This window comes from Acinonyx jubatus, chromosome E4 (assembly GCF_027475565.1).
Source record: "Acinonyx jubatus isolate Ajub_Pintada_27869175 chromosome E4, VMU_Ajub_asm_v1.0, whole genome shotgun sequence".
In the NCBI taxonomy this organism is placed as follows: domain Eukaryota; kingdom Metazoa; phylum Chordata; class Mammalia; order Carnivora; family Felidae; genus Acinonyx; species Acinonyx jubatus.
This window is the reverse complement of record NC_069395.1, coordinates 1,824,680-2,093,101: the sequence shown is the minus strand read 5'-3', so window position 1 is coordinate 2,093,101 and position 268,422 is coordinate 1,824,680. Positions and strand designations below refer to the sequence as shown.

General features: G+C 58.7%; 16 protein-coding genes, 2 long non-coding RNA genes and 1 pseudogene across 50 annotated transcripts; 9 read left to right on the top strand and 10 right to left on the bottom strand.

Annotated features, from left to right (window-relative positions):
- The first annotated feature begins 336 nt into the window (after positions 1–336).
- LOC106981544 (synapsin-1-like) lies at positions 337–23,257 on the top strand. 12 transcript variants are annotated; one of them, XR_008293103.1, is made up of 8 exons: positions 337–576; positions 833–1,043; positions 3,332–3,403; positions 14,497–14,595; positions 19,861–20,009; positions 20,624–20,740; positions 22,288–22,489; positions 22,990–23,257. XR_008293103.1 is itself a non-coding variant. In XM_053209258.1 (4 exons), the coding sequence occupies exons 1-4, from the start codon at positions 913–915 to the stop codon at positions 15,019–15,021; spliced, it is 408 nt and encodes a 135-aa protein (XP_053065233.1). In that variant the 5' UTR covers positions 670–912; the 3' UTR covers positions 15,022–16,571. The 12 variants fall into 12 exon arrangements, 2 of the variants coding, with proteins under 2 accessions (XP_053065233.1, XP_053065232.1); XR_008293101.1 differs by lacking the exon at positions 19,861–20,009 and having other exon boundaries at positions 356–576; XR_008293102.1 differs by lacking the exon at positions 19,861–20,009 and having other exon boundaries at positions 360–576; positions 867–1,043.
- A 13,771-nt stretch (positions 23,258–37,028) lies between these two features.
- RHBG (Rh family B glycoprotein) lies at positions 37,029–47,634 on the bottom strand. The gene is made up of 10 exons (XM_027048741.2): positions 47,350–47,634; positions 41,846–42,032; positions 41,390–41,540; positions 41,111–41,258; positions 39,559–39,725; positions 39,163–39,300; positions 38,902–39,035; positions 38,459–38,580; positions 37,599–37,672; positions 37,029–37,405 (listed from the first exon to the last, which is right to left on the bottom strand). The coding sequence occupies exons 1-10, from the start codon at positions 47,534–47,536 to the stop codon at positions 37,337–37,339; spliced, it is 1,377 nt and encodes a 458-aa protein (XP_026904542.1). The 5' UTR covers positions 47,537–47,634; the 3' UTR covers positions 37,029–37,336.
- Positions 47,635–56,272: 8,638 nt separating this feature from the next.
- Positions 56,273–62,751, bottom strand: TSACC (TSSK6 activating cochaperone). 2 transcript variants are annotated; one of them, XM_027048742.2, is made up of 4 exons: positions 62,599–62,751; positions 61,875–61,925; positions 57,796–57,918; positions 56,273–56,544 (listed from the first exon to the last, which is right to left on the bottom strand). In XM_027048742.2, exons 1-4 carry the CDS (start codon positions 62,702–62,704, stop codon positions 56,321–56,323), a joined length of 504 nt encoding a protein of 167 aa, XP_026904543.1. In that variant the 5' UTR covers positions 62,705–62,751; the 3' UTR covers positions 56,273–56,320. The 2 variants fall into 2 exon arrangements, with proteins under 2 accessions (XP_026904543.1, XP_026904545.1); XM_027048744.2 differs by having other exon boundaries at positions 56,273–56,501; positions 62,599–62,748.
- On the bottom strand, positions 60,231–60,324 carry LOC113596258 (uncharacterized; annotated as a pseudogene).
- A 174-nt stretch (positions 62,752–62,925) lies between the features above and the next one.
- CCT3 (chaperonin containing TCP1 subunit 3) lies at positions 62,926–77,546 on the top strand. The gene is made up of 14 exons (XM_015079655.3): positions 62,926–63,099; positions 64,899–64,960; positions 65,996–66,046; positions 66,134–66,196; positions 66,958–67,054; positions 69,738–69,855; positions 71,391–71,577; positions 72,455–72,604; positions 73,586–73,718; positions 73,886–73,967; positions 74,816–74,996; positions 76,245–76,490; positions 76,777–76,908; positions 77,216–77,546. Exons 1-14 carry the CDS (start codon positions 63,069–63,071, stop codon positions 77,318–77,320), a joined length of 1,638 nt encoding a protein of 545 aa, XP_014935141.2. The 5' UTR covers positions 62,926–63,068; the 3' UTR covers positions 77,321–77,546.
- Positions 77,547–81,159: 3,613 nt separating this feature from the next.
- GLMP (glycosylated lysosomal membrane protein) lies at positions 81,160–84,014 on the top strand. Of its 2 annotated transcripts, XM_015079691.3 has the most exons (6): positions 81,161–81,328; positions 81,745–82,002; positions 82,198–82,395; positions 82,511–82,729; positions 83,141–83,394; positions 83,519–84,014. In XM_015079691.3, the coding sequence occupies exons 1-6, from the start codon at positions 81,209–81,211 to the stop codon at positions 83,682–83,684; spliced, it is 1,215 nt and encodes a 404-aa protein (XP_014935177.2). In that variant the 5' UTR covers positions 81,161–81,208; the 3' UTR covers positions 83,685–84,014. The 2 variants fall into 2 exon arrangements, with proteins under 2 accessions (XP_026904246.1, XP_014935177.2); XM_027048445.2 differs by lacking the exon at positions 83,141–83,394 and having other exon boundaries at positions 81,160–81,328.
- A 248-nt stretch (positions 84,015–84,262) lies between these two features.
- Positions 84,263–90,770, bottom strand: TMEM79 (transmembrane protein 79). Of its 3 annotated transcripts, XM_027048449.2 has the most exons (5): positions 89,529–89,722; positions 87,932–88,734; positions 87,532–87,745; positions 86,528–86,652; positions 85,110–85,232 (listed from the first exon to the last, which is right to left on the bottom strand). In XM_027048449.2, exons 2-4 carry the CDS (start codon positions 88,689–88,691, stop codon positions 86,553–86,555), a joined length of 1,074 nt encoding a protein of 357 aa, XP_026904250.1. In that variant the 5' UTR covers positions 88,692–88,734; positions 89,529–89,722; the 3' UTR covers positions 85,110–85,232; positions 86,528–86,552. The 3 variants fall into 3 exon arrangements, with proteins under 3 accessions (XP_026904248.1, XP_026904247.1, XP_026904250.1); XM_027048447.2 differs by lacking the exons at positions 86,528–86,652; positions 89,529–89,722 and adding an exon at positions 90,630–90,770 and having other exon boundaries at positions 84,263–85,232; XM_027048446.2 differs by lacking the exon at positions 86,528–86,652 and having other exon boundaries at positions 84,263–85,232.
- Positions 90,771–90,990: 220 nt separating this feature from the next.
- Positions 90,991–116,564, top strand: SMG5 (SMG5 nonsense mediated mRNA decay factor). 3 transcript variants are annotated; one of them, XM_027048713.2, is made up of 22 exons: positions 90,991–91,235; positions 95,089–95,187; positions 95,699–95,822; positions 96,225–96,343; positions 98,379–98,468; positions 99,314–99,498; positions 100,170–100,248; positions 102,309–102,434; positions 102,506–102,574; positions 102,721–102,929; positions 103,588–103,725; positions 103,853–104,437; positions 106,124–106,299; positions 107,291–107,366; positions 107,936–108,111; positions 109,148–109,306; positions 112,488–112,547; positions 113,074–113,233; positions 113,652–113,742; positions 114,565–114,639; positions 114,961–115,099; positions 115,291–116,564. In XM_027048713.2, exons 1-22 carry the CDS (start codon positions 91,162–91,164, stop codon positions 115,372–115,374), a joined length of 3,093 nt encoding a protein of 1,030 aa, XP_026904514.1. In that variant the 5' UTR covers positions 90,991–91,161; the 3' UTR covers positions 115,375–116,564. The 3 variants fall into 3 exon arrangements, with proteins under 3 accessions (XP_026904514.1, XP_026904515.1, XP_026904516.1); XM_027048714.2 differs by having other exon boundaries at positions 96,187–96,343; positions 99,409–99,498; XM_027048715.2 differs by lacking the exons at positions 90,991–91,235; positions 95,089–95,187 and having other exon boundaries at positions 96,187–96,343.
- A 998-nt stretch (positions 116,565–117,562) lies between these two features.
- On the top strand, positions 117,563–121,998 carry PAQR6 (progestin and adipoQ receptor family member 6). 5 transcript variants are annotated; one of them, XM_027048699.2, is made up of 8 exons: positions 117,563–117,689; positions 118,923–118,998; positions 119,424–119,551; positions 119,627–119,832; positions 119,954–120,080; positions 120,471–120,567; positions 120,646–120,796; positions 121,100–121,998. In XM_027048699.2, exons 2-8 carry the CDS (start codon positions 118,948–118,950, stop codon positions 121,372–121,374), a joined length of 1,035 nt encoding a protein of 344 aa, XP_026904500.1. In that variant the 5' UTR covers positions 117,563–117,689; positions 118,923–118,947; the 3' UTR covers positions 121,375–121,998. The 5 variants fall into 5 exon arrangements, with proteins under 5 accessions (XP_026904500.1, XP_053065656.1, XP_026904503.1 ...); XM_027048700.2 differs by lacking the exon at positions 117,563–117,689 and adding an exon at positions 118,182–118,327; XM_053209682.1 differs by lacking the exon at positions 117,563–117,689 and adding an exon at positions 118,310–118,342.
- Positions 121,999–122,152: 154 nt separating this feature from the next.
- Positions 122,153–123,051, bottom strand: BGLAP (bone gamma-carboxyglutamate protein). Its single transcript, XM_027048704.2, has 4 exons — positions 122,918–123,051; positions 122,730–122,768; positions 122,564–122,633; positions 122,153–122,418 (listed from the first exon to the last, which is right to left on the bottom strand). The coding sequence occupies exons 1-4, from the start codon at positions 122,985–122,987 to the stop codon at positions 122,289–122,291; spliced, it is 309 nt and encodes a 102-aa protein (XP_026904505.1). The 5' UTR covers positions 122,988–123,051; the 3' UTR covers positions 122,153–122,288.
- A 1,373-nt stretch (positions 123,052–124,424) lies between these two features.
- Positions 124,425–156,666, bottom strand: LOC113596236 (solute carrier family 25 member 44). 3 transcript variants are annotated; one of them, XM_053209679.1, is made up of 8 exons: positions 156,506–156,665; positions 151,569–152,206; positions 145,534–145,661; positions 143,749–143,936; positions 127,807–127,912; positions 127,083–127,183; positions 126,001–126,196; positions 124,425–124,873 (listed from the first exon to the last, which is right to left on the bottom strand). In XM_053209679.1, exons 2-8 carry the CDS (start codon positions 152,191–152,193, stop codon positions 124,820–124,822), a joined length of 1,398 nt encoding a protein of 465 aa, XP_053065654.1. In that variant the 5' UTR covers positions 152,194–152,206; positions 156,506–156,665; the 3' UTR covers positions 124,425–124,819. The 3 variants fall into 3 exon arrangements, with proteins under 3 accessions (XP_053065654.1, XP_026904504.1, XP_053065655.1); XM_027048703.2 differs by lacking the exons at positions 143,749–143,936; positions 145,534–145,661; positions 151,569–152,206; positions 156,506–156,665 and adding an exon at positions 141,114–142,747; XM_053209680.1 differs by lacking the exons at positions 124,425–124,873; positions 126,001–126,196; positions 127,083–127,183; positions 127,807–127,912 and adding an exon at positions 144,138–144,228 and having other exon boundaries at positions 143,826–143,936; positions 156,506–156,666.
- Positions 156,667–161,866: 5,200 nt separating this feature from the next.
- On the bottom strand, positions 161,867–184,280 carry SEMA4A (semaphorin 4A). 5 transcript variants are annotated; one of them, XM_027048286.2, is made up of 15 exons: positions 184,195–184,280; positions 176,412–176,576; positions 174,737–174,897; positions 173,773–173,835; positions 173,467–173,565; positions 173,140–173,245; positions 172,259–172,375; positions 171,811–171,935; positions 171,464–171,636; positions 170,281–170,431; positions 165,784–165,964; positions 164,055–164,173; positions 163,807–163,964; positions 163,490–163,590; positions 161,867–163,102 (listed from the first exon to the last, which is right to left on the bottom strand). In XM_027048286.2, exons 2-15 carry the CDS (start codon positions 176,545–176,547, stop codon positions 162,510–162,512), a joined length of 2,283 nt encoding a protein of 760 aa, XP_026904087.2. In that variant the 5' UTR covers positions 176,548–176,576; positions 184,195–184,280; the 3' UTR covers positions 161,867–162,509. The 5 variants fall into 5 exon arrangements, with proteins under 5 accessions (XP_026904087.2, XP_026904083.2, XP_026904086.2 ...); XM_027048282.2 differs by lacking the exon at positions 184,195–184,280 and adding an exon at positions 181,920–182,009; XM_027048285.2 differs by lacking the exon at positions 184,195–184,280 and adding an exon at positions 177,280–177,501.
- LOC128312933 (uncharacterized) lies at positions 166,034–168,832 on the top strand. The gene is made up of 2 exons (XR_008292893.1): positions 166,034–166,199; positions 167,280–168,832. It is a non-coding gene; the product is annotated as an uncharacterized LOC128312933 (long non-coding RNA).
- A 5,179-nt stretch (positions 184,281–189,459) lies between the features above and the next one.
- On the bottom strand, positions 189,460–206,894 carry LMNA (lamin A/C). Its single transcript, XM_027048289.2, has 12 exons — positions 206,311–206,894; positions 196,140–196,296; positions 194,725–194,850; positions 194,299–194,469; positions 194,085–194,210; positions 193,210–193,430; positions 192,881–193,103; positions 192,365–192,472; positions 192,138–192,257; positions 191,621–191,710; positions 190,675–190,944; positions 189,460–190,387 (listed from the first exon to the last, which is right to left on the bottom strand). The coding sequence occupies exons 1-12, from the start codon at positions 206,664–206,666 to the stop codon at positions 190,361–190,363; spliced, it is 1,995 nt and encodes a 664-aa protein (XP_026904090.1). The 5' UTR covers positions 206,667–206,894; the 3' UTR covers positions 189,460–190,360.
- LOC106981534 (uncharacterized) lies at positions 197,991–202,393 on the top strand. The gene is made up of 4 exons (XR_001431227.3): positions 197,991–198,987; positions 199,489–199,678; positions 199,988–200,714; positions 201,655–202,393. It is a non-coding gene; the product is annotated as an uncharacterized LOC106981534 (long non-coding RNA).
- A 5,078-nt stretch (positions 206,895–211,972) lies between the features above and the next one.
- LAMTOR2 (late endosomal/lysosomal adaptor, MAPK and MTOR activator 2) lies at positions 211,973–250,736 on the bottom strand. 2 transcript variants are annotated; one of them, XR_008292886.1, is made up of 5 exons: positions 250,515–250,736; positions 250,105–250,267; positions 248,195–248,284; positions 247,856–247,990; positions 211,973–211,985 (listed from the first exon to the last, which is right to left on the bottom strand). XR_008292886.1 is itself a non-coding variant. In XM_027048327.2 (4 exons), exons 1-4 carry the CDS (start codon positions 250,580–250,582, stop codon positions 247,934–247,936), a joined length of 378 nt encoding a protein of 125 aa, XP_026904128.1. In that variant the 5' UTR covers positions 250,583–250,735; the 3' UTR covers positions 247,802–247,933. The 2 variants fall into 2 exon arrangements, 1 of the variants encoding a protein (XP_026904128.1); XM_027048327.2 differs by lacking the exon at positions 211,973–211,985 and having other exon boundaries at positions 247,802–247,990; positions 250,515–250,735.
- On the top strand, positions 229,260–237,960 carry MEX3A (mex-3 RNA binding family member A). Its single transcript, XM_053208788.1, has 2 exons — positions 229,260–230,494; positions 234,076–237,960. The coding sequence occupies exons 1-2, from the start codon at positions 230,041–230,043 to the stop codon at positions 235,182–235,184; spliced, it is 1,563 nt and encodes a 520-aa protein (XP_053064763.1). The 5' UTR covers positions 229,260–230,040; the 3' UTR covers positions 235,185–237,960.
- On the bottom strand, positions 240,488–246,687 carry RAB25 (RAB25, member RAS oncogene family). Its single transcript, XM_027048325.2, has 5 exons — positions 246,392–246,687; positions 243,549–243,744; positions 242,164–242,357; positions 241,273–241,353; positions 240,488–240,845 (listed from the first exon to the last, which is right to left on the bottom strand). Exons 1-5 carry the CDS (start codon positions 246,432–246,434, stop codon positions 240,718–240,720), a joined length of 642 nt encoding a protein of 213 aa, XP_026904126.1. The 5' UTR covers positions 246,435–246,687; the 3' UTR covers positions 240,488–240,717.
- A 743-nt stretch (positions 250,737–251,479) lies between the features above and the next one.
- Positions 251,480–265,428, top strand: UBQLN4 (ubiquilin 4). 5 transcript variants are annotated; one of them, XR_008292885.1, is made up of 12 exons: positions 251,480–251,645; positions 253,057–253,208; positions 253,564–253,781; positions 254,355–254,617; positions 256,186–256,344; positions 259,748–259,973; positions 260,980–261,119; positions 261,577–261,660; positions 261,783–261,898; positions 262,043–262,266; positions 263,656–264,763; positions 265,131–265,428. XR_008292885.1 is itself a non-coding variant. In XM_053208783.1 (11 exons), exons 1-11 carry the CDS (start codon positions 251,538–251,540, stop codon positions 263,805–263,807), a joined length of 1,842 nt encoding a protein of 613 aa, XP_053064758.1. In that variant the 5' UTR covers positions 251,480–251,537; the 3' UTR covers positions 263,808–265,428. The 5 variants fall into 5 exon arrangements, 4 of the variants coding, with proteins under 4 accessions (XP_053064758.1, XP_053064760.1, XP_053064761.1 ...); XM_053208783.1 differs by having other exon boundaries at positions 263,656–265,428; XM_053208785.1 differs by having other exon boundaries at positions 251,481–251,645; positions 262,080–262,266; positions 263,656–265,428.
- Positions 265,429–268,422: the final 2,994 nt, after the last annotated feature.

The following is a 268,422-nucleotide window of genomic DNA, read 5'->3' as shown; positions in this document are numbered from 1 at the left end:
TCTGTGGGACAAAAGTTGGAGGGAGATTTGTGTATGAGAGAGGAGGGGAGGGGGCCTTGGGGAAGGGGGGGGTTTGACAATGAACTTGAGACAAACTTCATTAGCATGCAGGCCTGCTGTCTGTCACGTCGAGCTCAGACTGAGTTCCCAGGCCGGGCCGGGAGAGTGGGAGGGAGGGGAGGGAGGGGCGGGGTGGGGGTGACAGAGAAGACGCGGCCATTGTGCCATCCTGGGCGCCCCCCCTCCGCGTCCAGCAGATATTGGGACCCCGGCCCTGGAAACCAGCCCTCGAGTGGCTCTCCCTCCTCTGAGAACAAGATAATTTATCTCCCACTTTGAATCTGTGGTCCCACCCCTCCCGTCTCCCGTCTAGACTTCCGAGCGCTGGCCTTCGCCGCCCCCACCCTGCTCCCCCTCCCTCAGCCCCCAAGTGTCACTTTGTCCTTCACAACTAAGATGTGGACTTGTGATTCGTCCAGCTGACGGAGACGGGGGTCGGGGGACACCCTGAAACGGCAAAGTGTCCTTCTGCCGTCACTCCTCAGCCCCCAGCCCGGGACGCTCCCGAGTCCGGAGGTCAGTTAGACCTGGCGGGAGACTGAGGACCGCGCGCTCCTGTCCCAGCCTGTCTCTCTCTTCCTCCGGGGATGAGGGTGGCCGGGAGGAACAATAGCTTCCCTCGCCCCTTCTTCCTGCCTCAGGTTAGAAAAGGCGGCGGGAGGAGGTGGGGACGGGCGAGTGACAAAGACCCCTTCCCACACAGGCATGGGAGCGGGAGAGGAGGGGGCGTCCTCTGGGCGGGCTGTCATTTCGGTGGCCGTGGTGTCTCCAGACAGGGGCAGCACCCCCTCTTTGCTGCCTTCCAGGGAGAGCAGCGGGAGAAAGAAAGAGCGAGGCGAGCGGAATTCCTGAATGGACGGACCGATGCTACGTCACCGTCACCGGGCCGCACCCCCGCGCCACGGGAGGCTGGGAGCCGCGAGAGAGGCAGTCGGGCGGGCGGCAGGGGCCACCGAGCCGCCTCTCCTCCTCCCAGAAGCCGGGTGAGTGGCCATGGGAGAGGGTCCTTGCTGCCTCGGCCACGCGGGCTGGGGTGGGATGGGATCCCCTGAAATCAGTCGGGGCGCCCCACCTGGCCCAATGGCTAATGGAGGCGGGCGCGATCATCAGAGAAAGGAAAGGCTGATGAAAGATTTAAGGGGGGGACCAGAAGGGGTGGGGCGGGTGCGTGCAGGGGTGGTTGGCAGAGCGGGGTCTCCCCTCTTGGGTCCGGGGCGCCCAGGGCGGCGAGCAGAGGCAGCGGCCCTGCCCTGCCTCCAGAGCCTGGGGTGGGGGGGCCCTCCTTCCGCTCGCCCCGGGCGACCGCGAGACAGCTCACCAAGTTTGTCAATGGGATTCGGGGAGCTTTAGGGTCACGGTGCTACTGATCCCATTAATCTGCCCCTCCCTCTCTCCAGCAGACGGCCAACATCTTAATGCCGGTACCAGAGGAGGGGCGGGAGGGGAGAGGAGTGTGGATGGGAGGGAAGAGAAAATGGTTCTGTATCTGGACTCCTGACCTCTCCTTTCCTGGCTCTGGGCCTCTCCGCCCTACAGACCTCAGCTCTTAGGAAAGGACCAAGTCTGAGGGGCTGGGGGCACGAGGGGGAAAAGGAGCCATGTTCCCACACAGGGGGAGACCAGAATTAGGAAAAAAATCCAAGAGCATTTTGTAGGATTTAGATTAATTCAATTCCCCCTTCGTCCCCGCTTTTCCCAAGAGCTGGCAGGTGGGAAAGGGGCTGAGGGGAGCTGAAAGGCAAGTGAGGTGCTGGGGCCCGAGCTTTGGGGAAGGAAGGGGTAACAGCCCTCCCCATCCCCTCCCCTGCCCATCTGATGCCGTCCTTAATCTCTTGTTTTTTTCAGAAGGGCCAGGGGATGTAGACAGAAGGCACTGGTGTCCCCACCTGCACGGGGCTTCCTGGGGGCAGGCTGGGACCACTGTGGGGCAGTGGGGGCGGGAGGCCCCCAGACCACTTCTGGTCCCCCAGAGGCCAGATTTCTGGGAGAAGCCGAGGCTGTGGGTCACCAAACATACACACGCTCCATGACCCCCCAGCACAGACCTTGTCACCGTGTTTCCCTGGGCACTATGTGTATGTTTTGGGGGTGGGGTGGGGTGCAGGGCAGGGCTCAGCAGGGAGAGGCACACACAGGGACCCCACGACTCTCTCTGATGAGGGCGGAAGGAGCTGGAGGCCCCCAGCTGTGTCTGTGTCCATTTTCCAAGGGGTCTGCAAGCTGGAGGGTTGGTGCCTCTTTGGCTTGAGGATCATTTCAGAGGAAACATCCCTTTATGCATGGGTGGGCTGGCAGAGCTGAGGCTGGGAGCAAGGGGGGGCATTCCAAGCACTCCTTCTAGAAATCAGGCTTGGAGGTAAGACTTACTCCTGACCCCTAGCCTTCCTTTTTATGATTTCCTCTGCATTAAGGTAGATTATCTTCCTGATTAAAAAAAGAAGGTGAGGAAGTTGTGGAATTGAGTTTGAGGCAGAAGGATTCACCACCTTACCCCCCCCCCCACACACACACATGCGCGCACACACACCCACACGCACACACAAATACACTTCCCTTAGTGTTTCAGGAGCCGGGTCACCCAAGTCATTCCCCTAAATAAAAATTCAGCCCGAAAGCAAAATACTGGGCCGGGAGAGTAGGTTCCACACCCAACATCGAAATGAAAAAGCTGCTTTGTATTCTCACCTCTTGTGTGTGTGAGCCGGGGGGGGGGGGGGGGGGGGGGGGGGGGGGGCAGAGGAGGAGAGGGGAGGCCAGCTCCTGGATCTGCTCCTGCGGATAGGAGCTCTAGAAAGCTCCCCTGCGATATCCTGAGGGCAGGGCGCTTTACAGCTTGTAATGCGGTTGGATCTGGACGGAAAAACGGAGGCTTGCCCCCCCCCGGTCTTCCCTTCTGTCCTGAGCAGAGGGGGCTGCGAGGAGAGAGTGTCCGGCTGGGCGAGGGGCTCCTCCTCCGGGACGAGCGAGCAAGCGAGGGCCTTTGCTTCGCTTCGGACGGAGGCACAGCAGGCTGTGAGTGGGGGCTGAGGACATGGGGTCCAGGCAGCTTGGGGCTGGAGAGTCCCCGGGCTGCCCAGGGCCCTGCCCTCCTGCACATCTAGTCTTTTCTCTCCCAGCTGCTGCCCTGTGCTGCCCGGAGGGCTGGTGATGGACGAGGGCAGGACTGTGGAGGAGGGAGAGATGGGAGGGGGGAGGGTGGCAGGGAGATGGGGGGACGGAGAGAACCGGAGCCACTCCAGGACTGTAACCTTCGCATTCTCCTCCTTGACAGGGCTGGGCGTCCGGAAGCAGCGGCCTCGGTCCGGTGTCATCGTCATCGTGGGCGACCACCTTGGCTTTTAGGGTATTTATCTTATTTGTTTGCTTTCAATGGAGGGGCAGGCGGGGGAGCTGGCCCTGTATGGCCTCTGTGTCCTCTCGTTCTCCCCACCTCGTCAGGTCACCCTGCCTCTTCCAGCTGTGGGCTCTGACTTTGCTCCACTCTGATGGCAGTAAGACCTGTGGAGCCTTGATGATGGGAGGGAGCGAGGGAATGAGGGCCCCCCCTGCGCCCAGTTCCGCGAGAGGGAGGAGAGGCCCTGGGGATTCAGGGGGCCCTTTCCCTTCTCTCAGCGGCTCCTAAGGGCGGCAGCCGGGGGACCCCGGGGAGGTGCGGAGATGTCTGTACCTGGTGACAGGTGAGAGAGGAGAGCGGTGTGGGTTGTGCTGAGCCGGATCTGGGAAGCAGGCACGTGAGGGTGTATGCCTCCGGGAGCATCTGACGCTCCTGCTGGGAGGGCCGAGGACATACCCTGGCGTTTGCCTGTGCGTGTGCACAGGCTCCTGTGCGTGTGTGTGCAGGCACAGCGCCTTACACACCCACACTTTTGCCCCTCAAGGAGGCCATTTGCGGATGGTGGACCCTCTGCTATCTCTGTCTCCCTGTCCTCACCTCCCCGGCTCCATAGGGCTCGGAGGCGAGCGGGCGAGCGCACCGCCTGTGGGTTTAAGGGAGGACCGGGGACAGGAGGGGGCAGCGCTCACAGAGGCCGGAGGAATTCTCAGGCTGGCCTCTCACCACGAGAAAAACACTGTCTTGGGGGCAGGGAAGGGCGGCAGCCCCAGCGACAGGATCCTCCAGATTGCGTCCCCAAGCCCTCAAACCTCCTCTGCCCTTATGGAGGTAGACGGGTTGGCGTCCCCCAGAGCATCAGCATTTCTTTTACCTGCCAATTCTTGCTTTCCGAGTCGCCATCCCACAGACAATGCAAATATTCCATAGCAAAAGGATAATGGGTGGCAATGTTCATAATAAGGATGCACTTAAAAGGCAGAAATAAATACCTGAACCCACCTCCTCCAACCGCGGCTTCCATCTGTGTCCTCAAGGCAAACTCCTCTGGTGACTGAGACAAAGAAAAAATATGCTTTTTATTTAATTACCTGAATATTTCACGAGCGTGGCTTAACGCCAAAATGTATTCTGGACCCAAAGTATAAAAATCTGTCCAAAAGCTGAATCCCGAGAGCACAATTGAGGCCATGTTTTTCTCTACGTGGGCTCTTCAGGCACAGACAATGGGTGGGCATCGGGACGGGGACCGTGGCGATGGGGGTGGGGCAGGCACTGGCAAGGGACAGGCTCCAAGCTGACTGAGACACTTCCACACTCAGATCGACGCCAGGGACTTGGGGGGCTCTCCCCGCAGCACCCCCAGAATCTCCCTGGAAGGACGGGGGTGGAGTCTGCAGGCCATGGCTCTAGAACAGCGACCGCAGTGGAGAGTGCTGTGGGCTCGGGTGGAGGCCTTTTTGGGGACACTGAGGCTGACAGGCCAAGCAAAAGGGGACCTCAGGCCCCCTCTTGCTCTAGCGGCCGCCTCCCTCAGGCCTGCTGCTTCTGGTCCGAGATGACGGAAGGGTCCCCTGCGGCCAGAGGAGCCGACACAGGCGCGAGGTGGCCCCACCCCTCCCCTCCCACGCGGATCCCACTCGGGACACGCATTTTGGCAACACCCTCCCTCTCCACCCACAGCGCGTGAGAGCAAACCCAGACTGGCAGGGGCACCCACAGGTGCAGGCTGTCACTCCTGGGCGCCCACCCGGTGTCAGACCCCCGAGACCCCAATGAATGGCTGTGACGTCGCCTCTGTCCCCGAGAGCGGTCTCCTCTGCTCCCCTTCAAGTAGTTTCCTTTCGGAAGCTGGAGTGCGGGCTCTGGCTGTGCAAACCAAGCCCGGCTAAGGTGCCAGTGGAGGTTGGGGGGGGCGGTGTCTCTGCTTCCCTCAAGGCTTACAGCCCCGTGCCCCTGGGAATGAGCCCGAGGGGACCCCACTCGCCGCCACCCCTGAGCGGGAGCCCTGGGAGTTCGAGTCTGCCCACACAAAACCGAACAGAACGTTGCTTCATCCGGAATCTGGACAGATAGGGTGATTCCGACTTAAACTAATCTCCATTTTCTTTTGTGGGGGACTCCTTAAATGTGGACGCTGTCGGGGTTGAGGTGCTTCTGTAGAACCCACGGCAAGAGGCAGAGGACCTAGCTCTTTATCTAGCTATTTGGGGGAGATTGGGAAAGGTACCCGTTTCTTCCCAGACCTCAGTTTTTCAGAAGGTCCAGCTGAGTCTGATGTTGGCCAATAGGGGTGGGGGTGGGGGCTTTCCACGGGGCAAAGAAACCTTTCTGTGTCTACCTCCCCTACCCCCACAAAATCATAGCAGTGGCTGAAAGAGAAGGAAGGTTCATGCCGATCCCCACTCCGAGCTCACAGCGCTGCTGGGTGGCTCTGGGGTAAGGGGGGGGGGGTGGGGCTAAGCCTGGGCCCACGGAGGGGAGGGGCCCCGCTGGCATTGGTGACAGAAGAGAACGGAGCAGAGCCTGTTGGCTAGCGGGAGAGCCAGCTCTTTCCCACCTGCCGCCCCGGCCTCGCAGGCACTGGGCCTCGCAGGCACTGGGCGAGGGGGCTGGGAGGCCGAGAAAGTTCGCCTAAGGTGCTTTTAAGGGACCTTGCGGGGAGGGTGGGGGCAAATGCGGAAATATCTGTAGGGGAAGCTGGTGTGTGTGTGCGAAGTGTAGGCCCTATTGAGGGTTACTGGAACGTCTGGAGGGTATTGGGTATCTTATAAGGGGGTGTGAGGTCGTGTACTTAGAAATATTGGGGGAGGTCTGTAGGTGGGAAGCTGGAAGGCTGGAGGGGCCTATAGTTTCTCTGGGGCCTGTTTTGGAGGGTGCATTTAAGGAGTGCGTCTAGCAGCACGCCAGTAGGGTAGGTTTATCTGTGAGTGTTTGGGGAAGGTTCCACTTTTCTGCAACTGAACTGGGGCAACAGAGACCCCAGTGCACGCGCCCCCCCCCCCATGCTCCATTTGGAGTTCGAGGGGCACCTGGGAGGTTCAGGCAGAAAAAGCAGGCAGCGGGCACCTGACCTCTTTTCTTCTTTCCCCACTGTGGGCTGCTGTGCTCCCAGTTCTGAGAGGGTAAAGAATTGATGCTGTGGAAGCTTCTAGAAAGCCTTTCCCTTAGGTAAGGGTCCTGAGACCCTCTGGAGGCTGACAGAGGGGGAAAAAAAAAGCTGTGCCAAGCACAGTCTTCTCCAACCTTTGAGGGGTGCATAAAATGAAACCCATTGGCCACTGGCTTGCATCTAACCAAGGCGAATAGTGTTCAGGCTCGGCTTTGTCCTAGACTGTGCAGAGAGGCGAGGCCCTGGAGTGGATAAAACCGTCTGGCTGGGCCTGCTGGGGAGACCCCAGGTGTCCCGGAGCGCTCCTCTGTTGGCATAGTGTTCAAGGACGGCAGGTGATAGGGATCGGCCCTTACCAAGCAGACACACAGGCTCTAGGTATGTAAGTCGTAGGAGTTTTTAGCAAAGGGACCGAGAGTAACGTGGTTGGAGGGGCGTGACAACTCCGGAAGGGAGTTCGCAGAGCCGAGGACCAACGCGACTCAGCTAGGGTCCCTCAGCTCTCCCAGAGAGCTCTGCCAGGCAGGGAGAATCCGGACTCCCCCTGCGGGGAGACGCGAGCTGCCCCGGGTTGGGACGCTGCGTTTTCTGATTCTCTGGGCCAGATGGGGAGCCAGGTCAGGGAAGCCCGGAACTTCAAACCCCAGCTCTCCAGACACCCGGAGCTGGAGCGGAGGTGGGGGCGCAGGGCTCGCCGTTGGAGGCGCACCAGGAAGGGCAAGGGAGAGAAGGCGGTTGCAAGGGCCTCTGTGGCTGGGTCAGATCTGTGGATGCTGCCCGGGTTAATGCCAGCTGGGACCCTCCAGCCTCCTCCACCTGGAACCTTGGTGCAGCGAGCAGGTTCCGAGAGATGCCCGTCCCCGCACAGCAAAGAGGGAGGCCCTGTCTCGCTCAGACTAACTTCCAGAATCTCTCCCTCCCTGTTTGGGGTTGAAAACCAACAAGACAGGTTTCCGCCCGTCCTGAAAGGTTAGGATCCCAGTCTGGAAGGGATCAGAACACAAGCACAAAGGATATCCTGAGCGGAGGCGGCAGGTGGGGGCAGAATCTCCAGTTATCTGGTTCTTTTTGATATTTCACCGATCTCTTTTCCCGTCTCTGCCCCCACCCCCACCCCTGGACCTGGTGCAACGTGTTTGGGGCCCAAGTGGAAAATGTAGGACCTCCAGAAAGAGGGAGGATTGAGATCAAAACCCCAAATGGCAGCGGATGGGAGATGGCAGGCGGGTCTCGGGGTGGGTGAGGCCGCAGGAGGCTGGGAATCCGCACACAGAGGTAGTAGTTCCTCCCCCACCCCGTTCTGGGGGGGGAGGGGCGCCCCAATTGCGCGCTCCAGCTCTTCCAAGGCAGGGGAGGGGCGGGGCCGGCGGGGAGACGAGGTGGTGACGTCAGACGTGGCGGAGCCAATCGGAGGCTGGCCTGGGGAGGGAGCGTGAAAGGATGAATGAAAAGTCCGGAGCCGGAGCGCGCCCGGGCCAGAGCAGCGGCCGCCGAGGAGGCGGGAGCTGGGGAGGCGAGGCCCGCCCGGCCGTGCTGGCCGCGGCTCGGCGGAGGCTGAGACCCGCGGGAGCCTGCACCCCGCGCCCGATGAGCCCTGGCGCCCCGGACCCGGGCCGCGGCTCTCCGTGGCGGGAACGCGCCGGGAGGACGGCGCGGGAGAGCTCGATGGGCGCCCTGGGCTCCATGTAAGTGGCCTGGCCGGCTCGGGGCCGCAGGTGGGCGAGCGCCAGCGTCCAGCGTGCCGGCGCGCCCGCCCCGAGGGGCCGGCCGAGCCCCACACCCTCCTCCGGGCTGCCCGCCGGGACCTCCGTGACGATTCCCGTTCTCGATCGGAATCCCCGCCAAGCCCCAGGGGCACCTCCCGCCTCGGCCCCCCCCCCCCCCCGCCTCGGGCCCCCGGCCATTTTCACAGCCTTGGGGGCTTTGTGGACCTTTTTGTACAAAGCCATTTCTCGGGGGGGGGGGGGCGCGGTGGGGCCTGGGGCTCGCTCACCTGCACCGCCTGCCCCATCTCGTGGGTGCTCTCCCGGAACCCCTCCCGGGTGGGGTCTCTGCCCTTTTCTTCTCTCCCCGAGGCGCGCTTGGGAGGCTCTGGGGGCGCCCACCCCGCACCAGCCTGCCTCCCTCCCGGTTGCCGGGATTTCCTGTTCCCTGCCGGGACGCTGCCGGGGCTTCCCCCATGATTCGCTGCTCCCCACCCCCCCTCGTTTCAGCGGGCAGCGGGGTTCCAGCCCTTGGCGAGCTGGGGGTCCCCGCGGCTCCCACGCAGAGGCTTGGGCTGTGGGGCGCGCCCCGCAGCCTCCAAGGGAGGGCGGCGGGGACCCCGTGGGCTGGCCGAGGCCTCCGCCGCGGTCCCTGCGGTCTTCCCGGGTGGCGCGAAAGCCCGCGAGTCCCTCTTCGTGCGGAAGGACCCGCCGAACTCGCGCTTCTGGCTCGGATGGGGAAACCGGGCGTTCGAAGCTTCTCGGGTCCGGGGGCGATCCCTGGGCCTCCACGCCGGCGGCGCCGCGTCCTTCCCACGCCCTTTTCGGTGTCCGTGGTGCCTGTGTCCTGTGCTCCGGGTCCCTTTCCGTCTTGGGCTCCGTTTCTCTCTCCGCTCCCACCTCCACCCCTGTGCCCTCTCCCACCTCCACCGGCGGGCGTCCGGGGGCGGCGGCGGCGGCGGCGGCGGCGGCCGGGAGGCTGCGTGGAAGAGGCAGCGGCAGCAGCCAGGAGGCGGGGTTGGTTGTTATCTTTGGTTATCTAGCTGTATGAGTGGTGTGGAGTCTTCATAAAGCTAGATAACCGAAAGTAAAAATAACCCCATACACTGCGCAGAGGGCCCCGGGAAAGCTGGCCGCACGGACGGGCGGGGGGCGGGCTAAACGAGGGGCTGGGGGCGCGAGGACCCCCGGGCCGCGCGGACGAGAGGAGGAACCGGTGGCCCGCGGGCCTCAAGACCGCACCCCAACCCCGGGCGGCGCAGAGGCGCCGCGCGATCTCACGTTAGCCGGGTGCTCTGGGGGGGAAGGCGAGAAAGGGGCGGGGTGGTTACTCAGGATGGGGCGTCTCCCCCCCCCACCCCCGGCCAGCCGTCTGCGGAGTGGGTCAGTGCGGGGCGGGGGGGGGGGGGGTGGTGGGAGGGGGGAAGCCGCTCCAAGGGAGGGATCTGTTGAAATCTGGTTGCAGGGTTATTTGGGACAGTGCCTCAGGCTCTGCCCAGGCCTCTCTCGGGGGCGCTGGCTTATCCACAGCTCTTGCTGGGGTGGGAGCTTTGGGGGAGTGCCCCCCCTCTCAAGGAGAAAAGGAAAGAGCAGGGTCTTTGCTTAAATCGGTTCCTTGAAGCCACATAGGTCTACCCAGCTGGGCTGGGAGCGGAGAATGGCGCGGTGGAGACCAGGGGAGGTTGAACGGGAGGTACAGCCTGGGTTCTGGGCCGGTGGCGTGCTCGCTGTGTCTCAGCCTCCTCGCTTCCGTATTCGTTACTCCTTCCCACCCAGGACCTGAGTCTGGTGTCTTGAAAACTTCTCGTGCCACCATTGTCTTCACTGACCAAATGGCTTGAGTTGGGGTCTTTCAGGACACCCCACCTTCCCACGCCATCCTGGCTCTTAGAAATCATCTCCAAGAGCACATAGCCTGGAGGAGCTCGAACACAAAGGAATTTGTAGCTTAGTATTTATGCTGCCCAGAGAAAGCAAAGAATTAGAGAGATTAATCAGGGCCTTTCCTAAAAGAATCCATTTATCTGGCCTGACCTAAATATTTTAAGCAAAAGTGTTTGGGTGCAGCTGAGAGGAGAGTGGTCCAGAGTGACTTGGTAGAACAAAAGTGAACGAAACAAAACTAGAAGTGGCCTTGCTGCTTTTATCTCCCCGTTCCACCCCCCCACCACCTGGCCTTCCAGAACGCGGGACAACTGGACAAAATGACCTTGGACTGTCCAGTTCCCGGTGTAAATTTACAGCTTCCTCCAGGAAATGATTTTACAGCTAGGAGATTATGATTCAATTACATATTATGTGGGAGAAATATTGGGGAATCCGAACGGAAACAGTCAGGCTTCAGAGAGCCTGGGGCACACGTTTCCTCCCTTCAGAGACCTGGAGGAAGGAGAGATGAACCGCCTCTCGCCTCTCCCTTTTTCAGCTGTTTGGAATTTGGTGTTTTCAGAGGGGGGCAGCGGAGACAGGATTAGGGAGAAGAGAGCGGGTTCAGGCAGGGACCGGGAGTCCCTGACACCACACCACACCTCCCGGTAACAGCCTCCGTCTAGGAGCCTCTCTTGGATTCTCAGATGCCGTAAGGTAGCTGTCACTAACCCCATTTTACAGATGAGGAACCATAGACCCCCGTGCGTTGCTAATGTTGCTCCGTAGTTTCAAACCCCAGGGGAAGGACTGGAAGGTAAGGTGGGGATGTATCAGAAGAGGGGATTAGCGCAGCAGGGAAAGGGAAGGCCCGGGAGAGAGGAGAAAGGAGAGAGCCTCGGGCCTGGTTGTGACCGGGGGAGGAGGGGAAGGAGGAAGAGGAGGAAGGTGAAGCACGAGAAAGACAGGTGCTTTTTTTTTTTTTTTTTAACTCTTCTTGCAGCTGGTTGGAAATGCGTATTTGGATCGGCTGAGACTCATGCGCACAAGACTTCCAACTTCTGTTCTAACCACAGTGGGTTTATATTGTTATCGTGGGGCCTCATTAGCACGTCTGACCACAGGGTCTCCGAAGGAGGACGGGAGGCCTGAGGAAGCTGGCGGGTGGAGGGCTTACACCCTGCGGAACAAGGATCTCCGGGGAGAGGGGACGGAGGCCGGGAGGGACGTGGGGGTGAGTGCGTGCTGCCTGCCTTACCGTACATGTGGTGGTGCGCGTGGGTGTGTGGGCAGGGCTGCGGGAGAGGGGTGGGTGGCTGTGCTGGGGGCTGTGTCTGCTCATGAGGGTGACAAACTCAGTAACTGCTGTGAGGCTGGGGGTGTGCGACCCCCGTGGGCAGGAGGCTGGGCTGTCAGATCACGGATGCCTGGCTGCACCTAGGTTTAAGTCCACCGGAGGAACAGACACTCTGGGATCCGGGAGGCTCCTCGAAATGCAGACATCGCCGTGACACCACGGAGTCCTGCTGCCTGCCTCCCCCAACCTTTATGGCAGCTGAACCCTCTAGGAGCACTGGTGGAGTGGGGGTGCAGGGGCCTCGCTTGAAAGGGGTTCACAAAGGCCTCACCGGTTACCGGTTAGAAAATTTCTTTCTGGCTATCAACACACTTCTGTCTGTGTCCACGAGTTTTTAGTTCTATTCTTCAGATCTTGCAACATCCACACATTCCTACTGGGAACCAAGTTCTAGGCTGGTTTCTTCACCCATTTCGGTCCCCTGCCCTCATTCCAGCGCCCTCCTATTGAATTCTGAGTCCCAGAGTTCAAAGGCAATTTTCTCCTCAGTATCTGACTCAAGTTTTACATCATCACTCACACCCTCACCTGGGTCAGTTTTTCCCCAATTCAAGGCATTGCAAGGTCTCTCCAGTCGTAAGCATCATCACCATCAGCAAGCCTGGGGAGGGACAGAAATGGAAACAGCCTGTGTGACTGAATGGGCGTCTGTGCTTCTGCGTGTCATTCACCAGCTACGATATCTCTGAGCTTCAGTGGGATGTTCACATAAGGGGGAGAAGAAGATGTGCGCTCAGGATTGTTACATGGAGCAGACAAGGAATTGTATGTAAAAGATCTTGTAATATGTTACGGTATCCATGCGCAGAGAGTAATTCTCAGGGTACAGAAGGGTTAAAGGCCACGGTTTGGAACAAGGATTTGAAAGCATACGGTTGATCTCAGAATGCAAACAGGGTAGCTTTTCAGTATGTTCTTGACTGAGGATCTCACAACATTTAAACTTGAGGAAGTTCCTCCTTTTCCAGCTTCGGAGTTGAGGAGGGACTCCTCGGGACCTGGGTAGGCAGTGTCTGAAGCGTGGGAGAAGGAATAGCCTTCGAGAAGCCTGTTAAGAGGCTAGAGTCCACAAGGGCAGAAGGGCCATTGTGTTTTCTGTTCTTTCCGGATCTTACCACCTACTGGTAGAGAACTTACAACTGGTAAACTGAGTTATGGAGATAAAGAATGTGGCACGGGTAAATGGTAACTCCAAGTGTATTCCATTAAGTTTCCAGAGTGACAAAAAACACAGGTGTTAAATTTAAGGACCGGTTAGGTAGTGGGTAGAATTAACCAACCAAATAGAGACCTGCCTACCAGCATACAGACTGAGCAACTTTAAGAAGAGGTGTTTTCTCTCCTCTTGCCTCCCAGCCCCCACCCCTACCCCAACCCCCAAGTCAATTCCCAAGGCTAGTAACCCACCAGAGAAGCATAGGCCCCTCTGCGTTCTTCTGGGTCTGGAAGTCCTTCTTGAAGTCTGCAATTCCCAAGGTTTGGGAATTGGAATATTCTGATATTTATTTATTCCCCACCTTCCCACCCTAATGCTCTGGAGACAGATTGACCTTTCCGCCTTCCTTCCTTTGCTATCAAGACCTCAGAGATCATGGGGGGTTATGGCGCTGGCTCATCCAGGGGCAGGTGTGCCAACTTCCCTGCAGGATAAATGAATTTAGGTTAATGTTTTAAAAATCATTGGAGGGAAAGAGTAGACAAAAGTATGAAAACCATTCTTGGAGCTTTGAGGAAAATGAGAAGCAGGGTTATAGAAGGTAAAGGTGAGTAGCTGCATATTCAGGTGGGAGAGAGCTGGGAGAAACAGGGGAGCCCTTCATTGCCACCCAGGCTCTCCCAAGGCTACGAGTGACACCCCCCTCCTCCTGCCCTAATCCCCCCATTAAGGCTGCTCTGAGTTTGTTATGACAGCGGCTGAAGGCAGCTGAATTGCTGTTTGCTGTGTCTGCTAATTGGACTGAAGGGTTGGAATCTGGACACTGAAAGAGACCATTGTTGCTGTTTACCTTCTACAACTGCCTCCCTGGGGACCTTCTGGGTGAAGGGGAGCAGCATACCCCCAGGGTCATTGCACCCATGCCCTGTCTCTGCACAAGGGCCTGGGATGGGGACACAGTTCGTCTCCCTGCCTCGTCTCATTGGGACGGTTTGAGCTTCCACAGCACCAAAGAGGCAAGCTCGATGCCTGAGTCGGTCTCCAATCCAGATCAGGCCTGGGGCCACCAGGAGGTCCCAGGAGATGCTTTCCTTCCTGCTTATTCCCTTCCTCTTCAGGGGCCCTGGCTTTCCCTCTCCCTCCAGCTCATCAGGCTTAACCCCTGTACTTTTTCTTATGTGCTTTCTTCCAGGCCAGTGATTCTCAACTTGGTTATGCACTAAAACCACCTGGGGAGCATTAGGAAAAAAAACTGATGTTGGGGTCCAGCCCCAGGCCAATGAAATCAGAGTATCTGGGACTGAGGCCTAGACATTGGTATCATTTAAAAGTTCTCTCCGTGTTTCTAATGTGCAGCTAGGGTTAAGAACCACTGATGTAGGCTTACCTCTCTGCCCTGGGACACACACACACACACACACACCCACACCCACACACACACCTGTGCACACATACACAGGCACACACATGCCCTTTCCTATTTCCCTGCCTTTCCTCTCGAGCTCTTGATGGTTATAATACAACTGAGCAGATTGTGTATCTTCAACTATGCGTCTTTCCCAACCTTATTTCTAAACTCCTTGTAGGAACCTTAGAATTTAGGATGGAATTTAGAGGTCGGTACCCTGTCAACTGCCTCAACCCGAGCTCTTCCCCAAGAGCAGGAACGATGACTGTAACTCCCTGTGGATTTCTAAATAGGATCCAGATGGAGACTGAGTTAACCTATGACCCTTAAGTCGTTAGGGATGAAGGGGTGTGAGGTTCAGAGTTGCAGGGACCCTTGGGCTCCTCCTCCCCCCAAGTAGCACTGGCAATTTGGACATCTTCCCAGAGGAGAGACTTTCCTCGGGGGTGTCTGCGCCCTTGCTTACTGTTTCCCAATGTTTCCGCTTCTTCTTTTCCTTTTAGCTTCTCACCTGGGGCGGGTGGGTGCTCGTCACCCTCCCGCCCGCTTTCCTCCACTCCTGGGCCAGAGCCGCGTCCAGCACCACGGACAGCTCCCGGGCGGTGAGTAGCCGGCCTGCAGGCCCCCTTTGGGAGGCTTACGAGGGGGTCTTCTCTCCTCTCTAGATTTTATAATCTGTGGGGACTGTTTGCAGGCAGCTACGGGGTCTCAGGAAGAGGGAAAAGCTGAGGGCAATTGGCATTCCATCTCCAGGAAATTGGGTCTGTCCTCTTCGGGGAGTGGGAACTGAACGGTGTGGGGGTGGGGTGCTGTTGCAGCGGTGGGAAGGATGAGAGGTGGATGCGGGAAGTGTGTACCCTAAACTCATGTAAGGTCCACCAGAGCCAGGATGAGCCTCTGCCCTATATCCCTCATTTTACAGATCCCAAGAGAGTGGAAGAGTCATGCCCAAGGTCACTCAGCTGGGTGGTGGAAATGCCAAGAGGCAGCCTCCTCAAGTCCAGCCCGGCCCTGCCCACTGTGTCTGATGTGTCCTGTAGGAACCTCCCTGCCTGACTCACGTGCGTGCGCAGGCCTAATGCTGGTCGGGAGGGTCACAGGTTGTCCTTGCACGGAAAGGGACCGAGCACGTGTCTGGGCGTGTGAGGTGTCCACACAGGCCAGGAAGAGGTGGGCCCAACTGCTCTCTCTGTCAGAGGTTTGCAGGGGAGGCCTCAGAGAGAAGCACAGGGGAAGGCATACCTAGCAGTGGCTGGCAAGCCCACGGGGAAAGGGGCAGCCATCTGCCAGGGCACAGAGGCCAGCGGATGGCCACAAGGAGTCTCCAGAGGCCAGCAAGAGCCACGCAAACTGGAACGGGGCCTGGGAAAGGCCCTTCTGTGTGCCCAGGCCTGCTCCTCCGACACCGGGAGCCCAGAAACAAAGGGGCTATTCTCGCTAGGATGTGATGCCGCCATCTCCGGCTGGCAGTGCCAGGTGGTGGGGGCATCAGGGGGTGTCAGTCTATTATGCCCCCCCCCCAACTCTTAGGTCCTCTGGGGCTAGATGTTGGGGAGGTGGGTGTTCCATGCTATGTTGCCATGGCAACCGCCCCAGCCCCCACCTTCCAAAGCACAAAGAGAGACAGCTTTCACCCCCACCCCCAGGAAGAACCTGGGTCTGGTTGGGAATCTTCCCTTGGGAATCCTCCTTTCTGAATCACAAGCCTTGGCATGCATGAGCATCAGCCTCCTTTCAGCACTGGAGCCGCACAGGCAGGGAGGCTGGTGCATCCAGAGACTCTGGGAAGGTTGTGCGAGGGAGCCGGAGTCCCCTGTACTTAACCCTCTCCACCCTCAAGCTCTCCTGTCCCTCACCTACAGCCGAGGCCATCCTCAGCCTTCTAAGGTGATGGGGCCTTGACCTTCTGCTCTTTCCCAGAAGCGAGGGACACCCTGCTACCCCCAGCCAGCCTCCAGGCTGTGGGAACGGGAGAAGAGGAGGGGGGTCATTCCTGCCACCCTCCGCCATTACTCATTAGGCATTCTGCCCCCTCCTTCCGCTCGTTAAGCCTGATTTGCATACATTTGCATAATACAACTCATTTGCATTCCAGGAGGCTCATGGTAGGAGCCAGAAAAAAAGGGGAGGGGGTTGGAGAAGAGAGAAAAGGGGAGAGATTTTGTTTTCATCAAAGTGTGTGTGGGGGGGGAGGTGGCAGGAAGAGGACAGAAATAAAAACTCACACTACTTTCTTTCTTCCCTTCTGCTGTCCCTCCCTGAGCTGGACTCAGATGCCAAAGAGAGATGCCAAGGGGCCGGCTTTTCTGTCCTTTTTTGTCTTGCTTCCTCCGGCCTTGGCTCCCCAGCCTGGCCCCCCACCTTGTTGGGCTCGGGCTTCAGAGAGAGAGAGAGAGGCAGGGGTAGGAGGCAATGCTGTGGGAACGGAAGCGGAGGGCGAGTGAGGTCGCCATGTGAGGCAGCTGGCACCCCTAAGATGGCGGGCTCTGACAGGTGGACGGACGTGGCGGGGGCTGAGGCCCCGGGAACCCAGGAAGGACTTGCTGGCTGGCCGGGAACATGGCTGAGGCTCCTTGCTAGTAGCTCAGCAAGTAGTACCTCCTTGCTAGGAGCTAGTAGCTCCTAGCTCTCCTGGGGAGAGCGGACGGGAGGGATGAGGCATGGCAGCCCCAGAGGAGAGTGAGGCTGGCACAGGAGCAGGGCTGGTGGAGCGGCCTCCCGTTCACTCACAGACCCCATGAGCACCCGGCGGTCAGAGGACTTGACGGAAGATCTTATGGACTGGGTGATGCACAAAGACTGGGGGGGGGGGGTGAGAACTGGGGGGAGGGTAAGGTGTGGGCAGGCAGGACCGCCTGCCAGTTTGAGGGTCTCTCTGGGGCCTTGAAGGGCTGTCGTGTCCTCGAGGTGGAGCTCCAGGTTTTCCCTGCTCAGCCTGGCGGTCTGGCTTCCCTCGTCTCGGCCCTTGTGAAGCTACACCCTGGAGACCACCCACGGCCCCGCCAAGGGCCCACCGCCCACCCCCACCTCAGGCCAGGAGACCTCTGCAGCGCAGTCCCTGCTGGCCCCGGTCCTGCCTCCTCCTGTGGCCTTTGGCCCTCCTGTTACATCCTCGCTCATGCGTCCTGGGTTCTGCTCATTCAGTCTTCCAGGTCTTCATTTGTGAGTGCTCCCCAGGGCTCCACGGTCCTGCTATGTTTATCGCGTCAGCCATTGTGGGCTCTAGACTTCTAGAAACCTGCCCGCTTCACAGGTTCTGGCCTCTCTGAACTCCAGATCTGTCCCCTCACTGCTCTGTGTGTGCTCCTGCCCTTAGCTCCTGGGGCAGAGGCTGGAGAGGTGCCCCTGCTTGGGTTCCACCCAGGCCCGAGCAGCAAGGAGGGCTGGGAGCACTCCTGTGCTTTTGGCTTCCCTGGTGGCGAAGAAGCCAGCCTCCCTCCCAAACCGCAAGGTGGCCACTCCCCAGACGCGGTACAGGGTCCCGGTGCTCACTGGCTCAGCATGTGCTCCCGCCTCCCCCCTCCACCTGCGGTGTCACCAAACTGCTAGGCCCTCGGGTCCCTCCCCCTCCACATCACCCACGTGAGCACCATCCCTTCCTCCGGGGCAGTGCCTCTGGCACCCACACCTTCCTTTCGCTTGGCCCCTGCCTCCGTGGCTCATTCCGTCAACAGGCGTGTGCCGAGTGCCGCTGGGTGAAGGCGGAGGTGGGGTTCAGGGCTGCTCTGCGGAACCAGCAGTCTGGCAGGGAGGGCGGACAGGCACCACGGGACACCGGGACACCGGGAGGACCGTTGTCCTGAAGACTTGAGCCAGCCTCCGGGGAGCATGGGGCCGGGCAGGCAGGGAGGGCCTCCTGGAGGGGCCGAGGGGCAAGTGGTGACAGGTGAGCAGGAGGTCGTCAAGTCCAAGGTGTGAGGGAGTGGGCGGTGGTGAGGGGCCAGCTGATGTGAGGGGAGGGAGGAAAGAGCAGGCTGGGCTGGGGACGGGGCTGTCGTCACAGGGACTCTGGGCTGGGAGGAGATGGGGCACGGAGGCTGAAGTTGGTTACCGAGAGAGAGCCTCATGTGCCCCAGCAGGGGGGCTGGACTTGCAGGGTGCTTAGCTGACAGCCTCAGAGATGCCGTGTATGGGGGGGGGGTTGGACGGCGAGCAGCACACAGCCCCTCCCAGGAGGGACAAGGACACGGCATCCAGCTGCCTGCTTAGCCCAGTGCCCAGCCGGACGTTTCATTGGCTCCTGCTTAGTTCTGCAAATGAGGGAGCAGAGGCCTGGGAGCCCCTCAGGAAGAGTCTCTGCCCCTCCCCCAGACTCACCCCACCGTCCACATGCGTGCCCCCGCTTACACAGTGGGTAGGCTAGTGGGGGCTTCCTGGGAGAAGCACGGGTGCCCCGGGGGCAGCACAGGAGATGGGCCGCTGGGGACTGAAGAGCAGAGAGGGGGCTCAGCCCTGGAAAGTCCCTGGGAGACGGGGTGTGGGAAGGGGTGCGGGCTATCAGGCGGGGAGATCCTTCCTGGAGAAGGTGGCGGAAGGCTGGAGAGGCATCTGAGGAGCTGCTGTGGACACCGGGGGAGGGGGAGAGGGAAGTGGGGGGGCCGGCCCCCGCCCCTCCCCCAGGCCCAGCCTTTGCACAAAGGCTTCTCTGTGAGTGGCCACGGAAGTGGCCTTGTCAGGTGAGGGGGCTTAGCTCCCGGGGCTAAGGGGTGGGTGGAAGGGGATTGGAGGAGGGGAGGGCTGAGGGGTAGCCTCAGGCTTTAACCAGATCTGGGAAGGAAATGGAGAAGCTGACACCTAGCCAGAGCCTCACAGTGAGGCCAGTGAGGCCCTGTCCGAACCTTCCCAGGACAGGCTCCTCTCCACGGTCCTGTCAGGCCCCGCGGGCCCCCAGCAGCAGGGTCCTGCTGCCCGCCTCCTTCCTTGCTGTAACTCCCTCCACCCCGGCCCCTCTAGCCTCCCTTCCTGCCCTTTCACGGGGCTCCCCAGCTCCTGCATGGGGCTCCCCCGCTCGCTCGCTCGCTCGCTCGCTCGGGGAGGGCTGTGTTGGGAAGGTAGAAAGAAGCCAGGGCCCAAAAAGAGGCGCGAGGCTGCCTTAGACTCCACACCCAGTCTTGTCCTCCCCCGGGAAGGTTTCTGTCATTGCCTGACCTGAGTGCCGCCTGCTGTCAACCAGCGTGTGGATAGACCCCTGCCCCACCCCCAACGCCTTGTTGCGCACACTGTTCCTTGTAATAAGTGTGTGGCTTTGGGCCCCCGGAGCAGCAGAATGGCAGCGGGCACCTCGTCGGGCTGCAGGCTGCTCACAGGTTGGATAGCAGGGCTCCATCCACAGGACGGACAACAGAAGGAGGTTTTGGTTGTCGACTCTGAATCAGACAGGCCGGTCAGGAGACCCTGGCTTCCCTCCCTTGCTAGCTAGGTGACCTTAGGCAAGTCACTTACTGTCTTTGGACCCTAACTTCCTTCCACGGTTACTCCGAGGGATCAGTTGGGTCGGTGTGAATGAGGGTGAGGCCATGTGCAGGTGGACAGTGCTAATTCTAGAGGGACACAGAGTTAGAGGGGCCACTGAGGTGGGGACAGTCTGGAAGGGCTTCTGCGGCTTGGAAATGAGGGCACGGATCGCTGGGGAGGAGGGGACCGGGAGGGACTCGCAGTCCGTGATGAAGGCCTGTCTGAGGGTGGGGCTGGGCTCCGGGCGCTGCCCAGAGCTCTCGTGGGCTCAAGCAGGCAGGTGTCTTGGTGGCCATCCTCCTCAGGAAGAGCTTCCCCTTAGGGCCGGTGTAGACACCGTCCAGCAGCCCTGGGAAGAGCGAGGGTGGGGTGAGGGTCCCCCACAGTGTCCTAACCCTGCTTGCTTCCCGCAGCCCGCATCTCGTCGTTCTCCAGAGGGAGCGCTAGCCGGACATCGTGACGCTCCAGCGAATGAGCCCAACGTGGTCCCTCCAAGCCCTGCCGCCCAGCCCAGGACTCTCTCAAGTCCCCGATGATCTTATGCTCCTCAGCATTGTCAGGAGTGAGCTGAATTCAGACTTACTGAGGTCCCTCAGCCTATGGGCCAGGGAGACTTTGAGCAACAGGGGCTTTTGTCTCGAAGCGGTCATTCCTTGTTGTACAAGCAAGAGCTGGGAGGAAGGATGGTTTGGGCATCATCCCCCACTGATAGCAGTGGAGCCTGTAGGCCTGCAGGGAAGGACCAGGCTGAGGCTGGCATATGGAGGGAGAGCCCTGGGCACAGGGGCATGAGCCTCACCCGGCCAGGGCTACCTTCTGCCGGGTTTGTCCATCTGGCACCAGCTGGCTTTCCAGCGCTGCCCCCACAGCCAACCGGACTCCTTCTGCTTCTGTTGCCATAGCAACTGGCTGCCATCTTGTACTCGGGGCACTATCTCCTATCTGGATTTTCCCATGGGGTTCCTGGAGGATGGGACGTAGGTCTCCTGCGATGTATCCCTTCCTCCTGATAGCCATCCAATAAGAATGGCCACGATGGGGGCCAACGACATGTCAGGCTCTATGCTAAGTACTCCCTATGTGTTATTTAATACGGCAGAGAAAGCATCCATGTGATCAATTTAAAAGGTTCCCAGTTTCTTGTTTCTATGACAGACCTTTCCTCTCTCCAACCAGGAAACACCACGATCTTGCTTATTCTGTCTTGCAAGGTCCTTCCCAGTGTCTAACTGAGACCTGTTCTGCTGAAGTACCAGTTCTCTGACCCTGGGCTTGACATGGCTAGTTTGAGAGGTAAGGAACGAACTGTCACCTGCTTTAGTCACTTTATTGGGCTTCGTGGACTCCAACTGATGGCCTAGGGAAACACACATGGGTACCTTGGTGAGGTCTGAGTGCCCCTTAAAGACTTGGGGACACAAGTCTGCAATCTTTTGTTCAGAGGGGCACCTGGCTGGCCCAGTCAGTAGAGCATGCGACTCTTGATCTCAGGGTCATGAGTTCAAGCCCCACATTGGGTGTGGAGGCTACTTAACAATAAAACAATGATAATAATAATTAATGAATGAATAAAATCTTGTTGAGAGAAGGGGAGTCAGTGTCACAAAACGCTTTGAAATTTCCCTTCCTTGCCCCCATCCCCACCCAAAGAGAAAAGCCAGAACCAGAGGCCATCGGAAAGGGCTAGTCTCTCAGGCCCTCAGCAGGGGGGAGTCCCCTAGGAAGGCAGGCTCCCCGCTCCTGCCACTGGGGAGGTTCCAACAGGGTCCCTGAGAGATCCTGAGATGGTGAGAATTCCCTCCCTCTGGAGCTCCAGCACAAGGCAGAGAATGGTCACCTTGACCTAGAGGGGCATCTCTAAGGGGCACTGAGCAGGGGTCCGCTTTGCTGAGGGAATCTCCAATGAGGGGCAGGTGGGGAGAGAAAGGAGGCCATTCTCAACTGAGGCAGGGTGGGCTGGCAGGGAGGGGCTGGGGATAATTTATGATATCATTGTTTCCCCACCCCGCTTTCCCAGCCCCCCTTCCCAGCCCCCTGCTACTGTACTGTTGCTAGGAGATGCTGGCTGTCGGTGTCTGGGCTGGGAGGGCGGAGCCAACAGACCCTGCTCCGTCTGGACTCCTCCTCCCCACCTGCGGGGGAGGGCCTGCTCTGAGCTTCACCCACCGCCCCTCCCCAGGCCCCGACAGGCACCTTCTCTTCTGTTGTCCCCAAATCTAGCCAGCCTGGGGCTCGTGGGGCTCGTGGGGCTCGTGGGGCTCCCGGGCGGCCTGAGGATCTGGGGCAAGGAATGGGACAGTGAGCAGTGGAGGGAGAGGCTGGCAGACTCAGCGGGGGTGCTTAGGAGTGGCCGGCTCACCTCAGGGCCTCTGGGAGCCAGCCCGGGGCAGGACGAGCGCCAGGGGAAGTCAGAGGCCTCGAGGAGCCCAAGTTCGAGGGAGACAAGTCTTTCCCTTTGGGGAGCTACCAGTACAATGGGTGAGGCAGACCCCATCCACACCCCTCCACGGTACCGCCCCAGTCAAGGTCGGGGGCCTGTAAAGACCATGTTTAGGGGCAGGGGTGGGAGCGAGAATGGAGGTAGGGCAGGCAGGGACGTAAGGCTGGGCCTTCTGGTCTGAGCGGAGCTGGGCAGCGCAGGGGCTCGGACCGCCCTCCTCTTCCGGAGATTCTCTTTTCAGATTTTAAAGCCCTTGGAGAAGTCAGATGGGGTGAACCTCAGGGACTCCCGAAGCCGCTGGCTCCTGACCCCGGCCGGGGCAGGGGAGGGAGGCCGTGGCCACGGTTGTGCCCCTAACGCAGATTTCTGTGTGGCCCCTGCTCGTCCTGTTCATTCCTAGGTGCTGAGGCTCCTAGGTCTCCCCCACCCCAGGAAGGAAGGGGCTGACCTCGATTCCACACCCACTTGCTCACGCGAGCCCTCTCGCAGCCGTCTTCTCTGTCAACCTGCTGCCAGGCCTGGAGTGGTTCTGTCCCCCACTTGGCAAAGCTGCAGTCAGGGCCCCACGAAGGATGTGTGGGTCACCCCGCGTCACGGGGCTGGTAAGTTGGGCTTCAGATGGGGCCTGGTGGGTCCCCCGCAGAGGCTGCGTCCCTCCCCTGTGGCTCCAGCAGAACACCTCCTAACACACTCTGAGTGACTGAGGGGCGGAGCCCGTGGGCAGGTGGGAAGCCGCAGGATGCTATGGCCCTCTTTGGGGGTGAAGACGGGACTGGAGAAGAGACCACAGTTGCTGCAGAAATCACCCAAACCTTCCCAGGTTTGTCCTTGGCCAACGGAAGCATGTTCCCCACCTGGTGCCGAGTCCCTTGGGCCTTTACCTCTCCCCTGCTGGGGACCTGAGTCCCTCGCCCTGTCATGGCCTTGGGCAGAGCTCCTGGAAGACACGCCCAGTCTCAGCCCTCCCCAGCCCCCTGCCTTTCTGGTGGAGGGGAGCCCCGAGGGCCGCTGGACACTCTCCCTGGAATTCTGTCCTCTGCTTCCTGCTAAGGTCTCCATCCAGAGAGAACCTTTTTTACTCTTGCCATTTTTTTCTTTTCAGACCGAAAAGAAGGACTTATTGCACCCAGCTGGCATGGGTTCCCTCTGAGAAGCCCTCCTGGATTGATCGAAGTGGCAAGACCCCAGCTCCATCCTGGGCTGCCCGTTACACTCAGAGCCACCCGGGAGAAGACTTCGTCCCACCCTTGCTCCCGTGGCCACCGCTGTCCACCCTGGTCCATCCCAGTTCCTGTGGCGTCCGAGCTGAGAGTCCTCTGAGATGGCGGTCCCGTCTGAGTTCTAATAAAGACTCCTGAATGTTGAACCAGTCCGGGTGGTGGTGATGTACCTGGGCAGGGTTGGGAGGGGAGGGCTCCCTCGGAGAGACCCTTGCTGGGGGAGCCCCTGTTGCAGCAGAAGGGGGAGGGGAGCCTCACTAAGACAGAACTCCCCGCTGTGGGTGTGGGCGGGGGGAGTGAAGACCTCCTCAGCTCCTTCCACTTCTGTCAGCCGTCCCAGGGCTCCTGGCAGTGCCATCAAGGCTCTGGTCAGTCCCAGCTCAGAGTGCTGGGCAGAAGCTCCCAGCAGCTCCCCAAATTGTAGTTTGAAACCTGGATTTTTTTTAAGCTTATTTATTTATTTTTTTGGGAGGGAGGGACAGAGAGAGAGAGGGAGAGAGAGAATCCCAAGCTGGCTCCGTGCTGTGAGCGGAGTCCTACGTGGGGCCCGAATTCACAAACCGTAAGATCGTGATCTGAGCCAGAATCAAGAGTTGAATGCTTAACCGACTGAGCCAGGCAGGCGCCCCCAAACCTGGAATTTTTCTAAATAAAAAGGCTTAAGATCGTGTGCATGGCACACTTTCAACAGCACAAAAGGGAAAGTATGTCTCCTTCCCACCCCCGTCCCCGGCCACCCACCTCCTGTCCCAAGAAGCAACCACTGGTCCCCGGGTCCTCTCGAAGACAGTCCATATGCATCTAAGCACATATGTCTACAGCCTCCCCCACCGCTTTCATTTAAACACTGACCACAGCATTTTTAGCCCCCTAGGCCAGGACTCCTAGCCTGAGGTCAAGGTGAACCTCAGAGGAGGCTGGCATCTGCTGAAATTGCATGCAGAATGCTGGCTAGGCACCTGTACCCTGTTTCTTGGAAGAAGGGACACATTAAAGCCACCTGCTCTAGTCCAGCTCTCCGTTTTACAGAGGAAACTGACGTCAGCGAGGAGAAGGGCTACGTCCAGGGTCCTCAGCATGGTGGGGGCCCGTCGGAAGAATGCCAGGCTCCCTGCACCTGCGCACCAAAGAGCCCCAGGGTCTCTTGCCAGGACAGGGTCTCTGAGGGCTGACTCAGGCCCAGGATGCAGCCAGGAAGAGGCATTTCCATTTGTATCACAAATGTGGCTTATTTAAGAGACTGAGCTTGGGCCCCCCAGGTCTGGCTAGTGCTTCTGAGGCTCCCAACCCTCCCTTTGAGACCCTCCATGCTGTCCAGCCTTGCAAGGACCCCCTGCAGCCCCCCACCCCGCACCGGGTCAGTCTCTGGGGAGGAGGGGTGAACAGGGACAGAGTCTGGCCTGGGGTCAGCATGATGCGCCCAGTTCCGGCCTGAGCACCAGTCTTCACAGCCTCCTTCTCCTCTGGGTATTGGGGACCCTGTGCGGGGAGAGGCAGCCAGTGGCCTCCCGGCTCGCAAAGGAGGTTTCCGGTGAAGGCAAGGCGCTGGGACAGACCGGGTGGGCTGCCTTTTGGAAACAGAAAGACCCAGACCCAGACAGGGGCAGAGCGGGTGGGGGCTCTCCTTCGACAGGGATGCCAGCACTGGGGTGGGAGGGTCCAGGCGGGACACTTCGGAATGTGCTCTCAGAGTCCCACCGAGCTATGCAGATGAGGCCTGTCTGTATGCAGATGAGACCGTCTGTATGCAGATGAGGAGAAAGGGCATTCTCTTCTCAGGGTTACCAGAGAGCCCAGCCCACCCCCAGCCCTCCGGGCCCCAGCTGCAGGGCAGCCTGGGAAGAGGCCAGGCTGGGGAGAGACAACCTGTGGTAGGTTAGACTTCGGGAAGGACTGACCCAAGGCAAATGGGCTGTTCTGAGGAAGGAGCTGGTGATAGAACTGAGAATGCAAGAGGGACGACTGGGAGAGCCGGGCCGAGATGATGGGGCGAGCCATGACAGAACCCGGCAGACAGCTGCGAGCAGGACAGGAAGGAAGGGCTGATCTTCCACTCCACGCCAGGTCCGCTGGCTCTCCCGGGGTCCTGGCGATGCTCCTGTGAGCCTTTCACAGACAGAGAGGCCCCGACAGGCTGACGGACGCGTCTAGGACACAGTTTGCAATGGCGGGGCCCTGGCCCGTCCAGCTCCGTGGCGGGCAGCCACAGCCTGGAACCCTCCTACTCCTTCCGGGGGGGCAGGCAGGCACTCAGACGGTTCCCTCTGCCGCGGGGGAAGGGGACAGTGCTCAGGGTTAGGGGGCTGTGCCCGGCCCAGCCCAGGGGCGCTGGCTGGGTCTCAGGCCCAGGGAGGGCCTGTGGGGGGCTGGAGGGGGTAGCTGAGGGCAGATACCAGGAAGGGGACAGCAGGTTGAGGAAAGATGCCAGGGATAACCCAGTGGGGGAAACTGAGGCCACAGAGATTGGGAGGGTTGCCGTCCTCACTGAGCAGATCCAAGCCCGAGCTGGGCCTGGACCCAGGGCCCCTTCCTGGGGGTGCAGAGGCCCAGAGTGGGGGTGTCTTTGAGAACGGCCTCTCCTCTTCCTCCGGCGGCCCCCGGCCCCTCCACCCCCCACCCAATGGGGTAGCCAAGGCCTTTGTGGGGGAAGCGGCAGGGAAGAGAGGCCCCTTGTCGGCCCTTCATCTCGCCGGAGGTTCCGCCGATGCCAGCCCCCGGCACCGGCTGGGCTCTCCTTCCTGGGGGTGCCAGCCGCCCCCCGCCCGCTGCCACTGCCCGCTCCCCAGCCCTGCCGTTTCCTGGAGCCTCAGGGCTTTGGCCCCGGGCCCGGCTGAAGGATGGCGGGTGCCCCGGCCCCAGCGCCTCCCGCGTCTCCCCTTTCACACGCTGGCACCAGAGCCGTGGGAACGCCGGGCAGCAGCTGGGCACCGGTGCCCGGCTCTGCCCACCCCCAGCCCAGCCGACCTCGGAGAGGGGAGAGCAGAGCGGCAGGCAGGCTGCCCCAAACAGCCCCTTCAGGACGGGCCCTAGAAATCCTTCGCACTAATTATGAATCTGGGGACAAACAAGGCATTTGCAAGTCAATTAGTGACAGAACTTTCCCAGGAAAGAGTTTCATCCAGGCTCAGCTTCAGACAGGGCCACATGCTGGGTCATCTTGTCCCTCCTCCTGTCTCTGCCCTGCTCGAAGCTCAGGGAGAGAGGCCGCCCCTCTGCGGCCGAGGGTGCCAGAGCCCAAGTGGGCAGGAGGCTGGAGGGCAGCTGGAGGTCACTCGAGGGCTGCCGCAGGGAGGCGTCCTGTCAGGGTCCACCTTCCCGGACAGGGTGACATGGGTGGGTTGACAGGAAAGTGGACGTCATTGTGAAAAGGCGGGTGGGGAGAGGGGGAATCTTCCCTGAGCACGGAGACACCAAGAGGAGGCTGAAGCAGGAGGCACACAGCCCAAGGGGGCTCAGCCGCATCCATGGGAACTTCAGGTGGGCCTAGGGCCATCTGGGGCCACTTGTCACAGAGAGGGAGGTAGGGCGTGGTGTTGCTCTCCGAGGCCTGGGAAAGGCGCTCTCTCTGCCTACGGGACCCCTTAATTGGGGGACGAGGGGGAGGGAAGGGCTGCTGGGGCAAACGCCCCTAGAGCCGCCCCCGCTAGCCATCTGAGGGAGATTAAGGGATTACAATTAAAGGCGTTTGCAGAGCGAGCAGGTGGGTTGGGGCTGTGCTAGCGATCTAATTGCCCAATTGCTGTGCCCGGGCTCTAATGAGTGGGGGTGGGCTTTTCGGGGAGGGGAGGGCGGGGCCTGGGGGGGTGGGGCCTCACCTCGAACACACCTCGGCTCAAGGGGGTCACGCCCACAGGCTCCCCTGCTGCCCTCCCTGAGGACTCAAGAGGAAGCAGCCTGACGAGGCTTCCCGGGCTGGACAAGGGTGTTCGGGCCAGAAATGAGCAAAGAGGGTGCTGAGCTCCCGACCAGAGGCGCCGTGAACACGGGGGATGGTTAGGGCGGACTCTTGCCAAGCACTGTGCTAAATACTCTATAACGTAGGTAATCCCCGCGACCACAGTAGAGCCTGTCTGCGCCTCTGCGGGGGTCCCGCTGACCAGGGGCGGCTCCCTTCACAGCCACCCTTGCCAGGAAGGGACAGATGGACAAACCCTCCCTAGACTCTGAAAGGGCCCCAGGCTGAGGGTCCAAGAACGCCCGGCTCCGCGAGGGCCCAGCCTCTCTCCTACGAAAACCACGAAAACCACGCTGGAAACCTGGACGCACAGCGGGCCTCACACAGCTAAGCCTTTGCACAGCCTGTTCCTGCTTCTGCGAGGGCCACCCCTTCCGCTCCTGTCCGGCCCCTCGGAGAAGTCTTCCGCTCCCCGCCATCCGGGGCTCCCCGCTCTTGAGGGTTATCTCTGGCGAGGGGGTGCCTAGCACGCATTTAGGAATTACATGAGTGGCCTGCAGGCCGGCGGCCCTTCACGTTTAGACACTAAAGGCCCTGATGGAGAGCAGCTCTGGGGGGATCCCCAAGCAACCGGGATGTGAACTGTCTCTGGAAGGGACCTGGGGGTGGACCCTGAGGCAGGAGGGGGACGGCCTACTGTGCGCCGTGGCTCCCGAGTGTGGTGAAGAGATTACTTATTCAGAAACAATTACATTTAATTTAAAATAGTAATGATTGCAGCTTTTTAAAAGGTTTATTTATTTTGAGACAGAGAGAGAGCACAAGAGGGGAGGGGCAGAGAGGAGGAGAGACAGGATCCCAAGCACACGCCGCGCCATCAGTGCGGAGCCCGACGCGGGGCTCGAACTCACGGAACCTCGAGATCATGACCCGAGCCACACTCAGGAGCCGGACCCTTAGCCAACTGAGCCACCAGGCACCCCGACTATTGCATCGTTTTTCAAGGCTGGGGAAAAACGTTTTGGCGTCTTTTACCCCAAAGGCCAGGGCAAGAGCAAACCTCAAGACTCCTCATTTGGGAGGAAGGACTGGGATTTCAGTTCCTCCTGTCCCCCTCTTCCTTCCTTTGGCCCGCCCTTGCTCCCCCACCCAGGCCATCTGGGTCTGGTCCTTGTGCCCCACGCTCTGCCCAGGCCTTTCGAGACCGGCCCGGAGCAGAAGCATCTCCGCGCACGCGGGCCGGCTGCCGCCCCTGTGAGGGGCCAGTGGTGGCCTGGTCCCTCCCCTACTGAGGGCACGTGCCCAAGGGACTCTTGCTGCCCGGCCCTCGTGGGTCTGCCAACCTGCTCTGTGCCCACTTGCCCTCTCTGTGCATCGGGCCACGGGTGCCTCCCTGCCCGTCCTCCCCCTGCACAGCCGCGCTGAGCATAAAGGAGGTCTGGCGGTGGGGTCTTAGCATCTCACCTGGGACATGGGGCTACAAACGGTAACGATTTGCCGGAGCTGCGGGGGGATCAGCTGTGATGACGTCTGTGGGGTGCTTGGCACCCCACGGGCGTGAAGCGGGGGCTCATAAATGGTAGCTGTTCTTACAGTTATTAAATGGGAGGGCCCCGCAAACGGCCCGACCCTGCGGCAAGGGCTCCTCATTACTGCTCTGGCTGGGGGTAATGAGGCCTGTGGTAATGGCCCCTCACACTCCCAGGCCCACTGACAAAAGGCCCAACAAAGTGGGAAGTGAATGCCTAATGGGACCCTTGGGGGCTCCGCCCAGGGCTGGGGGGCGTCGGGAAGGACCCTCTGGCTGCAGCTCCAGGTGCCAAAGAACCCCGCAGGCCAGAGACCCTGCCGACAGGCTGCCCCTTCTCTGACCCAGGTCAGCTCACCATCGGGGCCTTGGCTGAGCGGGGTGTGCACCCCAGCACCCCTGACCTCTCGAGGCTAGCCTGGGAGACCGACAAGAACCCAAACGAATAAGTGAAGTGCACCTGATGTCAGCTGGTCACGAGTGATCTGGAGAGAAATAGAACAGGAAAAGGGGACAGGAAGGGCAGGGGTCAGAAGGTGAGTGGCAGGGGCGCCTGGGTGGCTCAGTCGGTGGAGCGTCTGACTTCGGCTCAGGTCACGATCTCACGGGTCAGGAGTTCGAGCCCCGCGTCGGGCTCTGTGCCGACAGCTCGGAGCCTGGAGCCTGCTTCACAGTCTGTGTCTCCCTCTCTCTCTGCTCCCCCCATCCCCCCCACCCCCGCTCACACTCTGTCTCTCAAAAATAAATAAATGTTAAAAAATTTAAAAAAAAAAAGTGAGTTGCAGTATCAGATAAGGTGCTTAGGGACAGCCAGATTTTGTTCAACGGCTTCTTGTGAAAAATTGTAAATAGGCACAACACCGGTCAGGACAGTAGAGCGAGCCCCGGCCTCCATGGCTCCTGGAGGCTCCTGGCCACAGCCTCCCCTACTCCCTCCCCGCCACCTGCCTCCCTTGGTAGGCCCAGAGTTGTTTTCAGCAAATCCCACACCTCTCCTTTGGCAGAGGGTGCGGTCTGAGCGGGGACAGAGGGACAGACGGGCAAGGCAGCACTTGGTCACTCGGGAGGCGGGCTCCCAGGCAGACAGACTGCTATGGTATGTGGACGGGTGGCCTCCGGTCTCATCTTTGTAACCGGCCGTGTGACATTTCACGAGTCTCCTAACTGCTCTGAACGTCAGATTTGCCGTCTGTGAAAGGGGGCTGATCCTTTATCCCACAGGGAGTTTGTAGGAGGGGAATGAGTATCCCTGTGTGTGTTTCATAAAAGTACAGCGACAGGGCAGAGCCAGGGTCTGGCCCCAGAGAGACTCAGTGACTTGGAGGTGAGACAAGGCCTCAGGGTACCCAAGACCAGGTGGGGGCTGGGAAGTCTCCTGCAGGAGGTTACCCCTGAAGGGATCTCAGTTCAGCAGGCCTCCGTGAAGGGGAGGGGGCTGAGCCCAAGCTTGGCCATGTGTGCTGGTCTGCCTTTCAGCCCCACCCCCCATGGATGGGCCACAGGATTCCAGGCTGCTGGAGACAAGGAGGGCCGGAAGGCCTGAATGGCCACTGTTCTCTGAAGAGGCTTCGTCCCCTTTAAAGACCCTTATCACCACCTCCACCTCCCTCCCAGGGTGATTATCACCCAGAGGGGCCTTTCCTAGGGGACATAAAGAGACCCTCAACTCCCATCAGTTAGGCAGGATAATGGGCCATTCACTCAGAGGGGACCCCAGCCCCACACCTGGCCCTCTCGGGCAGCCCTACTCGACCGCCCCATTGTCCCAGGCTGCCTCGCACGCACACATGGGCGTCAGTGGCAGGGGGAGCCCGAGTCCCCAGCTGGAGCGATCCTGGCCCTTCCCCCACCTCTCCAGCCGCCTGGACTCTGGGCTCGATTTGGGGGAGGTGGGCCTGCCATTCATCACACCCCCCCCCCCACTCGAATTTCACTGCTCTCGAAAGCCCTTACAGAGTGATGGGAAAATGGGAGGGAATAATTAGGAAAATCATTAGCGTCTCAAGGCCCATCTGAGAGGGATTAAGGGATTAAAAGCCTTGCAGCCAATCTCTCCTACTTTAAGGTTGTTATAGGGGTTTTGTTTTCAGGACTTTCTTTTTCCTCTTTTCTTCTGAGTTGGGGCAGACTGAAGTCTTGGTGGATCCTTCCTTCAAAAGCTATAGGAAAAAGTCAAGACATTGAAGTCCCGGTGGGGAAGAATGGGGGAGGCAGGTGTCTGGGGAAGGGTCCTCCCCAAGCTCTCCTGGGCCGCCTTGGGCCCCTTCTCAGGGCCTGAGTGGTCGGGGAGGGGGTGCTGAGGTCATGTTTGCTGGTCTGCCTCTCAGCGCCACCCCCCATGGAGGAGCGCCCAGCCCTGCCTGTGGGCCACCTTCCACCTGCCCCGAGTGCTGGCTGAGGGTTCAGCAGGCCCCCCTGCCCCCCATTGGGTCCGTCCTGCTCTGGTGGCCTGAGGCTGGAGGCCCAGGGGGAGACAGTGAGGCAGGAAGATCGGGCTGTAAACACCACGCAGCGCTATCCTTGGGCGGCCCAGGATCCAGTTGGGGCCAGCAGATAGACGGCTCCTTACAGCACGCTGTGAGGGGGACTGAGATGTAAAGGGGGGCGGGGGGTCTACAGAGGAGGCAGACCCCGTGCAGTCTGGAGGGGTTAGGGACAATCCTCCGGAAGAGGTGGCTGTATTTATTTATGGGCATTCGGTCATTGTGAGGTAGGTGTTCTACTCGAACACATCATCCGCTTTCACCGTGTGTCACTGTCTCCCTGAAAGGGTCCCTGTGTCCCCTGGCCACAGGAGGAGGAATTCAAATCCCACACCACCTGGCTTAAGGCAAACAGGGACGCTGAGGCCTAAGGGCTGCTGGGGCGCGGAGGCACGCGTCAGGTGGACACCCAAGCTCGCTAGAGTCTTTCTGCCTCCAACCCAAGCCATCCCCCCCCCCCCCAGAATGTTCCGGAGAAGAAAGATACAGGCCTCACGTGGCTCCCATAGCTCCCTCCCCCGATACACACAGCGGCCTCCCTGGTTCCAGTTCTGGGGCTCCCTCCACTTCTCAGGAAGCCACCCGCCGCCCCCCACCCCTAGTCTCTGTGCCCACTGACACTCGCCTGGAAGGGCCTGGGGCCAGGCAGGGCGGCCGCGAAGCCGAGCGGCCCAAGACGGAGGCGGCCAGAAGCCTCCCGCAGCCAGCGCCTTGCCAGGGGTGCGGGGGGTAGACGCTGGCGGCCGTGGCCTGCCGCAACATCAATAATCGCGTTTATTAATGGTCTTAATTAGCAACTGCCGACAAGAAGCCGGGTGCTAATTCCACCAATAATCTAGGCTCGCGGGGCGTGGACAGAAGGGGGGGTGCAGGATGGATGGCAGGCGGCCACCGCGTACGGTCGGTCCGGCTACGGCGGAGCCTGCCTGAGAGGCGAGAGGGACGGGGAGGAAGGGGGGCCCTGCCCCCCACCACCTCCCACACCAGGGGTCCATAGCCCCCCGTGGCGCAGCCTCCTTAGACGGTGTTGGGACAAAATGAAGCGTGAGGAATGGGGGTGGGGGGAGGGGAGACCTCTGTCTGCGCCTCCAGGGCCAGAACCAGACAACAGCCCGTGGGACGAAGGCGAGTCTATAAAAGCCTGAGTGAAATGAGCTAGAAGGCGATTGGGAACAAGCCCCACAGTGTCCTGGAGCCACATTCCTCGCTCTGGGGAGGCGGAGATGGTTGATGCGAGCAGGGACACTGGGGGGGCCGCCTCTCCAGCTGAGCCCTCTCCTGCCAAGAGGAGCAGGGTGGGAAAGGCGAGTTTCAGAATCTAGACGATGTCCTAGCACAACAAGGCCACTTCCTCTCTCAGCCCCCGAGCCAAGCTGGGCCCGCTTGGGGCCCCAAAGACCAGCGAGCGGCCCCGAGAGCCCTGGAGGCCCAAGCCAAAGAGAGAGGGCCGCTTGGGGGGGCGAGGAGCTCCGGTCACGCCTCTTCCGGGGGCCGCCCGCCCCAAGGGTGCCTCCTGTAGGTGCCCACGCGGAGGGAGGGTGTACCCGGGGTTCGGGGGGGTGGACGCTCCGGCCACGTGTGGACTTGTGTTGAGGATGTGGGGCCAGAGGAGTTTCCCTGGGGCTGGGCAGCCCAGCTCAGAATGTTCTGGAGGGGTTCTGGGTGGGGCCGGAGGCCTGGACGGAAGAGCGGCTGGCTGAGGAGTTGCAGCAGGGGCCGTGTCCAGAGGTGGGGGTCTGGGGGCAGGCACCTCGGCTCCCAGCCCTGGTCCCCTGAGCCTGACTTTCCTCTTATCCACCAGTGTTCCACCTGCTAGCCCCGGAGGCCAGGCTCCCTCCCTCCCCCCTCACAACGGGGTTACTGCACCTGCATCCCCAGGGGAGCCAGGGGGCTGGAAGGGAAGAGCTCCATCTGAGATGGGGGGCCGCCCCCCCCAGAGGAACAGGCCTATGACGTGGCAGTAGGACCCCCGCCTCCAGGAATACCAGCGGTTCCACCAGCCTCCTCTCCCTCCTCCTCCTTACTGGGACGGGGACAGTACTTACTGGGCTTCCTGGGACAGTTCTTTTGGGTGTTGCCCGATAGACTGTGCCCTGAGAACATGATGAGTCCCGGAAGCGTCACTGTTTCAAGGGCCCAAACGCCATCTCTATACAGCTTCTCACCTGAGCGGCATCAGCCCCTGGTCAGGAATCTTCGTAGAAGCTTGGGGAAGACGAACTCAGGAGGCCCTGCACCTTGCCAGGCTCAAGCCCAGGTACTGCACGCGCCCCAGAGCAGGGCTCCAGGCTCCTCGCCAGGATGGACTCTGCTCCTAACAGAGCTCCCGTGCCCACTGTCTATTGTTTTTTTTAAGTGAACTCTGTACCCATCATGGGGCTCGAACGCAGGACCCTGTGATCAGGAGTCACATGCTCTACCGTCAAAGCCAGCCAGGCATCCTCACGGAGCATTTCAGTCCAGGGTTCGACCAGTTCCATCTGTTAGCCGGACACAGGCCCCTGGGCTGGGGTGGAGGGTCGTACCGCTTTCACTTGTGGGAGGGGACTTTATGTGGGACCCCTCTGCCTACATCCCTGGAGAAGCTATTTAAGTCCTGCCTTGGTGAGCCCTTCTCCCAGGCAGAGGCGGGGCCCCTAACTGTGGCAACAGCAGAAGGAGGCAGGAAGGGAGGCCTGCACTAGGCCTGGGGCTCCCTGGTCAGAGAGGATCCCTTGGGGAGTCTCTGTCCAGTAAGCTGCTTTGGGGAAACCATGAGCACTTCCCCCACGGCTCTGGACGGGACGGGCTCCAGGAACACCTGTAAGAGTCCACTGGGTCAATGCAGTGTGAGGAAATGGACGCAGATGGGGACTGGGGTTTGGCTAACACGTAGGGAGGGTAGGAAGGACAGCGACCGCAGCCAGGTTTAACCCCCAAGAGACGGGTTCAGAGACAGGGACGGACTCCTGCAGACCGCGGAGCTAGTGAGAGGGCGAGGTCAGCTAGGTGCCCACCGCGGTCTGACCCCAAAGTCAAGCCTCTTTGGGGCAAGGGGTAGGTATGGACGGGACCGTTTTGGCCAAGGCTGGTGATCAGACAGTGCCGTGGAGACAATGGCGCTCTGTCCCAGGGCGCTGGGGACGCCAGCTCATCCCTATGCAGTGACTGCCGGCCCCTTTCAGGCGGTGGAAGCCGGCGGCAGAGGGGAATTCTCACAGGCCGGTGGCATTTGCATAGCCGGCTCGCCCGCCTGCCGGAGACATTGGCCCGCATTGTTCCCACCGGCGGTGGTGGCGCACGGGCCCGGGACGCGCAGGGCGCGGGCGGCAGGGCCAGACAAAGGGGCCGGGGCGCAGAGCCGGGAGGCGGCAGGTAGGGGTCCTGACGGTGGGAGAGAAATATCGGGGTGAGGCGGGGCGCCCGCCGAGCCCGTCTGCCCCGGTACGGCCACCGGCCCCCACTTTGGACACCCAGGCCGTGTCTAATTCCTTCCTGAGCCGGTGCCTCGCGCCGTGATGTGAATCCCAATGGCGCAGCTCAGGCCTTTCCCAGGCTGTGTGGTTCAGGCCAGGTCCTCCAGAGGTCAGAGGAGCCGCTGTGGCCAAAGGGTTCCAGCCCCACAGACACAGAAGCATGGGGCAGAGGGGGATCTTGCAGACCCCTTTGTCACAGACACACAGTTACCCGAAGCCAGAACAGTGGCCACTTCCCAAAGCCCGTCCCTCAATGCCCCGGCTCTGCTGTCTTCCACGCTGACCCCAGTGCGGCCCGTCTCTCCCATCAGTGGGGCCCTGGAGGAGAGCGAGGCCCCAGTGTCCTCGTCCATCATTGTCCCCAGAGCTCAGGCACTGGGGCCGGACAGAGTTCATGAGTGGACAAGTGTCTGATTGTCTTGCATTGAGAGTGATAATGATGGTGATCAGAGGGGCTGTCCCTGAGGGGCAGGGGCCTCATTGTCCTCAAGGGGTAAGGAAGGTGCCCCCTTGGCCCCTGTCCCTGCCATCTCCTTGACCTGCTCATTGTCACCCTGTTGACCCAGCCTGAATGGATGGGCCACCGTGCAGAGGACCAATGGTGCTGAGCCGGCTGTAGGGAAGATGGGGGAGGGGCTCCATGTTGGTTCAGCAGAGGGGCTCCAGGGACACCTGTATTTCCTGCCCTCTGAGCTCCCTTCCTGAAAGCAGTGATGAGACCGTGATCCCTGTCCCCCCAGCCCCAAACCACAAGGGACGGCTTGCTTCAATCAGGGAGCGGTCTCTGGGGTGCCCACCAGCTTGCTTTGCCCCAGGCACCGGTGGGGAAGGGAGAGGAGGGAATGTGTGACAAACCAGGCAGCGGGGTCAGGAAATCTCGGCCCCGGACAGAGTCCCCTGAGCCCAGGTGTTGGGTCCTGGGTCCTGTAGCAGAGCTCAGCACCGTCTCCAGGCCACAGGGGACTTTGTGGGGATGATGGAGCTTGCAACGAGTTGCAGGACCTGTAAGGCCGTGTGTTGTGGGGCAGCCCACGCCCTGCCCTCCTTTCTCAGGGGCCTGGGGTGGGCGTCCCACGTCTCCCCCTTGGAAGCATGTCCCTTCTCCGCTGAGGTGGGAGCAGTGGCTGGAGCTGTTCATGTGCTCGTGCCGGGAGGAGATCTGGCTGTGGTCAGTCAAGGAGGAACAGGAAGCAGAGGAGAGGCGCCGGCACAAATGACTCCCCAGACCGGGCCAGGGCAGGGAGGGTCTCCTCCCACCGCGGAGTCTCCCTTTCCTGGCTGGGGACTCTAGTTCAGCACAGGGGCTGGGAGCTGAGGCCCCAGAGGGGGAGGGGGAGGTGGCCTCGGCTCTCCCAAGCCCCCTCCCTCCCCACAGGGGCTGACAGGACAGGGGGCCCTGTTGCAATCTGGGCAGTCATCCTCTACTGGGCACAGGGTCTCCCCACAGCACTCCCGTCCCAGCCAGCAATGGGGGGGGGGGGCGCTGCAGGAGGAGGAAGCCGATGGGCTGGGGCATAGTGGGACCCTGGGGGCAGGGATGGGTCCCAGGGAGCGCCTGTGCCGCAGTGGCCCTCTTCGTTCCTCCCCTTCCCCTCAGCTCCGTGCTTGGCCTCCTTCCCCAGCCAAACTCAGGGCCTCCAACCACAGTGAGGATGAAGCCTGTTCCAGGGTCAGGCCCCAGGAATCTCTCCCCAGTGGCTGGCTCCCTAGGTCCCAACAGGCTTGGTCTTGAGGGAGAGGTCCGTGGACAGACAGGCCCGGCTCCCACCAGAAGCCTGGAGGGAGGGCAGGACAGGGCCACGGGGTCCCAGCTCTTCTGGGAGGGGAGAGGCCCTCCGGTCTGCTGCAGGGGTGGTGTCTCTGATGCGTGAGATCGGAAAGCCCCAGAACCAGCCTGACACACAGTGGGGACTAAGAACTGGGAAACAGTGTCTCCCAGAATGGTGAGGAACAGAGCAGAAGCAGACAGGAAGGCAGGAAGGCAGGAAGGCCGTCAGGCTGCAGGAAGGACGCCGGATCCGGATCCATGGAGGGTGCAGGGTGCAGGGTGGAGGTTGGGAGGCCACAGAGGCCTGTGCTGGGTCTGGAGCGCCCTCTGGTGGTCAGAAGACCTCAGGCGGCAGAGGCGAGGCCTGCTTTCCCTGTTCTCTGCAGCCCCTCTCCTGAGACTCTGGGGGGGGGGGGGGAGTGGGGGAAGAAGGGGTTCCTGGGTGCTGGCTGCTTCCAGCTTCTGAAGACTCGGTGGCAAAGAACTCCCTGTTCGCCTTCGTTCAGAGACCGCCCAAGTCAGGATGGGAGTGGCGGCCATTCAGCAGGAAGACCTCTCCAGCCAGATTTTCTGGGAGAGAACGAGCTGCCTGTCCCTGGTGGCAGGCAAGCCCAGGCTGGGCACCCACCTCGTGGAAGCTGGCATGCTAGAGGGGGCTCCGTGGGCCCAGGGGGACAGGAGCTTGCTGGCACTGAGGTCCTCCCCACCCGAGTTTCCAACATGGTGCGTTAGAGCGAGAGAGCAAGAGACGAGCTCCCCACATTCCCAGCGCACAAAAACGAGGCGTCTGAATCCTTGGTGCCGGTGGTGTTTATCACCGGGTCAGCCGGGCTGGCGCACACCTCTCTGTGACCGTGTGGCCTTGGGCAGTGGGCTGGCAGTGGGTTGGGCACCTCCCTCACGGGCCACGGGGTGGGGCTGGGGGTGCTGAGGGGTCTCCCCCCACCGGGTGCAGCGGGCTCCCCCACACCCCCACCTTCCGCGGCCCTGTCCCCAGTGCCGTCTTCGTTCCTGCAGCAGGAGGGATGGACCCAGAAAAGACCTTCCCTGCGGTCACCATCTTCTAAAAGGAGAGTGTCCTCTCGTGGGCTGGAAGCAAGTTAGGCCCGGGTGTCTGTCTCCTCTGCCCTCAGAGATCCCTGGGCTTCGTCCTCGCGTTCCCCAGGCACCTGGAAGGTGGGGGGGGGCAGGTGAAGGGGAAGCTCCAGGGGGCTGGAGACTGGAGCTGGGGGGAGGGTGTCCCCCAGCAGAGCAGAGCCAGCCAAGAAGGAAAGAGGCAGGTGGGATCATAGGAGGTGCGGCAGGGTGGGAGCTTTGGAGGATGAGATGGCCATCGGTCCAAGGGGCTGGGGACACGCTCACCTCCCAGTAAATCCGGTCCTTGTAGCACTGGGAGTCTGGAGGGGGGTCCAGGAAGGGCAGCCTCAGCAGGAGCCCTGGTGGTGGGAGGGGAGGGTGGGTGGGGCTCCTGGCATTCCTGTGGGGGAGGTGGCCACCCCAGGCCCAAGGGCACGGAGGGGCTGAGCGGCCTGACACGCCTGTCCCAGATGAACTGCAGCTGTATTTGGGGAGCCCCTACTGTAGCCAGGCCCCCACGGGCGCTCGTCACCAAAGCAGCCCTGCTGGGCATGACCCTCACAGTACAGTGAAGGCAGCGAGCCTCAGAGAAGTCCTGGGCACCTCACTCGTTCGGACAGTTGGCAATGGACCGGATCGTGATTCTGTCCCGAACACGGCTCCTGAGCTTCCTGGGGCCCCCTGTCCGGGAGGGGTGCTGCACGAATTTATTGAGCAAATAAGTAAATAAATGAGGGGACGGAATCGAACCAGTTCGAGAATGAAAATCTCAAGATGATACTGAATCAGAAGGAGTAAAGCCAGACATCAGGGAGGACTGTCTGATGGGCATCGGCGGGCAGTCGGTCTCTGTGGAGGTTTGGTGTTCCGGCCCCTCCCTGCCCCGGCCTCTGTTCCTGGACCCGCCCCTGCCCGGGAAAGACTGCTCAGCTTCCCCTTCAGGGCCTCAGCCTGAGGTCGGGCTGCCCTCTGGTGGGCAGAGTAAGCAGTACAGGGAAGCCAGAAAACGGGAGAGGGACCCCACTCTGCCCCTAGCTCACTCCCCATCTTCTCTTAGCCCCAGGAGGGAGCAAGTACCCACTTCTGGGGAAGGTTACCCTTGAATTCTGCAACCACACCCCCCACCCCCAGCCAAGGTCACTCACCTCCAAGCCCCCCGCCCACAGAGGCAAACGTCAGTGTGACAAGCAGCCCGAAGAGTTGGTACATGGCCTGAGCCGTGGCGGAGCGCTGGCCCTCGGCTATAAGCGGAAACACACTGCCTAGGCTGCAGGGAGAGGAGGTCGGGGGGAGACAGGGCTCCTCAGTGAGTCACGCAGCGGCCAAAAGGGCCTCGCGGGAGCCTGGGACACCCACACACTTTTCAAGACTCAGTTTAGGATCACTTTTGCTTGTTCTCTCCTCTGACCCCTGACGGTGCAAGAATTGAGCCTAAGGGTCATTACATCCTTCTGTCGTTATTCACGAATGAATGCATGAAAATAGACACAGCTTTTTGCGCTGGTCCACAGGGGGAGGAAGAGAGTGAGGGAGGTCACCCCAGGGGGGGTAATGACCTGGGTGAGGGTCAGGGGTGGGGAGGACTCACCCATCTCCATAAGCTTCGTGGGTGGCCAGCCCGGCCACAAGGACCCCCAGGAGGGCTCCCAGGACCCCAGGCATCCCGTGGAGGTTGTGGACGCCACATGTGTCTTGGAGTTTGAATTTAGCCTCAAGGACGGGCTGGAGGACAGGACACCAGTAATGAGTCCTGTGCGCCCCCCCCCCCCCCGCCAGGCTGCTGGAGACACGGGGGCAACAGGTGCTGGGGGACCCCCTGTTCTGCCCGGGGCCCGAGAGGCATCTATACCGTGAAGAACTTGTACCCCAACGTGGAGACTGTCCCAGCCAGGAAGCCGGCTGCCAGGGCCCCAAAGGGCGTCAGCATCATTTCACCTGATGTCCCCACTACGACCCCTCCGGCCAGCGCTGCGTTCTGGATGTGAACCTGGGGAAGCACAGGGGAGCGGGGCATCGGGGGCCGGTCCAGGTCGACGCCCCCATCCAACCCCACCCCGTCCACCGCAGTGGCATCTAGGGCTTCCGGAAGTCCCTCTGCCGTCTGATCGCAAACTCTCCTGCTGTTGTGTGGTTGCCTCTTGCTGTTGCCCCGTGCCTGCGCCCTCTCCTGTTCCCCTGCAGACCGGGGCTTGCAGGGTCCTCCCCCCGCCTGTCCCTCTGCGTCCCCCAGCGCCCTCTCCCGCACCATGTCCAGCCGGCCGTGCTCCCCGACGAGGGCGGACAAGGCAAAGGTGCTGAGGGTGCTCGCGGTCAGGGAGTAGTACGTGTTCAGGGTTGTTCGGTGCTGCCCATCCCCCAGCATGGTGGGCGCAGAGTTGAAGCTGGGCCAGAAGGTCCACAGGAAGATGGTCCCTAAATGATGGGCGGGCCGGCAGAGTGAGAGGAAGCAAGTAGCCCCTGGGTAGCCTGGGTGTCCTCGCTCGCAAAGTGGGGGCCAGAGCACCTCCAGAGCGTGGGCCGTGCGTGGTGGCTCGGAAGGAGTGCGCAGCCCAGGCCTAGGAGCCACTAGGTGCACAGCCAAGGGCCGGCTACCAAAGGGCACGGACACAGAGAACCACAGATGGTCGAGATCGGGGTATTTGTAAGCATCAGAAAAGGAAAGAAAAACAGGCAAAGGGCCCTGCATGTCAGGCACTGAACTGAGCTCGGTATTCGTATCAGGGAAACAATATGCTTTAAAACCTCAACTGCCTCCTGGAGACCTGGGCCCTGCAAGGTGCAGGTGAGGCCTCCGCCTGCCGGGCACCTGATGGGCTCCCGGCCAGTCCTGGAGGGTGGGGAGGGGCAGAGGGACAAGGTGAGGGGAAGGCTGGGGACCCTGTAGGCTCGGGCCACCAAGGCAAGGAGGCGTGAGGGACTGCCCCTCGTCCTGAGCGGTCTCAGGGTGCGTTGTGACTCCTCCCTGCAACCCCGCAGTCTGCTGTGGAACCCAGCACGCTCACGTGTGTCCTCAGAGGGCAGAGCAGGGGGACCCAGGAAGAGGCAGGGCTCCCTGCCTGGAAGGAGGGGACAGAGGAGAGCTGGTGTGTCAGGCTCCTGGGGAAGCACACCTTCTTGGGGAAGCCCCTGGACTTCTAGCCAAAGCATCCACCTCATTTCACAACAAACCCGGAGGTGAGCAACAAATACAAATACAATACAAGGCCAGCCTCTCTTTTTAGCGTGGGAAGAGGCATGGACCCACGGCAAAAGAAGGTATCGATCTCCTTTCCTGCCTCATTTGCGAAGGCAGAGAGAGGAGCTGAGGCCAAGGTAGAGGTAGGTGCTTGGAGGAAACAGGTGGTGGTGATGGTGCTCGAAGGTCAGACCCTGCGGCGCCCAGGGGTGACCCGCTACCTCTCCCCCTGCTCCTGGGCGTGCAGGGGCCTCTGGGAAATCGCCTGGGAGGCATGTGAAGGGCAGAGCCTTGGAGGCAGCAGGTGGACAGCCTGCAGGGGGGGTAAGACCTTGCTGTGCCAGGCTGGCCTGGCTTCTGAGGGGGGAAGGGGGCGGCCCCAGAGTTTTAAGCAGGGATCCGTGCAGTCAGACTTGATTTAGAAAGGCCCCCGGGAAGGGGTCTGGGGCAGGCGCGTACTCCAGGGCTGAGTTCTAAGAACCTGTCAAAGAAACTGTTGGGAATGATGAGCCCAGATCCCGGGCTCTCGGCAGGGACTTCCCAGCAGGGACCCCAAGGACCGTAGGCGGCCTGACATCTTGCCCGGGGTCCTCCCTGGCCCCCCCACCCTGGCAGGCCTCACCAATCATGGCAAAGAGGTCCGAATGGTAGACGGAGCCCTGACGATGCTTGCTCTTCTCCAGCTGGGGCCTGTAGAGGACCCGGGACAGGACCAGCCCGAAGTAGGCCCCAAAGGTGTGGATGGTCATGGACCCTCCCGCATCCTTCACCTGGGGAGGGGGCGCGGAGGTGGGCGGCCGGCCCTCCGCGCCCCCCGCCCGCCCCCACTGACCCGTGCTCTCCCTGCTCGGGGCCTGGCCCTGGCCCTCGCCACCCCTCACCCCTGCCCCACCCGACTCACCCTCAGGAGACTAAGGAGCACGAACTCGTTGACGCCAAATAGCAGCACCTCCAGCAGGGCCATGAGCAGCAGCTGGGCCGGCCCCGTCTTGCCCAGGATGGCACCGAAGGAGATGAGCACGGCAGCGGCACAGAAGTCCGCGTTGATCATGCTGGGGACCGGGGGTGTGACGCAAGGGTGAGAGGGGTGGGGAGGGCAGCCCCACGGCCGGGGCGGTGGCGGGCGGGCGGGGGGAAGGGGTCTCGACGCAGCCTGGGGAGGTTCTGTGCCGCGGACCGCACGGCCCGCGACGGGTGCGAGAACCAGATCCCGAGTCCTGCCCTGGGGGTGGCAGTGCGGACGGGCAGGGCGCTGGACATGAGTCTACGGAGGCAGGCCCGGGGCTGGAGGGCTGGCTCCCCCGGGGGCAGGGGATGGGGCGGGGAGGGGGGAGCCGGGGAGGCCACCGCTGCCCACCTCTGCACGCCAACATGGATGTGGCCGCCGTGCAAGGAGTGAAAGAAGCCCTGGATGAGTGTGGACCACTGCAGGGCAAAGGCGGCCAGGAGGAAGGTGAAGCCGACGCTGCTGAAGCCGTACCGCTGCAGGAAGGCCATGAGGAAGCCGAAGCCCACACACACCATGACGTGCACGTCCTGGAAACCTGCGGGGGCATCCAGGCCGCTCGGCCACCGCCGTCCAAGCAGCCGCCCGGCCGGTGCCCCTGGTTCTCGCCAGCCAGGGCCGCCACCTCTGGGCTGGAGCCGGGCCTGGGAAACTCCCCAGGTGTGGCGGGGCCTCCCAGCCTGGGGCGCCCGGGCAGAGCTGGCGGGCTGGGGGCAGCGGGACCCACGCCGGTCCCGCTGTCCCCGTGTCTCCCGCCCTGTCCTTGGGTCTCCTACAACCGACCGGCGGGACATCCTGCCCGAGCTCCCTCCGGCTGCAGTCCCTGCCCCTCCGTGCTCAAAATCATCTTCGGGCTCCTTTCAAGTTTCCCTTTCTGCTGGGAAGTCCTTCCTGATGTCTAACCTCCATCCCTCATACTTCAGAATCTATACCTCTCCGTTTTGAGGATTTTAAGGGTTTGGGGTTTTTTTTTTGTTATGTTTATTTTTGAGAGAGAAAGAAACAGTGCATGAGCAGGAGAGGGGCAGGGAAAGAGAGAGAGAGAGAGAGAGAGAGAGAGAGAGAGAGAGAGAATCCAAAGCAGACTCCAGGCTCCAAGCTGTCAGCACAGAGTCTGATGTGGGGCCCGAACTCACGAACCGCGAGATCATGACCTGAGCAGAAGTCAAACGCTTAACCAATTGAGCCACCCAGGTGCCCCGAGAATTTTAAGGTTTTTAAAAATAATTTATGAAATAGCCTTAATTTTTTTATCAAAACTTTTTCTTTATTTTTAGAAAGGGAGAGAGAGTGAGCACACGAACTAGGAGAGGGGTAGAAGGAGAGAGAATCTTTTTTTTTTTTAACATTTATTTCTTTTTGAGACAGAGAGACAGAGACAGAGAGACAGAGCATGAGCAGGGGAGGGGCAAAGAGAGAGGGAGACCCAGAATCCGAAGCAGGATCCAGGCTCTGAGCTGTTAGCACAGAGCCGGATGCGGGGCTCGAACCCACGAACCGGGAGATCATGACCTGAGCAGAAGTCAGAAGTTTAACCGACTGAGCCACTCAGGAGTCCCGAGAGACAGAATCTTAAGCAGGCTCCACGCCCAGCAGAAAGCCCAATGTGGAGCTTGATCCCATGATCCTGGGATCATGACCTGAGCCTAAATCAAGAGTCGGCCATTCAACCCACTGAGCCACCCAGACGCCCCTAATTTTGTCTTAAATAGCTTTAATTGTTAACAGAGATTACCTCCGGGAAAGGAGCTGAAGGGAGGCGCAGGGCTGCAGGGGCACAGCTGAGCCGCAAACCACGCCCCCTGGAGTTGTGCGATAAGGCGGCTCTGGGAAGGGGGATTTTGCTTTTGCATTTGTTTCTTTCTATAATTTGAATATGTTAATTTTATAGATGCATTAGTTGAAGTCTTTTGTGTGTCAGTGAGGTTTCTGGGCAGGGAGATTGGAGCCTTTCTGTTTGCTTTCTATTGTGTATGCATAAAAGACCAAGCTAATACAAACGATACACAGTAACATTGAGAGTGAGACACATACAAATACCTGCTTCAGTATCAGTTTGTTCCACACGCCTCCCCCCATCTTGCAAAAAAGGGTTGAAACGTAACCTAGTGTGACAATTCAGCCAGCGCATCTGGCCCTGTTCTCTCAGCCTCGGGTCTATGTATAGAGTAAGTCCATGCTCTGTCTTTGGCTTTAATTCAGAAATGCTGGAGAAAGAGTATGGTGAGTGCTGTTAGAAATCGGGCAGGGCAAATAAGTTATTGAGAAACAGGGTCAACTCTGACCCTAAATTCACTCCCCTTTTACAGCTCCACGTGAGAAATTTCTCTTGGAGCTTACTGCTAGCATATGTCACTTCCCCCCGGGGCACCGTCCGAGGTTTACTAAGAGCTCGGGCACCAGGCTCTGGGGAGGGTGCCGGCATCACAGCAGCCACACGCCTGCCCTCACGGAGCCTGGCAGGCAGACGGCAAAGAATCGGAGAATCACTCATGTGAGCCTTCCTTGCCTCTGATGAGAACATGTAACCGGCCGCGTTTCCCTTTTCTTCTTGGCTGCCTGGAAGCTCAGAGCTACCCTGGCATTGCAACCGAAACAACTGGGGAGGCACTCCCAGTGTCCATTATCTCTATCCCGCCCTCCTGCTTTTATTTTTTCAGACTCATGTTCTTGTTGCACACACACACCTCAAATCTCTTGTAGAAAGGGGCAGATCATAAAGAAAAAGGTCATGGTGCCTTTTTTCTTTAATCTGAGGAAGCACCTAGCAAGCCAAAAATTTATTATTGAACTTTAGAATGCCATCAGTAATTTTGAGAGGGCCAAACGGTTTTTGCCCTTTTTGTGCTGGGTACCGGCTGACAGGAAGTGAGTTTGCAAGCCCCTGGCAGAGGCTTGGGTGGGTACTGGGACTGCGGGTCGGCACCTCAGCTGCCGGCCCCAGCTGCCAAAGGGGGGTAAGGGTCTAAAGGTCCACTGGCTTTGCTCAGTGTCCCGACACTGTGCCATTTCTCCAGCCCTGTGCCCTCCCAAATCACCCAGATCTCCCTTCCCTCAGATCCTAACACCCAACAGAAAAGGAGGAGGAGCACTTCTAACTCAGCCCGCAGCCTAAGTTCTTCGAGACCTCTCTGCCTGGCTTCTTTCCTCCTTGTGCCAACAGTAAAGGGGATGCCGCGTCTGTCCTTTTGTCCAAGGGCAGCAGGGTGGCAAAGGGGGCTGGGTGGCAGGGCTCCCTGTCCCGGACACTCAGAACTGCTCCAGAGCTGGTCATAACTGGCAGTAACATTTACGTCTCCCACCCCGGGTTTGTTTGGCATCACAACTCAGTCCCTTGACCTTTCAAATGGAGGCTAAACATTAAGAAATCTCCTTCACTGGGGAGCATTCCACAGACTCTCCATTGGCTGTGGCCACCGACCATGCACCCTCGGTTGAAGAGAAGACAAAAGCCCTCTAGCGATGCCTACTGCCTCCCCAACCCCACTGGCTAGCTCCCGAACAAGATAACACGGGGCAAGGGGACAGTTAAGGCTGGATTGTGTGACGGCTGACAAGCCATTTCGCCTCTGTGAGCCTCGGTTTCCTCATCTGTAAAGTGGGGCTATAAAACGTAAGGAGCAGAGAGTGGTGAGCTGAGGAGGCCCCCTTCCCCCTCCCCCCTCCCCCCCCCACTCTACCCACCCCCGCCTTATGAGGGAGGTGGGCCACATTCTCCCAGAAGAGGTCACCGACCACTCTGGTCCCTGTCACGTCCCCCTTCCCCGCTTCTTCCAAGAAGATCCTGATTCCAGCTATCCTAAATCCCTCTCACCAAAAGTAAGGTCACAGAGGTATGTGACCCAGGACTTGTCCACACTGTTTTCTTAGAACCTTTTCTCATGTTTGCTTCTGTCACCCCTGTCACCCTGTCTTTTCTCCTCTTTCTTTCTTTCCATGACTTGCCTCGGGAGGCTTGTAATGTGGGGAAAGGCCACAGCTGGGCAGCCAAGAGCCCTGGCTCTGGCCTGGCTAACTTGCTGTGCGCTCTTGGGCAGCCCCGTGGCCTCTCTGGCTCTCTCTCTCTCCACATCTGAGGGGCTCTGAGGGCCCTGCCTGCAGCGACGACAGACCGACCCCGGGAGCAGCCGTGTCCCGGGCACCAGCTGCGCTCCCTTTCATCTCCCGAACCAAAGGGCAGTGGCTACACCTCCCTCTGACCCTGACCCCTTCCCTGGACACAAGGGCAGGGGAAGACCCGGCTCATCAAAGCCCCAGACTCCAGAGACCTCACGCTTCCCTCCACCCCAACCTTCCCCCACACCAGGGTCCCAAGTCCACGGGGATAGAAACCTAGGGCAGCGGAGAGGTAGGATCCCCACTCCCCTCCCCTTACCACAGCCCAGGGAGAGCTGAATGCCCAAGGAGAGCCCCCCCCCCCCCCGCAGCAGAGGGGCGACAGGTGGGGGCGTTGCGGGGAGACGAGCAGGGCGCGGAGGCTTAAGTGGGGCCCTTGGAAGAAGCAAACGGAGGACGTGGCAGGCAGCCAGGTCACACCGTGGACAAGAGCTTGCTTCCCTCAGCCTCTGGGCTATTCCCTCTCAACTCCCTGGCTCTCTGGGCAAATGCAGGACCCAGGGGCCTGCTGTCCCAGCTCCCGGGGCTCACCTTGTGCAGACAGGGCTGAGGTGGAACACAAGAGGGAGGAGCTGGAGCCCCTCTGCCAAGGACAGCTGGGGGGCTGGGGGTCTAGCACTTCTTGCTTAGGCCCAAGCCTGCATCTCACTCCCTGTGTCCTCAGCACTGTGTTGGAGTTGGGACTGGGAGACGGTCGGTTGGGGACAGCCTGCTGCCAGCTCGGTATAGGAAAAGCAGGGTAATAACAGCCTGGGATTTTATAGGAGACTCTCACACTGTAGGTCTTGTTGGAATGTGCATCCTTCAAACTGAAGCATCCTTCTCCCCATTGCCCAGATGGGAAAAACTGAGGCTGACATAAGCCCTACCCAAGCCGTGGTGATGAAATGAGGAGCTGTAGTATCCTGGGTCCCAGCTGCTCAGGGCCTGAGTAGCAAGGTAGGCCCCCAACCTTAGAGGGAGAGCCTAAGGTCCCCCAGCAGGCGGCAGGGGCTCGGCCCTCTCCTTCCTGGGCCTCACCAGCAGACAGGAGAGCTGTGTTGCTTGGGATGCCTGAGTCTTAGTTCCTTCTCTGCCACTCACCCGATGGGCGATCGTGAGCAAGTCACAAGCGTTCTGAGCCTCAGCTTCCTCCCCTATGAAATGGGCCAATGACTCTGCCATGCTTCCTGCTCAGAGCTGGGGGCAGCTGTTCTGGGCTGTGGTGGGTGGTTGTGTGATCCTCTCTCGGACTCTGGAAGGGCCAGTTTTGAGTGAATGGGGCAGGAATGCCTGAGCCCCACCCGCCTTGGCTGCCTTCATAGCTGATACCTGCACTACCACTCCTGCACAGCCCTCCCTACCTCCCCTGCCCAGGAGGACTGTCTTTGCGGTGATCAGGGTGGAGCCCCTAGAAAAGGCAGTCGCCCTAGGAAGCCCAATGAGGCCAACTGGGGGCGGGGGGGGGGGTGAGACAAAGGAAGCAATTAAAGCTCAGATCTGGGCTTGAGTCCCAGCTCCCTCAATTCTGACAGCTCGAACCTGAACCAGCCACTTCGAGTCTCAGTTTCCCCACCTTTGTCTGCCTGATAGACGAGATGAGACCTGGGACACCGCGGACACCAGCGACAGGGTGTTATTATAAATCTGGGGCACCTTCCTCTCAAAGCCAGAGGGTTGCTCTCCTAGGAGTAAACGTGGACACCCAAGACACCGCGGAGCCTGGGCTCTTCGCTCCCCGCGCCCTCACCCGCACTCACTTGGGTAGCGAAAGTAAAATTCATTGTCCGAGCTACTGCGGTTGCCCGAGTGCCAGAGGGCGGCGTCGGTTTCGGGGTTGTAGCGGACAAAGACCGCAAAGAGGATGGCGGTGGCGCCCTGGAGGAGGAGGCACAGCAGGGGCAGCTGCAGTCGCCGGCCCGAGGCGCGGCGGGGAGACCCGGCCATGGACGAGGGCTTCGAGTCCCTGGCTCCGTCCGGCTCCGGCTCCGGGCGCGCGGGACACACGCTCCCGGGCAGGGCCGGCAGGTTCCACCGGCGCCAGGGCCCGCCCACCGGCGCCAGGGCCCGCCCACCGGCGCCAGAGCCCGCCCACGCCGAGGCTCAGCGACCCCTTCCCCCCCAACCCCCGCCCCCCAGCCCCGCGCAGCTGGGAGCCCCAACCCGGTCCCGCGGGTGCGGAACAGGGGCGCCGAGGGCATGGGGCCCGTGGCCTGAGGCGGGGCAAGAGCTGGCGGAGACGGGGGCGTCCGGACCCCCTTGTCCTGTCTCCCTTCACCTGGCTGCCCCTGGCTGTCTTCAAGTTGGGACAGGTCCGTGGAAATGGCCCTGGAAAGGCTCCCTGTGTTCTGCCCTGATGGGGCACAACCGAGGGACCCGGGGTGGCGGGGTTGGGGAAAGGAGAGGCCCGCTCCCCCTCAAACGTAGTGTTAGTTTACAGAATGTGTCCCAAGAAATAAGAGGCTCTTTAAGGCCCCCGGCCTGGCCGTCCAGGGTAAACACCAGAGAGAGAGAGTTGAGCGGTTACTCAATCTTGTCCCAAGCCAGATGCAAAACGGAGGTGCCGTCCAGGCATCGATGATTAACCTGACTGGGGGGAGGGGAGTTCTGAGCCCTCACCTCCCCCAAGCCTCCTAAGCCTCCCAGCTGGGTCTGCACCCCAGCCAAGCAGCAGCTGGCCACGCTGACAGCTAGGTTCCCTGCACACTTGCACCGGGATAAGGGGCCCGGGGCAGCCTGAACAGCTAGATGCAGGAGGGTCTTCTCCCCCAGCAGTCAGGGGCCACTGGTAACACAAGCACGGCCTACATCCACGGAGGGGGTGGGGGTCCTGGGAGACAGTAAGGAGACAGACTCACTGACATGTACTGTGAGCCAGGCTTTGGAGATGAACCACACAACCCCTCCCTCCAGGAGCCACCGTCCTGTGGGGAGACAGACACCTGGGAGGAAACCGAATGCCCACCGGGGTGAATGTGTGACCCTAGCCGTTGCAGAGGCCTAGGGGCCCAGGAGGAGAGCCCACTGTGGTGAGGGTGAGCGCAGGCACAGACCTGGAGAACACCTTCCTGGGAGGTGTGTCTGCAGGTAGTCTGGAAGGGCCGCCTAGAGATGGGGCAAGTGAAGAAGAAAGAGGGGATATTTCTAGGAGGGACCTGTGGAGACAGAAGCCTGGCCCTGTGAGTGTCCAGTGTGTTCAGGGACTGAAGCTGGGGGTGCGGAGTCTAGAAAGGCCTCGAAGGCCCTGCTGAGGCACGCGGCCTCTACCCCGTGGGGGCCGGGTGGCTGGAGGACTCTGAAAGGGGGGCGACCCCGCTGCTATCAGTTCAGACACCTGCGTGCCACAGGGGCTTCAAGGAAGAAAAGCTGAAGGCCGGTCTCTTTGGAGCTGGTGGAAGGGGAGGCTCTCCGTCCACCCTGCGGCCCAGCCCAGTCTGAGGGGGCTACTGTGTGGGAGGGGCTTGTCCGTGTTAGCAAAGGAGTCCCGGACCCTGCCGTTCCCAGAAGACGTGGTCTAGGCTCAGAGGGGCCAGCCTCTCCCCCAGAGCAGATTCGAAGTGAGCTCCTCCTAGGAATGGCGCTTGCCGGGTCTCACGAAGGGGCGGGGGGTGGGGGGTGATGGTGGAATCCCTGACCCCCCTCCTTGCTTCCCCGGCTGCCCTTTCTGCAGCCCCTCCCCTCCTCCTCCCCTCCCGCAGTCGGCTTGAGCCTCCAGCCCAGTGCCAACCCTGCGGGACAGCTGGATTCTAGGTGTCCAGCTTCCTGACCTAAGTAAGCGCCCAGCCAAGCGGGCCCAGGAGGGCAGGGGTCACCTCGATAGCACTGCTCCCAGCCGACCAAGTAGGCTCTCTGGCCCTCAGTGGCCCCTGGCCCCTGGCCCAGAGGCTCTCTGTCACTACTTGGTCAGCAAGAAGGCTGTTTTTTAGCTCCTTCTGCAGGGGCAGGGGGTGGGGGTGGGAGATGTCTGGTCAGCAGCCTTTGGATAATGATTCTTGGGCAATTCATCTGGGGTATCCTTCTAGGCCCAGCCTTCTGCCCCAGGACACAGCTTGCTTCCTGGGCCCTGTCTGGGAGAGGGGGGGGGGGGCGCTGCTCTGGGCTGTCCAGGCAGGGTCTGGACAGGCTCTGCCAGGGGAAGAGCCTTCACAAGCTGCAGAACCAGAGAGAGCATCTTCTGGGAGCCTCCTTGCTGATTCCAGCCTCTTTGACCTCTGTCTCACCTGTTGTCTCGCTTAGTCTCTGAATGCCTCTGGATCTCTGATTTCTCGCTCCTCGGTTGTTCATTCATTCATTCAACAACTGTTTAGTACCAACTCCGGGCCAGGTCCTGGGGCCGTGACCTGAGATTCTCATCAAAATGTGTCACACAGTTGGGTCCTGGAGGCCCCTGGGCCAGGCAGGGTTAACCCTTTATCTACTGGATGTCGAGAAGTCGAGAGGGGGCCCCTGGAAAGGCCAGAATACCTGGGCCAGTTTGTGGAGGGTAGGTATTTGGGCAACATCTATTTACCAACCTGCATGGAAAGATTGTTCTATTTCAACAACTTCGTGGTACCAGCTCATGTCACCCCTCGTCCGGCAGAGGGCATGACCCTGACAGTCCTCCCCTTCTGAAGGTTCCCCCCCCCCAGCCCACCCCCTCCCCCAAGGGCTCTCCTGGCCCTGGCAGGCCTCCACCTGTGAGGGCTCCTCTGGCCCACCACCTAGAATGAAGAGGCTCCATCCATGGTTTTCTTCTGGAACTCCAAGTGATGTCAGGGCCCTTGTCTGTTCCCTCTTCCTCCTCTGGCCCTGACTCTGGTGGAATGGGGGGCTTTCTTCCTCCTCCCTCCACCCCAGACTCCCCCAAGAGGCTCCTGACTCTGTTACCAGCTCCCATCCTGCTGGCTTGGGGTCTGCCCAGTCCCTGACCTTCCTTGTCCAGTCTCCAGCTGGGATCAGCAGGCCGCCTGAAGGGTGGCCACGGAGGAACTGCAGTCTGCCGCCTGCACTGGCCCAGCGTGGTCAGGCTGTCCGTGGGGACTGGGGTTCGGGTTACTGAGTAACTCAGGGTTGCTGGAAGCTGCTCGGCCCTGGGTCACCTCCTCCCGACTCCCTGCTCTCTTGCCTCAGGAATCCCCAAAAGAGCCACCTGGTTCCTTTGGTTCCACTGAGCTATCCCCAGGGTTATGGGAACAAAGGAGAGAAGTGACAAAGCGCCAGTCTTTAAGACTCTCGTTCGTTCGTTCGTTCGTTCACTACATCTTCATGGAGGGACCTCGGGCAAGTTACTGAGCCCTCTTTGAGTTCGTTTCCTCACCTCTATGAACTGTTTTAAGGATTCTGCACAGTGAATGTAGAGAGTGCTGGGAGCTTCTAAGCCGTCAACAGATGTGATGATTGTTAGGGTTCTGAGTGGCTGAGCAGAGAGAAGAAATGACCGTGTCTGGCACACTGTGGGGCACGTGGTGCCTCTGAGGACAGGAACAGGCAGAGGGGCAGATAGTCTCCATGCATTCTCCTGTCATAGCTGGAGGGGCCAGGGGCCTGGGACAAGCACACTGGGGAAGGGCCATGAGACCAGCAGCCCCAGCGACACAACAGCTCTCGAACCGAGGAGATTTGGGGAAAGGCAGAGCCTTCCTTCATTCAGCAGACATACCGAGCACCTGCTGCGTACCGGGCACTGTGCTTGGGCCAGACAGCCAGCGGAACAAGACAGCCCCTGCCCTCAGGAGGATGTATATGCATAGGTGGTCAGGCTGCAGAGGGCTGTGATGGGGACAGAGCCTGGGCTCACCCGTGGTGGCGGTGGTCAGGGAGGGCTTCCTGGAGGAAGCAGTGCTCTCTCTGAGATTTGGCCTGATTTCACAGCTTGGGTGGAGGAGGATCCCTTTCTGGCCAGCATTCTGGTGCGAAGAGAAAAGGGGCTGTGCTAGAGGGCCCCTCGATGCCCTTGTTCTGGGGCTGCGCAAGCCCCAGGCCTCAGTCTCTCCTGAAGCCACAGGCGCCGTGGGCACCGTGCAGAACACTGTGCTTACAGTCAGGGCTTTCTCCCCCCGGGACTTCGCTGTGTTGGTGTCCACGCGAAAGGTGGTCAGATCACTCGTGTTTAAGCTTACTTCGTTTGTAAAATAAAAATCAGGGGCTCCTGGTGGCTCAGTCTCCCGCTCTTGATTGTGGCTCAGGTCATGACCTCATAGTTAGTGGGTTTGAGCCCGGAGTCTGGCTCTGCCCTATCAGCACAGAGCCTGCATGGGATTCGCCCTCTCCTCTCTCTCTGCCCCTGCCCTGCTCTCACGTGTGCACGCTCTCTCTCTCTCTCTCTCTCAAAATAAGTAAACTTTACCAAATGTGTACTTAAGACAGATTTTTTAGGGACACCTGGGTGGCTCAGTCAGTTAAGTGACCGATTCTGGATTTTGGCTCAGGTCGTGATCTCACAGTTTGTGAGTTCATGCCCCACGTGGGGCTCTGCGCTGACAGCGTGGAGCCTGCTTGGGCTTCTCACTCTCCCTCTCTCTCTGTGCCCCTCCCCCTGCTCATGCACATGTGTGCTCTCTATCAAAATAAATACATAACCATTAAAAATATAAAAAAAATTAAAGCGACAGTACTTAGAAAGAAGTTTGTCAAGAGGCAAAGATCTCAAACCCCCAGTTTTTTTCATTCACGAAACTCTCTCCGCGTTCCTGCTGTGTGCCAGGGGCTGTGCCGGGCTCTGGGGACTGTCCTCCACACTCCACTGCCACCGCATGGGACAGAACGGCACTCCGTTCTCCGCCAAGTCGGAGGAGATGCTGTCCCAGCTGCTAAGGCCTCACGGCAGCCCTGATTCTGAAGTTTAATCCTTGCCTGTGCTGTTGCAGGTCTGTAGGTCAACCCCCCATCAGTGAAAGTTCTGGAAGACAACAAAATGCAGAAGGTAAGGGCTCTGTCCGAGCTGCTTACCAAGCCTCGAACCTCCGCGTCCTCCCGTTACAGGGAGAGGACTCACCTCACCGGGGTTATTGTGAGGATTGACATCCACAAAGCACGTGACACCCAGTATGTCTGCAGCAGCGGGAGTCTTGTCCTTACCGCTGTTACTAAGGAAACGTAAATAAACCATTCGGGCCATTTCTTTTCCTTGGGCTAGCGGCCTAGGGGAGATTTGTTTACGGGGGGGGGGGGGGGGGGGGGACCGGCCCTCGGTCGCGTTACAAAGGACAGGGTGAACATAAAAGGAGGGCTGTTCTGTGAACTCTCACGTGCCTGGGTGGGGCCTCTTAAGAGAAAAGCCAGAAGGAACGTGGGGTGCAGGGGGCTCACTCGGGGCGGCGGCTCACGGGGATGTGACCGCAGCGAAAGGGGGCGGGGGGGCAGAACATCATCCCCACCCCAGTTGCTCTTCCTCAGTTGGCCGAAGGACTCCACCAGCGCCACGGAACCAACCAGAACCGCACTCCACCCTGGAGCAGCCAGGAAAGCTGGCTCGGGTCCCACCGCTTCCCTCTGCCAGGAGCCGTTCCGGGGACCGTACCCTCGCTCCCCCCTCCTGGGCCGGCCCCATCCTCCCGGCCTGTCTTCCCCAAACGTGAGGCTGTTGGATGAACACCTCTCTTCTCTGGATAGGGAGCAACTGAGTAGAAATATTCTTCGCATATGACCCAGGAAAGAACAGTAATAAAGCAGGTTTCTGCCCTGGGCCTGGTGAGACGCCTGACCCAGGGCAGGGGGCAGCCTGGCGAACGTGGGGAGGTGGGCGCTACAGTCCCGACAAGGGCTCGTGGCCAGAGAGGGGCTGGATGGGGCCGGGGGCACAGGAGAACTTGGCCCCATCTAGGACACATTGAGGACGAGGGCTGCGTGCTCTGGGTCTCCCTCCTGCAGCCCCGGCCAGCGTACTGAGCCCCTGACTCACAGGGGGGGCGTGAAATCTGGGGCTCTTACTGTTGCTAAACAAAGTCATAGCCACTCAGCCCCTCATTTCATAGTTGTTGATTGAGCCGCACATTGCAAGGTCAAGCAGGCCCTGCTTTGACCCTGAGGACACTGGCAGCGAACAAATAGACACCGACTTTGCCCTCAAGGAGATGCTTTTCTAGTGGGGGCGTCTCAATAAACACACACACATAGCTATATAGAATGCCGTGAGAGGTTTGATGTAAACAAGGCTGAGAGAGAGGACAGAGTGACGGAAGGGGGTGGGGTGGGCATGAGACTGGCTGGCTGGGGTACGCCTCAGGAGACTCGCATTCCTCCGAGGTGGAACCAGGGTGGGTAGGGTGGTGAACAAGGGGGCGGGGCAGGGAAGGGCGGGCGGCACACGTAGGGATCAAGGCCCTGGGAAGGAATGTGGCTTTGTTGTGAGGATAATGGGGAAAAGCTGAGGAGTTAAAAACAGAGAAGTAATATGATCTGATTTCTTATTTTAAAGGATCCTTCTGGCTGCCTGGGAGGCATGAGCTGTAGGGATAAGTGGAAGCAGGCAGCCAGTTGAGAGGCCACCACAACAATCCAGGCAAGAGCTGGTGGTAGTGGTCCCAGAGGAGAAGGCAGAAGCAATCGGGCTCTGGATCTGTTTGGAAGCTAGAACTGATAGGGCTTACTGAAGGATTGGACAGGGGGTGAGAAAGAAAGGAGCCCAGATTCACATTTTTGCTTGTGAATGTCCAGTTGTCCCAACACTGTTGAAAAGACTATCCTTGGGGTGCCTGGGTGGCTCAGTCAGTTGACTTCGGCCCAGGTCATGATCTCATGGCTCATGAGTTCGAGCCCCACGTCAGGCTCTGTGCTGACAGCTTGGAGCCTGGAGCCTGGAGCCTGCTTTGGATTCTGTGTCTCCCTCTCTCTCTGCCCCTCCCCCACTCGTGCTCTGTTTCCCTCTCTCTGTCAAAAATAAATAAACATTAAAAAAGAATTTTTTTTAAAAAAAGGAAAGACTATCCTTTCTCCGTTGGATTGCCTTTACTCCTTTGTCAAAGAGGAGTTGCCTATGTTTATATGGGTCTATTTCTGGGCTCTCCATTCTGTTCCGTCGGTCTATTTGTCTAGCCTTTCACGATACCACACTGTCTTGACTAGTGTAGCTTTATATCAGTAAGTCTTGAAGTCAGGGAGCATCAGTCCTCCAACTCCGTTCTTCTTCAATATCGTGTTGATTATTCTGGGTCTTTTGCCTCTCCATGGAAACTTTAGAATCAGTCTGTCAATATCAACAAAATAATTTGCTGGGATTTTGACTGACATTACGTTTAACCCCTAGATCAGGTTGGTGACATCTTACCAATACTGAGTCTTCCTATCCATGGACCTGGAATATCTTCCATCGAGCATGACCTAAAAACAAATTTATTGAATATATTAGACAAATAATATTGTGTAAATTTAAGGCGAACAATGTTACTTTGGTACATTTATATACTGCATTATCAGTGTCTTTGTAACTATGTCACATTACAAACTTATAGTGTGATATTATTGTCTATATTCGTTACACTGTGATTAGATAACTGTGGCTTATTTAACACTCGTTTGCCCCCAACTCCCCGTCCACTGGTAACCACTATCTTACTGTCTTGTTTTGTTTTTTTTTTTAGGTTCTGCGTTGTGATATTATATAGTACTTGTCTTTCTCTGACTTACCTCACTTGGCATAATGTGCTCAAAGTCCATCCATGTCTTTGCAAATGGCCGGATATCCTTCCTCCTCGTGGCTAAACTCCACTGTGTATATGTACCATAGCTTTTTTATCCATTTGCCATTTGAGGAGCTCTTAGGTTGTTTCCCTGCACTAGCTACAGTGAATATGCTGCAGTCAACATGGGAGTGTAGATATCTCTTCAAAATCTTGTTTTCATTTCCTTTGGGTAAGTGAACTTCTGCGTGCCCCGCTCCTATTTGAAAGCTTCCAATGGCTCTCTAGTGCCTCCAATAAAATCAGGGCTTCTAATGGCTGACATTTGTACAACTGCCCAGGGAAAACTGTCTTGTGAGTTCTCAGCTGCTCTATATTCAACCTCACATCCTGTTTGGGGAGGGGGGAGTCTCTTCTCTTTCTTTCTTTTTTTTTTTTAATAATTTTATTTATTTTTGAGACAGAGAGAGACAGAGCATGAGCAGGGGAGGGGCAGAGAGAGAGGGAGACACAGAATCCGAAGCAGGCTCCAGGCTCTGAGCTGTCAGCACAGAGCCCGACGCGGGGCTCGAACTCAGACTGTGAGATCATGACCTGAGCCGAAGTCGGACGCTCAACGGAATGAGCCACCCAGGCGCCCCTCTTCTCTCAATTTCTAATGACTTATTCTACTACGCCTAGGTCTTTGTCCAAGCCTCCCAAGTGACGTGAAACCAGCTTACTTCATCTATCTATGGCACCCACCCCGCCCCTCCGTCGCAGGCCATCGTAAGCTCACCTCCTGCAGCCAGAGTCCAAGGATGACCCAGCGGCATCCTCCTCGAGGCCCCTCCCCACTTCCAGTCCCCGTTTCGCTACCACTACATTTTGCAGTGGATTACCTGTCTTCGTTGCCTTGCTGGACAGTAAATCCCCCGAGACTGACTCTTCTGTGAGATGTATCCCCAAGTGCTTTGTCCAGCACGTTGTACCCGGTGAGCCCTTATTGTGAACATGTGAACTAACCAACCGTGGACGGGATGCATATGCCCAGGTTCCACCAGGAGTTTGCTGGGGATAAAGGAAAAAACACGCACAAGAACTTTGTTCCACAAGTCATTTACTGGATGGGGGCAGGCGATTTTGCAACAGATTACGGGGTAAGGCCGGGAGGGCAGAGTTCTTGCTTCCCCTCCCAGGAGCCAGATGTGTCATAGATGCTTGTAAATTTTCCAAAATAGCCATCTGTTGTTGGGCGAGCTGGGTCTGGAGCTGGAGATTGGCATACATACGTTCCAGAAGTCCCAGGCATTCCTTGGGCTTGGGGTTGACTCCTGAAGGGAGAGCAACAGAGGTGCAAGGGGCACAGAAGAGATCCTGTAATTGTACGAGGCGGGAAGGGCTCTAGCAGGATGATCGTCTAATCTTTCCAGGCACAACTCGACCCACACACACCTTTGCTTGGCTGTCACCTTCTCGGGGCGGGGGGGGGGGGGGTGGCTACCTGGCTACCCTATTTTAATTTGCAGACAATCACAGGACTTTGTTAACCTTCTCCCTTGCCTTATTTTTTCCACAATATTTAGGATCATACAGCATATTTGGTAATTACTTATTTAATCGCTAAGTTCCCCTCTAGAATGTAAGCTCTGGGAAAGCAGGGGTTTTTGTCCTGATTTGCTCACTATTGTATCCCCAGCACCTGGTGCATAAGTATTGAAAAAATGTTTGATGGGTGAATGAAATGACCTGAGAGTGAGGCTGACTCCCCTTTCAGCCTCCTTCTCTTGCCTGACACAGCATCTCATCAGCAGTGACCTGCGGTCCTCCTGTGGTATCATTTCCACCAGCCTTGCTGCATTGGCCCAGTTTTTTTCTAATGTTTTCAACTATGTTACATGCAGTCAGCTCCTAGGTAACCTTGGTGGTTATTTACCTATTGTTCATGTATTTATTGGTCTTGACTTCTTTGCTAAACTCTGAGGTCCTCAAAAATTGGCGTCATGACTGTCTAGTGCCCGGGTAGGCTCCCCACAGGCACCCTAAGTACCCACCAATATCCCCAATGGGAGGATGAATATAGCTGAAATTCAAGAAACAGGGGCGCCTGGGTGGCTCAGTCGGTTGAGTGTCTGACTTTGGCTCAGGTCATGACCTCATGGTTTGTGGGTTTGAGCCCCTTGTCGGGCTCTGTGCTGACAGCCTGGATCCTGCATCGGATTCTGTGTCTCTGTCTCTCTCAGCCCCTCCCCTTCTTGTGTATGTGCTCTCTCTCTCTCTCTCTCTCTGTCTCTCAAAAATAAACAAACATTAAAAAAAAAGAGACAGAAACTGAGCTAATAACTACCATTTCCTTCCCTGGCCCCTTTTGAACTAACATTCCTAGCAAGCAATAAAATTTTCCTCTCGGTCCTCCCTAGCCCTAGTAGAGGTGCCCGTATGCAAGGAAACCACACAACTTGTAGAATCTGGAAGAAAAGGACACCAGTAGACAAGCCACCGGCGAAAAGCCCAGAAGTGGCTTGAGCCAGAGCTGGCACCAGGTCCAGGGGAGAAGGCTCGGGCCCCTTCCTCCGTGCAACCCCTCCCGCACTGAGCCCACTTGGGAAGCCTGGCCTGCACCCTTACCTGAGGGCAGCTTTGCTGTCCGGACGTTCAGGAATGTGGCCAGTGGGGAACTTGCTTGAAGATTAATAAAGCTAGGGGAGGATTTGGCTCGACAAAGAGGCACAGCATGACTTTCCTCTTTGGCTGAAACAAAATCAGAGGGAACTAATCAGAGCTATTTCCAACAAGGGATGGCCTTTCTAGCTAGATCCCTGCAGTTGGTCTATGAACACAAGTGCCGAGGCCCTGCCCCGAATAGCTCTGGAGAAAGTTAGGTGAGACAAACAAAGAAGAAACCACAGTGGACTAAGGGAAGGCAGGCAGGGATGGGTTCAGCTAAAATCGAGTTTGCTTCCATTTGACAAGTTCTCATGGCCCCGTGCCGCACGCTTACGAGTGTGCTAGGCGACAGGGCATCACGAGATACCTAACACACGGTTTCTCGGGTACTTACTACCTTGTTGGAAGACAACCGGGGCACTGATGAAATGTGACATAACAACCGAAGGACGTAAACAATGCGTCAGACAGTCTGGGTGAAAATGAGGCCTTTCATCTCGTGGCTATACCAAGTGTGTGACTGATGTCGAAATGGATGTTTCTGGAAAAGTGCAAGAGCTCAGTAGGAGCACTGTAGTCAGAGAAAACTCCAGGTAGGTAGAGGATGCTTATTGGACCTTGAACACAGGATGCTTTCGGTGAGTGGAAAAGGTGTTTCGAATGGGAAAAAAGAGGGCAGCAGCGCAGGAGCACACGGTGGGCCACAGAAGACCCTTCACAACAGCGAATCTGAGACTTTAGGCTTTCTCTTGAATGTGACAATGCCATTGAGCCTTTTAGGATTAGAAAATTGTATAAAAACTGCATCTTATTAATGCATAGGTATTAAAATGGGCTGGACATGAAAGAAGTTTCTGAATGGGAAAATAAATAAATCAGCTTTGGCAAAAACAGTTAAGTTAGAAGGAAAAATTGATTTGTAGGGAGAAGGTAATGGGTCCTACACAGATGTACGTTATCTTTGTCTAGCGAGCAACACTTCCTCTGGGAAACTATTCTTTCCCCAGACCCCAGGCCACACAGGTGGGACCACAGCAGGCCCTGTTCCCCAACAGAAAACGGTGTGACCCAATCCAGGCCAACCATGGTATCTCATCCTCCGTGGCAACTGTGATTGATCCCGGGGGTAAGTGCAATGGGCAAGTTGGGCCAGGCTCATTCTCTGGGGTCGACATATGGATTCTGTAGTCAAAGAAGCTTGCTTTCTTGTGATTTGCTACGCTGGGAAAATGCAAAGCTGGGGCAGATGAGAGCTACTGAATTCGGCTGGCATGCCGTAAGGAGCAGATACAAGCAAGACAGGAGAAAAGAGTACAGGAGGGAGGTGGATGGACGGACACCGCTAGGCACAGAATTCCGCAGTTCGGTCCCTGAGGCTCTGGCTTTTACAGGCCTTCTTCCTATTCTGTGACCATCTCGACACCCCTCCCAACTGCACGAGCCTCTGAATTTCCTTTTTTACTCAAGGGAGTCTGAGTTGGGTCCCATCCGACTAACACAACCCACGCTGTGGACACACAGTCCAGACAGAAATGCCTAGAGAAACAGTCGGAGGTGGCACCGAGCTCAGGTGAAAGGTTAACCTGCCAAGCTAGCCACAAAGCGGTGATAAAGAAGCTGCAAAACTAAATTAGCTCTCCAAAGTAAAAGACTGAGAGGGAAAACTGGACGCTGGGGAGCCCCTCCTCGGCAGTTTGGAAGATGAGAAGGAAACGGCAGAGAACCGACAGGCGGAGGCGAGCAGCCGGCCCTCCAAAGGAGCCCAGGATTCACTGCCAGACTGAGGTCAAAAAGGACAGAAAAAGTTCACCCACTCGCTCATTTATACTTACGAGACAGCCGAGTGCCTGTGAAGCGTCCACCGCTGACACCCCAGCAAGCTAAACACACACGTGCTCACGACCCTCACGCAACTGACGGTGTTGCAGTGTAGACAGTCACTAAGTGATCGAGCACGCACCTTATCGCATCCCGTAAGTGCTAGAAGAGCGCCTAACCTATAACCTCATCTGTGCAGCTGGGGAACACGTTCCCCAGAAGCGATCCTGTCTCGGCTGGGATCCGAAGGATGAGGGTCCAGGGACCTCTTCATGGACAACAGGCCTGGGGGCAGAGGTGTGGCAAGTAGGTCGTATGAAGGAAGATATATTCTTGTCCTGAACTCTGACTGCGACAGAGCAATGGCCTGCTAAGGGGAAGAGGTAGTCACACATGTGGGGGCCGGGCTGAGGCTTTCTATTTGGAAGCTCACTGAGCCTATCGAAATTGAAATCTGTTTTATTCCCGATTACTCCTGGCGAGGGAAATCGGGTTTGTTTTTGTTTTTGATGCTGGGTTTGTGGATTTTCCAAGCCCCACTGAAGGTCCTCCTTCTCCTCCTTTTTTTTAAGAGAAGTAAAAATATGCAGCAATGAACTCGTGTGTCATCTCATGCAGGGGCCATGCTAGTCTATCATTCCAGCTTTAGTGTATGTGCTGCCTGAAGAGCACGGCCCTCCACTTCCTTTTCCCTTGGTCTCCTCAGCCCTTTGACGGCTCATGCAGAACGGTAAGGAGACAGAAGCTGAAATTCAGGTCTCAAAATTATTCTCACCACGGGGCACCTGGTGGCTCAGTCGGGTTAAACGTCTGACTTTGGCTCAGTCGGGTTAAACGTCTGACTTTGGCTCAGGTCACGATCTCATGGTTCTGAGTTAGAGCCCCGCGTCGGGCTTGTCAGCACAGTGCCCATTTCCGATCCTTTGTCCTCCTCTCTCTCTGCCTGCCCCCTGCTCATGCTCTCAAAAATGAGTAAACATTAAAAAAAAATAGTTTAGGGGTGCCTGGGTGGCTCAGTCGGTTAAGCATCTGACTCTTGACTTTGGCTCAGGTGTTGATTTCACAGTTCATGGGTTTGAGCCCCACATCGGGCTCTGCATTGACAGTGCAGAGCCTGCTTGGGATTCTTTCTCCTTTCTCTCTCTCTCTCAAAATAAATAAATAAAAACTAAAAAAAAAAAAAGTTAAAAAAAAGATTATTCTCACCATTGGAAAAATATAACTTCAGCTTCCATGCAAATACACTTCCCAATAATTCAGGCCCTTCCTAGGTATATGAGGACAAATTTTCTACCAGGCTGTGAGGTTTGGAGAGTACTTACAATCCATACCACAGGAACCAGATTTCTGACTACACAGTAACGGAGAATGAGGTTGGGGAGCAGTAAAAGGAAGCAGAACATAGAAAATCATAGTAAAAAGTGTTTACCTACATTGTGTCGTTCTCACAATGACCCTAAGAAGTAGGGAGCATTAGCCACATTTTATTTGAGAAAACCTAAGTTAGGAAATTTGCTTAACATCCCACAACTAGCCGTGTGGCAGTGCTGGGGTTAAATCCAGGCCTGTGGGCTCAAAGTCGTGCTCTTCACCAATGCACAACATACTGTGTGAAAAGAGCTGGTCCATTACATGTAAGCTATGACGTAGTAGGCCTCTCGGATAGAGTCATCTACTCCACTCACAGCCAAGTGGATGGGCTCTGGAGTCAGATGGCCCCAGGCCATTTCCCTGGCCACTAGTTGGACCGTCCCACTTAAACAGAGTATCTGTTGACTCTAGTTAACACGATGTCTCCTGGGATCCCTGCACTTCAAGTCCTGTTCTAAGTATTAAGAGGGGAAACAAAGGAAGAATAATGTATTCATTCAGCATACAGTCACTGAGCATCTATCATCTAACAGACCCACTTCTCGGTACTGGGAACACAGCAATGTTCCCATTTATTTTTTATGCAAGCTCAACTCTGAACATGGGGCTCGAACTCACGACCCTGAGATGGAGAGTCACATGCTCTACCGACTGAGCCAGCCGGGCACCGTCCCAGCAATGTTTCCATTTGATGGGCAAGTGCAGGACAGATACAAATCTTTTCCAATTAACCGAGAAAAAGGAAAAAACAAAACAAAACCATACATACAACTAGAATCACTTCCCAAATTTCTGAGTAATTTAGGAGGTCTGCTGTTTAAGGGAAGGGGAGCAGGGCCTCCGACACACACCTTTTCTGTTAGGATGACTAGCACGCTGCTCCATCTGAACAGGTGTGGCGTCTGGGGAAGAATCGTAGCGTTACATGATCAACAACCCATGCTATTATGTTACTATTGACGGCACGTCTCCGGCTGTTCCAGTTTGGGGAGGGAAAAGTGTGAAAAATGTATGGTTCCATTTCACGGCCAAACATAAGCGCTTGGGTTACAGGTCCCTTCAGTAGTGTGGAAATCAGTTCTATTATTATCACTGCTTCCTTTTTTTTTTCTGGACAAAATACTAATTTAACCAAACCCAGACCTTAAAAGAGTCCCGCACTAACGGGCGACTCCTGTCTGCGTCCTCTCCACGGTCTCCTTCGGCAGCATCAGCCCCTATCCTGTCCTAGGAGACAGGTTGGAAACCTGACTCCCATCACGTCTAAAGGGCCACCATGGCCTAGACGGAGGGCGGGGACAGAAGTCGCAAGGCTCCACGGGGAACCCCTGGGACCACGCTTTGGGTGGGAGACCCGGGAGCCGCAGCCTGCCTCAGCAGAAAGCACCTGCGTGAGAAGGGAGAGGGCACGCTCGGCCAGGAGCCCAGGGGCAGCTAAGCACGACTCGCAGTGCGCCCCAAGGAGGGCTCGGCCAGCCGGCCAGCTCCTGGGACCAAGCTCCCGAATCGGCCCGCGCCGCTATTCCTCCCGCAGCTCAGGCTGGAAAGGGTGGAGACGGTCACGCTTCTCCTGACCTTCGCGGCCCCAGAAGACCGGAGGCGCCGGCCAGCTCAGCGACCTCACCCTCTCTGTTTCTCGAACGCCTCCTGCCCGGCACCCACCCGTGTAGTTGATACACATGCGCAGTGGCGCGCCGGCCAACCGCCCCAGCCTCCGCGCTTGCGCCGACGTGCGCGCCGCACGCGGCCGGGAGCGGCCTCTCTCCTGCGCAAGCGCCGGCGCCCTCCCATTTCCAACATCGCGCGCTCTCTACCTAGCTTGCTTTGCCGTTCCTGCGTAGGGAGCGGGGCTAAGAATGTCGATTGGCCAGTTTTGGTGCCGGTCACTGAGCTGGGTGCGGTGATTGGCGGCGACCCGGAGGGTAGCGGGTTGAGGTGTAAGCCCTGAGGAGGCAGCGTTTGCTGGGCTTCTCTCTGGTTCTCTCTCTCCAGAAGGTTCTGCCGGTTCCCGCAGCTGTGGGTGCCCGGCTCCGCATCGCGCCGCCATGATGGGCCATCGTCCGGTGCTCGTGCTCAGTGAGTTGGGGGGAAGCCGAGGCAGGGGCCCCCTTTTCGCCCCTTCCCTCCACACTTGGCCGTGTTGCCCCAGCCCAGCCCCGTCCTGGTCGGCCGCGGAGGCTTCCAGCCCTCGTCCCTTTCGAAAGCCCCTTCTGCCTCTTTTCTCTGTGCGCCTGAGCCCTTCCCTTGCCCCCGGCCGAGCCCCGGGTGTGCGGGGACGCGGCGCCGCCCCGCCCCCTCCTCGCGTGGCTTCAGGGTGCGGAGGAGCAGTTTTTCCGTTTGGCCGGTCGCGGAGCGGTGTGTCCTCGGCCGACGGGGTGGATCGTGGCGCTTCCGTCTTTAGTACCGGGGTTGACAGTGTTCCCCCGGAGGATTGGGAGGGTTCAGTGGCCCAAGTAGGTAAGCTGCTGAGACGGGGGCCTGGCGGACAGCCAGTGGGGTCCTTGGTCGGTTTTCAGAAGCAGCCCTCCAGGATTTCCCTTGAGCGACCCCGGTTGGTGAAGCAGCCCCGTTCCCTCGCTGGCCTGGCTTAGATGCAGCGAGCCCCTCCGTGTCCCCCGCGTGGTGGTCTTTCCCACGGAGTTGCCCCTGGTTTCTGGCTAAGGAGCACCACCTCCCTTGTCCTTCCTTGGCTTGTTTCCGTTTTAACTTCTGGACCCCATGTGCGAGCCCGTCCTGGGCGCCTTTCTCCCTCCTTTACCATTTTCTGTATACGAAATGCAGTAAAGCGATTTGATCCATTTTCTTCATACCTGGGAAATAACTATTACCAAAAAAAAAGATGCACTTAAGGGAGAAAAGGCGCCGTTCCTTCTGATGAGTCTGTCAGAACAGCCGGTGCAGGATTTGAGTTAACCACTGCCCGACACAGGAATCTAAATTCCGAGGGTTGTGAGTGTAGACTTGGTGGGACTGCATTGAAAACTTTGCCGATTTAAATTGTACGGAGTGTGTGATTCAGAGAGAGGAGCGGAATAAGCCTCGTGTCGGTTTGGTTATAGCCACTGGCTGGTCTCACCGAGAGGCCCCCAGGGGTGAGCTGTGCACTGTGAAACCCTTTTTAGGTCTGCATTAATCCCTGGCACTGGTTGGATGTAACCCATTAGGCCGCGTGTTAAAATACGTGCTCGGCTCTGACCGAGCATTGTTATGATGTCCAAGCATGGAGTGACCGTATCTGGAGAACGGAGACCCTCTGAGAGGATATTCTCACTGCACGGCACGCTGTGGGGGCGCTGGCAGTAATTCCGCTGGGACTGCCTCCTATGATTCCCCCTGTCCGAGTAGGAAAATAGGAGCCCAGACTCCCTCCTGGGATATTTTTTTTTGAGGGTCACCAGCCCTCTGAGCATCTGTAGATCCTCTTTCCAGACAGAACTGCAGTATCTCCCATTTTCTCGTATAATCTCTGCGAGTTCACCATTCCACCGAGGCCCATTCATGGATCTCAGGTTATGGGTCCTTGCTGTAAATAGGTGAATGTTTGATTAGTGGGAAAGTGATGACCAGGGATCGTCATGGGTCGTATGTGTATCAAGTTGACGTAAAGAAATAGCTGTAAGTACATGTACTTTTTTGTGTTAACAGTTTTTTAAGGCATATTGGTATATAATAAGCTACACATATTTGGAGTGTACAATTTGATGAGGTGTGAAGGTATGTTACCTCTGTGAGGTGTGTGTGTGTGTGTGTGTGTGTGTGTGTGTGTGTGCGCGCGCGCGCGCATGTGTGTGGTTTACTTTCAAAGGTCAGGGGATAAATAGTATCTATACGACGGGCCATTCCTGGTCTATTGCATTTTATTTTCTCTATTCTAGGCCAGAACACAAAGCGTGAATCTGGAAGAAAAGTTCAATCTGGAAACATCAATGCCGCCAAGGTAGGATATCTTTATTTAAAATCTCTACACCCAGGGGCGCCTGGGTGGCTTAGTTGGTTAAGCGGACAACTTCAGCTCAGGTCATGATCTCGCGGTTCGTGAGTTCACGCCCCGAGCCAGGCTCTGTGCTGACAGCTCAGAGCCTGGAACCTGCTTCAGATTCTGTGTGTCCCTCTTTCTCTGCCCCTCTGCTGCTCACGCTGTCTCTCAAAAATAAATAAATGTTACAAATTTAAAGAAAAAAAAATCTCCACACCCAATGTGGGGCTCAAACTCATGACCCCGAGATCAAGAGTCTCATGCTCTTCTGACTGAGCCAGCCAGGCACCCCTAAAGTAGCTTATCTTTTAAGTAGTTTAGAGTATTATTTTGTCTCTAGCTGCCTTCCTTAGGATTTCTGTATCTATTCGCAAATAGGCAGAGGAAATGTTGACTTCCCTTTCTTTCAGTACATGTCTCTGATGGTGGTAGGTGGAAGGAAGCCCTTCCTCAGTGAGGCAGACCTAACAGTCTTCCCATATTCACTTGTGCATAATTCTGTGACCGTGTATAAGTTTTAGAGTCTTTTTGTGTTTGTCTCGCATGCTAGACTGAGTTACTTGAGGGGAAGGACCGTGTTCTCATTTGTATTCCTAGTGCCCGCTGTAGAGCCTGGTTAGGTAGTCAGTAAATACTTGGGATGAAGGAACGCAACAGCCCTAGACCTGAGTCAGTGGCGTGGAGGCCAACAACGTGGAAAGAAGTACTCACGGGTAGACTTCCAGTTACCTGAGGTACTGAGAAACTGAAACTCTGGAAGGCACATCCCTCTCTTTTCCTGGGAAAAATTATTTCTGTATACACCACGCTGAAGTCATTCCTTAAGGGGAGAGACAGCAGAATGGAGCCACACGGTGCCCTGTGTCTAATGTGGTTATCAGCCTGGCTTTAGAGGGTTAAACACTGGCTCTGCAGGTTCCTCGTGTCCCTTCTCACACATGTGTTTGCACCATCTCCTGATTGGTGGTTGCATGTTTTATGTTTTCCTTTCGACAGACCATTGCAGATATCATCCGAACATGTCTGGGACCCAAATCCATGATGAAGGTAGGCCTCTCATTGAAACTTTGTGACTACAGATTTTCCTTTTCCGTAATCTGGAACAATTAGGTAAAACTTCTGCTTTTCCCCTAGATGCTTTTGGACCCAATGGGAGGCATTGTGATGACCAATGATGGCAATGCCATCCTTCGAGAGGTTAGACTTTTCGTTTTGCTTTCTGATAATTTTATAAGGGGCCCGTAAGTCATATATACACGATGATTAGTTTCTTAGGGCTGGTATAACAAGTTACCACAAAGCGGGTGTCTGTAAAGAACAGAAATTTGTTCTCTCGTAAACTGGAGACTAGAAGTCCAAAATCAACTTGTCATCGGGGCCCTACTCCTTCTGAAGGCTCTTGGGAAGAATCTTTGCTGCTCCTGGCATCTGGTGGTTGACCACAACCCCTGACATTCCTTGGCTCGCTAGACTCTTGTCTCCTCAGTTGTTAAATGCCATTGTCCTCTGTGTCTCTTGTTATAAGGACACTGGTGGTCGGATATAGGACCTATTTTCATATCCTGTATGATCTAATCTTAACTTGATTATATTTGCAAAGATCCAGTTTCAAAAACATTTACGTTCACAGTTTCGGAGGGTAGGACCAACACATCCTTTTGGAAAACAATCCAGCCACAACAGTGGTGCTCCCAGTAAATAAGCTGAAAGAATACCACTCCGTGTCTTCAAGAAACTTTAATAGCCAAGCTGGCAAATGCGTTTTTCCCCAAAAAGAAAGGGACTTGGGAAGAGGATTTACTTAGATATTTTGGGGGCCACTTTTAATCTTTCAAGCTGTGTAGATAAGGGATAAGGGAGGAGGTATGGGAGTAAGAAGCCCGAGAGGACCAAGCACAGTGGGTTAAGAGGTCTTTGAGTCGTGTTGATTCTGTGGTAACCTACATTTTTATTTTAAGATTCAAGTCCAGCATCCAGCAGCCAAATCCATGATTGAAATCAGCCGGACACAGGATGAAGAGGTTGGAGATGGGACCACATCAGTGATTATTCTTGGTAAGAGGAGAACAGAAGGTTCATAAGGAAAGTTGGAGTGAAACATGAAGATTTTTTCCCAGAATAGTATTTGTGTCCTATTTTAAGGAAACTGGTACCAATCCACTGGTTATAAATATTTAAATAATTTGTTGCTAATTTTCTATGTGTTTTCTTCAATTGAGTGTAAAACATTCATCATAGTATAGGATGAACTGTAAAAATCTGCTTGAACAAGATACAGAGCAGGTTCTTGTCATTCACGGTAGGTTGTATTCTATAAAGTCACCACAGACACTGAATTAGCAAATGCCATTACTCCTGGGGGAAACACAGGTTAGGCTGCTGTGAGCCTCTGTTCAGATACTCTTCAATTGATGAATAAATATGTCTTGTTATATGAGGTTTTTTGTGTTATTCATTTGTCTTTTTTTGATATATATATTTTTTAACGTTATTTACTTTTGGGAGAGGGAGACAGCACAAGCAGTGAAGGGGCAGAGAGAGGGAGACACAGAATCCAAAGCAGGCTCCGGGCTCTGAGCTATCAGCACAGAGCCCCATGTGGGACTCAAACCCACAGCCATGAGATCGTGACTTGAGCCAAAGTCAGATGCTTAATCGACTGAGCCGCCCAGGAGCCCCTGTTTTATTCATTTATTTTTCAAGTAATCTCCACCCCCAGCATGGGGCTGGAATTCACGACCCCGAGATCAGCACTTGCATGCACAATCAGCTGAGCTGTCCAGGTGCCTCCTTTCTGTTTGTTTTAAAGACACCTTATGTGGTACGTGTTGCTGATTCCTTACCGTTGAATTCACAGCAAATAGCATTATTAACTCCGGCCAGAATGGAGCTTGTCTAATGTGTTTTCTCTGTAAGGCCCATGACAGCCTTCCTGCGCTTAGGAAAACTAGGCTATACTTCAGTGCCATACCTAGGGGTCATTTTAAACAGTGAAGTCACCAACAAAATGTGTAAAAATGTGAAATTAAATATACCACATAAAGTATGAGAGCTGAAACAAGGCATAGCGTTGCCTTGGTTGACCTCAATCTGAAAATTAATGAGTCAGGTGACAAAAATTTTTTTACCTGTGCACCTGTGTGTGAGTGACCAGGAAAGTGCCCCAAGTGAGTGCTGATTTGCAGCTTGCGGGTAACATTGTAGCCAGTGGTTAGGTTGACAGATGCAGAACTTTGACAACACGTCTTGACCCTACAAGTTGGTAATGGTCAATCTTCAACTTTCTATAGGATTGTAAAAGATCACTTCTGAAAACTTGATATGCTGCCTTTATTTGCCGTGAACACTTTACATTGATGGTAGAAGTTTTCTGATAGAGGCGTTCGGGGCTCCCTGGGTGGCTCAGTCAGTTCAAGCATCCAACTCTTGATTGTGGCTTAGATCATGGTCTCAAGGTTCATGCATTTGGGCATGGGCTCCCAGTTGGGCTCTGTGCTGACAGCTTGGGATTCTCTTTTCTCCCTCTCTCTCTCCCCCTTTCTCTCTCTCTCACCAAACAAACTTCAAGAAATTTTATAATACAGGCATTTGTTGTGTAAAATCTGATTGCAGCAACACATTGTCAGGAAATGAGAGCTATGTTAAGGGGTGCCAGTTTATACTGTTGGCCCACATGCCTAAAGATGGAGTCCATACAACAAAATTATTATAGGAACTTTTTAAAAAGTGACACTTTGAATTAGTTTTGGAATGTGTTGATGGAGATGGACTTGAGTCATCACCAGCTAAGCGCCTCAGACCCAATTCTTTTGAGGATTGAAAAGTACATGTGGCTGGTTCTGTGCTTTGAAGAAAAACTTGGAGGATGAAAGAGGGAGGACAGACGTGGGATTCTGGGATTCTTTGGGTTGTTGAGGAGCACTAGATATCAGGCCAGATTTTCTACCTAATAATCTTAGTTGAATCTCCTGGTGAGATTAGGCAGGTTAGGTATGTATTAATTTGTGTGTGTACGAAAAAGGAAAGACAAATTTTTTTTTTTTTAATTTTTTTTTTTAAACGTTTATTTTTGAGACAGAGAGAGAGCATGAACGGGGAAGGGGCAGAGAGAGAGGGAGACACAGAATCGGAAGCAGGCTCCAGGCTCTGAGCCATCAGCACAGAGCCTGACGCGGGGCTCGAACTCACGGACCGCGAGATCGTGACCTGAGCTGAAGTCGGACGCTTAACCGACTGAGCCACCCAGGGGGACCAGAAAGACAAATTTTTAAGTAGGGGACATTCCACAAATAATCTCTCATCCAGAGAATAAATTTTGTACAGTTTTATGGCTGTGTTTCTAGGTATGAGGAAACCTGTGTTTTTAGTACTAGCAGTTGGATTGTATCCTAGGTGTTTGGATGATGGTAAACAAGTCTGTTTTCCTTTATACATTTTTTCTTGTTTAGAGACTTTGAAACACAAGTGTTCCTTTTGTTTAGAAAACTGGTGACAAATATTAGATCAAGAGAATAAAACAGCTTCAATCTTCGATCATTTGAAATGTGTCTGGCAAGGGTACTTTTCTTCATGAATCGCCTTGTAGAAAGTGTAAAGTTCGGCATGGTTATCAACAGCCAAATGGCATGGCTTTTGGGAGAGTCTATTTAGGAAAAAAGGTATTTTTAGAAGCTTGACGAAGTTGCCTTTGAAGTCTAGGTATTTGTAAGTAACCTCACGGCATCTGTGTCTTTTTCAGCGGGGGAGATGCTGTCTGTGGCCGAGCACTTCCTGGAGCAGCAGATGCACCCGACGGTGGTGATCAGCGCTTACCGCAAGGCCCTGGACGACATGATCAGCACCCTCAAGAAAATCAGGTACTGAGGACACCAGCAGTGGACCATCAGACGTGGGAGGCCTGGAAGAGCCATCTCTTCTGAGGTGACGAAGGCAGGCCAGGCACGTCCCACGGTGGTTGGTTTGTGAGGGAGACACAGAGGAGAGCAAAACGAAGAGAGAGTAAGGGAAGTAAATGTTTTAGAAAATGACAGAGGATACGGGGCAGACAGAAGGAGCTAGTTCAGTGCTTCAGGGTATCTCGTGGCTCCACGCCATTTGCTTATTTCCATGTTAGGCAATGCCACGGAAAATGTGTAGCAAAACCTACCCTTCCAGAATTTTAGCTGCTGGTGTGGGGAATAAACTGAAGAGTTAGATGAGTGTAATCATTCAGGACCGAATGTACAAACGTCCCACCATCAAGTATGATTGTAACTAATACCTTAACTAGAGATCGCAGTCCGATCTGATCAAGTGCTGCCCTGGTGGCAGCTGGCAGTTTCCATTCAGATCACAAGGAGCAGGACTGGAAATGCTGTTAGAACCCCGTGTGGGAATCCAGGCACCTGCTGTCCGTGCAGAGCGCTGACAGGGTCACAAATGCGGTATAGAAACGCAGGCCTTCTAATGTCAGAGGATGTTAGGTCATGACCGTGCAGAATGCAAAATGTCTTCCACGAAAAGTTTTTGTTTAAAGAGGAAAAGCTGTGATCGACTCTCCTGTGGTTGGGTCGTTGGGTACGTAGGGATCAAGTAATTCGGTGAGCTTTGTGCCGTACTGCCTGTCGTGAGGATGAAAAAGCAGCGTACGGCAACGTGGGTGGCAGTCCGAGGGCATGCCGTGTTTGCCTTGAATTGTTTTTACGAAAGAAGCCGTGTAAGAACGTAGAGATAACCAAAGGGTGTATTGCGTTTATGGAGCTGAATTGCTAGAAAAGTTTTCCTTCTCATCAAGCAGTAATGGTCTAACTCCCTTAGATAATACTTGGGGAGCACTTGCTTCTCCTCTAAAACCCATAATGCAACTGTGCAACGATTGCAGTGTGTGAAAATTTGGGCAGGATGGCATCCAAGGCCTCTTACAGCTTCATTTTAGGGTTCTAAGTAGACTTCTGTACAAATTTACGATCCGGTGAGGGAAAACTAAACACAGGAACACGGCACTATGGCACAGCGTGAAGTAAGATGCTGGATAGAATAGAATGCAGATGTTCAGGTGGATAGTAACGACCGACGGTGAGTGTCAGATGAGCTCTCAGAATTTGCTGGTTGTGGGATAAGGCTTCAAAGACCAAATGTGTCTTGACCCAAGTTAGACAAGTTGAGTATATTTGCTTGAAGCAGAAGGTAAAGAACAAATTATTTTCTGTAAACTCTGCAGGTCAGCCGTGGGAACCCATGACACAGGGATTTGAGACCGCTCCCAGGGATGGGTTCGTTACGATCTTGCTGAAAGGCAGAGGGATGGACGGTTCTGACTCGTGGCCCGCTATGGTCCCCGAGCTGTAGATCAGGCACTTCCTTAAATATCCAAGGTGTCTGCTGAGCATAGCACCTGTTTTCTTTTCTCCAGTACCCCTGTTGACACCAATAACCGAGATATGATGCTGAACATCATCAACAGTTCTATTACTACCAAAGCAATCAGTCGATGGTCCTCTCTGGCTTGCAACATTGCCCTGGATGCTGTCAAAACTGTGCAGTTTGAGGAGAACGGTCGCAAGGAGATAGACATCAAGAAATACGCAAGGGTAGAAAAGGTAACTCTTTCGATGTGTGTTTCTTTTAATGTTATTCTAGAGCGAGCAGGGGAGGGACAGAGAGAGGGCGAGACAGGATCTGAGCAGGCCCTGCGCTGACCGCTGACGGCAGAGGGACAGTTGTGGGGCTCAGACTCAACAGACCGTGAGGTCGTGACCTGAGCCAAAGTTGGAGGCGTAACTGAGCCCCCCGGGCGCCCTTCGATGTGTATTTAGAAGACAAGTTATTCCCTAGTAGGAGCCTTCCCACTTGTGGAGGAAATGTGTTTAAATCGGCACGAGATGTCATTGTAGTTAGCACAACACTTATTTGCTGCCTTGAAAACAGAAGCTCGAGAGTCCCGGGGAGGTATTCCCAAAATGGGTCTGTTCCCTTCAGCGCTGCTCTGAACGAGGTTTCCAGGGACTAGAGAAGCGCTTAGCGGTGTCTCCTTGTTTGTGCGTTTACATATGTCCGACACTTGGTGGGGACGGGACACAAAGGCTCTGCACTGTCTAAGCTTCAGAAAGCCTTCTCTACTCCTTTAAGGTCCAAAAGTAGCATTAATAGTGTGGCCTGTAGATGGAGCCCCAAGCCTGGAAATTCTGTGGGACTCTCTTTCAGGAAGTAGGAGAGACCTGAAGCCCTTTAAATCTTCGTCAGTCACTGAATTTCTTTTGAGTCTCAGCTGATCTTGAGAGTGGCTGTCATGGTCCGAGATTGGTATGCTTCCTAGAGGGGAAAAAATGTGATTGCAACCATATTTGTTGTTGAGGTTCAAGGAAGAAAGCGATGTTGGAAACCTAGAATAGTGGTCATTTGGGGAAGATAAATGGGAAGGGAGTTGAGAAATTGTCTCCTTCTGGTCATGGATGGAAGTGGATCTTTTTTGCTCAGATACCTGGGGGCATCATTGAAGACTCGTGTGTCTTACGGGGAGTCATGATTAACAAAGATGTGACCCATCCACGGATGCGGCGTTATATCAAGAACCCTCGCATTGTGCTGCTGGATTCCTCTCTGGAATACAAGAAAGGAGAAAGCCAGGTAAGGTTCCTGGTCTTTTTCCTTAAAGTCGGTGTAAGAATCTGACTGCTGATAGGGATAAGGGAAATAAAAGATATGTCTGTTACGTTGTAGACTCTGTCAGTTACTGACCTTTATGCGTGATCTCTGATTTTACAAGAACTTTTTTTTGTTGTTGTTGGTTTTGAGAGAATGAGAGTGCGTCCGTGTGAGCAGGGGGAGGAGCAGAGGGACAGAAAGAGAGAGAGAATCTTAAGCAGGTTCCATTCCCAGCACAGAGCCTGACAGGGCTCCGTCTCACAACCCTGAGATATGACCTGAGCTGAAACCAAGAGTCGGATGCTTAGCCCATTGAGCCATCCAGGCACCCCTTTTATAAGAACTCTTGGACATAGTTAATATTGACCCCAGTTTTACAGATGAGGGATCTAAAGCTCAGAGAAGTTTGGGTAATTGTTTGGGGAATACAACTGGTATCGACCAAGTCAGTATTTGAACCCAGCTCTGTTGGCTTCATTTCCACACTACCACACCACCTTTCCCAGTGCCTGAGTGGAATATAGAGTGGGAATTAATGTAGCTGGGAAACACTAAAGAAGAATTTCCGGAGGGCAGGAGGGTCACAAGGCTCTATCACCCTCGGATAGAATAAAAGTGATTGGAGCTTGTTAACACGAGAATTGGGAAGAAGATTTAGTTTATTGGTGGGAAGAATTAAGACCCAGAGTTACCATGCAGGGTAGATGTAATGTCGTACTGAGTGGTCAGAGACCTTAGGCCAAAATCTCCACTGATGGCCTTTGACTTTGAATCCTAGTTGAGGAGTACTTCAATGAAGGAGTTCAGCTGGAGTTCTTGAGCTAAACTAGCTTACAGAGGTGTGGGCTCCTGGCTTCAGCAGGACTCTGACTCACTTCTGGGGTGCATGAGAGGACTCGGTAGAGGGGCCTGATACTGGGCACGTCTGAGATTTTAAGTCCGTGACTTTTCTTCACCACGCAGACGGACATTGAGATCACACGAGAGGAAGACTTCACCCGGATCCTCCAAATGGAAGAAGAGTACATCCAGCAGCTGTGTGAGGACATCATCCATCTGAAGCCCGATGTGGTCATCACAGAAAAGGGCATCTCGGGTAGGACTCTGTTCGTTTTTCCAACCTCTTATTGAGGTAGAAGAGGGTGGACAGGTTGGCAGAGACGGCAGGGTGAACGTGGTAGTTAGTGTGCATTGAGGATGCAGCCAGGTCGGAGCCCAGGAGTTCTGGCCTCCCTCTTGACCCCTCTGCTCTTGGGTTTACAGATTTAGCTCAGCACTACCTCATGCGGGCCAACATCACGGCAATCCGCAGGGTTCGGAAGACAGACAACAATCGCATTGCTAGGTGAGTAGGCCACGTAAAAATAAGATTCTTCCTTCCCGTGGGTTCGCTTTGTGTAGCTTTATGATGTCGTTGCTATCTCTGAGAAAGTTTAGCGCCGGATACGGTCAGCCGTGTCAGTTACAGGTGGAACCAGCCTGGGTTTTACTGTGTGGTCCCTGAGAAATTCTCTAGTCTGGCAATTATCTACTGCAGGAATCTTTCTTATACTGCTGCTAACCAGTAGGGAACAGCTTATGCTTAGACACCTGTGGTCTCTACCTTGGGGTCCGTGACTGTCTGTCTAAACTAGCTCAGAATACAGCAGAAACATCAGTTTCCTTGAGGGCATCTTCAGCTGCTGTTAATGCAACTTAAGATTGTGGTTCCTACTTTTGCACTGGTGTCTGTGCTCACATATCATTCATTCTTAATTTATATTTTAAAGAGAGAGGTCTACCTCAATATCACCTACCCAATCCAAATCAAGTTTTATACTTCTGCTCTGAAATGGCTCTGGGCACACATAGTTGACGACGTGCCCAGGAGTGGGTACATGTTAGGTATACTGAGAACTCACTTGTCTAAATTTTATTACTTAAATTAAACTTAAACATGCTTAAATTAAACTGCGGCTGGTTATAACAGTTGTCTTAGGTACATACGCTTTTATTTGTAAAGCGTCGTTAGTTTAAGGATACTTTGCCTACATACGTTCGAAAACCAACTTGCTAGGCAGCCAAGACCTCTCTAGTTATGTAGCAGCGTTTCCAGCAATCCGTGTTTGGCCCTCTCCCCAGCCACAGACCCTAGGGACTAGGAAGATGAGTAAAAGTACCTGAAATCCGCCCCCCTTCCCATCTAATCACTAGAGCCTGCGGGGCCCGGATAGTCAGCCGGCCAGAGGAGCTGAGAGAAGAAGATGTTGGGACAGGAGCAGGCGTGTTGGAAATCAAGAAAATTGGAGATGAGTATTTTACATTCATCACTGAGTGCAAAGACCCCAAGGCCTGTACTATTCTCCTCCGTGGGGCCAGCAAAGAGATTCTCTCGGTGAGTCCGCCTTCGAGGTCATTCCGTTTCTTGAGAGATTCCTAGAAGGCCTGAAATTTTCCTGTTACCCTTTCATAGCTATTTAGTTTTTGACACGTGGCCAAAACTTTAACTTCTTTTAAAATTAAAGCAATTTTGGGGGCACCTGGCTGGCTTAGTCGGTAGAGTGTGTGACTCTTGACCTTGGGTTCATGAGTTCACGCCCCACTTTGGGTGTACAGATCATTTGTAAAATTAGTTAATTAATTAAATTAAAAGTCTGTAAAGAGTAATAAAAATTATCTTAACCATTTTTAGGTGTATAGTTCAGTATACATTCACATTCTTGGGCAATAGATCTTCAGAACTTTGTCGTCTTGCAAAACTGCGACATTACATCCATTCAACAATGACTCATCATTTCTCCAGCCCCCAGCAACCACTGCTTCCTTGTTTATAAAAGATTGTTTTTCAGGGGTTTTTTTTGTTTATTTATTTTTGAGAGAGAGAGAGACAAAGAGCATGAGCAGAGGAGGGGCAGAGAGAGAGGGAGACTCAGAATCCGAAGAAGGCTTCAGTCCCCGAGCCGTCAGCACAGAGCCTGACGCGGGGCTTGAACTCACAAACTGCAAGATCATGACCCGAGCCGAAGTCAGATGCTTAACCGACTGAGCCACCCAGGCGCCCACCCTGTAAAAGATTTTTTTAATGCTTATTTATTTTTGAGAGAGAGACAGAGCATGGGAGTGGGGGAGGGGCAGAGAGAGGGAGACACTGAATTGGAAGCAAGCTCCAGGCTCCGAGCTGTCAGCACAGAGCCCGACACGGGGCTCGAACTCAGGAACTGGGAAATAATGACCTAAGCCAAAGTCGGACGCTTCACTGACTGAACCACCCGGGCGCTCCTCCTTAATTTTTAAGTTAAAATGACAATTCTCGCTTTTGTTCCTCAGGTTAAGTAACTTACCCAAAGGTACACGGCTAGTAACCGCACCACCACGCAGCCTCCCAGGGACACAGCTAGGGTGGCAGAACGGGGCGCTGTGAGCATAGTGGGCGTGGCCCAACATTGCCGAGACACGCCCACTTCTTGGCTCTCTTGCAGTTGTCATTCATGCGTTTTTCCAAACCAGAGGCGGCTGCCCTCCTCAGCAGGGGTTTCGAGGAACTTTCTTATCTGCCCTGCCTGTTAGTAGGAAGCCCTCCAGTGCCTCCGACGCATTCCTGAGTCCTCGCGCTTTCTACATGCTGTGTGTTCACTCTCCGCAGGAAGTGGAGCGCAACCTCCAGGACGCCATGCAGGTGTGCCGCAACGTCCTCCTGGATCCCCAGCTGGTCCCCGGGGGCGGGGCCTCTGAGATGGCCGTGGCCCAGGCTTTGACAGAAAAGTCCAAGGCCATGACCGGTGTGGAGCAGTGGCCGTACAGGGCTGTGGCCCAGGCCCTAGAGGTCATTCCTCGTACCCTCATCCAGAACTGTGGGGCCAGCACCATTCGTCTGCTTACCTCCCTTCGGGTGAGTCCCTCCCCTGCTTTCTCCTGACGGGGTAGGGGCACCTGCCTGGCCCGAGAGGCTGGTTCACATCTGTCCACCGGCTTCTCCTGACCTCAGGCTCGTTCCCTTAAAGTGTCCTCTCTCAGCGTTGGACTCGTTTGCCGTCATTGCCATTTCCGTTTGTCATTTCAGTCTTTTGGGTTTAGTGTTCGGATGGTTTCGTTTTGTTTCGTTACGTAATGTTCCCTGCCAGCTCACTTGTTCCTGGTGTTTCCCCTTTAACTGGTGATGCTCCTTCCAACCACAGGCCAAGCACACCCAGGAGGGCTGTGAGACCTGGGGTGTGAACGGGGAGACCGGCACTCTGGTGGACATGAGGGAGCTGGGCATCTGGGAGCCCCTGGCTGTTAAGCTGCAGACCTACAAGACGGCAGTGGAGGTGAGGCGCCCTGAGACCTAAACTGCGCCGTTTCTTTGCAGAGAAGCAGAAGCCAGGGTGCTTGGTGCAGTCTGGAAGGGAGGGGTATAGTATGGAAGGCAGAGTATTCTCCAGAGATCAAGGAATTCGCCCCCTGCTTCGCCCATGCGGAAAGCAAGGTGACCTAGCATAAGCCGCATCCCCTCTGGAAAGGTGGATTTCAGATAAAATGCTAATTACGTAGGAGGAGCTAAGTGTTGCCTTTAGAAGAAAACAAGTGTCCCTCCGCTCTCTGCTGACCTCTGTGGCGCTGTGGTGTTTCTCCTAGACGGCAGTTCTGCTACTGCGGATTGATGACATCGTCTCCGGGCACAAGAAGAAGGGTGACGACCAGAGCCGGCAGGGTGGGGCCCCCGATGGCGGCCAGGAGTGAGTGGTGGGCAAGGCGGCCTCAACGCACAGAGCCAGCAGAGGCTCCCTCTTCCCTGAGCCAGACTGCCAGGGACACTGGATGTCTTTGTTTGGAGGGATCAGGTTGAGGGGCGGCCCCGGCCCCTTTCTGTCCCAGCTCGGTTCGCAAAAGGCGCTGACACGTAATTCCTCTCTATTGTAAGCTTTCCACTTAGTTTGCTTCCGATGATTAAATCTAAGTCATTTGAGATGATTGTTATTTGTTTTTCAACCTTGGTCGTATCTCTGCCTCCTGGCAAAGAGGGAGGAGGCAGAAGACTGTCCTGGGGAGGGAGGGAGGGGAGGGATGGGAATGAGGTAAGTGCCTCCTTGAAGGTATTTTTCAGACCTTCTCAGAGATGCTGGTTGGGAAGACTCTGGGAGTTCAAGGGATCGTACTTTATTTTAAATTTTTTAATGTTTATTTACTGTCGAGAGAGAGAGCATGAGCGGGGGAGCGGCAGAGAGCGAGGGAGACACGGAATCGGAACCAGGCTCCAGGCTCTGAGCTGTCGGCACAGAGCCTGACGCGGGGCTCAGACTCACGAACCCTGAGATCATGACCTGAGCTGAAGCCGGACGCTTAATGACTGAGCCCCCCCAGGCGCCCCAGAGGGTCATATGTTAAAGCTTGAAGAAGGACCGCTTTGTGTTCACCACCCCAAGAACAGGAGGAACCTGTCCAGACCGTGGGTGTTCCCACGTGTGGCTGTGTGTAGAGCAACACCCAGTACGTGCCAGGGCTCAGGCACTTGTCCTAAAAAACAACATGCGTTTTTTCTATCGTGTCCTATAACTTTTCAGAATCCCTCCTATCTTACGTGGAATTCTCTGCCGCTGTTCTTTCTGGCAGCAGTCTGTTCTCTGTTCTTGTGTCACAGGAGGGCCTCCGCTTCCCCTGCCGGCAGAAACAGAGGGTTTCGTCTCACTTCGTGCTTTGTTTTTATCCAGGGAAAAAGTGGTGGCCGTGGGATGCTGGAGGCTAGGTGGGGCTAGCCTTTGGTTTCTTCGCTACCCTTCCTCTTGGCTACTGTGCCTTCCACATCCCCTTTGTCCTTATGATTCATACACTCAGCCTTTATCTCCTCCCTGATCTCAGGACTTAGTCACGTTAGGTTGAATACTAGGTAGGATAATGGCACGTAGTCCCTCCCGTGTGATAAACGTTCTAGCCAGTTTGCACATACCGGCTAATCCTCACAAGACTAAGACTGGCAACATCCCCCGTTTTACAATGGAGAATCTGCCTGACAGAAAGCTGGTGAGTGGAAGACGGAATTGCTGCGTGGGGAGTCTGGCTCCAGAGCCGTGTTCTCAGCCGGCTGTGCTCCCCGCATAGGAGGCGCGATGGGGCTCTGGAGGCCTCTTGTCTGTTCACACCCGGGTCTGGCTTCCTGCTCAGCCCACTAGGAGGTCGTTGGCTTTTCCTCTCCTCTGAGGGGATCTGAGATAAGCCTGTTTTTTCCTGAAATCCCTGCCTCTTTCTTATTTTTTTTTTTTGAAGTTTTTGTTTAAAATTTTTTTATTTTAGAGGGACAGCCCAAGTAGAGGAGAGGGGTAGAGTGGGGGAGAGAGAGAATCAGAGCCTGCCTGACATGGGCCTCGATCCCACATCCCTGGGATGGTGACCCGAACTGAAATCGAAGAGTCAGACGCCCAACCAGCTGAGCTACCTGGGCGCCCTCCCTGCCTCTTTACTGGCCGTGCTTGTCATTCTGTGTTCGAGAAAGACAATGGATTAATCTCAAATAAGTGAATAGATGTTGACGAAGTAGTGCTCACAGGACCGGAGAAGTTACAGAGGAAGCTCGTCACGCCGTGAGGATCCCTCCCTCCCGTTTGTGATTTGCCCTGACGTCCACTCTGGTTGCAGTTCGGACTTGGGTGGCTGCTGGGTAAACGGGGGCTTTCCTGCTGCAGTCGGAGCCTCTCCTCTGGGGGCACCTGTGTGTCCTGGGCCCGTGGAAATCCCTTCTGGCAAGTTCCATCTGGCAAGTCTGGTCTCCCATCTGGCGTTCAAAGGCCCTTAGTGCTGCCTGGGCCGAAACAACATTGGGATTGCGGGTTGCCCACACCGTGTTCTGTATCGCCTGGCGTGAGTCTCCATCACTAAACTGTTCCGTGAACACAGCTTTGCCTCCTCCTTGACTTTGCTCATGGTCCTTCGTACTGTCAGACTCCTAGACTCCACCAAATCCTGTTCTCCTCTAAAGCAACATTTCTTTGGGTGGTGGGGAGGCTTGGATTCCAGACTACTCCGGCCCTCCATACTCAGCCAGCACTCTTGTTTTCGCTTGCCCTTGTCAGGTCCCGGAGTTGAGACTCAGAAGATACAAGTTACTTGTCTCAAAAATGAGTTTTTTGAGAAAACTTGAGTTCATCCTAGAGTAGCCATTTTGGGGGAAAATGAAATTGGATTCCTACTTCATTGTCTGCAAAATTAATTCGAGGCAGCTGAAAGATTTAAATACAAGCAAGTGAAACTAGAAGAAAACAGATTTTTAAATGTATTTATCACAGTGGGGAAAAATAAGGGCAAAAAAATTTACGTGCTGAGAACAAAGTGTGGGGGGGGTGTGATATTTGTACCAATACAAAGGTGAATTTCTTTACAGAATTTTCAGAATGTGGCGGTCAAGACGATTGGGCCTACAGAAAAATAGGCAAACAACAGCTCCAGAGTGACTGTAGAACAGGAGGTGTTCCACCTAATTCAGCGGGAAATGCAAATAAGCCTGGTAAAGACTCAGCGAGGGTGGGGGAAAACAGGCCCTCTGGTCTCAGGCAGAGGTCAATTCCACCTGGCAGCTCGAATCCTGACTTTATCTTACAGATTTGGGTTCAAATATATATGAAATGCACTACATACAGGGATATTCATTTCAATGTTCGCCGTAGCCAGATGTTGGAAACGCGAGGTTCTGGTCAAACATATCCATGGGACGTCCCCCTGCAGTGTCACTGAAAGACCAGTGGACAAAGGCAGTGCCAGGTGCATTGATACAGAACAGTCCTCCATGTGCAAGTGAAAATGAAAAAGCAAGCTGCAGAGCGGTGTCTGGATGCCAATGTGTGGTATCGCCTGTCTGTACATACATGCAATATGTGTATACATGTGGCAAGTAAGCTCTAGGCCCAGCCTGGCGCTTGAACTCACAACCCCGAGATCAAGAGTCCTGGCATCCCTGCATAGAATGTCTTCGGAAGGACTCAAAGGTAACAGTGGTTGTTTGAGGGAAAGACCCAAGTCACTGGGGAATAAAGGTGATACCTTTTGGTAACTTATGAATTTTGTGTCCTGTGCATTTATTATTAGCCAAAATAATTTTAAGCAGAAACACCAAAGAACAACAAAAAGCGGGTTTGTTCACCCAGACAGGAGCTCCTTTGCAAATACTACGTGCTGTTCTCACATCCTATTTACTGACGTCTCTCTTCTCCACAATAAAACCGTGAGCTCTTCTAGGACAGGAACCGGCGTACCCAGGGGCTCCATAAATATTAATAATTGACTAAAAAGAACTATCTGGGGTCTGCTGTCTTCGCCCTGGAAGTCCTTCAAATCCCTCTGCCTCCCTCACTGGACCCAGTCAATTTATTGGGATCCATTCGGATCTTGAATGCAGACACCCTGGCCACTTGTGGGCAAGAGCGGGGCCAGTCGGTAGGAGAGGCCGCGAGTGTGGCTGTGCACCTGTGCAGGCTGGGACGCCTCGCAGCCCCAGGGGACGAGTTGCTCAAGCCGGAATCTGGGTTGAAGGAGGCGGTCTCTTTAAGAGCTGCTGGCTTGGCCCCGCCCTGCAGAGAGATCAGCTGCATCTGGGAGTCACATGACTGTGGTGTGTCTTCCGCCCTCGGAGGTTGGGGCCGCATGTGCGGCTCCGAGGGGCCCCGCCGGGGCTGGGGGCGCTGTATCCCCAGCCCCATCCTCCTCCTGAGTTTGCTTGCGTCTGCAACCCCGCTTGGCCTGCTGGGGGAGGAGACCCGCCAGGTGAGGGGCTAGAGCAGTAGATGTTTCGGGAAACGCAACCCTGGGAGGGAGCTTGGAATCCGGGGGGTACCCAAGGCGCAGGGGTGGGTGGCCGCTTGGAGACGAGTTCTTCAGCCAGGGCTCCTGGGACAGGACTGTGGAGGAGGGCGGGTGTGAGGGTTCCCTGTCTTCTGATGGAAGCTGGGCCCTGACTCAGCCCTGAGCGACCCAGGTCCGGGCAAGAGTTGGGCTGCTTCTCCCCCTGCCCCTGCCCTGCGCCCTCATCCGTCCACTGGGGGCGGGGCGGTTGTGGCTCTGCCCTCCTCTCCCCCAGCCCTCAACACGCCTCCTGCCTTTCCCCATCACGTCCAAGCTGCTTTGCCCTGTGTCTCTCCCCCGACCCTGTTCCCTTGACCCTCCACTGCTCCGTGTTCTAGGTGTCTCTGGAGGTCATCCCTCCCGGGCTGGACGCCCCCCAGAACCTCCTGCACATCCGGGCGGTGGGAACCAACTCCACGCTGCACTACGTGTGGAGCAGCGTGGGGCCTCCGGCAGTGCTGCTCGTGGCCACCGACACCCCCCACAGCACCCTGAGTGTCAACTGGAGCCTCCTGCTGTCCCCTGAGCCTGACGGGGGCCTGGGGGTGCTCCCCAAGGACAGCATCCAGTTCTCTTCTGCCCTTGTCTTTACCAGGGTGAGGAGGTTGGGGGAGAACCAAGGGGGAGCGTGTGCGGAGCAGAGGGTTCATCCGGATTCGAGGGAGGGACTGAAGACGGGGTACGGGAAGCAGTCAGGTACGGGAGCCTGCGGGTGGGGGCCCGTGGGTGGGGGTGGTTCCGGGGACAGCTGGACTCAGGCAAGCCCTGCCCCACCTCACCCCACCCGCCAGCTCTTTGAATTTGATGGCGCCAACACATCCGAGGGGGCCGAGCCTCCGGGAGAACCGTATCCCCCGTATTCCCTGGCCAAGTTCTCCTGGAACAATATCACGGACTCATTGGATCCTGCCACCCTGAGCGCCACATTTCGAGGCCGCCCCACCGACGACCCCACCGGGGCTTTTGCCAATGGCAGCCTCACCTTCAGGGTAAGGGTGTGGGGAAGCAGAGGAACTCAGAAGGCTGGTTTATGAGGGTGGGGGTGCCCTTCAAAGCCAGGCCTGCCCCCCTGCTTCCCGTCCTCCCCCACCTCCCCCATCCCAGGTGCAGGCCTTCTCTGGGTCCGGCAGACCAGACCAGCCCCCGCGCCTCCTGCATTCGGCCGACACCTGCCAGCTAGAGGTGGCCCTGGTCGGGGCCTCTCCCCGGGGAAACCGCTCCCTGTTTGGGCTGGAGGTAGCCACCCTGGGCCAGGGCCCCGACTGCCCCTTGATGCAGGAGCAACATTCCATCGACGATGAATATGCACCTGCTGTCTTCCAGGTCAGGCCTTCAGCAGAGAGGCGGGTGGGTGGGGGGATGCGGGAGAGAATCATGGAACCGTTTACCTTTTAGCGACATAGTTCGGCTCCTTTAAGTGATGGTCACTGTGCTGACAAATCTCTGCCTTCAGTGGAGAAGACGGAAGGCGGGCCTGGGGGCCTGGGGGTCTGGGGGCAGGAGCTGAGTGCAGGTTTGCAGAGGGTTGGGGCTAGAAAAGGACCCAGTGCCCGTGGCCCAACTCCCCTTCCGACAGAGGAGAGATTAAGGCTCTGTGCCAACAGCCTGTGAGTCCTTGAAGCAGACCCAGGACTCAGGACACCTAGTGACAGTTGGAGGCCGGGAAGGGTGGGGGAACAGAAGGGTTGGGCACAGGCTGGTCCTCCTCAGCCCGTGGCTTGTCTTTCTCCCCAGGTGAACCAGCTGCTGTGGGGCTCCCTCCCATCCGGCTTCGTGCAGTGGCGACCAGTGGCTTTCTCGCAGAGGCAGAGGGGCCGGGAATCAGCCCTGCCCTGCCAAGCTTCCCCTCTTCACCCCTCCTTGGCATACCTCCCCCAGTCACCCATAGTCAGAGCCTTCTTTGAGTCCCACAATAACTTCTGTGCCTTCAATTTGACATTTGGGGCTTCCACAGGCCCTGGCTACTGGGACGCACACTACCTCAGTTGGTGAGGGCCTGGGGCAGGGCGGGGGTGCTGAGCCGGGGCTTTGGGAGGGGACGTGGGGGAGCCTGGCCTCCCAGCATATTCGTCTAATGTGCTCACCTCTGTTTCTCACTTGTGCTTGCCTCAGGTCGACGCTCCTGGGTGTGGGCACCCCTCCATTGGACACCTTGTCCCCACTAGTCCTAGGCATCATGGCGGTGGCCCTGGGTGCCCCGGGGCTCATGCTGCTGGCTGGAGGCGTGTTTCTGCTGCTGGGCCACAGGCAGTGCTCAGAATACCAGCCCATAAACTGAGGCCCGCTCTCTGAAGGGCTGGACGTTGATCCCCGGACTTGCCCTGCTGGTCTGCCAGACGGGGGGTCAGCTGCTCCCTTCTCCCACCTGGCTTTTCTGCAGAACATCAGGGACACCTCCACCTTTCCGGAGAACCCCCAGATGGGGCTGCCTTCCTACTCTGGGGAGGGCCAGGGGCAGGGCGATGGCTGGAGGGAGGGTCTCTTGGTGATGCCTTACTGCCCCTCTGCCCCCATTTCCCTTAAATGGGACTCACAGGCCTAAATGAGAGGCCTTCTGACTGACTGGCTGCCCTGGAGGGCACGAAATAGACTCATTTTCTGCCCTGGACTCCTCTCTCGGTGTGTGGGTGTCGCGGGCTGCTGTGCGGCCGGTCCTGGGAATGGGGGGCGGTGGGAGGGGCATGGGAGGCACTGCTCCAGTGCGGCCCCTTCTCACCAGACATAGCTTCCCTCCCTGCATGGGACCAGGCTGCCGCCAGCCTCACTCCGTCACGTGGGGAGAGTCTGATGCAGCTTGGGTCTGACGAGGAAGGGACGCTTGAGAGCGGGGGGCGACCACAAAGAAGAGCCGGGGAAGTTGTGGCAGCCATTTATTGTCAGACACATGGTCAGACGGGGTCGACGTCGGCCACTGTGCCTTGCAGCTGCTCCCCAGCCAGCACACACGTGGGTGCTGGCACACACATACCCCTGCCCTCTGGGGAGGCAGGCCTCCCCCTCCGCACCTCTTCCCATGGGAGGGGCGTGGCGGCTTCTGGGCAGTTCGGAGGCCGGAGGTTCGAGGGGCCTAAATAGGTTGGAAGACCGGAGGCCGCAGCTCTGGCGGGGGCAGTTTTGATCATCTTGACGGAGGCTAAAGATCCTACAAAGGCCAGTCGTGGAGGGTCCTGAGCCCAGGGCCCCAGGAAGGTTTTCACCAAATGTGGAAGTCCAGTTTGGTGGGATGCCCAGCCTTTATCTTGGGCACGGGCAACACTTCCAGTCTCCCCGAGGCCCTCTGCTTGGACAGTGGCACAGAAACGGTCAGTTTGGCTGTGGCTCAGCCCACTTGGTGCCTCACGGGAGGCTGGAGGCTGGAGGCCGGGGCGGGGGGGGGGGGGTGGGGTGGCCACTGTGGGCATGTGGGCTAGTGGCGGTGCTGGGGGCTGCTCCTGGCCCTGGGCCCTCAGCATCCGTAAGGGGCGTAGCCATCCAGTCGGTTCCCTGCCAGAAACCAAAGTCCCTCCCTCACGATTGCCCCAGGCCCCCAAGGTGGAGGGCAATACCGACGGAGGGCAGAAGACAGGGCAGTAGTGGGGCTCGGCCTGGGGTGGGGCGGTGAGAGGGCGGCACTCAGCCCCAGGGCCGGGGCCTGTGGTCCGAGGCCGAGCGGGCGTGGTCGGGGTAGTCGAGGCGGCTCTCGGCCGCGGTGAGCATGCGCTCGGGCTCCACCACGAACATGTAGTACAGGTTCCACACCAGCATGGACAGCAGGGGCAGGAACGTGAGGCCATAGCCGAAGCCTCGGAAGGAGCGGCCCACGGCGAAGGTCAGCCAGTATATCAGCCTGGGGGGCGGGGTGGGGGGGGCAAGAGGAAGTCAGGCCCCCGGAGAGGAGTGCACGGGCTAGCTGGCATACAGGCTAGGGGAGGGGAGCACAGGCAGGGGGACCCACGCGGGTCGGTGCCTACAACTGACACTTCTCAACCCCTGGCGGTTACGCGCTTACTATGTGCTAGGCGCCGCACTGATTCCTCCAGGGGCCTATTTAGACTCCCCCACGTGTCTGAGAGGCCGAAGCGTCATTCCCCTCCCTCTTTGTCTCCTTTTTAAACTTAAGTGTAAAACTTTGGCGTAGGCACCATACAGCCACATGGTTGGAAATGCCAAGGCTGCGGTGAGCGCGGTAAAATGCCTTCCTGTCCTGACTCGCAGCCGCCCTGTTCTCTCCACCTCCACTCCACCCCCTCCTCGGACGTCCAGTGTCACGGTGGCTTGCACATCAAGGGCTGTGGTACGTGTAGATGAGTGAGCAAAAGATTTATGTTTTCCTTTTCTCAAGTTTGGTAGCATGCCGTGCAGACTGCCCTGCACGCTTTTCCCCATTGACCGTGTCTTGGGCGCAGCTCCATCGGTACAGAAACAGCCTCCTCATTCTTTTACGGCTGTCGTACGCTCCACTGTATTTCTCTCTCCTTTTGAAGAAGAAACTCAGATTCCAAAGGGGTTAAGTAAAACTGGCCCAAGGTCACACATCAGGGAAATCGTAGAACCGTGATTTGAACCCAAGCCCGTTCATCGCCCTCTCTCCTGCCATTTTAGAGGGGCGGGGGGAAGGGAGGGTAAGGAAGCCAGCTTTGAGAGGGCCTGAAGCCCAGAGGCATGGGGCCTTGCCCTCTCGGAAGATCCACTCCAAGTCCACACCCCTCAGCTTCCTCTCAATACGGGAAGGACCCCTTACTACACAAGTGACGTGCCTCGCTCTTTTCCCGGAGCAAGGGAAAGTACCTGCTGCTTCTGTACTGCCCCGGGGGGCAGCAAGGCAGAATGAAGGAAAGGTTCCCCTGGTGAGCCCTTATCGGGCCGACTCTGGCAAGCACGCTACGTGAATTAACTCGCTAATCCCCACAGCTCCATTTCACAGATGGAGAAGTGGAGGCCCGGGCGTTTTGAGTAACCTGCCCTGTGGTAGGGAAGAAAGGGCCCTGGTGACAGACGGAGGGGCCGGTATTCCAGGCCCCACCACTGCTGAGCGGCCTGAGCAGCTCCTCTCCCCTGGTCTGCTGTGCCTTCCCCACGGTGAAGTGGGTGAGGCAGGCTGGACAACCCTGGGGTGCTCTTTAGCCCCCTGACGATTCTTACTGCTCAACCCGACTTCTGTCTGAGATCAGCACTCCCCAAGACGCACACGGGAGGGTGAGTCACACAAGGAGGAGAAACCAGGCTGCACGCTGCTCAGGAGGCCGGTGGGACAGACAACCACTACACTACAATCAGAAGCGGCAGAGGAGACAGATTCCAGCTCAAGAGAAAGAATGTTCTAGCAGCTAAAGAGACCGGAAATCCCGTATCAAAAGTTTAACAACAGGAAATACGTTAGGGGAAAAAATGGGAAGATCTCCGTGTGCCTCCCGAAATTCAGAAGCACTTTCTGGGTCAGCGGCAGTTCATGTGAAAGCAGCCCCAAGGGTTCAGGTGACTTCCAAATGAGAGCAGAGGAGTGGGGCTGCCGTGGGAGCCACTGTGGCCTCCCGTCTGTAGGAACAGGAGGCCAATGCCTGTGACAACGGACAAGCAGGAGACTCCCCTGGCCAGAGGGAAGGTCACAGGAGCCTGAGGGACCCTGGGGGAGCAGGGTGTTGCAGTGGGGGGACTGAGAGCTGTGGTCAAGTGTCTGAATTGTCTTAGGCAACTCCAGAGTCAAAGTCAGGGGCGCACTTTTTAGCACAACATAAATAAAAACTTTCTAGTGATGGGACTTGAAAAATGAAACAGACACTCTTACAAAGAACTGGACACTTGGTCACAGGGAGTGTTCAGCTAGAGGCCAGTGGCCAGCTGACCAGAGGGTCACGGAACAGCGCTCCCAGCAACGAGCAGGAGGTTGATCGAGATGACACCGGAAAGCCCTTCCAGTGTTAGTGTTAGGCTGGTACCTGGGTCTCTGAACTCAACTTCCTTTGGGAAGACACACCTGCTACCAGGTGAGGCAAGGTGCAAGGGGGACAGTGGAGGCACCGATGCGGGACGCACGTGTGGGCTAACGCAGAGTCCAGAAGGCTCCCTGCCCCCATCTCCCCAGGCCAGACGCCTGGGCCCTTCCAGCACCATCATCTCCCCCGGGCCCCACCCGCAACCCCACTCACCGGGAGACGGCAAAGAGACCAGTGAGCAGAGGGAGCAGCTTGAGGGTCTCTTGGGGCAGGTAGGTGGCGAGCACGGCCAGGTTGAAAAAGTACAGGATGAAGAGCTGGACCGACTGGGCCACATAGCGCCGGTGGATCTCCACCTCCCGCCGCGGCTCCCCGAAGGGCCGCAGCGCCGAGAAGCACAAGAGGCTGAGCCCGTACACCAGGAGCCCTGGGGCAGGGGGGAGGGGGGAAGGGCGCACAAGGGGTCAGCGCCCAGCGGCAACGGGAGGCGGGGGAGGGTTCGCGGTGGGGCTCCCACCCCGGCACCGGCTGGGCACACCGGGCGGCGCGGGGGAGGCCCAGGGAAGGGGAACTCCGCCCCCGGCCCCGCTCCCTTCCCCCCTGCCCGGCTCACCCAGTACGATGGGGAAGGTGGCAAAGACCCCGCAGCGCAGCGTGTAGATGAGGCGGGAGCTCATGGTAGGCAGCCGCGGGGCGTCGAAGGGCAGGAAGGCGTAGGCCCCGTACAGCAGGCAGGGGAAGAGAACGAGGGCGGCTCCCACCGAGGCCACGGCCCGCACCCCGTCCCGGCCCCCGCAGCCCCCGCAGGCCCCGCAGGAGCGGCCTGGCGGCCTCACCACGGCCTCGGCCCACTTGCGCTCGGGGGGCTCGGGCTGGGTGGCCCGGGCAGGCGGACGGGTCCGGTGGCGCTCGCCCTCACCCGCCTCGCAGCGCACAACCAGGTCCTCCTGGGGCCGCCGCTCGATGCACTGCAGGTCGATGGGCACAAAGGCCCGGGCCGCCTTCTCGGGCAGCAGGTTGGCATCATCTTCGGACAACTCCTCCAGCTTGGTGGGTGGCTCTGAGCGGAGGGGCTCGGGCTTGATGTCCCGCCATCCGGGGGGGTCTGGGAACGGGGCACTGGGCTGAGGGCCAGTCCCCCAGGGCAGGGTGGCAGCTTCGCTTACCGTGCTGTCGAGACCATCCTCAGTCCCCTCTTCGGCTGTGGGAGACCCAGCAGAAGACCCCGCCCTGGAGGACTCGGCTCCACAGGACTCAGCCCCACCTTCCCCTTCCGGCTGCCGGCCGTTGGGGACCAAGGCCTGGGGCGGGCTCTTCTCCGGGGCCTCAGACCCCTTCACTTCTAGCAGGGCCAGGGTCTCGGGTTCTGTCATCCTGGGGCCTCAGTTCTGGGGTCTACCATGAGGTCCTATCACCCTAGAGGGAGCAGAAGAAAGCTCTGTCAAAAGTTCCTGGCTTCTGGCCCTTGGGACAAGGGGATAGACTTGGAACTCTCTGGGGCAGCTGGTCTCACGGGCTTTAGCCCCTTCTGGGACCTTAGGGAGAACACGGTACCGAGGAAGGTGTTGAAACAGAAGGAGGTGGGAGGGAAGGGAGCGGCTGAAATGGAGACACCCTTTCGACGTCAGATGCCATCCAGCAGGAGAGGGTGAGTCAGGGGGCACAGGCGTTGGCAGCTGTGGCCTCAGCCAGCTCCCACCCCGTGCCTTCTACCAGCCCCCTCCGAAACCCCTGGGGTCACGCCCACCCTAGTGCAGAAACCAGAGGAAGGTGGGGTGTCCAGAACTTTGCCTGGAGCCCCCTTCCCACTAGGGGCCTCCTGTGGCCAGAGGCTGCGCCTTTACCCTCAAACCTCCCCTTCTTGTAGATCCTTGTTTGAAACTCTCCTGGAAACCGATACCAGTGATTTGCTAATAAATCTGTCCCAAGGAGCCCGCAACAGCAGTGCGCCCTGTTCTTTCGTCCGCAGTGTGGGTACCTGGGTGGTTTCCATGCTCTTCGCTAGTCCGTGCCCTCCGTCCTCCCTCTCCAGGGGGCCTGGGGCTGTCCATTCTGGCTTCTAGGTCTAATTATGGCCGTTCCCCATGCCTCCCCTCCTGTTTTTCTCCGTTTCCCCCATCTCACTGCTTCTGGATGGGGCAGAGTCCCCTCCCTCCACCTCCTCAAGGGCCTTCTACCCCTTGCCATGTGAAACCATGACACCCTCTTACTTTCCATCTGCAGAGGCGGAGGGTCCCCAACGTTTGGGAAGGAGCTGCCCAGCTCCCTGCTGGCTCTGCAAGTATCCCTCTCAGTCTCTCTCCCTTTACCTGTGTCTCCAAACCTGTCTGACCAGAGCAGGTGGGGCCCAGATTAAAGGGGCAGGCCCTGCCCTGCTGAATCTGCCGACAGAAAAAGCATTGGAGGACGTCACCCTTTCCGAAAGTGGGGGTGCAGCTGGGCACAAGGGTAAGTGTGTGCTCTAGGCAGGTGGGATGTGTAGGAGCTTGAAGCTCAGGAAAGCAGAGGGCACATCAAAGGGTGCTCGGAGTAGGTAGAAAAGGCGGAACTTCTACACTTGTGCAGTATTTGGTGAGCACCTGTTATTGGCTAGGCACTATTCTAGGCACAGACATAGGAGAGAAGAGTGCAGGCAAGGTCCCTGCCCTCGAGGAGCCTGTTCTATTGCGGTAACAGATAATAAAGAGCCTAATCAATAGGACAGTTTGAGTAGAGAAAACCTCTTTGCCAAGACAACATTTGAGCTGAGACCTGACAGGAAATGAGGAGGGCTCCAAGGAGGAGACAGAGCAAGTAAAAGACCCACTTAGGCTGGTTCAGGAACAGAAGAAAGGCTGGTGGCTGGAACCAGGAGCACCGAGGTGGAAGGGAATTTATGTTCCTATCACCACTTCCCCAGACTTCCCAAGATACCTTGCTTTTTTTTAGCCTAGGTTCAACGCCAAGAAAACAATAGGAATCCAAGGTAATCTTTCCAAGGCAGAAACGTGAGAGAGGGGCTTCTCATTCCTGTGGGACCTCACCCCAAAGTCACTTGAGCTTTGTGAGGGCGAGACAGGGTCTGGATCGCTCTTCGCCCGTGTCTCCAGAACCCAAGGCTGGAAGACAGCAGGCGTTCAATAAATGTCTGCTGGGCTGCTGAGAGACAGCAACTGGAAGGCTGTGGGGTAGGGGAGCTGAGGGCGAGGCGCCTGCACGAGGGTCACGTCTCGGAGGGGCCTCACTCTTACGGTCCTCCTCTCCCCAGGAAACTCTCACATACACTTTTGTTTGTTCTTTTAAGCAACAGGGGAAAGGGAGAACTGGATCACCTGCAACCTGAGAGAGACGCGACTCAAATGGGGGGACAGGTGTAGGGTCGGCAGAGCGGACCAAATGGCCACCGCAGCGCAAAACACAGTCTCGCTCCTGGCCGTGGGCCCATCTGCCGCGACCCTTAGTTGAGCCCCAGCCCCTCGCCGGGTCCACTGTCCGTTCTCTGGCAGGTCTGTCAATAAAGTTTTTCGCAGGGACTTGGAGAGGCCGGAAAGAAGCCGCGTTGCCCAGAGTTAGTTCTGGCAACTTCCCGGGAGGGAAAACGAGCCTCGCGAGACTTGGTAGCATGCGGGCGGGGCGGGGCGGGGCGGGGCGGCCCCCCCCCCCCCGCGCCCCGCCGCTGAGCCGCCACTATCGCGAGATTTGGCAGGCGGAGGAGGAGCTGTCGCGGGCAGCCGCCTCACAGCGATGGCGGCCGAGCAGGGCCGGCGGCGGTGGCGGCTGCGGCTCCGGCCGAACGCGGCAGTGGTGACGGTAGCGGCGGGCGGCGGGGGCCTGTGACCGGGAGCCGCCCCGGACCCGGGCACCATGAGCCAAGGCCCCCCCCCAGGGGAGAGCAGCGAGCCCGAGGCGAAGGTCCTCCACACCAAGCGGCTTTACCGGTGAGGGGCCGGGGCGTGCGTGCGGCCGCCGGGGGAAGTGGGCGCCGCGGGGGCGGGGCCGCGGCGGGCGGGGCCCGGGTGCGGGCCGGGGCGGGGGTGGGCGCCGGGGCCGGGCCGGGGCCGGGGCCGGGCGGCCTGGGGAAGCACGTGGGCTGGGCCCCTGGCCGGGAGCCTCGGGCTGGCCCCGGCTCTGCGGCTGGCGGGCGGCCGGGTCCGGAGGTGAGGGAGGGGCGCAGACGGAGCAAACCCGGAAGGGAGTGGCGCCCCGAACCCCGCAGGACGCGGAGGGGACAGCCCTGGGCTGCGGTCCGCGGGGCCGGGCGCTTCGCCGCTCGCCGTGTGACCTTGGGCCTCCTGAAGAGGACGGGCCGGGGTGGGATGCGCTCTGAAGCCCCTCGTGGCTCTAATTTTGGGGGGAGTTTGAATGAAGACAGGGGGAGAGACTGAAGGCTCGTTGTGTTGGCTTGGACGGGCCACGAAAGGCTTTGAGTCCAGAGTGTCCTTAGGTCATGGGAGCCCATTTCAGGGCACCCGGGGACTCCTGATCCTGAGTCCTCTGCTTCCTCCCAGCCTCATGACTACGGTGTCTTGCCAGACAGCTTCCATTCCTGGTTTCTGATTTCCACAGAGCCACTGGCACTCCTCAGGACACCTCCAGCCCCCGTCCCTCTGTTGGGAACAGGCCCGCATGAGGTCTTCCCACCCAGGGTCAAGGATTGGGGTGGGGGAGGGGAGGCGGGGCGTTGGTGTGTGTGTTTGGGGGGGGGGGGGTGCAGCCGGAACATGGGCTCCAGAACTGGGTCAGAATGGGGTGAAGTTTGAGACCAAGTTGAATTTTGTGCTTTCCGGTGGGGAGTAGGGCTTGGGCTGTTGGCTGGGCTCTGTAGAACAGGGGTGTTTGCAGAAGACCCCGCTCAGAGCAGGGGCCCCCTCCTGGCAGTGAAAGAGGCCAGAGCACGTTGTCTTCTCCCTGGAGTGGGCATCCTGCCTGCCGGGGCTTTGTCAGGCAGAGGCACAGGGGAGTATAGGCTGCTCCAAAAATAGAAGAGTGATCCGATCCAGCAGCCCCCGGGCTCCCACTGCGGGCTGCCCCCCGCCGTCTCAGGGCCAGCGCGGACTTGGCTGGGGCTGGCACGTGTGCCTCGTCATGCTGCCGAATGTCACGCTGCCTGTCAGAGCGTGGGCCCTGACTGCAAGATTCCTTCCTGGTCTCCAGCTTGGGGTAACAGCTCTGGTCATCCTGATCTTTCTCAGGTCTGGTTCTTTTCTCGAGCCGCCACCCTCACAGCTCGAACTGACCTGAGGTGATGCATTTGCACAGGTGGCCTTACATCTGTGCCCCTGGGTACCCCTGCCTGGGATTGTACGCTCTTGGCTTTGAGCGGGGTGGAAATAAACGTGAGGCAGCAGGTCTCTGTTTTTGTCCTTTATTAAAGCCGCGGTGAATGTTGGAAGGAACTGGGGGAGGAAGGTCTGACTGCCGTGCCCGAGATAAATGTGTTGGTAGACTATGAAACTGTCTCTCTGAGCGTCAGTAAATTCGGGAAATTCCCACAGTCTGCTGACAGAAATGAAATTCTGAAATGTTTTAAAGCCCTTCAGAAGAAGAGGCAGCAGCAGAAGGAATGCTGGAAGGGCCACAAATACCAGTTAATTAGGCCAGTTAACGGACTTTACAAAAGATGTTTTTCGGGGCACCTGGCTGGCTCAGTAGAGCGTGCAACTCTTGATCTTGGGGTTGGGAGTTGGAGCCCCACGTTGGGCCTAGAGATTACTTTTTAAAAAAGGAATTTGCAGTTAGAACTTCCTAAAGTAATAGTTATTAACCTTTTATCTGGATCAAGAATCTAAGGAGAACTCTGAAGCCTGTCCATAAAGACATAATGCGCACACTCCTTACGTTCGTGCACGGCACTGACATCAAAAAGCCCCGCCCTGGGGAACTAGGCTGGCATAGAGTAAGTCACACCCCTGGCATCAAGGGCCAGGCTGGCTAAAAGGGCTTGGTTCCCCTCTCCAGGCCCAGAGGGTGTTTGGAGAAATGCTGAGCTCTCAGGTTTGCCTGTGAGAAGGCCTAGGTCACCGTGCCACCCACTCCGGGTACTGGCGGTCACCGTGCCCTGTACAAGGTAGCCGTGAGTGGTGAGCCACCTGAGCCCGCACAGCGTGCCATCCTGCGGTGGCCCACTTCCCCTGCCCAGGAGCACATGTTTCAGGATTCTGAAACAACCTTGGATTGTTTGGGGGATCATCACTCTCCCCTTTTTGGTAGCTTTTGTGCCCAGAGCTGTGTCTGATTTCACCTGTTCTCACGGCGGCTGTCCGTCACCCTCTGGGTTTCGCCCTTCTAGAGATGACACCTCCCTTTGGCGCTCCTTAGCCATCCGTTGTAGAGTTTCCTTTGTCTTCAGGTCTGTAGTCTCCTCCTTAGCCTTATAGCAGGAAAGATGGAAACTAACACTTACTGAATACTTCCCATGTATGAGGCACTGTTCTGAGTGCTTTGTGTAGTAGCTAATTTAACTCTCACAAAGTAGGTGATGATATTATTTCCATTTTGCAGATGGGAGAACTGGGACACGAGCTAGATATTTTACCCAGCACCCAGAGCCTACACCCTAATATCAAAGAATTCCTTCGGCAGAATCCAGGAGACCTTACACCTAAACGGCTCAGTCTCCACCCCCTGCTGCCATTTTCCCATATCCCACTATTTCAAAAACAGAATTTTATGCTACGAATGCATTTCTTTTATGTCAGAGATAATAAACCCTTGCATAATTAATTCATTCCATTGTTTATTGAATGCTTACCATATATCAGTGTCATATATAAATTCTTTCCTTGAATTCTGACAGCCCTCTGAGGTAGCTGCTACTGTTCTCTCCATTTTTATGGATGTGCAACTAAGACTTAAAGGGGTTAGGTACTTTACCCAAAGTTACAGAGTTAGACAGACACAGCCAGGGATCAAACTCTAGATTTTCTGCCTATCACAGTGTAGGCTCTTTGCATTAAGAGAGCTTGGGGCGCCTGGGTGGCGCAGTCGGTTAAGCGTCCGACTTCAGCCAGGTCACGATCTCGCAGTCTGTGAGTTCGAGCCCCGCGTCAGGCTCTGGGCTGATGGCTCAGAGCCTGGAGCCTGTTTCTGATTCTGTGTCTCCCTCTGTCTCTGCCCCTCCCCCGTTCATGCTCTGTCTCTCTCTGTCCCAAAAATAAATAAACGTTAAAAAAGTTAAAAAAAAAAAAAAAAGAGAGCCTACCTCCTAGGCCGGCGCCTGGGTGTCTCAGTTGATTAAGCGTCGGACTTCAGCTCAGGTCATGATCTCGAGGTCCGTGGGTTCAAGCCCCATGTTAGGCTCTGTGCTGACAGCTGGGAGCCTGGAGCCTGCTTGGATTCTGTGTCTTCTCTCTCTGCCCCCTCCCCTGCTCACACTCTGTCTCTCTCTGCCTCTCAAAAATGAATAAATGTTAAAAGAAGAGTCTACCTTCTTATATCACAGGATTTCTCTACTTTGACGCTGTTGATGTTTGGGGCTGGGTAGTTATTGTGGTGGGCTGTCCTGTGCATTGCGGGGTGTCTCGCAGCACCCACTAAATGTCAGTAGCAACTCCTCCCACACCCTCAAACCCCTGTGGCAAGTGGAGACAATAAGAAACGTCTGTTGTTGCCAAACGTCCCCTGGGATGGAGAGCTGTTACATTCGGAGGGAGACTGTGTTGTCTTGTTTTGCTCAGCCCGCAGCCCGCCCACTTCCCCTAATTCTGTAGCTCCTCCTCCAGGATCGGAGGCCCCCCAGCCTGCGTGAACATGTTCATGGCTCAGGGACTGCCTGCCCGTGTTTCTCTCCAGGGCTGTGGTGGAGGCCGTGCATCGACTTGACCTCATCCTTTGCAACAAAACCGCTTATCAAGAAGTGTTCAAACCAGAGAACATTAGCCTGAGGAACAAGTAAGCTGGAGACTGCAAAACCGCAGATCCTTACGGTTTCTCTACCCCCTCTCTGCCTGAAACTCTGTCGCATATAGACACCTGTTCTCTCTTACCTCCTGGCCTCGTGGTACAATAACGGGCCGTGAACTCTGGCCTTCCTGAGAGAAGAGATGGGGACCCCTCGTTCTCTCTGAAGCTCTTGCATCTAACAGACTGGAGCCATACGAATGGCATTGGAGCTGGGGGGCTGGCCATGCTGCTCCATGACAGGAAAGAAAGATGGGGTAAAGAGGCAGAAAGAAAGGAGAGAAATGTGCAGGGGAAGAAGAAGACTATTAAAGTTCTTACTGTTCCTGCCTCTATCCTCTGGGGCTCCCACTGTCCCCCCAGAACTGCTCTTTGTCCTGGGTCATGCAGACTGACCCTGGATGTCTCTTGGGAGGCACAGGGACTTCTCGGCCGGGTATTGGCAGAGGCCTCCTTGCTCCGCTCAGGATGGTCAGTCTCTTGTGCTCCTCTGTACCCGCAGGCTGCGTGAGCTCTGCGTCAAGCTCATGTTCCTGCACCCGGTGGACTATGGGAGGAAGGCTGAGGAGCTGCTGTGGAGAAAGGTGTACTATGAAGTCATTCAGCTTATCAAGACTAACAAAAAGGTAAGGGGAGGTCCTGGGTCCTGAGAAGAAATGTGTCTAAAGAGGGAAGCTAAGAAAGGAAGAGACAGCTAGGAGGCGGGCCAGGACATGGCTGGAGAAAGAGGAGCCGCGGAGAAGATGGCAGAAAGGAGGGAGGGGGTCAGGGGTGCTTCGGACCGGGGGAGGAAAGGAGCCTCATCCCAGATGGGAAGACCAGAGAAGTGGGTCTACGGGTGTGGGGATCACTCATGAGCGAGAAGAGGTGTGGATGCAGTTCAGAGCCAAGAAGACAGGTTACCTTCCTCCCGAAGGAACGGGGTTAGGGAGGGGGAACCGTCCTCTGAGCATCTTGCTTAGCCAGCCCCTTCCCTTTCCCGACGCCCAGCATATCCACAGCCGCAGCACCTTGGAATGTGCCTACAGGACACATCTGGTAGCCGGGATTGGCTTCTACCAGCACCTGCTTCTCTACATCCAGTCCCACTACCAGCTGGAGCTTCAGTGCTGCATCGACTGGACCCACGTCACCGACCCCCTCATAGGTCAGTGAAATCTGAAAGGCGGGCTTGAGGAGCAAGATTCCGTGCCTCCGCATCTGGCCTTCTTATTCTTCTGGGTCGGCGTAGCTTGTGACCTGGCCGGGCCGGAGGATTCTAGCAAGACCTGCACGCGGCTCGTGGAGTATGGTTCATCCAAGCAAGCGCGTGACGTAGGGTGAAGATGTTCGGGAAAGAGAAGGGTTTCTTTTGTTCTGGGACTGTAGACTGAGGTGTGGTCGGAGGGAGGGATGGAATGATCCAGAGCAGGGCTGGCTCTGGAAGACAGTAACATTTATTGGCTTCTCCCAGTTGAGTTTGGCTGGCACTGTTTCTTTTTCTTTTCTTTGTTTTTTTAAAGTTTGTACTTAAGTAAGTACTGTGCCCAACATGGGGCTCAAACTCAGGACGCCGATATCAAGAGCTGCACGCTCTACTGACTGAGCCAGTCTGGCACCCCTGGCACTGTTTCTTTTAACTTCAGAGATTGTTTCCCAGTGTTTTTGTAAGTACCGAAGGTCTTGGAAACGTCCAGGGATTACAGACGCTTCTGCACGGTAGCACGTGTCTCCGTGCACCTGCCCCAGGGTCGGTGGCCGTGCTGTACCTCCGTCTCTCATTGGCGGTTTTCTTTTTAGTCTGGCCACCCTCTGGCACTCCTCCCCTCCACCCCTGAGCCCCTTCCTCCTCACCTCCCTGCCCCTGCCCTGCTGCACCCTCTGGGTCCCGGTTTGTGACCCCGCCAGCACACGGTAGCATTCTCCTGTCAGAAGCACAGCACTGCATTTCGTGCATTTACAGAAAATTATTTAAAAACGAAACAAGGGGCACTTGGGTGGCTCAGTTCGTTAAGCGTACAACTGTTGATTTCGGCTCAGTTCATGATCTCGTGGTTCACGGGTTCAAACCCTGTGTCAGGCTCCTAGCCGACAGTGTTTGGGATTCTCTCTCTCTCCCTCCTCTCTCTCTGCCCCTCCCCTGCTTGCTCTCTCTCACAGAATAAACTTCTAAAAATAAAAACAAAACAACCTAACTTAAGACCACCCTCACAGGCCTTGTACCAGATGGCCAGTGGGGTCCACAGTCCAAAAACAGGTGAAGAACCCTTACCTCAAAGAATGAGTTCCTCAAACTCCCGTTTTCCTTCTCATCGATGTTTTCTCATGCAGCCAGCTAAGCGGTGTCTGTAGAAAACACTAGGAAGGGCTTTTCAGAGTGGGAGTCACACAGCAAGCAGAGTGGCTGCGAGGTGGCATGGGCAAGGGGACGGGCTCTGGAGCCGGTCTGCCTTTTGAATCCTGGCTCTGCCGCTTACCCGCTGTGTGACCGCTCTCCGTGATGAGAGCGGCCACCTCATGGGGTTGCTGGAGGGTCGGTGAAGTCGACACTGAACAGCGCTCGGACTGGTCCCTGTCACGTGAGAAAACTGCCTCCCAAAGAGCTCAGGCTCTCTGAACTGAGGTTACACAGCTGCTGGGGGAGGGGGGATGAGAGCCCAGCACATGGGGCTCTGGCCACGCCTGTCCTCATGCAAGGCAAGCTCACCCGTCTCCCTCGTGGGCGGACTGTCCATGGGCGGCCTTCTCGGGGGGGCCTCCGCCCCCCAGGTGGAAGCCAGGAGCACTTACCTTGGCCTCATTCAGGCCATTCTTCCTGGGCGGGTCTCGTCTGTACCCAGACCTTTCAGCTTTGGTCCCCCTCACCACTCAGGCAGGACACCCAAGACTGTCCTGACACCGGAGCTTCTCTTTGTCCTTTCTAGAAGCCTTCTGTGATGACCTTTCACGTAGCCATTCCCCAGGGCACTGTCCTAGGTCCGGGACCCTAGCCTGTCTCCTCTGGTTTGTGGTTTTCCCATGAAGGACTCCTACCTGCGAGCCTCTGTCAACCTGCGTCCTGGATGAGTGTCTTCTGTGCCCCGTAACACAGTCTTTTCAAGACTAGCGGTGGATTTCTGATCTCCTTTCTTCACCTAGGGAAGGTGTTTCCCCTCAGGTAGGAGGCAGGGGGATGCACTTCTAAGTTTCTCTGTCTTTTTCAGGATGCAAGAAGCCAGTGTCTGCCTCAGGGAAGGAGATGGACTGGGCACAGATGGCGTGCCACCGATGTCTCATGTACCTGGGGGATTTGTGTAAGGATCTGAACTCTTTGTTTTCTGTTCGGGGCTCCGGGACAGGCGGAAAGCTGCTTCATTTGTTGGTACCGCCCTGTAGGTGCTGGGAGAGCAGAGGGACGTTTGGCCGCTGTGACTCTTTCCTTCAGTCATTCGATGTTCCCTTCTTTTCGCTGCCTTTCCGTTAGCAGAAAGGTTCAGTGAACACGGAAGAAGGCAAATGAACTTTGAGAAAGTCTGAGTGGTAACTCGGTTTCAGTGGTGGGTTAGGAAGGTTTTAATTCGGGGCTTTTCTCCTTTGGAGTTTTCTCTTGATGGACTCCTAGAGGAGTGGAAGTTAGACTTCGTGGAGGACCGACCTGCCCAACAGACGTTTCTCAGAGGGAAAAAGTGCTCCCTTGCTTGATGGCCCCTGGGTCTGTAGTCCTGGCAGCCAAAGGTTCCTCATTAGGCTGTTGGGGGGGGGGGGGGCTGTAGGATTATCTTTTATTTCCTGAGGCTCCCCTCCTTGGCCCCAGCCCACTTCTGGACCTCTGATAAGCAGTATGCACAGGGAGAGGCAAGCTGCTTCGTGTTAGACGGACCAGGTGTCCGTAGTAAGGTCTGGACGTTACAGGACGGTAATGTCCAGTTGCGTTCTGGATCCAAACACCAGAGGTCTTTGCAGGCAGTTACATCTGCCATGGGTCCCCTTCCTTGGGGAGAGAGAAGCAAGAGCCTGTTATCAACACTGAATAGTCTCTACATTTCGAAGCTACCCACAAGCAAGAGAGAGTTGAACGATTTGTTCATGGTCACGCACAGTTAAGATTGTGCCAGAGACCCAAGCAGCCTGCCTCCTAGCTCAGCTATCTTCCTCCCAGGCTCTTACTACAGCTGCACAGAGTGGACTCCCAGACGAGGGGACGTTTTTCTGAAAGGCGGCATCACGGAGTTTTCTTCCTCCTCTCTCCTGCAGCACGGTATCAGAATGAATTAGCTGGCGTAGACACCGAGCTGCTAGCTGAGAGATTTTACTATCAAGCCCTGTCAGTAGCCCCCCAGATTGGTAAGTGGCACCCCCGCTTGGGCCTCCCTACCCAGCCGCGTTTTCCAAGAGGAAGACCACGTTGAGACAGCAGGCAGGCCACGCCGGCTCCCTAGGTCCCCCCGTGCTCGGTTCCGCCACACTTCACCTCGGTTATGCGTCGTCCCCCTCGTAACGCACGCTCGAGAGAAATGCAGTCTTGATCTAAGGAGGGAGGCAGAGGGGAAGGACGAGAAGATGGCTTCCCTGTCCCCGAGGTCTCTGCGGGAGGAGGAAACTCCGCTTCAGCTGTTTTTCCCGCAGGAGGCACAGAGAGAAGAGCTAAGGCTCCATTATAGGGAGTGGTGAGGATTATTAGCCCGTAGGCAGGAGAGCTCAGAGGTGAGAAACCGAGCCGGGGTAGAGGAGAGGGCTCCGTGACGTACCATCACCCCTGCGAGAACCACAGCCACCAGTGAGGGGGTGACACCCCCGGGGGCTGAAATCCCCGGTAGGCCAGGCCGGGCGGGACTAGACTGATAGGAAGGGAGTCTGCGATCGGCGATCCCCTGGAGACGCGGCAGAGTCCACTGCTCGTCACCCGAGACCCCGTTGTTCTACCCCCGGGTTCGCCGCCGCTTGGCACCCGTTGGTCCTGGCAGCTCTGGGTGCGTATCGTGTCCGCAGACCGTGTGACGTCTCTCTCTCTCCAGGAATGCCCTTCAACCAGCTGGGCACGCTCGCGGGCAGCAAGTACTACAACGTGGAAGCTATGTACTGCTACCTCCGCTGGTGAGCATTCACCCGCCCCTTCCCCGGCCCAGCTGTCACGTCCATGCTGCTCCTGCTCGGGTTTCTCGCCTCCCTTTTCTAGCTCCTGGCTGAAATAGGGGAAGCGGAGACTGAGGGGTCCCTCCTGTCAGGGGCGCTCTGACACAGCCCTGCTGCTTTTCACAAGTCCACCTGGATGTGTAGGAACTGGGGCAGCCGGGAACACTGCCCACCGTCTTGAAGAAAGTACATTCGATCTAGTCAGTGAAATGTTACCGAAGTAACGGATGACGAGAACTGCAGAACTGTAGATCTTCAGTGTTTTGAGGTGACCCGATGACAGGGTGGGCTAGGGTTAGGGTGGCTCGCTGCCTCCCTGGTGCTGACGTTCCGCTCTCAGAATCAGGGACATCGTTTTCGGAGGCCTGGACTGGGGTGGGCAGTCTGCTGAGTCAGCATACCCGAGTGGGGCCGGGTAGGTGGGGGTGCCACTGACCGGGCCGTCGTCGGCATAAACTGGCTGGGACTCGCCTGCTGCCGCCTAGTCAGGGCCACCTTAAACTTGAGCAGCCAGTCACGTGCGGGACAGGCTGATATAAACCCGGCTTCAAGGCAGAGGGAATAAGCTGGTCTTCATAACTTTGCTGATCAAATACTAAAGTATAAGATAGGGTCCCGCCTCATAATTCCACGTGCCACGTTCCTTGGTTCACCTGGTCCAGGAAAGCTCTTCCTTGTATCAACAGAGTATTTGCTCTCGAGGTGCCTGTCTCCTTTTCTGAATCCGTGCAGGACACCCCCCACCCCCCACCCCCACGGATGCCACTGTATTCGTTCTTAAATATAGTTATCAGGTTTGTAGCCTTCCATTGTATCTTCTCTGTGCCTCACATGCCTTCCAGGGAATGCCCTCTTGTCCTTGGTCCCTCATCACACTCATGGTTGTGATTTAGGGTGAATCATTTCCAGAGAGCCCAGCACATCCAGGTTTGGAAGGTGCCCGCTAAGGTCCTGCCCTGCTGTGTGTGCTAAGCACATCTCGTCGTTCCTGGGTCAGGCATTTGGGTAGGGCTCAGTTGGGTGGTTCTTTTCCCCTGGTGGCCTTGTCTAGGATCAGTCGCTGGTGTTCAGCTGACCTGGGGGGCTGATAGGTCTGAGGCGAGGCTCATCTGCCCGCCCCCCCCATGTGGTCTTTCTTGAGGAGAGATAGATGTGTTACATGGGAGCTCAGGGCTCCCAACAGTGAAGTATGACCCAAGAGATGTGGAAATAGAATGTCAGTCCTTTATGGCCTGAGCCTGGAAGCTGGCTGAGTCACTTCCACAGTGTTCTGTGGGTCAGAGCACTTGCATTGCGTCGTCCTCTCCCCCTGGCCCTCTATTAAAGGGGAGCAGGCAGAAAACCCACGTGTGGATGGAAGGAGGGTCAAAAAATTTGTGGCTACCTTTTACTCACAAGCAGATACCTTTTTCTGTACCTTGTTCTTTATGACGAAGAGGTTTCTTCCCCCAGGAAAGACATTAGAAACGCTACAGTGCTGGTGTCATAGACGCCGTAGTGAGACAGGTTTGGGCTGGGGACTCCTCTCCACCATGCGTTAGCCGTGTGGCCTTGGCCGCATTCTTGTCCTTCCAGGCTCCATCTTCTCGTGCGTATGTGCCGACAGGGTCAGGTGCAGTGCCTGACATGCGGGGACCACTCCGCACACACTCCTCCTATTCAGAAGAGTGTTGTAAGGACACTTAGTTGTGTGTGTAAATACCCTTGTACGCGGTCGCCCCTTGTTGACTGCTACCTGTTAAGTGCTCTATACTGTAAAAAAGACAAAGGGTATCTTAGGGACGGTGATGGACTTGAGTTTGTGAAGATAGAGGAAGCGGAGGCGTTAATTATATTTTGATTGATCTAGAAGTCGCGTCTGTATTTTATCTGAAAGATGGCCTTCACCCTGAGTGTGTCCGTGGGAGGGGAGGCTGGGGGTAGCTTGTACTGCCAGAAGCATCGCTTCCTAAAACAGCGGAGCACCGTCCCCCCTCCCCCTGCCGCCAAGAGCCCGTAGCTTCCCTCTGCGTCTCCCACAGCATCCAGTCGGAGGTGTCCTTTGAGGGGGCCTATGGGAATCTCAAGCGGTTGTATGACAAGGCTGCCAAAATGTACCACCAGCTAAAGAAGTGTGAGACTCGGAAACTCTCTCCCAGCAGGAAGCGGTGAGTAGGGCCTGTGGGGCGCAGGGGCCCTGCGGCTGCTGGCCTTTTACCTGGGGCTCCTCTCCTTCCAGATGTAAAGACATTAAGAGGTTGCTGGTGAACTTCATGTACCTGCAAAGCCTCCTGCAGCCCCGAAGCAGGTGAGCGGAAGAGGGCCGGCACACGGAGCGCATCCTGCCAGCCCCCGGCGGGGCGGCTCTCTCCGAAGTCTCCCCTGTGTCCCCAGCTCTTGGTGCCCGCCCCAGGCCGCGTCTCTGACCTCCCTGCCGCTCCTGCCCTTCCGCAGCCCGGTGGACGCGGAGCTCACGTCCCTCTGCCAGTCGGTCCTGGAGGACTTCAACCTGTGCCTCTTCTACCTGCCCTCCTCACCCAACCTCAGCCTGGCCAGCGAGGGCGAGGAGGACTACGAGGGTGGCTACGCTTTCCTCCCGGACCTTCTCATCTTCCAGATGGTCATCGTCTGTCTCATGGGTGTGCACAGCTTGAAGAGAGCAGGTGACTCCCTGTGTGCCCTGCCCTCTCCCCCCGGCATCCGGGGTCCTCGGTGCTCTTCCCGTAGCTCCTTGTTCCTGAACTTCCTCCCGTGAGCAGCGCCGTTGCCACCTGTGTCACTGCTTGGCTGTGGGAGCGCGAGGGACGAGGAACCCCACCCTGAAGTTGCTCTGGTGAACGAACGAGGGCAACTGCGTATCTTCACCCCTTCCAGTCCCACAGACACAGTCTTGGCCGTGACCCAGGCAGACGAGAGGGCAGGATAGTGAGCTGAGGGTGCAGACCGAGTTTAGACCTTGCTACTGGGGGCAGTCAGGCAGTTCTGCGGGCCTTCCCGGCAGAGGTGTGTGTGGGGCCGGCCTGGGAGGGCGGGAGAGGCCGGGCTGGGTGTGCAGGTGCTTGGGCTGCGAGGAGGAGCCGCTGTGAAGGCATCAGAGCCAGAGAGGACGGCGTGGCACAAGAGGAGGGTATGCTTGCCCGAGGAGGCCCAGAGCGAGCTGGCACATTCTAGACGCAGAGGCCTGAGGAGTCTGTTTTCCTTAGAGGAGCTTCGAGCGGTAGTTGGATCCTTGGAAGGGTTGAGAGCACGAGATGGGATTGGAGCCGCGGGCGCCCACTCGTCGGAGCCCTGGGCCCTGACGCCCGGCTCCCCTGGCTTTAGGATCCAAGCAGTACAGCGCGGCCATCGCCTTCACCCTGGCCCTCTTCTCCCACCTCGTCAATCACGTCAACATACGGCTACAGGCTGAGCTGGAGGAGGGCGAGAACCCCGTGCCGGCGTTCCAGAGTGATGGCACAGGTGCAGGAGTGGGGGCGTGGCCGGGGAAGGTTCGCCTGGGGCGCCGCGTCGAGGAGGGGGAACAGGTGTGCTTAGAGGTGGTACCGGAGAGCGCCTAGAATTTCTGGGCTCTGCTGTGTCCGCACAGATGAGCCCTTGGAGAAGGAGGAGGCGCCGGGCCCTGAGCCCCCTCCCGCAGCACCTCAAGCTGGTGAGGTCAGAAAGAGCCGGAAGTTCTCCCGCCTCTCCTGCCTCCGCCGCCGTCGCCATCCACCCAGAGCTGGGGATGACAGTGACCTGAGTGAAGGTTTTGAGTCGGACTCCAGCCATGACTCGGCCAGGGCCAGCGAGGGCTCGGACAGCGGCTCCGACAAGAGTCTGGAAGGTGGGGGAACGGCCTTTGATGCGGAGACAGACTCGGAAATGAACAGCCAAGAGTCCCGATCAGACCTGGAAGATATTGAGGATGAGGAGGGGACACGGTCCCCAGCCCTGGAGCCCCCTCGGCCCAGGTCAGAGGCTCCCGAGTCTCTCAATGGCCCACTGGGCCCCAGCGAGGCCAGCATTGCCAGCAATCTACAAGCCATGTCCACCCAGATGTTCCAGACCAAGCGCTGCTTCCGACTGGCCCCCACCTTCAGCAACCTGCTCCTCCAGCCCCCTGCCGAAGCCCCCACCGCGGCCAGCCGCAGGCCCTGTGTCAACGGAGATGCAGACAAGCCCTCGGAGCCAGGTATTTGGGCCTCTGGTCATCGCCCTGCTCGGGTCCACACCTCCCCGCCTTCTTCGCCGCAGTGCCTCCATCCCCACGCTCGCTGCCGTACCTTTGGCCGTCTGCCTGTGGTGCTGTCCGGGAGCGTTTTCCCGGATTCCGCACTCCTGCTGGCTCCTCACTCCCAGCACCTGTGCCGCCCCGCCTGTTTCGTGGTCTTCCCCTCCTCCCACCCCCCCCCCCCCCCCCCCGCCCTGCGGGTGTGGGGCTTTGCTCCCCAAACGACCGCTGCCATCTCCCCCTGGTGCCAGCCCATGTCCCACCAGGGCAGGTGGCTCCAGGGACCCCGCTCTCCTAGGGTCTTCCCTGCACAGAGGGCACCCAGTTGGCACAGTGAGTGTTTACTGAGCCTGTTGTCTGCCAGGCACTGGGCTGGACTGTCGTCGGGTGTTGTCTTGTTAAAATTTTTTTATTATTATTTTTTATCATTATTATTCTTTTTTAATGTTTATTTACTTTTGAGACAGAGACAGAGCATGAACGGGGGAGGGTCAGAGAGAGGGAGACACAGAATCCGAAGCAGGCTGTCAGCACAGAGCCCAACACGGGGCTCGAACTCATGGACCGTGAAATCACGACCTGAGCCGAAGTCGGCCGCTTAACCGACTGAGCCACCCAGGCGCCCCTTAAAATTTTTTTTGAGAGAGAGTGAGCAAGTGTGGGGGAGGGACAGACAGGGAGGGAGACAGAATCCGAAGCAGGCTCCGGGCTCTGAGCTGTCAGCACAGAGCCCGACGCGGGGCTCGAACCCATGAACCACGATATCACAAACTGAAGTCTGACGCTTAGCCAACTGGGCCACCCAGGTGCCCTGGGTGTTGTCTTGTTTAATTTTCACAGCAGCCCTTGTGGTGGAGGAGTTGTCCTCCCTGTGCTGTCCCTTGACCCTAGGCATCTGTGGCCCGTGCTCCTTTGGTCTGAAATGTACTTTCCCCCCCACTTGCCCAGAGCCTGTTGCTTGGCTAATTCTTACCTGCCCTCTGGCTTTTCCCTCAAATCGCTTGGTCTGGGATTCTTCCAAGGTTAGGTTAGATTTTCTCCCGTGGGCTCCTGTAGCCTCCGCCCCTCCACGGTTTCCAGGCCTTTAGTACTCAGGTGAGGCCGTCTGTTGACTGGGAGTCTCTGAGGGCAGGGCAGTCTGTGCTTGGTCTGTTGTGTCCTCGGAACCTAACGCTGTGCCTGTGTGTGGTTGGGACTTAGGGAATGAATCCGAGAAGCGAGGAGGCTGATGTGCGGAGGCAAAGAGGCCTGCCCGGGGCTCTGACCTGCACAGGTGGACAGCTGGGGGCTGCGTAGTTCAGTTCTGTGTGCCTTGGCTCCCCCCCAGTGGCCCCCTCCTGAGTGTCGGCCCTGCTTTCTAGCACAGAGCAGGTCCTTCCTTCATAAATACCGCTCGAGCGACCAGCTACGGACTCTTCAGAAATCTGCCGGGATCAGGAAGAAGCATGTTTTAAAAGGCACCAGGGTCCTTGCTTGAAAGCAACCCGTTAGCGGGTGTAGAGAAATGAGGCAGAGTGTGTAGTGAATTCCCCATCTGTCACATCAGAATTCTTCCGAAGAGTCCGGGCGAGCATGCCCCCCCACCCCTGGGGCTGAAGCCTGATGCTGCCTACCTGCGGTTCACCCCATTCTCTGTGCCCGCCACAGCCTCTGAGGACGGCTCCGAGTCGGAGGGCAGCGAGTCCAGCGGGCGCTCCTGTCGGAACGAGCGCAGTGTCCAGGAGAAGCTGCAGGTGCTGGCGGCTGAAGGCCTGCTTCCTGCGGTCAAGGTCTTCCTGGACTGGCTACGGGCCAACCCGGAGCTCATCGTCGTGTGTGCGCAGGTGCGGCTCCGGGGGTGTTGGGGAGGTGGGGGGGAGGGGCACAGGCTCACGGTGGGGCTGAGGGGCCCCCTCACATGGTTCTAGCACGTCAGGCGCCTACTTTGTGCTGGGCCCTTAGGCTTTTTATGGGGGAAGGGTTAGATGTGACCTCTGCTTCAAGAGCCTGTGGCCTGGGCTGAGACACAAATTCTCTGAACGGGGAAAGCAAGAGCTGCCTATTCTGCTTTGTGTCCATAGCGCTGGGCATTATGCCTGTGGTTGGGATCAGGCTTGATGAATGCGGGGCGGGGGGGGGGGGGGTACTGGTCTCTGATCCCCGTCCCAGAGTCCAGAGGGAGGAGAGCACACCGAGTGGGGCCGCGGAGATAGGATCCAGGGGTGGAGGTGTTGGGGCGGGGAAGCAGCAGAGTCAGGTGTCAGGCTGGCGCCGTGGAGGCCAGCGGGGCAGCGGCGCCTTCTCAGGTCCAGTCTGTCTTGAGCCTCGATGGCCCTGCGGCCTTGGCCCGGAGGTGTTTTATCACAGCAGCGCTCCGTTCCACCGAGAAGACCCTTGGGTCAAGGCCAGGCACGCCCTTGGGTGTGTGCTTATGTCTGCTGGCAGCTGGTTACTCACCGTCCTTGGTCATCAAGGGAGGTGTGGTAAAGGCGGGGATGCGGGGTCATGTCTCCACACGGGTGCCCCAGAATGGGCACGTGGGGGCTCGGAGAGGTGCCTTCCCAGCACTCGAGCTCTTCCTGCTCCCAAGATCCAGAGGGTCCTTCCTGTGGTCTCACCCCTGCCCACGAAAGCTGCAGCTGGTGATGAAGTTCAGCTGGGCCCATGGGCCCCCTTCATTCCTCATGGGACCAGCTCCCTATTTTGCAAGTCTTCCATGAGCCCATCCCCGGCCTCTCTTGTAAACTTTCCCGTCAGCTCCCTCTAGGTCTGTGGCCATCGCCCCAGACCCCAGGTGTAGTCTTTCCTCTCGCTCCTGTCCCGCTCCCCCCCCAGAGCTCTCAGAGCCTGTGGAATCGCCTGTCTGTGTTGCTGAACCTGTTGCCAGCTGCCGGTGAACTCCAGGAGTCTGGTGAGTGAGGCCCTGGCACCACCCTCCCTTCCCCTCTCCCTCCTCAGTGGCCCCACAAAGCCCATCCCCCCCTTCCTGGTAACCCAGCCTGGGGGTAAGGAGGTTAATGGGCCTCACTGCCCGGCCACCCTGACGCACAGCGGCCATTGTGGTGTCTGCGTCTCCGGTTTCCCCGACACTGCCCTGCCGGTCGGCCAGGGAGTGTGCTCCCCGGGGAAGGCAAGGGGATGGGCGGGAGCAGCGAGGGGAGCCTGGGAGGCAGCGCCGGCTGCTGGTGCCCGTGCCTGTCCCTGAGTCAGCCTCCGCCTCCAGAGCTCATTCTCTCCTGCCGCCTTCCAGCTTTCCCCACCTCTGGCCTCGCCTGAGAGACGTGCCCTCCTCGTTTTCACCCTGCTGTCGGGGAGCCTTCCCCATCCGAGCCATTGTTGCCCCCGCCCAACCAGCTCTGGTCTTTCCGAGCCGTGCGGATGGCCCTGTGTGTCCACCTCTCTGTTTTCAAGGGGAAGAAGGGCCGCGTCCTCCGGGGGCTTCCCTAGGGCAGGTGGTCTCACATGTCTTCTTTCTCCCAGGCCTGGCCCTGTGTCCCGAGGTCCAGGACCTTCTCGAAGGTGGTGAACTGCCTGACCTGCCCTCTAGCCTGCTGCTCCCAGAGGACACGGCCCTTCGTAACCTGCCTCCCCTCCGGGCCGCCCATAGACGCTTTAACTTTGACACAGATCGGCCCCTGCTCAGCGCCTTAGAAGAGGTGAGGATGGGTTTTCTCATGCCACAGCTTCCGTTGTTAGTCTCGACACCTGGCAGCACAGCAGGCAGCCCTGCCGTCCAGGCAGGGAGAGTGTCCTTGGGCTGGGCTGGGCCGGGAGGGCTTCCTCCGGAGAGCCACGCAGCTTGCTTTCCTTCTTGGCAGGATGCTCGTCTACAGGCGAGTTGTTGTAGGACAGGCCTCGCTCCAGTGTATCCACCTTTTATAGAGGGCGGAACAGGGACTGTTAGGGCTGGAAGAGACAGTGCTGCTCATCTAGGCCAGTTACTCTTTTTATACACACACACGTGTATGTTTACTTAACGTTAGAGAGAGCGCGCGCGTGCGCAGAGGTGCGCTAGCCGGGGAGGGACAGAGGGAGGGAGGCACATAATCCTAGGCAGGCTCCGAGCTGTCAGTGCAGAGCCTGATGAGGGGCTCGAACTCATGAACCGCGAGATCATGACCTGATCTGAAGTCGCACGCTTAAGTGACTGAGCCACCCAGGTGCCCCAGGCCGGTCACCCGTGAATCTGCATCACCACAGGGGCCATCTGGGGACAGCTGGGGAAAGCCAGGCGAGCCGGCCTCCCAGCACACACACGAGCCTCTTGGTTGCTTCTCTCCAGCCGGAGAAGCCTGGCTTTAGTCTTTTACGTTTTAGGATCCTAGGGAAGGTTTTTATCTGAGGGGAAGGAGTCGTCGTGCCCACCAAAACAATAGATTGGAAATGTCAGTGTAGCTTAATGCCCTCGTGTCACACACGAGGTCCTGAGGAGGGAGGTGGCATTAGTGCCCAGGTTTTCTCGCTCCCAGTGCAGCGCCCTGCGTCCTGTCTTCACTGGAGTACTGGTTCTCCCAGGAGTCCCTGTTCTGGCACCGGAGGCTCTGGGCCTCGGTGCTCCCCTCTCCTACCCCGCAGAATGCAGGCCCTTCCCAGGAGCTCCTGTGGGCTGGGGGGCTGGGCGGCAGCGGCCGGGGGTGGGGTGGGGCTGGAGAGCCCTGCTCAGCCCCTCCCCCTGCCACCGTGTCCCTTCAGTCGGTCGTGCGCATCTGCTGCATCCGCAGCTTTGGCCACTTCGTCGCCCGCCTGCAAGGCAGCATCCTGCAGTTCAGCGCGGAGGCCGGCATCTTTGTCAGCATCGCCCAGTCTGAGCAGGAGGGCGTGTTGCCACAGGCCCAGGCCCAGATCCGTATGGTGAGTCGGCCCGCCTCCCTCCCTCCCTGCCTGCTCTGCTCCCCACCAGGCTCACTGAGAAGCCAGCCCGAGGGGCCCAGACAGATGGGGGTGCCCTGGATGGAAGAGCGTGCCCTGGATGGAAGGGGTTGGGACACCGAGCCCGGGGAGAGGAGGTGCAGGGAGGGCAGTGGCGGGCGGACCAGGGGGTGGGGAGTGACAGGTGCCTGTGTCCAGACCGCCCTGGGGGTCGAGGGCCGTGTCTGTCTGCTCCGGGTCTGAGCTGGGCACGTCACCTGACCTTGCTAAGCCTGTTTGCCTAGCAGTTACGTGGCGTTGGCGGGGTTGACCTGGGGCTGTTGTGTGGACAGGATGGCCGTGTGTCTCAGGCACCCTGCCCACTGCAGGGTGTGTGCCCGGCAGGTGCTCCCAACCCTTCTTCCTCTCTAGGGGATGAAGACTGGGACCTGGGTGGGGCTGGGGGGGGGGGGGGACTGGCTACCAGAGGCCGTGTAGGGTCACTCCCACCTCCAGCAGCCCCACAGAGTAGGACAGGCCTAGAGTTACAGCCTCCTCTGCGTTGGGTAGTTCAGTCCCCGAATTCTGACTGAGCGTCTGCGCTGTGCCAGACGTCCTGTCCCAGTCGGTCCTGTAGGCACTGGGGCTACAGCGGCGAACAAGGTGATCCTTTCTGTGTGAGGCTGGCTGATGCTCCGTGACCAACCTTCGGGGTTCTACGGTCAGGCCCGCGTTGCCCCGAGCTGGAGGGGGCCAGGGCCTGGCACTGCAGCCTGGCCCACGCGTCGCGGCCAAAACCTGGGGGCTCCTGCTTGTCCCAGTCCAGTCCCCTCCCCTGTGCCCTTCCTCTCCCCAGCCCCGGGCCTCCCCGCGTCTCTGAGCACCCCGTTCCTGCAGATGCTCTGCTTGGCTGGGAAGGGGCATAGGCTCCCAGAAACTCCCTTCGCTGTGTTCAAAGCAGGCACGTTCTGTTAAAAGCAAACCTTTCGTATTGAGGCTTTTATTACTGTTCGGTATAGGAAAACACAGAATTACAAAAATAATTCTGGGGAAATTGCACAGCTTTAAAAAATGTTAGTTTTTGTAGGCATTTCCTTTAGCCTGAAGCTCCCAAAGACTGTTCCGAGGGGAGAGGGCGTTCCTGGAAGCCCCGCTCGGGTGGTTCCGGACACCAGGTCACATTGCCTGCTGGGGCTGCGCCCGGCCCTGCCTCGGCCGCGGATGTGCACCCTGAGGGGTGTCTCCCTCGGCACCGTGGTCTGGCCACACTGTTCCCCTCCAGCCGTGGCAAGGGCTGTGTGCAAAGCCCGCTTCGCCTCCGGCCGCTCGGTCAGCCCTTGGCGCGGCTCCGTGAGGCGCGTGCTTGCGCTCTCCTGCCCTGGACGAGGAGGCACCGTGAGCTGAGAGGGAGCGACCGCGGCAGAGCAGAGCCGGGGCTGGGGGTAGACAGACTGGCTCTGCCCTGAGGCTCCAGCATCGACCCGGGTTAGGGACCCATGTCTCCCCAAGGGGCTCAGAAGCCCGCCTCTCCGAGCTGCCTGGCCCCGGGTGGACCCCCGCCCCCTGCGCTGCGCCTCAGGCGCCCCCAGCCCCCTCTGGAACGTGGCGCGTCCCGATTCCAATTCCAGCCTGAGCGTTCATTTCCTGGGCTCGAGTTCTACGGTGACCGCGTTAGCCGTTCTCACCAGTCTGCCCACGGGGCCTGTGGGAAGGTGGCCATCACACAGGCTCTGTGCGTCTCCCTCGCTTCCGCCACCAGTGTTTCTCCAAGGGGCTGTTCTTTGTTGTGCAGGATGCTGCGGGGGGCGGGGGGGGGGGGGGTAGGTGCGTACCGCGGAACCGTAGTGTAATTGTCAGGACAGGGCGTTGGGACCGGAGGACACCGTTAACGGTAGATTTCGTTCATTTTCACTAGTTCTCCCGCTGATGTCTGTTTCCTTTTCTGGGCTCCCACATCACGTTGGGTTCTTACGTGTCCTTGTTCTGCTGCAGTCTGTGACAGTTCCTCAGTCTTCCTTTCAGGACCTTGGTGGTTCTGAAGAGTATCGGTCGCTCATGTTGTAGAATGTTGCTCACTTGACTTTGTCCAGATCCGTGTTAGCCGTGTATTCCGATGGTTGGAATGGGATTGTGTGTTCCAGGTTAATGTGTTTTTTTTAAATGTTTGTTTTTGAGAGAGAGAGAGGGAGGGAACGGGGAAGGGGCAGAGAAAGAGGTAGAGAGGATCCAAAGCAGGCTCTGCACTGACGGCCCAGTATGGGACTCGAACTCACAACCTGTGAGATCATCACCTGAGCTGAAGTCAGATGTTTAGCCGACTGAGCGAGCCACCCAGCCGTCCCCCCACTGAGGTTAATGTCTTAAAGCACGCTCTAAGGACACCCCTTTGCTCATCAGAGAACCTTTAGTGGCTCCCCCTCCACCCCCCAGTATCTTTTAGGATAAGTCTCCATCCTTAACCTCATCTTCTAGACCCCAGTAAGGAATTGGGACATCCTCCGGAAGACCAAGGAAAGCCATCAGAAGGTTTTAGTCAGGACCACGGTGGGCACCAGACGGCGTCGGCAGCATTCCCTGCCTGGTTGTAGGCAGGGAAAGTGAATTGGGGTGTAGGCGGGGACCAGTGAGGCTGTGCTCGGCAAGGCGGGAGGAACCGGCCTAGACCGCGGTCGTGCAGGGGTGACGAAGGAGGTGCGGTCACCGGACTGGAAAGCGGTGACTTCAGGAGCTGAGAGAGGGAAGGAACAGTCACGGCCAGCTCAGCCTCCTGACTTGGGCAGGCGGTGGCCTGTTACCAAGCTGGGGGGCGGCAGGTTGTGAGGAGAGGAAGGGGCCGTCTGGGCTGGAGCTGGTGCTTTGGGGAAGTCGGCAGGTGGGCGGTGATGGAGGCAGCCCCGGAGGGAGGGTCGGGCGGAGCAGAGATGAACAGTCCCGTGCAGCCGGCCGCCGTCCTGCTCCCTCCCGGGGTGTCTGCCCACAAGCTGCCTGCCGGAGAAACCGATTTTCTCCCAAGCCTCCCTTTCCCTCACCACCCGGAGCGAGAGCTGACTCTGTATGAGGCCCCACCCGTTTCCGACCCTGGCAGTGCCTCTTGGATGATCTCTTAAACCTCTCGATGGCTGCGGAAAGGGTTATGGGCCCAGCTCTTGGCCCCGAGCTTAGCACGTGGTGTTTTGCCTCGTAGGCTCAGGAGGAAGCACGTCGGAACAGGCTGATGCGGGACATGGCCCAGCTACGACTCCAGGTGAGTGGTCAGGGCTCGGGTGCTCCTGCCCCGTCCTCCTGTCCCATCCTCCTGTTCCCCCCACCCCCGCCCCGTCCTCCTGTCCCCCCCACCCCCACCCCCACCCCGTCCTCCTGTCCCCCGCACTCCCACCCCGTCCTTCTGTCACCCCCCACCCCGTCCTGCTGTCCCCCCCACCCCGCCCTCCTGTCTCCCCCACCCCCACCCCTGCTCTGATCCATGCCTCCCACCCCCATCCTGCTTTGTTCTGCCTCCCCATTCCATAGTGGCCTTTACTTTGACCCAGATCACCTCTCAGACCACCTTCCCTTTCTCATTTCCTCACTGAGTCTTAATGCCCTTTCGGCCTTCATTGGTCTGTTCCTTGTCTTTCTCTTTCCCTTACCCTTCTTTCTGTCTCCTTTTTCTCCAAGGCCCTTGGTACAAGGAGTCCCCCGTCCACACAAGAACCCTCTTGGGTTCCATTTCCCCCTGCCTGCCCCAGGCTGCAGGCCCACGCAGCCCCACACTCTGCCTCTCTCCCCAGCTCGAGGTCTCTCAGCTAGAAGGGAGCCTGCAGCAGCCCAAGGCCCAGTCGGCGATGTCTCCCTACCTCGTCCCCGACACCCAGGCCCTCTGCCACCACCTCCCGGTTATCCGCCAGCTGGCCACCAGTGGCCGCTTCATTGTCATCATCCCGAGGACAGGTAGGCATACTGGGCAGGTGGGGGGACAGAGCGTGGCCACGAGAGGCTTTGGGTTTACAATTGAGAGACCCTCATGGGGGCCCAGGTTACACACAGAGGCCTCAGTCAAGTCCTGCCACCTTTCTAAAGCTCAGTCTTCTTCAGCTGTGAAGTGTGTGTGACAATCTCTATTTAACTCTGACTTATGAGACGGTTGGGAGAAACAGAAAAGTCTAAGTGAACGCACTTGGTAAATCGCTAGGTACGTTGGCTCGCAGGTTGTACTCTGAAAGGCCTCGGGAGCCCCATAGGAGCCACAGTCCCCGCTTTTCCTGCAGCACGTGCTGGAACGGGCTCACATGGCCTCCTGCAGGGCCCCACGCCACCAAGGCACGGGCTCATGTGTTTTGTCCTTCCCCACCTCCACCTCCCCCACCAGTGATCGACGGCTTGGATTTGCTGAAGAAGGAACACCCAGGGGCCCGGGATGGGATCCGATACCTGGAGGCAGAGTTTAAAAAAGGAAACAGGTGAGTGGGGCCCCGGCAGGGTGACTCCTAAGCCCCGTGTCGGTCTCCCAGTCGACAGACGCATGTTTGCTCTCGCTCCCTTGGGTGAGACACACGCTTGTAATCCTGCTCACTGTGCGGGAAGGCAGGCCGGAGACTGGATGGAGGGTGGTCAGTGGGCCTGGAGCCCCGTGGGGCGTTCTGACCTGCAGTGTGTCTGCCTCTGGGGTAGCCGGGAGAGAGCATCACCAGGGAGATGGGGGCAGACCTCTGACTGCAGGCCGCGGGCTCCTCTGCAGGAGTCGCTCCTGCTCTAGGCTCGGGCCGGTGGCAGAGTTTCCCGGACTGGGAGCGCCTCCTCTGGCCCGCGCACATCCCGCCGGAGCTGTGCAGGGACGAGCAGGTGGCAGTGGCTCGGCGCTCTGTCCAGTGCAGGCCCTTCTTTCTGGGCTTTGGGGCCAGAAGAGCAGCAGGCGGCGGGTGCGGAAGAGGGAGAGGCCGGCCCCTGCTCCCCCCGCCTCTGCCTCTGCCTCTGCCTGCCCAGGAAGCTGCACAAAGCCCGCTTGTCTGGGCCTGGTCTCCAGAAGCCCTGACTTGAAAAGCATCCGCCGCTTCTCCTCTTCCAGCTCCTCCCCTGGGAGGAACCAAACGCTCCGTGTTATCGGGAGGAAAAGCAAGCTGGGCTCAGCCGCCAGGAAGCCACTTTGAAATGGCTCCGAACAGAGCTGCGAAGGGAGAGAGGCGCCCCTCCCCCTCCCCGGGGCCACAATGAGGTGCTTTGTGTGAGGCGCCCGCCTGCCCTCTCCTCTGACCCCCCACCTCCCTCTGCCGCCTCCTTCCCAGGTATATTCGCTGCCAGAAAGAGGTGGGAAAGAGCTTCGAGAGGCACAAGCTGAAGAGGCAGGATGCGGATGCCTGGTAAGACGTCAGCCCAGCGCTCCTGGGCCTCAGGTCGCTGCTGCCTCACTGCTCTCTGAGCAGGGCCAGCCCAGGGCCACCTGTTCGTGTCCCCTCAGAGGGAGTAAGCAGTTGCAGCCCCAGACCCCCCGTCGCCCTGAGAGTCTTGGTGTCCTTGCTCAGTGTACGTGGGCCCGCTGGACACCGTCTAGCATCACCTTCCAGAAACACTGCCCCTGACCGCCTGTTGCCCTCCCTGTCCCCAGCTTCCCCCGTGCCCTGGTGATCCTGGAGTCCAGGTTCTAATGCGGGGCTCGGCCCTCTTCCTCCTCCTCCTACCAGGACCCTCTATAAGATCCTGGACAGCTGCAAACAGCTGACCCTGGCCCAGGGGGCAGGTGAGGAGGATCCAAGCGGCATGGTGACCATTGTCACGGGCCTCCCACTGGATGACCCCAGTGCGCTGTCAGGCCCTATGCAGGTGGGTCACAGGGGGAGCTGGGGGGCGGGGGTGAACGGGGAAGGGGTGCCCGAGTAGAAACCCCCCCCCCCGCCCCCGACTACTCTGTACGGGTACTTTTTCCTCTTCTGCCGCCCCTCCCCCCACCCTGCGAATGGTCCTGGAGTTCAGGAGGTCAGGCCCCCACCATCAGCCCCCCTCCCGTTCCTCAGGCAGCCCTGCAGGCCGCTGCACACGCCAGTGTGGACATCAAGAATGTTCTGGATTTCTACAAGCAGTGGAAGGAGATGGGTTGAGATGGACCCCCAGGCCCTGCAGTGGGGCTGACTCCAGATCTCTCCTGCCCTCCCTGGCAGCCAGGACCGCCACCTGTAGTCACCCCACCACACGCAGACTTCACTCACGCACGAACGCAGAAAGGAGGCCGCAGGGAGGGCCCGGGAGCCGCAGGGAGGGCCCGGAGCCGGCTGGGAGGGCGGGTCCCCTTGTTGTCAAGACGTCAGGAAAGCAAGGGAAGTGGTTGGAGCAGGAGAGGCCTGTGGGCCCCCAGCCCGCCCTTCTGCCTCGGCCCCCTGCTGTCCCCGGGGGCAGGCGGCAGGCACGGGCGTCTGTGTTCCACGGGAGTGGTCTGTGGACCTCCGAGGGGGAGGGGCGGCAGGGCCCCTCTTCCTCACGGTGCAGGGTGGTCGGGGCCGGGGCGGACCCTCTGGCACTGGGGGAAGAATTGGGTAACACCAGACATCTGACTGGTGCTGTGCGGACCCTTTCCTCCTCAAGGACCTCCCGTTCTCCCTCTGCACAGGCTGGGCAGCTCTGGAACCTTGGGGACTCTTCGAGAAGAGGGGCCTGGGGCTGCCCGCACCGTTAGCAGAGCCAGGGCTTGCGCCCCTCCTGCCGCCGCAGGGGCCCGCCCACCCGGTTGCCCCGCGTCTGCTTTCTCTCCGTCTGTCCAGTTCCAGGGCAGGGAGCAGGCCTGTGTGCCAGTGAGGGCTCCTGGGCCCACCCGCCCAGTGGGCGTGTGCGGGGCCGAGTGGGATGCCAGTACGAGGAGGGGGTGTGGTGTGAGGCCGCCGGCCCCCTTACTGTCGAGGCCCTTAAAGCTGCCCGGTCAGGGGCCCGCTGTCCTGGAGGGGCTGAGCCGGGGCTCTCAGGGCCAGTGGCAGGTGAAGTGGGAGCTGAGATCATGAAGAGCTCAGGGCGGTGGGCGGAGCATCGAGTGCAGGTTGTGGGGGGGCCCCGGCCAGGACCCCCTAGGGTCCCTTTCCCTGGGGCTGGCCAAGGGGGCCTGGGGGTCTTGGCTCTGTTGCCGCCTCCCCCAGCACTAGCCTCGCCTCCCAGGCTGTTCTCAGAGGAAAGCGGGTTTCTTGTCTCCTTCCTCTAAGACCGCGTGTCTGGGACAACCAGGGGGAGTGGGGTCACCCCCATTCCCAGTCCCTGGCAGAGACTGAGACTAAGGCATCACTTAATAAAGACCCCTCGAAGCCCACTCCCTGTCTCCTGGTGCCATTCTGTACACTTTCTTTTAATTTAAAATACATATTTTTTATTTATTTTTGAGAGAGAGTGGGGGGGGAGGGGCAGAGAGAGGGAGACACAGACTCCGAAGCAGGCTCCAGGCTCCGAGCTGTCAGCACAGAGCCCCACGTGAGGCTTGAACTCACAAATGGCGAGATCACGACCTGAGCCGAAATCCGTGGCTTAACTGACTGAGCCACCCAGGCACCCCCGTTCTGCACGGTTGTGTTGGGATGTTGGAGGTTTCTTGCTGAAGCGGCTTTTCAAGATGCCGGCAACTCAGGAGAAAGCTCCGGAGATGCTCTTGTGAAGGACGCCGTCCGGTTTGTTGGCCCCGTGAGCTGAGCTGGCGCCTTTGCTGGGGTGCTGGCTGCGTGAAAACCAGTGAGCACCCCCCCCCCCCCCCGGGGCACTTCGCTGCTCCTGCTGGCCCTTCTAAGTCAGACACATGCTCTTCCTCAAGGGGGACGTGAGCCTGGAGAGCAGCCTCCGGGCCCTCAGTCCCCGACCCTCTGCAGGGACAGGCACGTCAATGTGTGTCTGGGGAGTCAACGCGGCGGGCAGTTCCCTTGTGCTTGAACCAGCGTTCAGTAAAGGCCTTTGCTCTGGTCTCTGCCCGGCCCTGGCTGCTGAGAGGTGCTCTCTGAAGTCATAAATCAGGTGTGGGGTTCCGGTGCCAGGCCTCAGGCAGAGCCACCTGCTCCTGGGAGGACCTGGCACCCGGTGCAGCCTGGTCTGAGAAGATCGCGTCGCCCTGGCGGGGTCCCAGCTGGGGTCCCAGCTGGGGCTCCAGACGGTTGTGGCCGCTCTGGTCTCAGTGGGCTTGGGTCGAGCTGGAGGGGCCGGCTGTGTGCAGGAGGCCGAGTGAGCTGCCTGCTAATGGGGCGCCCCCCCCTCTCCCCGAGCTGCTCCCTGGGGGCTGGACAAGGCTGGGATTGTTCCCTGGCTCCCTTTTGTTTCACTCGCCGCCCAGGCCTGGCCCGCCTGCCACTCTCCCTTGCGGCAGCCTGGCTGGCGGAGCCTGGGACTCTGCCGGAGCGGCCCTGGGCCCGTGGACCCACAGGCTTGGGAGCGCCCCCTCCCCCCCGAGCTCTGGGTAAGGACGCTCCCCTGAGGCTGTGACACCCGTTTTGGGGACCGGAGCTAGGGCGACTGCTCCCGCCCTTCCTCTGTCTCCACGCCTCCGGCACAAACTACTCCAGAGACCCTAGGCCCTCCCGCAAAGGGGGAAAGGGACTCTGCGGGGACCTAGGCCCCGGCGTGTTCCGTGTTCGCTGCCACCCGTCTCCCCGGGGGAGGTGGGGAGGTGGGCGGCGCGCAGGATAGGCCACACCACCCCCATCCCACTCCTGGGGGCGCGGGGGTGCCCTCGGGGGCCTCACCTAAAAGCTCAGCCAGGGCACGGGGATCGGAGACCCGGCACCCGGCTCAGGGGCAGAGGGCCTGGCAGCAGGGGAGGCTGGGAGGGGGGGGGGGGCGGGGACCCAGCAGCGCCGGGGTCCGGCGTGCGCGCGGCGCAGACACAGCCTGGCCCGGCTGGCGGCAGGAAGACGGGCGGGGCTGGGCCGTATTGTTGCAGGGAAGTTGGGGCCTGGGGAGGGAGGGTCTTACTCTCTCTCCCCCGGGGCGGCTCCACCCGCCCGGCTGGCCCAGCCCCTCCACCGGTGCCAAGGAATGTGCCTGGGAGAGGCCGGCGGGGCGGCAGAGCCGCGGCCACCCGGAGGCGGCGCGCAGGTCTGGAGCCGAGGGGTACGGGGCTCAGGAGGGTCGGGGACCCCGGGGTACGAGCGTAGTGTTTAGAGGAGAGCCAGGCATCCCGGTTCCTCGCCCCTCCCGCGGCCATCTGGCCTCTCCAGGAATTCTTCGCCAGCGTCATAAGTTTCCTCTGTTCAGCCAGGCTCTGCGGGCCGAGGGGCTTTCTGATGGTGGCACGGGGGTGCCGGGGCCCTCCCTGCGCTGACCTCCACGAGTCAGGGTTCTCTGGGGACAAAAAAACTGGGGGCGGGGGGCCTACATCCAGGGTCTCGGGCCACTCACCGAGGCAGCCTTCCAAATGGGGAGGATCCTGCGCTCGCTCTGTCCTGGGCTGAGGCTGAGCAGCCCCTCTGGGGAACCGAGTGCTCCCGGCTGGGATGGAGAGTCGGGGAAGCGGGGCCGCCCCCCCTCCCCGGCCTGCGGGAAACAGCTCAGTGGCCAGCTCCCACCCGCACGCACGTAGGTGCCCACAGCCCACCCCGGGGCCCGGTGACCAGGCCCGGCCTGGATCTGGGTGAGAGGGGCCTGCGGATGCGGAGACCTGATCCCCCCTCACCCTGCACTTTGTCTCCAGGTCAGCGTGGAGGTGCCGGGTCACCATGCTCAGTCTCAAGCTGCCCCAACTCCTTCGCATCCACCAGGTCCCTCGGGTGAGGGGCTTGACCCATCGACTCCCCCTCCCCAGTGCCGACTGGGGCAGAGGCTCTTCTCTTTGAGCCGCTGGGGAAGTCCTTCCTGCTGGCCGGCTCGTCCCTGCCGTCCCCCTGCTGAGGACCTGGCTGGCAACCCCCCCCGGAGCCCAGGACGCTCCTCCCTCCAGAATCCCCTCCTTCCTCGGGGCGCCCAGTCTGTGCCGCCCCCCTCCCGCCCCCTCCTATATGGTCCCCTCCACCGGCTGGACTGTTTCTCATCTGCTTTCTGGGTATCTGCCCGTGGTAAGATGGGGGACGGTCGGTTTGGCTTTGAGGCCTTTGCGACCTCCAGCCCATTCTCTTGAACGCTGCTTCCGAGAGCTCTCGGCGAGAGAAAGGGTCGGACACAATGACGCCCCTCTGTCCCACCCGCCACCGCACAGGTGTTCTGGGAAGACGGCATCATGTCAGGGTACCGCCGCCCCAGCAGCTCCGCCCGGGACTGTGTCCTCAGCTCCTTCCAGATGACCAACGAGACGGTCAACATCTGGACTCATTTCCTGCCCACCTGGTGAGGGGTGGCCCGAGGGGGTGCGGGGCGGGCGGGCCGGCAGGCCGGGCGGCGGCCTGAGCACCTGCCCCGCAGGTACTTCCTGTGGCGCCTGCTGGCGCTGGCGGGGGGCCCGGGCTTCCGCGCGGAGCCCTACCACCGGCCGCTGCTCGTCTTCCTGCTGCCCGCCTGCCTCTACCCCTTCGCGTCGTGCTGCGCGCACACCTTCAGCTCCATGTCGCCGCGCGCGCGCCACATCTGCTACTTCCTGGACTACGGCGCGCTCAGCCTCTACAGCCTGGGTGAGCCCCGCCGGGCCGGGGTCGCTCCGGGGGCGGGGGCGCGGGCGGCGCTCCCGGGGCGCGGCGGGGGGCCCCCCTTCGGGCCTCAGCTCCCGCCCCTCCCCCTCCCCCTCCTCCCCAGGCTGCGCCTTCCCCTACGCCGCCTACTCCATGCCGGCCTCCTGGCTGCACAGCCGCCTGCACCAGCTCTTTGTGCCCGCCGCCGCGCTCAATTCCTTCCTGTGCACCGGCCTCTCCTGCTACTCCCGGTGTGTTTTCGGCCGGTGCGGAAGGGGAAGGCGGAGGGACGGGACAGGGCACCCCGAACACACCAGGGGCGAGCGACGGGGTACCCGCGCCTCGGGGTGGCCGACATGAGTAACAGGGCCTGTGCTTGCTGAGGATGCCACGGAGGGGGGGCGGGGCGCACCCCTCGCCAGCGCCGCGCCTGCGCCGCCCCCTCGAATTCTCGCTACCCCGCCAGAGGAGGCAGGCGTCCGTCCCCCCCCCCTCACAGGTGTGGCCGTTTCCAGAGGGGTCACGTGCCCTAACAGCACTGACATTCCATCCTGGCCAAAGGCCCCCTGTCCCTCTGTGACCGCCACCCCCGCCCCCGCCCGGAGAAAGGATGGCGACCGCCTCTCCCTCCCGCCCCCCAGGTTCCCCGAGCTGGAAAGCCCGCGGCTCAGTAAGATCCTCCGCACGGCCGCCTTCGCCTACCCCTTCCTGTTCGACAACCTGCCTCTGTTCTACCGGGTAAGGGGGCCTGGGGCTCGGACCTCCCCGGAGCCCCTCCCCAAGGCCGTCCCCACCAGCTCGCTCTCCCTTTGCCAGCTTGGCCTGTGCTGGGACCCGGGCCACAGCTGCGGGCGGGAGGCGCTGAGCTCCAGCCACACCTACCACCTGCTCTGCGCGCTGCTCACCGGCTTCCTTTTCGCCTCGCACCTGCCCGAGCGGCTGGCCCCCGGGCGCTTCGACTACATCGGTGAGAGGGGCAGCCGCCCCGGGAGGGGCGCGGGGACCGAGGGATCGAACCGAGGGGCGAGGGACGGAGGAGTGCTCCTGGAAGGGGCCCGGGTCCCGGCGCTCCCCTCCCCCTCAGGTGACCCCGGTAGCAAGGACACGAGGGGCCTCGTGCAGACCAGCTCATTCACTGCTTCGTGAAGGTTTTCATATTCCCACTTTGGGGGAGCAGCAGGCCCGGAGGACGAGGTGACGGGTCCCAGGGTGAGTCCGGGCCGCCCTGGGAATGGGCCGTGTGCCCTGACCTGCCCCACCCTCCCCGCAGGCCACAGCCACCAGCTGTTCCACATCTGCGCGGTGCTGGGCACCCACTTCCAGCTGGAGGCGGTGCTGGCTGACATGGGGTCTCGCCGCGCCTGGCTGGCCGCGCAGGAGCCCCCCTTGGGCCTGGTGGGCACGCTGGCCACGCTGGGCCTGGCGGTGGCCGGGAACCTGCTCATCATTGCCGCCTTCACGACCTCCCTATTTCGGGCCCCCAGCACATGCCCCCTGCTGCAGGGTGGCCCGCCGGAGGGGGGAATGAAGGCCAAACAGCAGTGAGCCTGCCCTGGGGAAAGGCAGAGGCCAGGCCCCCCTCCCCGACCCATGCGGGGGAGGAGCCCAGAAGGGGCACATCGGAGCCTGGGGCTGAGAGTGACTGAGGGGAGGGGCACAGGAGAGGAGGGCAGGGGGCAGGGGGTGCTGGCCATGAGCAGGAGGGGTCAGTGACGGTGCTCTCAGGGGGCTGGGGCAAGTGCTGAGGGTCTGAGAGGGGCAGTGCAAGCGTCCGGGGCTGGAGCGCCCCGGCTGGAGGCTGGGAGGGGGAGCCGCTGGGCCCCGACACCTGGTCCCTTCCTGCCTACGAGTCTCTGCTGAGCCCAGGGGGGTCGCTAACACGACTAACCTAGGCCTGCCTCGCGTGCTTGTTGCGCCGGAGGCCCGCTGGCGCCCTCGCCTCCCAAACGGGCTGTTTGCCCACAGGGATGTGGTCTGTCGGTCCTGGTCACAGCCGTGTGCTCAAGGTGTCCAGGACCTTGGGTCTAAATTTGGGCGTCGTGGCTGATGCAGGGGCTTGTGGGGGGAGGGGTGCTGGGCTCGAGGGGGAATCCTAATAAGACTTTTGGGAAGCTGCTTTCGACGCTTCCAGATGAGGCGAGTACAGTACAAATAAATAAGTCAACAGCGGACTTTGGGAAGCACTTTCTGGGACCAAAGAGCTCACACCGCCCCTCCACTCCCGTCCCCGCCCGCACCTTCCCTTCCCTCCCCTCCCTCCCCTCCCACGCCACGGAAGCCACGGACGTCCACGGCTGGACAGAGACTCACAGCCCCACCAATTCCTCTTCTGGAGTTTATTTTGGAGCAGCGGGGATGCCGGGGGCCCCACACGTGCCGGGCAGGGAGGTCAGGGTGCCGGGAGGGGAGGGGTCCTGGGTGGGGAGCGGCAGACGGCGGGGGGGCGGGGGGCGCCTGCTCTAGACCGTGCCGTAGAAGCGCCTGTAAGCGTCCTGGAAGCCGATGTGGTCAGCCAGCTCGTCACAGTCGGGGTTGAGCTCACATATTTCCCTCTTGGGCTCCAGGGGGTCCGGGTAGGGGGCTGGGGCGCTGACGGCCCAAGAGAGTGGCATCAGCCTCCAAGAAACATGCCCACCCCCTCCGCCCACGGCCCTGGCAGACCCGGGTCCTGGCCTTCGCCCCCCACCCCAGCCCGGATCCACGGCCACGGCCACGGCCACGGCCCAGCACTCACCCCAGCCCAGGGGCCAGGTAGCGCCGGAGCCTCCTCACCACCTCACTGCCCTCCTGCTTGGACACGAAGGCTGTGGAACAGAAAGGCAGAGGTCAGATGGCTCTGGGTCTGGGGGCACGGCGGGCAGCCCCGCAGGCACGGCCCCCCACCAGGCCCTGCCACATACCTGCGCCTCGGCCTGACTCTGCACGGCTGGGCTTTGCATCTGCAAAGGAGAGGGCCCAGTTCACCCCTGCTCACCCCCCCCCCCCCGGGCCTCCCCTCCTCTCCCTGCACTGGGACTGAGCCTGCAGGAGGTGGTTAGACCGGGAGGGCGGCGGGAGGGGAGGCGGGGGCAGAGGTGGGGGCACTCACCTGCCGGGCCAGCTGGGCAGAGGCAGAGCACGGCCAGGGCCAACAGGGCGAGGATCGTCAGGGGCCTCATGGCGTGGCTGTCAGTGGCCGCCCGGGCTGCTGCTGGACTTCGGCTGTTCTGCCTCTCCCGCCAGCACCATTTTATACCCTGGGCTGCGCCCCGGAGGCGAGGGTGGGTCAGGGGGAATCTGCCAGGGCTATTTGGGGGTCATCCGCCCCGGCTCTGTAGGCCAAACCCCAAAGGATGTTGTGGTTGGAGCTGAGCTGCCTGGCCAGGCCTGGAAGTGATGGAGGAGGGTGTGGGCCGCCAGCCTCTGGACAGGCCTGGCCCCTCCCCAAGGGGGTCACCTCAAGTCCCCCAGCCCCAGTCTGAGCACCAGCTGGGTGGAGTAGGAGGGGCAGGAGGGGAGAAAGGGGGGCTCGAGGTCTAAAATAGACTCAAGTAGAGCTGGACTGTCGCTCTAAGACTGTGATTTCCACTGACGGCCTGTGGCAGGAGCCAAACCCCAGGGAGGGAGGGGCCCAAGGCAGCGATGCCCTCGTTCACCCGGAGGCACCCTGCCCCGGCCAGACACCAGGGGGAGGCCTGGTGTGGGAGCCGCTCGGCTCTGCTCAGGCCTCGTGTGTCGGGACTGGAACCCAAAGCCAAGAGAGGTGGGCCGGGAGTGAGAGCAGGACAGCTCTTCTGTCTGGGGCGGTGGGGACCCTCTCCCCTGCGCCTCTGGCACGTGGGGAGGCAGAGCCAGTGAGGAGCAGGGAGAGGGCCCCTCTGCCTGGCCGTACGGCCTCCCCAGTGTTAGCAACTGTGGGGACCTGTCTCCCAAGAGGCAGACATCCAGCCTGAAAAGGCCCATCCCAGCACACCTGGGAGCCAAGTCCCGCTCGGCCCAGCCTGGAGAGGAGGGAGGGTGTTCTCACGCCCAGCCCACCGCAGGTGGGGACCTGACCAGGCGCTCCCCGCCCGCCCCACCGCCCCGTGTTTGGATGCCGCGGCTCCACTGAGCTTAATTCGGGGCAGCAGGTGGCCAGCAAGGGCCACCCTGATGTCCGAGTGTTCCCAGTGCTCCCAGACAGACCGCACCTGGCCTCTCCAGGGTGAGGCCCTCTCCGGGGCCCTGCCTGTACCCATCCCCTCACAGCTGGCCAGAGGAAGCACCCATCCTGCCCGTGGCCGAGCCCCTCCTGATGCCTGGCTGAGCCCTGGCCGGGGAAGGGGGCAGAGCACCAGCTACTTGGAGGGCCCACCCGCTGGCGTGCATGCTCACCGTGTGCACACCCCGGGGGAGGTGGGGGAGGCACAGAGCCTTTCTCACAATGAACCCAGACAGCAAAGAGGGGTGGAACCCAGGGGTCCAGCCTTCTGTGACAAGGCCTTCGCCGCCCTCCTGCACCTGATGGTCGGGTACGGCCTCCCCCCCACCCCCACCCCAGCCAGGGCTCTGAGAGCCAGGAGGGGTCTTGGCCTGGGAGAGGCCCCGCGGAGGAAGCATCCTCACAGATTACAGTGTAGGAAGTGCAGGAAGTTTATTTACGGATGTGGGGAGAACATGGCACGGGTCCGCAGGCTGGCCAGCAAGGGGGCAATCAGTGGAGAACGAACACAGACTCCCCGAGTGGGGGGGGGTGGGAGGGGAGGGGCTCAGGAGCAGGCGGGGACCCGACTCCCGGGATTGGAGCTGCCCAACAGTCCTAGTTACGAGAAAACACGGAAGAATCTGAAGTGTGTGTGTGTGTGTGTGTGTGTTGGGGGGGACCCCAGGGGAGCCCCCAAAGCAGGATAGACAGGCCTCATCCTCCAGCTAATTCCATCCCCACTCAGGGACTGGGCACCATGCCAGTGCTTCTCGGAGGCCAGGCCCTCGACCTCGACGGCCCTCTGCTCCTGGTCCGGCCGTCGCCTCCTCACTCCGGCTCCCCCAGCACAGCCACCAGCTCCTTCTGTTCTCTGTGCAGGGCCTGGCAGCAGTAGGAGGGAACAGACGGATGAGAAAATCCAAACCCTCTGCCTCCGCTGTGCTGGACTCCGGGCCTATGTCCCCCAGGACAACACAGAGGGGGTCTTGGCTCATGTCACAGACCCAGCAGGGGCCCCCCTATTCAGCAGGTGTTCACGGCAGGCTGGGCGCCATGGCCACCGACGCTGGGCCTCCCCAGAGCAGCGCCCATCTTGAATAAGGGTCCCCAAAGTGGCCCTGTGATCCTTTGACCCCCATCAGCGATTTCTAGTGGAGGAACTTTCTTGACCTGACTGTGCTAGTGGCTGGGCCCAGGCTGAGCTCAGGCAGGGACCAGCTTCACACACGCCTCGGGCCCGCAGCGGCACCGGGTGAGGTGGGTTATGAGCAGGGCCCAGAGAGAAGAGTGACTGGCGGCCTCGTGGTGACAGAGGGGGATGGTGGGGCAGCACCTTGCCTGAGGACTCAGCAGGGTGGCCCCAAAGTGCCCCTACACGGCGCCAGGCTGTGGGCCCTGGTCACGAGCATGCTGGGGCCTGCTTCCCCGGGGGCCCCGGAGCCAGGGAGGGGGTGATAACAAGAGGGAAAAGGCCAGCTTCTGGCCCTCGTCCTGCTGCGGGCCCTCCAGGACTCAGGGTCCCGGCAGCCAGGGATCTGGGGACCCGCTGCCCTCCGCCGCAGGAAGGCCCGCCCCAGGAGGGGAGCCATCGGGTGGGAGAGAGGACACAAGCTGGACACCCGGACAGCGGAAGGAGCCCAACGGTGTGGCCACCGCTCAAGCCCTGCTGGCAACCCTTGGCCGGAGCCACCTCTCGAGCCGGTAAGAAAACCCATGTTGTCTCTATGGCCATGCCCGCTCCCTGGGTCCTCAGCCCGGTCACCCACTCACCTGCTTAGCCCCAGGGGACGTGGGCCACTCCCAAAGATTCCCTTCGCCCTCAGAGAACACAGTTGTTGCACAGAGCCCATGTACTACGTGTGCCGAAGGCTCTAGACCTCATCCTGATGTACACGTTTTAAAGCTACTGGGGAGCAGTTGTGTGGGGAACCCCATGTCACCCCGACTAACACGAGGTCGTGGCCCCCTGGGCCGGGAGCCTGTGCCCGAGGGTAGGGCCGGGCACTCACCTGCCAGGCCTGCTGCCGGGCCTGGCCCTGCCGCTGGAGCTCCTGCACCTGCTGGCGCCCGGCCACCACGGCCTCCGCCAGCCGCCTGTTCTCCGCCTCCTGTTTGCGCACGTGCCGCTGCAAGGCGTCCCGCTGCTGCCGGAAGTAGGGCACCAGGGCGCTGCGCAGGTCCGCCTCCGGGTTCCCGCTCGGGCGCCTGCGAGGCCACAGGGGGCACAGGGATGGGGCGAGTGGTGACCCTTTCCCCGGCACACCACGCCCCCCCCCCACCCCCCCCCCCCCGACACCCGGCCCCACGGCCGCCTCCGTCCCCAGAACCACGTGCGCCCACCCCTCAGACACGGGGCTGGAGGGTGGCGTGGGCTGGGGCAGGATGACAGGAAAGGCCCCAGCAAGGGTTGGGTAACAGAGGAAGTGAGGAAGACAGGCCTGGAGGCAAGAGTGGAGGGCGGGGCCTCTGAAGACCCCAAATGAGGGGGGGGCGGGTCTGATGAGCAGCTGGGTGAAAGACACTGCAAGTTCCTCAAAAATATCTTTTTCAGTTCTATAACGTCATTCTCTTAAGTATTCTGGTCACAAAGCATAAAAAAATTGGAAAGTGCAAGAAAGGTGTTTTCGTCGCTCTGGCCTAACGTGCTGTTCAGGTGGAGGGTTGGGGGGAGGCAGGAGCTAAGGGCGCCTCCACCTTGCGCGGGACACCCCGGGAGTGCGGCCCCAGAGGGCAGGTCTCTTGGGTCCAGTTCGCTGCTGATCTCGGGGCATGTGGTGGGTGCTCCCTAAACATTTAAGTGGACGAGCGAATAAAACCCGGATGCCCGGGGCCAACCGGCCCAAAGATCGCCAATCTGCCCTTCCGCCTCCCGCCGGCTATGTGCCCCGCGGGCCAGAGGGGTCCTGAAACGAGTCCCCCCAGGAAGGCTTTCGTCAGCCCGCCCGCGCCTGCATTGGGGCTCCCCTTCCCGGAGGGCACCACACGGGTGGCTGCGCCCCGAGTCTCAGGCGTGTGAGCTCTTGGCGGAAGCCCCGTCGGGATGCTGGGGGGCGGCCTCTTCCCGCGTGAGCCTCGCGGACCACCTTCTCACCAGGCCGGCTCCTCCTGGTCCTTGCGGTCTTCCACGATCTTGTCCAAGGCATTCAAGACGGCTTCCAGGTTCCCCTCTGCTTTGATTTCGGAGATTTCCTCCTGAAGAGAGAGCAGCAAAGGGCTGTAAGGACACCACACAAGCCCACAGTGAAAGTACAGGACTCAGTAACATTCCGGCGAATTCCTGTCCTGTGCCTTTGTACCCACACGCCCTCTTCTCTCCAGGGGACTTTAGTAACGAAGAACAGAAAGTGTAAGATGGAAAACATCTGAAAAGAGCCTGCCCATCACCCTGGGTGCCGCAGCCCCAGGCCCAGCGCACCCCGTGCCGGTGGCACAGATGCGTCTGGGTGCTTCCGGGCCCCCCTGGCGCGTGCCGGCAGGGAGACAGAGCCCTCAAGAGGGATCACGGTCACTGAAAGACCTGAATGCAGCGGCCTCTCTTGGGCTCCCTGTCGTATGCAGTTCTGTTGAATTCAACGGTTTAAGTGCCCTGTCCGTGCCAGGCCCTGCACCAGGTGCTGGAGGTACGAAGACGAGACGACCCAGCAGACAGTCATGATGCAGGAGGACAAGAGCAGGGGTGTCGAGGTGCCCGTCCTTGGGAAGGAAGTGACGGCGGCCACCGTGGCCTGACCACTGGGGACCGGCAGGGGCTGAGTGTACGGCCCCTGCCTGCAGGACCCGAACCAGCACTGCCTGCCGGGCTCCCTGCCACTCACCCGGACAGACGTCTGCAACTGGGTGATAAACTTGTCGTAGATTCGTTGCGTCATCTCAGGCTGCAGCTGGTAGAGGCGCTTGTAACAGTCGGTGAATCTCTGGTAGCTGGTGGGAAGGAGAGCCAGCCCTCAGCAGCCGCCGGGGCGCCCCGCCCCGCCTCCCACGGCAGGGCTCCGGGCCGGGTCAGCCTCACGGCGCTGGTTAAAGGCGGTGGGTGCAAAGCGTCTCGCCTGCACCTCCGGTCATTGCAGACGGCTCAGCCCCACCTGACCACTCACTGCCTCTCCGCAGAGCCGCAGGGGCGCCCAGGGGTTACCCTCAAGGGTGGGTCACGATGGTCCAGCCACTGAAACCACCGGGGTGGAGGGCTTGCTAAGCCTCAGCGCCAGCCGCCTCCCTGGTTTCCAACCAGCTCCCGGGTGACACTGCTGCCGGTGTGGGTAGGGGTCCCGGAGAAACTCTGGTCACTCCAGGCCCCTTGCTGGGCTGGATTAGGACAGGACATGTGGCCTCTGGGAGAGTTTTCCTGCCTCCTCCTCAAAGGAGCCACAGAGGAAGGAACTGATGCCCTTTCTGGAGGACGTGACCGTATCCAGGTGATGCGTCCGGTTCCCGGCCACCGCAGGGGTCTCTGGCCTGAGGGCAGAGTTTATACCCTAAGGAGGCAGAACGGAAGGAGGGCAAGAACTGGGGTCTCTGAGGACATCGTCAAGCTGCCGAAGACGCCAAGCTAGAGTCTGCGCCTCTCGGGGCTGCTCGCTAGTGAAGGGATGGATGCCTCTTGTCGTTCAAGCCATTTCTAATCAGGTCTCCGGCAGCGGCGGCCGGGAGCATCTCGCCGCTACAGCCCTTATAGCCGGAAAGATCGGGGTACCCGGGACGCTTCTGATGGCTGGCCGTCTTGCACAAAGACATGCCAGTAAGCGAAAGAAGTCTCTTGCCTTTCTCTCCCCACTCCTTGCTTGCTTGTCTCTCTCTACCTTCCCCCTCAGGCCCTTCCCCTTCTGCCTATGTCCGTGCTGGCCACCCGCGGGCCACTGGGCACTGGGCGGGAGGGAGGCCACGCGGCCCTCCTGGAGCTTCTGGTAGGGAGATGGCAGCAATCGCAGACACTCGCGAGAACGTGGTGATGACCACTGTGGAGGGCACTTAGAAGGAAAAGGGCCACGGGCTTCAGAGTGTCACAGGGATCGCCATTAAGCTGGGGGCGGGTGGGGGTGGGGGTTCGGTGACAGCCCGTCTGACGAAGCAATGCTCAAATGACCTGCTGGAAGTGTCCACGCCAGTGAGCGCTCAACCACACAAAAGCCCACGTCTGTGCTTGGCTGTGGGTCCGGATGTTCCTCAGCTGTGTGGCCAGGCTGGGATCGGGCCCCTGGAAGCCCGTGCGCAGCCCGCCCCCGCCACCCCCCCTGCCACCGGGACTCACTGCTGGCCCTCGGCCGCCCCCCCCCCCACCCCGTTCCTGCCCCTGAACAGGGGCTGTGAAACAGGTGACAAGGGAGAGCACACAGAGGCTTGCGAGGGACAGCCGTTACATCTTCAGGAGACACAGCCAGCACGGAACACTAAATTATATAATCTGGCAGTAAGTTACGTTAAAAACAAGGTACTAACTATTCAAAACACACGGCTTCCTAATCCTTCCAGCACATTTTCCTTGCGCGAGGCTGTTGGCGGCGTCCCCGTGGAAGCACTCTGTGACGGTGCCCAACCACCCGTCTTTCCGCAGCTCTAGTGAGTATTTACGCCTCGGAAGCTGGCAAACACAGTCAGCTGGGGCTTTGTTTTTGGAGGTCCGGCTGCAAGCCTCTGCCGCCCGGCCCCTCTGCAGGAGGGACAGTCTCTCCCTGCTGGAGGGTACACATCGGACACTGGTGCACCTGGGGGCAAGGAACGGACGACCGGCACCCTTCGCCCTCGGCGGAGCCCTGGGCATCCTGTGGTGCTGCCGGCCCCCCTCGCCACGCAGTCTGTGGCTCACGAGGGATGTGGAGGGACGCAGGACGCCTGGCCAAGCCGGGCTGGAACTGAACCGGGTAATTGTGGCTTGAAACGGGCGCGGCCTGGACACCGGAGATCCTGCTCCTCCTGCCAGCAGCCCGCTGGACGGCAGAGGGTCTGAGCTGAGCCAGACCCCCTCTCCTGGGGGAGCCTCCAGTGCCGCCGGGGAGGCTTTCCCGAGGCCCCGCTGGGCTCAGAGCTCAGTGAGAGCAAAGCACGTTCGCACACATCCCTGGACACGGAGCGCAGGCAGCCACACAGGAGGCCAGTGTCAGGGCACAGGAGGACAGGGATCCTTGCTTTGTATTTTTCCAGCTTGACTGTAGAAGTTGAAGGCTGCGGCACGACGGGGCCTGGCTCACGTGTGCAGAGAAACGATGGCCGCCAGAAGTGCAGTTAACATCCATCATCGTCTGGTAGAGACACAAAGTTTTCCCCTCGTGCTGAGGACGCTCCGACCCCCTCCCCACAGAGCAGCGTGAACCGTGGGCACCACGTGGTACACCTCGGGGTACTCCCTCGTCCTCCAGCCGGACCCTCGGGCCTGTGTCCCCCTTCATCCAACCCCTCCCCACCGCCAGGAGTTCTTTTCTGGAGAGCAGGTGCGGGCCTGGGAATGGTGTGAATGCCCTTGTGAATTTCTGGGAAAAATACTCTCAGGGAGAAGCAGGAAAAGTGATGCATTTCCAAGCGGCCCCCTACCGCAAAGTCAAATTTTGTCTTGTCAGGTAAACTAATATCCCTGTGGGCGGGGACGCCATCTGCAACATCACCGGGATCTCCAGGCTGTCCAGAGCTGTGACCACCCTGCAGACCAGGGGCTGGGGCTGAGGGGAGGCCTGCCCCACCACTCCCAGCCATCTCTCCACCCTGGACCCCAGGCTACTGGGCCCGGGCTACTTGGGCGGAGGAGTACTCCCTCGTGAGCTTCCCCGGTGGCCTCTCTGCCAAGCCCCCCTTTGCCCTCTGCTGGAGTGGTCTCCTGGCCTTGGCCTTCCAAGGGGACACAAGGGGCCACCCAGCTATGGGCTGGGCACTGCACACTGGTTCTGAGGACTCCCGGCCTGTCCTTTTGTCTGGGTCCAAATCCTACCTCTACCACTCATCTGATGAGTGATCTCTGACAAGTTCTTCACCTTTATAAGCCTCAGTTTCTGCCTCTCTCAAATGGGAATAATAACTATATGTACCGCGCCTAGCACATTGAAAAGCTCCATGTTAGCCACGGTTATTATTTTTTTAATTTTTAGAAAAGTTTATTTTTGAGAGAAAGAGAGAGCGTGTGCACAAGCAGGGGAGGGGCAGAGAGAGAGGGAGACCCAGAATCCGAAGCAGGCTCCAGGCTCTGAGAAATCAGCACAGAGCCCGACGCGGGGCTCGAACTCACGGACCGCGAGATCATGACCTGAGCCGAAGTCGGATGCTCAATCAACTGAGCCACCCAGGCACCCCTAGCCACAGTTGTTACTATTAATTTCAAAAGAACGGCCCCCACTTCCCCCTCAGAAATGTCCAACAGTAAGTTGGCTTCCCGAGTCAAGACGTCTCCTCCCCTACAGAAGGCAGGCGCTTGGCAAATGCATCCTGGTGGCAACCCTGTGGCAGAACAACACACTGGCCCCACTACAGAGAAAAGGCTAAACTGTGCCCTCCCAAAGGGTTACTTTTGTTATCAATGGAAGTTTCCTCTTCAAAACAAAGATGACTATATTAACTGGTTTTAATCTATTTTTTCTCTTATACTTAAAAAAAATTTTTTAAGCTTTTTTTTTCATTTATTTATTTTTGATAGAGAGAGACAGAGCACAAGTGGGGGAGGGGCAGAGAGAGAAGGAGATGCAGAATCCGAAGCAGGATCCAGGCTCTGAGCTGTCGGCACAGAGCCCAACGCGGGGCTCAAACCCACAAACCGTGAGATCATGACCTGAGCTGAAGTCGGACACTTAGCCGACTGAGCCACCCAGGTGCCCCTAAGTTAATTTTTAAGTAATCTCTATGCCCAACGTGGGTCTTGACCTTACAACCCGAGACCAACAGTTGCTCATTCCACGGACTGAGCCGGCTGGGCATCCCTCTCTCTTAAATTCTTACTCTGCAACGTCTGAGGCACCTTCACTGGTTTTGAAATGCTTCACGGAAAAAGCATTGCACTTACTGCACTAAAAACTCACTGCAAATTGAGTTATCACATAAGTTTAACTTTTAAAAACAACTGACTGCAAAATATTTAAGCCCAGCGTCCAGCCCTCCGTGGTGTGTTAACCTGCCCGCCAGCACCTGTTCGCGGAGTGGCCAGCAGAGGGCGCCCGGTCCCAGCCCCGCCCCGCCCCCCCTCCGGAGCCGCAGCCGGGCCGGCGGAGCGCCCGCCCCCTCGCCCAGGTGCTTCTCTGCGTGCTTCTGCACTGCCCTGTCCTTGGTCCGGGCTGCCACCCGAGAAAAGCTTCCTGGTGACAGCACCGGTCCATGATTGGCGATAACTGCGGCAGAAAGTTATCCTGTAAAAATTAATCTTAAGGCTGCCGCTGGCTCAGTCGGGGGGGGGGCATGCTTCATCTCGACCCTTCATCTCCGGGTGAGTTCGAGGCCCACCTTGGGTGTAAAGCTGACTGTAAAAAAATCTTAAAAAAAAAATCCTAATTTTAATTAGGTCTTTAGGTTTTTAGGCCCCTTGGGCTAACCTAACTTTTTATTACTTGGATTCTTTGGCAACTGCTAGAAGCTTAATAGTGAGAATCTGAAATTGGGATACTTTTCTGAAAAAGACTTTTTTTTCCAATATGATTTTTACTTGTTTATTTTAGACAGAGCATGCACAGGGGGAGAGGGGTGGGAAGGGGGGGCGAGAGAGAGAGAGAGAGAGAGAGAGAGAGAGAGCATGAATCTTAAGCAGAATCCACACTCAGTGGGGAGCCCAACCTGGTTCCATCCCATGACCCTGAGATCATGACCTGAGCTGAAATCAAGAGCCAGATGCTCAACCCACTAAGTCACCCAGGTGTCCCTGAAAAAGACTTCTGATTTGATAAATATTTGCATGCAGATAAAAATGTCCATCAAGGTAAGTCTACAGTAGTCCCCCTTATCCACAGGGGTACATGTTCCAAGGCCCCCAGTGGATTCCTGAGGCTGCAGAGGGTATTGAACCCTACATACACTATGTTCTCCTCCTATGCATACATACATACCTGTGATAAAGTTTAACTTATAAATTAGGCACCATAAGAGATGAACACCAGCACAAAAATAATTGTTCTATATAACATCCCTATAACAGCATACTGTAATAAAAGTTACATTAATGTAGTCTTTCTCTCTCTCTGAATACCTTATTATTATTATTATTATTATTATTATTATTATTATTATTTTGGTGGGGCAGAGAGGGATTTATTGGGGTCTCCTGGATGGAGCTGGGATGGCTGGGGTCTGGAACTACTCATCGGACGCCAGCCAAGGACTGCATGGACCGTGATAAAGCCAGGAGCAGCATCTGGGGCATGGGGGAGGGTGTTCCCATTGGTGAGGGCGACCTGAGCGGTAAGGCGTGGGTGGAGAGATTATGACCTACTACTGTGGCCAGGACTTTGGTCACCAGATGGAGGTGGGGGGAGTCCTATGACACACCAGGCTCACCCATCACTTGTCAAGGACCTCAGCCACCCAGAGCCTCAGGGAGCAGGTGCACGCCTCCCTGAGGAGAGAGGACGCTGTCAATGGTGGTGTCGGGGTCACTAGGAGGTCTCTCAATATGTGACTGTACTATATTCACTTTCCTCCTGTTGATGAGGTCCAGTGATGAAATGCCCACGTGACAGGTGAAGGAGGTGAAGGATGGAGGCATGTGACAAGCTGCTCTCTACTCCTGACAGTGAGCAGATGTCAGAGGGAGGAGCCTCTGCTTCGGGACCGTGGCTGACAGTGAGTAACTGACACTGCGGAATGCAACTCTGGATAAGGGGACTACTGTATTCGTTCATTCATTCGACAAACACCAAGCACTGAGCACGTGCTAGGCCCAGCCATGGTACAGACCCAAACGTGCCCCAGCGTGGTCCCCGCCCTCAGAGGGGACACTGTTTAAAAGACAGATCAATCCCAAGAAAATGAGGCTGGGGTAGCCGGCGGGTGGGGGGAAGGGGTGGCTTGCAGGGAGCTCAGGGAAGATTCCCTGGAGGAAGCAGCATTTGAAGCCTAAGAGGGAGGCAGAAGTCGAAGACCCAGGCAGCACAGCTGAAGAGGATGTGCGACAAAGTAGCACCGGGCGACATTTGCTGGGCGTGGGCCGAGCACTCACACGCAGCCTCTCTAACCGCCTTGATAACGCTCTGGGGCAGGTTCTGCTCTCACCATCCCCAGTTTTCAGATGAGGGAGCTGGCCCAAGCTTGCACGGCTGGGACCTGCTGGGGCCACCCGGCTCGGGATCAGGTGCCTCGGGCCCACGGCCGGTGGGGAAGGCAGGGAAGGGCAGACACAGGAGCTAGAAAAGGGTTTAAGCGGGATGCAGTCTGCGCTGTAGGCAGCTCCCGCAGGCTGCTGCGGGGCACGGCGGGGTGATGACAAGACACAGGGGGGACAGAGGGCTGTGGGAAGAGCATGGGCTGAAGCCGCAGTCGGGAGTCACACGTGCTTCAGGGACAAGTCACTGCCAGCAGCACGGCACGTGCACAAAGAGGCGGAGATAGTCGGGAGGCGTTTATTTTGTGGGAACGCTTGATCTGTTAAATCACACTCTTTCCCCCCAGGAGCCGGTTCCTAAGAACAACACTGGGGCCGGCTCCCGCCCAGGGGCAGGCGGTCAGTTCTGCAGAAGTCAGGTTCCACAGACCCAACAGGCATAGCACACCACTGGGCCAGCCCGGGGACAGCCAGCACTCAACCACTTTGGGCCCCCACTTTGGGCCCCCGCCCGTGGCATGGCACCTGCAGCAGACCCCGCTTTCTGCCAAATGGGGCCAACCGGTCTTTGCCCGGGCCCCCCACTGCCTCTAGCCAGTGGCCCCTCTCAGTGCACGGAGGGGGAACGGCCTCATCTGCCTGCTTTAGCTAAACAGGAGAAGGGTGGTTTCTCAGCAGGTCCAGGAACCTGTGAGGACAGAAGAGAACCCTTCCTTTTTGACAACAAGGCACAGGTCACAAATGGTAAGCTCCAATAGAGCCGTGTTTCTGTGTTCTGATGCCCAAGACAGGACAGGTGGGGTCTTCGCCATGGCCGACCCAAGGAAAGGAAGGCAGTGGCAGGCGAGGCCCATAACCTTCCAGGCATTCTGGGGTGCATCATGTAACTTGCCTCTTTGTCAAGCTAATACGTACGTGAAAAATACGTGAGTTGTAGGGAAAATCAATCTAGGGTTTAGAATATCCTTTTGGATACCCGACATGTGAATAAACTAGCTTGCACTATGTAGAGACTCCTGTCCCGGGAGAAGTACTTAGTCTTTGAGAACGAGGACTTTTAACTTAACGGCTTGGGAGAGGGTCAAGTATTTGCATACGTGACCTTTGTCTAGCCCTTTCTGTGTGGAAAGCAGCTGCAAGTTTCTATTTAAGCACACAGAGGGATGGGGGTCCTGGCTCGGAGAAGCAGCGGGGGAGAGCAGGTCGAGGCAGAGGAGCTCCTGTGCACGTGTGCCCGCAAGAGTGCACCTGCTGCCCTGACTGTGCTGGAGACACAGGGAGGGGCCGAGGGGTGCACGGCCTTGTGTGCTGAGCTAAGGAGCTTATGTTTGATTCTGGAAGCAACCCTGAGCCAAATAACCTTTTTTTTGGTTTGTTTAATGTTTGTTTATTTTTTTTGAGAGAGAGCGTGAGGTAGGGAGGGGAGGAAAAAGAGGGAGACACAGAATCCGAAGCAGGCTCCAGGCTCTGAGCTGTCAGCACAGAGCCCAATGCAGGACTTGAACTCACTGACTGCGAGATCATGACCTGAGCTGAAGTCCTACACTTAACTGACTGAGCCACTCAGGCGCCCCACCAATTAACCCTTTGAAGCAGAAGGACCTCCAGTCTGAGCAGTAAGGGAGGGACAGGACTGAGGCTGGAGGGCCAGGGTGGAGGCTGCCACAGCAGTCTAGGCAGGTGGCCCTGAACCTAAGCACTGGTACACAGGTGGAAAGGAGGAGACTGGGGAGGGCGGTGCAAGCCCATGGGGCTGTGGCTGACGGGGACAAGGGACGGGTGAGGACCCTCAAACCTCTGGCCCAGACAATGGACACACGGTAGTATCTTCAACCCAGTTAGGGAGCAGCCATCCTGTCTCCACCATGCTGAGCTTGATGGCTGTGTGGACACCAAGGGGCCATCTCCAGTGTAGACTGTGGAGACAGAGGTCTGGAGCTTGGCAGAGAGATGCAGCTTGGGAATCCTCGTGCCTTCCAAAAGCACCTACTGAGCGTCTCCTATGGGCCAGGCACCGTGATAAGCAATGAGTGGAGAGTGGCCAGTGGAATAGACCAGAACCTGTGCTCAGGACCTTACATTTAATGTGGGGAAGACAGACCCCGGAGCTGTGTCCTGGGGTAAGTGCTGCGAAGGAATAACATCAGGTGTTGTGACCAAGAGTAACCGGGGAGAAAGAAGGCTTTAGAGAAGGTCTGGGAAGAAATGGAGGAAACCATCCCCGGGGAGCCTACGTCAAATGCAAATGCCCTGACCTCACAGGAAAGGAGGAGGTCTGATTTTGGGTGAGGGGGTGACAAGAGGCAGGCAAGGACCAGAGCGTGCGGAGTCTTGGGAGCGAACGTAAGGAGCAGTGGACACTGAAGCATCTGGACATCAGACGGGACGCAGAGGTGACAGGAGGAAAGTCCAATGCTCACATCTGAGGTCAAGGAGAGGAAGAGGAGCCCAGGAAGGCAGAGGGGCAGAGCCTGGTGTGGAAACCAAGGGACAAATGTCGAGGACAGGGAAGTGGTTAACGGGGTCAACTACTACAAGGAGAGCAAGGAGGATCAGGATGAGAAAATATCCACAGGACTTATCGACGAAGAATTACACATGACCTTGAAAGGAACAGTTTCCAGGGAGACAAACCTGGAGGTGGGACTAGAGCCTGGAAGGGGGATCTGCAGCTGCAGCCTTGGGTGTAAAGGGAGGGACGCTGCTGGTGGGGGCCGGGGGGACGCGCGACCAGGTCTCTCTCAGCCAGATCCACAGTCAGAGCAACTCCTTCTGCTGACCTCAACTGTCTCTACAAATCGGGTGCCAGGGGTCATTCTCACTGCGAGAGGCTGGGGCGGGGGGCGCAGGGGAAGGGCCTGAGGGATGTCACGGAGATTTACAACAGCTGCCCTGAGAAGGCACCAGAACTGGCCGGGGCCCAGCCTGGGCTCCTTGGAGGCTGGCAGTGAGGAGCTTGTTTGGGATTCTCTCTCTCTCTCTGTCTGCCCCTCCCCAACCTCTCATGCTCTCTCGATCAAAATAAAGAAAAACTTAAGAAAAATTTTTTTAATTAAAAAAAATGGAGTGGCTTCAAAACAAAACGTTCAGATTAGCTAATATTGTAATTGTTATTTTTAAATGACTATAAAATGTAACATGTCAACTACTCAGCTGCAATTTTTTTAATGCTTATTTAAAAAAAATTTTTTAATGTTTATTTATTTTTGAGAGAGAGAGACAGAAAGAGAGACAGAGCGTGAGTGGGGCAGGTGCAGAGAGAGTGGAGACACAGAATCCCAAGCAGGCTCCAGGCTCCGAGCTGTCAGCCCAGAGCCCCCCTGGTTGCTTTACCTCCTGAACCGCCAGATCATGACCTGAGCCAAAGTTGGCCTCTCAACCAACTCAACCACCCAGGTGCCCCTAAATGTTTATTTATTTATTTTGAGAGAGAGTGAGGAAGGGGGAGAGAGAGAGGAGAGAGAATCCCAAGCAGGCTCCACACTGTCAGTGCAGAGCCTGATGCGGGGCTTGCTCCCAAAAACCAGGAGATCATGACCTGAGCTGAGATCAAGAGTTGAACACTCAACCGACTGAGCCACCCAGGTGCCCCTATTTATTTGTTTTAAGATCTTATTCTTTTAAGCAAGTTCTAAACCTAACATTGGGCTTGAACCTACAACCCCAAGATCAAGAGTCACACACTACTGACTGAGCCAGCCAGGCGCCCCTAGTCAACTGCAATTTTAATACAATTAGATAAAAAGTATATTCAATGTGGGATATGGATGCTTCCTCCCATAACCTGATTTTATTTATTTATTTATTTTTTTAAATTTTCTTTTTTTTTTTTTTAATGTTTATTTTTGGGACAGAGAGAGAGCATGAACGGGGGAGGGTCAGAGAGAGGGAGACACAGAATCTGAAACAGGATCCAGGCTCTGAGCTGTCAGCACAGAGCCTGACGCGGGGCTCGAACTCACAGACCGTGAGATCATGACCTGAGCCAAAGTCGGACGCTCAACCCACTGAGCCACCCAGGCGCCCCCCATAACCTGATTTTAAAATTTACCATTATAATGTGATAATTTTCCCATGATTCAGTATTATTCAAAATGGAGTTTTAAAGCAGCAGAGTACTTTATTAGTTATTACACTTGAGCGACCACCATTCTTCAAATGTTGGATGTTTTAGGTGGTTTTCAATTATTTTCCACTGAACCCTGTCCTATCCTTTGCAGATAAGCTTTTTTTGAACTCATTGTTTTGAAATAGAGATTTGTAAGAAGTTGCAAAGAAATGGACCTTCCACGATGTGACATCTTGCACAACTATAGCACAATATCAAACCACAACCCCACACTGGCTCATTCAGACCTCAACAGTTAGGGTACCTTTGTTTGTGTGGACATCTTTGTAACTTTATCACACGTGTAACCGTGTAGACCTACTTACTACCTCGGTCAAGATACTGGACGCTTCTTAAAGACTTGACGTGAGTTGGAGTCTCAAAAAAATCACCCTCGAGGGGTGCCCGGGTGTCACTTAAGCGTCCGGCTCTTGATTCTGGCTCGGGTCGGGATCATGGTTTGTGAGTTCGAGCCCCGCGTCAGGCTCTGCCGGTGTGTGGAGCCTGCTTGAGATTCTCTGTCTCTCTCTCTCCGCCCTTCCCGTGACCTCTCTCTCAAAATAAATTAACTTAAAAAAAGTAAACAAATGCATAAATAAGGAAAACGAGTCTGAGAAAAAAAAAAAAAGCTGGAGGAAGTGAGCAGGCTGTTCACAAGAGAAGCCAAAGGCCTCACGAGGGCACGAGGCGACGTCCGCAGCTGTGAGGGAGCAGGGGTGTGCAAACCACGACAGCGAGATGCCCCTTTGACGCTCGGTGCCGGTGAGGACGCAGGCAACGCGACAGCTTTTCTGGGAGGCAGCCTGACCGAACACGGGCAGGTGTGAACCTCGGAATCCAGGGACCCCTCTCCGTTACCTGCCCGCCAGAGCTGCTAGCTAGCGCCAGCACAAGGGCATTGGCCGTGGCATGACCCGTGGGGGAGGGACCTGGAGGCAAGCGGGTGTCTGCGACGGGCCTGGGTAAGTGCGTGATGCACATCGCGGAACAAGAGAAGCCCCAAACCATACGCCCTCCCAGAACAGGGCTAGGTGGGAAGGGAAAGGGAAAGGGAAAGGAAGAAAGGGGAGGAGAGGGGAGGGGAGGGGAGGGGAGGGGAGGGGAGGGGAGGGAAGGAAAGGGAAGGGAGGAAGAAGGGAAGGGAAGGGAGGAAGAAAGAAAGAGGAAGAAGGAAGGGAAGGAAGAAAGAGAAAGGAAGGAAGGAAGAAAAGAAAGAAAGAAAGAAAGAAAGAAAGAAAGAAAGAAAGAAAGACAGACAGACATATGTTGGGTGAAAAAAGACAGATGTAGCTCAACACCACGCACGGGCACGGGAACTTCGAACGTGCATGGACAAAACAACGTACTTTACAAGGATACAAACAGACTCAAAAGTCGCTTCCGTGCACTCACGCGAACCCAGGCCCCCCACCCCCATCCCACTGCTCTCTTCCTTTGGCCTGATTTATTTTTCTTTCTGGCACCAGAATGCCTGCCTACTCCATGAGAGCAGGGACCTTTCTGTCTCGACCGCCTATCTCCAGCTCCTAGAACAGAGCCTGGGACACTGTCGATGGTCAGTATGCATTTGTACACGAATAAATGGAGGAAGCGGGGCGTATGGAGAGGGGAGGGGAAGACAAGAATGAGCTGGGGGGTTAGGGGGTATCTAAGCAAACAAACAAGGGAGGAACCCTGCCTGGACATTTCGTGGTGGCGTGTCATGACGGGCCCATAAAAATAATTACCAATTAGGGGCGCCTGGGTGGCTCAGTCGGTTAAACATCTGACTTTGACTCGGGTCATGATCTTGCTGCTGGTGGCTTCAAGCCCCGTGACCGGCTCTGTGCTGACAGCGCAGAGCCTGGAGCCTCTGCCTCGGAATGTGTCTCCCTCTCTCTCTGCCCCTCCCCCACTCATGCTCTCTCTCAAAAATAAACATTAAATTTTTTTTAATGACAAATCACTTTATCAAATTCATTACTCCATAAACTACATCTGGCATGAACAGGCCCTCACTTGCCCTCCTAGAAGCCCTCTGCCAGCTCCTAGAAGGCCCTGGCCACCTCAGGGCCTTTGCACAAGCTGTCTCCTTTGCCAAGGAGCTTTCCCCCTAGCTCTTCAAGAGCTGGTTCCTTCTCATTCTTCCAGTTTCTGCTCAGCGTCACCTGGTCAGAGAGGGCTCCCTTTCCCCACGCCGCCCTCTCACATCACCTGTTCAGCACCTCCTCAAGCCCAGTGATTATTTTGTTTCCCCGCAAGGGGTGCAGGCCCCGAGCCAGGCCCTCGTCTGCTCTGCCGCCTCCCCACCTCCTGCCACCGTGCCCGGCACACGGCGGGCACCCGAGCGTTCGCTGAGTGAACCGGTGAGCGGAGGGGCGATCTCAAGGGCAGGGCCAAGGCGCGGCGCCAGGGGACGAGGCGAGGACGGGGGTCTTGCAGGGATCCGAGCGCGGGCAACCCCCCGAACACCCGCCAGGAGGCCCGCCAGCCTCAGCCCTGTCCGCCCGGGACACCGAACGAGGTGGGCGGGGGGGGGGGGGCACCACCCGGGGAGGAAGGCAGCGCCCCTCCCGCAGTGACAGCTCCGCACTCCCGCGCCCCCCTTATTTCCGCATCCGGCCGCCCCCGCCACCGGCACCTCCGGCCCGGACCACCGCGCGGTCCCGCCCCAAGGCGGCTGCGCGATCACGCGACTGCCAACGGGGGACGCCAGGCCACGTGAACAGGCCGCCGCCGCGCCCTCGGGGTCTCGCGCGGCCGGCCCGCACGAGCCCTCCCCGGTCGGCCTGTCGTCCGTCTGGCTCCCTCCGCCTTACCTCCCGGCGGCGACCAGCTTCTGGAGGAAGGTATCCACCAGAGTGTCGAGGAGCTTCACCCTGGGCACGGTGGTGCCGGGGGGCACGGATTCCCGGGACGGCCCCTCAGGCCCCTTTCCCTCACTGCCGCCGCCTGCGTAGCTGCTGCGCGCTTCGGCCATGTTGAAGTCGCCGCGCGAAACCAAACTGGCTCGGCCGGCCCGCCCCCCGGGGCCGGCTATTGGCCGGCCCCGGCCCCGGGCGCTCCCGATTGGAAGCGGCGGGCGTCCGTCACCGAGCCGCGCTGGGGCGCGCACACGCAGGAGCCCGAGGGCGGTGCGGTGCTGAGAAGGGGCGCGCCTCGCACCCGGATCCTGGCTGGGCGGGCGGACGGGCCGCAGAGTCGCAAGGCGAGGCTGAGGGGCTCGACAAAAACTTTTAATTACAGTTCAGAGACCTTGTACAGTGCAACAGGGAGTGTCCGATCTTAATGTCCGTATCTTGGGCCCACTGCGCGCGCGTTCCCGCCCCTTCCACTTCGGGCTGCCGACCAGCCCGCCGGGGACCAGCGGGTGCGGCCGGCCGGCTCCGGCCCCTGGGCTCTTCCATGGGAAGGTCACGGCCGAGGTCCCTTCCACCAGATGCGCGTCCTTTCACAACGCGCGCGCGCGCATATGTCGGTGTGTATGAGACCGTGCGTGTGAATGTCAGTGTGTGTGTGTGTGTGTGTGTGTGTGTGTGTTGTGTGTTTGCGTGAGTGAAGGTCAGTTGTGCGTGTGTGTGCACGTCCGTGTGAGGGAGCGGGCGGGAAGGGGGCAGGGCCGCCCGCAGACGGGCCACTGGGGAGAAGGTGGGGCGCTGAGCGGAGCCACAAGGGCCTCACTAGGATGGGCTCAAGGAGACGAGGGGTCCCCGGCCTCCATTATGTTGGTGGTTCTTGGGGATAAATGGGTGACTGCGGGGCAGGGAGGTTGAGGGTCATCTGAGGACCCTTGGGGTGACCGTCTGTGGACAGAAACTGGGAGACTCCCGACAAAGGGAAAGAAGGACAAACAAAAGGGGAGAGAGGTGAAAGGGGAAATAACCCTGGGGGGTAAGAGACGGATGGGCGCTGGTGGCGGTGCACGTAGGAACGGGGCCTCCGGGCTCTGACCTGGGCGACAGTGTAGGGCAGCCGTGAGAAGCAGCGAGGCTTCAGGGAGCTAGCACCTTTCAGAAGGGCACCAGGGCCTTTCCCAGGGGCGGGACCCAAAAGAGGTGTGCAGGGTCATCCCGCCAGCCGTGTCAAGTACAAGGGCAGGGTCTGCCCTGCCTTCTCCTCGCTTGGGGGCTGCACCTGTCTGCCCACGACACAGGTGCGGGGGAGGAGGACTCGCTGTCCGCCCCTGAAGAGCCTCAACAGAGTCTCGGCAGTATCGGGCTGGTAAACGCAGTGGTCCTGGTATCGGGGGACTTCCTGACCTGCTCCTTACTCTCCCCCAGGCACCCCTCGGGAGAGCCACGGCTGGGACGACTCTTCACGTGGAGGAGGAGAAAACCACAACCAGTCCCACGTCTCAGAGATTCCCACTGGGACACCTCTGTTTCTGTGAGTCCCGGTGATGGGTACGGACACGCACGTCATGACCGCCCCAGGGCGGAGAACCTCCCCCGCCCTCTCCTAGGCCTCACCGGGTCGGCCTGGGGACATGCGCCAGGCACAGGCACAGGCACCCGCGCCCGGTCCTCACTGTCCAACCTGTTCTCTCCACCTCGCTTTGCAGGGTAGTTCTCCCAGTCCAGCCCGGACGGCCTGATCTACTCAGGACTGGGCCCGCCCCTGCAGTCACCTGGCCGAGGGAGCCACCAGCTCGCAGGTCCTGGGGCTGCTGGTTCTGAAGGAACGTGGGGTAGGTAACTGGGATTGAGGGAAAGCTACGTTTTCCACCTGAGCAAGGGGTGGGCTCTGACTGCAGGGTTGGCGCTTCAGCAGGACTGACAGTACCTAGTTCACAGATGTTAAAAAAAAATACACAAAATAAAGTATCGACATTTGTCCCCAACCTAATAACTCTCCGAAGAGAGGACACGTGCTCTGGAGAACCAGAGGTTTTCGCTGCTCCTGCTCCCTGTGCAGGAGTACCTGGCACCTGGCCCCCAGTGGCAGGGAAAACAGAACAGTCGGGTGGCGGCTCAGTCCCAAAGCAAAAAGCAGCAAGCCTACGAGATGAAGCAGGAGAGGGCTGACGACAGCTGCTGGGAATCCGGGCTGAGAGGCCGGGGGGAGGACCGGCAGTAGGAAACCAGCGCCCTGTACAGCTCTCGTCAGGGCCTCAGGGGCACAGATGGCGGGGGAGGCCAGGAGAAGGTTCCGCAGGGGACGGGGGAGTGGGATCGCTGGGGATGGGGGTTCCTTGGATCAGGACGGAGTACCGGGACTGAGCGGAGAGCCCAGTTTGGCAAGAAAATAAAAAATACCAGGGGCAGGGGGTCCAGGTGCGGAGCCTCTTCAGCAAGAGCAGTTCGGAGTCTCTGCCCTGTCCCAGACAGGCCACCTGGCCCCGGGCGGGGCTGTGAGTGTGGCGGGGGCACCTGGAGAGGGTGCTGTCCTCCCCACGCCACCCCCGCCCCAAAGTAGTGTGGGAAACAGCAGGGTTCTCGCCCTGCCACTGGTTACCAGTGTCTCGAGTCCACCAGCTCAGGCCGGAGGCTGAGTTTCTTGAGGCTCTCGTAGCCCACCACGATGACAATGCTGGAGGGCGTGGCTGAGATGATTCTGGCAGAGAGGCCCTTCATGAGGCCCCAAGGCCCCTCTTCTGCCATCAGCTGTCTGAAGGTCAGGATGATGGAGCTCTTGCCTTCAACCTGGAAACGCAACGTGGCGGAAGGCCACGGGCCACAGTCAGGGCCACTCGGCGCAGCCTTGGGCTACGGTGGAAAGAACTGGACTTGGGGCCCGGGGGCCGGACAGGGCGGCACAGTGGTTTTATATGGGCTCTGGTATCGGCCTGCCTGGGTTGAACTCTGCTCCCCAACTTGCTCACAGTGTAGCCTCAGGTAACGTACCTCAGTTTCCTCAGATGTAAAACAGTAACGAAGTAGACCGAACCCATGTGGTTGTTCTGGGCACCAGAACCGCAACTGTGAGCTGCTGTTCCTGTCATTAGGTAAGCTACTGAGCTAGGGCTCCTAGAGCCGTGGGGGCTCCTCTCTGGCCTCAGGGAGCCCAGCGACTGAAGGCCCTGCTGGTCTGTCACTTCCGTTCCCGCGTGTCAGTCCCTCTGAGTCCCCGAGGCTGGGCCCACCCCCGACCCTGTCGCCCCCACACACCCTGGGACCCATCTTCCCTACTACACTGGAAATCGGGCTGAGGCAGAAATCTCCTCTCTTCCTTCTCAACAGTCCTGTCCCCTGCCCCGGCCCCCCACACTCTGCCACCCAGGTACACGTTTAGACACCACCCCCCTCGGACCCTCAGCCAGCGGACAGATGCACTGCTTGTTGCACACCCCCGTACCGTGCGACATTCACAGGGTGACCTCTGGCTGAGAATATTGCCCACTCATCCCCACCCCGAGCCTCCTCCACGCTCCCCTCTTCCTCTCCGGTACTCTCCTCTGACCACCTCTGCTCCCCTGCCCTCCCCTATCCACAGCCGCGTCAAGGGCTGTTCCAGCTCTGCTCTGGTCCTCACATGCGCTTGGTCTCCTCCAGCCTGGGAGCGCTCAGAACAAAGCTCAGGAGAGAATGAGAAGGGAACCTGTGCACTTTGTGGTCTGCAAACCAATCAGGTGTCAATTTATTCATTTTCAAAAGCGGGGGTGGAAAGGGCATTCTTTCCTACAGACAAATACACCTCGATTTGCCAGCCATCTCCATCCCAACATCCTCGGACCAGGGAAGCCGACTTCACCCCCAACCTGTTGAGGTTATTTTCTTTCCCTCTCCTCCTCACCACAGCCGTGACCCCGCTCTCCCGCACAGCTGTCCTCTTCAGCTACCCACATCAGATGTTCAAACCCCCGTTCCCATACAGCAGAACCTGCCATTTGTATGTTACACATCCATTCAGATTCCATTTCCTTGGATTAGGTGCTGGGGAAGCATCTTTGAGCTGAGTGGAGACAGGGACTACGATCTCTGGACAGCACCACCAAGGGCTCCGTCTCGGTAAAGAAAGCATCGGCTGTGCTAACGGGATGAGAGGCAGGGAGGAGCCAGTGAGGCATGGCGGGGACAGGCGCGGGGGTGTGCAAGGGGGCACACATGGTGAGGGGAACGCTCTAGGCGTTCCAGAGTGCTCCGCTGCCTGCTGCACATGGTAAGTCGTAAGCACAAGGAAGGGGCCTGGCTGACCAGGACGAGGCTGGCCGGACTAGAAGGCCGTGACACAGAGAGGTTGGGGGAGCACTGGGGAGCACAGGTGAGCCTTCTTACCGGCGGGAAGGGAGGCCGGTCTTACCTGCACTCGGGTTCGGATGACGTCCATGGGATTGGTCAGGACGGAAGCGGTGGCCGCGGCCAGGGGCCCCGAGACGGCTTGAAAGACAATGTGCGGGCACTCCTTAGGACAGAGGTACGAGATCTGCTCTGGAAGCGAGGGAGAGACAACGGGAGAGACGTGAGGCGCCGTCCCGTCTGCCCTCACACTGCTTCTGCTCGTTGGCCCAACGCAGACGGACCCTCTCCCATCATCAGCCACCTTGGATCCTGTCACTCCCATCCTCTTTTCTTTGCTTCCTTCTGAACCAAGAAAACATGAGGACCCTCAGGCCCCTTCCGGAAGCCATGTTGGGTACATTACCCGCTGTGAACAGAGGATTCCTCTGGAGAAGGGGTTTCAGAACCTCTCTGCCTGCCAACTCCCCTCCTCTGATGAACAGAAATCCTTCCTGACGTAACAACCTTACGCGTGTGCTCTACTCCTCCCGACTCCCAGGCCAGGCAAGCACACGCCACGGGTTTTCTCACACGGGCACCCCATCGCTGGTAGGAAACATGAAAGCTGGTCTCGCCCACTGTCTCAAAGGAAGGGAGCAGGGTGACCGTGGTGGGTGAGGAGTCTTTTCACCGCGTCCCTGTCTTTCTTTTCGAATTTTGAGCCGTGAGAAGATTTTTTTAAATTGTAGTTCGTTAGCATACGGTATCGTGTTAGTTTCAGATGTGCAGTACAGTGATCGGACACATCTATACGGCACTCCGTGCTCTCACAGTAAGTGGACTCCTCATCCCCTTCACCTGTTTCCCCCGCCCACTTCCCCTCTGGTGGCCAGCAGTGTGTTCTCTGTAGTCAAGAGTCTGTTTTTTTGGTTTGTCTCTTCTTTTCTTTGTGTGTCCTGTTTCTTAAATTCCACTTATGAGTGAGATCAGATGCTATTTGTCTTTCTGTGACTGACCTATTTCACTTAGCATAATACAGTCTAGATCCAACCATGTTGTTGCAAGTCGCAAGTTTTTTTTTTTTTTTATGGCTGAGTCACCTTCCACCGTATGTATACGCCCGTGTGAATGTTTTTTTGGTTTTTTTTTAGTTTTTTTTTCAACGCTTTTTATTTTATTTTTGGGACAGAGAGAGACAGAGCATGAACGGGGGAGGGGCAGAGAGAGAGGGAGACACAGAATCGGAAACAGGCTCCAGGCTCCGAGCCGTCAGCCCAGAGCCCGACGCGGGGCTTGAACTCACGGACCGCGAGATCGTGACCTGGCTGAAGTCGGACGCTTAACCGACTACGCCACCCAGGCGCCCCACGAATGTTTTTAAAAATAAAAACAATCACAGCCGAAAGAGAAGGTCGTACCCTGCAGTGAGATGTTTTCTGCAGGCTCTATTAACAAAGAAGAACTCAGTTTCCAAAATGCTAATGAAGACAAGGGCATAGTGCCCAGATTCGCCCACTCCCAGCATCACTGGGAAGCTGACTGCAGTTGAATTTTTTGCTTTAGCCTCCCTAGAAGCAAGAATCAGGAGTTCACTCATTGGTTCGACCAGAGTTGACTCAGTGACTGCCGTGCACCAGCCACCCTGGCTCTTGAGGATGGAATGGTGAATAAAAGAGTCTCAAATCCCTGCCCTTAGGAAATGGGAACACAGGCAATACATAAATAAAAGGCAAAATCGATAGCTATATCAGAAGGTGATGTGTGCTTCCTAGAGATGAAAATGAAACAGGGAAGGGAGACAGGGAATGCCAGGTGTTGGGAGTGAAGGGGTTGCCTTTTAAACAAGGTGGTCATGGAAGCTCTCTCCCAGGAGGTGAAGTCTGAGCAAAGGCCTGAGGAAGAGTGCACGGATCTGTGGAAAGAACTTTCCAAGCAGAGGCAACATCCAATGCAAAGGATAGGGGCAGCAAGGCCCGTATGAATGAGCGAGGGAAAGAACACTACGCAAGGCCTGAGAGGTAAGTCATTAGGGCCTTGAAGCCACTGTGAGGCTCTGGCTTTCATTCTGAGGGAGGCTGGGTGTAGCGTGGGTCATCTCGAAGACTCCCTCTCCGTCCGCTCTCTACAGTCCAGTTCCCATAGTGCCTTCAAGAGTTTTTCCCTCATGCCTCTAGTTTTTGTAATCTGTGGCCACCTAAATAATAAAGATGAGGGGCAGTGGGAGGGTGGGGGCTGGCACTGAGCATCTCTTGACGCATCGGCCTGGTGGGACTCCTGAAGCCACAACCCCCGGCCCCCTCCCTCCCCGGGGTCACACGACCTGAGACAGAGCGGCCTGCCGGCACCTCCTCAGCCATGTCCCGGCTCTCCTGAGAAGCTGGCATCTGGACGGGCACTGCCAGCCTCCGTGGGCCTGTCGGCACTGGCCCCCAGGTCTGCCGGCCACAGCAGGATTCAGATTCCAATTGTAATCACACACGTGTGCCCTTTTCCTGTGACTTAGGGACAGGATGAAAAACCAAAGTCAGGCAGTGGGGGAGAAAGCCCCATGTTTTTGCTCTGTTATTCACTCAGCAAGTGCTTACTGGGCACCTGTTATCTGCAAAGCAGAAGATAAACCCAGGCTGACTTGGGTTAAGTCCCTCCTGGCTAAATGTCTGTGGACAGTAATATAAATGCATATTTATTTAATGCTACTGGATGCCACGCACTGTGGTGAGCACAGGACATACAACAGGGGAATGAACGGTGTCTTCATGGGACTCACAGCCTAATTAAGGAGCTGTGAGTGAGGGATAAAATGATCGCAAATGGTGACAAGTGCTATGAAGGAAACAAGCTGAAAAGAACAGAAAGAGCCCTCTTTCCAACTGGGTGAAGAAGTCTGTGCAAAGGTGGCAATGTCAGCCGAGGCCTGAAGCACGAGAAGGGCAGGGGGTGGGGCGTTTCCAGGCTGAAAGAACATCATCTGCAAAAGCGGAGAGGTGAGGACAGAGCGTGGTGTATTTCAGGAACCGAGAGAAAGACAGGACGGAGCTGAGTGAGGCAAGAGAGGCCGGCAGTGAGGCTGGCCCAGCAGACGGGCCAGATCGCGTGGACTTGCACGGACCAAGAGCACATTCAGTTTTATTCTAAGGGCCCAGAAGGCAGCATGGGTAGATTTTAAGCAAAAGGGAACGACAAGAACCAATCTCCTCATTCAACAAATATTTACTAAGCACACATGTCACAGAGCCTGGCACATAGTGCATATTCATAAATGGTAGTTTCCTCCCACTTCCAAGAAACTTCCCAATTTTATCTCAATAAAACTAGGAAGAAATGCATTTTAAAAAAAGGAGGCTTGGGGCACTTGAGTGGCTCCATCAATTAAGTGTTTGACTCTTGGCTCGGGTCATGATCTCATGGTTTGTGAGATCGAGCCCCTGTGTCGGGCTCTGTGCTAACAAGTGCAGAGCCTGCTTGGGATTCTCTCTCTTCCCCTCGCTCTCTCTCTACTCCTCTCCTGCTAGCTCATGCGCTCTCTCATGTGCACTCTCTCTCTCTCTCTTAAATAAACTTAAAAAAAAAAAAAAAAAACCTTTCCACATAGTCGAAAAAAGAATAACATCAGGCAAGCAATACAGGTGCCCCCCAAAAGATTCAAGCACTGCCCCAGGGGCTGTAAGGAGGGAAAGATCACCTGTTGAAGGTTAAGGGCTACGTAGGGAGATGTGACGGGGGCAGCAAGGAGCACTTCAGGAAAGTCATGATTTCACCAGGGTAAGTGGGCCTGGAGGGCACCCAGGCAGAGGGGTGAGAAGAACAAAGCAGGGGGAGGGAGACGGTGCACAGTGGAGGCAGTGTGGGTTATCTGGCTGCAGCAGACTGCACGAGGGGAGGCTTCGCTGTGAAGGGAGGCGGAAGAGACAGGGTTGTACTCAGTGAGCAGTGGAGCCCCAGGGCATCACAACCAGGGATTAAATCATGAATGTTAGGAGCATGTGATAGGTGCGAAGGGAGAGCAGCTAGAGGGCTGGTGCAGCACCCAGCAGAGTGAAAACTGAGGCACGGTTTCCAGGAAAGGAGGAATGGAGAGAGAGTAGGAAAGGCATTCTGGGGTCACCAGGACGAGATGTGGGGACAAGTTAGAGGGGATGGCAAGCACAGTCCCTAGGGCTTTGGTCTCAGTACTGTGGAGAATGATGAGGCCACTAAGGGAAGGAAGAGGGTCAGAAGGGAAAGCCAGCTCGGGATGAAAAACAGTTAACTATGTAACATTTCAGATGGAAATGCACGCATCCAAGTCAAGAGGGTCTGACAGTCAGAGTGTCTGTCCAGAACTCTGAAAGTTAGTCTGGGGACGGAAAGAGATTTTCTGACATGTTAGAAAAGTACAACTCAATTGTAAATAAAATCAAGTGAGGAGAGAAGGGTGAAGACAGATGCTAGAGAAAATGCTCATGTTTCCTAGAGGTTTGTGGGGGTTTTTTGTTGTTGTTTTTAAGTATTGATTTATTTTGCGAGAGAGAGAGAGAGGGAGAGAGAAAGAGAGACAGACAATCCCAAGCAGGCTCCATGTTCCGCACAGAGTCCAATGCGAGGCTCAATCTCACAACCATGAGATCATGACCTGAGCCAAAATCAAGAGTCAGACGCTTAACTGACTGAGCCACCTAGGTACCCAGAGTTGTTGTTTTTTCTTTTTTTTTTTTTTTTTTAACATTAAGATGACCAGGATCCACTCCCAAAGAATCTGATGCAGAATCAGGGGTGAAATTCAGGTATGTGAACTTTACCAAATACCCTAGAAAGACTGTGTTAAACAGAAGAGAGAAACAGAACTAGCAATAAAGAAGAAGGTGCGATCAGGAAAGTAGTGGCATAGGGACAGAATGATTTTTTTTAATGTTTTTTTTTAAATTTTTTTAATGTTTATTTATTTTATTTTATTTTATTTTTATTAATTTTTTTTTAACGTTTATTTATTTTTGAGACAGAGAGAGACAGAGCATGAACAGGGGAGGGGTAGAGAGAGAGAGGGAGACACAGAATCTGAAACAGGGTCCAGGCTCTGAGCTATCAGCACAGAGCCCGACGCGGGACTCGAACTCACGGACTGTGAGATCATGACCTGAGCTGAAGTCGGACGCTTAACCGACCAAGCCACCCAGGCGCCCCAATGCTTATTTATTTTTGAGAGAGGTAGGGAGAGACAGAACGTGAGCAGGGGAAGGGCAGACACAGAATCCGAAGCATGCTCCAGGCTCTGAGCTGTTGGTACAGAGCCTGACATAGGGCTCGAACCCACGAACCGTGACATCATGACCTGAGCCGAAGTTGGACACCCAACCGACTGAGCCACCCAAACGCCCCAGGACAGAATGATTATAGGTGAGGAAGTCATTACGAAATCTGGTTAGAAAGGTCCCAAATGGGTTGGATAGAATGTCCATTGCCAGCAGCAGGGATCAGGGAGGTTACAAGCACAGACTGTCCTCATGGGAGTTTGGTGGCCACCTAAAGCTGTGGATGTCGAGGGTGGCAGGCACACGCAGGTCCTGCTCTGGGCAGTGTGGTCTGACCTTTCAGAAGGAAATTTGGTATTATGTTTATTGAGGGCCTCAAAAATGTCATCTTTGGGCCCAGTAATCCGTTTGGGGAAATACTCAAAAAGAAGTAAAATGTCTTATGAACCAAAATACATCACAGGAGTGGAGAGGTTCAAGGTCCTACACCATCTTGAACTTAACAATGCTGAGGAAAGGCATGCAAGTCAAATGCTCATCTGAAACCTGAAATTTCATGTTCAGATCCCAAGTATCCCACGAGTTTTGTGCTTCCTCGTCTTCCACTTCTCTGCCAATATTCCACTAACCCTTGTTGACTCTGATGCGCCCAGAATGTACTTTATGTCCTACAGTCATCGACTTTACTTGTGATTCCCCCACGATGATGTAAGCTCCCGGAAGGAAGAACCAGGTATTATGATCCGTGAACCCTCCTGGAGTCAAATGTTTGCTGGATGAACAGCCCACTCTCCCATTAAATCCTCCACCGCAGCAAGCGCAAAACCACAGCAGCTCAGCCCCGTCAGCAGGCCCACCCTCTGCGCTGACTCTCCTGGGCCCCACTTACCTGCATAGAAGTGATAGAAGGGCCACCAGACGGCGCTATTTGGGATGTAGGTAAGCAGTGAAGCCACGTAGCCTCGGTAGAAGCCTCGAAGCCCATCAGCCCGCAAGATCTGTCTGATGATGTCCTTGGTCTGGCCGAAGGCAACCACCCCTCGTCCCTCCGGGCTCCCTCGCACTTGGAAGCGGCCCATTCTCTCGCCCTTGCGCTGCATCATCAGGTGCTGGGACACCACATCGATGGGCACCGTGATGCTCTGGGCCACCAGGGAGGCCGAGCCACCGGCCACCAGCGATTTGACCGTGTTGCTCTGGCTGTAGTCGGCGACAAACTTCCGGGTGAGCTCGTACGTGGTGACATAGCACTGGCCAGAGATGAGGGTGAACGTGTTGACCAGGAACCCCCGGTAGAGGCCAGTCACGCCATCTGCTCGCAGGATCTTGATGAAGGCATCAAAAGTCCCGTGGTAGAGGCTCTTGCCTTTCTGAACCTGCAGCCGGGTGCGGATGAGGGTAAAGGGGTAGACGCTAACACGGATCATCATCGTCATTGCCACACCAAACACGTAGAACTTCTTCTTGTCCAGGTGTTCCCACTCGATGATCTGGATGTTGCGTTTGTCCTCCATGGTGCCTGAAGACCTGGAGATGTGAGCGGGTGGGCGGATGTGGGAAAGGAGGCCGGAACCTCGCACTCGGCCCTCCTGGCCGGGCTCTGACCACCCTCCCCCCCACTTTCATCTCCTGGGGTACTCACGTCCCCAAAGCTTAGATTCCACCCAGTCTAGCTTGGCCAACTCTCGCCTGAGAGTCTTCCTTCACGGATCAGGGTGCTGCCCCTTCTCTCTCCTTTATCAGCCCTGTCCTCACGTCAGTGACTCCCTAGGCTCCATGCCCGCCTAGGCTCCCTGCCCTGGGCTCATCAAACGGCCCATTCCGGTCTCTGCCTCTGCCTGGGCCCCGGTGTCATGGTCCGTTCTCCTCCTTCTCTGCACACCCAGGCAGAGCTCAGGATGCTGAGGACAAACCACCTGGCCAGATGCAAGGCCTTCAAGTGGGCTAAGGGGACATCACTAAGTGACACAGCCGGTTCCCAGTGATGAAGGGAAGTGCTCCATTTCAGATGAGGAGGCAAGGCCTTGACCCTTCACCCTCAGCAAGGTGCCTCTTTTGTCACCATTACTAGCTGCCTCGCCTTAATCTCTGGTCCCCAACACCCCCCTCCCCATCTGACCCCACGCGCACTACCCTTACATTGCTTCCAGTCCACATTAGAAGAAAGTGTGGCATCCCCCCACCTCTCCCCTCCCTCCGATGAAAGGAGTTAGAAAGTTAGGAACAAGCCAAAGGTCGGAGTCCTCTTTGGTTATTAGATAACTCACTCTAGAGAAAGAAAAAAACCAGCAGAGAGCTAAGTAGTTTCCCTGAAGAGCCTTGAGAACGACACAGTAGAGAACATGTCTGCCCCTTTCACCCCCAAGCATATAAATAATAACCTCCGTCCTGTATAATGAGGGGACATTTCAAAGTGACACAGAAGATACAGATTCTGCCTTCGAGAAGCTCACAGTCTATTCGAGATGACACGGTATCCCTCCGGGAATGAATGTAAGATACAGAAAGAAACCAGGGCAAATCACTGCACATGTGGCTCTCATGTCAAGTGTATCCTTCGCCTGAGTTTCCAAATAAAAGTAATACTAATAATTGTATAAAATTAGGAGCCTCCAACTCAAGAACTGTCAAATAAGAGGTCATGATATATTGGACATATTCTTCGTGTCAATGCGATGTGTTCCTGCGTAAGAAACTGGACATTTTCAGCCAGAGGGGAAACTGGGAAGTGAAACTGGTAGTGAACAGTCAGGCTGCCCAGGCTTTGAGAGAAATCCCTACAGGCTGGGAACGGAGGTGGCCACCTCAAAGGGACAAGTCTAGAAGCTGAAGTGCTCCCGCGGCCAGTGCCTTGGCAAACCTCATGTCAAGTGTCTAAACCAATCCTAAACCACCTTCTGCAACCCAAGGTCCCAGCCTAAGGAGCCTCCCGCCTTCCCATGGAAGTCAGCGGAGAAGCAAGGTTGGCTCTCTGGAATGCACCGAGCTGGACAGTGTGAATGGTGTCACCTTCGCTATGTACAGGCTACCTGCAGAGCAAGCTGGCCACGCATGGGCTGCTGAATAAGCGAGAAGATCCCCTGGAGGACAGAGGTATTTGAATGGAGGCCGAGCAGGTAGACAATGAAACAAGAGAACGATGGCTTAGGACAATGGGGTTGCCAGAATGGAGAGTCTAGGCTGTGGGAAATGAGTGAAAGGAACACTACTGTGTCACCTGCTGGGGACAAAAGTGGCCCTTCCTCCCCAGCCTCAGACTGGGACACCCACCAAATCCAGCAGGGCAGTCTTCTCCTTTGAGGCCTTCAGGAGAAGGTGGTCACCGTCTGCCCTGCCCAGAGTGTGATCCAGGGTCCCATGGTCATGTTTCCCAAACCACTGAGCAATGAGGAGAGAGAGAGAGAGACTCTAGGATTTACCGAATACCTATCACCTCATATAATCCGTACAACCTAGCCTGTGCAGTTAGACACTTCGGCTAAATGAGAAAACAGAGCACCAGGTCCAAGGTCACCCAGCTGGTCAGCAGTGAGGGCAGTGGTGAGCCAAGATCTTCTGCCTACACTACCACACCTTCTACCCCACGGGAACTGAGGCTCCAGCACAAATCACACTGCTCAGTCTAAAGCCAAGTCACCCCTACCTGTGGGAGGCAGGATTAATGCCCTCATGACTACCAGTCACCCAAGGGTTCAGCATAAGCTCCTGGCCCCGCAGATGACCAGGGCTTTCTCTCAGCTTTGTTCCGGAGAAACCAAGATCTGCCCATGCTTTCCCAGTGTGCCGGTGGAGAGAGCTGAGTGGCCAGTGGGCACATGGTTGTCACAGGACAAACACGGCTGGGCTCAAGCAGGAGGGCCTCCTGCCGGGCTTGTGCAAGCTGTGTGCTAAGCCGGGCAGAAAGGAGGAGCAGCGAAGGATTCTGTTCCAGGACCTGGTTTTGTGGGCACTGTCTCAACTCGTCAAGCTGAACCACAAAGTACCAGTATCCCCCACTGAGAAACCCGAAGGCAGGACCCGTGCCCCTTTTCTGCTTTCCTCCGTCTCTTACATGAGCCAGTTGATTTTAAATTCCCAAAAGGAAGGCGGACTCTCCCCTCCGAGGCCAAAGCAGATAACTCCTACCATCGCCGTGGTGACAGGAGGAGCCACTAAGGGTCATGCCTCAGAGGAATAAGCCTCCAAGTTGAAGGGGAGAGGGCACTGCACTCCCTCCCTCTACCCCTTCCAAAGGTGGGGCTGTTCCGCAAAGGTGGGATCTGAACCTGCTCTTTGTTACGTAACTTCCAAACCTCCTGCTGAAATATCAAAACCAGTTCTTCTTGTTCTACCCCCTGGAAAATCCTCTTCACAGACTCCTGTACGCCTTCCAGCCTTCCCTTCTCCCAACTCAATCAGCCCCGGTTCTTTATGGCCCTTTCCTAGGCTATCTGTGCACACAGCTCCAATTCTGAATTTCCTCCCACCTTTCAACCCTGCTCAGATGACCCAGAGCATCCTGAAATCATCACATGAGATGTCAGAGGCAGAGCCACCAGCGCAAAGGGACAAACTGGTGGTCTCGGTACACCTCCCTTCCTTCCACTTCCGCTCTTCCTGAACCAGAAACATCACGCCAGACTATTCACTAGGCTCTGACAGAAGATTCTGGTTAGAGACAAGGCAGTGTCACGGAAGGCCAGGTCACGAGGTGGAAAGAACACTGGTACTCAGGAGATCCAGGTTTGAGTTCTACTTCCGTTACTTACTGGTAGGGTTGGAACCAAGTCGCTTCATTGAAACTCGGTTTCCTCATCGGCGAGAGGGGGCTAGTGAAGCCTGCCACGGCTATATAAAAGTGTGGTGCAACTCATGTGAGGTAATAAGTGTGAAAGCATTTTGTAACAGCAAAGCATTTCTATCATTGCAGAAAGCCCTGTTAGACAATGCTGCACAGACCACAGCATGGACATTACCTGGGAGCTTGTTAGAAATACAGAATATCAGGATGCACGCTTAGACCTTTTGAGTAAGAGCCAACATTTTAACAAGTTCTCTGGGTGACCAGTGTGTGTCAGCGTTTGGACAACAGTGCTTTACATATAAAGGGCCGTCAGTATTACAACAACGATAAAAACGACTCTAAGGGTCCAGGACCATGATGGCTCCATCCTGACTCGTCACCAGAACTGGGCCCAATGATGACTAGCGGACGCATTCAGAGCTTTTCCGCCAACCACCCCACCAAAGCAAAAATCCCGGACACCACACCCGTGCGGTTGGATCTCCGATTCTCAGCTGGAAACAGGATCTTTGCTTCCCCCTTCTGTTCGTCTGCTCTCCCTCTGCATGTGCATCAGATTCTGCTTCCCGGGAGCGACCCGCGACGTGAACGCGAATATATATACATGCTGGCCCACGTGTCCTAATGAATATGCCTGTCCCTAGGGGAGGTCCCTGGCGTTGCCTCCGACCCCTCCTTTGAGGGAATCTCCTCCCTCGGTCGCCGTGAGTTCCCACCCGGCCCTCCTTTGGTCTTCCACCCACGTGACCCCTCATCCTAGACACCACATGACACCCCTTTATGCAGCCTCTGTCCTGCTCCCCGCACAGCCACCCTCGGCTAGGTCTTCAGACGTGGCCCCCGCCACGCCTCTCGCCCCGCTTCTGTCGCTGGCGGCGAGCCTCACGTCCCTCCGACTGGAAGAGATGCTTCGCTGGAGTCGCCCTGCACCTCCAGAGCTGCGTGGCGGGCTCCCGTGGACCTGCAGGCAGCCCTGCCTCCCTGACAGGTCCAGGTCCTCGGAGACCTTAGTCGCCAGGCACCCCACGCCGGTGCTTTCTTACCTTCTCCGATCACGGCGGTTCCGCCGCGTCCGAGGCGAACTCCAAGCCCGGACCTTTAGGCCACAGCTCCCACTCTGGCCTCCATGCCCGGCGACCGCCGGCCTCCGCTCGCATCTTCCCCCATCTCGACCCGGCTCCTGGTACTGCCGGAACCGGAAATTGGGACACTGTCATTCCCGCCCCCTGGCGGGGATGCCCTGTGAGGCAACTCCACCAATGGAGTACTGAGCCTTGAGCCTCTGCCCCCGCCCCCGAAGAGTGGATGGGCGGGTCCTGTGGCCATATTGATTTCGGGCAGAAGCCACGCCTCCACTGGCTTCGTTCTGCCCTCAGCTCTACGGCGCGTGCGTGTCCTTTCTCCTTCGCCGAAACCGAGTCGCCGGGCGCTTCTGGGAGATACTGATGAAAGTGGGTCACCTTGTGTTTTGGGTCTGTTGGATATCTTAAATTCAATGTAATCTGTAATTTTTGCGTAACTTTTCTCATCTGTAAACCCAAAAGAGTAGAGGCCAGTGTGCAGGAGGAAGGACTCAAATGGGTTAGAATAACCCGTTTTGAGGTTTGAGGACTCAAAACATTGCAGGGATGGGGGACATCCTGGAGGTGCAGTAAATGACATTAGGGTCTCTTCTGGCTCTGACATTATTTGCCCATACTTGGATTTAAAAGGAGAAGAGGGCACCTGGTTGGCTTAGTGTTGAGTGTCTGGCTGTGGCTCAGGTCATGGTCTTGGGGTTCCTGAGGTCCAGCCCCGCATAGGGCACTTAGCGGTCAGCGCAGAGCCTGCCTTGGATCCTCTTTCTCTGCACCTCCCCGGATCGTGCTCTCTCTCCCTCTCTCCAGGAAAAAAAAAAAAAATTTTTTTTAAATAAAAGGAGGAGATGAGGGACTGGGGGCCAGAGTGGAGAATCAGTTCACTTCAAGAGATATTTCTACAAGTCAGCAACAAAGACCAACAACCCAATTTAAAAATGAATAGAAGGCAGGCCGCCTGGGTGGCTCAGTCGGTTAAGTGACTGACTTCGGCTCAGGTTATGATCTCACAGTTTTTGAGTTCCTGCCTGCATTGGCCTTGTGCTGACAGCTTGGAGCCTGCTTCAGATTCTGTCTCTCTGTCTCTGCTCCTCCCCAACTCGCTTGCTCTCTGTCTCTCTCTCAAAAGTAAATATTAAAAATATTTTTTAAAAAATAGACAAAGGACTCGAATAGACATTCTTTTCCTTACCTTGGTTCATTAATAAGTATATTCTTCCGTTTGCCCAGACCAAAAATCTGGGGGCCATCGCTGAATGTTCTCTTTTTCTCACTCATCACATGCAATCTATCATCAGACACCATCGGTTTTATCTTAAAAATATACCCGGGGGACCTGGATGACTCAGTCCCTTAAGCGACTGACTCTTGGTTTTCGCTCAGGTCATGATCTCACATTTGTGAGATGGAACCCCACATCCGACTCTGTGCTGACAGCACGGAGCCTGCTTGGGATCTTCTCTCTATCTCTCTCTCAAAATAAACTTAAAAAAATAAATTATATATATATATATATATATATATATATATATATATATATATCTCCAGAGCTTGGCCACTTCCCACCTCCATACTGCCACACTGCTCCCAGACACCATCCTTTCCACCTGGATTATCCCAGCAGCTACCTCACAGATTTCTTTGTTGATGCTTGCTCCTGCTATGTTCTAATCACAAAGAAGCAGCCAGAATGATGCCTTTGAATTCTAAGTCAGATCATTTTCCCTCCCCTTTTCGAAACACTCCGGTGGCTCCCCATTTATTCAGAATAAAAACCAACATCTACGTGGCAATGGCCTACAGGGTCCTACAATCTCTCTCATACCCACCCCCAGTATCTTTCTCCTTTCATCTACCTCTATCACTCCTGCCTCAGGACCTTTGCATGGGCTTCTGCTTAAGTCTGGAGGCATTTCCTCTGCCATCCACATAGCCCATGCTTCCATTTACTTCATGTTCCATTGTTCAAACTCTGCCCTATCAGTGAGACCTACTCTGAATCTCCTATTTAAAATTGTACAGGGACACCTGGGTGGCGTAGTCAGTTAAGCGTCCAACTTGGCTCAGGTCACGTTCTCACGGTTTGCGGGTTTGAGCTCCGCATTGGGGTCTGTGCTGACAGCTCAGAGTCTGGAGCCTGCTTCAGACTCTGTGTCTCCCTCTTTCTCTGCCCCTCCCCCGCTAGCGCTCTGTCTCTTAAAATAATAATAATAAACATTAAAAATTTTTAAATTGTACACACTCCTTCCACTCAAGCTTCTTTCTGCCACTCGATTCTTTCCTTCATAGCACATCACCATCTAATGTCGGTCCCTGTTTGACTTATTTATCTATTATTATCTGTCTCCCACACTAGAATGTATGTATGCTCTATGATCACAAGACTTGTGTGTTCTGTTCAGTAGTGTGCTCTCGGCACCTGACAGCGCCTGTCACATAAAAAGTGCTCAGTAAATATTTGAGTGAATGAATGAATGGATTTGAGCACTGAGAGTGCTTACCATATGCCAGGCACACAGACACCGGGCGAAGCAGCAAGCGGTACAAGAAGGGATTGCAGTGAAGGAGGCGGGGGGGGCACTAATTCTGCATAGTAGGTTAGAGAAGAATCTGGAGGGGGTGATGTTCTAGGTGGGAGAAGAACCTCACTGTTCGTTCCTTGAGGCAGGATGTCTGTTCATCTCTGTGTTACCAAGACGTGGAATAACGCCGGGCACTCGGGAAAGGTTTCCCCAAAAGTGCACAGAGGTGCTCAGAAGCTGTAAGTAGCACCAAGGCGTGTTTGGAGGCGCTGGAGGGAAGGCACGCTGTTCCGAGGTTTTCGTTTCTTTATTCTGGATCTAACGAAAAGCCATCTCAAGTGTTAGGAAGAATTTTTTTTTTCTTTTTTTTTTTTTTTTTAAGTAAGCTTCTCTTGACCCTGACCAGAGAGTGGAGACTGGAGGAGGGTGGCAGAAAGGTGGAAGAGACTGGTGCGGGGTGGGCTCTGGTTGTCTCGGTGAAGTGGCCGGGACCCTGTGGGACTGCAGAGGTGCCGAGGAGTTCGAGGGCGAGCGGGGGGGGGGGGCTGGGGACCCACCCAGTGGTGTGGAGGGGTGGCAGAGAGGAAGCAAAGCGTAGGGTGAGTTCCAAGCCTCCCCTCGTAGGGGAACATTGGAGGGGAGCAGGTCTGGAGGGGATGACAAACTGAACCTGGGAGATGGTGCGTTAGAGACGCCTGGGGTGTGTCTAGTTACAGGTAAGCAGTAGCTAGAGGGGCGGGCCATGCCCTGTCCCCCACGATACTCTTCCCGGTGGCCGGCCCTGTTGCTGCGTAGTGAGCCCTGTGAGGACAGGAAGCAGACCTGACTCCTGTGTCTCCCGCCGTCTAGGCCAAGTTCCGAGCCATAGCAGATGCCGAGTGCATGTTCGCCAGATGGGTGGGCAGATGCGCGTCCTTGGTTAAGAGGCGGGAGTGGAAGCAGCAGGCCTGGAGACCTCAGAGGGAGGGAACCCCTGTCCGAGGGAACCCCTCGGAGAACCCCTGTCCCTGTCCGAGGGAACCGTCAGAGGGAGAGAACAGAGCTCGCGGGAACGAGATGCAGAGGCAGACGGGGAGGCAGGTGAGCACGAGGGCACCGCAGCCGGAGACCAAAGGACAGGTGTTGCAGGAAGGAATTGTCGCCGAAGTCTGCAGAGAGGTCACATCGGGTGAGACTGACCAAGACTGTGCTCTCACAAACGGTAAGCACCCCCGAGGCCTCGGTCGCCCGAGCGTAGCGCCCCACGGTGCAGGCTGTGGACCTTCTTTCTGACAGGTGAGGAGCTGGGGGGGTGGGGGGGGCAGACAGGGGAGGCTTCTGCACTCATAGCAGGTGCCGCCCCGGAGGCGTGTCCTGCCCGAGGCCCCACAGCCCCAGGTCTCCAGGCCAGCAGGGGAGCCGCGGGAGAAGGCTTGCAGGTCCTTGGAAGAGTGGAAGCCAGGCCCGGGGTAAGAGTGCACTGGGCAGCGGAGGAAGAGGAGTCAGCAGGGGAGAGAGAAACCCCTAGAGAAGCCACGTAAGGCCAGCAACGAAGACACGGCAGGCGGGATCTGGAGGGGACCCTTGTGCATCGAGTTCACAACAGCCAAGAGGTGCAGCCAACCGGGCGTCCGCCCACAGATGAGCAGGTGAGGACATCGAGGCCAGCGCCCCTGGCGGAGCACGCGTCAGCCCCCAGAGAGGAGGGACGCATCCTGGGCCCGGGCTACGCCACGGTGACCCTGGAGGATACTATGGTGAATGGAAAAAGCCAGTCGCGGAAGGCCAGACGCTGTACAATTCCCCCTGAAGCCCCTGAAGTGGTCAGACTCGTAGCGAGTGGAATGGTGGCTGCCAGGGCTGCAGGGAAGGGGGCTGCAAGACGAAAACGCCCTAGAGATGTTGTTACACAGCAACGTGAATATCGTTGACACTACTGAGCTTAAAAGTGGTTAAGAGGGTAAATGTTACGGTATTTGCTTTGTACCACGATTAAAAATAAATACGTAAATAAAAACAGTAAACCATAGGGGAAGAGAGTTATGGGAAGAGGGGGGCCAGGTGTGAAGGTGACACAGCGGTAGTCTCAGAGAGTCATTTGTGCGGAGAAAGCCAGACCACAGGGCATCGGAGAGGGCGAGGGCCTCCCTGGGGCGAGGGGGGGGGGGGCAGCCAGAAAGGCCCCTCTCTGGCGTTTGGTGGGGAGGGTGGGGGGGGGAGCAGCGTTCTCATGTGTTTGGTTCCCGCAGAGAACACCTAGCACACCTGGGTGGGGAGGGGGGCAGACGGAAGGCAGGGGTCGTGGAGTGAGAGGGCAATGCCGGGGGTCTTGGCAGACAGAGGGAAGGGGCTTGGTTAGCCCGAGGGAGGTGGCACGGGGGTGTGGACAGAGCGCCGCGTGTCAGATCTGGGAGGGGATGGGGTGGCTGTACAGTCTCTCCATAAATCCAGTCCACGAGAGTTGACGCCAACTGGGGCCGTGGGGAAGGGGTGCCGATCGGCGTCACGGGAAGCTGGGACGGCAGGGAACAGTAGCTGCGGGGATCGGAAGCGGCGGGGGTCAGCGACAGGTGAGGCGCGGCCCGGTGGGTCCCGGTGGAGGCTGCCACCCCCCAGCTGCGCTGGCCTGACAGCGGGGTCCGAGCCACTCTCCTGCAGCGCCTGAGCAGAGGAGAGGCCTGGGGGGCAGGTCCCGGGTGGGGAGCCGGCAGCGCAGAAGAGACCAGGCACCCCACAAACCCTCCCTGCTGACGTCGTGGGACTGCCTGCTCGCCCCACCCCCAGGGTCCTCGGCTACGGCATGCCGCTCGGACAAAAGCACCACCCATAAGCTTTGTCTTTTTAATAAAAAATAAACTGTCTGTGACAAGCCGTTTTCTGAATCCCAAAATAAAGGAGGGGAGAGGACAAAGATCAAGGGGTCAGCCACAGCAAAGGAGTGAACAAGGCTCAGATGACCCCTGTTACTCCAGCCAGGCCAGCAGGGATCACAGTCTCCCCAACCGAAGCAAGAAGGAAGGCGGTCAGACTTCCGGAAAGACTTCCCGGGAGTCAGCGGTGCATGGTTGACAAGGGAGGGGGAGGGCGCGTCTCCCTGCAGATCCCCGGGAGGGGGGCGCTGGCGTCTGAGGTGAGGTGGCGGCTGCGACCAGAGTGGGGTCGCCAGGGGTACTAGCGTGCTGTCCCGTTTGTATGTTGGTGTTTATTACCACAGGGTCCTGGAACCTCCCCCCCCCCGCCCCCCCGCCGGAGGGTTCTGGAACAGCCAAGCTGGAGAGCCTGTGTGCGTGGTGGAAGGCAGGCCCAGAGGGGGTCAGACCGCTGTGTCCAGCCCCGCTGAGGGCTCCTGGTGGCACACAGTGGCAGGAAAAGGTGGTCTTTCGTGGTACTCCCCCACCAAGTCCCAGGTCCCCACAGCCGGCATGGCCAGGCGCCCTGCCCACCCTACAGCCCCGGTCTGTGCCCAGAGTTTAAGCCACCTCAGAGCCCAGATGGTTGTTGTCCGCGTCCACCTCGCCGGCCGAGGTCGTGTGGTCCTTGGGAGGTTGGAGGTGCTGCTTTCTGCTCAGGGGGGCCTTCTCTCCAGGAGGCAGGGTCTCACAGCCCCGCACCTTGCCCCGGGCTCGGAGCGCCCCCAGCGGGGAGGCAAGGAGAAGGAGGAGGGCTCCAGAAAGCACGAGGGCCAGGAGCACAGTGACCGTGAGGAAGTGAGGCCAGTAGGACCGCTGGGCGGCCAGGGCGGCCCCGCCCCCGACCCTGGTCAACGGGGCCTCCACACGTTCCCGGGGGATGCCCGCCAGTTCAGGGTCCAGGGCCAGGGGCTGATCCTGGCTGTGCACCCAGTAGGAGACCACAGGGTAGGAAAAGTCGTTCTCTGTGGCCCAGCACTGGTACAGGCCCCCCACCCCGTCCTGCAGCAGCAGCAGCAGGGAGCCGTTGTAGACCGCCGCAGAGGCCTCTGGGACCGCCGCTTTGCCGTGACTCCAGCGATAAGACGCCAGGGCTGACAGGCGGGGGCAGGGGAGCTCCACGATGGAGTTGGGGACAGACAGGACTTCTTTAACTGGAGGTGAAGGGTGAGCGGTTCAGAGAGGGGAGAGGAGGGCAGGAAAGCTGTGCCAACATTTGGACCCTGACTCCCCTCTCCGGCTTCCATTTCGACTCCCCAACTCGACTCTGACCCCTCCCCTATCTCCAGTCTGGACCCCAAACTGACCTCAGTCCATCTGACTCCAGCTCTGCACCAAAAACAGACTGCGGCCTCAATCCTGAATCCCAGCTTAGAGCTCCTAACCTTCCTCCCTAAGCCAGGACCCAAATCCGTCCCAAATCTGGGCGTTCAGGTCTCCAGCCGGGCAGGTGCTGGGGGAAGAGACTGAGGCAGAAAGGCCCATCCCTGCCCAGAAGTCCCTGAGCCTCCCCGCCCCCCACCCCCTGGTTTTGCACTCACTGATTTCGGGGCGGCTCTGAGGCTGGCGGCTTCTGCCCACGGGGCCAGTGGCACAGGCGAACCGTGGGTTCCCTTGCTCCATGTCCTGCCTCCAGGACTTCCTGAGAAGGCGGGGAGAATACACTCATCCCTTGAAACAGACCAAAGTGGGAAGAGGAGGAGGAAGAGGGGAGGCGAACCCAGGACGGCTTGCTGTGACCCCTCCCCAGGAGAGACGCTGTTGGAGGGAGGAGCCCCTGGAGAGAGGAAGAACCCCGCATGATGGGGAAGAAGGTCCTGGCGGGCCAGCCTCATTGCCATCCGGGACCGGCACTCACGGGATGGGGGTGGGCAGGAGGCGGCAGGTCCGGGACTCTGGATCCCAGGCACAGTGGGGGTCCCGGGCAAGGACACAGTCCACACAGCTCTCATAGACGCTACAGTTGGCTCGTGGGACCCGCCAGATGCCCCTCGAGGAGCCCGCAAACACTGCACCCTGCAAAAGAGAGGGAGAGTGACGGGGTCACCCTGCCCAGTGAGGACCCGGTACCCAAGCCCCCCACCTCATCGGAGGGCCCCTTGCCACCTGTGCGGGGGCCAGCAGCAGGTTGCGGACAGGTTCAGGTTCAGGGAACAGCTGGATCTCCTCCACCAGATGGACACTGTTGTTCCCACTCCCCACAGCCTTGTGGAGGGACCCCGTGGCTGTGGGAAGAGAGCAGAGACTGTCACGGGTCCACAGACCCTTCTAACTCCAGATGGCCTCCCAGCTGTCAGAACGTTCCTGCTGAGTGCAAAGTGCGCAGACACGGATCTGTCAGGCTGTTGCCTTCGATGCCGCGGAGATCACGTAAGTCCCGTCGTAAGTGGCTCACACCCCTGCCCCTCTGCCCCTCCTGTGCCGGAACCCAGCCCACCTTCCCCACGGACTTGGGGCCGAGGACAGCTGAGTGCTTTCCGGACAAAACCATGTCACCAGCCACCCTCAGCTCCACCGAGTGTCCCTGCTCCGAGGCACTTCAGTGAAGTCCACCCTGACCACCCTTTTAAAAAAATTTTTTTCCAACGTTTTTTTATTTATTTTTGGGACAGAGAGAGACAGAGCATGAACGGGGGAGAGGCAGAGAGAGAGGGAGACACAGAATCGGAAACAGGCTCCAGGCTCTGAGCCATCAGCCCAGAGCCTGACGCGGGGCTTGAACTCACGGACCGCGAGATCGTGACCTGGCTGAAGTCGGACGCTTAACCGACTGCGCCACCCAGGCGCCCCCTGACCACCCTTTTAAAAACCGCCATTTCCTTAACTGGCATTCCTCATCTGCCCTCGTGCTGAATCACTTTCTAATCTCCTAACACGCCGAGTAGTGACTCATGTGCCGTGTTTATCGGCTGTCTCCGTGCATTCCACACGGACCGAGCTCTGGGGACGTTCTGCTCTCTGCTGGGACCCAGGGTGGGCACAGCTGACACAGTGGCTGGAAACATGTCCTAAAAGAAGGAAGGAACCTGCAGGTTTCTTCCACTGAAGCTCAAGGTCACCCCTGCCTGGCCCTCCATAGACGCGCCTGGCAAACTTCCACATTCCCCGCGGGCTCTCTCTCCTCCTTTCCACAACGGCTTTTGAATCTACCCCCTTTCTCTCCAACCCCCCCACCTTCTCTACCCCTCACCCCCAGCCCAAGACCCTGCGTCCTCCAGCTGCACGGAGGGGCCTGCCCATAACCTGCCAGCCACCCACCCAATCCTGCCTGTTCTATTCATTCACCACCAACCCAGCACGGGTGCTGGCCCCCACCCGTGTCCCAGGCTCCGGCTTCCTGCTCTCTCTGCAACTGTACCTGCCAGTGACCCCCTGGCCTGCCCCTTTCTTCACCACCTGCCCCTCTCCTGGATCCCACTGACCTTTCCTTCTTTAAAAAAAAGCATGCAGGCTGCCGCCCCCGCCCCCACAGTGTCCCCTCCCTGCTTCCCCTCACAGCAGACTTCCTAAGGAGGGGTCCTGTCCTGGTTGCTCCCAGTTGCCCTCCACCTGCCCGCTCTTCACCTCTCTCCATGGCTCCTCCATGAGAGAAACAGCTTCTGCGAAGGCCCCCAAAGTCCTCTGTGTTTGTCACCCCCTCCAGCACTAAAGCTCAGAAGGCACGGGTAACCCCGCTGTATTTTTAGAGCCTAGCAGGGCACCAGGCACATAGCCAGTATTGAGAAAGCATTTGTCGAATGAAAGCATGAGCGAATGAACTCCAGGGCTTCCCTCCTCAGCCCGAAACGCAGCCCCTACGTGGTCGCCGAGGGAGGTCCTGGAGCCCTTTACTCACTGGTGCCCAGGTACATGACCAGATGGCTGTGCCCATCGACGCCCTGGACTGTCTCCACCGCCAGTCTCGTGTACTCCACGCCAGACTTCACCAGCACGGGGGTCCCCACCACCTGCTCGTCCATCAGGAAATGGTCCTTCATGAAGGTCAAGGCTTTATCAGAGGAGGGGCCCACGGAGCACTAAAGCGGGGAGGAGGAAGATCAGGTCAGCTCTCTCCTTCCCGTGAGCTCACCACTGCCTCTTCCCTCCCTCCCAGCAGTCCTCATCTTAGGAGGTGGCTAAACTCTGGAGCTGCCTGGCCTTGAATTCCAGCCTCCGAACACAGTGCCGCGTATATCACAGGCTCGGTGCGCGCACGAGATGCACGAATACGCGAAAAGTAACTAGAACAGGCGTGACACGAAGAAGTGCTCGGTAAGTGTTAGCAGTTATTACTTTCCTCCTCCTCATCGCCTTCATCCAGGGTGCCCGGCAGGAAGTAGGGCGACAGCTACCTGCTGCAGGGACCACGTCTCACTCATATCGGGAGCCCCGGGCATACCCAGCGCAAGACTGGCACACAGCTGGTGCCCAATGGTGTTTGTGGAGTCAGTGACTGCATGACGGATGTGACAGAAAGGGGTGGTGTAGCAGGAAGCGCTTGTCACCACGGTGTGGCATGAACTTGCCACATGAGTCTGGCAGAGCCCCTTCTCCATTCGGGGCCTCCTTTTTCTCAGCCATAAAGTGAGGGGACGGCGGACGCGGTGGGCCGGCTGTTCTCTAGAGGCCCCGCCAACACCAGCACGCCGTGTGTCCTGATCTCAGTCAGGATCCTTGTCCTCCACACCCAAAAGCACTATGTTAGGGCCAGCCCAACTCTGTCCCCTGCAAGCTGTGTCCTCAGGTAGGTTTCCCCACCCCGCCCCGCTATGAGCCCCCATTTCCTTGTCTGTAAGTGAGGTAATAACAGCCATGTTTCATTCTGATGCCAGAATGAGCACACGCACCTATTCTCACTTCCTCCCCCGAAAACGTGGGGGGTGGGTTAAGGCAGAAAGCTACAGGGACTGGGAGAACAGGAGGGGAAGCAAAGGCAGCCACAGTTTGGAAGCTGGAAAGCAAATGAACACACAGTAAAAGACTTAGCAGGAAAAAAAGAAAGGACTTTTCTTAAGCCAGCCCTGGGGTAGCCAAAGCTGTCTGATTTACAAGGCAGAATTCCTAAAGGTCATGAGTGAGTGGCCCCAGCCACCTCCAGAAGTGAGGCAAGGGAGGCACGGAGTCAGAAGAGTATTTGGAAGTCTGTCCAGGACGGAGGCTGGTCTCCTGCAGCTCCCGTGGCTGGGGGACTGGCCCTGGCAGGGCCTGGCCCAGGTCTGGAGGCTCACTCTCCAGGGTAAAGTAGAGGGTCTCTGGGCGGAGGGCACGGGCACACCATGAAAGCAGGGGTGAAGGCAGGGAGGCTCAGTGCATGCTGAGACTCCTCCCTCACCCCCTCTCCCTCAACGCCAGCAGCCAGGCCGTCCCCCTCCGAGCAGAAGGCTAGAAGAGGGCTCCGGAAAACTGACTGGAGGTCAAAGGTAAGACTTGATGATATTCACGTTGAGGGTCCCCAAGAAAACCGCCCAGCCAGGCCACCTCCAGGGGACAACAGTGGAGCCAAGTCCCATCCACCGGTGCAGTTTCCAAACAGCTGCATGGTCCCCACCCTCAAGTACAGCAAAGAGCCCAGGGCTACCGGACCAAAACAAACAAATGGAAAACAAACAAACAACACAGCTAAATGATTCAGAGAAAAGAGACCTTCACGCAAAGTAGTATTACCATTTTCAGAGAGCTAAGTGAAGAGAGTGTATCCACGAAACAAGAACATGATGCTACAAAAGAGGACTGTACTTCAAAGAGGGAGCCAGACACCACGTGTGTCCTGAAGGAAGACACACGACCAGGGTGAAGGGATCAAATCAAACTCATGTTACTGAGTCTCTAGACCCAACCTCCAATGAATTTACAGGAATTCCTTAAACTCCACCACAGAGAGACACGGTCACCAAGATCTAGACAGTGAAAAATTCTACATGACAAGTAAATGGCAAGAGAAAATAAGAAGATGGAAAGGGAATGTATAGATTAAAAAGAGACTTAAAAGAACAGCGCCTGGGGGCGCCTGGGTGGCTCAGTCAGTTGAGCATCTGACTCTTGATTTCGGCTCAGGTCATGATCTCACAGTTTGTGAGATCGAGCCCCACGTCAGGCTCTGTGCTGACAGTGCAGAGCCTGCTTGGGATTCTCTCTCTCCCTCTCTCTCTGCCCCTCCCCTTCGTGTGTGCTCCCTCTCTCTCTCTGAAAAGAAACATTTCAAAAAAATAAGAAGACAAAATTGAGACACTCTCCCAGAACGTAGGGCAAAACCGAAGTCTTGGAAAGCTGGACAGCATTTAAAAATGGAGAGGACCAGTCCAGGAGGGCCAGAAAGAAGCAAGAAAACATTCTAACATGAACGTGTCCACTCCGTGAGGGAAGGGACTTCTGTCTGCTCTCTTCACTGGTGTATCCATCCCCTAGTGCTTACAACAGTGGCAGGAAGCCTCAAAAACTGTCTGTTCATTAAAAAGAAAATAGGGGGAAATAGTTCAAGAAAACTTCAAACTGCAGGAACATCTTCCCAGGCTGAAGGGGCAGGCTGAATGTCCAGCACAATAAATGAACAGAGTCCCGTCAAAGCACAATACTGTGAAATTTCAGAACTGGGGACAAAGAAAAGGCACTACAAGATTCCAGTGAGAAAAAAACAGGACATTGAGAGACTTCAGAATCAGAATAGCTCTGGGTATCTCAGTAACCCCCTGGGTAATAACAGGGCAAGCCTTCCAAGTTTTGCAGGAAGCTTAGTTCTAGTCTAGAATTACCTGCACACATCAAACTACCAAATGTGAAAGTCGAATAAAGACATTTTCAGACACTCAGTCTCAAAAAGTTTACCTCCGCTGTATCCCTTTCCAGGGATCTATGGAGGCCACGTTCATGAAATAAGATAGTAAAACAAGAAAGAAAAAAAAAAAAAAGAGGAAGTCACAGGTTGCAAGAAACACGAGAATGTCACGGACAGATACAAAGGGAAAGCCCAGAATGATGAGCAGGGAAATTCCAGGATGGCAGCGGTGCCCTGGCCCCGGACGGCCAGCCGCTGGTCCAGGCCGCAGTGAAACTGTTTGAATGCCTAATGGCTGTGTCTTCAGAAGAAATGCAGATAATTGAGGAAGAGTCTGAGGTTGAATTAATGATAAGAGCTTAGAAAACAAAGCAAGCAAAAAAAAAAAAAAAAAAAAGTGAGAGAGAGATAATTACTAACCCCAGGGAAAATTTTTAATTATGTAAAAAGGAAAAGTAATCATGGCCTTCTACGTAGCTCAGTGGTGCAGAAGAGTCCGATATAAATATTGATCTAACCAAAATTGTGACAAAACTACCCTGGGAGATGAGGGGTGGGTACAGTGGTGTGCTGGCAAAGCAGTTCCGGTGTGGGCGTCGGGGATCCCTGTCTCCTGACTCATCGGGTTTGCCAACTGCCGTGACCTATACTCCCCCCGTGGCTGACCTCAAGCTACCAGCGTAATGTCAGTGCCCACGAATTTGGAAAGAGACGCACAAAAACAGTTCTTGCTAGCTGCTGCAGGCCACACACTACTGGGGGGCGGGGGGGGGTGGGGTGGCAGGGGGGAGGGGGAGGAACACAGTTAAATCCTCACCATCCAGAACGGGGAATTCAATAGATCCTGCCTGAAAATGAAGCATCAAGAGGCGGCAATAAAAGTATGTGAAAGACGGGGCGGGGCGCCTGGCGGGCTCAGTCGGTTAAGCATCTGACTCTTGATTTCGGCTCAGGTCACGATCTCACGGTTCGTGGGATGGACCCCCGCGTCGGGCTCTGCGCTGACGGCACCCAGCCCGCTTGGGATTCTCTCTCTCCCTCTCTGCCCCTCCCCTGCTCGCACTCTCTCTCTCAAAATAAGTAAGTGAACATTTGAAAATAAAAGTACGTTAGAGATTTGGAGATAAATACACAAAGTATCGGCTAAGAGAGTTGAAGGGGGTTGTCCCTCTAGAGAGGGAAAAGCGTAGGGCAGGGAATAAGGCAGATTTTTATAACCGACCGTGTAGCTCTCTAGGATTCTTTAGATGGTGACCGTATAGCACTCGGATCAAAAAACAAGAGTTGAATAACAAACGCAGATGAAGATGCCAGGCAGTCCTTGGCACAGCCCGTGCCCCCTTGTCTCCTCAGTGATGTACTCAGGTAAGTGGTGTGCACTTAGCGGAGGGGGTGCTTCTCTGTGGATAGGATGGGGTTGGAGCAGCTGGGCCAAGTGTGTATCTGAGCAGACAGGGCCGGTTAGGGCAGGAAGCACCAACGACTGGACACTCACTGCGCCACGACAGGTCCTTTGACATGGGGGAAGTGTGTGTGTGTATCTGTGGAGGGCGGTCGCTCGGTGTTGGGGGTGGTACTCACGCTGCCTGGCCGGGGACTGATCTCGGGAACCCCGTAAGTAGTCCAGCGTGAAGTCTCTTTGTTCAGCTCCTTGTACTTCCCCTCAAAGACACGTCTGAAGTCCTTGAGAGAGAAGGCACAGACGGCAGAGCTCCTGGTCCCACCGATCTGCCTGGGGACAGCCAGAGGGGACACTGTTATCTCTCTTCTATACCAGGAAGCTCCCCCTGTAGCCCTGGCCCACCCTGGTCAGAAAGCCCAGGAGGGAAGGGGTGTGGAGGGTGGGGCTGGCCTACTGATGCCTAGTCTCCCCGAGCTGTGGTGATAAGGCTGGGGGAGTCCCTTGCGGACCGTCTTGGGACCTGAAGTGTGATTATCCTTAAGGAGACGTGATTGGGGCTCAGGCCGTGGGGGTGGCTGCTGCCTGTCTTGCCCAGGCTGGGCTGTACCCATGGGAGGGGCAGTGTAAATAGTTCCCAACAGGCTCCAGATGAAGCCCTGCTCCTTTTGGTCCTACTGATTCCTGACCCTCAGGGAACCAACCAGAGCCTGACTATGAGAATATTTGTATTCCTTCAGCCCTGGCCTGTGGACAACAGGTTTCTCTTGTTCCCTTTAACCTGATTGTGGCTCACATCCTGTTCTCGGTTCTGGACGTCATTAATACCAGCCTCTGCTTACAGCAGGTATTTTTGGTACCTGACACATTGTCAGGAAGTACCTAAACACCGTGTGACCAGATCACAGCAAATCAACTGACTTTTCTCAGCCTCCAAGCAATGACTATTTTAACTTTAGTGATACTGATGGTGTTTCCCTTTTTGCTTTGGCCATTAGGAAGCTCAGAGCTAAATTGTGATCAGCACCTGGCACTGCATAAATGACAAACATCTGTAATGCGTCGTCCCAGTCCCTGCCTTGTCTTATTTTTCTTTTACTCCTGTTTCCTTATCAGTTTTTATCGTATCTTGTCTCAATGTTTGCCTTTGGTAAGCTGTCTCCTATCCTTTTTGGAACCAGGCAGGCTATCAACTAGTAAGAACCTGAGTTTTCTTTTTCCATCTACATGAAGGGGGTGGGTCTGATCCGTGGGACGTGGTGGCGATCACACGCCTTCCTAGGTGAGCTGCGCGGAGTGACAGCTCCAACCCGCCGGCCCCACGACCCGCGCGCGCAGCCCCCGCGTTCCCGCCGCTCTGCTCACCACTGGGAGCTGAAGGTGGCGTAGACCCGGGCGTCTGCGGAGGCAGTGGCGGGCAGCAGCACCGCGTGGCGGACTACGTTGAAAGGCAGCTGCCCCGGCTGCGCGCAGAGCAGCTGCGCCTTCAGGAAGGTGGTCCACTTCTTCTGCAGCAGCTTGTCTCCGCCCACGTCGTTCTAGGGCCGCGTGGGCGGAGTCAGTGGCGCCCCGCCCCGCTCCGCGCGCGCCCTGCGCCCCGCCTCCCGCGCGCCCGCCCCGCTCCCATTGGGTCCTGGGCGCTCGGCCCCGCCCCTGCCATCTCCCCAATGGCTGCCCCGCGGCCAGCACCGCCTCCCGCCCGGGCCGCACACCTTGCAGACTCTGGCCACGCGGGACGTGTGGAGCTTCTCGAAGAACTCGAACTCGCTGGCCGTCTCCTCGAAGAAGAAGTAGACGAAGTGGGTCGAGGGGATGGCTGCCACGAAGGAGGCGTCCGCTGCGGGGCGGGGCAGATAGGCTTAAGGCTGGGACTACCCCCGCCCTCACCACCCCCCCCCAAGCGCTGGTCCGCAGACTGGATGCCTAGAGGCCGGCCGAGGGTGGCCCTGGGGGAAGTGGGGGGGGGGGGGGACACCTGGTCCCTTTTACTGACGCTTCGCGGGGCCGAGAACTGCACCCCCAGCAACAGTACTGCCTCGCACGGAGGAGGCCCCCTTCAAGAAGGGCACAAGGGGGAACAGCGGGTCTCGGGTTCTCAGGCCTGGCCGCCGCGCTTGCTCTGGGACGGGCCAGACCTGTGCTGGGGACTGGGGTCCTTACGCTGCAGCCAGCGGAGGAAATTGTCGGTCTTGAGGACAGGCTGGGGTCCCAGCGTGCGGATCAGGATGGGCTCGCTGCCCAAGAAGTTGTTCATGGTGCCAGAATAGAGCATCCCATCTAGGGCGGGGAGAGGGCGGGAGGCCTCCTGGTTGGAGGGGGTCCCTGCTCTCTTCAGACCTGCCTCTGCCTGGCGCCAGCATTCACATCGGTCTCTGGCCCCCTTCTGTGTTCTACACCTTCCTGTGGTGCCCAGAGCCCAGCTCACAGACCCCGCTGAGCCCCCTTCTTAGGGAATACTGCCTCAGGGAATAGTCATGCCTTGTGTCCCTCCGTGCACTGGCCTTGTCCAGTCTTCCTCTGGCTGCTCCCTCACAGGCCCAGCAGAACCACTTGGCAAGTAGAATCACTCCTGGTTCCCCAAAGGTGGCTGTGTTTTCTGCCTCCACCCCTTGGCCCTACCTTCTCTTCCTGGAACATCTTCGCTGCCCATCTACGTATCTTTCAAGGTCCAACTCAAAAGCCAAAGGCCACCTCTTCCAGGAAACCAGGGCGGGGAATCTGTTATGGTCTGTGTCTGGGAGGGCACAGGCCGTGATTTCTCGTAAACTCCACAGAAAAAATGGCTGAGCCTCAGGCCTCTCTTCTGCCCAAGACCCTTCCCGGACCCTCTTGCCTGTGTGAACCTCTCTCTATCTACCTCCCTCCACCTCCTTTGGGGCAGCTTCAGCGGGACCGGTTGGGGGTGCCCGAGTCTCTCTCTGATCTGGTGCCCTGAGGCTCCTGGCTTCCCCTCCCTCCATCCCCTGCCTTTCAGAAAACTGTCAGATTCCATAGTTCCCAGAGTGACCTGGGAAGGCAGATACTGGAAACCTGATACTCACCTGCCAAGACAGCTGTGTGCTTATGGGCGGGGTCGAAGGGGCTTTGGCCTTTCCCCTCCACAACTTTGTCCTGGGAGATGGGCATCAGGTAGGAATCTTGGAGTTCCTAAAGGGGGGGGAGAGGCTGGGGGCCAGAACGCCAGGGTCTCATGTCTGGGAAATGAAGGGCTTGAGGGAAGGAGAGGAACATGGAGGGAAGGTGGGGCCAGGAAGCTCACGAGGGTCCTGCATCTGGAAGAGCAGAGTTTTCCAGAGCTCCAGAGGATGGGCCGGGAGTAGGTGTGGAAGGGATGCTTGGGTCCGAGAGCTGGGTGCCCAATAACTCACGATGAAGGTACAAGCGGGGCTGAAGGCGAAGGTGCCACATGTATATAGGTGGGTGGCGTTGAGAGAGACCAGGACACGGATAAAGTTGAAGCACTGTGTCTGGGGAGACAGAGAATTCAGGCTGCCCCTCCCTTGCTGGGGGGGAGAGGGCGGGGCACCCCCGACGCAGTCTCAGTACGTTTTCAAAGAGGGTGATGCAGGCGTCATAGTGGAAACAAGCATCCTCCGCTGCCTGTCCCACCTGAGGTCTTCCGGTGGCGGTCTGGGGGCTCTGCCCAGAGCCCCTGCACCCCCACTTCGGCTTACCTCATTACTCTTCTTCTTAAAGGCACATTCTCTCTTTTTTTGGTCACTGGCCGGCCAGGGTATCTGCAGTGGGGAGTGGGGAGGGAGACGAACAAAAGTGAGGTCTTCGGCTCTAGCTTTGACCTGCTGCCGTCTCCTTGGGCCAGGTGTGAAGTCACCGGAAGGCATGGTGGCCAGTGACATGCTAATGAGCTGTAATAACATCAGCTTGTGACTGTGGCCACTGCTCTGATGATGCTGGCGTTCCTTGGGACGCAGCTGTATGGTAGAACACGGCCTGCAGAATCAGACCTGAGTTTGAATCCAGAATCGGCCGCTTGGTGGTTAAGTGATCTCAGTCAATTGCACAAGCTCCTGGAGGGCACCCACCAGGAACATATGCAAAGTACCCTTAGGGCAATGCCTGGTGTACAGAGCAGCTGTTGTCAAACCACACGTTTCCTGGAGAAATTGTTTAAAATGTCGGTTCCTGGCTGCCACCTCAGAGAAGCTGCATCTTCACCCGGCAACCCATACGCGCAGGTGGCCCACAGGCCACACACTGAGAGGCACAACCGGGATATGCTCAGAAATTGCTCCCTCTCTCCCTCCTTCCTTCCTCCCCCCTCTCTTCCTCACACCATTCCCGTTAGGAGGCTGACCGTAATTTAATACACAGGCTTCAGTGATTTCTACCAGTGGGTGGATGTCATGTTATTGATGTCATTGGAGTCAGTGTTTCTGTCGTATGTCAATGATTTCCATTTCAGCCATTCTAGCAGTTAGTATCGTTCAAGCAGAAGGCAGGGTACCAGCAAGTAGGGAGACCACTATGGTATCTCTTCTCTGTTCTGCAGACCGGGTACATCCGACCCGGTAGGATGGGTAGCCGGTCATGCGTAGGCAGACCAGGCACGGGGGTGGGGAGGCACTGTCGGCCCCTTCCCCACCCCCAGACCATGCCCTTCACCCCTGGCCTGCTCACCATGTTCTTCAGCTTTGGCATCCCTGGATCCTGGATGTTCAAGGCCAGAATGGCCTCCCGAGCCCCCACGTAGAGAGTGCCTCCATCACCACTCAAAAGCAGAGTGTCGAAATCCTGGAGGCCCTTCTGGTGGAAGAGGCTGAGAACCCTGCGTCCGTCCCCTGTTGGGAGTTGAGGAGAAGGGGTGAGTGATGAGGGCTGGCTGGGCACAGAGCTGACTTCCGAGATTGAGGTGGGGAGGGGAAGTGTTGGCAGAGTGTGCCCCCCCGCCCCAGGCCCTGGCAGCCAGACCTACACTCCACCAGCAGCCGCTGCACCCCCACCCCCTTCACCCACCCTGCTGGGAGGGCAGGAGTTTTGTGTTGATCCCACAGCGGAGAGAAGAGGCAGCCAGAGACAGGGTAACGATAGCCCGGGGCTGGGGAAGGGTGGCCTGAACCCAAGAGACACACAAAGGGCCAGCAAATAGAGTGAGCCACAACGGACACACTTCCAGGCCTGGCGGGGGTGGGGGGCTGGGGGGGGCAGGGGGAGGAGTAGGGGGAGCAGAAGGCAGACAGACAGATAGGACTGTGTGTCAGGGTGGCTGTGGGCTGTAGGGTCACACTCCCCAACCCCCCTTCCCTTCTCTCGCAGGACATTTCTACCACTAGAATCACTGCCATCAGCTGAACAGAGAGGAAACGTTCATCCCCAAAGGCCCCTGTGGGCGTGCCTGGCTGGCACCTGTGTGGGGGCAGCGAGCTGGCCACCGGGAGGCAAGTGAGGCCCTCATGGTCATCTCGGGGTGGCGGTGGTGCTGGGGGGATGCTCCTGTCCCGCTGGTACATCGGCAAGGGGACAGGCTCCCCCCACCCCAGGGCTGTGTTTGCACGTCAGCCCTAGAGGCCTGTCCTGTCTAGCTAAGTGTTCCCTTTGGAAGCTGTGAGAATCTCAGGGCCAAAAGGAGAAGTCGGCAAGGTGCTGGCCTCCCCCAGACCTGCGTGAACCCCTCGGTTACTGGACGCCCCATCCTGCGGCATGACCTCCGGGCCTCGCATCTGCTTCCCGCGCAGAACCCGGAGGGCGGGCTGAGTACCAGCGTTGCTTATGTTGGGGATGCCAGCACTGGACACAGAGGCGTCCTCGCCAACAGCGGCCAGCGTGCGTGTCCTTTACCAGGTTGCCCCAGACAGATACCAGAGACACAGCCGTGCCCAGGAGACCCTGCGCCTACAACTCCTGGCATATCCCTTCCTGAGCCTTCTGCCTGGAGCTGAGAGGGCGGGCAGCAGAGCGTCAGGGCCTGCACCCCAGTGGGCCACCCCGAGTTCTCTTATTCCTGGCGTCTGGACGTGGCGCGGTCCAGCACCCTCTGTGTGGTTGTTGCGGGCCTGGTGTGTGCGGGGCCACCGGGTCCACGGATGATCTTCTGGCGTGGCTGTGGCTTTGCGGGCACGTGGGGGTGTGAAAGCAGTTAGGGGTTGGAAGTGCCCGGCTTGAGGACAGTGACATGTAAGGAGGGAAAGAAAAACCACCAGCCCTGGAGAACCACCCCGGCTCCTTCCTCTCCTCCCTTGGTCTTCCCCCTTAGTCTTCCGGCCGTGGCACATAGTTTCCCCATACCACCCCTTCCTCTGCCCCTCCCCTCCAGCTCAGCTTGCCGCCCTGCGCTACCTGGCCGTCGGACACTTACCTGCGTGGTAGATGACCCTGGGTAGGGGCCCCTGCCCAGCGGCCCCCGCGGTCAGCAGCCATGGCAGCAGAAACAGCCAGAAGAGAAAAAGGCCCGGGAGGCTCCAGGGGTCCGGGCCCGGGGCTAGGAGGGCCATGCTCGGCCAGAGGCTGTCACCAGATGGCTCTGCGGAAACAGACACCCAGACACCCTCTGGGTGAGCAGGCCTCACCACATCCCCCCCCGGGGAGCCAATAGGAGAGCCCCAGGCAGCAGAAGTGCGCATGGGGGTGGGGGGTGCCGGGGAGGGGACAGTTTCCTTTCCAGAGTGCCTTCTGAGTCTCACTTCCATCATCCACGGGCACCAGCCTGCTGCCTCGAGCTCCCCTGTGGGTCGGAGTCCAGCTTCCTGCCTGCCCTTCTGATCTTCGGCCCCCAGCAGCCCTGCTCTGCCCTCTCTCACCTGAGTCTCAGGAAGTCCTTCTTGCTGTCTACCCTTTGCCTTCCCTCCCCCGTCGCCCAGAGCCCAGACCTTTCCCTTCCCCGGGCCCAGGCAGGGGACTTTCTGGGGAGCAGCTTCCTACACTCAAAATGTAGGTTAATCAGACCCATCTCTGCTGGGACTTTCAGATCTGTGGCCGACCTCTCCCCTGCCCTCAGAGGACCCGGGCAGGCCTGATTCTGCCTATGCTGACCTCTCCCCTTCCCCTGCTGGGTGCAGGTCTTTGACACTCTGGCCTACCTGGCCCTCCCTTGTAGGGAGGTAATGAGGGGCCGCGCCACCAGGCAGCTCTGCGGCTGCCCCTCCCCCTGCTCTCTGACTCCCTGGGTCGCTGCATCAAGGTCCCCAGGATCATCACCCCCCAGCCGCCCACCTCATCGCACATACCCTCGAGCCAGCCACAGTGCAGAACCCCAGGTGTCCAGAGTCTTGGGTAGGGGTGCATCCAAGGGAAAGAAGAAGGGGCTTCCTAGGCCCCAGAGGCAGGGGACAGGGGATGGAAGGTCAGCCCGGCTGGGCCGGGAGTGCGGCCCGCCAGGTACCCATAGCGCCAGAGCCGGCACTGAGAGCTCTGGAAAACCAGAATTTCCACCTCTGGAGTCGAGTTGTGACAGATCCCTGGCTCAGGCGGAAGTGGGGGGGGACGCTGGGAGGGCAAGAAAGGAGACACGCCTCTGCCTCCCCCCCCCCCCCCCCCCCCCCCCCCCCGTCTATCCAGAAAGTTTCTGGGCCATGCCAGCCACCCCACTGCCCTCTGTCATGCCACCTCTAGTCCAACCAGCCCGGGAGTGGCTTCTTCTCTTGCTCAAGATTTCTCAGATAGGACGTGACCCTGTCCTCTCTGTTCCTCTTTTCGCTCACCCACAAAGCGGGTCTCTCCACGGCTGTGTGCTCAGAAGTGCCTGCGGTGGTCTCCCCTCGGGACCCCCGCTTCAGGGGGGCCGCAGTCTTGAAAGACTAAGAGGGCTGCGTTGGGCTCTCCCCCGTGGCTGGTTCCCTCCCACGGCCTGGCGTCCATCCCTCCCCGGGGCAGCATCAGGCCAGGGGGAGCCCAGAAAACTTCCCATCTGAGCTCACACCCAACCCCCCAGTCTCTGCTCACCTCTCCCTGGAGGCCCGGGGGCGGGGGGAACCTCCTAATGCAGGGTTAACGAGGCATCTCCAGCTGGGGCAGGCAACCTATAAAGTGGGTAGCTTCCGGCGCACTCGGCCCCAGGCCGGCCGGCTGCTGGTTTAAGAGCACGGCCATCCCAGGGCTAACCTGACTCCAGCTGGTGACCCAGCTCCTTCTCACACTGTCATTGCTCAGGCAGGATGGCCTTCCTGCCGTGTCACTGCCATCCTTCTGGTCGTGGTGCAGCCCGTCATTCCCTAGAATTCCCGGTCAGGGCCCACTCATCTTCCCTCAGTTTCTCTGGGGGCCCCAGCCGGAGCCCTCCTGACAACTGTTTCGTGGCGACTAGCCTAAGACTCTCCCAGACTTTCATGGAGGCTGGTGGCCAAGTCCTGGGGAGAAGCCAGGGGCCACGCCACTCAGAGAAAGTCTTCCAGACTCAGAATCCAGGGAAGGGAAGATCCCTCCTGGACTCCGCCTTCTGCGCCTCCCCAACCCCTAGTCCAGATCTGGGGCCTGCTCTGCCCCTTGGCCTCTCTGCTTGAACAGATTGGCTTATCTGGGTCACAGGGAGGGGTTCTGACTGCGGGGGAGACGGGGGAGGCAGCCCAGCTCCAAACTCCCAGCCCGACGCCCTGCGTCTGCCCTCTAGAAGTGCTCAGTTCACACCGGGCTGGCCCTAGTTCCTCCTGCCCCAGAGACCCGGGGATTCTCCTTCCCCAGCCCCTCCCGCCAATATGAGTAGTTCGCATTATTAGGCCTTGGTCTCCCCAACAGTTTTAGCAGATGGGCACCACCATAGTCCCATTTCGCAGATGAGGAAAGTGATGTTACGCAGCGAGAAGCCAAGTTAGACTCAGATGGACCTCGTTCAGAAGCCAACCCCTTGGCCACCCAGTGTGGTCCCTTCTCAGCTCTGAGCCACTTGGATGGGGAAGACACCTCGGAGGGAGGCGGTGGCCAGCTCTGGCTCTTCTGGGCTGAGAAACTGTACCTTAGGGACTCCCGATTCCGGAGGGGACAGAGACCTCTCTGGCCATCAGGTACGAGCACCAGCCCCACACGCAGCAGGGCCATCCGCTTCCGCGGGAGAGCCTGCCGGGGGGAGGACACCCTGCCCACCACCGCTCTTGCGTGGGCGGCTCTGGAGTCGGAGGCAAAGTCACACGGCCATCACCCCCGTGCTGCTGGGGAGCCCACGGCCAGGGTGGCTTCAGGGGCACATGACCCGGGCAGTCACGGGGGCCCCCCATTCGGAAGGGCCCACACGTGACCTAGTGCTCTCCTGCTGCCGTCCTGAAGGTGCCTGATCACTGCTGAACGCGGGATCCCACGTCTTCACTCTGCGCGAGGCCCGCAAGTGATGGAGCAGGTCCTGCCCCGGCATCAAGCAAGCTCTTGGCCGCCAGGGCTCCTCAGCTGACCTTCCTCATTGCCCACACAAGAAGCCAAGGGCAGCAGGGAAGTGTCTTGGCGGGGGCTGGGGTCTGCAGGGTTCAGGTGGGGCGGTGGCGAGAAGGAGCCAGGTGTTCAGGGCCCAGCCTTAGGGGCTGTGACATTTCATGGCACTGATGTGGGGGCTCCCCAGCTCCTCTCTCCCCAGCCTGGGGACCCTCCCCCCGCAAAACAACAATGTCTAGTTCCACCCTGTCACCCGCTGAGGGTCCACCTCTTCTGGGGACTCCTCTCCTCTGGCCCCTAGACCACATCGAACAGTAGCCCCTTCCTGCCAGGCTTTCTGGCCTTTGGTAGAGATGTAGCTGTGGGGGTTGGAGGGGGGAGGGATGATGGAGACATCGTCCTCGTTCTCCACCCTACCCTGTACTCACCCCCCTGCCCCCTACCCTGTACTCACCCCCGAACCCCTACCATGTACTCACCGCCTCCGACCCTAACCCATGCTCACTCCCCTGCCCCCTACGCTACGCTCACCCCCCTGCACCCCTACCCTGTACTCACCCCCCTGCCCCTACCCTGTACTCATCCCCTGCACCCTACCCTACGCTTATACCCCCTGCACACTACCCTATGGTCATCCACCTGCCCCCTATCCTATGCTCATCCCCTCTGCACCACTACCCCATTCTCATCCCCCCTCCACCCCTACCCTATGCTCATGCCCCCTGAACCCTACCCTATGCTTATCCCCCTGCATCCTACCTATGCTCATCCCCCTGCACCCTACCCCATGCTCACCCCATGCACCACTACCCCGTACTCACCCCCCTGCACCCTACCCTATGCTTATTCCCTCTGAACCCTACCCTATGCTCATCCCCCTGCCGCCGACCCAGTGCTCATCCCACCTGCACCCCTAACCTATGCTCATCCCCCCTCTACCCCTACCCCATGCTCACCCTTCTGCACCCTTACCCTGTACTAACCCCCCTGCACCCTGCCCTAAGCTCACGCCCCTGCATCCTACCCTATGCTCACCCCTTGCACACCAACCCCATGCTCATCCCCCCTCCACCCTTACCCCATGCTCACTCCCCTGCACCATACCCTGTACTCATCCCCCTGTACCCTACCCTATGCTTATCCCCCCTGCACCCTACTCTATGCTCATCCCCCTGCTCCCTATCCTATGCTCATCCCCCCTGCATCCTACCCCATGCTCATCCCCTCCACCCCTACCCCATGCTCACCCCCCTGCACCCCTACCCTGTACTCACCCCCGTGTACCCTACCCTATGCACATCCCCCCTGCACCCCTACCCCATTCTCATCCCCCCTCCACCCCTACCCCATGCTCATCCCCCGGCCCCCTACCCTGTGCTCAGCCCCCTGCACCTCAACCCTGTACTCACTCCCCCTGAACCCTACCCTATGCTCACCTCTCTCCACCCCTCCCCCATGCTCACTTCCCTGCATCCCTACTCTGTACTCTCCCCACCTGCACCCCTACCCTGCACTCACCCACCTCCACCCCTACCCTATGTTCACTCCCCTGCATCCCTACCCTATGCTCATCCCCCCTCCACCCCTACTCCATGCTCACTCCCCTGCCCCCTACCCTATGCTCAACCCCCACCCCCTACCCTATGCTCATCCCCCCCAACTCTACCCCATGCTCATCCCCCCTCCACCCCTACCCCATGCTCACTCCCCTGCACCCCTACCTTATGCTCATCCCCCCTGCATCCTACCCTATGCTCACCCCACCTGCACCCTACCCCATGCTCACCCCTCTCCACCCCACCCCATGCTCACCCCTCCTTGTGCTCTCCACCCTCCACCCCTACCCTGTGCTCTCCCCACCTGCACCCCTACACCATGCTCACCTCCCTTCATCCCTACCCTGTGTTCACTCCACACACACCCTACCCTGTGCTCACCCCTCTCTACCCCTACCCTGTGCTCACCCACAGAACTCTGGGGAACTCTGTCCCTTTGGGGCTCCTGGCAACATGGACACCTCACTGGAAGGGGCTCCAGGAGCTGGGAGAAAAGCCACTCCGGGCTTCATCAATGACCAGGTCTAGCTCCCCTTACCCCCTCTCCCTCCCAGCCTCAGGGGTAGCCCTAGAAGAGCACAGTCCTGGGGTACATCTGCTTCCTGGCTCCCCTTCCTCAGCCCTACCTGCCCTGCACCGTCTTGCCCTGTTTTTATGATCCAATCAACTTATATTTAGGTGCCTACTGTGTGTGAGGCGCTTCCTTAGCCTCTACTCCCCCGGCATCCCCGCACCTCTTCCCACCCACACTGTCTCTCAGCATTCTCACCACCCGCCAAGCCCAATCCCCCCAACCCTTTCCCCAGGGCCTCCTAGGCCTCCTGGATCTGAGCTGGAAGGCTGAGCTGAGTGCCGCACACAATGGCCCGACCCCTCTGTCTGCCCCCTTCTCAAGGCAGAGCCAGCACCAGACAATGGCCCGCCCCCCCACCCCTTCAGCCCTCCGGCTCCCTTACCTGGAGCTTGGGGATGCACCGAGCTTCCCTCCCCCTGGAATGCCAGGCAGTTCCTGTCTCCCAGTGCCTTCGTCCGTGCCACACCCCCGCCCCCCATCCCCAACCCCATCCCGCCTCACTGGTCCTCAGTCACCATGGCGACCGCATCTCTAAGTGGGAGGGACTAGAATCTCCCCATATTCTTCCTCCTCCTACCCGTGTCCCCCTGCGCCCCACCTTCTGCTGCTTGTGGATCCACAGTGTGGGGGAGGTGGGACTCCAGATATGGGGGGAGCCCCTGGGGGTCCTTGCTCAGCTCCCTCTCCCCCTGTCAGGCAGGCACCACCTCGTAGATGTCCCCTAGCTGGGTTCAGGGGTCACGTGGGGCCAATTCTTTTATGGTCAATTTCTCAGGGTTTCCCTCTTCCCTGGGAACTGTGTATATGCACGGGGACAGGGGGTCATAACTGGATGCCAGCTGGCCGGACCCCGTGCAAACTGAGTTTGCCAAGGAGGAGGCGAGTGCACATACAGAGATCTGTGCAAACAGGCCGAGGGACAGGGGCTCCGTCAAGCAGGCTAAGAGGCCCTCTTCCATCCTCACTATCCTGGCTTCCGGGTTCAGGTTCTGCCATTTCTTCCCAAGCCACTGTGCCAGAAGCCTTCTTTGGCCAACCCCCTGACACCTGTTAGGAGAAGTCTTATGCTCTAAGAGGAAGGATGAGGGCAGACTTCAGAAGGGACTTTCCAAAGGTCGAGGCCAGATAGGGATAAAACAGAGACAGGCTGAGCTATTATTGTTCCCCAGCTACGAAGGAGCAAGCAGGGGCTCTGGGGCCAGTGTTGAAGCTGGGCCTGTGTCCTCTTCCAGCCCTGACCCTGAGCACCTACTCAGCAGAGCGCCCTCCTGTCCCCGCTGCACCTCAGCTTTCTCACTGCTAACAGGAGGAGGTGGAAAAGCCCCTTCAGGGTTGGCCCCTCTCTCGGCCTGTGGGAAGGCTGGGAAACAGACAGCCCGGGGCCAGGGCGCAGAAGGCCTGGGTCCCAGGCACGGCTGCCTGTAACTTGCGGTGTGACCCTGGGCAGCTTGCTTGTCCTCTCTGATTCCAGCCTACCTGGGAGCAGCTCAGCTCATTTCGAGACGTCATAGTATTTTTAAGAAGGAAGTAAGTGTGCTGGGACCAGCCCCAGGCTCAGGGGTTCAGAGGCCAAGCCTGGTTCCCTTTCAGGTCTGGGTCGGGGTGGCGGGTGAGCGTTTCCGTCTGGAGTGGGGTAGTGGGGTGGCGAGGGCAAGGCCTGGGCCAAAAGCAGAAGTGGGCTCTGAGCGGAGCTCTGTCACCACCCCCACCGCCACCATCTCTTCACTGCCGACAGCACCCAGGCCTCGGGGCTTCGGAGGGCGCCCGCAGGCTCCTCTCCCCCTGGACGGGGCTGTGGTAGCGGGGGAAGAACCGATTGGAAATCCGGGTGGCCAGGCCCAGAGGGAACTGGGCTGGCGGTGGAACAGGAAAGAAGAAGGTAAGACTATAGAAGGACTTCCCGCCCGCCGGGGAGTGTCCTGGGTCCTTCCCCTCTCCTTCCCTCCTTCCAGGGGAATTGGGTGCAGTCTCTGAACGGAACTGTAAGGGCCACATCTCTGAAATACTCCAAGGGAGCAAGGTAGAGGGAGCCTGCAAGCTTCGCCCGCATCCAGGGTTACCCGGGTGAGCTTCGGGGAGCCTCTCCCAGCCTCGATGTATGGAATCAGGGCTTCCAGGAAGGAGCCCAGACATCCTGTGAGGCAGCAGGGACCCAGTCTCGGGCAGCGGCTGTGGCTGCGGCTAGAAATGTGCCGGGGTCGAGCTGGACACCCAGTGCCCTGTATCTTCTTGTTCCAGGCGGGGGAGGAGGGAGAGGCTTTCTGCAGCCTAATCTCCACTTCCCCTGCACCTGCTCATACACTTCCCTTTCCTGTGGCTGGCCTGGCCTCAGTTTCCCCACCTGTCAGGGCCCCACGTCTTTAATTGCAGGAAGGGCAGCGAGTGGCTGATGGAGTTGATCAAAGGAGAGTCCCAGGAAGACAAAACAGGGGAGTGGAGGGTGAGGAGCCACAGGCGCCCTGCCCCGCGGTCCCTGCCCCTCCAGATCCCCGGAGCTGCCCTTCCCCCAGTCCGAGGCCGAGGACCACCCAGAAGAGCCCCCTGTGTTGTCTACTGAAATTGGCACAGACACCCGGGGTATGAGGAAACTGGCATCCCCCCCCCTCCCCCTCCCCCGGGGACCACGGTCCCCCTTCCCCACCACTTCCCAGCCTTACCCCCAGCCCAGCAGTGGAGACCCTAACCCAGGCGTCCAAGACTTCCAGCAGAGTCCGGCCAGGGCAGGGGGCGGAGCAGAGGCGGGCTTGGCAGGGGGAGGGGGTGGGGGCCCCCGCCAGCCCCCTCCAGTGCCCCAGTTCCCAGGCAGCTCTTAAAGGAACCAAGATGAATTAGCTAGGGACAGCTTCAGGGGGTGGGTGTAGAGGAAAGTGGGTGGCGGGGAGAGGATTAGACCTGTCAGGGGCAGGAGGGCCAGAGCGGGGGTGCTGACACCCCCTCCAGGGCCCGGAAGCCCTCCAACTCCTCAGTCTAGCCGTTCCCTCATCCCATGTGACCCCCACGGTGGCCACCCAGCTTCTGACTGCCACCCCCTCGGATCCTGGCCCCTATTCCCCTTGGGCCCCTGCCCACTTCCTCCCCCTCCCCCATATTCGTGCCACCTCAGTCTCCGGTGAGAGCTGCCAGCTGGCACAGACTGGTACTAAGCGCGGAGATCTGGCCCAAGGATTGTAAGGGCCTGAGGCCTGGCCCCAGAGGCGGGTGGGGGAGGGGGGGAGGAGAGGCCAGCACCTCAAGGTCACTGCAGGGGGCTGGGGACAGGAGGCACCCGTCTGCCCCTCTGGCTGTGGGATAAGGGGCTCCGAGGGAGCTGAGGATTCAGGGTCCTAGCCTGTGGGTTGTTAGGGCAGGGACAGCGAAAAAGCAAATGACTTGGTGGGTTACTTGTGGCCACGGAGGGGCCGGGCAGCCAGAGAAACGTTCAGCAGAGGGAGACAGAAATGGAGAGGAGAGACAGCAGCCAGTTTTCAGCCCTGGCCCCCCCCAGCGTCCATAGCATGAATTTCAGTCTCTGGAGTGTGAGAAGGCTCTGCCCCAGTCCTCCTGGGCCCCGCCTTTCCCCCAGCTTCAGGGAATGCTAAGTCTGCGACCTGCAGCACAGGTCCTTTCCTTCCATTTCTACCTGATAGAATATTCTGAAAGTCATCTCTACACCCAACGTGGGGCTCGAACTCACGACCCCGAGATCAAGGGTCGCAGGCTCCTCTGAGCCAGCCAGGCCCCCCACCCCCATAAAACTCTTCCTGTCCTTCCCTGCCCCCCCAAAAGAACCCCTTCATCCAGAAAGCCCTCTGGCGTCCCCACAGTGTTCTGAGTTGCCACCGTGTTTTGTGGGAGTCAGGAGCCCCGCGCCCCACCACCAGCAAGCTGGGTGACTTTGTGGCCGACCCTGTCTCCTCGCTGGCTTCGGGGTGCTTCACCCAAAGCGAGGACTAGCCCCCAACCCACCCCCGCCCACCCAGCAGTGGCTCTGCAGGAAGTGCTCACACTGAGCGGTCCCATTCCTGCACTTACGGGTACTGACCAAGTACCTGCTCTGGGGTCAGGCCCTGCGCTAGGTGCTGGGGGGTCAGCGTGAATAAAACATGAAAACGCCTGTCTGGGGTGGAGGACAGAACATGAGGAGATACAGAAATGAGATACGTCTGGTGGTGCTAAGTGCAGGGACAGGCGCGCAGTATTTGATGGGAAAAGTGGTCCAGGCTGGGGAAGCACTCAAGGCGGGCAGGCGCTTGGGGGGTCCCAGGAACACCAAGGCGGTCAGTGCGGCCTGAGGGGCTGGTGAGGGACGCACTGTCCCCCAGGTTGTCACGCAGGGCTTCACACGGCGTTCGTGCCTGCTGTCTGGCCTCTCACTGCTTTGGGAAGGCTCTGGAGAGTTTTGAGCAGAGGAGTGACCGGAGCGGTAAAGGGTCACTCTGCCCCTGCGTGGAGAGCAACGCGTGGGGGGCGGGGGCAGGAGACCAGCCAGGAAGGACTGCCACAGTCCCGACAAGAGGCGGAGGCAGGGCGGGGGGTGTAGAATGAACTGGATTCCAGATCCATGCTAAACACGGAGGTGACGGAACGTGCCGATGGACTGAGTGTGGGGCTCGAGAGGGCTTGAGGAGTTACGGGTGGACTCCAGCCTGAGCAGCTGGGGAGAAGGACGGTCAGCAGGTGCCCCGGGGAAGACGACAGGCAGAGCAGGTCGGGGGTGGGTGGCAGTCAGGCTATCCGCTCCGGACATGCCAGCTTGGACAAGCATCAGGTTTGGGGTTCAGGGCAAAGGAATGAGTTGAAGGTGTCAACCTGGGAGTCAGAGTGTGTGGATGGTGTCGAAGGCCGTGAGCCTGGAGGAGATGTCTCCAGGCCCCAGTGTAGCCAGAGAGGGGTCGGGTCCGGGCACTCGGTGTGTCAGAGGTGGGGGAGAAGAGGAAGACCCAGCAGTGTGGGCTGCGAGGGACCAGAGTCATCGTCCGTGACCAGCAAGGTCAAGGAAGGTGAGGACTGAGCAGGGACCAGTGGGCCAGCCACGTGCAGGGCACATGGACGTCAGCGACAGCAGTGTCTCTGGAATGAAGCCAGAAACGGGTCGGCAGCTGAGCGTGAGGAGGGGAATCTGAAGAGACAGGAGGAGGTGTGATGTGGTCATCTGGAGAAAGGGGGTGACGGGGCTAGGGACAGGAGGGGCAGGGGGCAACGCTAGGGATGTGTGGTCATGGCTTTAAAGTCGGCCTAGTCAGAAGGGGAACCACCCAAACTCCACTGTAAGAAATTACCTGGAATACTTAAAAGGTAGTCTCTGCCCCATTATTTATAATCACAGAAGTGAGAACAAATTCAAATACCCAGAGACGATTGTGAAATGAGGTGTTACATATACACTGAGCCATTTTTAAATATTTCTATATGATAAACATCCTTTATAAAATATTTGCAAAAAATATGGCTTAATACCTATAGACAAAGTCAAGAGGGCTTTCTCCCCTAATCTTAAGAATCAATATGAAAAAGATAATCTTCCCAATAAAAAAATGAGCAAAGGATAGAAACCTTATTCGCATCAGAAGAAATGCAAATAACCATTGTACACAAATGAAAAAACAATTTCAACTTCTTTTTTAAAAAGCATATTTTTTACGGTTTATTCATTTTTGAGAGAGAGACAGAATACGAGCGGGACAGGAGCAGAGAGAGAGGGAGACGCAGAATCCGAGGTAGGCTCCAGGCTCCGAGCTGTCCGCACAGAGCCCGACGCAGGGCTCGAACCCACAAACCGTGAGATCGTGACCTGAGCTGAAGTCGGACGCTCAACCGACTGGGCGCCCCTGATTTCAATTTCTTTTCAAAGAAATGCAGTTGGGAAACAATGACGTGTGATCACTTTCCTATCAAGTTGGCAAGGATTAAAACCAGCAAAAGCTTGGTGGTCAGGAGCCACTCGCAGAGAAGTGAGCTCAGCAGCAGGTCAGGACAGGAAGTCTAGTCTCTCTGGAAGGTGGTTGGCAACATCATCAACAGCTTTTGCGACGTACACAGCCCTGACGCAGCCAGTCCTGTTCCTGGAGTTGACTTCGTGGAAATGCCCAGAGATGCCTGGGCAGATGTCTGTCCCAGGAAACGTCATTTGCAACGAGCCGCAGAACATGGCAGACGTATGGACGTATTTGAAAATCCAAACTGCACAGAACGGTGGGAGGCCTCCCCCCGCAACTGTTGACGGTGGCCGTGGGGCAGTAGTGAAAGTGCCGATAAGGAGGGTGGGCCTCTCTCCCCTTTTCTCCCCACTCTGGGACGACCAAGTATCACTTACATGAGCCAGTGGAGAAAGAATCCATGTTATTTAAAAATCATGTTTATAAACTTAGAAAGAACCTGGGAAAGGGCTCACGCATGTGAACTGAAAAGCAGAATCAAAATTTAAGCCGCAGTGAGATCTTAACTGTGTAAAGCATGTGTTCGGGGACGACGTCTGCGAAGAAACCCATCAGTGGCTGTCTCGGGGTGACTGCAAAGAGATGACTTTCTCCCCTTCTTTCGACTTACCTGCGTTTTCAGTTTTACTGCAGACTATCACTACGTGATGCCAAAAAAAACCACGTTTTAAAAATTAATCTCTTTGGCCTGCCACGCGCGCGGGGCTGCGTCGCGGCGCGGTGACAGGCGTGGGAGCCGAGGCACCTGGGCGCGAGTCCCCCGCGCCGGCGCCTGGGTCCCCGGGGCCGCGCCCGCAGCCACCGCCTGGGCGGCGCTCTGGCGCCCTCGGGTGCCCGGCCCGGGGAGTGCCCAGGACGGACCCCTCGGCCGCCGCCCAGGGGCCCAAACCCGTCGGCCCTCGGGCGCCATCGCCGGAAGCGGGAGGGGGGGGGGGGGGGGTTGCCGGGGGGTTTCCTTCTCGGAAGCTACCCACCTCCGGCAGGGACCCTTTCCTCAAGCTCACACCCCTCCCTCTCAGCATCCCTCTTCCAGGGGCACCTGGCCGAAGCCCCCTTAACACTTTTTCGAGAATGTCCCCCATCATCCCAGACCTTGCTCTTTTTCTCACTGACTTGTCACTGCGGCCCAGCTCCTTCGCCCCAGGGAGCATATACTTTAACATCTCTGCTTTCCCTTCAGAGGGGAGAGTGATGTCACAGGAGCAGGGGCGCCTACTGGCGGTGTGGCAGTTCACTTAGAGCCCCCGTTTCCAGGGGCAGAGGGGATGATCCCTCTCAAGACTACGGGGGTCAAATGAAATAGGGCAGAGATGCTTCGGGATCTAGAAAGGGCCAGGGGAGCGGTTGCTCTCCGTGGCTCCTGTTCCCTGTGTGGGGCCCTCCCCTCGCCCCAGACCCCTGGCTCCTGGCTTATAAAGTCATCTCCCCCTCCGAGGCTCCTGCTCCCCCGAACAGTCCCCTCGTCTGCAGCCGCACGCACGCGCTGGGACGTCGGCTGGGGTGGAGTTTCTCCGAGGACGCAGAGTGTGCGGTCCTGTTTGTCTCCCTGCCCCCAAGCTGAGCACAAAGGGACCTCAGCTGCTGGCTTGCAAAGTCAGACCCAATGCTGTCCTGCTGCCCTCACTCTCTCCTACACCCTCCCCCGTTTGTCCTTGCCCCAGGTCCCGAGGCAGCTCGGGGCCTGGCAGACAGAAGGCTCTCAGGTGGGTGCTGACCGGATGAAGGAGGTTAGGAAGGCGGGGCCCTCCATCAGGCTCTACCCCTCTGTCCTTGGGGACAGGGCCCTGCTGATGTCAAAGCCTCTCCCCACCAGGCACTGGAGGACCCAGGTGTGGATCTGAAGCTCTGAGGGCTTCAGCTCGCGTCCCCCAGAGCAGGGGTGAGGCTGGACGGTCCCGAGCACGAGGATGTGGGTGACCACGCGACATGTGTGTGTGCGTGTGTGTCTGCCCCTCCAAACTCTCGGTGACGCCCATCAACAGAGACAGATACCACAGCAGCCAGGGATAGAAACAACTAGTGTATTGATTTGGGGAGAGAGAAGGGTGCAGATGGGAAAGGGGGGGCAAGGGGCTCTTTAGTGTTTGCAAACCCACAGACGCACACCCTCCACCGCTTGTCACCTTCCTCCTCCGGGGTGGGGCCACCGCAGGCTCCCACCCTTCCTCGAACCCTCCCCTCTCCCTGCTCCCCTGCACCCACTTGACCTTGACCTCCAGTAACAGGGCAGAGCCCTCCCTTCTGGCTTCCAGGTGAGGCAGGCTCAAAGAACCTTCCTTCCCCTCTTTCCCACCTCATTCCCATCTCTTGTCTAAATAAAATACAGAAAAAGCAAGTGCGGCTGGTACCTGGCAGAATGAGTCGCCCCCGGGGCTGGGGCAGGGGTGGGACTGGGACGGGGCGGGCAAGGAGCCTCAGCCAGGGGTAGTGGACTGACGGGGGCTGGCCTAGGGCCCGGCTCGGCCCCCTCTCCCTTGGAGGCCGGCCCAGAAGGCTCCACACCCGCCTCGCAGGCACCATGTTCGTGGGGTCCCCGGGGTGGGGGCAGCAGCAGGGCGCAGAAGCAGAAACTAGGCTCTGTAAAAAGCATCCCTTTCCCTCGGCTTCTGGAGGAAGCCCTCTTTGGTTTTAAGGCAGATGTGAGTTTCCCGGAAGCAGGGAAAGGACGGGGGTGGAGATAGAGCTTTTTTTTTTTTTTTTTTTTTTTTTGCTTGTGTCTCTCCTTCAGTATAAAACCACTGTAGAAAATAAGTTCTCTTAGAAAAAAACGAAACATAGAAGACAAAACCAAAGGGGTATTTTCTTTGGCTTCAAGCCCCCTCCCCTGAGGTGCAGGGCGGGGGGGTGGCCATGAGGTGAGGAAGACTCAGGAGGTCTCCACCCTCACCCGGGCCTGGCAGGTCCCAGATTACATGATGCTGCAGTTCTGGGGGCTCTGAGAGAGAAGAGAGAGGGGACAGGTGTGAGCCACGGTGTGGGGGGGGACTCCCCCGGAAGCCCTCCCGGTGCCCCCGGCCCCGCCCCCGCCCTCCAGTCTGGGGCTCAGACGGGAGGGGCAGGATGCAGGAGCCCACTGTCTAGGATCTGGGGCTGAGGGGAGGAGGTTCCCGCTCCCCCGGGCTGCGGAAGAGAAGGCCTCCCCCCCGACAGGGCCCCCTTGTCTTAACCCTCAAGGACCAGGGTCCTCTGCTTGCAGGGGTGGAGGCGAAGGGACAAACTCACCTGGGTTCGAGGGCTGGAGTTGCCCAGGAGGTAGGAGCGCGTGACCAGGCTGTCCCCGAAGCCGCTCCCCCCACTGCCCCCCACACTGCGGTAGCTTCGGGTGACCGTGACACTGGAGGCGGAAGAGCCAGAGGAGATGGTTCCGCCCACCTGGGCTCCCGAACCGCTGGCGGAAGCCTTGTCCGCAGGCTGCCCGCACGTCCCGCACAGCACGGTGCGTGAGCGCAGGTTGTACTCGGCGGGGTCCCCCGAGCTGCTGCAGTGGGAGCCCTGAGGAGGAAGACAAGGCTCAGGCGGGACGGCGGGTCTGGGACAGCGCTAAGGCCCAGCACCCGGCTCTGCGCTCCTGCGGCACCGCCACCAGGCAGGAAGGCGGGTTCTGTGCTCAGGGCCCCCCCCACCCCTGGAGCAGGGCCCGGCTGGGAGGAGGGCAAGGCGTGGAAAGGCAGAGACGGGGTCAGGAAGACGTGGGGACAGGGAACTGGGGTTCTGGCTGGGCTCTGCCCCGGCCTCTCTGGGTTTACAGGGGAGGGCCAGTGAACAAGCTTGTTGGGTGGCAGGCATGCAAAATGGGGTGGGGGGGGGGACAGTCCTGCAGGAAAATCCATGGTATGAGGGACAGGGATGGGGGGGTGGGGGGAGGAGGTGCATGCAGCAGGGGCTGGGGCGAGAGGCAGGCTGGGTGCCCCACTTCCGTCCTCCCATCCCCGTCCCGGGAGACAAATCCACAGCCCCGTCCACTGCTCCCGTGGGAAGACGCCGTGGCGTCAGGAAGTCCCTCCTCCCAAACACCTGGGCTCCCTGCTCAAGGAACAGGGAGGAGAGAAGAAAAGCCAGGGCAGCGCGTGAAGTTCCAGAACGTTCTTTAATGAAAAGATCTTTGGCAAGGGGAGGCCTGGCTGGGAGCCCCGGCGGGGGCTCGGCCTCAGCGGCGGCTGCCACTCACATGGTGGTGATGGAGCAGATCGTCTCCGTCCTCGTCCTCGTCGTCCTCGACCACGGTCACTGAGCGCACCAGCTTGCGCATGGCCACCTCCTGCGGGGACACGGGGCCAGGCCCCAGGGTTAGCGGGTCGGGGCAGGAGCGGGGTGGTGTATCCTCTCACAGTGGCCACCAAAGAGCCTTTCCCACGGTGTGCCCTTTGTCCGGCCTGCTGCCGACCTCTGTGGGGTGCAAGCCAAGGAGCTATTCTCCCCAGAGGGCACTGCCAGGCTCTCTGGGTAGGAGTGTGCTTCTGCCTGTAATGGCCCTCGCTGCCCACCTTCCTTCCCTCGTGCTGCTGGGGGAGGCATCTTCAGGTGTGAGCACTGGGTGGAGAGTTTGGCGCCTGGGGTTGCAGCGGAGGGAGACTTAGGGCGAAGTGGCCTTGAACTGGCTCCCTGGGGTTGGGTGCCCCCGGCTCCAGTACTGCCCACCAAGGGGGGGCCCTGTCCAGCCCTGTGCCGGCCCGCGGCACACTCACCTCCCCAGTGGAGTTGATGAGAGCCGTGCGCAGGCTGTTCCCGCAGCCCCAGGTGTTCTGTGCCTTCCACACCAGGTCGGTAGGGGGGCTGTGGGTGGCCCCGGCTCCTGCAGCCCAGATCTGGAGTGGGGCAGGGTTAGAGAAGGTGCTCAGTCCGGCGTGCCCATCCTCAGGCCGACCCCTCCCCCACCCAACCTGCCCCAGGGTCCCAAACACCTGCCACTCACCGTCACCACCTGCCCGGCCTTCAGGGTGAACTTTGGTGGGAAGCGGTAGGTCAGTAAGGGGTCATCTCCATTCTGGCGCTTGATCTGCCAATTGCCCATGGATTGGTCCTGCCAGGAAGGAAGGGAAGGGGGACGTGGGGGGAGGCTCATTCAGACTCCTGGTCCGTCTTGCTCAAGGGCCCAGGCAGGGCCCCGTCGCGGAAAACAGCCAAGGTCTGTGGACGCCCAGGAGGGACCGCGCACACTGGACACTCGGCTTCCAGCAACTCAAAGACCGAGGGGCTCTTATTCATCTCGGGCGCTCAGAGGGGTCAGATAGCTCACGGGGGCCTGGCCGCCAGGGGCGAGTTCAGAGCCGCTCCCCACCGTGGAGGGACACACCCGCCCCCGAGTGCCTCTGGGAGGGGCGCCGCTCTCTTTCTTGGGGTCTGCTCCCTTCCCGAGCTGGAGCCCTTGGGCCTGGGGCTGGGGGGGGGGGGGTGACGGGGAGGCGGGGGGGGGGTGGAGGGCACCTACCTCACTGGACTTGTTGCGCAGCCGCACGAACTTGCCCTCCTCGTCCACCTCTTCCACGGCCACGCGCCCGCTGGTGCGAGCGTGCTGTGAGAAGCTGCTCCTGCTCTCGGCGGCCTCCAGCTTGCGCTTCTTGGTGACGCTGCCCGAGCCCTGCGTCTGGGAGGAGTGCGAGGAGGCACGGCCGCGGCTGCGCTGCGAGGTGGGGCTGGGGGACAGGCGCAGCCTGGCGAGGGGGACAGAGGGGCCCCGTCAAGGTGGGCGGCTGGTGGGGGGGGTGGGGCGCTCCTCCGCCACCCTCACCCCCCCGCCCCGGCCCCTCCCGGCCCCACCTCTCCTCCTCGCCCTCCAGGAGCTTGCGGTAGGCGTGGATCTCCATGTCCAGGGCCAGCTTGATGTCCAGCAGCTCCTGGTACTCGTCCAGCTGCTGCTGCATCCTCGCCCGCATCTCCGCCATCTCCCGCTCCTTCTCCGCCAGCAGCCGCCGGCTGGTGTCGCGCTCCCGGGCCAGCGAGTCTTCCAGGTCCCGCAGCTTCGCCTCCCTGGCGGCCAGCTGGGCGAGGGAGCCGGGGTCTGGTGAGCGCCCGCGGCCCCCGGGCCCCCCTCCCCAGGTTCTCGAGGCACCGGAGCCCGCAGGGGGCTGTCACGTGGCGCGGCTGGTGGCCGGGAAGCCCTTCCCCGCATCTAAGTGAAGCCCCTGTGCCGAGCCCGGAACCTGTCTCCCGTGGTCACACGCACGGCCAGCCGGGAGGTGGCGGATGCTTGACCGCACACTGAGCCTCGTGCAGGGCAAATACAGCCCCCGTTTTCAAACGGAAAACCAAGGCTCTCGGGAGTGAGGGTCACACGGGGACGTAAGAGGCCTGGAGGAGCAGCCAGGTCATCTCAGTCTGTGGTCCTGGGGGCACATTCTGTCCCTCGCCTCTACCCTCCCCTCCTCCGGGCCCTACATCCCGCCCGACCACTGCCACTGGCTCCCGGCGGCAGGATAGAGGTGAAGTGGAGTAGAGGCGAGGTAGGGTAGAGGCAGGAGAGAGGCGAGGCAAGGAGAGAGGCGAGGTGGTATAGAGGTGAGGCAAGGAGAAGCGAGGCGAGGTAGAGGCAAGGAGGGATAGAGGTGAGGCGGGGTAGAGGCAGGATAGAGGCGAGGCGGCATAGAAGTGAGGCGGGTAGAGGTGAGGGGGTGGAGAGGCGAGGCGGGCGGCACCTGCTTCTGCAGCTGGCTGAGCTGGGCCGACAGGCTGTCGATGCGGATACGAGACTGCTGCAGCTCCTCGTGCGCGGCCCCCACCAGGTTGCTGTTCCTCTCGGCCGACTGCCTGGCGTTATCCAGCTTCGGGGGAGGACGCAGGGTTAGGGCCGCGGGGACCCGAGGGGGACCCAGGGGGCGCAGGGCGGGGGCCCGGGGGGCGGGCAGGCACCTTGGCAGAATAGGTCTTCTCCAGCTCCTTCTTGTACTGCTCCACCTGGTCCTCGTGCTGGGCCCGCAGCTCCTGCAGGGCGTCCGCCAGCCGGCTCTCGAACTCGCGCTGCTTGCCGTTGTCGATCTCCACCAGCCGGGTCTCGTGGCGGCGCTTGGTCTCTCGCAGCTCCTGGGGGCGGGGGGACAAGGAACCAAGATCAGAGCTCGTCCTCGGAGGATGAGGCGGCCCGGATGGCCGGCCCCCCACCCCCCCGTCCCGTCCTACCCCCGATGGGGCCACCGTCACCCCGCCGTAACCTGGGGGCCGGGCGCCAGACACCCCGCACTCCCCGTCCGGCAGCACGAGGCCGGCGGGCGAGCTCTGCCCACAGCTGCCCCCAGCCCTGCCCCCCTGCCCCTCCGGCGGGCGGGGCACAGTCCCCACCTCGCTGTAGATGTTCTTCTGGAAGTCCAGCTCCTCCTTCAGGGTCTGCAGCCTGTTCTCCGCGTCCACCCGCCGCAGCATCTCGTCCTGGAGCTGTTTCTTGGCCTCACCCAGGGCGGCCTCGAGCTGGGAGGGGGGAGGCAGAGGTGAGGGACAGGCCCGGGCAGACGGACAGCCTCCGCCGTCACGGACAGAACGGGGTCCCCTTACCCGCCGGAACCCCCCGCTAAGAAACGAGAGGAGGCACCACACACAGCAAGTGCTCCACAGGACGCACGTCCAGAGTACGCTGGAACCACAGTGCGCCTGGGGTGGTAGAGGGGGTCTGGGAAGGCCTCCGGGGGGCTGAGGCCTGCAGGACAGGCTCTTGGGACGTGCCCAGGGCAGAGGGGGACACTGCCTGAGCACAGGAGCAAAGGCCCGTGTAAAGGCCTGGAGGCGCAGAGGCACAGCGAGCTTCAGGGTCCTCGGTTCTGCCAGAGCCGGCAGGGCTCAGGGGTGGCGACACGGACAGCGGCTGCGCGGGAAGGCAGGGGCTGGACCGTGAAGAGATGCCCCCTTCTCTGCCACAGAAAGATCTCTGAAGTTTGAGTGGCAGAGAACCCCTCCCAGATTCTGGTCTCCGAGAGGCCCACTGGCCAGCGCAGGGGCCAGCAGGAGGCCTGGAGGAGAAGGCTCCAGCCCAGCCTCAGTGCTCAACCCACTGGCGTCTCCCGTGTGCTGGGCACACTCTGGCGGCGGGGCCTGGGAGAGGGCCGAGCCCAGAGAGCCTGGCCCCTGACCCTGGTCCTGGCCCTGCTCTGAGCAGTGAGGCGGCAGAACCGGGAGCCAGTCGGCTTCTTTGATTCTGTTCTGAGCTTGCGATGTGAGAGACGAGAGCCCAGGACAGACAGCAACGTGCCTTGGAAGGAAAGACAGCCATATACACGCCAAGCATCAAGAACACCCGTCCCATCTGTGATAGACCATCCACTGCCGAGTTCAGGCTGGCTCGGTCTTCCAGAGACCTCCGCTCTCTTACAGGACAGCCACACCAGGAGGGATCCAGGGCCAGGCACGGTTTGTTGCAGACTTACGTGCAAACGTCTGCGTACTACTTTATTTATTAACATAAGCTAGATGCCCAACACGAGGCTCTGACTCGTGACTCCGAGATCAAGAGTCGCACGTTCTCCCAGCCAGGCGCCCCAGCTGTGGACGACCGTAAACCCGCTGTGCCAGATGCACGGGCAGGACGCAGCGAGGTGGGGGCGGGTGAAATGGCACCAGGGCGGGCAGATGGCTGTGATGCCCTGTCCGTGTAACGGGACAGACAGGTGCCTCGGAGAGCAACTGGGGTGAAAGGGTGGGTAGGGCGAGCCTGCACTTCTCTGGGGGGAGGAGAGGTCATGGCGGGCCCTGGCGGGCGGCCTCACCTTGGCCACCTGGCCCCGCAGGTCATGGAGCTCGCCCTCCAGGGTGCGCTTCTCGCTGAGCGCGGTGCTCAGGGCGGCCTCCTTGGAGTTGAGCAGGGCCTCCAGGTCCTTGAGGCGGGCCTGGGCGGCCATCAAGTCGCCCTCCTTCTTGGTATTGCTAAAGAAGCAAAGGAAGAGTAGCTTTAGAATCCCTAGAGAGAGCCAGGTCCCCCACGGAGAGACAGAAGCCACCTCCTAGGCGGCCAGCCCAGCCGGGGCCTGGCTTGGCTGTCCCTCAAACTGCCAGGAGAGGGCATCCTTGCTTGTGGTTTGTTAGCATCTGCCCGCCTCTGGGACTGGACTCCCACTTCCCCCAAGGTCCCCAAAACCCCCTTCCTGTTTCTCCACCCTTCCCATGACTCAGTGCTCAGGAACGTGCCCGGGGCCAAGGGGAAAGCGCAATCCCGTGAGATCAATGCTTTCCCTCCCTCTCCTCCCATTCCTTCCCGAAGAGACAGGGCCACCTTTGTCTCCTGCCCCTTCCCACACAGGGCCTTAACCTCCTCCTCCCTGACTCCACCTCCCTCCCATTGGGCCAGGCCTCCCTCCCTGCAGGGACCCAGACAACCAGGCTTCCAGTGTTGGGGTCCATGCATCCCTATAGCTTCTCAGTTTGGGCCCCCAAGGTACCGGTCACCTCTCCTGGCCCCTTTTACACACGGAGACTGTGCAGAGGGAAAGTCCGGTTAAAAGTCAGGGATAAGGACAACTAGGCTCAGTACTGGCCCTTCCCTTTCCAGACCCAGGCTGAGTCCCCTGGCCGGGGCCAAGCACGGGGGTCCAGCTGCCTTCCCCCCAGGCCTTACAGAGCTTGAGAGAACACTAAACCCTACCCTTCGGCCACAAGCCTCAGCATCTGGCTCCAGATGTGGCCCCTGAGCCTCCAGGCCCATCTGGGCTCCAGCCCTGAAAGTGGGTGAAGCTTCAGCCAAATAAACACATAAACGGGGGATGCCTCTGCCATTTCCTTCCGTTTTCTGGGCCCCAAAGATACGGAACTGGAGAAGGAGAGGGGTCCAAACTTCTGGGGAACCCAAGAACTTTCCAGATGTTATTATCGCCTCACCAGCATCTGGTGAGAGAAAGCAGGAGACCCAGGGAGTGCAGGGAAAGACCCAGGGGACCTGGCCCCGGCTGCCATCCGTAACTCCTGTGTTGTAAGCGTGGGCCCACGTGGCAGAAGGGAAAAAAGGAACCAAATGTGGGCAGGAGGGGACATTTCTGTCCTGGGAAGAAGCAAAGTGACCCTGCCAGCATTTTTCGCCTCTGCAAAAGCCCTAAGCTCCAAGGGGCCCAGCGGTGACGGTGACACGGGTGATGGTGACAAGGTGCAGTGGCAGAGGTCAGCCTTGAGGAGGCTCTGCAGGGAGGGGCCCAGACAGGCAGCACTCTCCTGCCACCAGCTCAGGACTTTTCAAACAGGCTCCACCAGGAGGGGGACACAGAGACACCCTCGGAGGTGGGGGGAAGATGGGAAGACCTGGAGGGGGCCCTGACCTCCCCCACAATCTTGCTGCTCCCGGCCTCTGGCCACACCTCGGAACAAGCAACAGTGTCTGTCTCCCGTGAAAAGAGGCCCTTCCAGAACTGGAGGATGTCTCCCCTCCTCCGTCTCAGCCAGAAAAGCTAAAAATAAAGTCAAAACCCAGCTCAGGTTTTGGCTGCCATCCGGCCCAGCCCCTGGCTGGGAGCACAGCCCCAACTTTCCATGACTTCAGAACTTTTCCGAAGCTGAGCCAGCTGCAGGGGGGGGTCGTGGGGGGGATGAAAAAGAAGAAACCGCTGGTAAGTGAAGCTCCGCGGCGGCCGCAGGCTCCCGCTCCTTGGGCCAGTTCCAGGTGCAGGGCCTGCCCCACAGAGGCCTCCTCTGCCTGCAGGCTGATGGCCACGGCCACCGCCATGGCCGGCTCTCAGCACCTGGGAGAGCTACAGGGAGCTCAGGCTGGGGCCAGCTCAAGCCCTCCTTGAACAGAAGAGGAAACCGAGGCCCGTGTGCAGTGCCGCACACGGTGGCAGCAGGGACAGGGTCACAGTCCACGCTGCCGTTGGGGGCTCCTCCCCTCTGCCGCACCACCCTCCTTGGCCACAGGAGGAAGAGGGGTGGCCTGGGCCGGGGGAGGCGGGAAGGAGCCCCCCGCTCCCGAGGCTTCAGGCAGCATCTCTGGGGACACGACTTCCCGGACCTCGAGAACAGAGGAGCGGGTGCCGGCCCTCTGCCAGGCTCAGTCAGCCAACCACCCTCAGCCTCAGGCCGTGGGGTACAACGGCAGTCATCCTAACAACACGACGGCAGCAAATGCCCCGGCGGGGCTGATCACGGAGCAGGCACTGCTCTCAACGTTAGCACTCGGTCTGCACAGCTGCCTACAGGTCAGGCCATCACCGTGTGACCAGGGACACTGAGGCACAGAGCACGTCCGGGGGCCCACAGCAAGTCGGTAGCCCAGCAGCCAGGGGGTCTGCAGAGCCCTCGGCCCCGCCACCAGGGCGGCCTCCCGAGCAGCAAGGGGTCTAGCTGCCTATCCATCCCGGAGGCTGGACTGGCTTTGCCCACAGGGGGAAACCGCCAGCACCCGGGGAGGGGAGGGGGGGCCCCCCGCGGTTTTCTCAGTCAGGCTGGGGAGCTCCCATCTGTGGGGAAGAAGCCACTATCACCCACAGGCTCATGACTCAGCCCTCAGGAGTTGTGGCTGGGGAGCCACACGCACACCCCAAGAGAGGGTGCAGGGCCCGGCGCCTCCCCCGTCCCCCACCTCCCTGCGCCAGCAGGGACCACAAGCAGAGCCTGGCCAGGCGGTCAGCGCGTCAGGTGCCAGGGCCACTGGGGCGACGGGTGGGGTTGGGCCGCGGAGCTGGGCGGCAGGTGACTCATCCTGGGGCAGAAAATACCCCGGAGGGGTCAGGAAATCCTCTAGCGCTCACAGGGGAGACCCTGACTCTGCCACTGTCCTGCCCCAGCCCTCACGTCCAGGCTCCTCCATCCCAGGGGCCTCGTGGGGCGAGGAGGGCTGGGCATCCTGTTTCTGCCTCTTCCCACGGCGGGCAGCTCCCATCTCGGGAGGGGGGAGGGGGCAGGGGGCGGGGAGGGCAGGGTGCGGAGAACCCGGGCCCAGGGCGGGGCCGGGGGGTCTGCCGGGCCTCGGGGGCAGCAAAGGGGTCGGCTGGGCACGGGGCCAGGAGCTGGCCCGCTCGCTGAGGCACCCCCCCTCAGCCCTGCTCGGATGCCAGATATGGAAGCCAGGCCGCCCAGGCCTGTTTGGGCCCCGTTGCTGGGGACAACTTGCAAGGCCCTCGTTTCCTCCCCCACTAGGCTGAGGAAGAGATACGGGGACAGAGACCTGGGGCTGAACATACGAGGGGGAGGGGAAGATGGCCACGGGGCTTCCAGGAGCTGGCCCAGCCCTGCAGGGGCTCCCGCCCCAGTCCCCTCCAGCCTCAGCCCCTCAGCCTCACCGGCACACAGAGTTCCCCATGGCGAGACCCCAGGACCGGAGAGAGGGGTGAGGGTGGGCGGGGGTGGGGGGGGGGTGGGCGGAAGAGCGAGGTCTCCTAGGGCCCGCAGGGAAGGGCGCCCCCTGTGGCGGGGCGGGGCGCCCCCTGTGGCAGGACAGGGCCGTGCAGGGCAGGCGCCCCTTGTGGCAGGACAGGGCCGTGCAGGGCGGGGCGTCCCAGTGTCAGGATGGGCGGGCGGGTAGGCACCAGCGCCAGGACTGTCCCCTCTTTTCCCTGGACGGCAGAACTCGGCCCAAGCCTACTTCCTGCCAGTGAGGGGCGGCTCCTGTTGGCCACCCTTCCCTTTGTTCCTGCAGCTCCTCCCCCTGCAATCTATCTGCCTCCACCTCCCTGGGCCGCGGGGCCCTCAGCCCTGCAGCTCTTGTCCCCACCCCTGACATGTGCTCAGCTGTTGTTTTCATCTGCCAGTTTATTATCTGTCCACTAATGTCTGGGGCTTTTCCAGTCTGTGCCTGGAATGCCTGGGGGCTAGGAGTCCACACAATCCTGGCTTCCAGGGGGCCTCCTCCCGGGCCAGCCTCTGCACCTTTACTGGTGGGGAAACCAAGGCCTAGACAGGAAAAGACTCAGGCACTGAAAACCTGCCCGCCGGGTCACCTGAGGACACTCACGGCAGACAGGGACAGAGCACTGAGAATGGCAGGGTGCACGGCAGGGTGGGGGGAGGGGAGGAGCGGGGAGGGTGGCACCCAGGCACCCAGGAAGACAGCCTGGGAGAGGCCTCGACGTCCGGCTCCCAGTCCAAGAGTGATGCGGCCCAAACGCACACACTCCCACAGCTGGGGGTGAAGCGGGTTGGACACCCCCCACCCCGAAAGGGAACCACTGCTTGGTCTCTTGGCTGGTCTGTGGGTCTGCCAACACCTTCTGGTAAGGGCAGGATGTGGGAAGGCGGGGACATCTGGCGCTCCAGGCACCAGCCCCGTCTGGAAAAGAGACCTTCAACAGAGGAACTGAGGGGGAACAGCTTTCTTCGAGTCCCACCCGCTGACGTTCTGAGGGTCTTACAGCTGGAAAGCGCAGGTAGGCCCCTCGGGGTGGACCCCACCCCGACCTCCCCACACAGGCCTGGCCCTGCTTCCACCTGCCGCACACGCCTGGGGTCCGGGGCCCTCAGATCCCCGTCCAGGGGCGCTCGGCCCCAGCTGTCCTCCCCCTAGACAAAGCCAGGTGGCAACTGTAGGCAGAGGGAGGGCTGGAGGAGAGGGGGGGCCGGGGCCGGGGCCGAGAAGGGGACGGGAGGCCTGTGGACATGTTCAGACTCAACTCCGGCAGAGGCGCTGGGGCTGGCAGGGGGCCAGGCCTGAGTCACAGCTGCCGGGTGTATCAACGTGGCGTTGTTCGCAGGCAGGAGGAGCCTACGGCTAGGAGCTGGGCCCCGGGTCCTGGACGACAGGCAGCCGGCTTCCTGACCAACTGCTCTCTTACGGTCCCTGCCAACTCCGCTTTCCTTCTTCTTGGCCTGACTCTCAAGAAGTCACTCTTGACTTCTGTGCAACAATGAAGCGCTGAGGCCTGGGGACAGACCAAAAGAAGGAGGGGCCTGGGTCACAGCCTAGGAAGAGGCAGACTGTCCTGAGGGGAGAGAGAGGGAGGCGCCGGCCAGAGTAGGGACATTTAGGGGATCCCCACAAGGAGCTGACTCAGGAGTTCCTTCTTTGGGATGCATTAACCCTCTATCTGGATTATCAGCCTTGATGATGGCAAGAGGGGGTGGGAGCCGCACCCCAAGCTCAGCAAAGGAAGTGGGAGGGCCTAGGAGTTCTAGTCCCGCTGCATTCCAGCCCCAGCCTGGGAAGGTGCAGCCTTAGAGCCCCGGCACCAGGGGGCCTTGGCGATCCGTCTCCCCTCAGCTGCCCAGAAACCGGGCTCCTTGATTTGAGGGTCTCTAGCTCCCCCCCCGCCCCGATCCAGCCCTAAACGGACACATGTGCTCTGTCCCCTCCCTTTGTCCCCCATGCAGGGGCCACCCGGAGCCATCTCTTGTCTGACGGAACAACTCAGGGACTCCCGTCCACTCTGCACTCCGCCCTCTGCCGTGACTCAGCTCCTCTCTCGGGCCTGGGATCCCAGCCAGAATTAATCCCGGCTTCCTCTCCCGCCAGGGGACAGGGAGCACCCCTTCCCCGCCTGGCTCCTCCTTCCCAAACTCTGTCCTCTTGCAAGACCCCCTCACAGCCCGGCCCCAGGTTGGGAAGGGAAACGGGTAGGCCACCCAAGGTCAGCGTGCGCCTCCCTCCGGCTGCAAACACGCGTGTCAGGCCTTGGCCAACTCTGAGGTAACAGCCCTGCCTTTCCCAGGGCCTCCCCGTGCCCCCAGCACAGGCCTTCTCCCCAACACAGCCCTCGCCACTGTCCTCAAAGGGGAGGCGTCCCAACAAAGTGTCCTTTCCTACTAGCAACAAAAACAGCAGAGGCCAAGAGCGTATTGTCATAATTACCTGCTCCTAACAAACTTTCTTTGAGAAAGAGAGACGCGTGTCCGCACGTTTGACTCCACGGCTCGTGGCAGACATTGCTACTGAGCATAGCACTGGCTGCTAATTATATTCGCATTAAGTATGCTTGTTTCTCACGTTATAGCTGGGTATTGTGGAGGACTGACGTCTCACGCCGTGGGTCATGGTTCTACTCCGTGAGGGCTCTCTGTAGACCTTCTGCTCTAACCGCTTTATTTCACAGCTAGGGAAATCCAGAGAGGGGACGTGGCTTGTTCAGGGTCACACAGCCATTCAGTGGCAGGACCCAGCCTAGGACACCGAGGGCCAGGGCTGTTTCCACTACCTCATGCAACCTGTCGCTTGGCTAGTGGACCACCTCACATCTTGTTAAGGGACAGGAGACCTGCGACCTCTCTCCAGACATTTCCAAGAACGTGAGAGGTTGGCCTGCATCACCTTCAGGGGCACTGGGGCTCCAGGAGGTGGGAATGGGGTGAAGTTGCTGGGGCCAGGCCTCTGAGCCGACCTGGTGGGGGGGTGCGGGGAGGCAGGCTGGGGGAGGGGAGCGGAGGCACAGCTGGTGGGTGAAGGCGTCCCCTCCCAGTTGTTCCCCCAGCTGTCCCTGGCTTCAGCCCTGACACTGAACTACTGAATCCCTGGGGGGTAGGACTGAGGCATGGGCCTATCCTGTGCAAGAGTAAATCTCAGAACGGAGGCCAGGGGAAGTGCCAGCCAGGGGCCTCGATCACAGGAAAGCAGTCAGGGGCTGAGTAGGAATTACCGTCTCTTCTGTTTTCTCTTGGGCTCCCTAAGCGGTGCTCGGTCCCCGAGTTTAGCTGCACCTTCTTTCCCTTTGGATCAGAATGCAGACTTCAGGGCTGGGGGGGCCGTGGCAGGGGCAGACAACACCAGGGGCTCCCTCAGGTGAGGACACGAGCCCGGGTACCCTCAAAGGCTGCATCCCTGTCATCCCTAGGTCTCTGCCAAAGGGCACAGCCTTCGTCGGAGCCAGGTAGACACTTCCCACGACAGGTCCCAAGACAGTCTCAAGACAGGAATCCCCAGCCTCCCAGAGCTGTGTCTCACGATCCCTGTCTTGGCAGGGTCTTGGGTCTTTCCAGGGACGGGGTACAACAAAGGATGGGTACTAACAGGACAGCAGACCGTTCAGGTATCACTGGTCCCGCTGGTCTCAGACCAGAATCTTCAGGCTGCGGGAGCCTCGGCTACCCCATGCTACCCTGAGGACCCTCCAACCTGTCCTCTAAGCTAAAGAAGTAAGGCTTAACGATATAGGCACACAACTGGAAGTCAGAAGGCCCGTGCTCAAGTCCTGACCTGTCGCTCTCTTGCTGTGTGACACAGGACAAGGCTTTGCACCTCTCTGGCCTTTGCGGTTCCTGTCTCAGCGAGAGCTGGGATTAGCCTGGGCCCGCACTTCCCTGTCCTTCCCCACTGGGGCCGCGCAGGGCAGACAATACAGGAAGTCGTCAAGCACCCAGCCTCGCCCGGGGGGGAAGAAGTGCTTCTGCCTTGCGGCCCGGGATCTCCCCACTTCTGACTCAGGCTTCCTCCACCAGTTCCACATGGGAAGACACAGACCTCGGTCCTACGCTGCGGCCCCGTAACTGGACTCTGCTCTAGAGCCACCTGCCACGTACTGGCCACGCGGGTCCCTGCTCCAGACCACCACCAGAGGTCCCAAGGAGGGAGGCGGGAAAGGCTCCCAGGACGCACTGGGAAGCAGGGGCAGAGGATGCAGATATTCAGGCCCCCATCCCTCCCTTTAAGACATCCGCCCCGTCTCCACCCTGTCTCCTGCTGGCTCTCATAAAGCCACCAGGGTGGAAGGGAGGGGGCAGCATCTGAGTCATCTACCCAGCTGTCATGCCTGGGATGGGGCCCAGCTCCAAGCCTGGACCCCAGTGGGGCCCTGCCTGGTGCTCAGCTCCTCATTCTTGCCACACTTAGGTGTCCAAATGTTTCAGACTCTCCAGAATAGACAGAGTGTGTGTGTGTGTGGGGGGGGGGGACTTGGGGGTGTTGTTTTTGCTTGGAGCCTATAACCCAGCCCAGTGAGAGGGCACCCCAAGCCCCTGGGTGTGGTCAAGGTACCAGGCTGGGCCAGGGATTGCCACAGGATCTTACAGACAGCTTTGCATCCCAACCGGAAGCCTGGCCCTGAACTCTGAGCTCTAATTAAACTTTAATCCAGACAACACCTTCTCTCTCGGCTTTAGCGGGGAGGAGTTAGGACAATGCCTTTCTTCCTCTCCCGAATTCCTCATTCTACTCTCCTCCACTTCACCCTGAGCACAGCAGACACAAAAAGAAGCCACAAATCCTGGGTCCTCCGGCTGGGGACACGGAAGGGGACAGACAGCCCAGCCTGAGCCCCCTCTGACTCCAGCCTGCCTCCCATCAGCCTGAGATCCAGGTGTGCAAGCCCACCCCCCTTTTCCGGAAGCCCAGCCTCCCCAGCCAGGATCAGTGGGGGAGAAAGAGAGGCAGGTGGCTAAATATAACAAGTACACACACCACCCCCGCCCCTGCCCCACGTGTGCGCACACCCGCCTGGTGTCCCAGGCCCGGACAGCTGCACCAGGAGGCAGAGGAGACAGACTGGCGTGGCTGGGTTAGTAAGGGATCACAGACTCTGCTCATCCTGATTCCCGATCAATGTCCTCCCCACAGAAAGGCCTGCTGAGAACGCCCTGCACAAGAATCCACGAGGGGGGCTTTGCTGAGTGGACTAGTTTCGTTCTCTGGCCACCCCCCAGCTTGCCTGTCTGTCCGGCTAGCTAAGTCGGTCATATCACCAGGAATGACCTCTGTCAACAGTCTCCCCCAGAAGTCAACCTGTCTCTGCAGTTTCCAGTCACCCTTCACCGGGGCATAGCAGAACGAGCACGGGACACAGAGAGGCTCTGAAGAGAGCGGCTGTTCAGAGAATAGGATCAAAAGGGAGGTAAAGAGAGGAAGTCAAGCCAGGGGGGCCCCTGGCCCAGGGACCTCAAGCACCTTTAGGGCCCTTTGGCTCGGGGGTCCTCGGAGAAAAGGGGAGGAAAGAGGAGCAAAGCAAGTTCTCAGGGGCTAGGGAAAGAGGGCCTACACTCCCAGGCTCCAAAGGCCTTTTTGGACAGGAGGGTGGAGTCAAGTAGGGTGGGGTAGGGTGGGGCAGTGATGGGTGCGGTTGGAGTGGCCTGCAGCTTCCAACGGCTGGATTTCAAAAATGTCACCGTACTCCAGCAGTTTCATAAGGCAAACATCAAGAGAACGTCAGTGGCCCAGCGGATAGGCCAGAGCAAAGACTGCTGGGCTTGGCCGAGAAACGAAAGTGGCTCACCCCAAGCAGGGAGGCAGGGAGGGGCAGAGCCCCGAACCTCCGGGACCCCAGGCAGAGGGCCGAGGCGGGTGCGGCAGACCTGGGCATAGCACGACCTCCTGAGCCCGCGCCGGCGGCCCCTGTCCTCCGTCTCCCTCCCTCTCTTGCATTCCTGGGCCAAGCAGGCCAAGGGCTGTGGGAGCTGCGGGGGAGCTGAGCTCCTGGAGCTGTTCCGTGGGCCTGTCAGGGCCCAGAGAAGGTCCCAGACGTGAGGCGGCGAGGGGAGAGCTTCCCGACTCTTAGAAACAATGCCGCAAAGAGCTGTGCCCGGGGGGCGGGGGGGGGGGGGTCACCTCCGTGTCCCTGACTTGGTAACCTCTCTCCAGCACCACTGGATATCTGCCAGCACGGGTGCTCGGTCTTAGTGGGCATCATGTGTCCAGAGCCGGTCTGGGCAGAGTTGGCACAGTGCCAAGCCCGTCAAGAAAGTTCTAACAGGACCCTTTCACCCACTCCAGTGTGTCCTGAGGAGCCCGATTTCTTAGACCAGCAGGGCCAGCTGTCCTTTGCCCAAGCCCCGGCCCCTGGCTCCAAACGGCCGGCAACCCCCAACCGGACTGAACGTGTGCCGGCCGCCCGCCTGCCTTTCCTCGGCCCTGACGCCCCCGCCATTCCCTACACACGCCACCCTCTCCCCGAGACCCCTCCCTTCTCTGTCCGGTCCCGACGGTTTCCCTCGGCACTGCCAGTCACCGCTGGGGCAGTTCCGGGGACGGAGGGGGCGGTACAGCCTAGTTACCAGCCGCCCGCCCCCTCGGCTCCCGCCCGCGCGCCGCCACCTGGGCGCACTCACCGCGCTTTGAGCTCCTTGAACTCCTCGCGCACTTTGCTCAGCTCCAGCTGCAGGCGGGCGCGCTCCTTGGCCACCGAGTCGAGGGTCTTGCGGGCATCCCCGAGCTCGGCCTCGTAGGCGGCCTTGATGCCCGACACCTCGCGGCTGACCACCTCCTCGGACTCGGTGATGCGGAGGCGCAGCCCCGCGTTCTCCGTCTCCAGCGAGCGCACACGGTCGATGTAGACCGCCAGGCGGTCATTGAGCTCCTGCAGGTCCTCCTTCTCCTGCAGCCGGGTGATGCGCGTAGGCGACAGCGGGGTGGAGCTGGCCTGCGCCCCGCTGCGGGTGGCGCGCCGCTGGGACGGGGTCTCCATGGCCGGCAGGGTGGCAACGCTGCCCGCGGGGCAGAGGTCCCGGGAAGGGCGCGGGGCTCGGGCCGAAGGGCAGAGACTGCTGGGGTCGGAGCGCGCCGGCCGGCTGGCTCGCTCTTGGCAGGCGTGGGGTCTGGGCCGGGTGCTGTCGGACCTCGGAATTCGGGTGCGCGGCTGTGGCTGCGGCGCTCCCGCGGACACTCTGAGTCACCGACGCCGGGCCGAGGCTCTAATAGGTCTAGGGAGTGGGAGGAGGGGCCGCCGCTCTTAAAGGGGCCGCCGCACACCCGCAGCGGGAGGTGAGGGGGCGGCGCGGAGGGGCGAGGGCCGCCGGGCGGTGGCCGAGCGGGGCTCCGCCCTGTCCCGCGCACCCGGTGGGCCTGGGGCTCCTCCCGTCTTGATTCTGCCTGCTCAGGGCTCTCGGCTTCAAGCTTGCCCCCACCCCACCGTCTCGGGCCTTCGTGGGTAGGAGGCAGAGCCAAAGGGTGAGAGTGGGTGGGCAAAGAGCAGTGGGGGGGCGGGGGGGGGGAGGGAAAGCGGGTGTAAAGCAGGGGAAGGAACCAGGCAGGCAGATCCAGGAAAGTGGGGGGTGGGGGGGGCGGTGCTGAGGCTGGTGCCCATCAGGGTGACTCACTCTTCTTCCACAAGTGGCTCCCCCTCTCCTCCCCATAGTAATAGTGAGTCACCCCAACCCCCCCCCTCCACACGTGGGCAGCCCATTCAAAGCTGCATTTCAGTATGCCAGGGTGGGGTGGGGAAGGAATGCCTGGGTTCCCCGGGGAGCTGGGCTGCAGGGAAGTTCTGGATCCTGAGATCCTTTAACTCTCAACTTTGGGGTCCCTCTTTTCCTATCTTGTGCCCCAACCTCTCCCTTCAAAATCAAGCATTGGGTCTTAGACCCAAGCACCAAGCCACAGGCCCCCTCAGAAAGTCAGAGGAGGACCCAGGCACTACCCCCATCCCCTGCCCCCTTCCTTCGGACCCAAGTAATTGGAAATTGGAAAAAGAGACTGCCTAGCGCCCCGCCCCCCCCCACCACTTCAGTCCCTTTCTACTCCTTCTATCCCACCCCGCCAACTCCAAGACTGTACTTATTTTTTTTTTCCAGGACTGTACTTATTTTAACGGATAATTTAAAACAGATACCAGAGCTGTGCATTCGTCACGTTGCCAGGACACCAGGTCCCAGATTTTTGTGGTTCCCAGAGGGGCCTGAAAGGGGGAGCAGAGCAGGGAGCAGGACGGCCAGTGGTGGCTCTCCACCCTGGTTTGAGCCAGAAAGCGGGTAATGGGGGGCAGGACAGCAAAGACCCCACCACCTTCCTGGTGCACCACACTTACCGCTACATCCCTCTCTGACCAGGTCTGCTCCCCCATGGGCTCAGGGAGGGGCCAGGCCCCCTCAGAAAGCAGGACCACCCAGGCCCCCCACCCCAGGTCTCACCAGCCACCCCTCTGATCAGTCTTCTGCTCCCCTCCCCTAATCCTGGCCCCGGCCCCACCGGCCACCTCATCCTCTCTAAGACTTAGGTGGCCGTGCTGAGGCTCCAGAACCCGTGCGCCTCCCTGCCCCGCCCCTGTGCCTCCCACAGTGGAGTCTCTGGTGGAGAACCCAGAAGACTAAATTACGTTGCTAACTCCCGCAGCCCCAGGACATCGGGGTTTCTGTAATGCGAAAGGGAAGCCTGGCTGAACAGGTCCTGTGCCAGGCCTGAGTCCTCGGGGGTTGGACTGGGGTTAAGACAAGGACTCTGAGTGTTTACGGAGGGGGAACTGTGGAGGGGGGATGCTCAGGGCCCTGGGTCTAGGAGGGTGGCTGGGCATTGTGGTGAGAATCCACATGCACCCAGGTGAGGGACCCATGGTATGGCCTCCCCTCCCTGCAGCCCTCTCCCCCAGGGCGTGGCGCCCACTCTCCGCTTTTCAGACGAAACAAAAAGTCTTGTTCTGCTTCTGCTTCCCAAACTAGAGCAGAGGCGGGGTGGGTTACCCTGAAACGTGAGGGACAGGGCTCATGCTGTTCCCACTGCCTCAGCATCCCCCCCCCCCCCCCCCCCCCCCCGGCACTGCCCCACCCGGTCCCAGACAGGTCCCAGACAGGCCCGGGCTTCCCTTCCTGGCTGGGGAAACAAAACCACACTTAACCCTTCCTATCCCAGACCTCCCCATCTCTGCAGAAAAGAGGCAGGAGAAGGGAGGGGGGGAACTTAACCACAAATTTCACTCTAGGCTCTTTCCAAAGCCCCCCCCCCCCCCCACCTGCACCACCACCCTCAAAGGCCTCAGTCCTAAATCTGAACTTCAAAGTGGGCCTGTATCCTGAATATTCCATCCTCACTCTGGACTCCAAATGCCATCAGTCTGCTCTTCCCCTGCCAGGGCATAGATCCCCAGGCCCAGAAAAAGCTGGGGAAAGCAGAGGAAGCCAGGTCCAGAGGAGGGAGCCTGCTGGGGTTGTGGCCGGAGGTAGCTGGCTGGTGACCAGGTTCCAGTCCTGACTCTCCCTTGCAGTGTGATGACAGACCTGCTCCTGAAGGCCCTGGGCCTCCGTTCCTCATCCGTAACATGGGCAGAATGCCTAGAAGAGGCACGGGACTGAGCCACCGTGCCTGCCCGCAGGGGACTTGCCCACTGGAGGGACACAGAGGGAGAGGCAGAGCCAAGGACAGCGGCTGAAGAGCAGCACAGGACTCTGGACTGGATAATGAGTTCCAGATGGAATCCAGAGGCCCGGAGCTGGAGCATGAATGAGTCATGTCAGAATATAGGGGTTCAGTCCGAGGGTTGGTTTGGACAGTGGAAGTGCCACTTGCCTTGATGACTAATGACCCCAGAGGGGGGAGCAAAGCATCCTGGGCCTGCCTCCATGACCCTTCCTCCCCAAAGTGCTGTGAGAGACAGGAGGGACCAGGTCTCGGTCATCTGTGTCCCTAACAAATGCATCTGGCCCCTGCCACTTTTCAGGGGAGTGACCCCGGGCAAGCGCCTCAGTTTCCTTAGCTATAAAATAAGGGTGCTGCGGTGATTAAGTAATATGCACATGGGTGCACTGGGCTGGCTCCGTCGGCGGAGCATGTGACTTGCTCTCGGGGCCCTGAGTTTGAGCCCCACGTTGGCGTAGGACTTACTTTAAAAAAAATCTGGGGCACCTGGGTGGCTCAGTTGGTTAAGTGTCCGACTCTTGCTTCTGGCTCAGGTCATGGTCTCATAGTTCGTGAGATCGAGCCCTGTGTCAGGCTCTGTGCTGACAGTGTGGAGCCTGACTGGGATTCTCTCTTTCTTTTCTTTCTGCCCCGTGCACTCTCTGTCATAAATAAATCAACTTAAAAAAAAAAATTCCATGCATTTGAAGGGAGGCTTCTTGAAGGAGGTAGATTTAGGAGCTTTAGAGAAATACCCTCTACATAAATAGTGAAGTCACTCACCCAATAAATATTTAGTGGACAACTACGATGGGCCAGGCACTGCTATAGACACTAGGGATACAGCAGTGAATAAAACAGAGAAAAATCCCAGCCCTTACGAAGCTGACATTCTAGAGGAGGGAGACAGTTAATAAACAAAAGAGAAAATTATGGTTTGTCAAAAGGTGGTAAGCGCTATGGAAATAAAGTTATAAAGAGAGACAACGCTCCACAGTGAATCGCTTCTATGTTTCCACACGATTTCATAGCTGTGCGTTTTCACACACCTTCTCAGCTTGGTCCAGAGAACCACCTCACAGCTGGAAGACTATTTCCCTGTTTTACAGGTGAGACTGGCTTCCCTCAAACTAGATAGTAATAGGCTGAGCTCAGGATTGGACCAAGCAGCCAGGACATGCTTCACTCTCTTATGCCGCTTTGACGGGACGCGTGGGAGGTACGCCGTGGCCTGGGGCCCGAGAGGAAGTGTGTGCAGAGGTGCTGGAGTACGAAAGAGCAGAGGAGGGTTGCAGCCTGGCCCGCTGGCCCGAGCAGGGCCACCGGATGCAAAGTGGGAAAGGGTGGGCCACGAGGGGCACGGAGGCAGGGGCCTGCCATGGGAATAAGGCTGGGGTCAAGAGGGACAGCAGGGAGGCACTGAGCCCGGCAAGGGAAGAAAGAGGTGGTGGCCCCGGCCTCGACACCAGGTAAGCCAGAGGGAGTGGGCTCAGAAGCATGAAGCCAGGAGGGATTCCGGAGGCATCCAGTAATGAGCCGGGTGGGGATGTTTATGGAGTACTTGCTATTATGAGGCACTGAGCATCCGCGCTACCTTGTTGAACCACCACAATAGCTCTATAAGGGCTATCATTAGCCTATTTTACAGATGAGGAAACTGAGGCCCTGGAAGGTAAACTTATTCACTTAAGGCAGGGTCTCTGAACCGTGGCACCGTTGGCATTTGGGGCCAGTTATTTCTCTGTCTTGGGTGGGGTTCTGTGCCCTGTGAGGTGTCTGGCCTCTACCCACTAAATGCCAGGGGCATCTCCACTGCCAGCTGTGACAAGCAAAAATGTCTTTGACATTGCCAAATGTTCCCCGTGAGGCAAAATCTCCCCCAGTTGAGAACTACTTGTCTAAGGTCATGTGGTCAGTAGCACAACTGGAATTTTAACACAGGTTAAAATCTGAAAAGCTAGGGACTGGCGAAGGGTGGGGGGAATGATTTGGAGATTCAAGGCCATGGTCTGGGAATCCTTTAGCGAGTTCATGAAAGGCCGGGGTCCTGCAACCTTGGCTCACAGGGGCTGGTACTCAACCCCCGTTGAAGTGCTGAATCAATCGTGCACAGGTGATCAGTGTAACCTTGAGACTGGAAGGACTCCAGGCGCTGGACTAGGGGCTGTGTGGAGGGGGTCCCATTTAATCTTCAGCTCAGCTTTAGGAGGAGTGGGGCCAGGGGTCAGCCATCCTCCCTCCCCGCTCCAGCCAGGCCAGGGGGGTGGCAGATAAATGAGTAGAGAGCCAACCCCTCACTCTCACACCCAAGCGATGTCTCTGGGGTGACAAGCCTTTCACAACGAAGATGGCTATCGTAACCCTCCACATCTCCTGGAGGTGCACAGAGCAAGCACCATGATCCCCACCATACAGATGAGGAGACTGAGGTTTGGGCAGGTTAACTGACTTGTTCAAGGCTCCGCAGCTGAAAGGTGACAGAGGCAGCCCCAAACCCCAGGTGTCTGCCTCCAGGTTAACTACATCCTACTGGACCCCAAGAAGACCAATCCAAAAGCAAGATCCCGGAACCGCCCCGGAGCTCCTTCCCAACATTCCAAACCACTCCCTTCCCCCCACCCCCTGCAAACTGGGCCCAGGTAGTCGTCCCACCCTCGAGTCTCAGGCTCCCGGAACCGTCAAAATACACGCGGCAGTGCACCTTACAGCCACACGCACACCAGACCAGAGCCAGTCCAACAAAAATCCCACACCGCCCTCTCCCTCTCCCCTCCCCACACAGCCCCCGGCCCCGGGCCCCGCCCCTGCTGGAGGTGGGGGAGGCGGGTGGGCGGAGAGGGGCGGGGCCCCGGGACGGGGTTGGGGCTGCAATTGGCCCGGGCGCCTCCGGCCCCGCCCCCCGGCCGCGCCCGGCCCCGCCCCCAGCCCCGAGGCGCGGCCGGCGGGCTGTGCTGACGCAGGGCCTGCGCGTGGGCGGCTGCGCGTGAGGCTGTGTGCGTCTGTGGGCGCGGTTGCCGGGGCCTCCCCGGGCTCGCGAGCGGGGGTTTCCTCTCCCTGTTGCCAAGGAAACAAACAAGCGCCACAAGCCCGGGGCCGGGGCCGGAGCACAGGGTCCCCAGGCCCCGCACCGCTACACGCTTCCGGGAAGTGAGGCAGAAGAGGATTCCCTCTCACCCGCCCCTCGCCCCGCAGCCGGCCAATCGCTGCTGGGGCCCGAAACTGGGGGGGTCAGCGGCCGGCAGCCGTGACTTGGGCGGGGGGCTTTCGGTGCTAGCACCAGGCCGACCGGGCAGTCGGTCTCCCTACATGCTCCTCTTGTTGTTGCGGGGAGGCCCTATTTTGAAAAGTGTGAAAATACCTTTTACAAATTGTCCGCGACTATGTGACCACCTGGGCAGGCCCCTCCAAGCGTCTTGGAAGCTCCACCTTCCTGCCAGTCCCAGCCCCCAAGCCCCTCCGGGTCCCCTCGGAAGGCTCCCCAGGGCCCTTTAAGTGGGGGAGGGGTGGGGGGGGTCTACTGGTCAAGTTAACTGTGGCAGGGAGGATGCTGGTTAAAGTGCAGATTTCCTTATGGGTGGGGCAGAGCAAGGGGCACTCGCTGCAGAAGTGGTGGGGCTGCAGGGGGGGGCAGGTGAACCGGGCGGAGACCAGGAGCGCCAGGAGGGAGGCCCCTAGGGATTGGGAATGGACTGTCTTGGGCCCGTGCTCCCCCACTCACGGCCTAGAAGCCAGAACTTCAGAGCTGGGAGGAGTCTTAGGGCATCATCCAGGCCAACCCCTCTTTTCTAGCCCTGCCTTGGTCCAAGTGCCCAGATTCCCCCATGGCGCTCTCCCTAAGCTAGCCCACGGGCCTGCCGCGCAGCGCAGTACGGGCCTCTATACCCAGTAAGTCCACAGATTTCAGGGCACCCTGAGAGCCCACCTCATTTTGGCCCTGGACCCTCCCCCCAGGGGCTCTTCATCACAGGGACAGGTAATGGGGAAACCACTGGAGGAGGGGGTAGGGTAGCAGGAGGCCGGCTGGGACAGGATGCAAGGGCTCAGGCTGGAGCACTGTCACGCTGCCCAGGGAGGGGCTGAGGGGGCATCTGTTTCCTCTTGGCCATGGTTTTCCCTCAACTCTGTCCCCAGAGGAGGTGAAAATGGTGCTGGCTTCCTGAAGCAGAGCTTCCTGGGGATGGTGGGTGGAGGATGGACAGGTATCCATCAAAACATCCCGCATCCCTTCTCTCTCCCCTTGGAGCCTTGGGGAGCTTAAGCTAAGGCTTAAGGCATGGGGGCATATTCCTGTTGAAGCAGAGAGGTGAGGTCCTGGGACTCAGCACCAAGATCTAGCAGAAGGGAAAGCCAGGCTGGGCTCCCAGTGGGATGTGGCAGGGACCTATTCAGCTCAGGGGTGAGGTCTCCCCCAGGTACCTTTGTGGATCAGGGGCAGAAGGTGGATTCAGAGAGGTGAGCACAGACGGCAAGTGGGAATGAAGGGAGAGATCAGAGAGGGTGAAGGGAGGAGCCTGGGAAGAGGTCTACTGTGAGGGGGGAGGAGGAATGGAGCTTTGGGACAAGGCAGTGGGGGTCACATCTTGAATCCAGGCCAGAAGCCTTTGGAAAGGAGAGCTGGACAGAGGAGAGGCCCAGGAATTGAGGAGAGGGGCCGCTGCCTAGGCTGACACCCACGCTCCAGCCCCAGATCCTGGTGGGGCAAATATTTACCCAGCAACAACGGTTGCTAAGCACGGAGGAAGGAGGAGGGAGGCCAGTAGCTGGAGGGCCTTCCAGGCTCCTCCCTATCCCTCACAAAAGACTGCAGGGAGAGGGTGAGCCAAACCGCTCCCCTCAGCCCTCCCTCCTCCCGCCCAGGCTCACTCCTACCCCTCCATGCACGCAGATCTTGGGGTCACCTCTATCCACCCCCCCCACCCCAGGCTGGCCACAGGCTAGGGGGCTGGGCTCAGGGGATTTAATCCCTCGGCTGCCAGGCTTTCCCCCACCCTAGGACAGTCCTGGGGGCTCAAACCTTGCAAAAGGCCCTCTTCCCAATGGGCTATTCAGTAGGAGCTGGAAAGGGGGGTGATCCAAGGAGTCAGGATATGTTGAGGGAGGGGTCACTGAAGGATGGAGTCCAGATGTCCAGGACTTAGGAGGTGGAAAGGAGGGGAAGGAGCCAGTCTGCCACTGTGAGGGGGCAGGACAGCAAAGAGGGGTCCTCAGGGGCACTCCCTGCTCAGGCCCCCAGGCAGAGAAGGGGGAGGGACAAAGGCGGGGAGGATGTGCTCAAAGGGAGCCAGATGTGGCCCATGTGATGTGGGCTGTTGCTGGCATGGGCACAGGGGGGCAGGATGTGCTGCCCTGCCAGGAAAGATTAGTCAGACGCCGGGAGGGAGAAGGGAGGGGGACAGCTAGTCCCAGACCCCCGTGAAGCAGACGGGCACTTTCAGGAAGAGCAGGAGGGCTCAGAACCTGCGAGGAGGCACTGGCAGGGCAGGGCTGCCCTCATCCCTCTGTCCACCACCCTCAGGGCTCCCACCCACTGTCATGGCTGAGTTTAGGAGTCTGTGTGCAGGACAGGAATTGACACCCCTTCCCAGGGCACAAGACCTGTGCTGCGCACAGGACAGACATGCAGCACGTTCTTTCTTACCCACCTCCTTGGGGTGAGGTCTCTGTTCTGCAGGCTTCTCCCTGGGAGTCGGTGGGTTCTTACCCCCAGCCACAGGCCCCGTGGAAACTGGGGTACAGAAGTGGGAGGGGAGGGCACCGACAGGAAGCCGCTGGGGCAGAGAGGAGGTTCCTGGAGCCCACGCTCCCTGGTGCTGATGGTCGCTCCCAAGGGTCGCAGGGCTGGCCAGAGTGACTGCAGGCCCCATGGGTCCGCCCTGAAATGGGGTAGATGGAAGGCTGTTACTGTGCGATGGCAGCAGAGGACAGACTGAAGTCGCCCCAGGAGAGACTTCTCTGGGCCCCTCCAACAGGGACAGCATGGGCCCGGAGGGAGAGAGGGAAGGGATCCCCGGAGATGAAGCAGACCCGAAGGACTGGCCTGGGTGCAGTGGCGGTCAAGGTGAAACCTACAGACACAGAACCAGGAATCCCTGGAGAGCCAGGTCTAAGTTGGCAACCAAAAGGCCGTTGTTTCCCAAACTCCCATCGGAAAGTTTGAAAAATACACATGGAAACATGACTCACTGCCCCCTGCCCAGGCCCCCCTTTCCTGGTTTCTGTGACTTTTCTCCCAGGAGTTAATTCAAATCACATTCTCCCAGAAACCAAGTTTCACGAGGGAGGGCACAGAGCAGGCTGAGGAAGCAGAGAGGCGTGCAGGAGGAGCCTGGAAAGGGAGCGGCCAGGGCTGGGGCAGACAAGGACACAGTGACCGGCCGCTGCAGACCCCCGGACTGGGGTGGAACTCAAGTGCAAGTGGGAACATTCACGTTTCCACCATCGAACTGCCCTTCGGCCCAGAGAGCTTGCCTTCTGGCCTCCCCTTTGCAACCCGTTCCCCAGGGCCACAACTGAGTTCCCCAGGGCCAGAGGCCGGAAGGTGGGAGTGGAGCTCCCGGGAACTCCCCTGCCCGCACCTCTTTTGGGTCAGAAACACGCATTCCCAGAGCAGGCACCCCGCACATCCTGCCCTGTGGGCTGGGGAGGATCCAGATAGGCCTGCCCCAACAGGGTGTCTCTGGGCCAGGGATTCCCAGCCTGTCCCGGGAAGGCCAGGGAAAAGGCCTTCCCTGCAAGCATCCCCACCCGGGAGTGACCCGAGCCTCCGTACTGGCCATCCCCCCACCCCCTGCATGTACCAGATGGAGTTCTTTGCATCTCCCTTGGCCACTGAGCCCCCACGTCCTGTGGACCCTGCCTCTAGAATCGCTCCCCATTCTAGGTAACTGCTGGAGCCCCCGGGCCAGTCTCCCTGCCTCCACCCCTGCCTCTACACGACCCTTTCTCCTCCCCACACCACAGCCATCTTTCCAAAATGTAAAGCTTGGCATGTTTCCACAAAACTTCAAGTTACAGTGCACCCAACGTATCAGGGATAAAGTCCAAATTCCTTGAGCTGGCTCATTAACGCCCTGGGTCCCCAGAGCCTCCTCACTTGCCCTCTAGATTCTAATAATCCTGACCTCTCTGCTGCTTCTAGGCTAACCTGCCTGAACTTGGCACAGGCTTTGCCCTCTGACCAACTCCTCCTCACCCTCTAGGCTCAGCTGAAAGTGCCACTGAGGCCGGGTTAGTTGTCCCCGCTAAGCCCCCAGCATCTCTTGTCACACGTAGTGACACTGTGGATGCCTCTGTTTATCCCCCAATGAGGGGAATTCCTTGAGGGGAGGGCTGGAGGGGTCCTGCTCCCCCCCCCCCACCCCGTACCCTCAGGCCCTGGCACAGTGGCTGACGCATGCTCCACCCACACTTGAGCCCAGCATGTCACCATACTCCTTCCTGAACCTGCACACCCCCCTCTTTACCGCATGCCCTGCAGCGAGGCGCCTCCCCACCCCCAGCCTGGCGGGTGTCGCTGTTTATAGAGCACTCACTGCGTCCGGGCCTGTTCTAGGTTCTTTCTGTTCATTGGCTAATTTGATTCCAAGCAAGAGCTAACGAAAGACATTAGCCTGAGACCCTGACTTGTCCGATGGGTCAGGACCAGTAGCTCTGGGAGCTTAGAACTCAGTAGTCACTGTGTGTAAAGGAGATGGGGTACATGCTAGGTGCTCAATAAATGCCTAGAGCAGGAAGAACAGTATAATTGCCCACCTTTGGACCAGGCTCTATCACTAGTGACGTTATCTCCAGGGAGGTGAACACAGCAGGTTACTATTCTCATTTTATAGAGGAGGACTCTGTCCAAGTGAGCGGGGAGGGACCTGCTTCCGGTGTGGGCAGGTGCACGTCCTGGGGCCTGCGTTGCTGCGGTGCAGGGCGGCAGGTGGGTGGTGGGGGGGCGCATTACTTGAGAGTGAGTGTTCAGGGGTCAGGGCTGTGGGGGAACCTTCCATCCAGTGCTCTCAACCCTCACTGGGTGTCAGAATCACAAGACTGCCAGCACCCGACGTCTCAGATGTTTTGATTCCACACTCTGGGAATGGTCTGGGGTGGGACCTGGGGGCACGTCTCAGTAAACACCACTTCAGTCTGTCATTTTACAGATGAGGAAGCTGAGGTTGGGGACGGGGACTGTGCCAGCGGCTGACAGAGTGCTTTCGCGGCTGGGCCCTGTTCTAAGTAGCACAGGTGCCTTATTTACCTGGCCCTCCGCAGATCGGGCTCAGTGAGGGGTTGTTATTATCAGCTCCGTTTTAAAGATGAGAAAACAAAGCCCCACGGGTTCAAGGTCACATAACCAGTAAGCGGTGCAGCTGGAATTCGGACCCCAGAGACCCAGTCGAAGCCCACACTCTGAACCGTGACCCCACCGCAGAGGAGCCAGGGGTGGGTCCAGGCCCAGATCCCACATCTCCTTGGGCAGAAAAATGAGAAAGCCCCCAAGAGTGGGGAAACTGAGGCCAGAGGCACCAGATGGGAGGCCGAGAGGCTCCCGGCCCCCTCCCCCACAGGAGCAGAAAGGCTGGGCACGGGCCCACCCACGGGCCGCCTGCCTCGCTCCCTTCCCCAAGGGGAGCCCTGACCACCCCCCGCTGAGTTGTCACCCTTCCCCTGCTAAGTGATGCAGTGTCTTAAATGCTGAGCACAAGGAGGCAATTAAGTCCAATTAGGGAGGGAGAGCTAATTAGTGCTCAGCTTCCCACAGCCTCCGGGTACCTCCCCGGGTCTGGGGAACCTGCTACCCACCCCCCACCCCCAGGGGAGGAGACTGCTGCTCCTATAGAACACAGCAAAAATTCATACGCCCTCCTTGCTCTCCTGAGGGGCAGGGGGCAGGCACCTTGCTCGTCCCCAGCCTCGGCCCTGCAGGGCGGCTCTGTCTCCCGGTCCCACAGGACATGAGTTGCCTTCCCTGACGACCAAGAACATTCAAGGCACCCCGTAATTCCTAAGTGCTCCCCTGCCACCTCATCCACCCTCCCTGCAACCCTGGAGGTGGGTTAGCCCTGGGGCCCAAGGTCACACAGTCCACTTAGCTCCCTGACACTGACACCCCTGACGTGCACGCGATGATCTCCCCTCCGTCATCTGAGGTAACAAGGTAGAGAGCTGGGGCTAGGTTATGCCAACTAATCTGCCCTCTCTCCCTCTGTTCATCCATCCGCCTGACTCCGTTCTGAGACCCCAGTGCCATGTTCCAGAATATCCTTCCTGGGATCACAGAATGTAGTGTCAGGAGTTAGGGGATCTAGTTTTCTCTTCCAGGGATTCACTCCGTGACCTTGGAAGAATACTTTCCTTCTATGGACCTCTGTTTTCTCATCTGCAAGACAAGAGGAGGCCTGGAATGGAAGAGCCCCAAGGCCCTAACAACCTCTGTCCCTGCCACTGCAGGTGGAGAGATGGGGACTGGCTGGGCTTCCCTCTTGGGTGCCATCAGGGCCTGGGGGCAGGAGAGGATACCCCTTTCATACTGAAATTGGGGGGGCCCCCGTGGCTTAACAAGAATGAAACTGTCCTGCCAGCAACAGAGAGGCCAGGAACTCCCAGGCTCTAGCAGGGGCCCGGAGGGCAGAATAGGGGACAGATATGACGCCCTCCCAACTGTCCCTCTCGTCCCCAGAACCAGGGAACAGGGAAAGTGATGGGGGACGCTGGCTCGACCAGACCTGGGCACTGCTTTCTGGGGCTTGGAGGAGAGGGAGGGAGGCAGGATGCCCAGTCTCTGGCCCACATCCAGCCAAGCACTGTGCCAGCCTCCCTCCCTATCAGTGTTGGGCTCACACAGGGCAGGGCAGGCAGGAAGGCCAAGGGAGCTGAAGGGCCCTCTCCCGTCTCGTCCTGGGTCTTAGCCACACTCTATCTCCCATGCCTCTGTTCCTCTTTTTCTGCTTTCTGGGTCTTCACAAGCACGGTCAGGGTGAGACTAGCCTGGGTTCTAATCCTCATTGTCCCACCCATGTCATCCTGGCACAGGTGACTGCTTCCTTTTCTCTAAAATGGGGTAACAATAGGGGCACCTGGGTGGCTCAGTCAGTTAAGCATCCGACTTCGGCTCAGGTCATGATCTCACAGTTCGTGAGTTCGAGCCCCGTGTCAGGCTCTGTGCTGACAGCTCCGAGCCTGGAACCTGCTTCGGATTCTGTCTCTCCCTGTCTCTCCCTCTCTCTCTGCTCCTCCCCTGCTCACATGCTGTCTCTCTCTCAAAAATAAATCAAGATTTAAAAAAAAATTGTTTTAATGGGGTAACAATAATTCCAGAGGGCCGCTGTGACCATCAGTGAGCTGTTCAAGTGCAGTGAGGAGCAGGGGCTCGGTTCCCCACCTGGCATCTTCCAGAGCCCAGGCCCTGGGGCCGCGCTCGGGGTGCGTGCGCTGAGCACCGAGAAGCCGCCACAGGGCATCCGGGCTGCAGCACCCAGTCCCTCCGAAACCTTCCCTTTCCTGTACTGAATCACTGCTCACAAGCCTGGGGACCCGGGCGTCCCCAGCTTGCCACAAACACTACCGTTGCCATAGAAACCGGGCCTCCCCCTTCCTCTCACTGATTGATTTCACCACATCGTCCCCCACGCTGTGTCTGGTTCCTGGATCTCAGTTTTTGACTCACCGACTGAATGGCCTCTCATTTCACGTCCCCACCGCACGGTCTGTGCCCTGAACCCCTCAGCCAGGCCCCTTTCCCCAGCATCTCCCCCCCCCCCCCCCGCGCCAAGTGACGCTGGACACCCCGAAGGAAATGTCTGTCCCTGAGCCCGCCAGCCGGGGCTCCTCAGCAAGGGCAGGGAGGTGGCCCCGGGCACAGCCCCGCGGGCGCTGGCGCCACCTGCTGGCCTCCCGACTGGTGCGCCGCGTCCTCCGGGCAGCCGGTGTCCACTCCCTCCCTCGCTCCTTCACCGGCGTTACCACCTGTGCCCCGGCGGGCTCGTGCCCTCAGGGACCACGCACGTGCAGTGAGCACCCCGAGCCAGGCCCCCCCTCCCCCCAGGCTGCATTCGGGAGGAAGGGATGACTAAGGTGAGCCCCGAGCATTTAGGAAGCACCTTCTGTGCACTAGACGCGGTGGGAGTTTACATGCCTCCTCCCACCGACCAGGCAACAACCCCCGGAGGTAACTGCTGCTATTATCTTCATTTTATAGATGGGGAAACAGGTTGAGAGAGAGAAGGAATTTGCAGAGGGCCCACAGGCAGTAGGCACCTAGAGCCAGGCTCGGGGACAGCCACACCCGGGGCTTCCGCTGGGACAGCTGGGCAGAAAGGGAGCCGGAAGCGTGTGACAGAGGAAGCGACTGCAGGCAGGGGATCCACTGGCTGGTGACACAGGAGGAGAGGTGGGCAGAGGAGACGGGAAAGGGGCACCCAGTGGCGGGGGGAGGAAATAAAGAGTTTGGAGGAGGAGGGTGGGACCAGCAGGGTCAGGGGTTAGAGGTCAAGCGAGAGCAAAACTGAGCCTGGACACAGCCCCTGCTTCCAGGCAGCCTGGGTCAGGTCAGCCCAGTCGGGAAAGTGGGGCACACAAACACGGGGACCCGGCACAGTCTGATGTCAGGGCCTGGGCCAAGCAACCGGCCTTAAATCGTCTGCAAAGGCTGCTGGGGAGAGTCACAGAGAGCTGTCCGCCCGGAGGGCACGGAAGCGCCCTAGGGTACTGGCAACAAGGGCACCGGGCGGCCCCGGGTGCAAGTGTCCGGATCCCGGGACTGGATCTAAGAGATAATTGGGGGTGCTGGGGGTGGCGACGAGGGCGGGGAGCAGCCTGTCCCCCTCCCCCCAGGCTCCCAACAGGGGCCCTCGTGCAAGGACGCGGACCCAGTGAGTGCCATGGAGGCTCGGGCCCTTCCAGGTCGGCCTGCAGTGGTGAGCCAGACGCGGCTTGCACCTGCTAGTGAGAGCCCGTTGTTCACACCGCAGTCGGCCACGGCAACACAATTTACACCATGGGAATTGGCAGTTGCCACAAACACAGGCTCTTTCTCCCCTTGGTTGTTAAACATGTGCAGGCACGTCCTTGTTCCCTCGTTCTACGCTCTCTCGCCCCCACTTTACAGAAAACGGAACTGAGGCCCAAAGATGGAGACTGGCCTGTTCAGTAGCATAAAGTAACGTTCTTCCTTTTATTCGCTCATTCACTCAACAAATCTTTACTGGGCGCTCCCCCACCCCCCGCCCCACACTAGGCTTTGGAGAGACGCGTCCCATCCTGGGGGGGGGAGGGGTGGCGCTTTCGGTCCGGGCGGCCTCCAGAACATGCTCTACGCTACGTTAACTAAGCGCTAAGGAAGGAGTAAGTCCTGGGCGCACAGCTGACTCTGGAGGCGAAGCAGTCAGCGTGGTCGGGAAGGCTGACCGGGGCACAACGCCTCAGCTCAGCTCTGAAGGATGGGTGGGAGATCGCCGCAGGGAGTGGGGGAGAGGGGGCCCCAGGCAGAGGGAGCAGCAGCCACAGAGGCCTCGGGGGAGGACAGGAGCCTGGCAGGAGGATACGACCCACGTATACCTGGCACTCTCACAGCCTACTGTGTGCGAGACTCCTTTTACCAGCGGTGACCGAGGAGGTTACGTGATCAGAGGTCCGTTCTGAGCCAGCGTCTGAAGCCACACTGGTGGGTCAGTGCCATGACAGCTCCTGCCGTGTGTGAGCTCCGGGCTAGGTGCCAGAGGGGAGACCGGTGAAGGCACATCCCAAAGGCCATGTAGACAGCACCCCCTTGGAGATCAGATGAGGGAGGGCTGTGAGGGCCCCAGTGTGTGTGGCGGTGGGGGGGCGGGGGTAGAGCCGGGTATGGAGGGTGACAGGTAAGACGGAAAAGACGGAGGCAGGTCGAATCTTTGGTGGGGGTGGAGGGTCGTGTGAATGAGCATGCCCAGCTTCCAAACAGCAGGCATTGAGAACCTACTGTGTGCCAGGCACGGGGCGCGGAGCTGGGAAACAGGAGTGGGCTAGATGCAGTCCCTGTCCTCAGTGAGCGCCGAGTGGGCTGGGGAGCCATTATAATAGTGTGTGACAGGTGAGGGAGTCCCAAAGGGCCCCGAGGGAGATTCCCCAGGGAAAGTGACACTGCATTCCAGTCCTGCAAGATGAGCCAGCATTAGGGCTGCGAAGGGCGAGGGGGATCATAGATGGCTCAGCACAGGCTGGGTGACCAGCAGAACGCCCCTGAAGCAAGGCCAGTCTGTGGCTGGAGCGGAGAATGGACAGAGGGCAGGGCCAGATCGTGAACGGCGTTCTAAACACACGGAGGAGTTTGCTCTTGGATCTAATGGCCGTGGGGAGCTACTTCAGGGTTTAAAGAAGGAGTTTCAGGATCGGATTGGTTTTTAAAACGATCTCTCCGGCCACCACGTGGCGAGCGGTTGGGGGGCACCAGGGAGGCAGGAGTGGAGGAGGGAGAGCAGTGGGAGGCGGCTGCAGGCGGGGGTGAGGGGTTGGGGGGGGCGCCAGCTTCGTCAGGAGGGTGGCAGCAGGGACAGGAAGTCAGTGGGCTTGGGAAATGTCCAGAGGTGTCCAGGGAGGTCTGGTTGATGGGCTGGATGGGAGGAAGTCCAGGGAAGGTGGGAATCACAGCCAGCTCCAGATTTCCAGCCTGAACCACCTGGTGGGTTTACCGGAAGCAGGGAGCTGGCCGGGAGGGGCAGGTTGGGCCGTGTGGCAGGACCCAGTCCGAACACTCTGGGACTCCCGGCTCCCGGCCGGCACCTGTTTCCCCCATGGGGGCTGTCAGAAGAAGGCACGGAGAACGTGGGCCACAGGAAGGGAGCAGGGGGCAGAACGGGCTGGAGCACGGGGAGCAAAACGATAGCGATGGCTACACAACGTCAGTGTTGATGACGTGCCGCTAAGTTCTCACGACGTGACCACCTCTTCCGAAGGAGCCGCCTCACGCCTTTCTACCCCATCTCCCGCTGGACGTGTCTACTGTCTGTCTGTCTCCCTCCCCCGCAGCGTATCCGCTCCGCGAGGGTGAGGCCTCCGTCTGTCTTGCTCAGCGCTGTATCTCCAGTGCCCAGAACAGTGCCTGACACAGCCAGTGTCTGGTATATATTAACTGGATTAAAATTAATAATAATTAACTCCTTGGTGGCTCAATCGTTTAGGCGTCTGACTCTTGATTTCAGCTCAGGTCACGATCTCACGGTCGTGGGTTCGAGCCCCGCGTCGGGTTCTGTGCTGACAGTGCGGAGCCTGCTTGGGATTCTCTCCTTCTCTCCCTCTCTCTCTGTCCCTCCCTCATGCTCTCTCTCTCAAAAATAAGTACATCAACTTAAAAAGAAAGAAAGAAAACCTCCTTATTAGGTACATATTATTATTATTTTTCCCCTTCAGAGCGAGGCCAGCTGGAGTCAAATGTCGGTTTCCTTGGCCTGTTCCTTGAACCGTGTCTCCCAGGGACTCAGGAGGGCAGGTGGGCACGAGGCCAGTTTTTTAAGCAGCTGGAGGGGGCTCAGGACAACCTGAGGAGCTGGTCTGACCAGCCTCAGCCACCTGGGTTTTCACCTTGAGTCGGGAACAGACTGGTCTCCCCTGTGCTGGATGCCCCGCCAGAAAAGGGCAGAGTGGAAGCCCCAGGTGACACCTGAGGAGGCGGGGCTGGGCGCCGAGCCCCAGCAGGCAGGGAAGAAACATCTGGGCCCCCTGTCCAAGTCCAGATCGGAGCGGCTCCCAGCAGTCGGCCTGCAGCACCACCTCGTGGTCAAGATTCAAAGACGTGTCTCCTCCATCTGCGTGCCCCACTCAAGACCCAGGCAAGCTGGCCACCTGCCCAACCAGCAGGCCTCCCTGGGCACCTCCGGCACCAGCCTCCGGGCATCCCTCCAGTCCTCTCCCTTCAGATTAACCTCCCTCATCCCTCTGGGACTCCGGATCCTGTTCATCCAGGAAGCCTCTCCAAACTTCTCTAGCTTCAGTGATCACTCCCTGCTCAGTCTCCAGACACTCACTGGGTGTCACTATCTTAGCCCTGGGGTCCTAAGCTCTGAGGTCAGATAGACCCCTCTGAACACCGGAGGGTCCACTTACCAGCTGTGTGACCTGAGCAAATTATTTGACCTCTCTGAGCCTTAGGTCCTAATGTTAGGCAGAGGTGTGTTTCCAGCCTCACAGAGCCGTGAAGAGGGTTGAACGAGATCAAGTCTGCAAAGGCCAAGAAGAGGGCCCAGCAGTAAACAGGCAGTCAGCAAAGGGCAAGTCCATTCCCACCCCTCTCTCTGACTTCCTCTTCCCTTTCCTAAAAAAGAGAGCATGACAGGACAGAAGGCACAAGACAGTCATAGGACCTGGGTTCTCCTTCTCTGTAAAATGAGGCCATCGGATAATTGATGAATCTATTCGAATATTGATTGATTCATTCATTCATTCATTCATTCATTCATTCATTCCACTTCCATTCCACCTGTGACATTCTACAGGATGAGTATGCCTTTTATGTCCATTCATTCATCCGTGCCAAGCTGTGTCTAATGCTCCAGTGTCCCCTGTTAGTATCTAGCACAGTTCCCGGCATGGATAGGGCACTGGAAAAGTCCTTCCTCGATAACCTACCAAGGGTATGCTTGCTGTCGCCCCCCCCCCCCCACCCGGCCCCAAGAGAGCGATCAGCCCAGCCTGGCACCAGGCGCCCCTCCCCCTCCCTCTCCCCAGCCCGAAACCAGAGCTGGCGCCACTGGGTGAGGAATCTGGGGACCAACTGTCACAGCTCCGGTGTCACCCGCCTCCCGGACGCCGGGGTCCAGCCCTGAGTCCCAGAGGGGCCCTGTCAGCCAGCTGTCCTGGGGGACCCTGGCTCCACCCCGGCCTCTCTGAGTTGCTCTCCCTAGGGAAATCAGAGAGTGCAGGGGACCTGGTGGGGGGTGCTGGAGTGGGCACTGGGGAAGGGCAGGGGCCTCTGTCCAGGCCAAACCTCAAGCTGGGCATCAGAGCCCTTGGAGACGGGTCCACGACAGCAGACGGACCTGTAGTGGCCTCCTCTCTTCTCTGTCCCCGTAGCCCTCCAAGGCCCAAAGACCGTCCTGCCCTCACATGCAATCCTGTTTGACCATGTTCTCTGAGTCACATAGGCTAGTTTCCGTGTCTTGCTGACAGCAGAGATCAAATCTGGTATTTCTTTTGTGTGTCCTACAGAATTTTACTTAATACATTCTGAGGGAAATTAATTCATTGTTCCAGCAACAGAGGGAAAACTGGCTGCACTGTCAGCAGGAAACACGGTGTTTAGATAGGTTCCCAGGAGGAGGGGTGTTAGGAAAAGAAAATGGAGACCCCGTAACACATAGGAGAGGAGGCTCCTCTGATGAGGACAGATGGAGAGGACGGGGGAGGTGGCTTAGGGGACCTCCATAAGGGCCAGCCAACTTGGTGGGGCAGCCTCCCTGGGGCTCCGGGAGTAGGGCATGGGGGGGGGGGTGCGCAAGAGCTAGGTATGTGCCCCATCACTTGGTACTTGGACAGGTGGTGACAAAGGGTGCCCACGTTTGCCCAGAAAAGAGAAGGGAGGTGCCTGGGTGGCTCGGTTAGTTAAGTGTCCGACTCTTGATTTCAGCTCAGGTCACGATCTCATGGTTCATGAGTTCGAGCTCCACAGTGGGCTCCACACTGACAGTGCAGAGCCTGCTTGGGATTCTCTCTCTCTCTCCCTCTCTCTCTGCCACCCCAGCCCCAACGGCACTCTCTATCTCTCTCTCAAAATAAATACACTTACAAAAAAAAAAAAAAGAGAGAGAGAGAGAGAGAGAAGAGAAGAGAAGGGACAGAGCTCCACACACAGACAAGCACGGTCTGCATCACCCTACCCCACTGCTCTCCTGAGCCTCCACACAAACCCAGGGCCACTCTGCTGTCCTGCTGTGTTTCGTAGCCAGGCCTGTGTGCACACAGGGAGACACACACAGATACACCTGGACTGAGCCACGCACTGCACACACAGCCAACTCAACAGCTCCACGGGGGCCTTTGTTCCTCAGGCCCGCGGCTAGAAGCCTGCCCGCGCCGGCCACGGAGACAGAATTCGCTTGCATCCCAGCACTCGACAGGAATTATTTTTGGAATTATCTGCTGGTTGTTTGGGATAATCTTTTTTTCTACGAGGCCAGATCTAGAACTGGCTTTGAGTGACTCACAGTGGGTCAGGATCTCCTCCAGGGCCTGGCACATCCTAAGAGCTCAAAAGGAAGTAGTTAGCTGAAAGAAGGAATGAATGAAAATTGATTAACGAAGAGTGCAATCTAGCCAAAGTCCACTGCGAGGAGAGAACAACAGGGCCAGAGCGCTAACATGGGCCGAACACTTATCTTGAGTCAGGCACTGCGCTGGGGGCTTGTTTTTCCATTTCAGAGACGAGGAAACCAAGGCTCGGCAGCACCCGACTACTCAGGAAGCATGTCTGCCTCCAGAGGATTGCTCCTTCCTCTCACACCATGAAACTTCGAATATGCAGTTAACTGGACACCCTCTTACTGAACTTCTGCTCTGGGCAGGGCGGCGTGCTGGGCACTGGGGGGCCCGGGAGGGGGACAATGACAAAGAGGAAAGACAGCGCTGTCCTTTAAGGCCTTGGAGTGGAGAGATACGCCATGCACACACCTTTCTGGTCACAGGCAGACAGTGAGGGGTGGGGTGGGGTCGGCACGGTCGTCTATTTCCAAGCAAAACTGTTTAAGTTAAGGCCTTCGGCCTGAATTCTGGAGCTGGCAGGCAGGCGGAAAGAGGAAGAGAAGGGCCCTGGACAGAAACCCAGCTTGTCCAATACAAGTGTCAGTGGAAGAGGGGAGTCCCCTGAACAAAGGAGGCCATCAGCCTCTGGGAGCAAGAGAAGGACTCAGCAAAACCCCGCCCCATGAAAACTCTGCCACCTGGGCAGTCTGGTGGTCCCCACTGTGGGTGGACATACCCCAGACCATCTGCAGGCACACGGTCCTGCGCGTGACCCAAGTGCCACTCACGCACGCACCCTGCCCTCCAGGGGCACACGGTCACGTTGGCCTCTCCTGCCTCGGTTATCTGTCTGGAGTCTCAGTGGGACCCTGAGGGCGACACGTGGCGCATTAACACACCCAGGGCGGCGGGGGGGGGGGGGGGGGGGGGGGGGGAGGGGGGAGCTGCCTTGTCTTTGTAGGCTCAGTGAGGTGGGTCCAGCAGGGGCCTCCGCCTCCCCTGCCCCACTCCTTACTCTACCCTTCCTGTTCAGCGGCTGCCCCCTCCCCACACACACACACTTGTTTCGGTCCTTTGTTTTCCACCCGGGCCAAATCCCCGGGGCTTCTTTGGTCATTAACCTCCTGCTTTAATTAGCTTAGTGGGGAAGCAGAGCAAATTCAGGGGTGGGTGTCAAGGGGGAATCTCATTTCGGTGGGGACAGGAAGGCTCGGAGCAGCTGGTGACAAAAATGCCTGGCACACAATAAGTCCTATACAAGTGCGTGCTATTTCTATTAATGTGAAAAACAGTCACCTGGTCCACAGAGCAGGAGCCTCCCCCCACGAGAGGGCCCCACGGGCCCCCAGGAGCACAGGTGGCCCAATCCACGTTCCTGGGGCAGAAGGAGAGGGGACAAGAGCCTACCTCTCCACTCCCTCTGCCGCTCAAGCCCTAAAGCTTGCTGTTAATGTTCGGTCAAATCCCCAGCGCAGGGGTCACCAACTCTGGGGCCCTCCAGGGGTGCCTGGCCATGGTTCCCCTCCCTTTGATCTTCTGCTGATGGGGAGCAAGAGCCCTGCCCCTCCTGGGATCCTCCACTCTGGCCCCCAGCCTCCTGCTGTTCAAATCTCCTCTTTCCAAGAACCAGCTGAGGGAACTGGGCTTCACCCCCGGCCCTCAAGGCCTCACAGTGGCAGCTCTGTGAGGTCACCTCATCTCTCTGTTCCCCGCCTCCAGGCAGGACTTTACCTCACAACCCAGTTCAGAGTTTGGGTTTCCAAGGCCCTGCAGAAAAGGACACCTTCCCACTGTAGCTCACCCCCACCCATTCTCACGAAACGATTTTGGGAAGTTCTTCTGAAAGTCCAACCTCAAGCCCTCGGGCTGCAGCGCACCGTCTCTCCCCTTGGGAAGGGTCCAGGCATAAGAAGGGAGACAAAAGAAATGCTGGAGAGGCGGCGTAGGGAGGGAAAAGGTCGCAGTACACCCCGACTTGCCCCAACTCCCTCTAGAAGTACCCAGCTGTCCAATTCACGCCTTAAAAACTTATTTTTACTTTCACCGAACGTCCAGAGTGCAAGGAGCCGAATTAACGGGCTCGGGGGTGGGGGTGGGGGCAAGTGCAATGACGGTGGAGGCCCGAGAACAGATCACCCCCAAGGCGTCTGCGGGGCCCGGGCCCGAAGGAAGTTCGAGTCCCGAGCGCACCCCGTCTCTCCTCCCTCCTTGGGTCGCGCCCGAAGCCCGGGGCTCTCCCCCGAAACTGTTAAGTCACATCTCGCGTCCAAGCCTTCGCCTTCGCCTGCCCCCGCTCGCTGCCTTCCGCCCCCCCCCCCCCCCCCCCCCGTCTCCCGCCCCGCGCCCCGCCGCCGCTCGGAAGGACCAGAACTAACTCACCTCCCAGTCGCCGCCGCTCAGATCTCCGAGCCTGGGGGGGGGGGGGGACGGGAGGGCACGGGGGGGGGGTGGTGGCTGGCCGCTCGGCGGGGCGGGGGGGGGCGGTGAGCAGACCCCGGCTTTGGCCAGGGGGTCCCGCCCTCCGGCCCATCCCGGCCTCCTCGGCGCGCACGGCCCGGCGGCGCCCGCATCGCGCTGCGGGCTTTGTCTGCTCTGCGGAGAGGCTGTCCCCGCGGCCCGCAGCCGGGACGACTCCGCGGGAGGGAGGGGCGCCGAGGCAGCGCGCGGGGAGGGGGCGCGGCCAGGGAGGGGGCCGCGGCGACCCGGCCGGGCCGCTCCCGCCCCCTCGCCCCCTCATTACCATAAGAAAGGGGGACACCCCCCCCACCCCCCGGCCGGCCCGGACGAGGCGGGGGCGGGTGGCGAGCCCGTCTGGGGAGGGGGCGCTCCGTCAGCCTTTTCCGACCCGCTCCGGTTCCGTCCCCCGCGCGCGCCCCTCCCTCGGGGAAACCAGGGACCTCGACTTCCACCACCCCCACCCCCACCCCGCTGCGCCCCGGAGCCGGGCTGGAGACCGGAGGCACGTCCCCATCCTCCGCGGGGCGAGGAGCCCGAGCCCGCGCCCCCGAGGGCGGGAAACTACAACTCCCGGCATGCCCCGGGCGCCCCCGCGCCCCCCCCGCAGTTCCATGCTGCTCCATCCAGTTCATTTAAAACAAAAGAGTTTGAGCGCTGGAAGGGGCTGGGCTCGACTGGGGGCCACTGGGCGCCGCTCCCGGACCGGGGCTCGGTGCGGGAGCCTGAGGGGGGCGTCTGGACGGCGGGGTCTAGAGCCGCCCGGGTCCGAGGCGGGAGGGGTGGGGGCAGAGATCCCGCAGCCCCCCGCCCCCCGTCACCCCCGGAGCGGAGACGAGAGCGGCTTCCTCGGTTTTGCTTCTCTTTCCCCCCACCCCCACCCCGGGGGCTGGGGCGAGGGGAGTCGGGTTACAGGGTGTTTGGGGAGGGGGGCTTAGGGGGAGGGTCTATCTTTCTATCTCGCTTTCTTCCCCCCTCCCCAGTTCTTTGTTCCCCCCTCCCCACACGCCCCCCTCCTCTCCCCTCCCCTCCTCTCTCCTCTTTTCCCTTCCACCACCTCTCTCCCTCTCTCCCCCAGCTTTTGTTTCGCCATGCCTAGTCTAGTGGTATCTGGAATAATGGAAAGAAATGGGGGCTTTGGAGAACTAGGATGTTTCGGGGGAAGCGCTAAGGACCGAGGGCTGCTGGAAGACGAGCGCGCCCTTCAGCTGGCTCTCGATCAACTCTGCCTCCTGGGTTTGGGGGAGCCCCCCGCCCCCACGGCGGGCGAGGACGGGGGAGGTGGGGGGGGCGGCGCCCCCGCGCAGCCGGCCGCCCCCCCGCAGCCGGCCCCGCCGCCGCCGCCCGCGGCGCCCCCGGCCGCCCCGCCGGCGGCCCCCGCGGCGCAGACGCCCCAGCCCCCCACCGCCCCCAAAGGGGCCAGCGACGCCAAGCTCTGCGCTCTCTACAAAGAGGCCGAGCTGCGCCTGAAGGGCAGCAGCAACACCACCGAGTGTGTCCCCGTGCCCACCTCCGAGCACGTGGCCGAGATCGTGGGCAGGCAAGGTAAGCGGGCGCCGGGACCGCGGAGACGGACTGGAGTGGGGGGCACCCCATCCCAGCACGGAAAGTTCATTTCCTCTCTCCTTGCCCGCCTCTGGCTCTGTCCCTTCCCCACAAAGGGGGACCCGCCCCCTACCCCGATTTCCAAGTGCCACAAAGTTCCCTGCCACCCCCAGTCGGGACTGTTCTTCGGATCCTTCCTTCCCCAGGGCTCTGCCTTTAGACAAAGAAATAGCCTCTCACAGAGAGAGGGAAAAGGGAGGGGGATCGGTCTCCCAATCCTGGGAGGCTGTCCGGAGGGGATGTCCACTCCTAGCCAGAAAAACTGGAGGAATGCGCCAAGAGTTGCTCAGAAGCCCCTGCTCCGGGATCTGCTCGTGGGCTGGGGAGGGGGCACCCCTGGGACCCCCTACAGCTGGAGTTACAGACTTTGGGGGAGACCTGGCCGGGGAAGCCAGACTGAGTATCTGTCTCTTTGTTGGGCTGAGTGCAGGAATGGAAGGGGGTGTGGCTCATGGGAGGGTCCCAGCCCAGGGGAGAAGTGGGGAGGGGGGCTGCTGGGAGGAGGGAGTCCTGTGGTCACCCACACACCAGAGTTGAACGATCTGTGGGGTTTTGGAAGGGGTGCCTCCAACGAAGTGCCACGTCCTGGCGTGGACCTGTCCTCATCCCTCTCAGGCTTTTGTTCTGGGCTGGCCACGGCCAGGGGCCAGAGGCCTGGAGAGGGGTCTCTGGTAGTGTGAGAGTAGGACAGGGCAGGAGGGGGCCTGCAGGGGGGGTGGTGAGAAACCTTCGGGCGGAGGTTCGGTTGGAGGGCGTGCGCCTGGGTGTGTTGTTGGGGTGGGGGGTGTAGAATTAATCCAGTGTGGTGTGTCTGATACCACACCCTCCTCAGCTCCAGCATCCCTGGGCGGGTGGGGGTGGGAGTGTTGGTGAGGGTCCAGACTGAGCAGACGGGATCTTGGGGACCCTTCCCTCTCCCGGTTTCCCAAAGGGGAGTGGGGGGGGCGGGATTTGGAAATTGCAAGGGGGCTGGGCTGGGAGGTAGGGGTGGGGGAGGAGCAGGGGAGGAGCTGTCCCACAGTGGGGAACAATAGAGGAGCTGCTTTCCGGCTGGGAGTGAGGGAGGAGGCCGGCTGCGGGCAGGGGAGGAGGGGAGACCAGCCTGGGGGGGGGCTGCCTACCGTACACCCCACCTCATCCACCCGAACTGCTTGGGGGTTGGGGGCATTTTGCAGGGCGATCCAGAATGGAGGAGGGAAGATGCCACTCCCCTGCACAGCCCTCACCCCCCCTGGGGCGCTCCATCTCGAGATTCCTGGTTCAAAAAGTTGGATTTCCTCTTGTTGCCAGGAACTAGGGACCCCGAGCCCTGGAATTGGGTGGGGACACTGATAGCTCTCCCAGGATGCGGGGGTGGTCTTGGGAGGGCCCAGGATTTCATGGAGTCATCTGCCTCTGCAGCAGACGGATGGACCTGTCTCTCAGAAAAGTAGGGGGATCTCTCCTATTCGGGGAAGAGAAGCCCCCCTCACCCCTGAAGCACGTGGAAATCCTCCCTCTTGTCTAGCCCCCCTCCCTGGGCCGCAGCGCCAGGACTCCTCTTTTTGACCTCTAGAAAGGTGAAGCCCCGTGGTCTTCCCTTCCAGAGATGCTTCTTCGGTGTTCCAAAGCCCAGGATCCCGTCCACCAGCTCTGCACCTCTGGGCCCCCAGCTTTTCTTCTTACTCTCCTGCCCTGACCTGTCTGCCCCACCCCCACCCCCCGCCCCCAAAGATACCCCATGGCTTCAGCTAATGGACCTAGAACTTAGAGCCCCCGGGTGCCCAGCAGACGCCATGTGAGTGGAAGCTGTAGGAGAGGGAGTCACTGCTCCTCACACCTCCAGGCCTCACAGAAAGGAGGAGCAGCATTTACTGATATTAGAGCAGCAAGGATGTGGGCTTGACAACAGGTAGGACTTCTCAACTGCCAAGAGGCCTGAAGACAAGAAGGGAGGAGCCAGTTCTCCTTCCCGAGGTCTCTTGAAGGTGGGGAGCACTGCCCTCCACGCACCCCATCCTCCCCCCTGCCCAATCTGGTGGGGCTGGAGAAGAAGCCACCTGGAGAGAAGGGAGGAGAGAAAGCTCCCCCCCCCCCAGCTGCCCTCAGACCCGTGGCTGGAGGGCTGGGGCCCAATGGGAGAGCTAGGACCACTGGCATGGGTTTTGGGGGGAATAGGGCACGTGGTGGGGGCTAGAAGAAAGAGCACAGTATGTACCTGCAGAGCGGTGGGAACGTGTCTCCATGTGCGCGGGGGGCAAAAGTTGTGGGCGTGCAGAGGAATGTGCTGTTTGAGGGCTGCGGGTGATGGAGATGGGAGAGCAGGGTGTGCGAGAGGTTCAGATACACGCAGTCCGTGTGTGAGTGTGAGTGTGCACCGCGTTTGCACCACGAGTCGTGTTTAGATAAAGGCACACGGTGCATCACGGCTCTTAGGTCCATGTGTGTGCAAACTCACACGCGTGTGGCATGTGTGCTTCGAGGAGGCACGTGAGCCTGGCTGCGTGTGAAGCCAGGGGGCAGAGAGACAGAACTTGGGAAAGAGGAGAGAGGCTTGGCCTGTCAGCCATCAGGGGGCTGCGGCCTTCAGAGATGCTGTGTCCACGCCAGCCTCCTGGACCCTTCTCTTCCCCTTCGCTGTCTTTGTCTCTCTTTGTCTCGGCTCTCCTCTTTCTCTTCCTGCCTCTCCCCCCAATCTCCCAGCTTTAACCCCCTCTACTTCAGAGCGTCAATGTGGGTGCAGAATGCCTTGTCTGTCACCTCCTCAGCGCCCAGCCCATCTCAGCGCTCCTGCCCCCAGGGGACAGTGTGGCTGGAGTGTCCATGGGCTCGGGTGCTGTCCCTCACACGTCATTATTTTTATCTTCATACTTCTTTCCTTCTTGAAACTGATTCTCAGACCCTTCCCAGTCTCCCACACTCCACTGGTTGCTGCAGACGTGCTATGAATTTGGGACCCTCTGAGACGCACTAATGGGTGGAAGGCACGGGTCCGGGGAGGGGGGGGGCGGGTGATCATAGATCACAGAGCAAATGGGTGTCAGTGGTCCCTGAGTAGACTGGAGGACACGTTTAATGAATGGAGGTCAAGTCAGGAGATTGTGGGGTTACTGAGCACTTCGGGGCCCTACAAGGTCAGTGTCAGCCTTTGGGGGGGGGGGGGGCGGCGGTGTGATTAAGTGACCTGGAAGTTTGTGACCAGTCAGGAATCAGTGGAGACATTGAGGGAACAGTACGTGGTTGGGCGGAGTTAGCAGATTTGAGGTTAGCAGCTTGTCCGGGAGGGTCCGTGATTATCTCCCGGTTTCAAGAAGTGATTGAATTTGGAGGGTCCTGGCTGGAATCCGAGGGAAAGTTGGTACATTTTGAAATCTGTGGTGGATAGAGGCGTTGGGGAGACCCGAGACGGGGGACGGTGGAAGGCAGGGGGCATTCGCACCTGGGGGCCTGGGTCTGAGTAAAGATCAGGAGCCGACTGGCCCCAGCACAGACCTTCTTGCCCTGTGAGTTTCCTTCTCTCCCCCCCCACCCCCCCATCCCAGGCTGCAAGATTAAGGCTCTGAGGGCCAAGACCAACACGTACATCAAGACCCCGGTGCGCGGCGAAGAGCCCGTGTTCATGGTGACCGGGCGGCGGGAGGACGTGGCCACAGCCCGACGGGAAATCATCTCGGCGGCCGAGCACTTCTCCATGATCCGCGCCTCCCGCAACAAGTCGGGCGCCGCCTTCGGCGTGGCGCCGGCCCTGCCGGGCCAGGTGACCATTCGCGTGCGGGTGCCCTACCGCGTGGTGGGGCTGGTGGTGGGCCCCAAGGGGGCAACCATCAAGCGCATCCAGCAGCAGACCAACACGTACATCATCACGCCGAGCCGCGACCGCGACCCGGTGTTCGAGATCACGGGCGCCCCGGGGAACGTGGAGCGCGCGCGCGAGGAGATCGAGACGCACATCGCGGTGCGCACGGGCAAGATCCTCGAGTACAACAACGAGAACGACTTCCTGGCGGGGAGCCCCGACGCCGGCCTGGACAGCCGCTACTCCGAGGCCTGGCGGGTGCACCCGCCCGGCTGCAAGCCGCTCTCCACCTTCCGCCAGAACAGCCTGGGCTGCATCGGCGAGTGCGCGGTGGACTCCGGCTTCGAGGCCCCGCGCCTGGGCGAGCAGGGCGGGGACTTCGGCTACGGCGGCTACCTGTTCCCGGGCTACGGCGTGGGCAAGCAGGACGTGTACTACGGCGTGGCCGAGACCAGCCCCCCGCTCTGGGCGGGCCAGGAGAACGCCACGCCCACCTCGGTGCTCTTCTCCTCCGCCTCCTCGTCGTCGTCGTCGTCCGCCAAGGCCCGCGCCGCGCCGCCGGGGGCGCACCGCTCGCCCGCCGCCTCCTCCGCGGGGCCCGAGCTGGCCGGACTGCCCAGACGCCCGCCCGGAGAGCCGCTGCAGGGCTTCTCCAAACTGGGGGGCGGCCTGCGGAGCCCCGGCGGCGGGCGGGACTGCATGGTGTGCTTCGAGAGCGAGGTGACTGCCGCCCTCGTGCCCTGCGGACACAACCTGTTCTGCATGGAGTGTGCAGTACGCATCTGCGAGAGGACGGACCCGGAGTGTCCCGTCTGCCACATCACGGCCACGCAAGCCATCCGAATATTCTCCTAAGCCCCCTGCCCCAGGCCTCCTGCGTCCCTCCCCAGGGGCCCGCCCTGGATCTGTTTTCCACCGGGGCCTTTTGGAAATCAGTGGTCTGAGGGGCAAGGTGCTTAGAGATACTCGCTCCGTGGGGAGGGGGAGGGGAGGCGATGGTGGCTGAGGAGGGGTAGGCCACTTTCAGAGCCTCTGGTCACCCCAGTCCTGGAATGGTGGGGAGGGGGCCAGGCAGGAGATTTTACGAGAGTTACAACTCTGATACCTCAACACACCCTTCAATCTGGAAGCAGCTAAGAGAAACTTTTGTTTTGCCAGAGGTGACCGTTAAGGCACCCTGACCCCCTCTGTCCACCTCCCCATCTGCATCACACTGCCCCTCCCTCTGCGGAGGGGATGGGGAAAGGGAGGGGGACAGGTTCCATCTGTATCTAGAGGTGCTCTTTCCAGTCCTCAAGCCCTCTCTGGCCCTGACCTTTGACCTCCCAACATGACCCTTTAGACCCTCCACTGCCATATCCTGTTTGGGAATCTGTTCCTGGGTTTCCAGTGGTACAAGGGGGTTGGGGCCCTTTCAGAAGTCTGCACAGATATTCCGGGCGGGGGGGTGGGGTGGGGGGAAGCATGTCAATCTATAAAGGGCTCAGAGCTCATCTCCCCGACAGAGCTGGGTGCAGGGGTCTGGAGAGAGAGCTCCTCTCTGCCCCTCCGGCTCCCCGCCCCCATCTTCCCTCCATTGGGCTCTCCCTTCCCTTTAATGTTTCCACCGGCTCTCCTCTTTGCTTCCCCTTGATGGCTGCCCTTCCCAGCCCTGTCCTCCTCCCCTCTCTTCCCTTCTCCCCCTCCCTCCTGCCCTTCTAGCCCAGCTTTGGGTTCACCACCTCCCCTGGGGAGAAATAGGGGAGAAGAGCATTTGGATGGACCCCCCCCCCATTTAATTCCTCTTCTGGCATTCGGAGGCCCTCCCCACTCCAAAGAAACACCTCTCATTCTTGATGGAATGTATCCCCATTCTCAGTGACAATTTGAGGAGGGAACGAATACTGGGGTACATCAAGGGTCGAACCCCCGCCTCTACCGTCTTTGGGCATTGCATTTGGGGAGCAGTTCTCGGGCTGGATTTTCTAGCGGCCGGCAGTGGTAGAGAGCCAGGGTCGTGTGTGTGTCTGCTGTTCAAGGGGACAGGAAGGAGCCTGAGGCTGGTGGATGGAAGGGCCCCCCCCTCCCCCTGCAGCTCCCACCCCTGTGCCCCTCTCTGGGCCTTACCCAAACCCCTATCAGCAGGCGAATCATGAAGTCTGTCCCACCCATTGTGGCTGAGGAGAGAGGCTGGGTCTTCAGAGAGAGCTCAGTCCCAGGCCGGTCGGGATCGTGGTGCCGCAGGGCCCCATATTGCTAACAGGCCTTGCATCCCCCCTCCACTGCTTCCCTGAGGCTCACTTGGGGCTGCCACCAGCCTGCCACCCTCCTGGTTCCGCTGGCCGGGCCAGGAGAGGGTGGGGGATGGGAGTCCCAGGAGATTCTTGTATATAGTGGGGTGGGACTCTTCCAAGTGATCTCTGAGCACTTAGCTCGGGAATCCCATTCTATCTGATGGAGAGGGAGTGCAGGAATGGAGGTACAGGGGGGATTTCCTCCTCTCCTTCCTCCTGTTGTGAATTAACTCACCTCTCCTCGGCCTACCCCTCCAGACCACCAGCCAGGGAGGGGAGAGGAAGGAGGTCACAGTCAGGAAAACTGGCCGCTGACAACTTCCCTCCTTCCCGCCAATGTGAGCCATCCTGAGATGTCTGTACAATAGAAACCAAACCAAATGGGCACCCCCGGTCGCCGAGGGGGGGTGGGGAAGGGGGTGGGAAGAAGGGATGTCTGTCTGTCGATCCCCCTCCCCCTCTCCACCTCTTACCCACAAAGGCAGAAGACTGTTACTCTAGGGGGCTCGGAAAATTCAATCCCACCCTTACTAATTGAGCCAAACCTAGAAACCAACGCAAAAACACATAGTGAGAGACAAAACAGAGGAGAGAAAGCGTGAGAGGGAGCGAGATAGGCGACCAACGCAAAGGAGAGAAAACAAAAATAGCAAAAAAAAAAAAAAAAAAAAGCAGTTCTTTATAATTTAATATTCTATTTTAATAAAGGCGTTTATTACCGTATAAATGTAGCAAAGAACCTGGGCTAATATGAAAAAAAAGACTTTTTATTAGGTAATTTATTATATGAAAAGGATATTTTATTTTATGATAAAGTGATCCTTAAAAAAATAAAAAAACTTTAGAAGGTTTAGAATATATGTAGGGAGAGAAGAAGAAAAAAAATACATTTGTATTCAGAGTTAAATCTTAAAAAAAAAGTGTTTTTAATATATGTTCGGGTTTACGTTCCTTTTTTCCCCCACTTTTTTTTGGGGAGGAATGTCATTTGCTTTTCGTGGGGAGCATCCTGGGATGCGTGGTGGAGACAGGGGCTGGGGGAACCTGGTCCTTCTGGGGCCCCACAAGTAGATTGGATTTCACTCCATGGGCCCCCTCCCCGCTCCCCTCCCCCTCGGGGGAGCTGGCAGAGCCAAACAAAGAAAGGGATTAACAAGAAAGGAAGACGCACTAGGACTGAGGATCCTGGGCTGCCCCCCCCCCACTTCCCCTGCCCTGTCCCAGGGGCGAGTGAGGAGGGGGAAGTCCAGAGCTGAGGCCTTGCAGGCCTGCGGGAACCCTCAGAGAGGTACAAGATTTAAGAGAGATAGTTTTGTTTTGTTTTGTTTAACCAAAAATGAGAGAGAGAGAGAGAGAGAGAGAGAAGAAAAAGAAAGAAACCGAGGGGTTTAAAAGAAAAGAATACTACAAAATAATAATTATTAATAATAATAATTCAAATTTATTTCATATAATCCTAGAGAAAAAGAAAGAATTACTAGTTACTTAGTAGACAATATTCAGATAGCTTAAAGTTTAGTAGCATTGAGGGCCCCTGGGTCCAGTAGAATGTATAAAAGTTGTAACGAAAAAGGAAAGTAGGTGAGGGAAGCGGTCAATTCCACCCTGCATGTGAGAACTCGCCCATGTCCAGGTATCCGGGTGCGAGCAGGTTGCTAGTTCAGGTGGGGAGCTTCCAGTCTGCTGGGGTTGATTCTGAGAATCCTTGGATTTTTAAATTGTAGGACAAATAGATGAGGGGCTCGGTCCCCAGGGTCTTTGAAAGATGGCATTGATCATTTCAACCGCATGGGAGCTGGGCGGGGTGGCAGAGAAGGTGAGCACATTTCTCCTGCTCTGTGCCCTTGCACCTGGGGGCCTGCCATCAGGCGCATCCCTGGTCTCTGCAGAGCAGCCCTTACTCCAAAGTGGGGTGTCCTCTCGGGGTCTCAGGGAGGGTGGAGCCTGCTTCTCCCAGGCCCAAGGAAGTCCTTCTTGAAGAGTAGCCTCCATCCACCCCGCTACGGATTGATTCAAGAGCCTGGTAGGTCATTCTAGAAACAGATTCGCACACGCTTCCCACGGTCGTAGAGCTTCGAGAGGACTGAGGGGGTCGGCATCCCCGTCCTCGTTCCTATCCAATATTCCACGTAGCTTTTGGCCTCTGAGGCGGTGGTGGAGGTCGCAATCTCGGTAATGGTTCTTTACAGCTGCACTGTGCCCCTTTTCTCCACAGGTTTGCTGTATTGTCTCAAAGAAGTTAGACTCCAAGAAGGACTTCCCACCACTGGGGTATAGGGGAGATGCTGTCCTTGAAGGCCTGGGAGAACAGGGCTCCCAGGGGTACGAAGGCAGGGGGAGGGCAGCAGGGACTTCGGGGGACCTTGCCTCTACCCCTGTGTTTCAGCCCACCCCCAGCTGTGAGCGGTCAGGTAGAGGCCACCCGCCGAGCCCTGGCCTGGGGGACAGCACCCTCCCCACAGAAGACTGGGGAGCTTGGCTTTTGCATGTAAGAAACCCGCGAATCTTTCTTAGCACTTGCCTTCTAGCGGCCCCAGCTCAGGGTGGGCCCTCCTGTCCGAGGGGGTGGCGGGGGCCCCTCGGCTCTGCTTTGGGCACGTGGAGGCTGCTCCTTGACACCAGTGACTCCGTCATGCCCCTCCCTGGCCCTAGGCCCCCCCCATCACATCTCCCTCTCCCCAATTTACTCTTCTCACCCCACCTAGGGAGATCCCCCCCCTGCTCTTTTTGTCCTAGAAACCCCGCTAGTTCGGGAAGGTAGTCTGGGGTGGGGAGGGTTTCCCCTTCCCACTGGAGGGTGCGGGTGGGGTAGGGTGGGGGGGGGAGACGGCCCTGGGGCAGGGGGACGGTCTCTCCACTGTAGAAAGTAGCGTAGGATTGTGGTCAGACTTAATTTGAGGCATCTAGCGAAGACACATACAAACCCACCGAGGAAAAAGATTTCAAAAGCAAAATAAAGGCGGGAAATGAAACGGACCCATGAATAATCAAGTCAAAGTAATGTTGCACAAAATGCAGAGAAACCAAGAAGGGGGAGGGTTAATGTATTAAATGTGCTATTAAGAACTTAATTTTATTAAAAGTATTATTAATTAAGGCTCTGGCCTCTTTCTCTGCATCAGAGTCTGACCCACTGTGGGCTGGGTGAGGGGGTTTTCTCAGGGGTGACTGGGTGCCCTGCCCCCCCCCCCCCCCCCCCGTGCAGTGCAGGGGAGGGACAGCTCCCACTGCTGTTCACAGCTCCCTGCTTGAGTCTCCAGGTGCTCAGTCCCCTCCTGGGGGATGGGTAGGGGTGGAGGGGTGCATGCACCCTGTCCTGCAGAACAGGGGAAGGTGAGGCTGGGTGACACAGACCCTGCTTGGACAGCTTGGACTCCCCCTCCCACCCTGCCAGGTTGGACACCCCCTTTCCTCTGTGGGTCTGGGGGGCGGTCAGGCAGCAAGCTGGATGTGAGACTTGGACCTTCCACCTCCCAGGCTTCAATCTTGCCCAGCACACGCAGGCTGGCCCTGCCTCTCCCTTCCCTCCAACCCCTCCCCTGCCTCCTCCCCTCACCCCTGGCATTGGAGCGACCTCAGTTCTTGGCATCAGGGCCCTGGGCACCAGATGGTACCTGCCGGTGATTTCCTTTGTCTCTCCTTCCAGATACCCCATCTTGGCCCTGCTGTCCTCCCTCCCCCACCTGCCCTGGGGGTTGGCACAGGGAAGGCTGGGCACCTCCCGCCCCCTTGGCACTGTCCCCAGACCACAGGACTCTAGAGGCAGCTGGCCCCGGGGGGAGGGGGGGCAGTGGGTGTGGTGGGGAGGGGAAGGAGGGGGAGGGAAGCCCAGAGGGGCCAGAGGTGAAGGGGAGTCAGGGATGGGAGCAGCAGGATGGCTAGACGTTGGTACAAAACACAGCTTTATTGGAAGACTGAGTGTGTGTGGCGGGGGAGCAGGCAATGGAGCCATGGCAGGTGGGGGGACCGTGCTGACCTCAGGGCCCTGTGGTCTGTGGGGCTGGGAGCAGGGAAGCATCCGCTCTGACATCTGGAACCACCACGGGGCAGGGGCAGGTCCCCGAGCCGGGTGGCGGTGGGGTAAGCCTTGGGGGCAGGGTTGGTGTCAGCCCAGGTCAGAGGCTAATGCAGCAGGCCCTCTTCTCACCAGGGCCCGGCTCCTGCCCAGCCTGGGCACCGCCCAGGGTGATGGCGTTGGTCCGGGTGCTGTTCTGCCTCTGCTTGGACACTTTTGCGAAGATCTCTGAGGGGGCGGAGGACAGTGATCGGGTCAGAAGACTGAGAACCCATGCTACACACACACACACACACACACACACACACACACACACTCCACACTGGCCTTACTGAGCACTGGGTGTGGCCACACAAGGAGGTTTTGCTGGAAGGAAATGGAGTTTGGGCACCTGGGTCCCTTCTACTTACCTGGGTGAAGGGCTAATGCTTAGCTCCCTGCGAAGTGTAGCGTTCTGGTTCCTTCCCCAAGCCTCAGGCTTGGAGAGGAGAGGGCACTAGGGAGGCTCTGAGGAGGCTGGGGGGCCCCCAGAGGGGCTGAGGGATCATCTGGGGTGGGCAAGGGCTGGGTGTCTGCATTCCCACTCCTGCCCACAGGAGCCTCAGGGACGGGATGGTGGGGGGACGCGTTGCCAAATGCAGGCAGGGACTCTAACCTTTGAGGACAGTCTCAAACGCCAGCTCAACATTGGTGGAGTCCAGGGCTGAGGTCTCCAGGAATAGCAGTCCATTGTTTTCTGGTGGGAAAAGAAACACAATAATAATAATATTTATACTTAATGTTTACTATGTACATTCCCAATGTGCTAAACCCTTGGCACGTGTTGCTGATTTAACACTTAAAACAACCTGTGAGGTGGGTTTGAATATCATCCCTTTTTTACAGAAGAGGACAGAAGACCAGAAACACCGAGAGCGTCAACAAAGGACTTGCTCACTGTCCCCTATCTAGTGAGGCTGGGCCATGGGACGCCAGAGCCTGCACCCTTAACCGCTGTGTCCTGCTGCCTCTGACCCCATAAGACTCCTGGGGAGGGTGTGACTGGAGATGGCCATGGAGCTCTGGATCCCTGAGTGGCCTGGCCTTTAACACCAATGACAAAATTATTGCCCATAAAGACAATCTTGTGGGGGGGGGGGCGGGCTCATGGGGAGCTCAGTTGGTTAAGCATCCAACTCATGGTTCGTGAGTCCGAGCCCAGAGTCAGGCTCTGTGCTGACGGCTCGGAGCCTGGAGCCTGCTTCGGATTCTGTGTCTCCCTCGCTCTCTCTGCCCCTCCCCCACTTGTGTCCTGTCTGTCTGTCTCTCTCTCAAAAAATAAATAAATAAATAAAGACAACGTTGGGGCAAGCGGTGAAGCATAATGAGGGACGCAGGGTCCAGAGAAGGGGAGTGCTGAGAGACTGGGAGAGAGGTGATGGAGGTAGGGGAGCTCACGGAGGAAGTCCAGGCTGGGGCCCTAGGGTGGGAGCAGGGGCCGGGAGGCAGGAGCTGGATGGCACGGGCCAGGCTGGGGGGGCCGGACTGGGTGGTGGAGGGCTCTCACCAGCGAACATTCGGGCCTCTTCAGTGGGCACCTCCCGGGCCTGGCTGAGGTCACTCTTGTTGCCCACAAGCATGACGACAATGGTGGCCTCGGCGTGGTCATAGAGCTCCTTCAGCCAGCGCTCCACCACGGCATAGGTCTGGTGCTTGGTCAGGTCAAACACCAGTAGGGCCCCCACCGCACCTCGATAGTACCTGCGTGGGGGGCGGGCAGGAGCGACAGAGGCAAGGTCAGGGCACAGCCCTCAAGCCGAAAGGTCAGACACGAGACCAGAGCTGGGGTCATATGAAAGCTGAGGTCCAGGGACCCAAACCCAGACGGGGCAACTCCAGGGTCCTGCGTCTGATGCCGAGAGCCCTCCGGGTCACCAGTATCGCAGCCTCCAGAGTCACCTTCCTTCCTTCCTCCCGCTTTTTCTAGCCCACTGTTTCCTTGGGTCCTCTGTTCTTTTTTAAAAGTTTATTTATTTATTTGGGGGGGGAGGGGCAGGGAGAGAGAGGGAGACCGAGAATCCCAAGAAGGCTCGGCACGATCAGGACAGAGCCCCGTGTAAGCTCGAACTTACGAATTGTGAGATCATGACCTGAGCCACCCAGGCGCCCGTTGGGTCCTTCGTTCTGATGTTAGCCCTGGATGGCCACCAAAGAGCACCTGCGCCCCACTCGGCCTCCTGGATGCCCCTTTCGGTGGGCACGTTCCTCACATGGCTCCTGCATGCGCACCGTCCTCTTCTCGCTCGCGGCCACCTTTCTAGGACCAGCTACAAGCCCACCCCATGCAGAGTCCCTGAGGTGACCATCTGAGGCACCCCTGCAGGCATCCAGCCTCACTCCTGGGGTGAGATGGGGCTTTTTCAGGCTGTGATATCTAATTCTTCCGTTTTACTCATGTGTCAACCGAGGCTCAGGAGAGGCCAGGGGACCAGCCCAGGAGTGGCGAGCGTGCATGTGACCGAAGCCCTGGACTCCTGCTTCCTGCCTCTTGGCAGGTGCTGTCCTCCGTCACACCCACAGACCACCCCCTCACGTCCAGCTGGACACTGGCAAATGTCCTGCATGGGCGTCCGGAGGCGGAAGGTCCTCTGTACCCCGAATGTTTGTAAAATGCAGCTGAAGGGTCCAGCCCTTCAGGTCTGTGATGAGATGGCAGCAGTTGCTGAGTGTGAAGGGAGTCAGGAAGAGCTCAGGGGTGGCTGCTTCCCCTGCCACTAGCAGCCGGGGTCGCTGCGTCCTGCCTCCGGCTGCGTGGCTCACGGCACCCACCCGTGTCTCGCCGGGGCCACGGCGTCCCGGGGTCCCCCCAGTGCGCACGGGGCCCGTGGTCTCTGCTCCACAGGCCCTCCCTGACTTCCCCAGCGCCCCCCCCCCCCCAGCCCCCAGGCTCACGCGGAGGTGATGGCCCGGTACCGCTCCAGGCCGGCCGTGTCCCAGATCTGAGCCTTAATGGCAGCGGTGCCCAGCATGACCGTGCGGGTGGAGAACTCAACCCCGATGGTGGTGCGGCTGTCATGGCTGAACTCATTCCGTGTGAATCGGGACAGCAGATTGGTCTTCCCCACGCCTGACTCACCGATCAGCACCACTGAGGGGGCAGAGAGACAAGGGCTGAGCTCGGGGGTCTGTCCATCCGGAAAGGGAGCTGAGCTCGGGAAACTGAGGGGGACCCAGGGGACTGTAACTCTGCAGGATCCATCCTCCCCGGGTGAAGGGCCGAGAGTCTGAAATGGGCTGCGGGCCCGTAAGGCTTCTTGGCCCGGTCCGTGGAGACACGACCGCGCGGTCAGCCCCCATTTCTGTGATGGGGTGCCGTCTGTCTGTGGGGGTCAGTGTTCAGGGGCCGTGAGGCTGGCAGGGTGTGTGAATGCGGACAGAGACGTAGGCAGTCTGGGGAGCGTGACAGCGCCGTGCCTGTGTCTGTGTGTGAGCTGTGAGGACGAGGAGGAGGCTGGGCGTGCACGTGCGCACACGCATGTGGGGAGCCGTCGTGTGAACGGAAATGTGGGGAGAAGAGTGTTCGGCGGGTGATCCTCACGGAGGGACACGGGTAAGGACATGATGGGGCCGGGTGTTGGACCGGCCCACCCTGACCTCTGTCGTATGACAACTGGGAATAGTGATACTATCTATTTTACCAGTTGTTGCAAGAAATAAGTGAGATATCGCCCAGGCTGGAGTGAGTGTGCAAAAACCCGTTACCATCGTGATCGTTGTCGGCAGGCCAGTATAACCAGTGTTATCACTGTCAGGTTTCCAGGGCCCAGGATCCACCGGTGGGGCCACAAAGAGCCTCGGGGCCAGTGGAAAGCGTCCAGGGCCCAGGTTTACCCACCGCGGGTGAGCGAGGGGCTGGAGGAGGGCGAGGGGGCCGATGCAAGCATGACCCGCTAATTGCGCAACACTGAGCACGCATCCAGGGTGACGGGAGGCCCCCCAGGTTCTGGAAAAGCAGGCTGGCACCTTGGGAGCCACACGCTCTGGGCGCTGCTCCCCACTCGGCCTCTCACTAGCTAGTGACCTCGAACAGGTGGCTCAGTTCTTCTGGCTTTCAGTTTCCTTGTTTATAAAATGCGTCAAAGCCCCTCAGACTTGGGCAGGGCAGGAAAGAGCTGGGAGCAGTGTGGGGGTGTGTCCCTGCCTCCTCCCCATCTCCCCCCTCCCGGTGGGAGGGGCTCAGCCTGTCCTCAGGCCCAAGAGGTGCTCAGGGCAAGGGCTTTGGGGTCCGACAGACCCGGCTTCGCGTACGGGCTGGGTGACCATTTGTCCTGTCCTCGGCTGTGAAACAGAGACGCTGACTGTTCACACGGACAGAGTGCCTACTACGTGCCGGACGCCACCGTAAAAGCTTTACACACGTTCACTCGTATAATTCTCGCATTGGTGCCACGAGGCAAGGCCAGTATTATTATCACCCCATGTTTACAGACGAGGAAACGGAGGCACTTGGGCTTTGGTGGCTGGCACCAGATGCCACCGCTGGTGTGGCAAACGCAGAGGTGCCCTGCGGGGGGCGCTGGTTGGCCTCGCTTGAGGCCCTGGCGGTCCTGGGCCGCCTGCACCCAGCGTCTGGGCAAGGCCAGGGGCACAGCGCTCCCCGCCCTCGGCCGAGGCTTTGTGACCCTGGGCCGCACAAAGCTTCTCCCCGCTGCTCGGTCTTGCTTCCTCTCCCTTCCTTGCACCGGTGTTGATCCACAATAGACGTCTTATACCCCAGACTTCTTAGAGTCAGCTTCCGGAGACCCCAACCCACACTAACTAGTGACCGACAGAGCTGCCCTCTCACAGTCGATCTGGCCCCTGACCGCTTTCAGAAAGAGAGATGCATTTTGGGGTTGTTACGGTGGCCAACGAGCCAGAGCGGGCACACGCTGAGGGCTCAGTAAAGGGCAGTTTCTAGTAGCACCGTTTGTCCCAGCCTCCCCTTCCTGGGAGAGAGGCCGGGACAGCACGGGTCCCCCGGCCCCAGCAGCCCGAGTCCCAGCTTGAGCGAGGGTGGGGCTGAGGCCGGGAGAGGTGGCGGGGTGGGGTGGCTGGGCTGGGAATGACTGCTCTGCCAGTGAACCCCGCCCTGGAGGAGGGGTGCGTGGGGACTGGGGACACCAGAGGGTCCAACGTAGGGGCTGAGGTAAAGGAGCGGGAAAGGTCATGCTCCCGGGGCCAGCCAGGTTGAACCCAGGCGCCTGCTATTGGGCCCACGGGGGCTGCCGAGGGACGGCCGACGGGGCCCCAGCCCTCAGTCTTCCAGGTTCTATTAGACCCTGCTCTCAATTTATGAGATCTTCCCTGTTTTCACCCCAAAATGGACAAAGCTCTCCTTTTCTTTTCTTTCCTGCACATGCACCCAGAGACAGGACTTTCTTCCTCTGGAGGTTGTTTCCTCTTTCTCAGGAGGGAAGTCCTCCCTGAAATCTGACCTCCACCTCCTACGCTGTGGTGGCTGACGACTCTTAGGGATGTGGGCTTCCTCTACAAAGGGAGCAGAGGGGCCTAACTCGGCCCTACGCAGGCTTGCTCAACATCCTTATTTACAGCAGCAGAGCCTTCCCGAAGCCCCAGGACTTTTGCCCTAGTAATCGGACCCTCCCCAACTCCCTGCAGCTTTCTTTCTAATCCAACACGAATGAGGAGCCCTCAGGGGTCCAGGTGAGAGATTAAAAACAAAAACAAAAACAACAGAACGGGCGGGCGCTTTCAGGCTCTGCTGGTCTCTTTTTTTATAGACCCCAACTCACCCTTGAAGACAAAGTTATAATCTTCCTCGGTTCTGTTCCCCATCTTGGCTCCACATGGAGGGTACGAGTGTCTTCAGGGACAGAGGTGATGGGACTATGCGTTGGCGCAGTGCCCTCAACCCTCAGCTCTCCAGAGACCTGGGTCCGCGCCTCCTCTCATTGGGGGTGAAGAAACTTCTGCAGGCAGAGGGACTGAGGGCGACTTCAGGCTGGGCAGGGCCCTGGAGGCTCAGCGCTGGCAGGTGGGGTGCTGCGAGGAAGCCAAGGGGACGGAAGCTGAGAACAGGAAGAGCAGGCGGCAGGAGACCTGGGGCCCAGGTGGGTGGAGAGACGATGACGTCAGACAGGTTAGGCAGGTTGGGTGTCTGCTCCCAGCCTGGGCTCCCGCAGCGGGGCGGGCCGGCAGGGGGTGTGGGGGGGGGGGCTGGGGGTGGGGGAGGGGAAGCTGGGGCCCGCACGGCACCTGCAGAGAGCCATGCTGCTAGGCTCCTGGGAGCGGGGACCCACCTGGGTGGCCACCAGTGAGTGAGAAATAGCCTCTCAGGGAACGGAAACCTATTGGCCTCCTGCATTTCCTTCGGACCTTCCGGGAGGGGTAACTTGGGGGCACGAGGGGAAGGGCTGTTGGGGCGAGGGGCTGGGGCTGATGGGTGCCCATCGCTCCCAGAGTTCTGGCAGCTGCTCCTCCCGAAGGCCCAGGGCCTGGGATGGGCGGTGTTCCCCACCCTGGGTGGAGCTGAAACTCGCCACCTACCTCTCCCCTGGGATGGGTCCCTTCCTAAGGCCCTGGGCTAGGGGCTGGTGGTTCCCTGTCCACGCCTGCTCTAGAGACCCAGGGTAGGGGGGAGACCCGAAGTACATGGAGCAAGGAGTTTGAGTGCCGGGCAGGATCTGGAGATGAAGGGCTTTGAGAGCTTCTGGATTGCTTATACTCCCGCCCCGGGATCTCAGGCCTCACGAGGAAGCCATGCCGTCTGCAAAGGGCCCTGATGTCTGGAGGGTCTGTGTGAGCCCTTGCAGGTGGCTAGGAAGCACTCTTCCAACTCCAAGAGCAGAAAAGGCATTCCACCCCCCACCCCCACCGCCAAGGTGGGACTGGAGGACACTGGATCTGCAGGGCCCCATAATCTTGCTGACAAGACCCCCACCGGCGCCCCGCTCCTCCAAGATCACTTGCAACGGTGTGACAGTCGGATGGGTAAACTCACTCCCAGCGGCAGGGCCGATGATACGTCCTGTTGCTGGAAAGGCCAAGGCGGCTAAGGCATCACTGCGGGAGCCACTTGGCTGCCAGAGGGCAAGGTGAGGGGCCGGCAGGAGTCGCAGGCCCTCAGGGGTCTCCAGAGCACTCTATGCTCCTTCCCACCTCTTTGGACTCCTCCCATTCAAGAAAGCAGCCATCACGCAAGATAGATAGGAGTTCAAGTTTATTCTTGGAAAAAAGTCTCAGCCTCTGGAACCGACCAGAAAGGTTTCCCCAGGGAGCCCCGCCCCTCCAAATGATCACTGATCTTTTCTGACCCCAGCTCCAACCGAGGCTCGCTATGATGCCGCCACTTGGGTAAGGGGCTCCTCCAGGTACTGCACCAAAGCCTGGGCCTGCAAGAGGGGAGGAGTGATCAGGCCCGCACAGGTCTGCCACCAGAGGGGTCCCAGTCTACGTGGGCTCCTCCGCTGGGCGCCCCGCCCCCATCACACACAGGCTGGGTGACAGGAGGACTCCAGGAAGGCGATGGGGTGGGAGCCGACAGTGAAAAGCCCAGGCCTGGGCCCAGGGCTGCAGACAGAAGAGCACGTACACACCTTGGCCTTGAGCATCCCGAAGCCCACGGTCTCCTTGGCGTACATACACAGCAGGAGGTTGGCCACCCGCGTGATGGCTACACGGCCCTCCTGGTAGGGCGAGATCACAGGATGTAATGTTCTGCCTGGCACCTTTAGCCCTCTCCCCAAGGGCTCCTCTTCAGAAAGGTTATCTTCCTTCCATGCCCTGGGCATGGCAGGAGCTCCAGACCAAGGGCTCTGGCCACAGCCCTGGACGTGGGATCCTGAGTTCAGATTCCAGCTTCAGCACAGCTTTCTACAACTTACTATGGGAAACTCAATCTCCCAGCCGCTTGGTTTCTCTTTCTGCGACCCGCCCCCCACCCCCCACCTCATCCCAGCTGGTAAGGGTACACAGGAGGGGGTTTTGAATCTGCAAAGGGCTGTCCACATGGGTGATGTTTTTACTGTGGGTTCACCCCAACCAAAGACACTGCGAGGAGCTAGGGAGCAGTAGCCTAAGGTAGAGTTCTCTTTTCCCGTGGTAATGTTTCTCAAATAGCAGGTCTGACTCTAGGGTTAGATCAGTTAAGGAGGTGGATTAGCATTTAAAAGAAGAGAAATGGAGTGCTTTGCATGCGGTAAGGGAAGTACTGTTTCGTGAAACTTTTGTTTTAGTGGGGGGGGGGGGGCGTGCATTGGGCTCTGACTTAAAAGGCATTTCTTACAGCTGGGGTGTGGACAAGATGTTGGAAAACCACGGCTCGACAGCACCAACCCCAGGTTAGGCACGAAGAAGGAGTCATCAGCTGAACTGAAATGGCGTCCTTGGTTGGGCATGGGGCGAGGATGAGGCAGACAGCCCGGTTACAGTGGGTTACAGCCCAAATCCCTTGGGGAGACTTCACTCTTGGGCCTTTTCGGTTTGGTTCGCGAACTTTCCCTGGCCATCTGCTGTGTGCTGGGAGCCAGGTGCTTCACTCCCTGCCTCTCTGGCCTCACCTCTACTCACCTCCCCCACTCCCATGCTGTACCAGCTACATCAACCTTGTCCATCCTTGACCAGATGCTACTCTGCCTCAGGGCCTTCACGCTTGCCTTTGTCAAAAATGTTCTTCCCCCAGACAGCCACAGGGCTTGCCAACTTCCTTCAGATCTCTAATAAAATGTCACTTTTCCAGTGAGATGGTCCCTGACATACGCCCCACCTCACTTCCTTTCCCATTGCATTTTCAATACCTAACATCCTAGTTTTTTAACTTAGACGCGTTTTACAGCACACACAAAACCATGAGCTTCTGTGAGGAGTTAGAGCTGCAGTTTTTTGTTCCATTTGCTACTTTTTCCCTAGTCCTTAGAACACTGCAGGGACGTAAACATTTGTTGGCCCAACAAACACAAAGGTGAGCGAAACAGTTTCTGTCTCCCGGAAATTCGCCGTCTAATGGCTACTTCCCCTTACTAGACTGCAGCTCTGTTTTCTGTAAACGGAAGGAACAGGCCCAGGGTCTGGAGACTTTGCTGTGCTGCTGTGCTTCTGTGAGTCTGTGAATCTGGGATGACTGACGACACTGCACAGCTTACGTCCTTTCTTTTGGTCTTCACGACAACCTGTGTGCATGTGTGCACAGGTAATCGGTAATCGGACGGATTACCGCTTCCACCTTAGAGATGTGCTAGGGAAGCTTAGAGAGGTTGAGTGACTTACCCGAGGTTCCACAAACGACAGGTGGCTGGCTGACACCAGACGCCCAGTCAGACCCTGGGTCCCTGGCTCCTTCCTCACCACCACTTGAGGCACAGGGTCCTGCCCTACCATAATGCAGCAGCAGACCAACTCTTAGCCCTCAGAGATCCTGTCCCTGCCCCTCCAACCATCCAGGATGGGGTCCAGGTCGCCCCATGGGGATCCCCTTGGGGGACAGAGGAAGTGGCTCTCCTCTCCATACCATGCAGTCCATGAGGATGAATTTGAGATTGTCTTCATTAAACGCTTGGTTCCCGTTCCGGTCGTAGGCGGCCCAGATGTTGCTGGCGATGGCCGCGGTGACCCGGGCGTCCGTATCCCCGTAACCGGAGTAAGCCAGCAGAGAGCCCTCGTTATTCAGCAGCCTGGCGAGTGGCGGCAAGGGGTTCGGCCGTGCCCGCGGCGGCAACAAAAACGTCCCAGCTCCCGCCGGGGCGCTTGCAGAAAGCAGGGGTCTGGGCAGAGCCTGTCCAGAACGTGCCCCGGGATCCACGCTCCGGTCTCCCCCCACCCCCACCCCTCCGGCCGCGGCCGCCCCGCCTTCCTCCCCTCCCCGAGACCCTTCCCCAGCGCGCCCCGGGATCGCCGCTCGCCTGCTCCGTCCGCACTCACAGCGTGCTCTGGACACCGCCGGTGTTGGCTTGGCTTAACACCTGGGTCAAAGCCTTGGGACGCAGCATGCCTGCGGCTCCCAAGCCCCCGCTTCCGCGCCAGCCCCCGAGCCGTCTCCCGCGGGCCTCCGCGGGAACCTCCCCGAGCTCCGGGCCGCTCCGGAACGCCGCGCGACCCGGAGGTCCCGGCCGCGCTCCGCGGTGACGACGCAACACCGCCCCCGCCGCAGGGGGCGCCGGGAGTTGTAGTTCCGTGCGGCCTTGCGGCGCACCCTGGGAACTGTAGTTCGCCTTTCCCCGGGGACCACGCGGTGGAGGGGGGCGGAAAGGGCGGGAGCAAAAAGGACAGTGGCAGTACTGGAAGGACGTTTAACCCCTCCCCGGGGGCAGAAGCGTCATCATGCCCGCTTGACAATCCACGACCAGTAACTGAAAACAGCAATCCCCGTATTTGTCAGGCACACGTTTGTTACTTTTGAAAGCAGTTTCCTACGTTATGCACGGCCCTGTGGGATGAGACCAAGGCTCAGAAAGGCCGCGCCTGCCGAACCCAGGCCCCTGGAGCCGTACTTAGTAACGTCGTGCAGGCCACGACCTTCGGGGGCATAGTCAGTCCTAGAGGTGAGATCTTGGGTGGACGTCCAGAAGTGGGCGAACTCAGCCTCCGAGGCGGGAGGGGCCCGGGAACGGAGCCAACGCGGTGCCGGGGACAGCGTTTGGTCCGCGAGCGGGAGTCCCCGCGGAGGCGGCCGGCCTGGGCTGGCTGCCGGCTGTCGTGGGGAGCCCGCCCCGCCCCGTGAGGCCCGGTGCGGCGGCGCGGCCCCGGCTGCAGTGCCCCCCCAGGCCGCCCGGGGCGCTGTGGGCGCCGTTGGTCCGGAGGGCGGCGCGGCCGCGGGGAGGGGAGGGCAGGGCAGGAGGGGTGCGGAGGGGCGGAGGCCGGAGCCGAGCCGGCCGGCCGGGCGGGGAGGAGGAGGAGGAGGAGGAGCCGGGGCGGGCTGGCGGGCGGCCGGGTGGCGGCGGCGGCATGGCGGAGCCGAGCGGGGCCGAGGCCAGGCCCCCCATTCGGGTCACCGTCAAGACCCCCAAGGACAAGGAGGAAATCGTGATCTGCGATCGAGCCTCCGTCAAGGAGGTAGTACGCGCGGCGAGGGTCGCGGAGGAGGGGTCTGCGAAGAGAGGGGTGGCCCCGAGGCGCTGGGGCGGCGGGCGGGGGCCCCGCAGGCTCTCGGAGGGGCGGGAGGCGCGGAGCGGGGCTGGGGGCGTCCGGCGAGAGGGAGCCGGCGAGCGCGGCGCGTGCGGCGGACGCGAGGCCGGGGCGCGCCTTGTGGCCTGGGCTGGGGGCGTGGCGGAGAGTGGGGAGGGGGCACCTGGCACCGCGCAGGAGAAGGACCAGGGCCTTGAGGGCAGCGTGCGCCGCGGGGAAGGGCCGGGGGGCCGCGGCGCCGAGGCCGGGCGGGCTCCGGGCACGGCGCTGCGCCAGGAGAGCGGGCGGGGGGCGCCTCCGGGTCTGGGACGCGGGGCGCCGGGGGAGCATTTCCCCGGGCCCGTATCCTTCCGACGCTCCCAAATCGAGGGGGTTACGGTGGGCCCTCGGCCTCTCTGGGACTTACGGTGTGCAGTAGGTGCTCAATAAAAGTGTGTTGAATGAGTGAATGAGGGAGCTTTTCCTGTGTTCGCACCTCCTGTGGCTGCTCCACAATTTCACGCAGGCGGGGCTTAACACAGGCCATCTGGTTGGAAGGGCTCTGGAAGCTGCGTTTGCTTAGCAAGTGCACTCTTTACTGAGAGTGTCTGTTTTGGTTTAAGTTTGTTTTGGAGGGGAGAGCTGATAGATTTGGGGAGTCTCACTCTCCCAAGCCAGTCTTTAGTGCCATCACTGCTCCCTCTCCCCCCCTTGTAAAGTGACTGCATTCCAGAACTTACATTCTCTGCCCTGCAAAGCTGAATTTGAAGTCAGCTTGAGTTGAGAGACAGTGTGTTTGGTCAAGAGCTGGGGCTTTGGGGTCAAGTCCTGCGTTCCAGTGCAGTTACATAACTGCTCTGAGCCTCAGTTTTCTCATCTTTAAAATGGAGATAATGATTCATACGTATCTCATGGGACTGAGACTCTTAACTCCTGAGGAGTCACTGCTGGGATGCGTTTGTCCTAGTTGTTGCAAGATGGCTGGGCGTGAGGAAAGTTGGGGTCTGAGAACAGAGGCGCGGCGGGGGGGGGGGGGTGGACAGGGCCTGGGTGGAAGGCTGTTGCAGGAGTTGGGATGGGCAGGGGCCAGCAGGGCAGGGCCCTCACAGGGAGCTGGGCAGAGGGACTGCGGAGGGGGTGGCAGGAAGCAGCAAGGGCTTTCTGGGGTGGGAGACCCCAGGAGTTGAGCTGAGAGGGGACGTCACCGGTCCTTCTCTTTGGTTAACAAAGGGGCCTGCTTATCGCAGCAGGCTGGATGGAGTTGAGACTACGGAAGGGACTTCCCCGGGGGGCTAGAGGCAGGGTCCCTGGTGGGTGGAGCCCAGGAGCCTCCGCAGTGACTTCTGCCTCCTGACCACAGTTCAAAGAGGAGATCTCCAGGAGGTTTAAGGCTCAGCAGGATCAGCTGGTCCTGATCTTCGCAGGCAAGATCCTCAAGGATGGGGACACCCTGAACCAGCATGGGATCAAGGATGGGCTCACTGTCCATCTGGTCATCAAGACCCCTCAGAAGTAAGTCCAGGAGAGGAGCACATCCAACTTCTGATCAGGCCTCTTTTCCCCCCCGGTGTCTCACCCGTCACTCACCTGTACCTGGAGGGCCCTGCCGAGGTCCGGGAAGAATTGGCAAGCCCTACCAGGGGAGGGGACGGGACTCACCTCTCCCAGAATGCCCCGGAGGCAGCTGGTGCTAGCTTCTCCCTCGGCCTGAACTACTAACTGCCCCCAGCATTACCGCACCCCCGCCTGAGGGCTGCTCAGGAGGTGGCTTGTGATAGGGTAGTAGAGGCACCGAAAGTCCTCCTCTGAGATCACCGTCTTCCCTCTGGGGCTCACCTCAGCTGGGACTTCATTTCTCTGTCCTCAGGGCTCCAGATCCAGCTGCCACCACTGCTTCTTCCCCCTCCACTCCAGACCCTGCCTCGGCACCCTCCACCACGCCCGCTTCACCCGCCGCCCCGGCCCAGCCCTCCACCTCTGGCAGTGCCACTTCGGATGCTGGCAGCGGAAGCCGGAGGAGCAGTGGGGGGGGGCCCTCCCCAGGGGCTGGGGAGGGACCCCCCAGCGCTACTGCATCCATACTCTGTAAGCCCTGAGGGAGGAGGTCACAGTCCTGCTTTGGGCTAGGGCGCGGGGGGAGCCAAGAGGAGGCAGAAACATGGTCCCTGCTCCTGGTCTGATGGGGACAGGGAACCCCCTGGACATAGGGTTCCAGACATTGCTGCTTGAGCGGAGCAGGGGAGGACATCCGTCTATGAGGGCCTCCCGGAGGAGGGGAGCATGGGTGAACGTTAAGGGGACGGGAGAAATGAGGTTGCGGACGTGGTGAATGCGGGGTGAGGATATTGGAGTTTGGGGACGGAGTGGGTCCAGCAGCAGCCAGCTGGGGAGTGTTTTGGCTCATTCAGCAGGCCATCGCTGGTCGCCATCTCTTTGCTCAGCGCCGTGCCCGGCTCTCGGCCTCGGCTTCCAGAGAGGTCTCGGTCTGCTGGGCTCCCGTCTCTGCCGGCAGTGGGCCAGGGCTTGGGCCCAGGGAAGGGTTGGAAAGGGGAGATGCCAGAAGCAGACAGGGCCCATCGCGGAGGCCTGCATTCGGCGGCTGTGGCCAGGTGGGGGCAGGGTTTTGCGGCCGGCCGTGACCCTGGCCCCTCCCCGCAGCTGGCTTTGGGGGCCTCCTGGGCCTGGGCAGCCTGGGCCTGGGCTCCGCCAACTTCATGGAGCTGCAGCAGCAAATGCAGAGACAGCTGATGTCCAACCCCGAGATGCTGTCGCAGATCATGGAGAACCCCCTGGTCCAGGACATGATGTCTAACCCCGACCTGATGCGCCACATGATCATGGCCAACCCCCAGATGCAGCAGTTGATGGAGCGGAACCCTGAGATCAGCCACATGCTCAACAACCCGGAGCTCATGAGGCAGGTGGGTGTGAGAGAAGGTTGGGGTGGGGACGGACAAGACACCGGTGGGACTTTTCCCACCTTGCCCTGCCTTGGCTTATTTGGTGACTTACTCATCCAGCAGCCCTGTTTGGAGCACTGGGGGTGTAGTGACGACAAGGTACAGGCCTAGCTTTCCAGGAACTTCTGGTCTCAAAAGGAAATGGGACAAGCAAGCGCGCAGTAGTAACGTGGCGTGGTTGGTGATGTCATAGTCGTGGGATCCCCTAAGAGAAGGGCTCCTGGCCCTACCCGGGGAGGAGGGGGGGAGCGCTCAGAGGAGGCTCTGGAGGAAGTGTCGGCCACGCTGAGACCCAGAGGAGGAATCATGAGCCAGAGGAAGAAAAAGAGGAGAGTGTTCAGGCCTGAGGGACAGCACGTGCAAAGGCCTGGGTGTAGGGTGTTCGGGGAGCATCGTGGCTGGGCCGGGCAGGGCTGGTGGCCGAAGGACGCCCGTCAGCGGCGGCGTGTCAGGCTTCGGGAGCCCTGTCTCATGGCCCAGTCCCCCGGGGGAAGAGGAGAGATGACGTCAGCGGAGCCGTGGGCACCAGTGCTGGGTTCCCCTGGAGATAAGTGCCTTCGGAGCAAGGACTTGTGGGTGTTTTCTTCCCTGCCTAGCATGGCTCCTGGTGTGTGGAAGTCACTCCGGAAACACTTAGAGAATGAGTGAATTATGGGGTAAGGAGTCAGGGTCCCGTCTTAGACGTAAAGGTGCTTTAGTGAGCACTTGTGGAGGGACTTGGGAGTAGGGACAGGGAAGGCATCCCAGGCAGGGTGCCCTTTGTCCCCCGTCATGCACTGCTGTCCCCTGGAGTTGACACAGGCCAGCCCTTATTGAGAGTGAGCCCCCATCCCGTCCACGGGTTTCTCAAGGTTTGGCCAGGCCGGAGACCTGGGGGTGGGGTTAGAGAGTGCTGGTCATGTCGCCCCAACGTGAATCCTTTCCGTCCCCAACTTATGGTCATCTTCCAGGAACCACAGTGTGGTCTTGGACAGACAGAGTGATCTGGCCTCAAAACCTGGCCCCACCACTAACCGGCTGTGTGTCCCCAGTGAATCTCAGCCTATTTCCTCATCTGCAGAATAGGGACAGAAATATCTCCTTGGGACAATTATCACGGGGAGCACGTGACTTCCGTTGTGTGAATTACTTAGCTGGGTGCCTGTGTATCATAGGTGCTCAGATGTTACTCTCCTCTGCTTCCTCTTCCTCATGTCCTTTCCTACCAGTTTCCTTTTGCTCCCTGTACTTCCGAGGGCCTCAGGTTCGAGGGCCTCCTGAACCTGAGGAAGAGAAGCTGCTGTCCTCACCCCCCCACCCCTGGGTCGTTGTACCGCAGCACAAAGCCACGCAGACTACCCTTGCAGGCAGGGACAGAGCCAAGATGACAGTAGAGAGAGGAATTTACCTGCCACCCTGCCGCTGTGGGGCAGTTCCTGGGCCCTGGACCCTAGTCCTGGGACAGACCTCCTCCTCAGGGCCCACCCCCGGCCAAGCCTGGTGCCCCCCTGGTTCTGGGGTTCTTCCTGTCTCTCTCCCTTCTCCACTAGACCATGGAGCTTGCTCGAAATCCAGCCATGATGCAAGAAATGATGCGGAACCAGGACCGGGCCCTGAGCAACCTGGAGAGCATCCCCGGAGGGTATAACGCCCTCCGCCGCATGTACACAGACATCCAAGAGCCGATGTTCAGTGCTGCCCGGGAACAGGTGGGACCAGGGACTGGGCTGTGGGAGGGCTGTTTGGGCTCAGGATTCCCTATCCCCGGATCCAAGTCAGCCTCTTTGCCTACGCAGCCCTCCGACAGTGGGCCTTGGCTTGAGAGCGGTTCTCACAGTACAGGCGGGGGTGGTCCAGCCTGGCACGGGGCGGGGCAGCAGGGTGGAAGGTAGCAGAATTCCCCAGGGAAGCGGGCGGGGTGTAGCGTGCAAAGCGCCCGACAACTTCTTGCCCCGGGGGCTCAGGGGCCGTGGGGCCGGCAGCGTGTCTCAAGTGTGGTCCTTGGATCACCTGCATCAGAATCACCCAGGGGGGCTCGCCGATCGTCAGATTCCTGGTTCCCACCTTCGAGCCTCTTCCTGACTCAATCTCTGGAATCAGGCCCTGGGAATATGCACTTTGAAAAGTACCTTATGGATTCTTCCAAATATGTGAGAAGTATAGACCAAAGTACAGCATTCTTTCACGTCCCTGTATGTAGGGTCAGTGCCTTTTGGGTTCTTTTTTTTTTCTTTTTTAAGTTTAATTTACACTAAGTACGTGATACAAATATTTACACACTTCAAAGTTCCGAAGTTCTACAAAGTAAACAATAGGGGATCCTTCCTTCTGGTTCCATCTCCCAGCCACCTCTTTTCTACCTCAGAGGTGACTACTGTGAGTGTTTTTTATAATTTCCTGGGCGTATTTTATACTTGCAAGTAAGGCTTTACAGAAAGAAGTGTAGCTTCATGCAGCCCTGCCCCAGTTTACAGCTCCTTCCCTCTCCAGAGCTGACTGCCACTGAGAAGTTGGTGTTTACCGCCTTGATTCTTTTATGGCCTATGTTTGTATCCGTAAATAATGTAGAGTATTGTCTTGCATATTTTTAAACCTCCTAGAAGTGGCGTCCTGCTGTTCATATAATTTTAACCTGCTTTTTAAAAACATTTCTTACGAATACCTTTCTTGGAGAATAACATGGCTTCAGAAAGGGACACATATCACAAGCGTGCAGCTTGATGCAGTTTCACGAACTGAACACACACACACCCCAAACCAGGGCCCAGGCGGGAGGGTGGGCTCTCCTGTTCCTTTTTCCTCGTGGACGAGAGCACCACGTCCTGCGTGGTCTGTGCTGTCCCAGCAGATTTCCTTGTTCATGCCGCCTCCGTCCTACACCAAATCTCCACAGATAGGTGTGAGTCTAGCTGACTGTGCGCGGGCCCGCCGGTCGGTCTGTCTGTCCTTGCGGTGATAACCACATTGTCCTAATTAAGCCTGGGCATCTGGTAGAGCAAACCCCTCACCTTGCTCTCCTGCGTCTTCTTGGTTATTCTTGGCAGTGCTGTTGCAAATCTTAGAACGTGCTTGTCGGGATCAACTATGAGTTTTTAAAGGAATTTGTTTAAGTTTTATTTAAGTATTTAATTAAAAACGTATATCCAAGTAATGCATGCATCTGGTTAAAAAAAAAAAAAACAAGGAGCTGAGAAAGGCTTATAACAAGCCCTCCGGCTAACTCTGATGCAGGCTAAATCGTAAGAACCGTTGGAATAACTAAAAGAACAGACTTTTGGCGTCGGCAAACCTGGGTTCAAATACCTAACGCCCATTTTTAGTGGCGCAGTTTTAAGTTAGCTGCTTAACTTTTCTGAGTCTTAGCCTCCGTGTTTTCAAAATGGAAGTGATATAATAAAGCGGTGATGCTTGACTCTTTTGGCCTCAGGACCCCTTTATACCCTTAAGAATTATTGAAGACCTCAAAAAGGTTTTCTTTTTGTGGGTTGGGTCTCTTGATAGCCACTGTATCTGAAATGGAGACCGAGAAACTTACAGAAGGTTGATTAATTCGTTTTAAAACGACAGTAAATACCCTACACATTAATATAAAAAGCACATTCGCTTAAAAAATAACTTAATTTTCCAAAACAAAACTTGAGAGGAGAGCGGCCTTGTTCTAACTTTTGCAGACTCCCTTGCCGTCTGGCTTGCTGTGGGACCCAATTCTGCTTCCGCGCTCGGTCTGGTACAGTATCACATGTCACATAGCCTCATGAAAACAACAAGAGTGAAAAAAGGCAAATAGCGTCTCAGAATTCTAAAACCAGGGTTAAGCCTTGCAAGGGTCCCAGGACCACACTTTGAGAACTGGTACATTGGAGGGCTACTGTAAACATTAGAAGAAACATGCCTGGTACATAGTAGGTGCTCAATAAATGGCAGCTGCGATTGCCCGAGGGTGGTCAGAAAGAGATTCAGTCCATAGAGAGCACGGGGAAAACTAGGGGGCCCAGAACTCAGCGGTGGTGGGTGCCAGGCGAGTTACCAGGACGGGAAGTGTGAAACAGGGACAAAGCCTGAGGCTGGGGTACACAGACCCCAGCCTGCAGGCTGTCATCCCAGCAGGCATCTGGTAAGGCGGAGGAAGCCCGGCTCAGAGCTGGAGGGCCTTGGCTGGCTCTGGTCCCCACGACCTGCTCTGAATGAGCAGGAGACCCCGCGGTGACAAGGGGCTGAAGCTGTGCAGCTGAGGACCACCCAGGACCTCAGGATGGGGGGCTGGAGCAGGGAAATAGGGCACAGACTCCCTCAGTGAGCACAGTGCTGGACAGAGCTCTTGCCTGGGTGCCGGGGGATCCAGAGGAAGTTCCATTGCCACCTTGGGCAGCACGCCATGTGATGGGGTGCCGACCCTGAGGCCATCCTGGGGGACAGCAGGCAGCCTGGTGCTGAGGGGGCCTATGTAGCTGAAGGAAGGAGGCCGAGGAGAAAGCTGTGCGGGGGAAGCAGCGGAAGGAGGGCACGCTCAGCCGGAGATGAGTGCCCCTGAGGGGCTCCCCTGCGTGTGCTTGGAGGGACAGAATGCCATGAAGAGGACCTGGGCTCCTGGGGAGGTCCTATTGGACCAAGACGGCTGGACAGGGGGACGCCTAGAGGCAGCCCAGGGCTGACGTAGAGAGCCAGCTCCCCTCAAGCCAACAATTATTTATTGAGCACCTACTAGTGTCAGGGGAAAGGTGGGGTGCAAAGGTGACCTTGCCTGTGCCCCTGAAGACCCGAGGAAGACATATGTGTCCTTACGCGATGAGAAGGTGTGTGTAAAGTACCACAGGGCACAAAGGAGACTAGAGACCAAGTCTTTGGAGCCCTCGGGGAAGGTGGGAAGTTTCCAGTTACCTGAGGGGTTTTGTCATCCCCTGGCCGCTCCTGCACTGGCCACCTCCCACCCTGCAAGGTGAGGGTGTGGCTGCCCCGTCTCTAGGCCAGAACTGGAGCTGAGGGCCTCCGGGACCTCCCACCCCCTCCCTCTCCCAGGGAGGGGAGGCTGCTAGGTGAGAGGCAGGCGCGGGGGGCCTAGCCCTCACCCTGGTTTGTTTCGGTCCTTAACCCAGAACCTTTCCCTCCTCCCAGTTTGGCAACAACCCCTTCTCTTCCCTGGCCGGGAACTCCGACAGCTCGTCCTCCCAGCCTCTGCGGACTGAGAACCGAGAGCCCCTCCCTAACCCCTGGAGCCCCTCGCCCCCCACCTCCCAGGCCCCCGGGTCCGGGGGGGAGGGCACCGGAGGATCGGGGACCAGCCAGGTGCACCCGACAGTCTCCAACCCCTTTGGGATCAATGCGGCTAGCCTGGGGTCAGGTATGTCCTGGGCTGGAAGGAGCTTAGTGGGGTCACCAGGGTAGTCCCTCTGCCCCAGGACTGAATGGGGCTCGCACTGCTGCAGCCTCCTGAAGACAGGTGAGCCTGTACTGAAGCCCCGGAGGGGGGGGTCTGCAGCCTGGGGCAGAAGCTCTGCCCCCTTGGGATGAGGGGTGGTTTGGGCTGTGTCCTGACGTCCCTGGAGCAGCCTGAGTGACGCCACAGTAAAGCAGGCCCCACTCCGAAGCGCTCAGCACTGCTGGTACCATCCAGGCAAATGGGTCAACCTGGGGAAGTGGGTGTGGGAGGAAGCAGGCGCTCCCAGGGACAGGCAGGTGTGAGGCCGGGGGAGAAGGATGTGTGGACTTGCCATGGACAGACAGGGGCGGGCTGTGCACAACCCTTGGGGAGGCCCCACTATCTGGACTGTGACCGTACATGTGACCCCGGGGACGTCTCTGGTAGCCCCGGTTGGGGGGGGGGGGAGGGGGCGGCACCTTGATCAGGAGAGTCCCTTCCCCTCTGTGTGCTCCAGTCCCCTTATGACCTGTGGCTTTCAAATTGTACTCCTGAGTCCGGAGGTCCGGACTTTCCCCAGAAGGAGAAAGGACTGAGTGGGAGGGGTTCCAGCCAGTCCGTTGTCACACTTGGTTCGGAGTGACATCTGGTTTGAGGAAAGGGCCTCTGCCACTAAGAAAGACTGCCAACCACGAGCCTATGTGACCTCTGTCAGACCCTTTCCTGGAACGGCCCCGGGGAGGGGCGGGGGGGGGGGGCGCAAATGAGACCAAGTTTCCAACCTGCTTGTCCGTAGAGCAGCTGGGAGAGGGGCCAGGCCGAAGCAAGGCCAGAGCTGGGGCCCACACCCGTGAACTGGGGGCGGCTTTTCGTCGCCCCTCTGAGCTCCCTAACGGCTCAACGTTGGAAGGAAGGGAGATGGAAGAGGGGCAGGCATCTGGTTTCCATCTGGACCCTTTTGTCCTTCTCGTCTTCCTCCTCGTGCTAGGAGTGTTCAACAGCCCCGAGATGCAGGCTCTCCTCCAGCAGATCTCTGAAAACCCGCAGCTGATGCAGAACGTTATCTCTGCCCCCTACATGCGCAGCATGATGCAGACGCTGGCCCAGAACCCCGACTTTGCTGCTCAGGTACGCAGTGTGGGGGCAGGTCCTGCGCAGTGGGCGGGAGGCGCGGGAGCCAGACGGCCTGGGCTAGTGTCTCCTGTCCCGGCCCCCAAGCTGCGTGAGCTCAGCCGGTCCCGAGCCTCCCAGTTTGCTCACCTGTACGTGGCCGTGGCCGTGGCCGTGGCCCCTCCCTCACGGCGTCCCGGGGGGCGCAGTGAGCTCATACGAGTAGAGCGCCCGGAACGTGGCGTGGTGCCCAGTGCGCCCTGTACTTGGGGACACCGTCAACGCCAGGCGCGGGGCTGCGAGCCCTGGCCCGAGGCCCGGAGCGCGGTTCCGTCTCCTCTCACTGCCCCCCGGGAGGCCTTCGGGATGCACGGGGACCCAGATCTCCCACGGCGGTGGGGGTGCCGAGGGAGACAGGCCGCCGGGATTCTGAGGGCGGGTGGGCCCAGGCCTCCCTCCCGCCTTCACCCCGCAGATGATGGTGAACGTGCCGCTCTTTGCGGGGAACCCCCAGCTGCAGGAGCAGCTCCGCCTCCAGCTCCCCGTCTTCCTGCAGCAGGTGGGTGAGGCTCTCGGGGGCCAGGGACACGGGGCATGGGGGGGGGGGGGGAGGCAGAGCAGAGCTCCGGGTGGCCGCCTGCGTCCTGCCACCACTGCCTTCCTTTGCCTGTTTCCCGCCAGATGCAGAACCCGGAGTCCCTGTCCGTGCTCACCAACCCCCGCGCCATGCAGGCCCTGCTGCAGATCCAGCAGGGCCTGCAGACCCTGCAGACCGAGGCCCCTGGGCTGGTACCCAGGTGAGGGCGGGGCCGGGGGCGGGGGGGAGGGGCACAAGGCTCTGGCTCCGCCTCCGCGCCAGGCCCCGCCCCGCCGCTCTGAGGGTCTGTTCTCCTGCTTGTGTGCTCCGCCTTCTGGACCTCACGTTGCCATCCCTTTCTCAGAGGCTGCCTCCCACCTCTTGGTCTCTCCTGCCTGCAGCCTTGGCTCCTTCGGGATGTCCCGGACCCCGGCGGCCCCGGCAGGCAGCGACACTGGGTCTGCGCCAGAGGCCCCCACCTCCTCGCCAGCGCCCCCCGCCACGCCTTCTCCAGCGGGGGCTCCCAATGCTCCCCAGCACCTCATGCAGCAGATGGTCCAGCTGTTGGCAGGGGGCGGGAACTCCCAGGTACGCGGGGCTGCGGGGCCGGTGTGGGGGGTGGCGGCAGCCTGGAGAGGCAGAGCAGGTTTGGAGCCAGCTGGCCCGCCGCCCGCAGGGCTTGGTCTGCCCCTTGCTGGCCTTGGGCCGGTTGCCGCCTTCTCCACGTTGGCTTTTGCGGCTGTGCGATGGAGACGAGAGTAATGATAGAACTTAATCGGGCTCTGGGGGCCGTTCTCATGCCTCGTGTGCGAGAGCACATTAGCTCCACTCCTCACAACGGCCTTGGAAAGAAGCTGCTATCTCTGTGTTATAAAAGGGGGAAACTGAGGCCCAGAGAGGGTAAGTGGCTTGCTCAGAGTCACACAGCCAGTAAGTAATGAGGCCAAGGTATGCTGGCTCCTGAGTTTACACACCTTAACCACCACGTCCTACTGCTGCTTCCTTCTATCACAGGGTCCTTTGGTGATTAAATCAGCCTCCGCCTCCAAGACTAGCGCGGAGGGTTCTGGGAGACGAGGTAACTAGAACCCTGTGTTGCAAAGTCAAGGCTAGGGGATTGGGTGAGGAGTAGGGTTGACCTCAGGTGAGGCCCTTAACCTTTCTCTGGCTTCCCTAACTCGTCTGGGAGGACCCTTTTGACAGAAACGTAAGCGTGCCCAGCTCTGCAGAAGGCTCTGTTCTACAGAACCCTGTAGAAGGGTTGGACCAAGAGTCACCAAGGAAGGTCCAGTCCGGCTTAGATCCTGCGGACCGTGAGGAGAAGCAGCACCCAACCCTGGAGAAGGCTCTCGTGCTGCACGTTAGGGGGCTTCTGTGACCCTCGGCACATCCTTTCCTTCTGGGGACAGTGCGTTCACCCTATCAGAGGCCGGGCGGCTGGGCTCCTTCATGACCAAGGCTAGTGCTTCCTGCACATCCTTTGGGAAAGCATTTCCAGGAGATGTATATAGGAGTGTCAGACACGAAAAGCCTTCTCTTCTGTAAATAATGGTGTTTGTTGATTGGCTAACCGTGATCAAACAGGTTCCTTCTTTCCTGGGGCCCTTCCCTGGCCTTTCCCCTGGCTCCCTGCTTGAAGACTGCCGGGGGCAGGGCTGGGGGTGGACTTTGTGCAGACCGTGCGTCTTACCGAGCACACACCATTTGGCTTCTGGAGCGCCGTTAACCTCTCCAGGGACAGAAAGTGGTTAGGAATATAGGCTGCTCTGGGCCCGTCTGTTACTTCGCAATGTTCAGAAAGACACCCCCCACTTCTGTTACACAGTCGTTGACTGATGTGGGGTGCAGGCTCCGTGACCCCTGTCTGAGGCTCACCTTTCCCCGCCCACTGGTTGGGTCTGAGGATGCTGGAGAAGACCTGCTGGTCATCTGCTCTGCGCCGTAAACCTCGGACTCAGAGAGGCCCGTCCTCTGCAGGTGCAGACGCCAGAAGGGGGTGGCCCTGCGCCCCCTTCACGAGGCCCGTCCTCTGCAGGTGCAGACGACGCCGGAAGTACGGTTCCAGCAGCAGCTGGAGCAGCTCAACTCCATGGGCTTCATCAACCGTGAAGCTAACCTGCAGGCCCTGATCGCCACAGGAGGGGACGTCAACGCAGCCATCGAGAGACTCCTGGGCTCGCAACTCTCCTAACCCCCCGGCCGCGCCTCCTGCCTCTCCCTTCCCTGGGCGCCAGCGCCTGGCTCCTCTGTCGGCCCCTGCCCCTTGCCTGCCGCCCCATCTCCCCACCCCGTCCTCTCCAGACAGCAGGGTGACTTTAGGGGCACGGGCCTCGCCCCAGTGCCCTGCGCATTTTGGGTTTACTTGTACATCTCTTATGGAGTCTTTGCTCTGGGCCCTGCTCCAGCAGGGCCGTTCAAGTGGTTTTCACAGTGTCGCCGGTCAGCCCCAGCTCCTGGCCCCACCGCCTCCTGGCACAGCCTGTAGACCTCTGGTGGCGGTGGCCTGGCCATGCTGGGTGGGAGGAGGGACTGGGGCGGGGTCTTCGTGTGTGCCTCTAGGGCTCTGCTTGTTGTCTGGTTACTTGTGGCGACTCCTCTGTCTCTCTCTCCACCTGCAGCCTCACCCCTGCTGGGACCACACACTGAAGCAGGGCTGGCGGTTGGGGGGGTGGGGACAGGCTCTCTTTTCCATCCCCCCGCCCCCCCCCCCCCATCCTGGTCCCTTCATCCAGGCTTTGTTGGGATGTCCCGTCCGAAGGGGGAGACCAGACATCACCCTCTGTGTGAGGAACCGAGCCCTGGACCGGCCCGATGGAGTTGGGTGCAAAGGAGGGAGGAGATTTTCTGGAGGAGGGGGATGGGAAAACGAACTGAGTCACAGGCTCAGCGGCTGGAACCCGGAATGGACACTTTGGGAGTGGAGGCCCCACGGAGCTCCCTTAGGCGGGGTCCAGGCTCAGGCCTGGCAGAGGGCCCTGGAGATGCTAACGGGGTCTGAGCCGCAGGAAGGGCTCAGGGAAGCCAAGCGACACGGTTCACGGGGGCTCCTGCCGGCTCCGTTTCCAGGACTCGCCTGCATCCCCAGGTACCGGGGTCTCGGTCCCCCTCACGAGACACGAAGGGATTGGGGTCTGTCTCAGCAGCGGGTGTGTATGTGGTGGGTACTCACTCACACACACACACACACACACACACACACACACACACACACTCGAGTGGCACAGGACGGCGGATTCCTGGTTGGTTTCTGGTTCCGAGCTGTCTCCCACCAGAGAGAGGTAGGCAGGAGGGCTGGTCCAGGGCAGGAGTGCACACAGTCCGGGGAGCTAGGTCCTGGGCCTCTGGGCACCGGGTACCCCAAGGGCAGTGTGGTCCTGAAGCTGTCGGGGAACAGTAGAGGGGTCTCTACCCCTGCAGCCCCGGCCTTTGGATCCTTCACCGTTTCCTTCCAGGCCAGAGAGTTCTATCTGAGGAAGGGAAGGAGAGGGCAGCGGCGACGCCTTTGGTGTGGAATTGGACGTTGCTGTATTGAGCGCAGGGGAGGCTCCTCTCGCCTCTTCTCTCTGCGGCTTCGCGCAGCTGCTCGGAGGACCCGTGGCCGAGAATATGGAGGCGCGAGGGGCACAATTGTCTCCCGAGTGGGAAAGCGTCCTGAGCAATCCGGAGAGGGTGTGTGTGGCTCTCCCTCCTGACCTCCCCAACTTCCACACTGGCCTTTGTAAATAAACGACGTGGTCTTTGCTGTCGGGATGTCTTGGTGTTTGCTTTTTGGGGGAGAGGAGGCCGGCCGAAGAAAACTCGGTTTTAGGGGGTTTAATAAAGCGGGACCCGAGGACGTTGAAGGGGGTTCAGTTGCCACAGGTGTTAAAGGATGCCGCCACCCCCACCCCCACCCCGTCAGGGCTGGGAGGCGGGGCATAGGAAGGTCATTACTGCCGATACAGCAAGACTCTTACCTCAGGTAAAAAGGCCTGAGACAAAGCAAAACTGTTGCATCCAGACCTTCTGCAAGTGAAGTCAGGAGATTTAGCCTTGAACTCCGAGACTGAGACTAAGCCTGGCCGGTTCTCCCGCTGGAAGCCACAAAAACAGACCTGGCACGATCGGCAAGGGGCTGAGTGGAGTGAGCGGCGTTAGGGTGTCCGCGGGCGGACTCGCCGGGCTGGCAGATCCCACGGGGGGGGGAGGGGAGGACGCAGTGGGGGGTGGGGGGCAAGTGGTGGAAACTGCAGGAAGGAGCACACGGGTCCACACGAAGAAGAAGCGGGCGGCCGGCCGACCGGAGTCCTGGGAGGGGAGAGACGCCGAAGGACAACCCGGAGGAGCCAGGTCACCATTCTCTAGACGTGAAAACCAGCGGTCCACAGATTCGGTCCACAGATTCCGCAAGCCCGGGGAAATAAAGTAGCAGTCTGCAGAAAGGCGCAAGCGAAGAGAAAACGTTTGGAAGCAACCAGAAAATCAAGACAGCGGGCTCTCGAGGGAGCGGCAGACCAGCGCCCACGTCCCACCCGCGACGCGGAAGCCCACGGGGTGGATGCTGCCTCCCCGCCAGTCTGGGATGCGGCGCCCGGCGAGAGCGTCTTTCCAACATGAAGGTAAGATAAAGGTGTCTTCAGACAAAGCCAAACTGAGACCACCACCGGCCGACTCACGTGTGGGGTGATCTTGGGTCATAAGAAAAAGAAAAAACAAGAACAGAACAAAGAACAACGGTAAACGTGTGTGTAAACTCCATAAAACAAAAGTGATGATGTCTCATGGTGGGGTGTTTTGTTTTGTTTTAGAGAGAGAGCGCGAGCGTGCGCACAAGCTGGGGAGAAGGGTGCGGAGGGAGGGAGAGGGAGAGAATCTTAAGCGGGCTCCACACGCAGCACAGAGCCCAATGCAGGGCTCGAGCCCACGACTCTAGGATCATGACCTCAGCTGAAATCAAGACTCCGACGCCAACCGACTGAGCCGCCCCGGGGCTTCTTTCTCGTGGTGTTTAAAATGCGGGAATTGGGACTTGTGACTCAGCGGCTCCAGAGTCAGAGACGGTGGGGTTGGGGTTAGCCTGCACCGCGCGCGGCCTTCGCGATGTGCTGGTAAAGGACAGAGCACCAGCTCGTGGTAGCTGCCGCTAAGTCAAGGACAAATGTTTTCTAAGCCACCAAAGAGAAAAACCGTGTAACAACTGCCAAGTGACCGGAAGGACAAAACGAAACGAAGGCGACGACTCCAAACCAAGGCAAGAGAGAAGACACGCGGTCAAGAAGTTACAGGAGGCGTTTTGGGGTGTGAACCGATGCTGTGTGGCACTGTAATGGTGGACGCGTGACACTTAGAGCAGAGCGAACCTTCGTGCAGGCAAACTGAAAACCACGTGTCATCTCGGAGGTCAGGGGACCCCAGGACGGGATGAGGAACGTAACCAGAGACTGTAACTACATTTTGAATGTATGAAATCACTGCACTGGCAGGACGGGGGTAGATGCCGACACAAGTAACTCGGAAACTAGCGGGATCTTTACAACTAAAGGCAGAAGAAACAAAGCGCCACGTTCGTGTTGATTGCGTCCCACGGATGTACTGTTAACAGTTCCGAAACCACCGTGCAGGTCTGCTACAATTGACAATTTAAGCAAGTGGGGGACGGCCAGCGGGGTGCGGTTTCTCTCTGTTGGGGTGGGGAGTGGGCAGATGAGCGGGGGAGTGAGGCCGGAATGATTCATGTGGTCACGGATTAGAACACGAACCCATGTTCAGCTTAATACGGATCCGGCTAAAAGTATTTTGTAGATGTGTGTGAGTTAGCACACACGCCTGTGTCCTTGCTGTCCGTGGAGAGGACCCAGGGGTCATGACACCCAGTGGCAGCAAGCACCCTGGTGCCCAGAGATTGCTCATCTGTAGACTCCCCACTCCCACAGTGAGCAAGCAACCATGCCGGGAGCAGCCTTCCAGGGGCCGTGCTGGTGACTCCCAGGCCAGCTGCCCCGTGGGGACGATCGGCCTCCCCGCCGCCTGGACCACATCCCTGCCTGCAGAGCAGTTGGGGAGGAGGGGTAGGGCGAAGACTCCAGGAGAAGCTGGTGTCCCAGAGAGTCATGGCAAGGGGCTGGTTTTAATCACTCCCTTTTAAGCAAAACATTCCGAATTCCCTGTGGGAGGGGCTGGGGGTGACCACAAGACATTTATAGAACATAAGAAAACAGAAAGATTGAAAGTAAAAGTCTGGGAAAAGATAAACTACAAACGCAAGCCAGAAGAAAACGAGGGTACTGTACTAATAATAGATCAGATAGAATTTCAGGCCGAAAGAAACACTAAGAGGTAAAGGGAGGGGGTTCATTCATAATGATAAAAGGTAACATTCACTGGGAAAACAGACTAATCCTAAGTATTTATGCATCTAATGACCTGCCCTCAATATATAAAAAGAAAAAAAAATTGAGAGCGCTACAAAGAGCATCAGAAAAGCGCTCAGTCATAGATCTGAATACTCCTCTGTCTGTAATTGGGAGGCTAGGCAGGGAGACAATAGCCATAGGGACCAACATATATCATTAATTCTAAGATAGAGATTTTTTGGGGGGTGCCAGGCTGGCTCAGTCAGTGGAGCATGTGACTCCTGATCTCAGGGTTGTGAATTTGAGCCCTGCATTGGGTGTAGAGATTACCTAAAAATAAAATCTTAACAAAAAATAAGATACATGGGACACCTGGGTGGCTCAGTTGATTAAGCATCCGACTTCAGCTCAG

Coding starts and splice junctions, on each gene's coding strand:
- LOC106981544 (XM_053209257.1), top strand. CDS start 7,944: ATGAATGAAAAGTCCGGAGCCGGAGCGCGCCCGGGCCAGAGCAGCGGC. Junction 8,189..14,496: donor ATGGGCGCCCTGGGCTCCAT/GTAAGTGGCCTG, acceptor TTTTCCTTTTAG/CTTCTCACCTGGGGCGGGTG. Junction 14,596..14,915: donor CCACGGACAGCTCCCGGGCG/GTGAGTAGCCGG, acceptor CTCATTTTACAG/ATCCCAAGAGAGTGGAAGAG.
- RHBG (XM_027048741.2), bottom strand. CDS start 47,536: ATGGCCGGGTCTCCCCGCCGCGCCTCGGGCCGGCGACTGCAGCTGCCC. Junction 41,541..41,845: donor ATCCATGTTGGCGTGCAGAG/GTGGGCAGCGGT, acceptor CCCGGTCCCCAG/CATGATCAACGCGGACTTCT. Junction 41,259..41,389: donor TGCTCCTTAGTCTCCTGAGG/GTGAGTCGGGTG, acceptor CCCCCTCCCCAG/GTGAAGGATGCGGGAGGGTC.
- TSACC (XM_027048742.2), bottom strand. CDS start 62,704: ATGTGTATCAACTACACGGGTGGGTGCCGGGCAGGAGGCGTTCGAGAA. Junction 61,926..62,598: donor GGTCTTCTGGGGCCGCGAAG/GTCAGGAGAAGC, acceptor ATTCTTCCCCAG/ACGCCACACCTGTTCAGATG. Junction 56,545..57,795: donor GACAGCAAAGCTGCCCTCAG/GTAAGGGTGCAG, acceptor GTACAATTACAG/GATCTCTTCTGTGCCCCTTG.
- CCT3 (XM_015079655.3), top strand. CDS start 63,069: ATGATGGGCCATCGTCCGGTGCTCGTGCTCA. Junction 66,047..66,133: donor GACCCAAATCCATGATGAAG/GTAGGCCTCTCA, acceptor CTTTTCCCCTAG/ATGCTTTTGGACCCAATGGG. Junction 71,578..72,454: donor AATACGCAAGGGTAGAAAAG/GTAACTCTTTCG, acceptor TTTTTTGCTCAG/ATACCTGGGGGCATCATTGA.
- GLMP (XM_015079691.3), top strand. CDS start 81,209: ATGTGCGGCTCCGAGGGGCCCCGCCGGGGCTGGGGGCGCTGTATCCCC. Junction 81,329..81,744: donor TGGGGGAGGAGACCCGCCAG/GTGAGGGGCTAG, acceptor TCCGTGTTCTAG/GTGTCTCTGGAGGTCATCCC. Junction 83,395..83,518: donor GACGCACACTACCTCAGTTG/GTGAGGGCCTGG, acceptor TGCTTGCCTCAG/GTCGACGCTCCTGGGTGTGG.
- TMEM79 (XM_027048447.2), bottom strand. CDS start 88,691: ATGACAGAACCCGAGACCCTGGCCCTGCTAGAAGTGAAGGGGTCTGAG. Junction 87,746..87,931: donor CACCTTCCCCATCGTACTGG/GTGAGCCGGGCA, acceptor CCCCTGCCCCAG/GGCTCCTGGTGTACGGGCTC. Junction 85,233..87,531: donor GGTCTCTTTGCCGTCTCCCG/GTGAGTGGGGTT, acceptor CCCGCCCCCCAG/GCTGATATACTGGCTGACCT.
- SMG5 (XM_027048713.2), top strand. CDS start 91,162: ATGAGCCAAGGCCCCCCCCCAGGGGAGAGCAGCGAGCCCGAGGCGAAG. Junction 98,469..99,313: donor CATGTACCTGGGGGATTTGT/GTAAGGATCTGA, acceptor TCTTCCTCCCAG/GCTCTTACTACAGCTGCACA. Junction 100,249..102,308: donor ATGTACTGCTACCTCCGCTG/GTGAGCATTCAC, acceptor CGTCTCCCACAG/CATCCAGTCGGAGGTGTCCT.
- PAQR6 (XM_053209681.1), top strand. CDS start 118,268: ATGTGCCTGGGAGAGGCCGGCGGGGCGGCAGAGCCGCGGCCACCCGGA. Junction 118,999..119,423: donor GCATCCACCAGGTCCCTCGG/GTGAGGGGCTTG, acceptor GCCACCGCACAG/GTGTTCTGGGAAGACGGCAT. Junction 119,833..119,953: donor GCTCAGCCTCTACAGCCTGG/GTGAGCCCCGCC, acceptor CCTCCTCCCCAG/GCTGCGCCTTCCCCTACGCC.
- BGLAP (XM_027048704.2), bottom strand. CDS start 122,987: ATGAGGCCCCTGACGATCCTCGCCCTGTTGGCCCTGGCCGTGCTCTGC. Junction 122,769..122,917: donor CTGCCCAGCTGGCCCGGCAG/GTGAGTGCCCCC, acceptor TCTCCTTTGCAG/ATGCAAAGCCCAGCCGTGCA. Junction 122,419..122,563: donor TACCTGGCCCCTGGGCTGGG/GTGAGTGCTGGG, acceptor TTGGGCCGTCAG/CGCCCCAGCCCCCTACCCGG.
- LOC113596236 (XM_053209679.1), bottom strand. CDS start 152,193: ATGGAGGACAAACGCAACATCCAGATCATCGAGTGGGAACACCTGGAC. Junction 127,184..127,806: donor AGTTGCAGACGTCTGTCCGG/GTGAGTGGCAGG, acceptor CTCTCTCTTCAG/GAGGAAATCTCCGAAATCAA. Junction 126,197..127,082: donor GACCAGGAGGAGCCGGCCTG/GTGAGAAGGTGG, acceptor GTGGCCTCGCAG/GCGCCCGAGCGGGAACCCGG.
- SEMA4A (XM_053208778.1), bottom strand. CDS start 176,745: ATGATGGAAGTGAGACTCAGAAGGCACTCTGGAAAGGAAACTGTCCCC. Junction 173,566..173,772: donor TTAAGAAGAAGAGTAATGAG/GTAAGCCGAAGT, acceptor CTGTCTCCCCAG/ACACAGTGCTTCAACTTTAT. Junction 163,591..163,806: donor CTCCTGCCCACCCCCATCCC/GTGAGTGCCGGT, acceptor CCGCCTTCTCAG/GAAGTCCTGGAGGCAGGACA.
- LMNA (XM_027048289.2), bottom strand. CDS start 206,666: ATGGAGACCCCGTCCCAGCGGCGCGCCACCCGCAGCGGGGCGCAGGCC. Junction 194,851..196,139: donor TGCGGGGCCAGGTGGCCAAG/GTGAGGCCGCCC, acceptor CCCCCCTCCCAG/CTCGAGGCCGCCCTGGGTGA. Junction 192,473..192,880: donor TGCGCAACAAGTCCAGTGAG/GTAGGTGCCCTC, acceptor CCTTCCTGGCAG/GACCAATCCATGGGCAATTG.
- MEX3A (XM_053208788.1), top strand. CDS start 230,041: ATGCCTAGTCTAGTGGTATCTGGAATAATGGAAAGAAATGGGGGCTTT. Junction 230,495..234,075: donor CGAGATCGTGGGCAGGCAAG/GTAAGCGGGCGC, acceptor CCCCCATCCCAG/GCTGCAAGATTAAGGCTCTG.
- RAB25 (XM_027048325.2), bottom strand. CDS start 246,434: ATGGGGAACAGAACCGAGGAAGATTATAACTTTGTCTTCAAGG. Junction 243,745..246,391: donor TTATAACTTTGTCTTCAAGG/GTGAGTTGGGGT, acceptor CTGCCCCCTCAG/TGGTGCTGATCGGTGAGTCA. Junction 242,358..243,548: donor TACCGGGCCATCACCTCCGC/GTGAGCCTGGGG, acceptor CCCCCCACGCAG/GTACTATCGAGGTGCGGTGG.
- LAMTOR2 (XM_027048327.2), bottom strand. CDS start 250,582: ATGCTGCGTCCCAAGGCTTTGACCCAGGTGTTAAGCCAAGCCAACACC. Junction 250,268..250,514: donor GGCGGTGTCCAGAGCACGCT/GTGAGTGCGGAC, acceptor GCCACTCGCCAG/GCTGCTGAATAACGAGGGCT. Junction 248,285..250,104: donor TCATCCTCATGGACTGCATG/GTATGGAGAGGA, acceptor TCGCCCTACCAG/GAGGGCCGTGTAGCCATCAC.
- UBQLN4 (XM_053208783.1), top strand. CDS start 251,538: ATGGCGGAGCCGAGCGGGGCCGAGGCCAGGCCCCCCATTCGGGTCACC. Junction 253,209..253,563: donor GTCATCAAGACCCCTCAGAA/GTAAGTCCAGGA, acceptor CTCTGTCCTCAG/GGCTCCAGATCCAGCTGCCA. Junction 256,345..259,747: donor TCAGTGCTGCCCGGGAACAG/GTGGGACCAGGG, acceptor CCCTCCTCCCAG/TTTGGCAACAACCCCTTCTC.